The sequence below is a fragment of the Takifugu flavidus genome, chromosome 15 (assembly GCF_003711565.1).
Source record: "Takifugu flavidus isolate HTHZ2018 chromosome 15, ASM371156v2, whole genome shotgun sequence".
Taxonomy (NCBI): Eukaryota; Metazoa; Chordata; class Actinopteri; order Tetraodontiformes; family Tetraodontidae; genus Takifugu; species Takifugu flavidus.
The window spans coordinates 3316534-3584519 of NC_079534.1; the positions used below are offsets into that span (position 1 = coordinate 3316534).

General features: G+C 49.9%; 13 protein-coding genes and 2 long non-coding RNA genes across 27 annotated transcripts; 9 read left to right on the forward strand and 6 right to left on the reverse strand.

Moving 5' to 3' along the window:
- The first annotated feature begins 18385 nt into the window (after positions 1-18385).
- LOC130538571 (cadherin-24) lies at positions 18386-118130 on the forward strand. 2 transcript variants are annotated; one of them, XM_057056300.1, is made up of 14 exons: positions 18409-18520; positions 44143-44271; positions 58460-60172; positions 73968-74262; positions 80029-80148; positions 81826-81993; positions 100453-100634; positions 109472-109728; positions 110189-110325; positions 112274-112395; positions 113619-113736; positions 115254-115574; positions 116719-116926; positions 117911-118130. In XM_057056300.1, the coding sequence occupies exons 3-14, from the start codon at positions 58733-58735 to the stop codon at positions 118128-118130; spliced, it is 3588 nt and encodes a 1195-aa protein (XP_056912280.1). In that variant the 5' UTR covers positions 18409-18520; positions 44143-44271; positions 58460-58732. The 2 variants fall into 2 exon arrangements, with proteins under 2 accessions (XP_056912279.1, XP_056912280.1); XM_057056299.1 differs by lacking the exon at positions 44143-44271 and having other exon boundaries at positions 18386-18520.
- On the forward strand, positions 118010-123526 carry LOC130538572 (uncharacterized PE-PGRS family protein PE_PGRS54-like). Its single transcript, XM_057056301.1, has 2 exons — positions 118010-118387; positions 119180-123526. Exons 1-2 carry the CDS (start codon positions 118148-118150, stop codon positions 120134-120136), a joined length of 1197 nt encoding a protein of 398 aa, XP_056912281.1. The 5' UTR covers positions 118010-118147; the 3' UTR covers positions 120137-123526.
- A 10843-nt stretch (positions 123527-134369) lies between these two features.
- Positions 134370-168395, forward strand: carmil3 (capping protein regulator and myosin 1 linker 3). Of its 5 annotated transcripts, none has more exons than XM_057056548.1 (38): positions 134370-134545; positions 136521-136615; positions 142744-142794; positions 143605-143664; positions 143737-143858; positions 145029-145123; positions 145214-145284; positions 145430-145503; positions 148208-148283; positions 148544-148632; positions 149662-149756; positions 150268-150354; positions 151564-151673; positions 151847-151924; positions 153504-153580; positions 156121-156225; positions 157142-157211; positions 157336-157417; positions 158059-158155; positions 158230-158284; positions 159085-159257; positions 160194-160262; positions 160503-160596; positions 161691-161789; positions 161857-161976; positions 162103-162216; positions 162371-162546; positions 162621-162714; positions 163201-163326; positions 163449-163533; positions 163617-163804; positions 164293-164372; positions 164881-165000; positions 165691-165844; positions 166105-166426; positions 167087-167178; positions 167260-167449; positions 167820-168395. In XM_057056548.1, the coding sequence occupies exons 1-38, from the start codon at positions 134488-134490 to the stop codon at positions 167849-167851; spliced, it is 3975 nt and encodes a 1324-aa protein (XP_056912528.1). In that variant the 5' UTR covers positions 134370-134487; the 3' UTR covers positions 167852-168395. The 5 variants fall into 5 exon arrangements, 4 of the variants coding, with proteins under 4 accessions (XP_056912528.1, XP_056912530.1, XP_056912529.1 ...); XM_057056550.1 differs by having other exon boundaries at positions 163449-163515; XM_057056549.1 differs by having other exon boundaries at positions 162621-162708.
- Positions 166701-167959, reverse strand: LOC130538701 (uncharacterized). 2 transcript variants are annotated; one of them, XR_008953957.1, is made up of 3 exons: positions 167797-167959; positions 166979-167482; positions 166701-166872 (listed from the first exon to the last, which is right to left on the reverse strand). It is a non-coding gene; the product is annotated as an uncharacterized LOC130538701 (long non-coding RNA). The 2 variants fall into 2 exon arrangements; XR_008953956.1 differs by having other exon boundaries at positions 166979-167550.
- On the reverse strand, positions 168173-173697 carry LOC130538702 (uncharacterized). Of its 2 annotated transcripts, XR_008953958.1 has the most exons (3): positions 172397-172870; positions 169032-169333; positions 168173-168547 (listed from the first exon to the last, which is right to left on the reverse strand). It is a non-coding gene; the product is annotated as an uncharacterized LOC130538702 (long non-coding RNA). The 2 variants fall into 2 exon arrangements; XR_008953959.1 differs by lacking the exon at positions 169032-169333 and having other exon boundaries at positions 172397-173697.
- si:ch211-119o8.4 (somatostatin receptor type 5) lies at positions 169395-176669 on the forward strand. The gene is made up of 3 exons (XM_057056552.1): positions 169395-170370; positions 173707-174152; positions 174268-176669. Exons 2-3 carry the CDS (start codon positions 173746-173748, stop codon positions 174998-175000), a joined length of 1140 nt encoding a protein of 379 aa, XP_056912532.1. The 5' UTR covers positions 169395-170370; positions 173707-173745; the 3' UTR covers positions 175001-176669.
- Positions 176670-179892: 3223 nt separating this feature from the next.
- rem2 (RAS (RAD and GEM)-like GTP binding 2) lies at positions 179893-195623 on the forward strand. The gene is made up of 5 exons (XM_057055722.1): positions 179893-180304; positions 181857-182199; positions 183431-183504; positions 189611-189788; positions 194451-195623. The coding sequence occupies exons 1-5, from the start codon at positions 180293-180295 to the stop codon at positions 194777-194779; spliced, it is 936 nt and encodes a 311-aa protein (XP_056911702.1). The 5' UTR covers positions 179893-180292; the 3' UTR covers positions 194780-195623.
- A 3581-nt stretch (positions 195624-199204) lies between these two features.
- LOC130538322 (THAP domain-containing protein 6-like) lies at positions 199205-202598 on the forward strand. 3 transcript variants are annotated; one of them, XM_057055724.1, is made up of 6 exons: positions 199210-200025; positions 200184-200336; positions 200604-200705; positions 200797-200989; positions 201078-201173; positions 201304-202598. In XM_057055724.1, the coding sequence occupies exons 3-6, from the start codon at positions 200626-200628 to the stop codon at positions 201532-201534; spliced, it is 600 nt and encodes a 199-aa protein (XP_056911704.1). In that variant the 5' UTR covers positions 199210-200025; positions 200184-200336; positions 200604-200625; the 3' UTR covers positions 201535-202598. The 3 variants fall into 3 exon arrangements, with proteins under 3 accessions (XP_056911705.1, XP_056911704.1, XP_056911703.1); XM_057055725.1 differs by having other exon boundaries at positions 199205-200336; positions 200607-200705; XM_057055723.1 differs by having other exon boundaries at positions 199210-200336.
- LOC130538317 (nucleolar protein 9) lies at positions 202330-207426 on the reverse strand. Its single transcript, XM_057055715.1, has 12 exons — positions 207321-207426; positions 206643-206880; positions 206220-206456; positions 205921-206124; positions 205149-205256; positions 204078-204219; positions 203787-203979; positions 203559-203699; positions 203355-203474; positions 202818-203030; positions 202622-202727; positions 202330-202534 (listed from the first exon to the last, which is right to left on the reverse strand). Exons 2-12 carry the CDS (start codon positions 206875-206877, stop codon positions 202380-202382), a joined length of 1854 nt encoding a protein of 617 aa, XP_056911695.1. The 5' UTR covers positions 206878-206880; positions 207321-207426; the 3' UTR covers positions 202330-202379.
- A 2741-nt stretch (positions 207427-210167) lies between these two features.
- Positions 210168-221585, forward strand: tgm1l1 (transglutaminase 1 like 1). Its single transcript, XM_057055714.1, has 14 exons — positions 210168-210350; positions 212662-212954; positions 213104-213295; positions 214754-215005; positions 216913-217031; positions 217226-217333; positions 217580-217757; positions 218001-218139; positions 219142-219334; positions 219482-219635; positions 219725-220009; positions 220285-220445; positions 220511-220647; positions 220722-221585. Exons 2-14 carry the CDS (start codon positions 212663-212665, stop codon positions 220864-220866), a joined length of 2355 nt encoding a protein of 784 aa, XP_056911694.1. The 5' UTR covers positions 210168-210350; position 212662; the 3' UTR covers positions 220867-221585.
- A 216-nt stretch (positions 221586-221801) lies between these two features.
- Positions 221802-227244, reverse strand: LOC130538318 (AFG3-like protein 2). The gene is made up of 15 exons (XM_057055716.1): positions 227014-227244; positions 226791-226943; positions 226338-226409; positions 226019-226143; positions 225678-225951; positions 225464-225601; positions 225237-225390; positions 225042-225149; positions 224848-224973; positions 224673-224783; positions 224272-224387; positions 223800-224000; positions 223299-223493; positions 223059-223176; positions 221802-222154 (listed from the first exon to the last, which is right to left on the reverse strand). The coding sequence occupies exons 2-14, from the start codon at positions 226908-226910 to the stop codon at positions 223069-223071; spliced, it is 1848 nt and encodes a 615-aa protein (XP_056911696.1). The 5' UTR covers positions 226911-226943; positions 227014-227244; the 3' UTR covers positions 221802-222154; positions 223059-223068.
- Positions 227245-229928: 2684 nt separating this feature from the next.
- On the reverse strand, positions 229929-233921 carry abhd4 (abhydrolase domain containing 4, N-acyl phospholipase B). The gene is made up of 8 exons (XM_057055717.1): positions 233641-233921; positions 233047-233132; positions 232809-232913; positions 232418-232706; positions 230975-231156; positions 230785-230896; positions 230477-230663; positions 229929-230377 (listed from the first exon to the last, which is right to left on the reverse strand). Exons 1-8 carry the CDS (start codon positions 233688-233690, stop codon positions 230288-230290), a joined length of 1101 nt encoding a protein of 366 aa, XP_056911697.1. The 5' UTR covers positions 233691-233921; the 3' UTR covers positions 229929-230287.
- Positions 233922-234131: 210 nt separating this feature from the next.
- On the forward strand, positions 234132-235693 carry dad1 (defender against cell death 1). Its single transcript, XM_057055726.1, has 3 exons — positions 234132-234447; positions 234925-235079; positions 235475-235693. The coding sequence occupies exons 1-2, from the start codon at positions 234237-234239 to the stop codon at positions 235053-235055; spliced, it is 342 nt and encodes a 113-aa protein (XP_056911706.1). The 5' UTR covers positions 234132-234236; the 3' UTR covers positions 235056-235079; positions 235475-235693.
- Positions 235694-238020: 2327 nt separating this feature from the next.
- On the forward strand, positions 238021-241835 carry pigr (polymeric immunoglobulin receptor). 3 transcript variants are annotated; one of them, XM_057055719.1, is made up of 8 exons: positions 238022-238196; positions 238928-239272; positions 239336-239417; positions 239568-239791; positions 240657-240765; positions 240883-240971; positions 241042-241111; positions 241194-241835. In XM_057055719.1, the coding sequence occupies exons 1-8, from the start codon at positions 238148-238150 to the stop codon at positions 241228-241230; spliced, it is 1005 nt and encodes a 334-aa protein (XP_056911699.1). In that variant the 5' UTR covers positions 238022-238147; the 3' UTR covers positions 241231-241835. The 3 variants fall into 3 exon arrangements, with proteins under 3 accessions (XP_056911701.1, XP_056911699.1, XP_056911700.1); XM_057055720.1 differs by having other exon boundaries at positions 238025-238196; positions 240678-240765; XM_057055721.1 differs by having other exon boundaries at positions 238021-238196; positions 241042-241835.
- Positions 241836-251565: 9730 nt separating this feature from the next.
- LOC130539116 (leucine-rich repeat-containing protein 24-like) lies at positions 251566-263376 on the reverse strand. 2 transcript variants are annotated; one of them, XM_057057225.1, is made up of 5 exons: positions 262752-263376; positions 255505-255690; positions 254507-254785; positions 254231-254399; positions 251566-254084 (listed from the first exon to the last, which is right to left on the reverse strand). In XM_057057225.1, exons 2-5 carry the CDS (start codon positions 255658-255660, stop codon positions 252850-252852), a joined length of 1839 nt encoding a protein of 612 aa, XP_056913205.1. In that variant the 5' UTR covers positions 255661-255690; positions 262752-263376; the 3' UTR covers positions 251566-252849. The 2 variants fall into 2 exon arrangements, with proteins under 2 accessions (XP_056913205.1, XP_056913203.1); XM_057057223.1 differs by lacking the exon at positions 262752-263376 and adding an exon at positions 256301-256450.
- Positions 263377-267986: the final 4610 nt, after the last annotated feature.

Genomic DNA, 267986 nt, shown 5'->3' on the forward strand with positions numbered 1-267986 from the left:
ACAACGAAAGAAATATTTATTTTTTTGCCTAAAAAATCTCTCCAAAAAAACAAACGGCCAGCTGGCGCCGCCGAACGGTGCCAAAAATGTGATTTTCGCTGGGAGAGAAAATAACCCCTGTGCCCACATTATGCCATCTGTCAGCTGGTCATATGTGATCGGGCTCCCAGACGTTAAATCACATCCGAACACACTCCTGCGGGCGCTCCGACGGCGCGTTATCCACACACACACCTGACACACGAGCTGTCCCTCCCCAGCCTTTGGTCCCGGGACATTTGGAGCCAGACCAACGCCCAGTCGAGGGCTGACGCCGTTCGGTATCACTCCGACACGTTTGGTTCCCGCTGGCGCCAAAATGAGCGCGAGGTCCATCTGGCCCGAGTGGCGGCTCCCCGCCGGCGGCGTCTTGTCCACCCGTCGGACGTCTCTGGGTGTCAAATACGCACCCGAGTCCTCCAACAGGTGTCGGTTCCGAGTCGTAACAAAGCTGGTTTGAGAACAACCCCACTTATGGATCCGGCGCTGCCGCCTCCCTCCATCGTTCCCGCCACTACTCTGCTTCCTTTCCATTAATTCCACCGCACGCGCGGCGACAGCCTCCCAGTCCTGTCCCACCTGACCTGGGACCTCTGGCGCCGCCACTGCTGCCCCCGCTGATGATGATGATGATGATGAGGGGAGCAGGGGTGAGAGCGATGATAGCCCCCTTTAATGAGCGCTGGCTGCGCCTCCAGAGTGCCGGAGCATCAGGCCGATTATCCCTTGGTGTGACACCTGACTATAAAGAGCCGGGCCTGGACCCCCCCCACCCGCCCCCTCGGACATGGCGGTAAGAGCGTTGGGTGTGGCCTCTGTCCGTGCGTCCCACCAGCCTGTCTGGGCCTTGTTGTGGTCCCACAGCGACGTGAGAGCTTCCGCATCGTTGCTGTGTTTTACTCTTCCGGCGACCTTGTGCAGATGTTGATGCTCTGATCCATCAAACGCGCCGCTGAATCTGATCTGCAGGATAACAAACCATGACTAAAGCAGCCGCCTGCTGGATGCGGCGCACGTCTCTGCCCGTCCTCCTCCCGTCCTTCCCTCTTTCACCCTCCTCCTCCTCCACAGGGGGGTCTGCCCACATCAGGCCGGTCCTGCTCCAGGTTTCTCCCTGTTAAAAGGTCGCGTTGGTTGAGTGACTAAACAACATGGGGAGTGTGTGTTTACACCAGGAAGAGGCTGGATATCTGTGCTGTTCCTGTTGTGTGTGTTTTTGGGCGGCGTGACGTGTCAGCGCAGCAGGAAGGACGGACCCATCGGACCGCTCGGAACCATCGGACCCATCGGACCACCTCTAGAGGCCCGACTCTGTCAGGCTCTAAGCCTTCCATAATTCCCCCTATGCTCATCATCCATTCCTTTCTTCTGCTCTAGATTTCGATTCACCCCCCCACCCCCACCCCCGGCCTCGGTCTCTCGCCCACTTCCCTCTGGCCACGTTAACACCACCTCCCCTCACCAGGAACTCCAACAGGGGAAATGGAGGCATTAATTAGCCACCCCAGAGCTCGTTACTGGGTCTCGGGCCCATCAGCTCTCTGTCTTCTTCACTGACTCTGTAATTGTAATTCAGCTGGGGGCCGGAGACGCCAGGGTAATAACACAGGGTACGCATCCAACGGACAATCCCCCCCCCCGATAGATGAACCACAGGGCCCAAATGTAACGATCTCTGTTGATTGACGCTCCGCTTTGGCTCTGAGATTATACTGTATGTGAGGATAATAACTCCCATCTTTCTCCTCCGGCCAGAATTGAGAAACGACCTCAGCGAATTTCAGATTCTTTGATTGCTAGCATTAGCGCGGGTTGTCGTCACCGTGGAGACGGCAGGGGCTGAGTGAGAATGAGGAGCCAGTGGGCTAAATCATCAAGGGCGTTTCTCAAATTAACAAGGACTCATTTCAAGTCCTCGCTGATCAATAGCGTTGCGGCACAAAGGAAGCGACGACAGCCAGTTGTGGCCTTCAGCCCGCTCATTTCTGGGATGTTTGCGTCTTGACTGATGGGAGTGCCAAAGCGTCGAGCGTCCAGGAGTCCCGGACGTCAGCAATTCAACCGTCTTTGCTCTCATTTAGCCGCCACGGCGAAAGAAAATGTTTATTCTGCGAGCCGGTCCATTTCCGCCGGACCCCACAGGCCGTTCACTGTCCATCCCCTGCAACATTTCCTTATCCTACCCTGTTATATGCTCTATCTGCTTCCCTCCAATTTCCCCCCTCCGGCTCAGCGCTCTCCACCATCCGCCCTCTCCTCCCTCTCTCTTTACCGCCTCCATTACCCCACCCCTTTATTTCTCCATCCGCTCTCGCTCTCCCATTCTCCTTCCCTCTCTGCGCTCTGGACCGATTGGCTCTCATTAAATTGATTGCAATGGTGATTCACTTGAATGGTTTGCTCTCCCCTCTGTGGCGGCGGCGGCGGCGGCGGAGACCGCACCGATGCAGCACAATGGCAGGCTGGGAAAAATCGGAATCTCCAACAGTCATACTTTCGGTGAAAACGGATCATATTGAAAGACCAAGTCGCCACTGTAAATACGAAAGGGGTTAAAGCCAAAAAAGGACCAATCTGATAAGAGATACTAACATTAGCATGCTAATAGCTAACAGAGTCAAATAGCCACCATGTTTCTACGGTAGCCTGGAAAGGACAAAAACTGGTTGTTGTCTAATATTTTAACATATTAGACAATATATTTTTGCTATATTTCATCTGTAATACTTTATTAGAAACTAAATTACTTATTAAAGTGAGAATTTGCGAGTTCATCTACTCCTGTGACTGTCTTGAACAGTGATGGGGTTGCAGCCTGCATTACCACCACTAGGTGGCGCCCTACAGTTCAAACTTACCTTTACTTTTGCCGTCTAAATAATATAAAGTTAATTGTTTATCCAATGCAAACACTCTTGTGTCACAAGAGGCCCAGATTGTGGATTTTTAGAGTTACGGGAACATGGGCGACCTCTGACCTTTAAACTTAAATTACAAGCTTGAAATCAGAACCATTTTAATTGGAGATTCAAGCCACTTCCTCGGCTCAGTCACCATCCTCCCAAACACTAACCCAACCAGGAGCTGTCGTTCATCCCCGATTACACCACACAAACACACACACAGGCGAAAAGGTAATTAGCATCTACAAAAGAGCCACATGTGCTGTGTTTTCAATGTGAGGATTAGTCAATGATCACGTCGGGCTGTGCTTCCTCGCGCCTGTCCAACGTGCTGGAATCCAGCAGAACTCCATTTGCTGTCTTTATTCTGACTCAACCGACATCAGTCAGATATCGACTACACAACATCTCCCTCCGGAGCCATAAAAGGCTTTTTCAGTGTAAACAGGCACTTGTGCAAACTCGGCGGGGTTCCCCCTTAAAAGCCGAGCCGGCATCCACGCTTTCAGATGTCGTTAATATCAGCGTGTTGCTCTTCATTAGAGGAACGTGAACCCGGCGCCGTTCCCTCAAACGCAACCGGCTCATTTTGTTTGAAAACGTGCAAAGACTCAGACTGCTGGTTCTAAACGGAGGTGATTAAAAAAAAACCCTGTCTTTCCACTGAATGCACTCAGAGCTGCAGAGAAGGCCTCGGCGGAGCCACTGAACATGCACATAAGTGGTCCGTTGTTCGGTTCAGCGAGCTTCCCGGAGAGTCAGCTGTTCTACAGAGCTGAAATCGCTCCGCTGCTCCAAACAGCCGACCGCGTAAAACCCCCAGACTGCGATCCAATGGTCTCAAATGGTCTCAAATGGTCTCAAATGGTCTCAAATGGTCTCTTCCACTGGACGTGTCGGTGGCATCCCAACATAAATGACACGAGGTGGGTCTTATTGCAAAATGGGCCACCCGCCCTCGAACCTCTGCTGGTTCTCCTCCTGCCGCCCATCGTCAGTGCTTGTCGTCATCCCGATGTCCCGCTCACATCTCAGGTCAGTTGGATTTAATTTGCTTGTTTTTGCTCGAGTCCTCGAGCTCCTTCAGCTGGATTCCAGCTGCGCCGGCGGTCAAGTGGCGCCTTCTCTTCCACCGGTGGTCACGGTGGTTCTGCTTGGGCTGCGACATTTATGTAACATGTTTATCCGGCCCGTTCGTTGGTTATTTAGTCATTTTGGAACATGGTTGTTCTGTAATTCCCTCCCAAGCTGCAGTGGAAAGGCTTCGTTGACCAGTCCTGACCTCCCTTCCAGCTAAAAGTCAGACTAATCAACGGATGATGAGAGAACAGAGCTCATCAGGAATCTTTAGAAACGTCTCCTTCCAGCACATCATTACAGTACCATGTTCTTCGCTTGGAATACTTTATCACCCAGCTCGGCTTAGCTTAAGAGCAGAAACACTCTCAGGCATCATTTAATGATAAAATGTTAAAAAAAAAAAACAACAGAAAAGAAAAACCCAAACCCAAACAATTCAATAATGGCAGAAGTTCTTTGTAATTGTGAGAAAACTTTAAGAGCCGTGAGATAAAACTATTAAAAACCGCGAGAGTCGGTGAAGCACAGAGACGCTCTGATAACAGAGCTGCAATCAAACGTGGCTGTAATTAATTTTATGAGGTGCAGCTGCGGCCTCCGTAATGAAACCGCTCTTTGACAGCGGTCGCTGCGCTCTTTCTGTTGCTATCTGAGCAGGTATCGGCACCAAGGTGACCTTGAGCCGGACAAAACCCACCCCGCCTGATGCCCGACGGCGGCGCCGGCGGCCAAAAGCCTGCAGGTTTCCGCTCCACAGGCCCTCAGCGGGCGATTGCACCGACGACTTCCGCCCTCCTACCTGACGGCGCGCTAATTAGCGGGTCTGCGTGCACGGCTGCGTGCAGCTGCGCGGGCTTTGTGGGGAAAACCAACAGGGCTAAATCAAACGGCGGCTTGCAGACGTCTCTCGGCGAGTCGTCTCGGGCTCGCCGTCACCTCCGGTGCGCCTGATTCGCTCCCATCTGGAAACGATTCCCTCCATCAGCGGCACACGAAACCAACGGCAGCGGCTGCACATTAACATTTATATGGAGCCGTGTTTACCTGTGATTAATCCCTTTGTTTTGTTGTCTTTTACTGAAATATTTAGCTTTTAGCCCGGATCTCTGCCAGTTTATTTGCATTCTGGGAGCTTTGTTTAATCCCATATTTCTCCCCAGCAGCCGCTCCCAGATGTCAATGATGCTCGTTAAAGTCGGTAAGAGGCGAATAGAAATGAAACGGACCATTAAAAGCTGAAGGATGGGTTGGTCCGCAGCTCCCGGGTTGGGTCCGACCCGGCCGCCGCCGCCGCCCCGGTTTAAAAACAACACACATTTATCTGGCTGTGCAGCCTCATCGGCCGTGCGCGAGCGGAGGCCTGAAGGTATCAGCGTGCCACAGAGCCGCTCCTCCATCCTCAATGCAAATATGATGCATTTTTCATACCGGCCACAGCTGTTCAAATGAAATCGCCTTCGCAAAATCAGCCCTGCGGGTGCTTGGCGCCGATAAACCGCCCCACCTGCCGACTCGCTGACAACCGTCCCCCTGTAATCCAAAACATATGGTTAGACGACATAAAAACAGATACGGCACCACTGAGGTGGTCCAGAAGTGCTGGTCCGGATTGGTTTATCGACCACAAGGGGGGGGGGGGGGGGGGGGGATCAGGCAAGCTCCCTCAGGTTGTGACATCACAGGCAGAGCTAATGACGTTAAAAGTTCCACTTAGGGGTTCTGGTGGTGGGTCCGCGTTGACTCGACCGAGACTGTGATTGAATGAACCCGGCTACATTGGGGACGTGACGCAGCGACACCGAGGTTCTCCGACGCCTCTGAACCAGGACTCCACGTCCCGGAACTTCCGCGCCGACCTCAAACGCTGCCTCTTAGTATAAGTTGATGTCCAATTAGGGACGTTGGAGAATCGTGCGACGCGGTCTTGAACAGATGTTCTGATTTCCTGGTGTGCGCGGATTCCTCCGTCTCCCATCTGGTTCTCCCTCTTCCCTCTACTTGGCTCTTGTTAAAACACATAAGCCGGATCTTCGCCTGCATCCCTGAAGGACTTGTTACTACGACAACCTTCATCTACCTATTGAGGAGCGCCTGTCTTATTGCTGTCGGACTCTTTTGGGCTGCAGCTGCTTGTTGTGGCTGTTTACGGCTGTTTACGGCCGTCGCCGTCGCCATCACCGCCGCCGTCGTGCGGCCCCATAAAACGTTTAGGTGTGTTTGTACTCGCTGTACCACATCATTAAACATTCAGTTGTTTTCTCACCTTTGAAAGCGCCGGCGCTTCTTTCTGTTTTCTCGCTGGTCGTTTCATTTTTAAAATAATTTTTCGGAGCCGATTTCTCCCACAATCACACCTGGCGCCGAGCTGGTGGCGAGGTCTGTGGAACTGGGGGGGGGGGGGGAGTAATAATCTCAGGGCTCGCCGCGCTTCTGGCGACGCCCTTTCAATCAAATGCTATCGCAGTCGGCTGCAGCCTCAAATTAAATCAGCCTGTTTGTTTGTTTGTTTGGCTTCTCACCTGACTCCGGCTCGTCTCTCCTCTCCGTCTGTGATCCGGCGGCCCCCGCTCTGGCGAAGGCTTTCATCTCGCCTAATTGGCTCTGATGGGCCCTCTGGGGAATGTGTAGGGAGAGGTGATGCGGCGCTCGCCAGACGTGTTCAATATGGGGCTAAGAAGCGGCACGTGGGATTAATGAAGAGTTAACTCAGCAGATGACAGCAGAGGGCAAAAGGTCTGACCCAGTATGTGACCCAGCTGAGTCCTCCTCCTCCTCCTCCTCCTCCTCCTCCTCCTCCTCTCTGCCGTCTGCTCGCCAAGGCTGGAGGCGGGAGCCGAGCGGTGGTGGCGCACCGTCGGTGGCGCTCGCTAGCATGTGGGACGCGCGCTCGCCTCTCTCTGCGGCGGCTCCTCCAGGTTGTTCACATGCGCTGAATGCTGCGCGCGTGCACGTGCGGCGGTAGCATCTGCCGCCCCCGTCTGACCGGGCGACATCAAGGGCCCCATTTCCCCCTTTTTCCGTGTGATTTCATCTAATCCGGCGAGGGACACGAGGGCCTGATGGTCTTCCACTTGACTACGTTTGGCCTGGTGCCTCCCCCCCCCCCCCCCCCTCCGTTTATCTTCATGCCTGTATCTGCATCGTCTGGCCACACCTGAGGTCCCCGGGCGCAGAAGCTTCCGTCAGGTGTGTCCACACAAGGTAAACAGAGAGCAGGCGGTCCCTGGCTGCCCCCCCCACGCCTGCCTTTGATATTGTTTCCATCCTTTTATTCAATATTTAAACAAGCGGCGCGTCGGCGGAGCTTTTCGCCGCCGCTCTCAGACGACTGCGATCACAAAGCTCTTCGATCTCTTCACCAAATATCACGGAGACGCGTGGGATTTCTGCTGCGAGCCCCCCCCCCTCACCCTCCGCTTTTGAAAATGTCATTTTTTTGGTTTCTTTCCCATTCGTCGGTTATTCATACGTGATACAACAGCAGGGGTTTGCATAAGAAATGATCAGTCCTCCCGCCTCTCTGTCCATCTGTCTGTCATTCTGCCCATCTGTGCATCTGCAGGACTGTCCAGACTGACCCCCCCGTCTCCTCCTCTGGCTGGAATTCCTGCGACGGTGCGTCCGTGGTGGAGCGACAGAGCTTCCACCTGAAGGCGCCACATTCCCGTGTGCCTGTCAGTCACATGTCCATCAGCAGGGTATTAGCTATGTGGAACGGCAAGGTCACGGCGACAGGCAGGTAGGGGCCCCCGCTGGGCCGGCGCCGCTCTGCAGCCTCGCATAGCTGCTCCACACACGTGCGCTCCATCTCCTGTTGTGATCACTTGTTAAAGGGACAGTTCATTCACAAAAATCCCTCACTTCTCACCGACCACAGAGAGAAGGTTCTGAAGCCTTCACACAAAGGAGTGTGAATGGAAACCATCCTGTTTGAGTCCAAACATTACCTGAGTGTGGAGGCCAAAGAGGACTCGGATGGCGCCATAGGAGCCACAGGCGAAGCTGCTGTTCTGCTTAAAGACCGAAGGAACGGTTTAAACAAATGCACAGAAGAGCAAAAATGGGTGGAAATGCATAGAAAATGCCTCTCGAACGCATTAGTCACCCCACTAACTGTGTTAGCTTTATTCTGGAAACTCATCCATCAATGTTCATCGATGAGTTATGTTAGCGCTGTTGTCATCGTCGCCCTATGAGAGAACAGAACCAAAATACTCTTATTTCCTGTTCAAACTTGAGGGATTTGGGCCCAAATGTCTGCGTAAAAGTATTTTTTCCCGTGGATTCTTGATGGAAGTTTGACGTGATTTCGGGCTGCAGCCGAGGAAGGCGGGAAAAGCATCTGTTGGTGGCGGAGGCCTGCTGTCAATCATCCGCAGGGCTGGGCTAAAGGCTGAATTATCCCATCGTTTTCTTTCAGCGGCGGGTCGGGAAAGGAGAAAAGGGATCTTTGGCTGGTTGGAGAGAAAAGAACGCTGACTCAAGTGTGGTTGCTCCACGCTCAAACAGGCACTTTAAGTTTCTAATCAGATAACTCCCCCGTGCGCGTCCTCATTAACAGATGGCTCGTGCGCTGCAGCAACACGGGCAGATCTGGCTACCTAAGCAGATGTGAGGACGGGTAAACAGGAAGAGAGCGAAACGCCAGCGAGATGTGGGCAGACGCGCAGAAGAAGTGGCACCCGCGCAGATTGGAAAGGCGAAAGCAAAAAGGCGCGAGAGGTGAGAGGAGGCGCCGCCGTGCACGTGCGCGGTGGACGGGGCCCGAGCGCGTGGAAGCTGGATGGAGAGACGCGGTGGGAGACGGGGATGGAGGTGGGGGGAGAGAGGGGGAGCAGATGGGTCAGCCATCTGGTGGATGGAAGAAAAGAAGAGGGAGATGAAAGAAAGGAAGAGGCTGGGGAGGGAGGTGTGTGTGTGTGTGTGTGTGTGTGTGTGTGTGTGTGTGTGTGTGTCCACATGAGTAGATGCAGCAGCAGGGAGCAGGTTTGTGTGTGCAGCCGGGCCGGTCGGCGAGGAACTCAGGTGACAGAGCCTTGACGCCCCTATACACACGCTTATACACACACTCATACACACACCTGTACACACGCCCCTATGCACACACCTGTACACACGCGCATACACACACACCTTTAATTCCTGAGACAACAGATTCACACCTGGTGCTGCTATGCAGCACATTTATCTCTGCCATTGTTTTAAAAGTTACTAAAAACAGACTTGTGGTCCATACTGTCCCCCCACCACACACACACACACACACACACACACACACACAACACACACACACACACACACACACACACACACACACACACACACACATACGCAGTTTGTGAAGGCATCTGATGCCAAACACCCTCCTGCTGTCAGACACAAAAAACCCACATCTTGAGCAGCAATTAAGGGTTAATGGGTCACATTTAAAGATTCGGGCCCCTCCCGCGGCTGAAAACAGCAACGGTATTTCTCCTTTTACTGCCTTACTTGGCATCTTTGGCCTCGTGACGTCTGTTTTACTGTTGCTTTATTGCTTCGAACCTGATTGAAGGGAAAAAACCTCTGGGTCAGTTCTTTTTATTTCTGCACCCGCAGTTCAAGAAACACCGCGAATTGTGGTTTAATCTCCTCAAAGCGGCCCGGATCACTCCGAGATGCCCGTTCTGGTGTCTAAATAGGGAGGAATATAGTCGTGTTTCTCAACCTTCCCATCATATCTGTGTTTGTCAGGTCACCAGACGGCCTTCCAGGGAACCTGTGGCCGTTATTAACCGAGCTCTTCCCACGGAGTAAGAAATAAGATAAATCTGGAAGGGCGTCCTCAGAAACAGACGCGCTCTCTCCGACAGCACCGCCCTTGGTATCATTTCCCCAGGAAATGTGTTTTTTTCCACGGCCCAAATTTACATTTTGATGCGTAAGATGAAACGAGGCTGACCAACGGGGGCGAGGAGCTGCCCTATCTGGCTGAACCTGGCTGGGAGACATCAGAGCGCCGCCTCACACCCCCCTGCCTTCTGGATGCACCCGCTCAATCCAAAAAACTAGATCTCAGCTCCATTTGGAAACAAAGAGTCTTCGGCGTTCCCGGGAACAGTCAGAGCTGCCGTGAATACTGGCTGCCATCCTTTTCGGAACTTTGCGACAGCTGCCGCGATCCTTCCCCCCGTTTGTAAGAAAGCATCAATTTAATCCCACGGCGCCGCATCAAATGGAAGAATTAATTAATATCACGCCGCCTGATAACAACCTGGTTGTCACGACGGCTGAGATGCGTTTTCAGGAAGGATTATCGTCGGATTTCTGACAGAACGCAAGCTAATGCCGCCGCATCTGCTGCTCTCCATCTTCAAAATTGTTGATCTGAGGAAGTTTTTTGTCATTCTGATGGAACTTTTACGCCTGGTTATTTATCGCTGAACAGCGGGGCTCAAATGATCCAGGCTGCCGGACGTTCCGGGCCTTCCCTTACCTGTCGGAGGGTTCCTCTGCCTCCAGACTCGCTGAAGGAACCCTGAAATCCTGATTTGAGCTCACCGCTCGATTCTCTCCACCTCCTGACGTACGAACTGCCGCCAGATTTCCTTCCCCTCCGTCGACGACCGCCATCTGATTGAGTTGTGCGAAAAAAACTCAAATATTTTCCGGGAAAACGCATTTTTATCAACGCACCGCCTCTAACGAAGAGGTTCTGCCGACAGCGGCGCTACGCCAAGAAACGGCGGAGGCAAATCAAAGCGGCAGATAAGACGAAGGACGGAGAAAAGACAGGGCGGGAGAAATAAGAGGGGGGGTTGGAGGGGGGGGGTAAACAGCAGGAGAAGAAAGGGAAGGGAGGTGGGGGGGGGGTGATGTAAAGTGGAGTACCACCAAATGTCTGGCGAGGCTGAAAAGATCAAAGAAATCACACCCGCGGTAGCTGCGGTGTCAGGAAATGGAGCCCAATTTAGAGCACAGGCCTGGATCCACCTGTGAATCAGCGCCCGCCCGCCGGGGCGACCCCGACCACGGCGGCGCCCACGCGGCGGAAAATGGCTTTACAGGAGGGAACGACACGGATGTGGTCCCCCCGCTCTGTCGTCGCCTCGCAGGGCCCATTAGCGTCGCCGTAGGCGTCGCGCCGATGTAATAATTACTGCTAATTCGGGCGCAGGTTTGGGCGATTCATCATGGTCGGGGCCGCCGCCGCCGCCAGCTCGCTCCGCTCTGCGTGCGCCGGCAGAATGAAGCAGCTCCCTAATTCGCACCAACTTTATTCCCTCTGTTTGGGAGGAGGAAGCTGATGAGCCTCATCGCTCTGATTAGCGCCCGCTCGGCTCTTGTTGTGTTTGCCGCTCGCGCCGCCATCGGTCCCAGAGCGACGGCGCGGATGTGTCCGGGCGCCTCCTCGCGGCCGCCGTCCAGGCCGTGCGTGTTAGTATTCCATACAGGTGCTTCACCTCCGGGGACACGCACGCAGGAGCTCCGTCAGGCTGGCAGCTTGACATTGAACCCGGGATCCTTGAAGATGAAAGGTGACACATGCTTCCCCACACACACACACACAGACGCACACACACGTGCACGTTATCAAAGGCTGGATATTTTTTTTTTTTTTCCCAGAGATTTCACTCATTAAAAATGAATACTGAGACAATTCTCTGAAATTCAGTTTGAAATGCTGAGGAACTGCTTATTTATTTAGTGAGGCTGGATCTGGGCTCTTCAAATAATCATAAAAAACACTCCTAAACTTTTCTGTTTAATAAGGATCCCTCATAAGAGGCTCACCTCTGAGTAGACGACCGCTTTAGAGGCTTTCTAAATAGGATCACCAAAGGAACCCCGTTTATCAGGCGTGTTCCAGTATTTTATTATAATCGATTCAGGTTAATGACGCGAGGAACAGTCAAATAACGACCCTCAACGCTAAAGGACACTTTTCAAATGTGTCCTGTAGAAACATGGTGGGAGCAACACGGAAGGGACCCAACCGGGACACACATCAGTACAGATACGAGTATATAAACCCGTGTTTTTATATCTGCTGAGTCAGCCTTTCCACCGAGGGGTCGACGGGAAGGGACGGAACATTCCGGTCTCATCCCGGGAGTGGAAGGTATTCCAGTTCCACCTGGGGGATTCTGAGGAGTTCCCAGGCCAGATGGGATGAATAATCCCTGCAGGGACCTCCTCAGAGCTTTGATGAACACACACACCTACACACACCCACGCTCACACACACACACACACACACCAATTATTCCTGTGCAAATAATTGGGGATATTGTGTGTTGAAGACTGACTATGACTGAAGTTGGAGTGCAGAAACGTGTTTTTGGATGACCCGATGGGGGAAACTGAGACGGGCGGGAACCTCCAAGGGTCCAACGAGGACATCAGACGCGATTTCAGTTCCTTTTCTACAACATTTTCAGACGGAAAGCGCGAAAACCAAAGCAACGTTTTCCACCGGAGCCTAAATGAGCGAAACCATGTTCCATCCAGCAGCTGCATCTCCACAAAGCCTGGGCCCACTGACAGGGAAGCTGGAAGCTGTGGAGCCCCCCCCCCCCTCCACGCCGCCACTGAAGCCGGCCGTGACTTGGCCGGAGGCGGAGGCGGCAGAAACAACAGTCGCTGGCATCGGTGGCGGCCCGGAGCTGCTGGAGGATTCACAACAGAAGAAACCAAACCGGACAAGAGAAGGTCCGGCAGATCTTTGAAGGCAGAGCGGCGGAGCCGGTTCTGTTTGGAAGATTTCTTTGTAGAAAAACCCCTCAAACCTTTTCAATCAGGAACATGAATCGTCCCAGCAGCCTCGTGCTTAATTAATTAGACGATTTGACCTCGGATGGAAGAAAAGCTGGTTCTGGCAGCGGCTTCTTGACGCGCACAGGAATGAGTAATGAGGACACGTGTCTTTGAAGGACACGTGTCTCTGAAGTCGTCCCATGTAAACAGATTTAACGCGGACGTTGTCGGGGGGAACACTGAGAAAGGAACAAAGAGTCGGCGCTTTAGCGAGGTAAGACGAGCTAGCTGGGTAGTTTGGGCTCGGGCTGATTTGGCTGTTCTGGGCTCCTCCGTTTCCTTTGTGTGGTTATTTTCAGAACCAGACAGAGAACATCTGGACATATTCAGGATGTTGGCTGGCCCTGTTAATGTCCATTAAGTACTTCAAATGTGCTTTATTGACCACGAAATTGTTATTGTGGCGCTTTAAATCAACGTAATGTGAAGCCCTCTGACCTGCCGATTGATAAATGTGCATTTGAGGGCGCGATTATTGTCATAAAGTGCTGTTAATTATGATTCTGTACACACAGCGCGGACCTGCCAGAATCCGAGATAATTAAATAAATCACCTCCCCGTTAAGTGCGGAGCAAATATTTAATGAAAAAGTGTCGGAGAAGTGGAGAATCTAGTCCAACGTTTGCACGTTTCTGAGTGGATGAAGAGTATTTTGTGGTTTTGAAAAGATTTAATTGTTTTAAGGAGGCACAGAGGACAACGCTGGAGTTTAGCCCGCTGATGGCAACATGGACGCCCAAGAACCGCCCGTTGTCCTTTGTGTTTATTCCCGTTGTGTAATTCAGCCTTCACAACTTCCTCTCCGCTCTCTTAGTCACAAACAGGTTAATGCTAATTAAGCCGCAGGGTTAGCATATCACTGCTTCTGGAATGTTAAGATAAAGATGCTCGATTATCAATATTTTCAACCCGCCAGGCGAGAAACTACTGTGGAGGTGAATGTTATTTTCACCGATTTCGCCAGTAAGTGAAAGTATTAACATAAAGGACAAAATAAAGGTTAAAAAGCGAATCTTAATCGCTTTCCTAGCACCATCCTGTGCATTTCAATAACCATTCCTCCTCTTTACGGTGGATCGACAGTCGTCTTTATCGCCGGGCGTCGTTGCGCACTGAGAGTTTCAAACACAAAGAACAAGATGTTGCTTACTTTGGTTCCCCCAGATTGACAATTGAAAGGGCAGACGGAGACAAAGGAGCCGTTACAGAAGCCGAGAACAAAAGAACAAGGGCCCATCTTGGAGTCACAAAAGATTAAAGTAGGAGAAGTACAAATACAAGCATCCATCCAGTGTGACAAATTAGAGGAATCCTGAAAAATGCAATTCTTTATGTCACAGGGCTGCACACAGTTGCCACTATTAATCAAAAATAGGGCTGACAGTTGAAGGGAAGGGAGCTTTTTCTCCACTGAAGCTGCCACAAAGTTGCCCTTGTTTTGTCACCGTGGCGGACTGAGCGGCTGAGGGCGAAAGGAAGGATGCTTTAATGGTGTCTGAGGATAAGAACGCGTGGCTGTGCTGCACCAAAGCATCTGCGGGGCAGGTGAGGAGCTCAGAGCTACAGGTTCAGGAGTTCGGTGCTTTTCTAGAGCTGATGGGTCAGTTAGAAATGAACCGCCCCTGTGGTCAAATGTTCTTTTTCTTTTAAATACATTTCCCAGCGTTCTCCATCTGACCGCGATAACGAGCCGGACCTCGTCTCGTCTAACGGGTACGTTGAATTTAGAGTTCCAGATGTTTGAAGGTCGGTCTCTAGACGAGGTTTTTTAAAGAATATAAAACATGATAAAAACGTAGATTCAGTGGCCCAAAAAGAGGTTGTTGAGGGCCCTTCCTCAGTCCCTGCGGTCTGTGTAGACCCCCCCCACCCCCCCCACACACACACACTCCTAACAGTTTGAGGGGCATCCTGAATTCACCCGGCTGATTAGCATGCTAACGCTGATGATGTTGCTAACAGTCAGATTTTGGTTTCTGAGAGTCCGCTTTAATATTCAGTCGGGAGGGGCAACATCACAGAAACATCAAGCTGGAACAGCAGCGTGAAGACGGGAGGATTTGGCAGAGGAAGGAAGGGGGAGACAGCGGATACACCTGAGGGAGGGGAGGAGACGATTAGAGACAGGTGCAGAACATGGAGCTAATTAGTTTGGGGCAGGAGCAGGCCAGACACAAGACACAGATCCTGACACGTCCTGGATGGATCGACTCCTAGTCTGGCAAAAAGAAGCTGTGGAACCTGCAAGAGATTGAGGTAAAGATCACGTTTGTCTCGTCTGGGAGTCTCCGGGGGGGGAGCCTGTGATGGAGGGGCGGCAGCCCGATAATCCCCCTCATGGGCACCACTGGTGCCTCCTGAAGGGGCTGATGCAATGATGAAGCAATCAGCGCTCGAACGCAGACGGAACTTCGAGCGTCTCGAACCGCTTTTAACAGTCGTGTAAGAATTCCCCTACAGGCGGCGTTACCGGGGGCGACGTTTCCAAGGGTGTACGTACGCGATGTCATCACAGGATGTCATCACAGGCTCGCTCCAGGAACGTGGACAGGACTTCTCTTTGATCTCAACGTGCCCACGGAGACGCGCTGTGAGAGAGGAGGGTCCACGAGAGCCGTCAAAATTCCTACCTGGACAGCCGCCACCGACGGGCGCGCAAACATTCAATCCGCTCTGTGGCAAATGCCACCGGCGCCGGCAGATTAAAGGAGAGGTGGAGGGCAAAGGGAAGGAGAGGGGGGAGGAAAAGAGGGAAGGGAGCTGGGAGCGGACAAAAAGAGGAGCTGACAGTGCCGGAGGGAGCAAACATCACCTCCTGTCTGGGGCCGTGACAGCCAGGAGCAGACAGGTGGAGCCGGGAGGAGCACGTGCTGTTTGTGCACGGAGAGAAGCGCGTCTGTCCGTGCGGGCCGGACGTGGGCGGAGCATGGCAGCTGTCCACGCGCGCCTGAGAGCCGTGCTATTAGACGCCATACCTGCGCACATCTAGGATAGCATCACGCATCTGTCCGGCCGTCTGCTAATCCGCTGCCGCCTGTCACTCGGCCTGTCTGTCCGAGCGCCCGCGCGCCTGCATGCTAATGTCGCTGTGAGCACGTGGTCTATTTCCCCACCTGCTCGCCTATCAGGCTGTCACTCACCGCGCCGTCGCCGGCGTTCTGGACGTGCGTGCACATATGCCGGCGTGTATGTCTCTCCGCTCCCCGTGGGACTCATATCCTGATAGATGACTGGAAGATATACTGAGATCAGAGAGCCGCGGAGGCTGCAGGGAGCCCCCCCCCACCCCACATCGTCAATACTGCTGCACATGACAGTGGCCTTCGGGAACACACAACCGCCGCCCCCGCAGGCGCGCACGCACACGCACACGCTCAGCGGTGTGCACACCTTGAGGGTTTTCCATAAATCAACGTGAAAGTGTGGCGATGGAAGCAAAACGTGGGCGAGTCCACCTGGAGGGCGGTGGAATCCGGACCAAGGCGGGGCGACCTCGCCTCGGAGCGCGAGGTTCCACGGTGGAATTTGGCCTCCCCCTTTCTTTTCTCGTGCCCCTTTCTACCTCTTTTTGTTACCTGCGGCCCGTTCATCCCTCGTCTGTCCGTCATGTATTTATTTTTTTCCTTCTTCAGATTTCAAAGTGTTTTTTCTTCTTATTTTCAGGCTGGATCCAGTTCTGGATTTGCTGGTCTGGTCCATCACAGAGGTAGGTCAGCGTTGGACAGAATGGCTCTTCTGATCGAATAAATAATCACAATTCGTATAATTATATATTATAAATCCAAATACTTGATGCACGTTAGAGCAGCAAATTGAGACCTGGAATGTTAAAACGAGCTCATCGTGATTGTGTTTTCACTCTAGTTCAGATCAGCAGCCCGGTCCTACGAGCTCCGTTCCACAGCCGGGTTTTCTGTCCTCCTCAGGCTGGACTCAGGCCCTCGTAGGGCTGTTGGCCCCCTCCCATATCATTTAGATGTGACACCCAGTTAGCATGAGCATAAAAGGCTATTCCCAGTAACAGCTCCCACATATCCGGGCTGACAACATAACGAGGATGTCAAGATGTATCTGGATAAACCAGCTAGCAATAGCTCCTAAAATTCCCCATTTTGTATTTGCCGACAGACTTCTCCGGCTCCTCTCATCCGCCACCACAACCGTTGTACTGGTGGAAATATCCAGGCGCTAGAAGACACGGCGAGGGGGGGAAAAAAATAAACGATTTAACCTCCCCGTCATGAGGTTTACTCGACCGTAAACAGCACAGCAAGGAGACGTCGCCCTTGCACACGTATCCCCTCCAGCTTGTTGTCTCCACAAAGTGCCTGAAACCTGTTTGGGGCTGGCGTGCACACACGACGTCCGGCCAGGTCGTGCGGCCCGGCCAACCGGCTCCTGCCTGCCAAACACATGGGCGGCGAACACGACTCTCCAGGCTGCATCTGAGCGAGCCGCATCCAGCCGGACATGATCGCAGGACTCCAGGGGAGAGCCAAGGAGCAGAGCCACAAATGTGTAAGGAAAATTCACTAAGTTGTAATAGGAGGAGAGGGAGAAGGGAGCTTTTAATCCCCTCTCTCTCTCTCACACACACACACACACACACACACACACACACACACACACACACACAGTCTCCCCTGGATGGGTAAATCAGCCCTTTCAAGCTCTCTCTTCTGCCTGGCCCTGTTCAACTGTGTTTCTTTAATAGAGAGGGAGCGGTCGTCTTCTTTTACAGACACACACACACACACACACACTCACTCTGCCATTCTTCCAGAGTCCATCTACAACTGTCGACTAAAGATAGTGGACTTACAGCATGTGTAGGGACTGGGGGCGGGGGGGGAGGGGGGTACCTGCTGAGAGAAGCACGTGTGTGTGTGTGTGTGTGTGTGTGTGCTCACCTGTAAGAGACTGATAATAATTTGCTATTAAGTGATAAGGACACAGGTAATGGCTTTTTGAAATGGGAGCGCGGTGAAGATGTGCTGATTAACATGAATATTCTAATGTTATCATCAGCCTGTAATCAGGCGATGACTCGGCGTTCATAATGGCGACGCCAGTCACGATGGCGCCCGCCGAAAGAGGGCAGCTCCCGATTCACCGGGTTCACGCGACAGAAATGTGCCCTGGGTCCAAAGGGGACCGTCGAAGGCTTCAAAACAGTGAGCCTTGAATATCGAGCTTCTCTCACTTGTTTTCCGAGGGTTTGTTTTTAAAGCCGATGAAACCTGGACGTGGTCACGATCCTGTTGACTGAGGTTCGAGCCTGCAGAGAACACGGTTAAACTGGAATGCACGTTTCTAGCTCCAGTAAATATTCCCGTGAGCTCTCTTCATCAAGGTAATTAGTCATTACTGAAACTCCCCTGTGGCTTCATATGATGTATCGACGCGTTTCTTATCAAAGATCAATACTGATAACGAGTTATTACAGGAAAATGAGCAGAGGTAAAACTCAATTTATGAGATGGAGGAGGGGGCGAGGGGGTCTGAGAGAGGGAAAGGGTGAGGGAGGGGGAGAGAGACGGGGAGAGAGAGAGAGAGGGAGTAAGTGGGAATGAGGGAGGGAGGGAGACTGATTCTGGATCAGCGTTTGTTCTTCTTGGACTCAGTTTTGCGACCGGCTGACGGGCAGAACAGGCGACGGAGGAAACTCGCTTCGATCCTGGCAGAGCGGAGACATTTGGAGGTAAAAAAAAAAAAAAAATCGCCGCTTGTCCGATTATAAACGCGCCGTCGTTGCTGTCGCGGTTCTTCTTTTCCTCTTGTCCTCGCGGCGGCCAGGCTGACCGAGGATCAGGGTCGTACACGGGAACTGCGTTTTTCTCTGTCTGCACATTTGACACTTTGATTATTGATTCCTGATGTCCCCTGAACTGTTTCCGTGAAAGGGATGCTCCGGTTCGTGCGGAGCGACTCTGCGCGTATTTTCGGACAAAGGTTTTAAGGTAATAAAAGTAGATCTCAGTTAAAAAAAGAAAACATCGTTATTGAAGTTAATCCGCGACAACAGATGTTGCATAATGAGCGACACTTGGCAGACAGCCCTCATTAGGAGCCTGGTCTTATCGATGCGGGACCAGTCCCCTGACGCACGCGCGTCCCCCCGCAGCTCCTACGGAGGAATTCGCCGCCACAGTTGTCGTCCGCATCGATCGATCCTCACTTTGATCCATTTGCCGATCTGTAGTTGTTGCTTTTTGGGTGATCGCCGAGGGAGTCAGAAGGCGATGTCGCCTTTTTTCCGGCGCATAACGGAACCGGCGCAACGCTTTTGCGCGTGTGCGCACTCCTAAACGTCTGCGGCAGTTAACGAAAGAGCGGCGGGGGGGGGGGAGGGGGGGCAGCGGCTGACGGACTGTAACGCAGACACCCCCCGGGGCTGATATTCTACCTGCACGCCGTGCGTGTGCGCGGTCCGTCTGTGGTCCGCTGCGTCGCTAATGAGGGTGATCGGCTCCGACTCGCCCGGAATCCTCCGCTTAATTGCGCCCATTTATTACGCGACCCCATAAGTCTGCGATAATAACTGTGCCGCGCGTCCACGGGGGTCGTGCTGGACCAATCAGCTTCTTGTTCCCGCGCCGTGAACAAATGGGGGTGATTTAGCGCGCGGCGCTCTTTGGGGGGGGGGATCTGCCGGATTTGTGATCTTCTGAGGTCGCGTCGATTGTCGCTCGCGCCAACTGGCCCTTTTGTTATTACAGGCGCGAGACGTGTCTGTGCGTGATCTGTGCATGTTCAGCCGGCTCTTTCAAACAGGGATCTTTGCAGCTGGGTCATGACACACACATGCACACGTGCACAAACGCGTCAGATCACCGAGATTTGTCTGTGACCACAGGAGACATCGTCCTCGTCACACCTTTGGTCTCCGGGCCAGAGGAGGGTCCACGTTTGTTGGCACGCGCCCGTCACGAACCTCTCAGCGGGTCTTAAATCACGCGCTCTCCTGGCGGGATGTGGTTGCGTCAGCATTCGGTGAATAATTTATCCCACGCCAGATGTGGACTGATGAGCAATCAGGAGGGGAGAGGGGAGACAGGAGAGGGGAGACGGGGCTGGGTGAGAGGTGGAGGGAGGCGAGGTGAAAGGAAACAAAGGGAAATGAAGGGACGGGAGAGGATGTGTCGGTGGAAGGGACAGGTCGCTGACTTATGCTGCCGATAAACCTGCCCGAGAAATCACTGCTGGAAGGAGAGGAGCCGCGGCCGTGGAAGGAGAGGGACACGGCAAATCCCATTAGTGGACATTACTTTGTATTACGGCTGACAGTGAACAAAGGAGTTGAGGATGGATGGGGAGAGCAGGGGCGGAATTGTCCCTCCAGGAGTTTTTCCGACTTCTTAGCAGCCTTCAGTTGTGCTCGCTGCCACGTTTGAGAGCACGTTGCTGCTACCAGGTGGGAAGAGCAATTTGTTTTCCTGAAAATGGCTCAAGCTTAAGAGCAACTCGCAGGATTTCCACCAAAGCCCATCGCAACATGATTTTGTATTAATCTCTGTGGACAAGTGCACCACATCTTCTGATTAAACTGGCTTAACTCGTTCCAGTCCGGACTGTTTCCACTGGAACGCTCTGGGCCATGATGGGAATGATGCCCCGATGGGAACCTTTGCTCGTTTTCCGTTGTTCTCGCGTCTGTTGTCCAGTCGCTGAAGTACCGGATGCTTTTGTCTGGAACGTTGGGGAGCTCTCGCACACGCTGCGCCCGGAGAAGCCCCTCCTACTCGGTAACCAGTAACCCAGGCAACCGTGCCGATTGGGCACGATGGCGGGTTGGGTCGGGATTGCTTGAATTTGCATTCCTCGGAGGGCTGAGAGAGGGAACAATGCTGGCCCGCTCCGCCCTCCAAAGACAGGAAGTAGCGATGGCAAAGTCGGAAGATGCACTTGGGAGCGGCTCTGGAATCCGGGCCTTGATTGAAAATCATCGTTCGGCTTTTCAGACCCAACTTTGTTGCTCGGCGAACTTTTACTTGTAAGACGGATAGCTTGCTAATTATGCGGCGGATAATCCCCTGGCTGCCCCTCTCAAAAACTCAATCAAGCTCCATCAGCGACGGGGCCCCCGAAGGCGCCCGACGTGCTTCCGAACATGCAGATCACCCTTGGATGGCGAGGAATAAATGGCTCCGCAGACGCCGTCGCCCCCTTATGGGAAACAAGCTGAAAATGGTAAACGATCAGTAGGATTCTGTTTTTGATTCATTCCTAATGAGAATAGGAGAACTCCCCCCCCCAAGTTTTGAACCCATCGGGGCTTTTTTTGTGTGGCGGGAGACGGACAAGCGCTATTCATTAGCTGACAATTCGCTGGAATGAATCAGACAACGTGGCCTCGCAGGGATCCCCGTGAAGAACAAGGAAATAAATGCTCAGTGCTCAAGACGTGCGCCGTCCCCAGGGCCGCCGGAGTAATGCAGTGGTAGAATTCCCCGTCCGATCCTTTCAAACAGGAGAGGAAACCGGAGGAGCTTCCAGGATCTAATGTTGTCTCAGATCCTGCTTATTATTCCTCTCTTCTTGCTTTCCAGGCACAGGGGAAAAGGAGTGAGCGGCGTGAAACCTTCAGCGTGGCTCTCTTCCTCCTCCTTTTGAACAGGAAGTGAAGAGCCGTTGACTCCGGAGCGACTCCGAATTTCAACGGTATCGTCCCCAATTACCGACTCGAGGCAAGTGACTGACGAGCAGTTCCTCGCCCGCACGCGCCTCCTCCCTTTTAAACTCCGGCTCGATGTGAAGGATAAAGCGGCGCGTGCTCCTCTGGTGCCCTTTGATGGTGATCGTGCATCAAAGGAAGCGAAAGGCGCAGATTGCTGACTTTGGGTTTTTAAGGCGGCGGATTAGCCAAAGGTTTCGAAACAAGCAACTCCCTGGAAAAAATGTCGGGGGATTTAGCCGGAACATCCTTCACACTTTTACCCATCATCCCTCAGCTGCAGCTGCAGCATCCCCAGGCGGAGGTTAGAGGCGTGCACGCCGACCTCAGGCTGCGCACGGATACGTGGAGGCGCATCCTCTCATAATGGTTATTGAGGGAACGGGGGGAGGGGGGGGGGGTCATTTTGATGTGCTACAGCTGGCAGGTTTTTTTTTCCCCTTCTCAATGGATGCTGCAGAGTCTGTCACGCTCCGACTGCTCTCAGGCTGCCATCGATGTTTATTAGCATGGCGCCGCAGACGTTCCGGCTAGCGCGAGAGGAGTCGCGCTATACGACTTGCGAAAATATTGCGTAATCGCCGTCCCCACGCCATTAAGGCGAACTATGATGGACAATAGCCGGGGGAGTGGGAGAAGCCCGGGGCACCGGCGCCGGAGCGCACGTCTACTTTAGCTGTCAGACGTGCTAGTTCGTCCCTCGTTGGGTCATCAGACGACTAATTACACCCAAGCTGTTCAGAGAAGTGAGACACTTGAGCGCTTAGAATATGGAGCAGTTGGTCAGTTGGTCCAACTCCCAGTCCAGTGATGGGATTGCTGGGATGAAGGAGGGTAAAGAACAGCTCAGCGGGAGGCACAATTACACCTCGAGAGGCTGCCACAAGCTCTGTGTGTGTGTGTGTTCTTTGTATCACACGCCGCTGAGCCCAGGAAAAGGGCCCGTTTGTTGTTGGTTGTAGCTGTTGGTTTGTAGACGCGCTGCCACCGGCTTGAATATTGGAGCAGTGATTCAAAGTGAATTTTTATTTTTATTTTTTTGAACGTCTGCCAGGAGTCGGCTTCTGTTTCAACGCGGAGCATTTTTCTCGCCTTTGTGTCGTGTCTTCTTGGGAATATTTCAGCGCAGACACGCGCCAGGTACAGGCCGTTCACCAGACAGACCTTGGGAATGGTTCGAGTTATGTGACTGTGATGTTTGTGGGTTTGTTTTAATCGTGTATAAGCGCTGATTTAAAGGGCTGTGATCTGATGACCTTCTGGCTGTTTCCCACAGGGGCTAATATAGTCGGTGCATTAGTTGTCCATGTGATAGGTGCGTTAATGTTCACCTCCTCAGAGCTTTTATTGATATGTTGAGGGTCTTTAGTCATTATCAAGCTTCTGGTTGCTTTGCCTGCATCACTCATTGTAGCAGCTGTGATGCTAACAGGGCTGAATTAGCATTAGCTTTGCCCTGGTGTTTGCAGTAATACTGTCATACTGTTGGCTATCATTAAGACCCAGTGTTTATGCCTGGAATCACATGCAGATATTTTGTATTTTGATAATACTCAGTAGTGGAAGTTGCAAAATTTAGGCACGTGTCCTGGGGTTTAGCTTGTGTTCTGTTAGCCACCAGCGCTAAGCCACTAATTTGCTGTTGATAGTTAATTTCTCCTGATGTTTAGATAATTGTTTAATTGCTTGAATAGTAAAGTCCTCTGCTCATTTAATTGGCTAAATGAGCCCTCAAGATGTAAATGATTGCTTCTCCTGCGACTTGCGCGAGAAAGTTTAGGAGAAGAAGCTCGTGATTCACCCCTTTACCAAGAGGTACGAAAAGCCTTTTCTGTTAGAATTTAGATCAACTGTGTGGTTTTTACTGCCAGGGAAGCTCGTTCCATTCTCTAAACGTGTGACTCATGGAGGTAGGAGGACTGAGGAATCCAAGTGGAGAACAGGATGAAGAAAACAGCCATTTGATCTCAGTGGCACGCAGCAGCTCGCATTACCTCCATGATCGCTGGCAATATAGGTGGAATCTCAGCTGCAGACAAATGAAAGCAGCTAAAATGAGTGCTTCGCCGCACTGAGGCCCACATTTATTGCAAAATTAGGTTTTTGCTATTAAATCTAGGAGACAATAGCAGAATGGGGCCAACTCTTCTGGGGAGACACTTAAATCTGACACCTTTTCTAGGTAAAGACACCCGTCTATTTGCTAAATGCCCACATCTCTGCTGGATCGAAGGTCCCTGTAACCAAGCGTTGGGGTATTTATGACTTGCATAGAAAGGTGAAACGTCTCTTTATCGCCTTCCATTGGTCCACCTGTGCATTTGGACGCCTCTAGCGGTGACAACCTGCAGCATCTGTGCATTACATCAGGGCCTTAAAAGTTCCTATATGGGCTGTACAGACACCGCCTGCGACCACTCTGGGGCTGTAAATACGGGCGGCGCTGCCATAAATGTCGTAATCTTACAACCTTTTACGATGACAGGTGAGGCCAGTTTCTCAGTGGGCCCGCTGAAGGTGTCTGAAGTCACTGATCTCTGGTAAAGTGCCATAAATTAGAGGGCTTCTGTGGGTGAAAGCTGGAGTTTGGATCTTTTTTATTCAGCTCCTCATCGAGACGTAGCAAACAACTGACTGTTTGTTGTCGTGAAAGCACTGGCAGTAGTTATATAATTTCACACACTGGGTGAGCGTCGCAGGTGCCAATGGCTTTAGAATTACACCCTGGGGAGCTTTCTTGAAGGGAGACTTTTGAATGGAAATCTCTGCTTGTGCAGGAGGTTGCAAATTTTCTTTCTGACTATTCATCACTTCTCCAATTGAGCTCCTCTTTCTCGCTGTCGGTACTTTGGAATAAATGCAGCACGCGCCCCAGGTGAAAGTAGCGCGTAGGTGCTAGCTAGCGCGGGCAGAAACGATCATGTTCTGTGTCAGAGCTAGCTACAGGATAAGCTTCCACCTATGACACTGGGTCCTGCAGGAAGGGAGTAAATCCTGTTGTAAATCTGCCTTCATGGCGATAATTAGCTCATTCCTTCGCTAAATTGCCTCCTGCAGGACTCTGATTGGGTTCTACGCGCGCGGCATCGACGCAGCCTGTTCCTCCGCTTCTCTGGGACCGAGGGGCACATTCTGAATGACTGTAGGACAATGATGAAGTGATAGACGCAGCCGTACACCCGGGGACTGAGACGTGCAAGGCCGCGAGTCTGATTCCCACGAACGGCGGTTCTCCTCCAGCTTGATGTATGAAGACTGGTTACAGACGTGCTGGCTTAAGAACAATCTCCACATCCAAGGCCCTGCCGCCTTGTAAAGCTCCCTCTCTTCTTAGTTTTAATACTGAACCAGTCTGCTGTTGGACCGAGATGTGGAGAAAACGCTTCCCAGCTTCACCTAAATCATTACCCACACATCAAACACCATCTGCGTTTCACGCCGCCGCTTTGAAGATTCTTTCCTCATCAGCGTTGTGCCTAAAGGAAACTCCAGAAAAGTGTGTGAAAGCGAGTACGCGCATGCAGAAGAGCTCGGGCTACGCGGAGCGGAGCGGCTTTCCGCCTATTTTCACCCAGCGGTCGCTCCGTAAAACCACCAACACTGGACTCTCCTGTTATTTGGCCTCTGGGTGGCTGCTCAGAGATGGAGTCAGCTGATCCAGTCGCACAGCAGTTGGGGGTGGGGGGGGGGGGGGGGGGGCGAAGTGTCAGCGGACGTGCAGCTGTTTGCAGCCGCGTCAGACGGAGGGAGGCAGAAGCTAACACGTGCAATTCTGGGACATGACCGAAAACTGTCTCGTTAGAGTGCATCAGGAAATGGATGAAAGGGAGAATTCCCTCCGTGTGGGAGGTGGTGGTGGTGGTGGGGGGGGGGGGGGGCGCGTGCACATCCCTGAAGTGTGCGCGTCCTAAGTCGAACCCAGACGGTAAAGAGCCGCTCTGGCCGTGATAACACGCCGGACATGCCGCAGAGTCAACTGGCTGAAAGCACCTTTCAAAGGTTGACTGATGGTGTTGAACATGGGAAATGGCAGCACTTTGTGGGCCTTTCCCAGCTCAAAACACACATCCAGAGGGAACGTTCCTACCTCGCTATCCAAACACGCCTATTTTTTATTTATTTTTTCATTTTCTTTTAAGACTCCCCGGAGTAGATCCAGTTTCGGCGTGCATCCGGCCTCTCAGGAATTACAAGGGGTGAGCCGCGGAGCATGAAGTTCATCAGAGGCGCAATAAATGTAGCGCACTTCACTTGTCTCGCGTGATATTTCAGCGCCGAGATCCACTTGAGAAGGCTTTTTGATGAATGGCCAATTAGAAGCAGACTCCTCAAGCCCGGTGGCTGACTGATCTCTTTTTAATGGCGTTCTTCTTCCTCTGATAAAACGCAAAAATGAATCATCGATACTCCGGCCCCTGAAGAGCACGGAGATGAGAATTTAAATGTAACCGGGAGTGCGGCGGCGCCGCGGGGCGTGGAGCGCGGCGACTTTTGAGCTAATGGCGGTCAGGGCCGATCACCCTCTGCTGCACCTGGATGGGGTTTGGCAACATTATGGAGTTTATAATCCGCTCATTGTTCCACTTTATCCACATTGATCTGCAGATTGTACGTAGTTAGCGGAGCAGACCGGCTGCGCGCCTTTTTAAAAATGTTTTCATTTGTTCCTCAGTGCCCCCCCCCCCCCACGGTGCCACATTGAAACTGCACTGCTGCGCTCTTGATGCTTTAAGCAAAAACTAATTTCAATGCATAATTAATGCGCTGGAGAGGGACCGATAGGGGGAAAACAGCCTTAAATGTTCAAACAAAGGCTCTTTTCTTGACTGGCAACTCGCTCCAAAGTGGCCAAGATCTGTTTCCTGTTTGTAGTGGGGGGGGCACCACTTAACAGTTTAGGCTAGTAGCGTTCAGAGGCCCCTCCAGTCACTTTTGGACCACCCGCTGAGTGTCATGGATCTTCGCTCTGGTTGGTGTTTTTGCTGCTCGGCCACTGGAGGTTCCGTCAGTGTCTCTGAACTAACGGAACCGGTCCAGAATCAGGCGTCGGCGGTCCTTTTCAAACCTGTGGGGAAACTGCAGGTTTATATATACATCCCCCCTCCTCCGACTCTTCTTGTTCCCTCGGCACAATGCGCCCGGGCCGAAAATTGCCAACCGGACCTTTCACACACCGGCACAATGGCGGCTTCCCGGGCAGGTGGGCACTTGGAGCGATACAGAGGGAATCTTATTTGTTGGATTTGGACTTCATAAACGTCATCATCATCTCGGCTACTCTGAATTGCGGCGCCGCTCAGCGGTGACCCCAATTTTTGTGTGGGGCCTTGAATGGAGGATGCGCTCCGGTCTCCTCAGGTGCACCGGCAATCGAGGCAACAAAGAGGACTTTTGGAGCGTGGAATGTTGGCATGTTTGCTATGGATGTTCATCCACGTCCGTGCTCTGATTTAATAATGAATTTGCCGCCCTGCTGGCTGGAACCGTCAGCGTCTTCCCTCCAAATGAAGTTTTTCTGACTGTGCCGCTGCCAAATATAAACTATGTAGAACATTAGTGTAACAGCCCACGCTCTTAGAATTTAGATTTGTTCTTGAGTGCGCGCCAAATGGCCTCTATATTTTATGAGCCTTCTCTCCACTAACATACCATCTTGAGACTAATTATCATAGTCGCTCTCAAACACAAAGCTCGTTTATTATCGCGCTGACATCACATTTGTTTTGGCTCGGCCTACATGGCTTTGGAATAATGCAACGCCGGAGTCGTGTTCTGAGCGCGGCGCCGCGCGGTTTCGACCGAGCTCCTTGTTCCTTGTTGCAGCAAGGTTGTTCTCTGTCTTGTCGCTTGTTCCTCTTCAAGTGGACTGGAAATCTTCCCGTGCACGTGAGCGGCTCACTGGGGAGCCACTTCTGATACTCGGGAAGCAGTTTTCCTCTCTCGGCTGTGGCCTAGAAATGCCTTGATACTTTTTCTTATGGTAATACTTTTCCCCCAAGTATATTGTATCTGTATGCTGTACCGGTTATTTATATATTTGTTGAAAGACTATAAATAATAACTGCACATGTGTATGTATATATTCAGTATGTCTATAGCTTGGAAAATGGATACAGTTCATGGAAGAAGAATTCCCTTATCAGCTGTAGGATTGAGGATCCATAAAATTAGTTGAACATAAAGGAAAAGATCACGCCAATCACGTCACACCTGTTCTGCTTTGGTGTTTCTCCAGGATGATAAAATGCTGCCACGCGGCGCAGGATCGTGCGCGCCAGTGCTCCGAGATTACGTGACAGATACGCCGCAGGCGCGGAAAATCGTAGACGGCGTTTTGTGTGAATTAATTATAATTGACGTCTGTGTCTGCGGAGACCTGCACGTGCGCAGTAATTAGCTGTTCTTTCGTGGGGATCAGCCGAGTGGCTGTCGTTCACGAGGAGGCGCCGAAAACACGGGCGTTTATGGGAATAGATGCAGCGGCTGATCCGTCAGATTACAGTTAAAGCTGCTAACATGCTACAAGCTACGGGCGGCTAAATGATAGCTTCACGACATTGGAGTCGAAAAACCTAGATTCATCGGCTAATTAAAAACGACAATGACGTTATTACATCAGTCACATTTGCATTCTTTTACACCAAAATGCACCAGATGCTCCGACTTCTAATGCTCCCGTTCTCCTTAATATCCCGCCTGATTGATAGTTCTCAGGCCGTTTTGTTGTTCCCATGGAAATGGAGTTTAGTGAATCCCACTAATGTAATCAGACACAATAAGCGACGACACCTGAGTGGGTGTGTTGGGTTGTTGAGCCTAATGTGTTGTGCTGCAAAACAGGGGAATATCATTGTTATTACTCAATGCCACCATTAGCCGAGTTAAGGCGTAATACAGGCTGACGGATCTATTTCAGTCGGAGGATTTGACTGAGTATCATCACATCGTGGAGGGATGCAAAATGTTTCACCCTTTAGAAAAGGTCGAACAATGCAAATTGCATTTGGGATTCATTAAGGAGAATCTGCCCGCTCGTGTCTCCGAGCAAGAATGATTTAAAACGTGAAAAATACCCCAAAATTAGCTTGCATCCTCTTGTATCATTTGCTGCTGGCGGGTGGGCTGACCCGCTGCGACCTAAAGCTGTGCCTCGGGCACGGCCCTGGTCGGCCTGTCTCCATCACAGGGCCTCAGGAAGCGAACAATGAGCCCAGATTTGTTCTTCAGTGGCATCTCCTGCAGCTCCCCTGAGCCTGGACCTTCTCAATGGAAGGGAGAACAAGCAGCAACGCTACCACAACATCAGGCATGCGGGAGGCAGGAATAAACCCCGCAGCAGCTGCTGGGCAGCTTTTAGGCTGTAAATTAAAGAATCAACCTTAAAATATGGGATGTGTGAGTACCAACACCAGGTATCGGGATGATATCGGCCTTATTTTAAAGTATCGGTACTCTGAAAGGTTGTCGATACCAGCTCCCAAGACTTAAGGCAACCACCCCCAAACTTTGAGTTGCACTCCTCCCCACAAGATGGCGCTGTGCCGGTCATCGGCAAATATCGTGCTGTAGACGACAGAAACACGGCTGCTCCCATCACGAAAATGTTGCCAATTCTGTGTTAAAGAACGTTGCAGAACACGAACTCTGCTAAATGAAAGCTGCGAGAATCGCTGTGAGGAGTAATTTGTTTAAGAGCAGTAAATTGCTAAAACACCTCCGGGTGAAACACGAGCTGGATTGAGATGTATTTATATATGTAAAGTACGAGTGGTATCGAAACTGGGTTTAAGTTGTTTGAGAGAATCCTCCCTGTAGACCACCGTGATAAATTGGATGACGGTCAAATGTTTATAGGACACCAAATTACCAACAAGGTCATTTATAACGTTGTTATAATTGTTTCCTCCGTGGAGATTTGAAGAGCAGGCGAGCATTTTTCCACCCGGAGGCCGCGAGCACAAAACAAATAGAGAAAAATACCCAAAGAACGAAATACCGCGTTTGCAAGTTCAACCTGTTTGTCGATACCGAATTGATTTGCTTGCCGTCCAAAATGGCTCAAACCTAAAAGTGATTTTCACCATGTAAAAAAAAGTGTTGAGAAGAAACAGAAACTCCTCATTATGTCCGCCGAGGACGCCGTTTCACACCTGGATTGGCAGGAGTTTCTACTTCTGGATGCGTTTCAATTAAACCTGACGGAGGGTGGAAAGATTCAGGAGATTTAATTTAGGAACTGTTGCACCTCAGAAGTGTTTGCGCTAATGAGTTATTCCTGTTTTTCCGTCTGAGTTTAGCGCTCCAGCGCCACACAATTAGGCCAGACTGTTCATCTTCATCTGTTGCTCGCGGCTCTCCGCACGGCGGCGAATCGCAGGTGCGACTGCGCGTTTGTTCGGAGGCTTCCGAGATGCTCTTTTCCCTTTAGGCAGCATCGGTTGAGGGCGCCTGCCCAGCCGGTATTCCCACAGTGGCATCTATCACCGAACACTTCGCAGTAACCTTCGTTTTCCCGTCCAAGCCTTGAATTCAACACGCTACGCGCAGGTCTGCTCGAGCGTGACAGACTGGCACATTTGCCTCAGTGCTGTGGTGTCTCAACATGCTAAATATTCCATTCTTCCTCTTTCGCCACCCTCTGTTTGCGCCCTTCCAGGCAGTGACGTGCGCAATATGGCAAACGTTAGCAATGACACACATGCCTGTGGTCGTGTTCCTCCAGTGACCCGTCACCATAGAGGATATAGGGGGGAACCAGCAGGGGATGTGCTGCGAGAGAGCATGTGTTCTAGTTAGCCACATCTAAGTGAAGCGTACTGATGCAGGCCTGGCAGATGAGTGCAGAGTGAAAGCCCGTTCCAGTTCCGGTCCATCATGCTCTGGCTCCCTCCGCGGGCCTGCCGTGTACCGTCTGCACAGCGCTGCCGGGTAACGTGAAGCTAGCGTGACAGCCTTGGCGGGAGAACAGCACGGCCTGGGACAGGTGAGGGTCCCATGAAAGATGGAGGTTGGGAGATTAAAAGGACACTGCACAAGGGCACCTGAAGACATGGGGGCGGGCGCTGTATGGGGTTCCCTGTTAAATGGCGCGGGTGATGAATGAGGGCCGGAACCGGCGCTGGTACATCAGCATGCGACCATGGTGATGTCACCAAAGGCCCCGGGGAACACAACCCATCCCACTAAATTTGACTTCTGTTTCATCTGCGACATGGCGCTCCAAGGTTACCGAATAAGTTCTGCTTAGGGTGTGAAATGGTTCTGATTGTGTGTTGGCTGGCATGTTGGCTCACTTGAAAGTGTGTGTGTGTGTGTGTGTGTGCGTGCGGTGGTGGGGTGCTCCCAGTGGGGATTGTATTTCGGTTAGTCAAGCCTGACAGATAACAGCCCACTGCGCTCGTCACATCTATTATTGAGGGGACAGGAAATTGATCGGCTCTAACGGTGAATGTTACCCTGCCTGCCTCCGAGCCTTCCCTCTTCTTTCTCCTCTCTCCACCGCTGTGTTCCACCTCCACCCCTCTCCCTATTTTCGCTCGCCATTCATTCCCTCCCTTTCGGCTGCCCGCTGCCCTTGTTTTCCGTCATCGCTTTACTTTCCTTACTTTGCTTTGCCCTCCATTCCTCAACCTTCAGCGCTGTCCTACTTCCTCTGCAATGTCCTCCTCCTTTTCTTTGCTAGTATAGATGTCAGGACGTGCTGACGAGCAGCAGGGTCGTGCCCGCTTCTGGCGCCAATCATCCTCGCCGCTTTATTAACGGTAAAAGTTTTCTGCCGCGGCTGACTGCGTGAATAATTGGACTTGGAGTTTCCTGGCAGGCTCTTGCTCTTGTTGAAGTTGTTGCTCCTCTGTATATCAACACAGCCGTCTCCTCTTGCATCTCGGCGTGCAGCGGCTCTTTTCAGCCGCCCTCCCGGTCTCCTCATTTACCCCTCGCGTCATCAGCGAGACATCACGACTCCGGCTCACCTTTGATCACGCTCCCCGGGAGCTCTTCGGCGCTGGGAAACTCAAGTGTTTTATCTTTGTTGTGTGACAATTCGGCTCTGGAATAAGACCACGTGTTGCCAGCCAACACGGCGATTTGCGAAGAAAGCCTCATTTGAGCTCAATTCATCATCGAAAGATTGCCCCGGCTTTTATTGATAATTGCTTTTTTCCGTTTAAAGGGACGGCGCTCCAACCGTCAGTCGTGTAAACACGAGCGATGCAGCTGTTGCCGCAATTAACTTCTCACTTTCCCTAATGAAAGGATTAATCCGCCCGCAAATCTCTCGGCTTCCTTTCAAATGCCAAGCCTCCATTCAGCGAGATGGCAGGGGAATAAAGGCGGCCCGCGTGGCAGAAAATGGGGGCTATCTATAACCGGAGCCACAAGTCACACTCAGCCGCTCAGCCTGCCGTCGTGTCATCAAGACCCCTTTATTGCTGCGGAACAAGAGACACCCTTAGCCAACTGCTGTTTGAAGACTTCCTGAGCGGAGAACGAGTGCCTGGTTCCACAGGAAGGCCTCTCCGGGTCCACGACCAGCCCCCCCCCCACTCTCTCCAGAACTCCTTGGGATTGATGGGAAACTGTTTTGCCTCCCACTGACGGCTGAAAGCCAGAAAGTGAGGAGCTTTCTGTTGCTGGAGGAAGACGTGCACAGGCAGTCGAAGGTGAATGGCAGCCTGGTGAGACCGGAGCAGAGCTCGTGCTAAATCTTTGGAACTATCGATTGGGCGTATTGATCAGTTATTTTTTTCTTTACACCTCACAGACGGGGATTAGGCAGGTGTGGAAATGGACAGATGGATCCGGTCGACGACGGGTGTCAATCCTCCTTCCTTCTGTGGTTCAGACATCCGTCGCAATGAGCGAATGCTTCCAGTCGCGGTCGATATTCACTAAAACCCGAGTTTTTAGATGTTCGTTTAGATTGTGCGCTCCCTTTTAAACAGCATAAGTCAATGCCACGGCGGGGAGGTGGCCTTGTGTCTGCACGGCGTTCCCAGCTGAGATCAAACCGCTGGGAAAAATCGAGTAAAAGCTGCTGCTTAGCCCATAAGCTGGGTCAGGAGGTGGCTGGGAAGGTAAGCTCCAGCTGCCGCCGAGTGGCACAGCCCTAAAAGAAAGTGGTGCTTTCGCCAACTAGATGATTCTGCTTTTTCGTTACATACAAAATACGTAATTTTCCCCAGCAGGAACGAGTTCTGAAGGTTTAATCAGCAGCTGATGGCGAACTTTAATACTTCCTTTGCAATTACCATCTCATTCATCAAAACCACAGCGTCCAATCGCGTCCTCCGTCCTCGGGCGGCCGCTGCAGTGTCCTCCAACAGCCGTGTCCTCCAACAGCCGTGTCCTCCAACAGCCGTGTCTCTTCTCTTGATTTACAGCCTTTTTGCTCCAAATGTAACTTTCTATTCATCTGCCAAAGCGACGGCCACTCCAGCGCACGTGGCTGCCATGAAACCGCTCTCACACACATCTAATCTCTCCCCGGTGTCGGAAATGAGGAGCTGGATACGAGCGGCACGAGTGGAAGGCGCCACTTGACCATTTGGCTGCGCATAATGGCGACGGGACGCGACGGAAGAACCGCTGCAATCGGAGCAGCGCGAAGTTTCCCCGACCTGTCGGAGAACAGCAGATTTAACGAGTTTTCTCATAAAAGTGGAGCCGTAACTCGCCCCCCCGCTCAGAATCCATCCTTTTATACACCAACTGTCGCCATTGATGACATTTGGCACATAATCCCCACGAGTGGGTTAAGTAGCGAAAGCGGGTGATTATTTTTATTTTCTCCTCGTTTTCTTGCGAACAGCTGAAACCGTAAACACGTTCGGGTTTTTTTTTGTTTCACACCGGTAATTACGTTAAATAGTTCTGCCATTATTATTTCCTCAACGACGGTTTCGAGAATGAAATATGTCGCATTCTTTTCTGCTGCGTACGAGCAGAAACGTGCCCTCGGAACGTAACTTAGCTGTCGATCAAGTCCGTTTTAGAGGCAGAGGTTTGCATTTAACTCCTCTAATTAACGATTGGAAACTTCAGAAGTCAGACAAATATGGGAATCCTTGGTTTAAACTCTCCATTTTGGAGTTTTAAAGACTTTTACGTGGTCATTTTTAACTCTGCGTGCAAACTTGTGCCCTCAAAAAGTTTGCCCCCATTCATTTGCCCCCGTTTCGCCCGTCACCATCGTCTGATTCCCCCACATGGGCTTGTGAATGACTTGCTGTCTGCTCCATTAACTTCAGAATGAGGAACACTTGGTTGTTGCTCATTAAATGCGTCAGAAAATAAAACCGGCCAAACAACGTTTCCGTTTCCGTACGTTTGTGGAGCCTAAGTAAGACTTTAGAAGTCTCTCGGCGGCGTCTTCGTACACCTATGTGGCCTCGACGGCCATTTTCCAAGGAAGCGGTTGAGTTTATCCACTTCAAATTAAATTTTAATGATATTTCGGTATGAGATTCTCGTTCCGTCGTTGCTCTGTTGTTTAATTAAACTGCCGTCTGCGGCTGCAGACCCGGAACAATTTAAATTCACGTGCTTTTGATGGTTTCTTTTGCTATTTTGGGATCCGTGGCCTGTTTCTTCCCCTCATTTCAGTTTGATTTGCATACATCACATAAACGTGCACGCCGCGGCGCTTACAGGGAACAACTCTGAGACGGGTTCTCTACAAAGGCGAGACAGGAAGAAGGACTTTTATCTGAGACAAACAGGCTGCTTTCATTGCTGCCGTGCGTCTTGCGTTCTGCTTGAGCTCAACAAAGTGATATTTGAAGGCGGATTAAGTCGTAGATTCATAAACAACCATCATCTTGATCCTCGACCCGCAGACCTCTTTATCTTTTCCATTATTAGTCTCTCTTCCTTCCACAATCCCATCCAGATAATCTGAATCTCCAGCTCCCCACCGACCGTAGTCGACTCGCTCTTAAACCCGATTACACAACTGCCCTTCTCCGTATCGCATCCTTGTCATCACCAGCTCTCGAGCCCTCTCGCCCTAATCCAGGAATCTTATCTCTCGGCTTTCTCACCAACTGTCCCAACTCTCGTTCTTCCTCGACCTTCCACCTCCAATATTTGAATTTAGGGCTTCAGACGGAGGTTTTTGTCGCGTCGATGACGCCGAACTGGAAATCTAAAGGTTTTTTGTCCCAAAAAAATGTCAAATGTAGGAAACCTCCAAGGGAGAAATGGAGTATTATCAAACTCGTTCGGAGATTACAGTCAGATTAAGATTAAAGCGAAGTCAGAGTCCTGAGACCGGACGCCGCATGATAGCGGAAGCTTTCATGGAACCTTGTGGATGAAAGCTAGAAAGTGTAATTAGTGCACGCTCATGCGCACACGCGCCCATTCACCACCGTGTGAGCCTCCCCTCCCTGATCGGTGAATGAGGAGCGAGTCTGAGACGTGCACAGACGGAAGAACCTAACGAGCGTCTGATTAATTCATCACCGCAGTTTGGTGCGGGTGAATCTCACGTGCGCGCCCGGTTCCTGTCACCTGCTGCTCGATGGCGTCCTGAGCCGCGGTTCTTCTCAGCGGGTTAAAGCGTGGCGCCGCTCAGATCGGCCAGTTAGTTCCGTTTTAGCCCAGAACGAACTGGAACTTTTCGGGACGTCGCCAGCTGGGCTTTGAAATGAGATCAAAGAGCATCTAGCGTTTCATCCCGAGGTTATTGGTTCTCCGGCGCTCCTGATCAAACACCCCTAAAGTACGTAGATCACTCCAGAGCTCGGAACCACCCGCAGTGCCACGTGCACACACGCTCCAAATAATTCTAGGATGGGGCAGCTGGAGACGGTGGAGGTCTCTGAGGGCGAGGATCTTCTACAGGTACCTTTGTACTTCAAAGCTTTACTCTTTGAGGACATGGGCGGGAGGACAGGCTCCACGTTGTGGCCTCTGCTGTCACTCCGGATTTAAACAACTTAATCCCAGATTAAGTTGGCCCTCCATCTTCTTGATTTCTTGCTAAATATGACAAATACTGTCCGAGACCGGTCAGGACCAGCACTGTCACTCGCCCGATAGAAGCTTAAGCCCCGCCCCTCGTGCTTTTAAGCAGTGCTCAACGATGAATTAGGACGTCACCTGGGGGGTGAAATAGGCTGATGACAGAGATGATGGTGGATCCAGGGCGGGGTGTTTTCTGCCTCCGTCCCGTCTTTGGCGTTTCTTTTACCAATCAGTCATCCGTCTCCTCTTTCCTCGCCGCTTGTCCTCTTGTTTGTCACCATGGCTGCGCCCCCCCTCCCCCCTCCCCCCTCCCCCTTCCCCTCCTCCCCACTTACTCGCCCCTGCCAGTCCTCAGCCGCCGCGCTCGCTGGGTATTTTTAATAGAATTAGCCTGCTCTGGTTATCAGCGGAGCGGGTAGCCGCGGAGTGAGGCGAGATTGGAACAGCGATTTCCAATTTGAGATTGTGTCACACATCTCCTGGTGCCCAGATAGCATCGAGGAATCACTGCCACCATCTCTCCTGCGCACTTTGTCTTTCCTTGGCCGCGGCTCTCTCGCCAGATACTTGAGTCCCTCTGGGGCCCTGCAGCAGGAACACGCATGCACGCTCCTTCCTCTGTCGCCCCGGATTCACCGCCTCGGTTTGACAGTTTATCTGCCCGTCTCTCCGGCTCTCGTCCTGGGCGCCGGCGCTGCGCAGTTCTGTCCCTCAGTCTCACTTAGCACCTTGAACGCAGCTCTGCTTTGGTCTCTTTACACTCGGCGTTCGTGCCTTGCCCACTCCTCCTACACTTGTTCTTTCTCCAAACCTCCAACTTTTGCGCGTCTCTCTTCCCACACCTCCTCCTCTCTCTCTCTCTCTCTCTCTCTCACCCGCCTTCGCCAGTTTCTGCCTCTTTCTTTTTATCTCTGACGCCCTCTGTATGAATGTTTCTTCTCCCCGCACCTTGTCCACGTGCTCGTGCCGACCTTGAAGCGAAGGATCCCTCTGACGTCCAGTCTTTGGGTTTTCTCGCCCCTGGAGACGTTTGTTCACGCAGTCCTCGCTCGCTGCCCGTAGGTTTAGTTTCATGTCAGGCCGCCGGTGCGTGTTGCTCTCTTCTGTACCGATTTTAATGGCCTCAGGGTCTTTTCTCACATAAAGCCTCAACTCCACCTTAAAACATTCAAGAAAGTAGGGACTCCTTAACACAGAAGTCTTTAATATTTGATTGGCACGGCCAGATAAGCACCCGATCTAATTTTTTCCAATAAAATCCCCGAATTCCTATTTTTTTTATGCAGATAAATGCAGAGTCTTTCTGGCACATGATACAAAAACCCTTAATATGTAATGTCTTCACCCTTCTCTCCTTAAATGACCACAAATAAATACCAGTCTTTCCTAATTTAGCAGGGATGCTGTTTTCTTTCTGCCAGAAAAATGAAAATGCAGCAGGACAACAGGTCTGAGGTCTCCACCGTCAAACCAGGAGAAGCGGCGCTCCGTATGGCGAGAAGCGTTCTGAATTATTCAAGATTTTCTCACACGGGTTGTGAGTTCAGCGACGCGGGGCGGAGGGCTCCCAACACTCCTCTATAGCCCGGTCATGCTTTCAACACCCACACTCAAGCAGGGATGTAAATGCACGCGTGCAGCTGCAGAGAGAATATTCTGCAGTCTTTATTTTACACGCCTGTACTTGTGTTAAAGTGAGCTCTAGGCAAGAACTTTCACATCAGTTAAAGCCCCCCCGAAGGTCTTTAAGAGAGGATAATAAGAAAAGGAAACAGTCAAACACCCGTTAGCAGGTATACAGCAACTCTGCTAATGCTTCTCTCAGCTTGTGCTTTTTATAGCAATGCATGCTGGGCAAAACAAACTGGTGTGTGTGTGGGGTGTGTGTGTTTGTGTGGTGTGTGTGTGTGTGTGTGTGTGGTGTGTGTGTGTGTGTGTGTGTTGTGTGTGTGTGTGTGTGTGTGTGTGTGAAAAAGGTCACTTTATCATTTAATCAATTAGATGATGAAAATGCCCTAAACTCTTTTTTAAAATCTTTTTTTCCCGTCGCTCTTCTCAATTTCAATCAGTTTAGCAGATCAAAAACCTGCATCTGAAATGGCTGAAAGGGAACAAAAGTGGCGGATTTTGGCAGAGGGAAGCCGAGGTTGCCGACTAAATCTAAACTTGGCTGCTTTTTAAGTTGGGGGGAAAAAACCCCAACCCATATATTTTTAGGTTTATCAAACATTTAATTAGGTTTCTCATGTAATCTTTATGGTGTGATGGCAGCACATCAGTCTGCCATCCAACAGAATCAGAGCTTTCTCCTGCTTTAATGTTGGCTCGTTTACCGTCATTATGTCTCTTAATGGCTCAGGTAAATCGGCTCTCTGGCTAAAATGTGGCATCAATTAGCACCATATGCGCAGGCTGCAGCTCCATATACGGATCACAGTATGTCCACCTTGGTCATATTGATCCATAAAGCTCCACTGGAATGTTGTTGGCATGTTATAAATAGAATACAACCAACTCAGGACAACGTGTACGCGGTGTGTCAGTTACTGTAGCTGAAGGTGCCGTCTGTGGTGCCCCTTCCTGCAGACATGTTACAGGAGCTGTAATATCAATTAACATATAGATAAGAGATTCGTATTGATCGGTGCTTCGTTACAGAACTGCAGCGTCAGCGCATGCTGGAGAGTTAGCGTGAAGCTAAATAGCATCTGCCGGCTCCTGGCAGGTCACGGTGAAGGCGCGTGTGAAGGGATGACGCTAAACCGACAGGACAGGTGTGATCTTGTGTTGGACGCGTACGTCTTAATGTACTGAAGTGAGCTGTTTAGCCACGAGTGAGGAGCTCCTAACAGGACTGATTCGATTACAGAGCTTGTTTGTCCTCGGATATCTTATCCTCTCCTCGCCCCCCATCCCACCATGGTAATCCATTTCCTTCTGAAAGTGACACTTTAAAAGCCCGATAGCGTCGTGGCCAAGTTTCTGGCCCCGGATCGATGGCTGCTGGAGCGCGGCGTCCAGGCGTCCGGCTCTCTGCCTGCGCAGACGCAGGCTGGACGTTAGCGCGCAGGCGGAGATCCAGTCGGACTCGTTGCCAGTATGACGGGCCGGTTCCCAGCTTTTGAGCTTAACCTCGAGGCCCGACTGCTGCCCGCTCACGAAGCCCGTGGTTAAAAATGTCTAATTACAGAGGACAATTTATGGGTGAAAACAAACCTTCTCTCTTTGCTGTTTGCAAAACAAGCTGCGAAACGCCAGCCATTCTTTCCCCGATGCCTCCTATTGCTGTAAAATCCTTCTGCAATCAAAGTGATTGCCCCCTGTAATTACCCCGGCTCTGTTCAGCCCACCGCTCCCAGACAGTGAAAGGAGAACTCATTTTGGGTTTGGCAGAGATTACTGAGGTGTGCAGCTGATTGTTTGGAGCCGGAATGATGAAGTTTAGCCGTATTCATGCCGCAGAGTGTCTCGCGTCGCTTAAGTTTCTATTCTGAGGTATCGTTTTTGGAACAATAGTCTTTTTTACAGTTATTCCACCAGCAGGATGTTGCAGAACTGTAACATCAGCATCCCGGAACATTAACTTTCTGCAAATATGATCCTTCAGAGAAGCCGCAGTGGTCCAAAAGCTTCAAGGATCCTGGAAGACATTCCCTAAATCCCAGTATAAAGTGGTCCAACTGGGTAGGGACCAGTAAAACATGGCAATTAACAGCATCCTTTTCACTAATTCCTGTTGGGTTTAGATAAAACCATTGCTCCCCCCCCCCCCGGCTACCAGTGATCTATCCACACCACTTGCCTCCAATTTATCTCCCCTCAGACCAGCTGTGTTTCTGGACCCCCCCTTGAGCAACTTGGCCTCGGTGTGTCCACACAGCCAGCCTGGCCCCCGAGGAAGCCGTAATCTACCCAGAGCGAGCGTCCACCCTGGGTAGCGAAGGGAGTGGGGGGCCACAAAGGCCTCCTGGAGGTACAGTAACGGGAGGGTTGCCAGAGTGGTCAGCCAAAGCCTGTTTCCATGCCGACTCTAAGTCCTACCTGAGGGTCCGTCACATGATTGAACCGAGGAAGAGTGGACAAGTGTGGAAAAACTGTTCGCCCACACACCCACCCTGCGGTCAGGCGGCATCGCTCCGCAGCCTCGCTCTCGCATGCGTGAGTATCGGCAGCAGCCATGCAGCATAAATATTCATCGCCCAGTGAGCAGAGCTGAAGAGGCTCGGCGGGGGGGCAGGTTTTTCGCTGCTGCGCATCGTGACCTGTGAACATTAGCGCCGCCGGCGCCGAAAATGTCATTTTTAACTATAGGTTGCGTTGAAACGACGCCTGCTACGAGGGCCGAGACCCTCCCACATCACAGCCCAGCAGAGGTCGACACGGGCCTCGGCTCGCTTCCACGCGCCCCCCTCTGCCTACGGCTGGTGGCCACCTGCGGGCGTTGGATCGCGACCTAGCGTGCGGGGCCTCGGGGGCCTCGGGGGCCTCTCCTCTGTTGTCCTTCCTCTGAGCTTGCTTTCCTCCTATCGCCCCATCTCTCATAATCCTTATCGGCACGAGGCAGCACACCACATTTTAATCATGCCCCCGAATAGGAGACACTTTTCCAATTAAGGGAACCGCTGTTGTGATGCACTGTGACTCCGCCGCGCATTAGGCCCAATAAGCCCCTGCCACCGCTTGATGTATGACCGCCGCCCGTGTTTTGAATGAGAGCGGGATGATTTCTGAAACGGAGGGCTCGGTATCGAACGAAAGCTCCCGGTGATGCAGCGGAGTGGGGCAAAGTGAATGAGTAATGTTCCGGTGAAGCTGCTGAGTGGCCAACACTGGGGGTCCGTGGTGGAGCGAGGAGGCTCCCTGGCATGAATATTTGGAATTGCATGAATGCGAAGCAGGGTGATGCTAAACCGGGGCGTGCACGCTCAGCAAAAAGCAGCCGGAGAAAAACAGCGAGGAGAATGAAACTCCAGACCGTCTGATTCGGTCACTCGGGCAGCCTTTGAGCAGGAAATTACGCGCTTTTTCACAGGCACACGAAGGCACCGCGCTCCTCTACAGTATCCGTCACGCACGTGATGGGTGGGCTTGGTGTTTTCGCACCGCTGAGGGGACGCCGGCGTAATAACGGAGGCAAATCAACCGCACCGTGTTGTGCTGCCGGCGTCGGCGGCATTAAAAGCAGCCGCGTGGAGTTTATTTGGGCATCAACAAAAATGAAGAAGATGGCAACAAGCGTCCCAAAGATTGGCTCTTTTTTAGCTGTTGTAATGTACCAAATGTGTTTGGCGACGAGAGAAAAGGCAACACCTGGAGGGTTGCGAGTTCCACTCCCTCTGCGCCGGTGCTTTGTTTCAGGGATCTAGTTCCCAGTGCGTATTTATAACTGAGCTATTCGCCTGGGAACTATCGCTTTTCCCTGAGACGCAGCCCACAAACACAGCAGTGGCGGGCGGGGGGAGACTGTGTGATTATGTTTGGGTGAGCGGATGCAGTACTCTCAGTCATTCGTAGCTCGATGCCAGCGCATGTACGTGTGCACGGCTAACAGCGCCGCGTGGTCCGCTCTGGAGGAACTCCCTCTCTGACTCCACCGATGAGCTCGGCCTTTACCAGACAGAACTCGAGTTCATTACCTCGCTAATCTCGGAGCGCTCGTACCGCCCACGGACGAGCGAGCGCGGGAGTCGAGGTGCAGTTCGGAGCAGCGATCAACCTTTGGCTTCGGAACCGGCGAGGCCGTGAGACCGTGTCTCTTGGCGCCTCGTCGTTGCGCGGCGCCGGAAACGTGCTGAGTCGGGGGCCTGCGAGACTGTTCCACTCAGTTTGCTGCTATTTATCACGAGTGATGGCGTGGAGACAAGAAAAACTGAACACCTTCCTGCCTGAGCAATGGAGCTGTCTTATTAGCCCGTTAGGAAACCAACTGGGTGTTTACTGTGCTGCTTTTCCTTTTTTTTCTTCCGGGAGACAGGCGGGATAAATGCAGCCATTTTTAGGCCTTTTTTCCCTTGTTCATTAATCTAAAAGGTATTAGGCGGTGGCCAGCGGAGATTTCAGAATAAAGTGCAGATGTTGGGTCTAATCTCATGACGCAGCAGGCTGACATTTAGAAAAGTCGTCTCACTTTGAAACTTGTTTTACCAAATTACCGCGACATGGAATCTGATGGGGAAAACTCTGGCGTGACCTTATGTGAAGGTCGGGCTATTTCTGTGTTTCCCCCTTTGGAACATTAAAGATCATGCTTGAGACGCGCGTGGAAATCTCGGACGCTGGGTTTGGTCTGTGACCTTTGACCCACACCCCGAGTGTGTGTTCACCGAAAAAAGAAAAAAAAGAAGTGAGGATGAGGCTGTGATTGTGGTGGAAAGAACCCTAAACGCCCCTAAGGAAATTAGTCTTTCAGGAGTCGCCTCGGCTCTACGGAGGGCAATAGCGACAAGAAAAGAAACCCGAAGGAGCGGAAAAAGAGGACGAAGGTGGGGGTGGGGGGGTGGGGTGGGACAACGAGAGACAAAGCGAGGGAGACAGAGTAAGAGGACTACTTTGTATCCAATTTCACGGGACCACAAACTGAGCTAGTTTCCACCAATTACGTCCATGTCCATCACTGTGCGTCCTGGTTTCAAACCCCATCACACAGCCTGGAGGGGCCTTCAGTCTCCCTGTGTACAACCAACACACACACACACACACACACACACACACACACACACACACACACACACACACACACACACACAAACATTACAGTGTGCATAGTAATCTCGTCAGTCCCTCTAACTTGCGCGGCCTTTGTCTCTTTGTCACCCACACACTCACACGCTCACCTCCCAACCATCGTCCACCAACACACACACACACGCACACACACTTACACTCCTCCTCTGTCCCTTCCCTCCACTGTCTTCTAATACCATCTCTCAGTCTCTCCTCCTCAGGCTCTACATCCATCCATCCACCCCCTCCTTGTCTTATTCTGTCTACAGACACACACTCCTGCATGAACACTTTGCCTACGTGTGTGTGTGTGTGTGTGTGCCCTCCTCTCCTCTCAGACGATAGTAATAAGGCTGCTGATTGCTGGAGACGGAGATGAGGGATGGCGCCTATTGATGACCGAGCCCGTGACAGCCTGGCAGCGAGCTGTACGCAGGCTCCACATTATTAGCGGTAACAATAACAGCAACTCTCGGCTCCTAATTGAATGAAAACGGCCTCTGGCAGCCAGACTTACAATAGGGTGGGGGGGGGTTGTAGCTTGGACGGGGCGGGAGTGATGGCGATTGAGGAATGAATACAGAGAGCGGGGAGACTAAAGTGTAGCCGGAAGTACAGAAGCATGAAAAGATGCGAGAGGCGCGCAGCCACATACTCGCTTCATTCACATGGAGACAACAGCTCACTGCTGCCGTCATGTCCCAGAGACGTCTTTCACGGTGGCGCGGGGACGTTTCGAGGACGAGTATCTGTACAATCACAATGGCGGGGGCGACCGCGTGATATAGGCGGTGAATCTGGGAGCAGCTCCGTTCAATAATAATGAGGATTGATATTTGCGTGGCTGTCAGAACGCAGTGTGTTAGCGCTGGTGTGTTAGCGCTGGTGTGTTAGCGCTGGTGGCGAGTTGCACCCACAGATCTTTTAATTTATGAGTCAACACGTGGCGGCACTTCATCTGCGCCCTGCCCCACGCGACAGACTTGATTTAGCGGCGGCGCCGCAGCCACATATTGCAAAAGTGCTAATCAAATTGTCTCGGTGCGTCGCGAACATGCTAGCAAGGCGCTGAGACGGGTTCAGGGGAATTGCGCTAATGACATCATCACTCATCTTAATAACTTGACATGCTTTTCCCGCGCCTTTTCTTTCCGGATGGTTTTAAAAGGACCCTAACTGAGTGGAAAAGAAATCAATTATTATTTTTTGCGTCTGCGCCTTGTTTCCGCACCGTCGTGGCAGATGGGATTTATTAATCAGGGTCAAATCACGCCCCGCCTGGCTCAGAAGAAGAGACATGAAGGGGAGGAAGAAGGAAATGGAAATGAGGAAATTGGAATAGAGGCAGGGGTGGTGGGCTGAATATTGACAAGATGGTGATAATGCCTGGAAGTGAGAGCTGGGAGGGGAAGAACGCTCCCAAAAGACTGGCTGGAGGAGCTGCCTGTACCTGAAGTGGCATAATGACGGGGGGGGGGGGGGCTCTCTGGTGGCGGCAGCAGCTGCCCTGAATTTTTCATAGCGGGCTTCACGGCATGACGGCTGAGAGCCACCAGGATACCTCTCACCCATGTTCCACTGAGACCAGCCTTTTATCAACCCCCCCCCAAAACCCCCCAACCTGATATAGGAAGACAGACTCGGGAGGAAATAAAAGTCAAAATTGTTTTCAGAAAGGAGGCCAGAAGAAAGTTAGTGCAGAGGAAGTTGTGTGTGTCTCTGGCCCGCTGGTGAATGCTGTTACTGCTGGGAGCTGCTGTGATGGATGCTGGGTAATGGAGTTTTGATAGATGAGCCTCGTTGGCCGACGCTGCCGCCTGATGAATCCGCGGCTGAATCCGCCACATCGGCTGTGTTTAAGGGCGCTTTTGTCCCGTCTGACGGCACCGTTCGGGTCACATTTAACACGGGACTCTGGAAACGGTTCTTCAGCTAATAGCATCTTCTGATGGTTTCAGATGTGGCTCAGAGTGCATCCTTAACCTGGAGCTGGTCCTGGGAACTGGTCTGCTGGGACCAGACTCATGCGATGACCCCGCTAAGTGAGAGCACTTTGTGCTTGGAGACCCTCCAGAACAGAAGCAGAGGTAACGGTACCTTCTGCTCTGGTTTGTTCTGACCCGCTCCTTTGTGCTCGTTGAGTGGAGGGATGTGCGTCAGCGGCTTTTATTCAAATGATTACAGCCTTAATTTAAATGGAGCTCTCGGAATCTGAAGCGTTCCAGCGTCTCCTGTCCTCATATTCAATGTCCCAGAACTTCAAAATGACTACCCCCCCCCCCCCTCACCCAGAGACAAACCCACAGGGGCAACTCTGGAAACGGCTCTTCATGATCTCAAACATGCAGAAATTCCCCTCTGACCACCGCCCCCCCCCCACCCCCCCCCCCCCCCACCCGGGCTTTAAAGATCTTAATTAGACGAAGTAAAATAATGTTTTCCGTATTTAACGTCCCATCGGTAAACACTGCCGTTAGCATCAATTAACCAGCGGCTAATGAGCAAAGTGGGGGTCTGCCTCCATATTGCGCCATTGTTGGGCGGCCATTTTGAAATTAATGGCTTTTTGAAGTAAAGAAATCGCCCAAAAAAAGTTTTTAATTGTTTTTCTTTTGGGGTGAGGGGGAGGGGGGGCAAGATCAGAGCGTTAATTATAAAGTCGGGGCTTTAAAGTGAGGAGGATTTAGACTTTTAATTAAAGAGGAATTTGATGGGACCAACAGACGGAGTTCAATTGCCACACAATCCCCTCTTATTCCCCCTCACCCCTCTTGTCTCTATCAGCCCCCCCCCCTTTAACAAGCCCTCTCATCTTCCGCCACTCTCCTCGCGCTCCACCAGCCCCCGCGTGGCGCTCACGTCTCCCTCCTCGCTGGGCGTCGCTGTATCAGAAGCCGGATTAGGGACTTTGAGAGCTCCGCACTCGAATGGTGAAGATGAGGCCTGGGCAGGAGGGCGAGGAGAGATGGAGAGAGCAGGAAAACGGGGTGGGGAGGTGTTGGCTCCGTCCCTCTGCTGGGCTTCCAGGACTGAATTAGGAAGCTCTGGACAAATCAGAGCCCTCCCCACCTCTCTCTCTGCCCCCCCCCCTTCCTCCTCATCTGGTCTTCGTCAAAAGATTGTCTTCATAGCGGCGATAAATTAGGCTGAAGTGATTAGCGTGGTGTGAAATGTGATTACATCCTGCTGATTTGTTTAACAGATGCCCTCTACCAGCTACACTTTGGGTTACGGCGTTGACGGCGGCCCCCCCCCCCCCCAGCAGGGGTCCCCGCAGACACGCTCAGGTTAATTGGTTTGATTGTGGATGCAGCTTCACCGCGTCCCGTTGGGGCGTCTGTTATTGCGCGAGCGCACGTTTTTTCCCGCCCCCATCCGGTCTTTAAACGAGGGAGCGTTACGAAACAGCCTCGGCTCGGAGGCAGCGCTGAGTCACGACGCCTCCGACGGCGACTTCAAAACCCGATGAAAGTTGTTAAAATTAGCAGAGGGTCGCCGCGGCGCTCGCCAGTCATCCTCCGGAGAGCGCGCTCTGATCTTTGGGGGGAGGGGGGGGCGGGGCTGGCATCAGCAGGGGTGGAGCTACATCAAAGGCTAGCAGAGCTGACCTCCCGTCGCCTCGACCCCTCCGCCCATGTTGCCGTGATTACGCCGATCGCTGCCATTAGCATTCTCCGGCGTTAATGTGATTTCTCATGCTTTGTTGCCTGCATGCTAATGACCGCCGCCCGACTTCCTCCCGCCGCCGCCGCCGCCGCCGCCGCCGCCGCCGCCGCCGCAACACAAACGGCGGCTCGGGTCGGACTGTATTAGCACGTCCCTGCAGCAGCCGGCAGGTCCGCTCCTGTGTGAGGAAACATCCTGACCCAGCTGTCATTTTAGCCTCATCCATTTTAGCTTTATGTGATCCTCATCTATCTTTCACTCATCTCTCCTCCCCCACCCCCCCCCCACCCCCCCCCCCCCCCCCAACCACCAACACCCCCCTGCTGAGGGCAGGAAAGATGAGAAGGAAGTGAGATCACCAAATGCCAATCTTCCCTCTCATCCTTACATCTTTGTAACTCTCATTTCCTCCCATCACAGATGTGCCCACCTTATCTGTTTATCCCAGGCTCACTGATCTCCTTCCTTTACTCCTTGCTTCCTTGCTTCCTTCCTTCCTTCTTGCCTTGCCCCCCTCCATTATTGCCTTTTGTGGCTTTTTCCTCCTCTCCCACTCCTGCCTGTTCCTTGCCTTTGCTCAAGGTTGTGCTTCAACAGCAGAATGTATTTTCTATGGAGGCTGAGTGAAACGAAGGCTATGAGCTGGTTCTGCAGAGACTATTATGGGACCAGGGAAGAAATTCGGACACAAACCGGCTCCGAAAACCGTAAACGAGGAAGAGCAGAAGCTGTTAATGCTGTTATATTAAAAATTGCTCTTATTATTGTAACTTATGTCCATATTTGGAGGAAATAAAGGTGGTTGTTGGATTTTGAGTTCCTGTTCAGGAACTGGAACCTTTTCCCGGTGTTAGCCTGTGTTGTTAGCCTGTGTTGTTAGCCTGTGTTGTTAGCATGTGATGGCGCTAAACGACAGCGGGTGGACTGGAAGCAGAAGTTTTGTGGGCGTGTTGTTGAGCTCGTTGCTCTGTTTACCAGTGAAGGTGATTTCAATGTCACCCCCCCCCCCACACACACACACACTTGTTTCCTTTACATTAATCACAATATTGTCTTGATGTGCCGGTAGCTAACTCTGGCTGCTTTTCGGTTTTCAACCCCGAAGTGGCTCCACGCAGGATTCCATTTATCATGATTATGTCACGCTGATAATGAGGAAAAAGCCAAATTAATATTCAGCTGTTGTGCGTCCACGGGGAACCTGGAATGTAAACGTCTGTACTCTCAAACGGCGTGTTTAGCTAATCATGGAGCGTCACAACAAGACCATCCTCCGAAAGATCAAATCTTTATGTTGACTTTTGTTTTCAGCGTTATTATCGTAGGATCAATCCCGCATTCCTTTGATCCCACTGTTGCAGGTTTTGTTCTGTGTGGAGGCCCGAATACCTTTTCACAGAAGATAAAAAGAAACGTTTGGAATTTTAAAAAGCCCCTCATTAAGCTGGCAGGTGCTCATGCATCGCGTTCATGGCTGCGCTTCTCCTGAACGCAGCCTGTGCTCTTAATAAAATGTTCCGGTGGGGTTCTGGTGCTGAAAATAACATCAGGTGTGCAGTGGACAAAATGATTGCCTCTCCCACAGATAGCTCCGACATTGAGCCCCGTGCACGGTGGAAAATTAGAACAAGATGCATTTTTAACAGCGTGGTCTCTAATGCTGCATAACTGCCGCCACACGCTTTTGAACGCTGCTTTCCATGGGACAGTTACTGCCACCCTACTTATTCCTTCTTCTCTGTTTAGTTTCAGCCACAGAAATCGTCTCCGTGGAGAACACATTTTTCGGAGATATGGTTTAAAATATTCAACACCAGTTTGAAACTGGGAAACCTCCACAGTTCCTGGGAACTTTAGCCTGTTAGCATTCATTAGCAGCTAAAATAGCAAAGCGGGATTAAAGTCTGCGGACTCTTAGCTCAGCTGAGCGTCTCCAGCCGCTGGAAACGAAACTGAATAAAATATGAAACAGGTGAAATGACACAAATGTCCTTTTTGCAGGGAGAATGTTTTATATTTTTGGGTTTGTGTGCTGATGTGCTGAAAGGGACTCTTTCCATTCCCGGCCTTTGACATGGCAGTTTATTAATTCCACTCCGCCTACCAGCACCAGCGCCGCTGTCGATGGTGCTGAAAGTGCTTTGTGAGCTCGGAGAGGTTGAGGGGGAGTCTGAGTGCAATCGGGCACGCTAAGAAAAAACTCATCAAAACACAACAGCGGAAAAAGTGGAACAATAAAAAGTTGCTTTGGGAACGAAAAGGGGACGTAAAAAGTGAGCGTTTATGTTTCTTTAGCTCTTCACTCAAGTGCTGGGTTGAAATGTGCTGCCCGACCTCGGGTAAGGAGGCCTGACCCGGGGTGGCCCGGACTCGCGAGAGAAAACAAGATGGGAAAGAAATAAAAAATAAAAATCCAGGAGCTGCTGATGGAGAGATCAGGGAAGAGAAGAAGCAGAATGACCTCTGATGGCGAGAGTGTGAGGAACGCAGAGACGAACTGAGCAAGACGGAGGATTAAGGAAGAGCAGCTGGTGTGGATGATCCAGAAAGGGCAGAAGAGAGGGAGCGAGGACAAAGGAGGAAGTGGACGAAGACGGGGAGGTGCGAGAGATTGATGAGAGAGAGCGAGAAACTAATTCTCACTTTACTCTGGGCTGGAAGATTAAGGAAGATTAGAGAGATAGAGTGATGGAGGAGAGAGATGGAGAGATAACTGGTAGCACAGAAAGATCTTTAAATGCTTAATGCAGGGAGGGAGAGAGAGAGGGGGGCGAGAGAGCTTAGGAATGAATGAGTGGTTGTGCAGGAGGAGAGAGACAAAGAGCAGGACTGACAGGAGGATAGATGGATCAGGACGGAGCAAATCAGGCTCAGAGGGAGTCCTAATAGAGCGATCCCAGGACACATAAACGCTCCGGCGAGGAGAGGTCATCCTGACGAGCGTGCAGACGGGAATCCAGGTCATCTCCACGGCGCTCCAGCATCCGGATCCCTCAGACTTCCCAGTGGGATTCGCTCTGCTGCGCCAGGCAAATCGAACCCATCTTCCAGCTTTCTTTATTCAGACTTTGGAATCTCGGTGCAACTATTTGGCGACAGTAGGTGGAGTCACGGGGGGGCGGGGCTTGTGGAAGGAGCATGTGGCGGTCTTACAGCGCCACATGCTCCATCCATGGGGCTCCATCAGTCCCGTCTTATCCAACCACTTTCTGAGCTTCTCGCCAAATGTCATCAAAGTCCCGTCTTTGATCCAGACATGTGATCCGGACGTCCCACATTTATCCTGCCAACGGATCGCCGCTGCCAGACGGCGACGGTTCCCTGATGTTCCACACCGAGGCTTCTGGTCACGATGAAACCGGCTCTGTTGAAAACTCCTCAAAGCCGTTTGGGAAAGATCGTCCCGGGAAGCACTTTTCAGACAAACTGCGGCACAAACGGGGGAGCTGGGGGACGTCTCGCCGCCGTCCAGGCTGTCCCGGTGACGGCGCCCAACCAGCAGGGCCACGACCATTTCATCATCCTGTCTCCATTTTTCAGGCAAAAAGTGGAGACGCCAAAACCGTGAAATCAGAACCTGAGAGACGACGAGCAGCCGCCGCCGGCGTGAGCGGCACGGAACGGGGCGCGTTCAAGGTCGGCGTCATTCGGCGGCGGCCCGCGCTTCAAATGGGGGTGGAGTGCAAATCCCTGGGCTGCGGCGCCAGGGTGAGCATGCGTGGTCATAAACCCGCCGCCTCAGAAGTTTTTAGCAAGAAATGAAGGAACACGGGGGGGGGGGGGGTGGTGGGGGGGGGCAGACTCAATCTGTCATGCAGGATTACAGTGTAAGCTCCTCCACAGCCGGAGATGTGGTTTTTTTTATGGGGGGGAAAACAAAACACTGGCTTTTTCTAAAGGCTGCGACCTCTGTTGGCAGTGGGGGGGGGGGGGGGTGGCGAGCTGGTCGTTGTTTTTTGTCCCGGGGGGCGACGTCAGGCCCCGTCCTCAGGCAACAGGATGGACGGTCACAGAGGCGACCTTGGAGCCGCGCCGCCTCTTTGATGTCGGCGTGGGGCCGCATGGAAGCCCTGACGCTAACAGAATTTATAGTGGGGAAGACGGAGGCGGCGTCCCACGCAAAAAGGTGCCGGCAACTAAGACCGGAGAGCCGCAGGTCGTTTATCTGGAGGACCTCGGAAGAACGCCGCCGCGGGGACTCATCAATTTGGCTAAATGAGGCCTAAATCCCATCATCTTTTATCTGACCCCAGGCGGCCTCTGACCCGCCGGAGATGGCGACTTAAAGGCGCCGCCGCTTCTGTGCGAGCCTTCGCCGAGCAAACGAACTGACCCAAATACAGAGGGACAAAAAAGAAATGAAGATTGGAGCGACATCATACGAATGACAAAAAACACACAGATGCCCTCGGCGGCGTGATAGTCAAACCAAAGGGGGGGGGTGTATACAGCACAGGAGAGTGGGACTGTGTGGGGGGGGATTAAACGCTGCGGTTCTGCGCACATCCACTCCCACATTAGCGTTCCCGGGTTGGAACCAGCGCTGTAGAGGTGCAACAACCTCGGGATGCGTCTCGCTAACAAAACAGGGATAATGAGGCCGAGCAGACGGGAACGCTCTGTTCTCGTTCTGGATTGTGAAGAGCGGCGGTTCTGGCAGGAGTGGACCGCACATGAGAAAAGCACAGGCGCCAGCGGCGCTGGACCGGCCCCCGCCAGACCCGGAGTCTTGATCAGATGGAGGTTCTGTCTGAGGACTCAAGGACTCACTTCCTGTCGCCACTGTGGCGCCTCCTCTGATGTGGTGCGTCGGTTTCTCCTTTTGCTCCAGAAGGTGAAATCAAGAAACAAATGTGAAGAAAAAGAAACGGGAGGCGTCTGAGGCGGCGCGCCGGGCGCCATTATTCAGCCGCCATCACGGCCGCCGCGCTGCTCAAACACGCCATCTCTTCCTGTGCTAATGCCTCGCATAATACGCCGGCTAACCTTGGTCCTGTCGCGCTCACCCGCCTCTGAAATGACCCTCTCTCACCTCCGGGCGCCGTCTTGGCGAGCTCCTCGTCCAGCACTCGAGCGGTAAACAACCGTCGCCGTTTTCGAGCGCTGGCGAGCCGAGAGCAGCGCTTAACGGCTCGTTTATTAACCTGTTATACGCTTGAGACGGAAGGTGAGCCACGATGAAACTGTTCGCCCTTTTGACAGTTTACACGGAGAAGCAGCGTTCCTCGGGTCCTCGCCGGACACGTATTCATTAGGTCCGCCCGGGCCGCGGCCTTCGCCGAGTCAGAGTCCATCTGCAGCTCCTCCCCCGAGGACGGTCTCTGAAATGTCAGCCGCGCAGACGAAAAGATCGGGTTGCATCTGATGAGTCACCGTTTGGGAGCGACGGGCCGAGCGCGTCACCAGGCAGACCTGGTCCGGAGCCAGACGAGCGACCCGCCGCAGGAACGTCCCGCGACCTTTGTGCGTGAAGGTCATCAGAGCCGATCGGCCCCGCCGGCCTCTCACAATCCACACGTGGCGGCAGACTTAAATTATTGCCGATAAAATGGCTGCAGGGTCACTTGTTTGCCACAGAAATGCCACAATCCACCTCAGCTGTGGTGGTCGGCGACCATAAATGTCTCCCGCGGCGTTCCGTGTGGACGCCGCTGATTTGTGCTTTTCTCACTGATTATTCACTGTCGCTGCACCTCCAAAGGAGCTTAAATTGTACATTATCGTGACTTTCATCGGCTTCTTTTGTCACCGGCAACAGTCTCTGGAAGGTCGGGTTAGCGCCGTCGTGCTAGCTTCTACGCTCCGTGGAATCCCGAGGTAACAGTGGGTCGAATTATTGTTCAGAGCCCAGATTATGTGATCGGAATCACCGAGTGCTCATTAAATATAGTTTCAGTGCCGCCTTTGAACAATTAGCTTGCGAGACAACCTGTTTATTCTATTTTAGGAAAGGACTGGAGACCTGATCCGCTCAACTATGTTTATTATTTTCCAAATGTTAAGAATTGTCTGACGCAACCCAAAGAAAATCAGTCTTTTCAGGAGGATTAAGGAATTAGCAATCAAGTCTCCCCCCAGGTTGTCCTGTAACTGACACAAATACCTTCTTATCACACTATTATGTGTGTTCCTGCACGTAGCAATAACTGGTATTTAGCTAGCAGACAGTGGCGTCGATACAGCGGAAACACAACAATCTGATCTGAATTTAATCAATAAATCTTATCGGCATTCGTGCCGCCTCTTAAAAACAAGATGATGAAATCTGTTCCAAAGGCTCATCGGTCGGCCTCTGAGGCGAAGTGGCTCAAATAATCGAGTCATTTCAAAGGATTTCATAATGCTATCGGAATGAGCGTTTGGCTCACATACAGCTAAAGGATCTTTTACCTTTGCCTAATAAAAAGGCAGCAGACCTTTTAAAGCGTATGTATTTAGTGAATCTCCATTAGTTTACCGACCTTCTGGTGGCGTGGCTTTATTCAGTTCATCAGCCTTGCAATGATTTGTTATTTGTCTCTATTACTTTCCAATCATCTCTGATCTTTCTTTGGCTTCTACAGTAAAGCTAAGTGGTTTGTCCTTTATTAGCTGCCATATGTCATCCCCCGACACGTACAGGCGATCGTTAATGCGGAATGAACCTTCCCTCTTTGCATTTGTGCATAATTCATTGCTTTGAGAGGCCTGACTGATGAGCGGAATATAGCGTTAGCTGACAGGCGTTCAGTGTATCAGCGCTGCCACCGCTAGTTTATTCAGCCTCTTCAACGCGTCACAGCGATCAGAGCCGACTGCTTGAACCCTTGCCAGGGCGGTAAAGCACAGGCTCCACACGCCGTCCCCGCACGTTTCCCGGCATTGTGATCTCCTCCCATCAAAGTTTATTTGATCTTTATGGCGGCTCTGCCTGGTTATATACTGTAGCCTGAGACGGAGCTGCAGAAGAGGAGCGCTGGGAATATCCAGGAAACTTTTGCCACAGACTTCTGGTTCAAGAGGTGCCGAGAGGAGATTTATGGAGCTCCAGACTCATCATTCAGAGACAGCAACAAGTGATCCGACTTGACTGAGACCGTTTCAAGCACTGACGTCAATACAGACGGAAGGCGCATCGCCGCTTCCTCACTGTCTACAAAGACAGAGCACAGTAGCCGCGACGCTAGCGCTAGCTGCTGGCAAAGTCGGGAGTCTGGAGTTCAGCCGCCATCATGCACGTCACCCTACATGACATTAGAAATGACAACAGCAACCATGTGCAGCGAAGGCTTCGACTGAACCCAGTAGGAGGCGTTTATGGGCTGTTCAACGGCCAGCCTCCAGAGGGCAGCGTATGTCTCACGTGCTCCACAAGCTCCTGTCTGCAGCTCTTATTTTTACAAGCAGCACAGCCTGTCACAGCAAAGCGCTGATAAAGTCTCAAACCTTGTGGTGTTTTCCATGAATAAAACACCTCAGGAGCGCCCGTTTTTCACCTCGGCCTCTGTGTGATTTTGTGTTGGCAAATTTAGGAATCTGAAGCGGCAAATCTAAAGCTGATCTGTTGCTGAATCCATGTGCGGGGGGAGGAAACCAGGATATTGTCCTGATTAATGCACATTAAAGGCTCCAGATGAAGCTGTTTCTATCTCTCCCTCTACATCTGATCAGCTCGTTATCAACCCTGACAGAAATTCATCATTAATGTCCCCAAATCTCTGTCAAAACATCGTCCTTTCATGCTGCCTCCAGTTAGCATTTATTACAAGTGGCCCATTTGCAGTCTAGTAATATTAATAAAGCTTATAATAAGTTATTTGTAAGAGAGCCGTTTGGGTCTCAAGAGGCTCTAGATGAGCAGTGTTATTTTCCGATGTGGCTCCTCATAATGCTGAAACTGTCCAATAAGTAAAGGTTACAGGCTCCTTTTCTCATTTAAATGGCGTCTTGATGGTCCATCTGGATGGGACCCAGCAGAAAACGGATTTATCCGTCCACTTTTATACGCTTTGACCACCAAGGAGTTGCAAATTGAGACGAGAGACGAGGGAAACTTGCTCGTATTGAGGGAGGAGGCGTTCAAAGCGGCTGGCTTCAAGCTAGTTTGTTTCCTGCCTGGTTGAGTTTGTGTTGTCCGTTGGGATTTCACCGTCCGGACTGTGATTCCTAAAATGGGAGAAGCTGAGTGAACCCTGGTGAGCTCCTCCTGGTCAGAAGGACCTAAAGCCTGGACGGGCTACATTTGGGCCGCGGCGCTCTATCGGCGGGATTAACACGGAGCTAAATCGTGTAAAGGCTTGCAGGTCTGCATGATTAGCGCCTGCAGCGAATCCAAAGGCTCCTCTTTGAACGTCAACGCGCTAAATTATTTGGCGAGAGCCACGCACGGAGATCGGATGACCAGAACGGCAGCTTAGCGTCAGAGCAAGCTCGGCTCTCCGTGCGAAACGGAAGCGATTCTTCATCGAGCGCGTCAGAGCAGACGACAGAGGCGCGAAGCCGCCCCCCAAACCTACCCATAAACTAGTCTGTGCACGCCGCGGCTGGTTCGAGGCAGCGACCCCCCCCCCCCCCCCCCCACACACACACACACACACACACCCGACTGCTCACTCTCTCGCCATTTTCAAGGCCCTTGTTGTGTTTTGAAATGCGCGTTTTACAAGCCTCTGACTCCTGCCGTTCAGCGTAACCACATTGATCTCGCCGAATCCCAGCAAATCCAAATCCCCTCGTCGCTGCTCCGTTACGCCGAGTCTTTTTAGTCTTAATCTCACCAACAGGCAGCCGCCCATACTGAAGCGGACTGAATTTCACAGCAGAGCGACGTGCGCGGCTGTCGATTCATTCCGAACGGGTCGGTGTTTACCGACGCTACCTCTCGTCTGGCGTAACCCTCCCGTCGTGTCCTCTCCCAGGAGTGACACTGATGGACACAAGGCTAGGGACACAGGTGAACGGCGTATCCATGCCGTTGTTTCGACCCCTCGACCTTTGTTCCACCGAGTTCGGGTTGAGGAGGGCGCTGCCGCCTGCCCGGTCCACCCTCCGCCGTCCTCGCCTCACACGTCCCCTCCACCACGCATGCTCGCTGTTCCTCCTCATCAATCTTTCTTCTGGAACTTACCTTTGTTGCTCCATGCATAATTCCTTCGGTACGGCTGCTTTTCCTCCTCCCCCCTGGTGGGGGAGAGCCCGCTTTCTTCTCTTTGACTTTGCTGTGTCCAGAAAGGCGATCCCCAGAGCTTTCTTTATTTTCCTTCCCAGCAGAAACACGAGTATTAAGAAGAAAGTTCGTATTGATGTTTAGGATTGTGTGGAAGTTTCAAGGTTTTCCTGCAAGCGAGATGAATTTCATGAGGTCGGATCGATGCGGCTTTAAGTCTCGGGCTTTTTTATATGCATAAAATGGATAAAGAGGTTTTCAGGATGTTCAACGAGGCTTGGAAAGCAGCCGCGATGTGTCTTCTTCTGTGGCGTTGGAGAGAAGGTGCCGTTGCTGTAGGTGAGCCAGCACGTCTTGCCACGTCTGCGTGATTGACAGAAGAGACAAATTCAGCGAAAATGCCCGGGAGTAAAAACCGGCATATTTATGCATATAGGTGGGAGAGATGCAAGCTCACCAGTATTTTAGGGTAAATCTGACCAGCACTCGGCCGACTGTCACCATCGTTGCGTCCTCCACTACGTCTTCACACTTTTGGAATGGTTCCGCTGTAAATTGGGAACTTCCAGGAACTTTATTCATCATGCAGTGGTGAGTCGGCACCACTCCCACACCCTTGAGTTGGTGAAACCGGAATAATCGATCTAAGGATCTGAGACTTTGACACTTTTTCCAGTTAAATGGAAGCGTTTCGGATGAACCGGGTCACAGGGAAAGCTTCTCTCCCAAGCGGCGAGTGCACATGCTTTGAATCCCTCGGCGGATACCTCAGCCGTGCATTCTTATAAGACTCATTAAGAAGTGAGAGCTCCCTGAAGCTCCCAAACAGTAGCCGCCTTATCTCTGTTTATTCCTGAAGACAACATGCTGCTGCGCGCCAGCGAAATAAACATCCTGATCTTCGCTGCTTCGTGCAAAGATTAAAAACAACAATTCGCTGTATTTCACTACACGGAGCTCTAATGAGGAGGCTCGTGTTCCCCACCTGAGCATCCAATTAGCGTTACTTACCACTGCACAGGCCGATGCTTCCCATGGAACCAAGAAGTTTCTCGGTTCCAGGAGCACCCTAAATATGTCATGAGTTGAATTAAAGCTTAAATTTTTCTTCCTAAAGGAAAAAAGATTGGTGTAAATAAACTAAAGAGACGGGATCCAGTTGAATGAAAGGGCCGTTGATTTGAAGGTCTTTCTCTTAATGGCACCAGAACTATTTCAGGAGCAATTTGTTGCTCAGCGCTCCAACAAAAATCCTGTTGACAAAAGGGTTCCACATGAAAAATGCTGCAAAATCGCTGGTTCAGGTGGCAACAGCGTCATGTTTGGATTCTTCACTGCATCCCACCACCTGCCCCAGGCTAGTTAACAAGGCGCCTGTGGCAATGATTGCCTGGCCATCACACTCCTGACTGATAAGTTCCTGTGGGGGCAAGAAGCGCTCTGTCATTGAGTTCACCCTGATCGCCTCCCCGTGCTGTACAACTGAGATAACACAGGCCGGCCAAGCCTCGCGTCCTCTGCAGCGGCTGCTTTGATGATTCTGTACGAAATATGCTGCAGAAAAAACAAAAAGCTATCGGACGTTTTAGCACCTAATAGTTACCCGAATGTAATCTGTCCATTTAGTCTTCCAGTCCCAGTGGAACTGGCCCATCTGTGCAGATGTATTGGCTTCTCCTTCAAAGTTTAGCCTCTCCGTCTCTCTCTAACAGTAATTTATGCCTTTGTTTTTCACTGCAACAAGCCAGTTTAGCTTCAGGCTGATCAACAATGTAGGAACAGCAACTAAAAATAATTAGTGTTTTGCCATACCGGCATCACCTGTAACCTCGGGTTTGTGTATCTGTCATCTAATGTGCACTAGGATGTGTTTGAAATCAGTAATTAAGGCTAATGCAGCCATAGTGATGCAAATACATCCATCAAGCCACCAATTATCCTGGCTCAGGGTTGCAGGTCAACCCCAAATTTATGGCTAACTGTTTTCACGTTGTAACTTGGAAATGCTGCTGCGTCCAGGTACTAATTGAAAACGGCGTTGAAATTGCACGTACAAATGACTGGAAATTGGATTAATTTCACCAATGTGATCACGTCTAATTTATGGCTCCTTCCCCCGGGGACGGCCTTCTTCCTGCATTTTTATGATTTGACTGATTTACGCGGGCAATTATGCTGCTGTAGCTTGTTGTCAAGATGGCAGGCGGCGAGACGGCTGTCACTTCTAATGCAGCAAGGCCGAGGCAGAGGGCCGGATGAGTGATTGAAACTTAAGAGTGCACGGAGGGTGAGGGACAAAGTGACAGGGCTGTGATTGACACAGATGAGAGAGTGGAGACGAGGAGAGTGGATACTAAAACAATAGCGAGTTAAAGAGAGGGGCTAGAAAGAGATTTAGAGAGATATATAAGGCTGAGGAGGAGACAGGTGGTGAGTGGGAGAAGTGGGAAAAGGGAGGGGTGGATCATCTTTTTTTTTCTTCCCATCTTTGCTGTAAATCAAAAGCTCTGCTCGGAGAGAGCGCGGCCGGGGAGGAGGTGGTAGCTGGTGTTGTCGGGAAGGAGATGAGAGAGGAGTATTCCTAGAGGGCCGCCCCAACTTCAGTCATGCCCCGCTGAACGTGCTGACAGGGCCTGAGCGTCACAGCGGAGCAAGTGTCATGCACCCCGACAAAGATGGATTTTCATGAAATATGTAGCATCAACATGTAGAGGAACAAGTCTGGCTGAAGCTGAAGCTACTGACAACAATTACCCACAAAATGGACACCAGCAAAGCAGTTCTGACCCGTCAGGACACACAGAGGACATCTTGGAGAAGGTTGAGGAACTTTGGCAGAACATGCAGTGGATGTAGGCTTTGGAAGTGCACTTCGTGATGTCCAGGCCAAGACCCAGTTTCCTTTCCAGAACTTTGAAATCATGCAACAACATGAAATGCGACCCATCAAAACAGTTTCGCTCACCTCGTACGTGTGGCGAGAGTTGAGGAGCCTCGACCAGCGCCCGAGGTGCCGTGTACAACAAAGTGCCTCCCTATCTGAGCTTTGCATCTGTATTGACATTCTAACTGGGTGATCAAAGCCTTGTGTTAATCCAGTTAATTAATCACGCATCAAAGTGGGACGGCGCTAGCGCCGTATCGTAGCTAAAATCCTCAACAGTCGTTTCTCTTCCCCAACGCTTGGAGCTTTTTTCTCATCCTCTTTTCCACCGTGTAGACTAAAAGGATGTTACCTTTGTACTCAGCTGGCTGATGGAGCAAAGATGTTTGTCATTGTAATATCGGTAAAAATATCGGTTAATGTGCTTCCTGTTTGAATCTCTTTCTGCGTTTGAAACTGTTTTCTGTCGTTTTTAGCTCTTTATCGCCCCACCTGTATTCTCTGAATTCTGCTCCATTTTTAATTAAAGCAGCCTGATGATTAAAGTTTTAACCTAATTATTGTTATCTTTTTCTCGCAGGGTTCAGCTCTTCGTGGAAAACTGAATGAGACGCTTCACAAAACCAACAGAGAAAGTCTTGGTTAGATAGACGAAGGTACACGGCAGCGCAGGGGAGAAAGATAAAGGACAGACGGAGTGACGGACACCTGCTGTGGCACCGGCGTGAATGGTGCATGATGGGAAAGTGAGAAGAGGGACATGAAAAGCTGCAGAACAGAAAAGAGAATGAAGACAACTGGAAAGCAAGGACTCGCTCCTCATTCAAACTAGAACATCTTGCTCGACGACAAGATGATTGCAAGAAATCTGCTTCTATTGGTTTCCCTGGTTCTGTGGGAGGGGCTTACAAGAGGCGCCGCCACCGGTAAGATTGTCCGGAGGAAGGGAGTAGGCACATCGCACTTGGGGAAGCTTGTGGAGAGGGATGCGAGCATGGACGCCAATGCTCTGCCTGTGGTGACCCTCAGGAACCTGATCAGTTATGAGCAGACTGCTGACTCCGGCACTTATTCCTATTCCAAAATATCGCAGGGTCGTGCGACTCAGTCGGCAGCAAATGGCGAGAGGAAGGCCTTCAAGCCCAAGCGGGAGGTTGAGCCGGTCGATAAAAAAGAAGCGGCTCTGCACGCCAGCAACAAGGAGCCGGTCCACGAAGCAAAGAAAGCCAAGAACAATACCAAGAATGTTGAAGGCAAAACGGGAAAATCAGACAAGTCTCTTCATCATAAGTCAGAACTGCACGGCAACAGAACCAGACTCGTGTGTAGGTCCAGGTGCAGATCTGATTCGGGTATTCACACCACAGGTGTTCCGGGAAAAGGCTTCAGTGCTGATTCCACTCGAAAGCTCAACCTCACTGGCAGCTACGGCGTTCTGAAGCTGCTGTCCAAAGAAAACCTGGTCAGGATCGTCAATTCCCAAATGCAGAACGTCCCCAGCCGGAGCGTTGCGAGCAAAGGCGGCCGCAGTAGAAAAAGAGACTTGATTGACGTTAATCACGGACAGTTGGAGGCTCAGAAAGTGCAGAGACAAGACGTAGCTGTCGCTCCTTTGCACTCTGGGCTGGATAATCAAACAGCCTTACCGAACGGAAGTCCAGTCACTGGTCCAGATCTTAATCAAGACCAGGCCGACGGCGCCCCTAATAATCCCCCCGGTGAAGTCAGCCCTGATGTGGGTAGAGGGCAGGCCAGGGTGGGACTGCAGGGTCCTGTCCGTTCACTGTCAACACCTGGCAGCGAGGTCGGTCTCGGCCCCGAGAAGGAAGCGATAACAAGTCAAACAGAGCCGCCATTAGCATCCGCAAAACATTTGCCGCCGCATGTGCTCTCTGCAACGAATGACGCTCCGTCTTTGCTGACAATGCAGCCCCTGGGAGCGAGAGGCAGTGCAGCGGATTCCCACAGAGACCCATTAGCAGAGTCGGTTCACTCTGCTCAAACAGAACTCAGCACAGCTCAGTACCCTCCAGATGAAGACAACAAACTTGTCAACAGCAGTCATGTCCTAAAGCTCCACCCGGCACCCGAGTGGAGCCGCGATGCCAAAGAAGCCTCTGCACAGGTCGGCAGCTCGGAAAACGGGAACGGCCTCGTGTTTGAGGAAGCAGAGGAGGACGCGGGAAGACCGGAACCGGCGGGGCCGCGCTCCCGCAGCAGGAGGAGCTGGATCTGGAACCAGTTCTTCGTCATCGAAGAGTACGCCGGACCCGAACCGGTGCTCATCGGACGGGTAAGCGGAAGGACAAAAATTCGTCCATCATTTACAAAGGTTGTGAACTATCTCATGAATATTTAACACGTGGCTACAAATCTTTTACAAGGCTTATTTAATCTCTGGGTCCCCCTCTCGGGTAGCCGACACATTTTACTCAGAAACTGATTCGTATAATTTAACCCCAGTCAAGCTCTTTCCCCCCTTTTTACGCAGACTTATAAATTTGGAATTGATTAACTTTGCTCTGGTGTGATGTGGTGCCTTCCAGGTAGTCGTAAATGCATTAATGAATCAATGGAGTATTGAGGTATTAACAAAATCCCCAGATCCTGTCGGCCCAAGGGGCCGGTCATGATCACTACCAATCTGAACCCACCAATGGGAATTGACATATCCAGGAGAATTAATAGCTTTACTTTTTCATCTAGCATCGATTCACGCCCAAAGGCCCAACGCAGGAGTAGTGTGTCTGTGTCATTTCCCTGTTGGTGCGACCTGTCAGTTGTCCTCCCTCATGGTCAGGGGTCTACAAGGTCCTGCTAATGCTGTTTCAGATTGATTTACACTTCCTTTGATGGGATTTATACCCCGCCAGAGCAACACACAGGGCTGGGGTTGGATTGCTTGGCTCTGTAATTTATTGAAATCATTGGATTGGCGTGTGTGACCCTCGCTGCCTGAGGGTCACCGCCTCTGTCTTCCTCTCAACCCGTAACCCCATGAGTGTAGAGGTCGTCACGCGGACCGGACGGAAGGTGTCTGTTTCTAAAATGGCCGTGTTCCCGTCCGCTCGGCGAGCCCCGGCCGTTTTCTGTGCCCAGCTGCAGTAGATGAGCTAATTTATAAGCCTGTGTGGCTGGTTTGCTGAGCAAATGAATAGTTATGATCCCTGTGTGAGCGCTGCAGGCGGCGGGAAAGCACAGAAGTCATGTGATGCCAGCGATTAACATTGAATTACTGAGCTCGGGCACAGACGTCGACAGGCTCTGAGTACGACCGAAATGGCTCAAACGACCCCCTATTTCATGTTCTAATATGCTTTTAAATAACAAAATCATAATGAGTTTTTGTGTTTCACGGGAGGTTTCATTCCCTATTCCATTCGGACGCAGCGCCGAGTCGGCAAAGTAACCACCAAGTTATTGGCTAAACGGTAGTGAAGTAAATGCAGCCGCTAAATAAGTTCAGTTTATCTTCATCGCGGCAAATCGACTGGCGGCGCTTTAAAGTTTGAGCGCTCAGGTGCACGGAGCTGGACTCTGCAGTCGCTCTGCAAACATCTAATTTGGCCGTTATGGCCTCTGCAGTCGTGAGGGATGGACGTCCAAAGCCAACGCCAGAGTGCCCACGGACGGAGAAGATGCAGAAGCTAACGGGCCGGTGTACAGATGGTGCCGTGTGTAGAGCCATTAGTGCCAATCTGCTGTGTCAAGCAGGTATTTATGCCAGCACATTGTATGGCACTCAAGGAGGGAACAAAGCCAGGACACACACGTGCCCATATGATAGCGCTGACACTTGGAAGACGACCAGAACGCTATTGTGACTGTGTGTGTGTGTGATTAGTACCCTGGTGTATTAGACTGTGATGGCACACATGAATAATGCTCTTATACATCTAAATACGCTTATGAATTTTTAATCCCCCCTCTCTGCTCCAGTGTAGGCCGGCTCTATAGGTAGAGAGATCAATGCGCGCTCCGCTTAGTGTTTCCCCTCCAAACGGGGCCCCGGCGGTGCTTTCATCCAGGGCAAAATGACGGTGATTGTGAAGAAATGAACCACCTTTATCGGGTCTGTGCACTCCCTGACGCGCAGGGGCTGCCCATTCAAACCGGCAATTTTGTATTTAATTGTGTGCCCTCCTTCAAAAGTAGCCGCGAATCAGTGTTAGGGGGCTAACACTGATTCGTACTGGGGTTTTTTTGTGTGATCTCTGGCTTTTCTGTCTGGATAAATCTGCAGCAAAGCTGGAAACAAGAGCCAGGACTCTAATCTGTGGTGCTAAAGGGAGACAAAGGCTCTGCAGCTTAACTGATAATGAATCAGAGGCCACGTTTTTGGACACAGCGAACAACTCTGGATATTTATACGCACGTTCTTGCATTTGAAATAGCTCCAAAGGAGCATTTACGTAAAAGCAGCAGCTGGTGCGTCACCACATGTCCGCTCACCCATAAAAATGTCTGATTATTGTCAAAAGATCAGAGGTTTTATTTACCAAGAGTTTTATTTTTGGAGTTGTCGAAGGTTCACAGGAGTTGCTAAAAAGGGTACGAAGCCCTCCGAGCTGCGGATTGTCTGACACACTCACCGCCGCCGCCGCGTTACTATATTTTCTGGAGTGTCTCCTGATAATTGTGAATTTAACTGATGCTGTCACATGGTCTGTAATGGGGTTTCAAGTGATTGCAGAGCCAGTGTGAGAGAAACACAGATTTTCTTAAGGAGAAACAGGCACCTCAGCAGAACTGGGATTAGGGGGGGACGGGGGACCCGGCAGTCTGATTAGCTTTTCCTCGGTCTCCTCTTGAATGCTAACGCACCTCATGTGGGGAGGAACATGACGTGTAGACATTTCTGGCGCTTCTAAATTCCCATACATACGCGTGCTGGTTGTAACCGAAGCGCCTGAGCTACCTGAGCATTTACCAACGCAGCGGCGCAACAGGAAGGCTACCGCCATTAGCATCTCATTAACATCGGCATCAACATACATAATTCATTTTGTGCTACACGGTTACCGCGACCGCCTGTGCTGCGCAGGGCGCTCCGGTGGCAGCGCTGCAAGTTTGGAACAGGTAATGAATAAAAGCGTTCGGACTGCGACACAACAGGAAGCGTTGACAGTAGAATACGCCGACTCACGTGCACGCATCTTATTGTGCCCTGCAACATGTGTTTATCTGGTTCACGCAGCCTGGGGGCAGCTGGAGATGGGTAAAAACCCAGTTATCGGCTGCTCTCTGCACCTGTGAGCGCATGTGCAGGTAAAGAACCTCAGCTTCATGAGTTCTACATCACTCTTTATTGCATATGAAATATATATGTTTAACAATCTAATTTCCCTCTGCTGGGCGTCCTCAGCACAGGAAGCGTATGTAGATATATTGGCAATAATATCGCCATAATGTGACTTTTTTAGCGCGTAGCTGAGGGATTTAACTTTGCTTTTAACTGCCTTTTCTCACCTTTTACTACGGGTGCCAAATGGTTTGGTTCTGTCTTTAAGTGGAGTCGATTGAGCTGCTGAAACTGGAGCACTAATCTGCTCGGTGAGTCTTTCTGCAAGAGAATTAAAAATGGGGGGGGAAAAACAGGCGAAAAGGAAAAAAGCCGCGAGTGCAGAGTCAACAGTCAGGAAAAATGGGAATCAGCTGTTAAATTAGCACAGAGCGTATTTGATTTCCAAACTACAAAGTATCTTCAAATGTTTTATGATCACAAACACGCTGGATATCAATATTAGATAGCATAGTTGTGCAGTTTCAGGCCTCAGCTTTGATTGGCCGGTTCAATTTTGATGTATTTCCTTTGATTCCGGCCACTGAACTCAAAGCATTTGTTAAATAAAGTTCCTGTAAAAAAACCCATCAGTATTAACAGTCTTACGTCGCAACATTTACGTCTTTAAGATGGTTTTCTTGTCAGTAAACAGAGTCGCTATAATAAGACTTTAGGTCAACACTAATTGGCTGGTAGCTGATGTATTTAGCTTGGTATTATTTACTTTTTTACCACAAATAATAAATAGCAGATTTTGTCAGGCTTCAGTATATTAAAATTAATGAGTGCACGTGTTATTACCATGCTAAATATAGACGGAGCAGTTGATTAGTGTGCACAGCAATAATAAATACACACTGGATTCCAACTTAGTCGTTGGCTCAGTTGTTCTTAATTAATAAACAGTGTGAAAAGATCCACTTTTGTTTGTGTTACACACCCACACCTCTGAAGACAGCACGATAAAAAAGGTCCTTCTGTAGGAAAACGATGATCACTCCTGTCTTTGTACCCTGGAGAGGCATTTTATGTGCTGCATGAATGAAAAACCTTCTGCTTTTAAACACAACCTTGCACAACGGAAAATAATCCCGTATACAAAATTAATTAAAAGCTGTCATTAATAATGAGGTGATAAAAGTTTCAAGTGCGCCGGTGTCACAGTGTTGAGGCCATTCGTGTTTAAATGGTGTCTGATGGCAGAGGGTGAAACTCGCCGAGAGGCCGATGGCGGTCTGCCAAAGCGGCCTCGGCCGCGCGGCTGGCGCCGACTTTGGCAAAGACGATTCAAGATGGCGCCAGTGTTTTATTTGGCACCCACCAGCCGGCGTGGGCTGATGGTGTCCTCGCGTTCGTTTATCCTCCAAGACGTTGGCAAATATTAACTCCACAGCTGGATTAGCAACAACCAGATTTGTTTCTGAACTTTTGAGCTACGACTCTTTGCCAGGTTGCATCATGGGAAGTGTAGTCTCCTGCGAGTGTGTAGTAGATCCATGGACAATCCCGCTTCTTTTTTCCAGGCAATCTTGTTCTGTTGTCTCTTCTTCCGAATCTTAAGTAACGTTCTGGAAGCACACCCCATTTGTTCAGCTTATTAGTTTAATTAATACCGTTCCTACGCTGCGTGTAATTTGTATCTTTATGAGCTTATCTCATGATGGCGTTATCTGCCCAAAACAGCCAAAATAGCTGCGGCGGGAAAAGTCATTTTCCGAGCAGCTCAAATCGGTTTTCCTTTATTAATAAATGTTTGATGGATGTCGTCTGTCGTCGCACTAAATGTTTGTACCCCGTAAATGTTTCTGTTGCAGAATAAAAGATCTAAACATTGTGCATAAGCACGAGCCGTGTTCATGCTAATCGGCGCAGAGCGGCATGACGCGGCACAGCTGATGCTGCTGTGGCGTAGCGCACGATGATCTATTAAAGGAGGTGACGAGGAGAAAAACAAGGAGCCACAAATTACACATCGGGTTCTCCTCCTGTTCCTGTGACCTTTTTCTCTGGCGGGAGGCACAGGTGGCGATAAAATCTGCAGCGTCTCCGGCACCACTATTCCTGGTCCTCCAGCACAAGTCTGACACAGTAGAACGGCGCAGAGCGATATTTTGCTCCCCCATCAACAGAAATGGGGGGTGAACGGGAACGGGAACACGACCTCCACATCGCGGCTGTTCTTCTCAGTCACTCCCGCGCTGATAACGCCCGCGCACGTCAACATAATCGGCAAAAGACGGCAGTGCAAATATCCCGGAATTCAGTTTTTCCCGATAAGCGGCTGATGCGTCGTACATCTTTATTCATCCCAACAGTAAGCACACATCTGCTGACAAGGAACTTATGAATAATGATACAAAAACACGGCAATCTTGCAGCCATCTCTGTCTTTTATGCTGCTCCCACTCTGTTCTCGCCGGCGTCGCCGTTTAGCCTCTGGGCCTGACGCAGCGGGAGGGGGGGAGACGGGAATTACAGAGCGAGTGTGGCACTGGAGGGAGCGGGAGACACGGGAACGCCAGATTAACATGCAGGAAGAAGGCAAAAGAGCGAGGTTACGGAGGAGAAGCCACGATCGGCGCTTTGAGGGCGGCGTTAATGGTGCGCTGAAGAAGTGAGAATGGCAGGAAGTGAGGAAAAGGTTAATGGCTTACAAGTGGTGGCGAGGAGGAACGTGTGAGGTAGAGCCGAGATCACACGCGTCTGTGATGCCGACCCCTCAGCCCTGAGGGCCCAGATGAGAGGACGGACGGACGCGAGGAGAGAAGGAAAAGGTTACGAAAAGAGCCGCCCGGGACGGACAGGGTTCGTGGAGAAGAAAATGTTAGCGGCTACGTATCCTTTTAAGCCCGGTGGGGGCCACTTTCAAATGTGACTTGGAGAGCAGGATGACATGTGGAGGAAAATAATAGATGGGGAAGACAGAGAACAAAGCTGGGAAGGTAGAAGAATAAGAAGCAGGGAGCCTTTTCAGGCTGGAATTGAAAGGAAACACACAGAAAGCCTTTACATCCAATCACCGTTCGCTCTTATAGCTCGTGTTTCATCTCAGGATAATGTTGAACAAACCGGCAAAGTCAGGCTGGGAATTTAAATCAGTCCTCTCCCGCGGAAGCGGCGGCGGGCTGCCGGTTCTTTGAGGAGCGGTTGAAAACCGATCGCAATGACGCTAACGAGGCTCTGTTAGCGCCGCAGCTAACGTCCTCTGTTCGAGTGAACTGTCTGTACTTCCTGTCGCAACCTTTTTTGATTCTGCCACGTTGACGTTCACGTTAGCAAAAACAAATAATGACAAAGCGTTTTCCTTTCTCTCCACGCCGGCTGCGCCAGGAGCAAAGTCCTGCATTTGTGTTTGCTAATCGCCTGTTTCTGGTAATTTAAGCGGACGATCTAAGGGTGCAGGAAAAAAAGGCGTTCCGACAGTTTTCAGAATTCCGAAAAGAGGAAAGAAACTCTCCCATATTCTCTCTGAAGTTGCGAGATCCCTGCACAGGTGTCATCGGTCGTGGAAGAAGTAGTCCCTGGGAAGCGCGCGCGCTTGTGCACGCATCACATGGCAGGCTGTTTATTTTAATACAATTATTTCCGTAAAAATAGGTTTAAATCCACGCAGAACTAACCGGTGAGACGCGTGCGAAGGCTTGGTGAAGTGTGCCGCGCCGCGCCCTCCCTCCCACCCTCACGCCGTCGGGACGGGGGCTCGGTAAGCTAACTCGGTGTTTTCCTACTCTCTAACGCGGTCCATGATTAAACGCGGTGCCAGGACGGGAGGCTTGCCAAGGTTAGCCGTGTCAGCGGAGTCGGGAAGCCAGCGCGCTTAACCGGGCCGCTGGGAAGTGACACACGGGGAAAGTGTGGAGCACGGAGACCGTGGAGGAGTTTAATTTATGCAGCCCAGGGTGATCTCTGTGACCGTAACCTTGGGCGGATATTTCTGCACCGGCCCCGGACCGCGCTCTCCACTTTCCCCCGTGGCCCCGGACAAACCCGTGTGTCAGGGCGAGGAGGTGAAAAGGAGGCGTCACATGTCAAAACAGGAAGAGATGGTTAGAGGAAGGGGGCAGGAAGGAGCTGACACATCACCCTCAGGCAGAAAATAGAGCCGCTCAGTCGATCATCAGCGTTCCTGAAGTCATTAATAAACCACCGCTGCTGTTGATCCACTATTCATATTTTGATTATAACTGTTCAATTTAAAGGGAATAACGTCCTCACATCCTCCCTGGTGGAGCCCAGCGATGCAGAAGTGGCCTCTTCTGGAACGAATTAGTGCATCGCTCAGCGATCGCGCGCCTGCACGGAGGAATTATGTAGAACTTCCGGGTTTTGCTTTCACCGGGTTCATTCTTTGGATCGTTTTTAATTTGTTTTTCCCATAACATAAAACTGGGGTGAGAAGTCAAGATTGACATCCAGAGTCTGTTCATTCAGGCAGCGGTAAATAAAGCGGAAGGTCGATCCCACGGCGGCCCGGCGCCGCCCACGCGCCCAGTATGAGTGTCTCCATAACGGATGGAAACGTTGCTGTATTGTCCGTCTGTTAACGGTCTGTTAACAGCATCCCTGGTAGCGAGCACGAGTCCTTCAAGAGCACCTCAACGGCTCACTAGAGGTAATTTCGCTGCGTTCGTTGCTCAGACTTTATTCTGTCAAAGTGCTGGTTTCTGAACCTGAGGGATGGAAAACGGTTGATCTGTGTTCGGTTTCGCCCGCTCCCAACGATGGCCAGAGGGCGAGCCTTCAGGACTCCGACCTTTTCCTTTGCCGTGCAACAAACGTGTCCGTGCGTCGCCGTGGCTACAAAAGCTGAGCCCCAGAGACCAAACGCAGCTGCTCCGAATGTGTCGATAAGGTGAAGCTTCGGAACGCTGCTTTGTTTTGAATGCAGGAGCTTTTGTGGGTGTGGAGGCAGCTGGAGTGCAGATGAGAGGAGGTCAAACGAAGAGCTCGGGGTCAAACTGAGGCGAGCGGGAGGCCAGGGGAGGGCGGGGGGCGGAGGTGACGCCGGTGGGGAGGAGGTGAAAGAGGTGAAGCCGGGAGGAGGTGGACATTTTAATTCATCCAGCTGCCATCCCAGCGTGCGGAGCTTGACAACAGACGTCTATATGGAAATAAAGACGGAATTAGAGTGAACTTTGCATTCATCCGGGTGGCAGAGTGGCTAACTCTCTTCTACAAACAGATGTTAGCAAGATTTTAACTGGAGCTTCTGTTTGGAAATGAAGCTGGTTCCGTAACTTGGATGCAGACGTGGGTCCGGAGCCAAATATAAAGTCGGAATTTCTGAAAAAACAGCTGCAAAACTCATTTCCATCGGCCATAAACACAGCAGTGTCCCGGCGGTGAGGCCGTTGCTCGTGGCAGCGGCGCGCGGTGGCATATATGTGGGCGCTTCGCCCTTTAAAGCTCCGGCAGTGTGTTCGGCCTCCGGTGGCCTTTTCCAAGCTCGTCTCTCTCAGCTCAAAAAAAATCGGATGTGAAGTGCTCACCATCCAAGTGGAACACTGAGCAGTAAACCACCAACAAACACACACACACACACACGCGTGCATGCTCATACATCAGCTGGTTATGATAATCAAAAGCAGGATTTGCATAGCGCCGAGCTAAAAGCACAGTTTTGTCCTGAATAATGTATTGCGGAGGACGGGAGCAGCGGTGGGACGCATCAGGCAGCTTATGGTGCTAAAGGAAAAGTCTAATAATGATTAATAATGAATGTTCGGTTCGCAAGTGCGTGAGTGGGAGGCAGCGGCTGATGGAGGGATTTAGTGTGTTCCTGTGTACGCCGGGGCAGAGGCCGCACGCGGTGCCCTCCGGAGCCGGATCGGACCGGATCGGGAGGAGCGGGCGTCTCCCGTCCCCACCGCAACCAGATTAAAGGGCCCATAATGGCCAGAGGGACATCGATGGTGGATCGATGCTACAGGATGGACCCCCGCTCCTCCTGGCTTTGATATGATCTGGCATTTTATGGCACACGCACACACACACGCACACACACACACACACACACACACACACACACACACACACAGACGCATGCTGTCAGGAAGGCCTTTTATTGAGGAGTTCAGATGGAATTTAAAAGTTGTCACGGAGCTGTGCTCCGTCCTCTGAGGTCCCCGTCGCTCCGCAGACGTCGGCTGCTTCTCCTTCTGCAGAGGTTTTATGTTTGAGTGCTTCTGCATAATTAGAAGATATTTTTATTCCGGCTTGTTTGAACGATGAGGAGTTGAGAGCATGCAAATGTGCCGGCGCGCACGTGTGTGTGTGCGTGGGTGTGTGTCACCTCTGAGGACTCCTATTTGCGGTCTTTATTTATGGCCGTGGTTCTGAGCGATTGCTTATAATGGTCTGTTTTTGCCGAGGGGCAAACGGTTTTAACCTTTGACCTCTTTATGACCTGTCATGGACGAGCAGGAAGACAAATGCAGGATCAAAATGATCCCAGCCTTCAGAATCACGTGACCGAATCATCAATTCTTGCTTATTTGCTTTCATTTACACCATTTGTTGGGTGTTTTTCTGCCTCCTGAAACTTAAAATTAGAATAAAAAGGCATTTAGCAACCCTGCGTTGTGGTTTTAATCTCCTATTATCATCCTCATCCAATCTCTCGCCAGCGAGGGAGTTAATCAGAGCAAATCCCACCCTTGAGCTCGTCAGGCATCACGTGCACGCCCGTGTGTGGCGGCTCCAGATGGGGACGCGTTGCTCTCCAGATGGAAGGAGCACGAAGATGTGCGGCGGCGGCAGAGCCGATCAGACACTTGTTGGCTTTAATTATTCGGTGTCGCGTCGACTTTGGCCTCCGCCGCGCGCTCGCTGCTCACTTCTTGGCCTCCTCTCAGCTCGTTTTTCACTTTCCAGGTCAGGGGCCGCTGGCACACACGCACACACACACGCACACACACACACACACACACACACACACACACACACACACACACACACACACACACGGCTTGGCTTCCGGTCCACCCTGCGCACTGACTGTGCCAAGTGGAGTGAGTGAGGAAGGCGACTCGCAGTCATTATAGCTTCCTTGAAAGCTGCTCTGTCAAACACGGATATTCGGCCGACAGACACTCTCAACCGCGTGGTCACGCGGCGGCGCCGGTGCAGGCGCCAGGCGTGCGTGACAGCCCCGGAGCAGCTGAGCTGCACCGCCACTCGCACGACACCAGACCATGTTATTTTTTTGCTTAGTTCCGCTTCTAAAAAAAGGTTTCTGTAGTTTTCCCAAACTCTTCCTCGCTGTTTGCTAAGCTAGCTTCGGATAAGCTTTTTTTTTCAGGCTGCCTGAGCCCATCCCAAATTAATTCCGCTGAAAGTTTTCCCTCGGCTGACCTCGCTCTTCAAATGCCCTTCTGAAACGGCGAGCCCGCACCCAATCGATTAGTGTGCCGACTCGCCTCTGCCTGGCTCCACGGTCTCCGGCTGATATGAAAGAGCCGGTCCAGGCGATACCTGCACCCGCATTCCTGCTGGACCCGTCAGCCCAGCGGGGCTTTGGGGGAACCGTGCCGTGGCGGGTCTCCGCTCGTGTCACCGCGCAGAAGCTGAAAAACCACCCCCCCTCGGCTGGCGTGGGGGGGGTGATCGGGGCTGTTCTCACACCTGCCCAGATGCCACTTGGAAATTCCTCCTGATGTGGGATTGAACCCTGCGGCCAACGGTGCCGCTGCTCCGGGATTACTGGCTGTTAGCCATTAGCCGTTAGCCGCCAGCTCACATCCCAGTTTGTCGTTTTTGCTGCCGCTATAACTTGACAAGCCTCTGAGTTACACACACACACACACACACACACACCACACACACACACACACACACACACACACACACACACCACACACACACACACACACACACACAAATTCACATTCATTAAGCAAATGCACAGCTGTTGGTGGGGGAAAAGCACATTTTCCTGGTGTTTTCCTGATTTATGGTGCAGCAGAGGTGTGAAATGGCGTGCGCGGTATATTAGTTATGTGCGTGACTGAGAGGACGGCAGCGTTTCCCCTCCTCGCCTCGTGATTTATGATTATTGCAAAAAAATGGGAAATTGAGTATATGAGAATAAGCGTATTACCTTATGATAATATAAGTAATTGTGGAGATTTAGGAGTCTGCAGAGGCCGCGTGTTGCATCTGGCGTCGGGGAAAATGGGAACGGCGGCTTATCAAGCTGAAATCGCTCTCCAAGCAGAGGTGACACATCGGTAAATTTGAATTTTGTGGCCAGTGGCTTCGTATTGTTTGGCGCTCGATATATTTGATGGTGTATCAGGGGGGATATGAAATGGACGAGTTATGAGATGTCATATTACTCAAGTTAAGCAGATGTGAAATATGGTCGCGTGCTAATATTGCTGCGATGTTTTTTTTTTTAATGCTGGCAGGGGGCAGAAAGATATTCCAAAGCTTTGCCACCTCTTTGGCCATAAAATGTCCATTTTATGTGGTTAAGTGAGTTTTCCTTATTATGCTTTCCTATTAATCTTGGGGGAGCTGATAAGGTTGAGAGGTCAGCTTTAAATGGATTGGGTTTCCTTGGATGTGCTCTCTTGCTCCAGAATGACTCTGAGCAGCGCTTTCAATCAACGCCGCCGCCTCTCGCTGTGGTAATGATGGCCGGGGCTTCATTAAGAAGCTCGTTAAGTCCCCTCGTTAAGCTCCAGGGCCGTTAAGACTTTGATTGTTTAATGGCTCTTCGTTATTGTGAGAAGCCGGGCTCCCACGGCGGTCCTGACCAGTCGGCCGTTCGGTCCAATTGGCCCCAGTCGCCCTGCAAGGTGGATGTGAACTCATGGTGTGGCTAAATTTAAAATTTAAAACAAACATCGTCACCCCGGAAACAAAAGTGTCATTTGTGTGGATCATCCTAAATGCCCCACCCCCAAAAAAGTCCTCAATTCAAGGCTGATCGTAGCCAATCATATCAGACAGGAGCTAAAATACAAGGGGAGCGCTAGCATTTTTAGCTCTGTTAACTTAAACATCCCGGGGAGACAGATAAACGGGAGGGAACGTTCCCAGCTAACCGCTGCACCGCAGCCATTAATTCATGCTATCACAAAATCTGTCTTTTGCGTTCGAGACAATTAAGATCTGCCAATCACGTAGCGGAGAACGATAAATCACTGTCCGGTGACTTTCTCCTCCTCCCAGCAAGCATCGGAAAACATCTGCAAGTGGCAGCGTGGCGGCACGCTCCGCAGAGGAAACCACTTCTGCTAGCTGCCAAGTAAAACGTCAACTTTAATAGCGCCTCTCGAACTCGGCGGCGGCACTTGCGAGCATGGACGGTTTCTTCCCGTGTTTTAGTAGATGAGCCTAATCAATCGTTTGCTAAACTCATCCCGCTCCGTGTCATTGTTGGATTTTCTGCTGCCGTGATAAAGGAGCGAACTTTAGCTTTCATTTCCGCGGCGGTCGGAATTGACGATTTCTTTCTTAGCGATAAACAACACTGTCAACATCCATACTTATCATCAACCCCCTGGAAAGCCGGCGTATCAACTCCATTTCCCCCTTGAAAAATGCCAATCATCAAAGTAAATGGATGTTCGGAGTAGCGCTGTTTTCCCATTTTATTTCCTCTCATGTGCTTCGTTGTTGCCATGCAACGACGGCTTTCCGAGACGAACCCCCAGCCCCTCTGCCGCCGACTCGGCTCTTCTTCCCTCTAAAGTCACATTGTCTCGCTCTCCTACAGGCAGGGGGCTAATTTAGGGCCCTGGCTGTAATCACAGTTAATGTTCCTTCCACATCGGTGGGGGGGCAATAAGATTGAATCCCGCTTCCTCCTGGCAGGCCACCGTGGTCAGAGAGGGAGGACGGAGTGGGCCCCTCCCCCCGTATTAGCTACGCTGGCGGCGTGAGGGGACGCTGGCCGCTCTGGGCTACGCCCTGATCCAATAAAGCTCCAGAGGAGATCGATACTTTCGTCCCGGCGCCGCCCACCCCTGCGCTGCCCTTCATACACATCTATTAGTTAGGGACTAATTGAAAGGCCTGCTGCTCGTTACTCCTTTGTTTTGGTGTGTTATTAAATATCCTGGGAGCTGCTGCCAGGAATGAGCGAGGCTCGAAGAGCAGAGGGGGGTTCTGGGATGTTGGGAGGACCGACCTGGACCTGTCAGAAATGTCAGAAGTCAACTCTGATTTCCGTTCTCTACTGTAACGACTTGCACCGGCGTTACATCACCCTCTGGGAGATCCATTTGGGTCCCTGAATCAGCTGCAGGGAGACGGTTGAGGACTTGTCCCCCCGCTATCTGAATTCTAACCACTAGACGCTGTCAGAGCTCCTCTGCTGTCCTTTAAATGTCATCAGGACGAAACACTGGGCTCATATCGACGTCTGGCATTGATCGTACGTACCAGCACTCGCAATCAAATTATTACTATTTTTTTAAAATTTTCATTTCAGAACCTTGACGTGTGTTCAAAACGGCCGTGCCACAGGGCGGCTTTGTGTGATTAAACTAGAAACTGCGTAGCATGTAGCCTGCTAGCACTGCTAGCCGTATTAGCTGTGCCGCTGTACAGTGGTGGAGCTCCGATACCACAGCCTGTAATAGATTTAAAGTCTAAAATGTTAGCATTTCCCTCCTGTAAAGTATCCTGGAGGTTGGAACCTGTGTGGGACACGTGTGAGAGGGTAATCTGAGTTCTGTCTCCACTCGCAGCCCTTTGCTGTTGTCTTTTCCTGTCAGACATGTCTGTAATATACATATTTCCCCTCTTTTTTCCCCTTCCCCTCCCAAACTTCCCCTCCTCTCACCTCCCGTAGCTCCACACCGACATGGACAGGAATGATGGACGCACCAAATATGTTCTCCGAGGCGAGGGAGCCGGCTCGGTCTTCGTGATAGATGAGAAGACAGGTAACATCCACGTCACCAAGCCGCTGGACCGCGAAGAGAAGGATGAGTACCGACTCATCGCCACGGCCACCGACAGGCTGACGGACCGCGCCCTGGAGCCTTCATCACAGTTCATCATTCGCGTGCAAGACATCAACGACAACCCTCCGGTCTTCGACGAGGGGCCCTACAGCGCCTCCGTGCCCGAGATGGCCAACATAGGTACTGCGGGCGGGAGTGTGTGAGTGAGTGTGTGTGTGCGGAGGGTAATTACGCGCTACGCCGTGGCTGTGGAGTCACACGTTTCTCTGACACCCAAAGCAGTCGCCATTTTCTGCCCTGTCACGCCGCCTCCCCCCTCCCCCGTTCCTCTTTTACAGGAGTCAATTTGTCGCCTCTGCCGGCGTCTCACGGGCAGGAAAACATTGACTTCCCATTATGCTGCTGTGTCAGAGGCGAGTGGCGGAGCACTGGAGGGCCGGCGCCGCTACGGCCATTAAAAAGGATATTATGACAGAGTTTGACATCCACTCCAACGTTTCATTTAACACTAAGAAAGAATGGACGCAAAACCTAGCTTGAGCAGAATAATCGGGCTTCAGGGGTGGAGTCACCTGATAATTCCACGGAAGACAACGGGGGACACGTCCTCCGATGTGGGCGCGGATTAACCCCGACGTCTCGGGGAGGAATTGGCGTCCGTTTGCTTGTTTGCTGGCGTCTGGCTGCAGCAGCTTTACGCTTTACATTTGCTGTTGAACCAAACACGAGCGCGTCGCTGCTGTCAGCGTCCCCAGAAAGATGGATGTCCCCTCTGACCGCAGCCCGACGCGGCGCTTTATTATTTCCACCTCAGAGGGGCGGTTTTATTCAGCGTCTCTGGAATCAGGTTTGATCGTGACGCCCGGAACAGTGCGGAATATCAGAGCAGAGGTGCTGGAGCTTCATCAAAAACAGCATTTAGGCGGCACTTTGGTACGAAATAAGAGAAATAACAGTAGACTTTTTCCAACCGAGCCATTTCCATCACTTCCTGTTAGCATTCCGCTCACGCTGCATCACGATTGATCAGAATGGAGCCGTAAATGGATGTTTTATGTTAAAAATGCTCCATTTCGGGCGGTTCGATACAGCACGCCGGACGGATGGATGGTTTTCAGAATACAAAGTGGAGTGTGTGAGGAAGAGGTGAGTAAATAAATCTGAAGACGGGGGAGGAAACGCCGCCGCCGCGCTCAACGCCACTCCAGCACGGTTCAAGGCTGCTGCAGCTCCGCGGCACAAAGCGAACGGAAACGTTCTCTGACCTGTATTTACATGAGCAGCTCCTCTCTTTAGCCTCACTGTTGCTCATTTTGTCACAGGTTGTTTTTTTTTTTAAATGTAGTTTTCAGGTTTAAAATCATACAGTAAGAAGGAAATGATGTCAATAAAGGACAGGGTGAGGAGCAGAGCGTGTTATAATTAAGAAACTCTTTGAGATTCAACATCCAGAGCGCGTTTCATTTTATTTTCCAACCTCATAACGATTCGAGTCGCTTCTTTGCTCCAAGCATTTTCCAAATTGCCGCCGCTAATAAACAGAGACTTAATAAAGTAAAAGAGAGTCGAAGCTGTTCAGGGTTTACGACACGCGTCCGCTCGACGTGTTAATAAAAAGCCTTTCGGCTCACTTCTCCTTCTCGGGGAGGCTGCAGACTCAGTAATGTTCTGCACACCTTTACTGCCCCTCCAGGAAAACCGCCCCGGAAGTGCTGACAACATGGGAGGAGCCGCTCAGAGCAGATGCAGAACACCTTCACGGAGGAAGCCAAGGTGTCCTTAAGTGCTAACCACAATAAATAATGAATAAATAATCCAGTCAATACTAAAACAGATCATTTTAGCCTCTCTGCTGGGCGAGAGAGGAAATGAAAGCATCCCTCTCTCCCCGAGCGCTGCAGACTGGAGCTGTGAGCCTGCAGAGCTCCTCCCCCAGGACAGGTTGCGTTGCTATGGTTTCTTTATATTTAGGCCACAGTCTTCCCTCAAATGTGCTACCTCCACACTTTGTGCCACAGGAACAGGCCGGCCGGGCGGCGCTTTTCACTTTTATTACCCTTTTGGCATGAAATTGCATCCCCGCGTGTTCGGAGCAGACAGAGGAAATTTCACGGCTGCTGTTGGAGGCTGTGAACACGCCAACCGTGCAGAACCCCCCCCCGCCCCCCAACCCCAAAATGGAATGCAGATGGGGATGCAGCGCAGGCAGGAACCGTGCTAGCTTGGATGAGCGGATGAGCTTAAATATTCCTGTCACAGATGGAGGTAGGAAGCATAAAAAGTTCCCCCCTCCTTGATTAGACACCTGTAGGGGGGGCGCTGCAGCAGAGCAGGATGCAGCCTGTAATTATGCAGTTTGAGTTAATATTACAGCGATAATACCTTTATGATTATCGTCATTATGCAGAAGTTTCTGCCAGACAACAGATGTTTTATTGACATTCTGTTCCCAGCCTGCTATACGTTCATCATCCGCCCCTGTGAGACACAAACCAACTCACACACCTCTCCTGGAAATTCTGAAATATGTTGTGATCCAAATTTCCCATTTACACTCCAGTAATATTGGATGTAGGGCTGACAGGGATGTGCTGACTGCTTTCACCTAAATCCTACATTTAATGATCACGATGCTGGAAATAACCTCATCCAGAGAGCTGTGGATGGTGATATCAGCGTCTTATCTTAGAGTGCACATTTCCGCCGCCCCCTGAGATGCGAGTCAAAGAGAAACATTGTTTTCCTCTCCAGGGGCACGCGTGACATTTTAAGGAATGGCCTGGGTTCGGAGCGCGGGGCTTTCAGGCTGACTTCACATCATTTGCCCCCCTCTGACGGGTGGAAGAGAAATCTGCTCCTTAACCTGTAGCAGATTATCGAGACTTTTATGGAGGCTTTAAACCACAAGTCGGTCAATTAATATTATGTTGATCTCACCTCCAACAACTGGCGGTCAGCTCAAATCTAAATTCATTTCCTCAAGCCTGAGACGTTCCCTCGCTTCCCTTTTAAAATGTTTACAATCTCAGGACAATCTCAGGGTTTTAAGACCCCTGTATTCTGCTAATTTGGCCCTCTTCCTCCCCAGAAGATGGTGCAGGGTGATAACTCTCATTCAGATGTTCCAGAGTTTGTTACATCATAATTTAATGTAACTGGAGCACTTTGGATTGTGTAACTCCACACAAAGAAATTTAATCACTTGAGCACACAAAGAAGTGCATAATTCCAGACCAGCTGAGAGAGAGAGAGACAGCTCTCATTTCAGAGAGCGAGGAGGAAAATTTCCATTCATATTCATGGCGCGCGCGCCGCGCTGCTTCTGCGGGACCCTTTCCAATGAAGAGCGCTTTTCTTTGCTCATTAGGAAAATGTTTGCTGCTTGTAAACAGGACGAGGCGCCGACATGATTGACCATAACTGAAACCTGCCCCTGACTCCACCTGAGAGTCGCCGCGGCGCATGCTAAAAGCCTCGTTTCCATATTGTGCCGCGCACCTCTTTTTTCTTCTTATAATTAGCTGTTGAAACTCACCTGCACTTTCGCTCCCCGTCCATGCTCGCGCCCACACTTGGCAGGAGGGAGTCCCAAGCTGGAGCCGCGGAGCCAAGCCTCCAAAATAAATACTTGAGCTTATATTCGGAGCAGATGCGGCTAATCTTTCAAAGGTTTGTTGTGAAAATGTGAATTAGTCACACGTTCAGCCGAAGACGAGCTAAGCTAGTTTGTAGGAGGACGGCGGCGCGGGCAGCAGACTACATGGAGACCGTAAAAAAAATTTATCTGAGAACCAGAACTATAAATCTGAGAGGAGAGACAATTTTGGCCTCCTTTCAAAATGAGCATCGGACACGCACGTGCTCATTAACACAAGTGTTCACACTGGTCACTATCTCAGTTTATCTGGGTAAATGTGTCTATAACTCCTGGCTTGGAATGCGTTAGCAGCCACTAGCAAGAAGCAGAGGCAGGTTTGGACGTGTGTGTGTCACACTCGTACCTCAAAATGTCTCCATTATTAGTCAGAGCATGTCTACAGCAGGTCCCTCCACCATTAGAGTGGCTCCTGTTTTCAAGAGCACTCTTGTACTTTAGAAGCACTAAATGCTGCTTTCGGGAAAAATCCGAATTAGGTCAAACCATTCAGAATAATTTCCCACTAAACGGGAGGTGGAGGTGGGGGCGGGGGTGGGGGTGGGGGGTTGATGGACAGCTGTCGCTTCACAAACACGGTCTTCACACGTTCTCGTCTTCGTCATCAGCAGAGTTTAATATTCTGCTACACGTGCGACAGAGGCAGTGGTGCTAGGAGGGTCCAATCAAAGACCTGTAAAACGTGGTGTGTGTGTGTGTGTGTGTGTGTGTGTGTGTGTGTGTGTGTGTGTGTGAGATGTCGCCTCATCTGATGCCACACAACGCCGGCTTCTTCTGATTTGTGCCTGCAGAGCGTTTTGCGTTGTCCTCGACATCTCGCCAGATGCGTAATCTGGGTGAGTGACGTCTAACGTTTAACCTTGAGAGCGAATATTAAAAGTCCCAACGTTTTTATCTCCTTTCACTCACTGTTTGATGACGGGGGGAGCAGCATTCCAGACGGGCGCGCGGCGCTCTGAATATTTGATCCTCGCCGAGTGTGACTAGCTGTGCAACACGGTTGACGGGCCGCATACCAATGCTGTTGCACCCGCCTCGGACTTGTTGCGTCAACCTCACAGCCAAAACGTTTGATCCCTGGACTGTGCTTGGTTTTTTTTGTTTTTTTCCACTTATCACGTATGACCTGTGTCCTCTGCTCACATCTACAGCGAAGGGACGTTTCAAAGGGAGGCTCTTTGTTGTGCTAGCGCGAGTTCAGAGCTTTGAACTGGAGACAGAAAAGCGCTGCCGTGCAGTGTGTTTTTGTGACATTGAGAAAGGCATCGACATCTTAAAATCCAAGGAAAAAGACCGACATCCTCTATTCTACAGTCGCTCGGGTCCGTATGTCATTTATATTTTGGATCCAGTTAGTTCTAATTATTATTAAGGTTCTTTAAGTCATTCAAAAGCTTTCGTACTTGGAGAAAATCTCTGATCAGGACACAAAAATGTGTCAGTTTGTTAATTCAAGCACATCAGTCAGTGAAGGTTTCCTGCTAATGGACGGTGTGCCCAAGTTTGTGCAGCGATGTACCATCTGTGGCCCGCAAGCCTCAGGTTGCCAACCTCTGTTTGCACTTTAAATCAAAGCGGACAGAGGAGCTAATTAACCTGGAGCAGGGTTCATTGTTTCCTCTTTTATCTCGCCGTACCTTCCACCCCCTCCCCTATCTTCTCCCGGATGAGTTTGTCATGGCTTTGGTCAGAAATAAAGTTACAGCTACTCCCATAAATCCTCCTTTTTTATTCTTATCTCATCCGGCTCCGATTCCATTCGGAAAAGTCGTTCCGCCCCTTTGCCTCACTATTGACAAATGTGAATAGCCTGCATATGAAATGTGTTTCCTCTATCGAGTTTTTAAATTTTCCTCGACAATTTAAAAGCTAACACCCCTTTGAAAATTGGTGCTCCTCAAGCTGGAGAGCCGATTTAAGGGAGCGGGAGGGTACGCGGAGGCCGCTGAAGAGGCAGGTGGTCCGACGGAGAGACAGCGCTAAAGGGAATTGGAGACGTAGGGAAAGAGAAATGAAGTGAGACAGGAAGCTGAAAGAGGTTGGGGCGAGGGAGGTGAGTGGGCACCAGCTCAGAGGGTGGTGAGTAAAATATTAGTCACACGGTCGTCTGAATGAGGCTGAAAATGGAGTGGGCGATTTTGACTGGATCTAAAACATTCTAATGCTCTTAAAGCGCTGCTGCTTCCTGTTGCTGTCGTTTGGTCTGACTCTTTCTTTCCTCCTTTTCCACTGCCTCCTTGCCCGCCTGTTGCCCCGGCCTTCCCTTCCTTCCCTTCCTTCCCGCCCTTCAGGCACGTCCATAATCCAGGTGACGGCGACGGACGCCGATGACCCAACCTATGGGAACAGCGCCAAGCTGGTGTACACGCTGGTGCAGGGCCAGCAGTACTTCTCCGTGGATCCCCAGACAGGTGAGCGTGCGCTCAGAACCACCCTCCATTTGGTCATTTTAGCCTCCCGTCTTGGGGTAATTGTTGAAATTCCATTTTTTTAAAGTCTAATGCTTTTGGTTTTATTTCGACCGTCATCGGTTCAGGTGGGTCACGGGTGGTCGCCACTTGCGCTGTGCTCGCCGGGCCTCGGTAATTGATTGCTTTGACATACAGGGACCTTTGTGGCGAGCAAACGGCGGCACTTTCTGAAATGTTAATTGGGATGTACGATATTGGAGCCGTGTGCTGACAGTCTAAACCTGCCAGCTCCCTCGTCTTCAGTCACCCACCTTCTCCATGGTTCGGCTCAAACCTTCAAACTCATGCACGAGGCCTGTGCCCCGCCCGCTTACTTGTTAGCATTCGGCGGGACTCACCCCGAGCAACCCCAGCACGCCGAATTTGGCTGCGTGAGTGCAAACCACACCCACCAATCAGCTGAGGTTGAACAAGGCGATCGATGTTCAATGGCTGCGTTTTGGTGCCGTTGAAGAGTGAGAGAGGCAGAATTGGATTTTATGCTCTGTCAGCATGTCTGCCTGTCAGCGGTGGGTGATTTATCTTTGTGTGTGTGTGTGTGTGTGTGGGTGTGTGTGGGTGCACCATCAGGGGGACATTAGGTAATATATTTTCGCTGTCAAATGGGGAGTGAGCGTCTCCCAAAATGTCAGAAAAGCTGTCAGATTATCAGCCAAAGCAGTCGTGTCTCCAGCCGGATGAGAGCGGGGGCCGACGCCGTCCCGCAGGCTTTAGGCGGGATTCAAGAGCCTCTGACGTCTAAGAAGTAGCTGATCCGTCAATTAGACGTGAACGATTTTGCTTTATGAAAGCCAGTGGTTTTCCGAGCGCCCACAACTTGATTTTTTGTCTCGGCCTGCGATGGTGACGGATGAGCCGCGACAGCTTTATGACAGTCTGGAGCAGCCGTTTATGCTGAGGTGCAAAAGCAACAGCTCCATCATGGCAATGAAGACGCCTGGAGTGTCGCAGTTAAGGCCGCCTTTAAATTATGGGACTTTTGTACTCTGCTCTAGGATTTTTCCCCCTCTATGTACCTCCACCTCCTCAACACCGCTGTTGCCATGGTTACGGGCCATGCAAAATATACCCTAAACAGTGTATCAGTGTTTCCAAAAGACAACAAAATCAAATATTAAAGTACTTCTCCCATAAGTATCAATCTCAGCGCTACAATAACAGCGATTATTGGTAAGGACGTCATTAATCCTGCATCAAGAGGGGAAAGGTTTGTATATTCAGAGAACTACCTGCAGTCATTCCTGTCCAGCGCTGAATAGCGCGAAATGACTCGCCAAAATAACGCAATTTCCAGTCTTTTTCTTTCTCGTATCCATGACACAAATAGAGGAATCCATTCATGTAAAAATGATTTCACATAATTCGCCCCATGAAGGCTTTTAGCCACCAGCGTCTGAAGCGACAGGCAGGAAAGCTGCTGGTGCACGAGAAGCACGTGCACGTATTATTCTAAACTCACCAACATGTGCCGCCGCAGTCGGGATTTTGGTTGTGAGTATTTATGTCAAGTCCTCTGGCATTGCTCTTGATTTAATTCACTTATTAGGCACTTACATGGACATTAGCGAGAATTAGATGTCTGTTATTTGCCACCTAAACGCCTCCTTTGACTGGCAGGTATTCTCCGCACGGCCGTGCCTGACATGGACAGAGAGACCCAGGACCAGTACCTGGTGCTCCTCCAGGCCAAGGACATGGGGGGACACCTGGGTGGACTCTCCGGGACCACCACCGTCACCGTCAAGCTCACCGACGTCAACGACAACCCTCCGCGCTTCACCCAGAGTGAGTTTTCTTCCCCCCAGTGTGAGTGTGTGTGTGTGTGTGTGTGTGTGTGGTGTGTGGGGGGGGGGGGGGTCAGGAGAAGACGGCACGGAACAATAATTATTCTGTGACGTGTCGGAATAATGATCCGCTGACGGGAGCTGTCAGCGGCTACAGCAGGGACGTTTACTGCTTGGCTGCGTGCGTGTTTGAACTCTCTGATTTCACGGCTTAGAGAAAACAAACTTCTGCATTCCAGCATAAACAGGGAGTTTGTTTTGCACCAGGAGGCAGCAGCGTTCCCGGACCTTTCTGACCTGCAGGCCCTGTCAGGATTTTCGCAGCAGCAATCTGGCAGCGGAGACCCCTGCAGGGCTGCAGAGTGCCTCATCAAACATTCAGACCGGGATTTCTCCTGCCTCTGCAGCGATCTATTAGCTGCTGCCAATTCCAGTGGTGCGTTCGGATTACAGGACATAATCCGACAGGGCCGAGCTAATTGACTTCCTAAATAAATCTGCGATAATGTTGGGCTTCTTTTTAATTCTTTGTCTTCTTAAGCAAACTGAGTTTAGAGCTGAACTGTTGGTGGAATATTATCAGATCAGTGTAAAGAAAACTTGAATCAAGCGACTCATTTGCATGATGGCTGCTGGTCAGCACGGATATTATGTAATCGATGAGTAATTAGGCGCCATTGTCCCGTCTGAGCACATCTGCGTGGATCCTTGGTGCACGTGCGCTGCTCCCGCTGGTCGCTTTCTCCTCGGTGCTTGTTGCGAAGAGCTGCAGTGATTTCTGTAATGGCTGGACTTTCTCACATTTTATCTAAATAAGGCCGAGAGGCTTCTGTCGTTAACACTTGTTTGTGAATGGGAAGGAGAAGCCGCCCGAAAAGCCACCGAATCTGTAATTACCGGAGGGCAGCGTGACAGATCGGTCATGGCGGTAGCGCTAATGTACACCATGTTTTTCAGTTTCACGCAGCCAAACCCAAAGTGCAACCAAGGTCACATCACAAATAAAGGAAATTAACATGAAAAATACCCGCTGTCAGACTCCTGGCTGGAGGCAGCGAGGTGTGTTTTTCTAATAACAGCATAATTACTGCCTTTCAATGATGCCTGAATTTAGCATAATTACATTAATCCCATTTGAATTAAACCTGATGCCTGTTGATATAAAGCCGCTTTGTTGTTGTCCTTACAGTTTAAACTGTGCACGTTAAATTCAGCCAGGCCATAAAATAGCAACTCTGTGTCCAGATGTACACGCCGCCGCCAGATTTAGCGCTGCGATCAGATTAATCTCAGGGGAGCTCATCATGATTATTTGCAAAACCCCATCCTGAATTTTCAAGAAAAAAACTCATTCCTCAAGCAGACCAGCAGGGGGCGCTTGCTTGTTTTTCGATATCGGCGAGCGGGACACGTGTACGCGCGATACTCTCAGCGTGACGGCGTGTTCGTCTTGGCAGATACTGTATGCAGAACTCTTCATTTTCGCCAACGCAAGAGTCTGTTTGCTGCTGGGATTTATGGGTAATGGCTGCAGACACAGATGGAGATAATTATGCAGATGAAACTTTAGGCTCGTTTGTTGACTGATGTCTTGATCTAAACTGGTGAACTCGACAGTGTCCTGGTTTTTGCCCCGACAGAGACAGCTGAAAGCTCCCTTCTTGTATCGCAGCATCGTATTTAACATTCCGAAACATCTGTGACTGGAATCGGACTTGATCCACCTGTGAGAAAGCCCCCAGCTTCTGTCGTCTTTTCGTTCATTCCTTACAGCTCTTAAAAACATCATTTACACTTTAATAGGTTTGTGAAATATCTGTTACAAAGAGAATAAATCTGTTTACTACGATGTTGTTCTCGTTCCCGGGTCCTTAAATAACAGTGCCGTTGCCTCGGCTTCACACACCTCCGTAGCCCCCCAGGAGCAACAAGGACAGGAAGGCTGTGTCGGAATTAAGATGGAAGGAAATTATCAGCAGTTTGTTAGCAACGTTCATGTTGGCACTGAAACACTTCAGAAGCTCTGACACCATCACGCCGTGGTAATTATCTCTGGATAATTATGGATGGATGGATGGATGGATGGGTTGATGGATGGATGGATGGATGGATGGATGGATGGATGGATGGATGGATGGATGGATGGATAGATAGATGGGTGGATGGGTGGATGGATGGGTGGATGGATGGATGGATGGATGGATGGGTGGGTGGATGGATGGATGGATGGGTGGATGGATGGATGGGTGGATGGATGGATGGATGGATGGATGGGTGGGTGGGTGGATGGATGGATGGCTGGGTGGATGGGTGGCTGGGTGGCTGGCTGGATGGATGGTGGCTGGCTGGATGGATGGATGGATGGGTGGGTGGAAGGATGGATGGGTGGTGGATGGATGGATGGTGGATGGGTGGATGGCTGGCTGGGTGGGTGGATGGCTGGATGGGTGGCTGGCTGGCTGGCTGGGTGGGTGGCTGGATGGCTGGGTGGATGGCTGGATGGATGGCTGGATGGATGGGTGGCTGGCTGGCTGGTGGCTGGGTGGCTGGATGGCTGGCTGGCTGGCTGGGTGGCTGGCTGGCTGGATGGCTGGCTGGGTGGCTGGCTGGCTGGCTGGATGGCTGGGTGGGTGGCTGGCTGGCTGGGTGGCTGGGTGGCTGGCTGGGTGGCTGCTGGCTGGCTGGCTGGCTGGGTCGGTGGCTGGCTGGGTGGCTGGCTGGGTGGCTGGCTGGCTGCTGGCTGGCTGGGTGGCTGGCTCGGTGGCTGGGTGGGTGGTGGCTGGCTGGCTGGCTGGCTGGCTGCTGGCTGGCTGGCTGGCTGGCTGGGTGGCTGGGTGGTGGGTGGCTGGCTGGCTGGCTGGCTGGCTGGCTGCCTCCTGGCTGGCTGCCTCCTGGCTGGGTGGGTGGGTGGGTGGCTGGCTGGCTGGCTGGCTGGCTGGGTGGCTGGGTGGGTGGGTGGCTGGCTGGCTGGCTGGCTGGCTGCCTCCTGGCTGGCTGCCTCCTGGCTGGGTGGCTGGCTGGCTGCTGGCTGGCTGGCTGGCTGGGTGGGTGGGTGGCTGGCTGGCTGGCTGGCTGGATGGATGGCTGGCTGGGTGGGTGGGTGGATGGATGGATGGATGAATAATGGATGGATGGGTCAGCTCACCTCCTCCTCATTTTTCTGACTACCTCTGATCAAATGGATCTCGCGTGGTCTCCTGGTTAGGCCACGCCTCCTCGTTAGGCCACGCCTCTTCTCCCCGCCTCTCCCCCTCAGATCCAACCGTCCCGCTGCTCAACTCAATTCCACGCGGAGGTTTCTGGAAGCTTTCTCCAAATCCAGCCTCCCAAGGTCAGCGCTGCTCTTCCTCTGTGGTGCCGAGCAGAGAGCAGATTACAGCAGGTACATTCGTGCACGTTAGCGCTCAAACAGGCGCCGCTGCTCCTGCTGTGTGGGCCTGATTCTCCACGGCGCCATAGAATTCTCTCCGCCCAAACGTGATTCCAGGACCTAAGTGGGTTGGTTGCGTGTATGATTTTGAATCCTGTTGAGGGATTTCTGCAGGCGGCGGCGGGGGGCCGTGGGCGGCGGCGCCCGCTGTCGGCGCCTTTTGGTGCGATGATGAAGGGGCCGCGTTGCTCATTATCAAACGGCTCAGCTGCATTGTGCTCCAAGTGTGTTTGGAATGCATCATTTATAGGGTCCGGCCCCGTGCGCGCTCCAGGAATGACGATCATTTCATTTTCCATGCATAAGGAATTGGCTCTTCAAAGGTGGCAGCTTGTGGGACATTTTCAGATGTCGGACACTTATTGTTATAGATTATTTTGTCCAGGGACAATCGGTGCTTTTCCTGTTTCTCTCCTTAACTCGCTGTAGCAAACGAGAGCAGATTCCATTGCTTCGGCAGTAAATTCCCATTTTTGCCCCTAATTGCCACCAGGCATTGTGGGATACGTAGTTGGCTAATTGCCTGAACATAAACAAGGGTGGGAAGAATCAAATTCCATCTGGAATGATCCACGTCCTGTTGGAAAGCTCCAGCGTTCTCCATGGGGAAATGAAGATGGTGGCATTTTCCACGTCATCTTTGTATGGCTGATATGGAATTTCATAGCCTTGATTCCATGTCATTTATTCATACATATTTCCCATGTTTACTCCAGCTGAATAATTTATGGCTGTCTGTTCTCAGAGATGAATTCTCTAAGGGAATAAACACCAGAGCTTCGGCTCCACTGTACCTAAAAATACGATGACCAGTTACTATAATGCCAAGAATTCCCTATCCTGTGTGAAGTGGGTTGTTTGGGAATTACAGTCAGGTACTGAGGTACACCAGAAATATGAGGATAATTACGTTTAAGAAAAGGAATTCTATTGTAGTGCAAATGATATTTTCTGTCGAATCCCCTCCCAATAAAAGCAGCAAACATGGTTAATTAATGTTCCCTCCTCGGCTCTCAACAAAACAGAATACAAATAACGCCTTTTAATTTCCGGGACGCCGGCAAAGGAGTCGATGGAATATTCGCCTCGAATTCTGAAGAGCAAAGGTGGAGACGCACGCGAACCAACCTCCAGAAGCCAAAACTCCGTCCTGCCTTCACAGTCCATCAGACAGGTTCGCACGAGTCCTCTTTGGGCGCCGCAGAATCCATCCCAACGCCACCAAAACAGCTCCCAATGATTCCATTCCAGCCGGTAATCCTGTCTCTTTCTGGCACCGTCGTTTAAAGTAACGCAGTCAAGGAGGCAGTCGAATGCTGGGAGGCTGAAGTTCTCAATTCAAGTGGACGTGTTTTGTGTTTTTGTTGTGCACTTGAAACAGTGTATCCATGGCAACCGCTAGGCACGCACAGAGAGGAACCTCTGTCCATGCAGACGTCCAATAGACATATAGGGCCTCTCAACAGTCCTATTTTTGTGTTTGACGACAGCTTTAGAGAACCTTAAACGCAGGTCCTTGGTTTGATTCCGCGCGTTCGCCAAATTCTTTGTCACGCTAACGAACCCGAAGCACTTTTGCTCGTTTTCGCTCGTGGCTTTTCATGGGACGACACGTAATACGTTCTTTACTCCTGTTGAATGGAGAACTTAGATCTCGGGTGGATGCCGCAGAAAAGAGATTCTCCGTCTTTGAGCGATTTCCGCTCGTCCGTATTCCGATGCCGGCCGTGCCTGTTACTTTACATCTGTCTAATTCCGCACGCGTAAAATGGAATTAGCTCCGTCATCTCGTACCCGTCCCTGACAGCTGTACGCTCATTCTCCCACCGTAATGGCGTTAAAATGAACAGATGTCATTTGTTGTTTTGTGACACGTGGCAGTTCGCCGTAATCCACCTACACACACACACACACACACACACACACACACATATTTACATACTGTACCAACAAGTTTGGCTTCATGCAGCCGGTTTGAAGCGCTATGACTCTGCTCAGGGACCAGAGACGCAGATGCTCGTCCTCGTCTTTTTAATGTACTTCCCAAACAACCTTGGCTCGCCGACGGCGCCCAATAAAACCGTCGTGGGAGCCGTCGGTCCGCAGAGATGAATGGGCTGACAGGCGACTTGTTGATAAGATCGGTGTCAGTTTAAACATCACACAGACCAAAACCGCAGCGAGTCGGGGAGCGACGGAGGAAGTAGCCCAGGGAGAAGTCGGCCGTAAATATTATTAATTCATGTCTCCGAAGAGCAAAGCCTCTGCTGTGAGCGGGACTTTACAGCAGCCCGTAAACACACGTAGACGCCAGTTTTACGCTTCGCTAAATGTGTTTCTGTTGTTGCTCTGTCATGTTTTGCTGCTTTCAGAGCAATGCTTCCTGCATTAGCTCCTTAAATTACCATTAGCAGTCACGTGTGTGGCACCAACAACGCCCTGCACCCTCAACAGTGACCCTTTTTCATTAATCGGTGTACAGTGACGCTGTCTCCATGAATTAGAGAAGAAAAGGTTGTAATGAGCAGGGGGACAAGCGACCGCTGGATAACAGGTGCTTTTATTGAATCTGGAATTAGGAAAGGGGAGCGTAGATCTTTCTCTGTCTGTTGTTCTCCAGCTGATGAAGATCTGTGAAAGGAGTAATGAAGTCACCAGGAGAGTGAGACAATGGAGGCAGCACAGAGGGAGAAGGAGCCGTGAGGAAGACTGCAGGCAGAGGAAAAGAGACAAATGTAAGAGGAAACAGCTGTGGGGGGAGGGTAGGGAGACGTTGGGATGGATAAATGAGGTATTATGTCCTTTATTGGACAAGGAGATGAAAGGCAACAAAGAGGGCTGAGTTCTGAGCTGAGACGCCATCGCTCACTCTGGTAGGTTCCCTTCAGCTGCCTGTAAGACACGACTCAGGAGTCAGAGACAGGGGATAGAGGACAGGAGACAGGGGATAGAGGACAGGAGACAGGGGACAGGAGACAAGAGACAGGGGATAGAGGACAGGAGACAGGGGATAGAGGACAGGAGACAGGGGATAGAGGACAGGAGACAGGAGACAAGAGACAGGGGATAGAGGACAGGAGACAGGGGATAGAGGACAGGAGACAGGGGATAGAGGACAGGAGACAGGAGACAAGAGACAGGGGATAGAGGACAGGAGACAGGGGATAGAGGACAGGAGACAGGGGATAGAGGACAGGAGACAGAGGACAGGAGACAGAGGACAGGAGACAGGGGACAGGCGGCTTCTTTCTGACAGTCTGAACAGCACAGGACACGTCAAAGCTGGCGCTTCCGAAACAGATTCGAGCCATTTCCAAAGAATTTCGAAAGATACGTCCGCTCCCAAATTCGCCGCCATGTTGGCCTCCGTTAACGACGTTCTGTGCGCGACGTCGTTAACGCTCAACTTTTCCTGATACCTCCTGTTGAGCATCACGCGGTGAAAACACCTGACGTCCCGTCCATCGATGAGGACTTTACTTAAATAACATGCACGACGTGCATTTGCAGCATCAGAGTTAAGGGACACGTCTCGTCCAAGACGCCTGCCCACGTCCCACCGTCCCGTCCAATGATCGCCGCCCACGCTTCGATGCTTCCCATTGTTGGGGCTGGAACTCTTTAGAATGCATGAAAGCAAGTCCTGGGGGCAAGTTCAGCAGAGCATGAAGGAGGGAGATGAGAGGATGCAGGGATAAAAACTGGGGTGATGGTGGGGGGGCAAAAAAAAAAAAGAAAGTGTAAAGTTAATGGCTTCACGGCGGCGGTGATAATCAGGCTCGATGAAAATGGCCTCGTGCAGAGCTGATGGGATGCTGGGAAATGATTTGAGGCAGGTTTCAGGCTGCGATGCACTCAGATGTGTCTGTTGCTCTGAATAAATTCCCAAATCTTTCAGCGTCAGACATGAAAGTTTACGGCGGAAAAATTCCCAGTGAGTTATTATTGAGGAATATGGTGATCCGTGTGCGTAAAGGTGGAGTTTCCTGAATATTCCCGCCAACACCGGCCAGATAAATCCAGATAAATCCCATCCATGGGTTAAAAAGTCCATTATTGCATTCCCTTTACTCTATTTACGTCTTTTAAGAACCAAGTTTGACCATCTACTTTCATACCATGACAAGCATATTAGCACGTAGGAAACCTTTGCTTTGACTTCTCTGTTGGCATGATGACGATTCCAAAGATATCGCAGAGAAACGAGGGGAAAAAAAGTCCCCGGAGAAACGAGCTCAGACAGTAGAAAGGTCACCTGGTTCCCAGAGCTCATCAGATGCCCATAACTGAACATGGGAACATTATTAGCAGGAATCTGTGAGGAAGGTCCTGGAAATTACACCTTCAGACCCACGTGAGCGCGTCTGGAATGGTCCCCACGTGCTGATCGGATGTTCGAACACAGAATCGCGCACCTTGGATGCTTTTACGTGTAAATGGAGATCGTTTGACCAAAAGTGTCCCCGATGGGACAAACCTGGAGGACGTAAGCAGGCAGAATCAGCCGTGGCTCCAGTCACAGGTCGGAAAAAACAGGGAACAAACCTGGTTTCCAGCCACAAACAGTGTGATTTCGAACAGAATCGTCCCCTTTTGTTGCTGTGATTATTGGTTTTAGACATAAACGGGCTCTCTATTTGGTCCCGAGCACAGTAAATATGCAATAAAAGTATGGATGTCCTTCCCTGGGGGGGGGGGGAGGCTGCAGCTCTGAGGCAAGAAAGGCATTTCTTGAAATGACCCTCTTACGCGACACAACACAATCAGGCTTTTGCCCGAGGGTCAGCGGAGGCACGGAGTGCTGCTCGGATTGATTCTTCCAGGCTTTTTACTCTCTGGGAGTGTTGCTGCCGCCCCACAGCCATGTTGGCTTTTGTCTGTCCGACTGGTGCGTGCCTGAAGTAGCAGGCTCATTCAGTGTCATGAGTAGTGGCATTTGTTCTCATCCCTCCTTCCCTCTCCGTCCCTTTGCACCAACACACACACACACACACACACACACACACACTTAAAGCCAAATGAGGCCCTGCCTGGATGGTGGAGTCCTGTGAGGACAGTACAGAGAGCTTCATCAGGCTGGAATCATCCTGCACAACATGCAGGTTGTCAGTGGATCTAGGTGTGAGGCCCCCGGGGCGGTCTCCACTCCTCCACATTTCTGCAGCATTTCCATCCTCGGAACACGTCACGGGAAAATTCAAAACTTTATTAAGCTGCAAAAGAAGTGGGATGATTTTTTTTTTCCCGCTGTTAAAAGAAAAAAAGACCTCAGTGGAAATTAGGTGAATCTGTCACGCTTACCAAGGCGACGCTGGGGACCGGAGAATCTGTACAAAAAGATTCTTTTTTTGGTGCGTCTTTGACCCGGCTTTGAGCCCCCCCGCTCGGAATAATAAGAGCTGGAGCCTTTCCTCGTTCTTGCCAGGCCATCAGTGAGCCATGGAGAGCTGGGGAGGAGGAAGTGATTTCCATGTTAATAGGAGCCTCCTCACTGGTGTCTGCGCCTCCCTCCCTCCCCGATGCCCATTGTGCCTTCCGTGCGCTCACCTGCCTCCACCTGCTGTCGCATCCCCAAACACTCCATCTCATTGCTGTTGTCTTGCAGCCCCCCCCCCCCCCCCCCCCCCTCACCTCTCAGCCTCTGTTTACTTCTGCGCTCTTCCCTCCTTCTCTTTCTGTCTGGTTTGATGAATGGAGTCGCTGGACTGTGAGCAGCACATCCTCAGCGGGGCGTGGCAAGTCATTGCTGGCTGTCTCACATCAGAGTGAGTTCGGGGGGGGGTTGAGTTGTGTTCTTTCACTTAGCCTGCTTGTCCTGTGGCGAATTCGCTCTCAAATCCGTCACAATTTAGCCCAGAAATACATAATAAGAACACCGGCGGCCTTCCGAGGTCGCAGCCGGAACAGTCGATGCAAATTCCACCCGTGTGAAAGCGGCGTGACCCAACTTCTTTTTTTTATTGCATCTGCTTGGGTGACAGTAAAGTTCAGGCCTAAAGACCTGCGAGCCAGACGCAGGAATCACAAAGTTTCTGCAGTTTTATGGCAAACACGTCGACTTCTGCTGCATAATCGGCGAAAAGTTAGCAAAATCCTGAAGGGACTTACCAAAATCCCCCCCTCCCCCCCCTTCCCTTCCGCTCAGAGCGCGCCAGCGTCCACTTGGCTGAACATGTGCAATTCCCACCTAAGTCCCAGCGGATCCCCGAACAGCCGGCTGAACACGCTCCCCGAGGTTTTTCTGCTTCCCCTCTCGCGCTCTCTGCACTCTCGACCCTTCCGGACTCCTCAAAGCACAGCTGGAAACGGGCCAGCGCGCCATTTTCCCCGCGATATGCTCGGCAGCGGACGGGCCCTCCGTCAGAGGGATGGCGGTGGGGGAACTACTCAGCCACAGGGTGCAAAATGAATCGCCCCCATCCTGCCTTCTCATTCCTTATGCGGAAGGGCTGGCAAGGCCAAACGGAGAGCTCTTTATGGCGTTCTTATAAATCAGGAAGACTAAAACAGACGACGGTTCTCCGATCAGCCTGTTTCCATCCACCCTGCCGGGAATTTCCGGCTCCAAAGCTTCCGGTAAGCAGAGGCTGTCCTGAATCACCTCCTATAGCAACTCCGAGAAACAAACAAGTTGTTATCGCGGCTCTAAACGGCACCTCGTTTCACGGATTGGAAGCAGGAGAGGAAAAACGCCCACATTCCGCCTTCCAATAAAACTATCTGTGTAGGAAGTGTTTTGCTCCCCTCTGTTATTTTCGAAGACGCGCACCTGTACCACCGCCGTTTTTCTGGAAGCGAGCGCAGCCTCTTTGCGTGCGTCGTTGTTGCTGCACTTGCAATTACGAGCCGGATTCACAGGCGGCTCATTTTCCGACCGTGTCAGGACGCAGCGCCGCACGTGTAATGTGTCAAAGACGGGAGGCGCCATCCGAAAAATAACCAGTTCCACTCCAAATAGTGATGATCAACGTGTCAGCGCGAATCATGTGATTATCCACATCACAGTCAGGATCTGCTCGTGGAAAACTGCCAATGTTTGCGACAAAAATTCACTTTTTCCCCCTCTTATCCGACACATGATGGATTACGTCTGATCTGAGATTCTCTGCGCTTTGATTCAGAGGTAATTAAGGTTCTGTCCACACTCCCAAATACTCATGGTTGATATTTTTCCCTCTGATTTATCCAAACGTTCCTCTAAAAAGAAGCAGGAGAATACAAAACCAAAGTGGAGCTTCTTTTTGAGGAGGGCTCGTGCCCTTTTTCCACACCCTCAGGTTTCTGTCATTAAAATAGAAGCAGACACGGAGCGTTAATTAAACGCCTGCTGGATCAATACCGCTCTGTTGCCCCCCCCGTGAAGGTCCCAGCTCCGGCTGATGGGAGCAGCACCGGCACGGCCTCAGCAGCTTCTTCTCCATTACAAATATATTTATTCCTTGGACTCCTAACGGTGCGTCAGCCGCGCACGTGGGCTTCACTCGTCTCCACGGGTTTGCTGCCGCCTGTAGGTGTGAATTGTTCTCTGTTTGACTGATGATTGACAGCCCGCTGCCCGCCTCTTCCCAAATGTTCTCATGCCCACCTGCTCCATGGCAACCTCCTCCAGGCCCCACAGGACAGTTTAGCCTTTAGAAATCCATCCTGCTTCCTCACAGATCCAGATCCAGATCCAGATCCAGATCCAGTTCCGGACATATTTTAACCAGCTTCACACATGTATTTGGCTATTTTTTTGATTGAGCGTTTGGGGTTTTGAGGCACGACTTTATAGATGGATGCTAACTTACCAGACAGTGGAAGTGGTTTGACAAGCATGGGAAGATGGAACACAAGAGGAACCCAGAATTCCAGGTGGAGAAAGAACGGGAACCTTTAAAAGCACCCAACAGCTGATGGACCTTCAAGCCCTTCTGAGCTAAACTACCTACTCAACTCTTTCTGTTGATGCTTCTCCATCCTTGGCTGCAACACTGAAGTCCAGGGTTTGATTCCCGGCCAGTGTGTGGAATCTCTCACTCGTCTCTGCGTCTTTTCCCTCGGCACGCCGTTCTTCTCGCAGCGGCGTTCCAACGTCCAGCCGATCGCTGGTGCAGAATGATCAGATCACAGAACGGCCCTGGCTCCTTCTCCATCTTCTCTGAGAGGAGCTCCAATGTGCACGGCCCCAGGAGGGGAGCTTGAGGATCCGGCCCCACTCTCAGTGTGGTTTGGGATTTTATCTAGTGGTGTGTTTTCCGCATCCCAGCCTGCAGCAGAACATCCCGGCTCATTTCTGCTCCGGATGCTGGATAAACTTCAGACGTGTGAACCAGCGTGTGCAGGCGGGTCTGAAAGCTCCGTTTCTTTTCCATTTAAACCACTATTGAGTCTCAGGGGGACGCGATTTCATCCCAGTTAAATCCTCCTGTAAATTGAGGCCAACCTCTAGATCTTCCGCGCGTCACTGATGCATTTTGGGGGTTTGACTAATTTCGCGCGGATCCAATTTTCCGCTGCAGCCGTGAAGAGTCATAATGATTACAGCGATAACCTAAACAATTAGGTAATAGGCAATAATTTCCAATAATTGTTATTCTCTAATTAAGTTTTACATCTCCAGAGCTGCGACTGAAGCAGGAGGAATTGAAATGAAAGGAGGAACTAATTAAAACGGAGGTGACTAATACCATCGTGCTCCTCATCCTTCTATTTTCCCCGGCCGCCTGTTTTTTTCCGCTCAGTATTAATATTTCATCTAAAGTTCAGCGCGTAAAATCACTGCTGGAAACATCGCTCTCAGTCAGATCTTTCCGCTCCCTCCATTTTAGCCACTAATTCCCGCCTTTTCCTGCGGTTCTTTCCAGGCTTTTTCTCTGTTCTAACACATCAGCTCACAGGTGGAGGCAAATGTTAGCGACAGATTCGAACTGGTTTGAACAGCCGCTCGCATCAGCCAGACATTTCATCCTCGCATCATCTGCGTTCAGGTTTTCCGGAGCTTTCCAGCACTTGTTAGTAGGGAGAGGTGGAATTCCTGAAGAAGAATGTCAGAATTCCCAATGTTTTCACACACACATCGAAGCGGCGTCTAAGAACTGGATGATGATGTAGAAATGGGAGCTGTTTGAGGGGGTGGGGTGACTTCTGAGAGCGACCCTCTTGGACACACACGTGTGTGTGAGCGGTGTGTGTGTTTAACGTGTGTGTGTTCAGCCACTTACTCAAGTTTACAGCATTTCTGCTGCGTGTTTATCTGCCCTGAAAGGATTCATTCATTCATTTGCACTTAGCTAGCTGCACGACCCCAGCGTGCAATCACAGGCGTTCACCCACTAATGGAGTACACCCCCCCCCCCCCCCCCCCCCCCCCCCCCACACACACACAGACACACACACACGTGCGCGGTGCGCGTCCTGCCTTGTTATCCTCCTTCATATGGCACTAGAACAGAGCTCTATAATAGCTAATGGCCGTTCTCTGTGCAAGGCGAGTTCAACAGCGAGCGTTTTGTGCGACGTCCTTCAGGCAGCACTAGAAAAGATGTCCAATGTTTTGTTATTAACCTCGTCAAGAGCTGAAGGAGAACATGAACTTCCACATCACTTAACCCTGTGCTGGGCTGATAAGAATAGACAGTCTTGAGTTGTGGCTGATATCGGTGCTTCCATCGCGGTGACGCGTGAATTAAGGCGCCCTTTCCCGCCTCCATTTTCACTTTTCCTTCCAACTCTCCCAAATCTGAGGCCGGCGCTCCGGACGCTAAGCAGATGCAGATTTTATTCCTGCTATTTTCAGAACTCTGCTTGGGTCTTGGCCAGCAAGACAGTGTTTTTTTTTTGTTTTTTTTTAATGATTCCTCAATTTTCCGCCGCCATCGCAGGAAACGCTCTGATCAAATGTGGCTCGGTGCTTCTGCTAACATCACACGCTCTGATCCATGCTCGTATTCCAGAAGTGGTTCCCCTCAGCGTTCGTCCCAATAAATCTCAACATAGACTTGGAAAAAAAAAGAAAAAGAAGATCCAATTAATATACTTGGTTGTGTTGCGTGGTCAGAGATGTTAGCGTTAGCTGTGTTAGCATCGGGTTTATTCCTCTTCCTATCTGCCCATCTGTCTCATTATGTTCACCTGTTGCCTCCTGCCATTTGTCTGAACAAGTGTACAGGCGTTTGATCCGGTTCGTCCACATTTTGTAACCGGAGGGCTTCAGGAAACATTTAGGGCTCATAAACCCGTCAAAGAAAAGACGTGGAGGCCACAGATTGGGCTCTAATGAATTTAGAAGAACTGTAGCAGACAATTGTATTAGGTTCCACTAATGCATGAGATGAAATGGGGGGAAGAAAAGCTCGCCATCTTTTCCACGCTCGCCACCGGGCTCGTGGAGACACTGATAAATGCATTTTGGAGCTTTGATACAGAACCACAGTCCTGTGGGGAAATACTCCCGGTGGAGCCTCCAGATGCTGCTGGTTTCTACAAATATGTGTTTAAAATCTCTGGGCGCCAAAGGTTCACCTTGGCGTATTTTAATCGACTAAAAATAAAACGAGCTCTAAAACCATCACACCTCAACAGCGCCCCCTCTGGCGGACGTATGCAGGCGCGTAAACGTGCTCAAATCGCACTTCTGCTCCAGTTTTCGGCTCTTCTGGCAGCACTCCCTAATCATCCCTCCTTGAGTCTAACTGCTCGTTACCTGCTGCAACAGCGCTCGACAACAAGACCCAGATACGAAGTTCTCGGCCACATCGAAGCTTTCGAGCACAGGAGAGCTTTGGGCCTCGTCTTTGTCACAGATCTGCGGGGAGCAGAGAGGCGGTATTGAGCCGGTGGAACGCCTGCTGCGCCCTTACAGCCAGTCCTCGTGGTTCTACCTGGGTGAACAAAGGCGGAGGGCAGAACTGTGCGCTCTCTTTTCCTCTCAGATGGGATTCTTTATTTATCTATTATTACATATATATTTTTTCTATCAGCGTCTGTTCTGACGTTGCCATTCAGAGCTGGAGGATTCAGGAGCGTCGGACCACCGATCGCCCGCCCCCCCGTCCCCGTCTTCTCCCCTGGATGTTCCCTTTTTCCATCACAGGTGGAAATGATGTACGACTTGTGCAGCGTGCTGCTTTTCCCCCGCGAGCACAGAGCTGATAATGACTTGGCGTCTCCTATTTTGCTAGCGTGACACCCCCTGTGTCGCGCCCCTCGCGGTTGCTTCGCCGCCTCGGAGAGAATTCAGGACGCTGCAACAGGCATTCGTCGGCCTACTTGCAATAACGCATGTCAATAAAGAAAACGACTAACGTGTAAATAACCGAACTAATCTGCTGTCTCATTAGCAGCGTCGCCGTTTATGTGCTGTTCTGCAGCCTTCTGGTGCTCCGTCACTCCCAGATGGTTGGGATGGTAATCGCGGCACTTAAACCGACATTTAATGTTGATTCCCTGGCACACGCTGTCCTTTTGGTGGGCGGAGCCCCGCGGGGCCTCGCGGGTGTTGTCCCGCTGCAGCGCAGTCGTTTCTGAGACCTACCAGAAAACAAAGAGGCTTTATAAGGTGTAAAAAGGCACGAGCGTGGCCGCTCGGACCCTCGGACCCTGGCACGAGGGACACACCTCCGCGTCGCCATGGGCTCAGAGACGGTCACCTAGTTTCATCGCCATTCCAGGGAGCAGCTTTAAACAACCGCGAGCCTCAACAATTACACAGAGACGTGCGCGAATGGATGATGATTCTAAAAACCACCCTCACTGCCAGAGGTCAGAGGTCATCGGGGAGACAAGGTCATCGCCGCGTCGGCAAAAACTGCATAAAAAGCAGAAAATGTGGTCGTGTGAGGTTTTCCGTTTCGTTTTTTGACGCATTTAGCACCGCGGAAATGTTTGCCTCTGGTCAGAGGTGGGTTTATTGGGCAGATCAGCGTTGCTTTTTAAAAACACCGCAGCTGAAACTATCGCCATAGCAACTGACGATGCTGACAACAACAGGTACCGCCATGATACTGTCAATTACAGCAATAATTATTCCTTTTGTAGAACCCTTGAGAATCGGCTGGCTAAACAAAACAATGCTGACGGCCCCAGCGCGCGTGTGCGTGTGTGTGTGTGTGTGTGTGTGTGTGTGTGTGTGTGTGTGTGTGTGTGTGTGTGAGATCCTCCTCTCCGGGGATTCGCTTCCTTTCAGTCCCCAGTGCATTTGAGTCTGGATGGCTGCTGGTCACATGACTGTGTGCTGGAGAATCTTAGAAACTCAACGCTGCAGCTTTTGCAGCCTGATTTCATTGAAAGACGAGAGAACAAAACACCCAAATGCAGCATCAAACACCTGAGCTCTTCCTTCCTAACTGCCGCCCCGCGACCTTTATCGAGGTTTTCAGGCCTCTGACAGCAGAAACGGTGTTTCGGGTGTTTCCCTCGGCTGGACTTCAGAGCTACAGTATTTGATCTTCAACCTCCTGTTAACTCATCTTCCAAACCGGGACCTCGTTCTTGGCCTACCTGAGCCCTGACGGGCCAGCCAGGGGCACAGTTTGGACACAAAATAGCAGAAAACTGTGTGCTGAGTATTGTACTGAAGCAAAAATAGCCCAATGGAGAGTTGGTCCACTCGATATCTGTATTTGCAGAGCTTATTTCACTCTTCTGGGCACCTTGTCCACCATTTTTAGCGAGTAGAAAAGAATTTAAAACATGAAGCCGTTCATTATCCAAAGAAGGGAAATAAGTCTTTCGTGTTTATGAACCGCACCCTTTCATAGTGGGGACATCTAGAAGTGATCAGCATATAAGCAGATGAGGAGAAGAGGGTCAGCTGGAGGTAAATGAGCTCACGCTGTGAAACGAGCCAAACCTGGGCAGATTATGTGGAGATTTATGTTCATGTGGAGCTGCAAGACTTGAGCTGAAAGCTTAATGTGACTGTCAGAGCGGTGATTTAAACGCTGTTGTTGTAGCGAGCGGGTAAATATTTAGACCCACGGAACTATTATAAGAGATCTCATTACAACCAGCACTTTTGTTAATTGTGCTGATTCGTCATCTCTAATTAGAACCAGCAAAAATCCTGCAGCAGCAAACACTGATGTACTCATGGATTCGATTCATACTGTAAGATTTGTCCTCTTGAGCAACCTTCTGAGGACCACGCCGTCACATTTTTGTATTTTGCTCACATTCAGAACCTTTGTAGAAGCTCCCCCACAATTCCTGGGACTGACAGTCGTGTCCAGGGGATTCAAACCGGAGACCCGACCAGCAGACTCAATATTTGTGCTGCAATTTATCCTGGAGCAAACACTTGCTGTTAGCTTCAACGCTAGAGGCTGAGGTTGTCTCGTTAGCAGATGTTTATGTGTTGCACCTCGTATCCACTAGGATACTCCGTGTGTGTGTGTGTGTGTGTTGTTGATATCCTTCAGTTTTCAGTGGGGACTTGAAGGCAGCAGACGAGTTGTTTGTAACTTAAGGAGCGCTTCGTTTGATCTCAGCTGAGGAAGCCCGGTCCAGATAGCAGGAATCCAAACATCAGCCTTTCCAGCCGTGATGCAAAATTGTTCACTGTTACTTTATTCCAATATTCTGGCAGAAAATCCCACGAGCTTTAAATAAAGTGAACCTTTTTTTTTTTTGGTCTTACCTCAAATTTATGCTAACAGGTGTTGAGGTTGTTGCTGAATTCCCAAATCTCCCACAGGCTCCAAACACAGGTGGTACAGCCAGAATGTTTGGTTCAGAAAACCAATACCAGATATTTGTTCTTCTTTAATAATGTGATTAAAGATCACACCTGCTGAATCTGCGTGTAAAATCCACTCAGACCATTAGCTCAATCTGTGGCCTTGTGTGTTGGATGAAACGGGTCTTCTCCCAGAAGTCGATGACGGTTTGTCGAGACGACAGCAGTTTAAACCCATTTCCTGGGCCTGTGGTGCAAATTCTGCTGCTTTTAGGCTTAAATTCAGCTCCAGTGGGGATGATTTACTCAAACCCGTGAGGAGAAACCTTAAAAAACTCTGGCGGCGCCAACGTTTCAGCCGCCGTTTGGAGTTATGAGCCGTGATCCCGAAGTGAAGCCTCCCGCCTTCCCTCCACGTCAGATTTACGGTTCTGATCTGACGGCGTGGGCTATCTTAGCTCTGTCAACTCGCCGTGTTTGCACGTGTTGCACCCCCCCCCCCCCGGCGCATTTACGGCCCCGTCTGATCCGTTAGCTTTAGCCGAGCAGATAACAGCTCTGTCGAATGAGCCTCCCGGATCTGCCGAACCTTGACGTCTTACCTGCTCCTCCGCGAAGCTTCTGTCTTTCTTCGCCGTCTTTATTGGCGTCGGCGCCGCCGCTGTGCGTGTGGGTGTGTGCGCGATGCTGAAACTCAGTTGTAAGTGTCAGAGCAACCTGCATTCCTGCTGTTTTCAAGCAGCTCGGCTCAGTTTCGGGCGGCGTCGCGCTCCTCTGAATCGCATAGTCATCAGATGTTGAAGAGCAGCAGGTGAGATATGAAAGAGGTTCTTTGTGTCGTATATAGAACAATGACAAGTCTTTAAAAAGACCGATAGTGTTGTTTTAATGGGCGCCAAAGATGGTGGCAGCTGACATGAAAGAGCCCGCCGAAGCATCGGAGACTGGAAAAACATTTAAGATAAAAAGTTACAGAAGCTCACTGGGTTCAAATGTTCCAATCTTTGCTTGTTCTTTATCTCCTCTCCTCCTGCTCTGTCTTTTCTTTGCCTCACCTTTTTTTTAATTTATTTTCCCCGACAATCGTCTCTCTGGCTGTATTTTTCCTACCTGTTAATAACACCACAATGCTGAGCTCGGCCTTTTTTTCTCCTTTTATCTCTGCTTTATCCTCACCGCTGTGTTGAATTAAATGCCGCGCTTATCGGGGCGAATATTGTAAATAACGGCTGAGGAGGAGGAGGTGGCGGGTGGTATTGGTGGGGGGGGGGCAGCTGGGAAGGAGGTCAGAAGCCAAAATTAAACGTTGAGCCCACAAATGAAGTGCAGCGGTGCATGAAATGATGAAGTCTCCTCCTCTCCCTCCCTCCCAGGCATGTGGTCCTTCTCCGTCTCCGAGCTGGCCATCCCCGGGGCCGAGATCGGCCGCATCTCCGCCACCGACGCCGACCTCGGGGAGAACGCCAAGCTGGAATATACCATCCTGGAAGGGGAGTCCGGCGACACCTTCAACATCAGCGGGATGAACCAAGAGGCCATCATCACACTCAACAGGGTGAGAGGAAGGAAATGGGAGGATTAAGGGTCCGTTTGGATTAGGAGTCACGGATTCTACTTCAAAAGTACATGAGCGTTCCACACCGTGGTTCTGATGTACTTCCCTTTAAACTTAAACTCTCCGACCATTTGGATGTAAAGACATGCAACATTTAACACACTAAATGCCCAATCCGGGTCAGAATTCTGCATTTTAACGGGCGTTTTTCGTAATTCGCTGTTCGATTTCTTTTTAAAATTCTATGCATCCGGCATCCTTCCGTAAAAGGCTCACTCGGGGACCGTGGAGACTCGGCGCAGCTTTCCTCTCCTCCATCCACCACGTTCGGGCCAACGCTGCAGAGGCGTGCTCGCCACCGTGGGGGCAGATGAGCGCTGACACCTGCTCGTTACCAGCGCGGCTCGCTGGAGAACACGCGTGTCGGCGTCGGGGCTCGTGTTAGGCAGCCTTAATGAGGCCCGGGTCCAGGAGGCACGTCTCAAGGCTTCGGCCTGACGAGCCTGAAATAGGACGACGTGTTTGTCTACATTAATGTCATCAGCCCTCTGTGATCTGAGGGACATCGGCCATAAAACGGAATTCAAGGCTGAATCCTGGAGCAGGAAGTTTATTGTGATTCGCCCGCCTGGCGTGTAAATTCTCATCCGACTGCAGGTTTGATATTTCAGAGTCGGCAGCAAATTACAGCTTCGGCTCAGCTGAATATTCCTGCAAAGCTAATAAAAGATTTTTGATCTGCGCTGATGGACAGATGTGCTCCGGGGCAGACGGGGAGAGTGGCGCTCAGCGGCTGCTCCGTGAGACGACACGGCTGAGAAACAAAACCAAGGAAAACATCCCCATAAACGCAGCGTATTAATATTAACGAGGGAGCATCAGTCAGCCGTGCTGCTTTTTAACCCCTGTCGTCTCAGATAGCTTAATTATTAAAAGCAAAAACCGTCTTTAGTTTACAGAATTTGCCGTTATTTTGCTTCTTAATGGCTTGAGTGATGAGAAGATCACATGAATGCTGTCACACACGGGAGATGCGCTGGTTCAGATGTGTGGAATTAAACGCAGTCGGGCTTGTTTTTTTTACCTCTTTAAGAAGGTGCTGAAGCTACAGATGCCCCAGATATCTCAATAAATGGGGGTACGTCCGATCTGCCCATGTCGGCTTCTGGAGCTTTACCTCCTAAGTCAGGGTCCATGGAAGACGGAGGGGGAGGAGAGGAGAGGAGGAGGAGGGGAGAGGAGAGGAGAGGAGAGGAGAGGAGAGGAGAGGAGAGGAGAGGAGGGAGGGAGGGAGGGAACGAACGAGGGAGCCGCATGGCAACAACATGCAGAACGAGCAGGGGAAGGAGGCCGAACAGAAGAACCTGCTGAGTGTGAAGAGAATCGATCCATTTAGCATGAAGTGGGAAAATGAATTCCATGTAAACAAATGCAGCACACACCTCCCACCCACACCAGTCCTCCCACAGCATCCAGCAGCACAGACGGAATGTACAGCTGAACGTGGCGGCCCTCCACCAGAGCCTGGACTGGGAACGCCGCACCGCTCCGGGGGAAAACAGAGCAGCTCGCAGGTTAACCATGGATTTGTCCTCAGCTCTCGCTCAGTGCGATGCACATCGATGATGCTAGGCAGCGTTAGCTCGTCTGGGAGGGTTGCTGGACTCCTCCGTGAATAAAGGAACATCCTGCTGGAACAGGTAGATTACAGCTTTAACCTTTCATGCTAATCCAGGAAAACTGTGATTACCAGACTCGAACCCCAACAAATGCTCAAGCCTGTTCCCCACCCCGGTTTATTTGATCTCCTTTGATTGTGGGGAGGGTATTTAGCACGCCAAAGGTGTGTTCTGGGGTCTCGCGGGGCCCTTTAACGGAACCAGGACCTTTAAGTGCTGTGCAGATGATGTGCGTGACCCGGAGAGGAAACGTTTCCAACGGCAACGATTTGTGCCGCCGCAGAATTGGCCCGACCTCTCCGGTCATCCCCCCGGCCGTGGGTTGAATCTCTTTACCCGCCGAGCTCCTTCACGCACATAAATACACCGAATGGATCGGCGCGCCGAGACGAGCGCCAATAAAGCGGGGAGATATACCGCGTGTGTACACATCAGCCGAGCGCACTTGACCTTGGCGCTCGCTGTGTTTAAACTGCAGCGAACGAGGGGAAAGAGCTGCGACGCGACGCCGTTACCGGTTTAAGAGCGGCGAGGGACGCAGAGCTCATCTCCTCCCCTCCGAATGATGTGTCAGCTGGGATGTGGGGGTGGTAAATAGAGCCAACAGATGGAGCTGGATGTAGGAGACGACCAGAGGCGAAGGGAGGAGGAAAGGAGATGAAGTCTTGCGCAAACATTCATCAACGCTCACGTTCAGTTGGTCGACAAATAGATCCAAATCCAGCAGCCGTGTATCGTAAAGGAAATACGTCTTTTATAGCCACGGTCATTCCGATCCGAGAGTGTTCTCTCGATTTACGAGCTGCATTCCAACAAAGACACGACTCACTTTTGACTCTTTTTTTTTGCTGTATGAGGAGATAATTATGCAAATCAGGCGTCCACGAGAGCGGCGAGGAGACCAGAGCGCCGTCAGGACGTGGAGAGGCAGAGGGTGGGCGGGGACAAGCCTGGAAAGCTAGGTCATTAGCAGCCTGCGAGTCAAAGTGGCGAGAGAAGCTGCCTGCTGCTCATCATTGGTTATTTACTGTCAGGCCAACACACACACACACACACACACACACACACACACACACACACAGACCAATAAAGGGTTGTCATATTCTCTCTCTTGGTCTATCTGTACTCCCCATCCCTGCATCACCACCCCGCTTCCCTTCATCAGCTACTGTCTCTCTGCATTTCCTTCACACCACTCTACCCCCCCCCCCCCCACCCACACACACCTTCCTATAACTCACACTCACACATACATCCAAATATTAAACCAGCACACGACGCCCCCCCCCCCCCCTCGCCTTGCCACTCGCCGCCTTCCTGGCTCTGGTTGTGCTTGGAGACCATCTCGCACGTCGTGTGTGCAGCTCTCGCTCGGCCCGGCTCTGCCACTTTCTCTCTCTCTTTTTCTCACACACACGTGCTTTTCGATACAGTTGAGTTTCCTCTCTTGGGGGCTACCTTCCGTGTGGTCGCTCCAGTCTGGTTCATGTACACAGCTGCTAATGAAGGTACATATGGCTGCTAATAGAGTTCTGATACAGTGTGTGAGCAAGGCCACAGCGTGGGGAGCAGGTTATTGAAGAGAGGCAGCAGTGCCCCCTACTGGTCAGAAGGAAGCTGAATTATTGCAAAAGTAGTTTGGAAAGTAATAAGTTTGTCTGTGTAGTTGATGTAAATCGCACAGGAAGCCTGAACTTTGAGTTTTTCCTCCACGGACAAACTTAAAGCTCCACACAAGGGCCTTGCTGGTTCCGTGATATTTACCCTCGCAATTCCTCGCATATGTCCAGCTAATTAACATTTTTAATCCATTTCAGTGTCAGTGTCGATCAATTTTCCTCTTATTTCGCCAGAGGCTATTAAAATGCTGGCTCCGAGACTTAGTAATTGTTTTATTTTATTAGCATCAGTGCCATGTGGTCATTATCTAAACTCCTCGGCAATCAGCTGAATGAGTTACAGGTTCTGGATATCGGCAATTTGACACAACCCACACAACATATGTGGCGAATATGCTGATGTGCGAGCGATTTGGCTGCTTCCTGGTCCTGTGCAAGATATCTGGAACGTGATGAAGAGCGCTGCTAACTCATGGATAGCTCGGTCTAATCTCTCTGATTTAGAAGGTGAATCAAAAAGTGTTACTTTATTCAGTCCCTCCACGACCTTTAGCAACTATTGGTGCTAATTCAGCGTATCTCTCATGCTAATTTCACGTGGCGTGCAGAGATGCTCATCTCTGTGAGGCGGTTCCATGTCCTCCCAGTGCCAGTGTGGGTTTTCACCAGTTTCCTCCCACATTCCATTGTGTTAATTGGTGCTAGCTACATGTGGAAGGTGTGCCACCTGTTTGAGACGCTCTCCGGCCGACTCTCTGGCGAACAGGGACGCATTACAGTTACGATTTGACTCGATATCAATCAGCACTTCTGTTCGGCGTCCAACCCGGCGCAATTTGTTGCGGCCTTTATTTCACTTTTGATTTATGTTCTGTCCGGTTCCCCCTTTCTTTGGCCAGCCTGAACGCTGACATTTACCGATAGCTGTTTTTTTCCCCCCCGTCGCTTTGAGCCTCAGTGTGTTTTGATTGTGAGAGCGACGATAAGCACTGATGCAGAAAAAAACTAAAAAACAACCGCTTCGACACAAACTGAGATAATGGACTGGCTTTCATACACCTCATTAGACGTGTGTTTATATATATATATGCGTGTGTGTGTGTGTGTGGATTGATTCTGTAGATCCAACACAGGAAACATCAGGTTTTTTGGGGTAGCTCTGAGCCGTATAAACCTGCTCATTGTGCGTCTTTTCGTGCCGTTTACCTGAGCTACAAGCTAGCTCATGCATGTGTCGGTGTGCCGTTATTATTTCCATATGCTCTCACTTAAAACGGCCGGCTAATCCTCGGTCACACGCCAGCAGCGCGCCCAGGATTATCTGTGTTTGTTTTCTCACATGAAGAGAGAGATTGTGCTAATCTCCTCGGAGGGAGCGAGGGATAGAGGGAGGCGGGGGAGAGAGACCAATGTCTTGCCCAGAATTTGGGTGGAAAAGAAATAAGATGGAAGACAAGAGAGGAGAGAGAGAGGGAGGGGGTTAAAAGAAGCTCTTTCTGGCAGCTCTGGTTCTGTCCGGAGACAAATGGGATGTCTGATCTTGATTAAATATGCAGAAAATCAAGGGAGACGTCAAGCTGGCGACCGCAGCAGGACGGGAACGCGCTTTAATGCCTTCACACGGGGTCTTTACTCAACCCATATTTGTAAATTGTGTAAATCACAGAGCGACAGAGGAGAGGCAACATCTCGTCCTGCTGGGCTGTGCCTACACACACGTGCTCAACTAGTGCGCATCGCTCTAGCAGGTCCGGCTAATTAATTAGAAAAATTGAAAGAGATGTTTTTGAAAATAAATTTGAATTTCAACACGGCCTGTCAGAGCAACTAGTGTGTGTGTGTGTGTGTGTGTGTGTGTGTGTGTGGCGTTTGTTGACTGGCCGTCACATTAACTGGTTTAGCCCGTGTTTTGCGGCAAGCCTCCATATTTGAATCGTGGAATATGTCTCCACGTTAATATGCTGTTTGATTAAGCTTATGTAAATATTGAATCTGTCTTTTCGTCCCCAGTGGTGAGGATAAAGCGTTGAGAGGAACAGATGCTAATAGAATTTATTGTTTATTTGTGTCGTCCTGTCAAACTCCACACCAGCGCGCGTTAGCTCGCGGTGCTGGATGTTAGCTAGCTTTGACAGCAAATATTTTGTAATGCCTGTTTCTGACATCGGTGTTCATGATACGGATCATATCTGGCTGTGTATTAAGCAGAGCAATGCACGGCTGCGTCGACAAGCTCCACTTCACTGATTGGCTTCTAATTCACAAAAACAATCAATGATGAACCTCCGGTCTATATTGTGAGGCAACATGGTGCGTGAATTTAAAAATTAAATCAAGCTTCCAGACTGTGAGCATGAATAATTGAAAGCAGGCACCAGAAGCGCTGGCTATCCTTGTGAGCTGCTGCTTTACTGCAGGGGTCAGAAGCTTTTTGAAATGGAGAGCCCTCGTGCTTTGGTTCAAAATGCTGCTTAACACTTGGAAGCTTTAAAAAGAAGAGTTTCAAAACTGGAGGAACAAATCTAAAGTCTTCCACTTAGAAGGCCTGTCATGCCATAACTTCAGTGAGCGGAGACTTTATTTGAACCGCTACTCTGGAAAGGCAGGCAGGATGAAGACACGTGGGAGGGGATTCTGGGAAATGTTGGCAAAGGGAAGCACTGCCAGTGTAAATGAAACACTCTGCTCAAAATGGCTGATTGAACAACGCTGCGTATTTCCAGTCGGCCGGTGAATGGCAAGCACCGTGCCAGTTGTGGGTCGCGTGCCTCAGGTTGCTGACCACCAGCCCGTGACCTCCACCCGCTTTTGAGGTCATCTCATGTTTGTAACAAGTCTCCCGAGGCCTCGCTAGGCTGTAATGAGGCATTCAGCCGTGTCTGCTGGGTCTGTGAATGTGCACGTTGCCTTTTAATCCAACTGAAAGGGACTGAAAGCGCGCGCACGGCTGCTCCCCGTCGCGTTAACGACAGTCAGGAGTTACATGGAGACATCTCTGAACTCAGCGTTTAAAGGCTGGTGTGTTAGCGCCCCCCAATCTTCATCCCTTGTTCTCAGAGGGATTAAAAAGTCCTTTAATGATAAGAGTTATATAAGATTTTTACTCTTCCGTGTAATGTGGAATCAGTAATGTGCAGTCGGAGCATGACCAGAGACTCAACATGTGCTGCAAGGAGCGAGAGAAAGCATGCTGGAGATATACAGAGGCGCCGCCTGAATTAATTAGGAGGCTTTAAAAAAGCAGGAAAATCTCCTCGTTATGTCTTAACTGCTGCCGAATTGATGATGCATTAATATTCCTGACAGTTCCAGTGGGATCAGGTCAACCACAGCCCAGCTTAACGTCTTCTTTCACAGTCTGAGCTGAAAACAGTTGGTGTTGATGAGAACACGGCCGGCCGTCAGTCCCGCGGCGCTTTTTCAGCTGTCAGCAGTCGGCAATGAGGCGATTCAGGAAGTGAGATGCTGAGTAACTGAAGTGGCGTTTAAGTGCGACGTGGACACGTGAGCGTCGGTGACGTTGCTCCGTCACCTTCGCCCTTCAGCACTGCAGGAGAAGAAGCAACACAGGACGGCGATGAGAGTGTGTGTGTTGTAGTTTGTGCTGCGTCACACACAACCTGGGGGGGGGGGGGGGGGGGGGGGGGCAGAGGTGGGTGATGGAGTGTGTGAGGTGGCGGAGGAGGAGAAGGAACGCGGTTGATGGAGTGTTGGATGAAGAGAAGGTGATGAGTGTGCGCTCGCTGCGTAAGTGACACCTCTCCTCCTCAGACGGATCACCTGTGACGCGCGCACACACACACACACGCACACACACACACACACACTCACACACTCACACACACACACACACACACAGGCACAGACTGTTCCATCTGGATCCCTGGACATTTCACCTGCTGTTTTTCCTGAGGGGGGAAAAGAAGAAAATCAAAAATCGAACACAATTCTTCTTCAAAAACGCTGAATTCCACCAGAAGACTTTGTGGTTTATTGTGGGGGGAACAACAGGTCCAGCGTCGCTAATGCAGCACTTTCCTGCGACATTCCAGCTACGGTGGAGCTCCTGTAACATCCCACTGGAGCTGTAATTTGACTCTTGAGTCTTTTCAAATTCTGGATCCCTGGATTATGTTGGCGGAACATCAGGAACATCTTCCCTGGAACATTCCAGCCATTGTCTCTTTTGCACGGTGTGTAAATGGCTGCACCATCTCGCGGTTACCTTTGGCCGAAAATGAAGCCCAAAAAAAACCACGTTTAACGTACTGGTTTGATTCCGGGGACAGCTGGTGACCGCCGGCTCCTCCAGCACAGCCTGGAGAGCCTGGAGATTATTAACTCCAGCCTCAGTCTCTGTGCCAATCATGGTGAAATGAGTTGTGGGCACCAGGACACACAGGCTGACAGGATCTGAGAACATCATAAATGAGCCCTTCTCTCACACACACACACACACACGCACACCACACATACACACACACACACACACACATACACGCTTTCATTCTGCAGAGATGATTGAATTTAGAAAAGCAACATGTCTGTCAGGTATATCGTGTGTGTGTGGAGCGTGGCGTGTCGGGAGCGTGGCGTGTCGGGAGCGTGGCATGGCGGGAGCGTGTCAGGAGCGTGGCGGGAGCGTGGCGGGAGCGTGGCGTGCCGGGAACGTGGCGTGGCAGGAGCGTGGCGGGAGCGTGGCGTGCCGGGAACGTGGCGTGGCAGGAGCGTGGCGGGAGCGTGGCGTGCCGGGAACGTGGCGTGCAATCACGTGGACTCCTCACACAAATAGGCTTCATAACTCAGCAGTCATAAACAACCACTGGGGCCTGAGCCCCCATCCCAAATGAAATCTGCTCTAGCTGTGTCGATCCGATGATAAAAAAGGGAGCTGAAACACGTCTCGCAGGCTTTGGTGTCCGCCGAGATGAAAAATACGGGAGACGGCTTCTGTGAAATGGCGCCGGTCTTTGTTTCCAATTTCCTCATACAAAAATGTTTGTTCGTGCATTCATTTGTCAACACTTCAGAGAAACGGCTGGTTTATAACAGCCGAATCATTCAAATGCACCCAAAACCAGAGCCGCTGGGTGTTTCAGGAGCGCCGCGGCACATTCTACCCCCCAGACATCAGCTAGCTGCCGGAAATGAGCCAACAGGCTGGCGGTTAGCTAACACGGCGCTGGTTCAGGCCAAATACCCGGACTGACTCCTTATAAAGGCAACTACCAGCACGTCAGCGTGCAGCGTTAGCTCCTTTGGTGTTAGCAAAGTAACAATATCCGCCAACAGCTCTGAAGAGTGTCAGAACACTACAAGGTCACCGTTTCCTTGACAACACAGCAAACCCCCAAGACCCCACCCACAACCACGCCATCTCCAATCCACGCACGATGGATCTGTTCTCCTCTGAGAGCCTTCATCTGGTTCTGATGTGTCATTTTGTGCAGCTCTATCAAATCCGGTCTGGGATCAGATGGCATCGGATCGGGTCAGAGCCTTTTGTCTACAAATTTCCCGCCTTCTGTGTCTCTCCCAGGCTGTGGACTACGAGAGCAGGAGCTCGTACTCTTTCTCCGTGGAGGTGCTCAACCCCATCGTGGATCCGCGCTTCTTGCGGCGAGGCCCGTTCAAGGACCGGGCCTCCATCAGAGTGGCAGTGCTGGACGCGGACGAGCCCCCGAGGTTTGCACGAGCCCGATACCACATGGACGTGTCGGAAAACTGCCCGCCGGCCTGCACTGTGGGCAGGGTCAGCGCCGTGGACCCGGATACGGGTCTGACTAACAATATCAGGTGCGTCAGATCCCAGTCCCGTGAAGTCAGATTAAGCTACCGATGCCGCGCAACTTTGTGCGATATCTTAGCGCTACACTGCCGAGCGTTAGCCGTTTTATCGCTGTTTTCATTAACGGCGGGAGATTGTTCACTGCTTTTGGCTGTAACGGCCTAAAGAAAAGCGTATCCCAATTAGCAGCGGCGCTGAGAGCGGGTGCGCGGGGGCGGTTTGGTGGTGGCTATACTCACGGAGATATTTAGATAATCAGAGGCACTTCAAAAGAGCTTCTATCTGCCGCGATAATCTCTGTATATTAAATCTTTGGCCATTTGAATGTAGACTTCCTTATCGCTGCCTCACACACTCGCCCTGCCTGCTCCTTTTATTCCGCCTCCCACCGCCTTCGCTGCGTGCTCCTTCCTTTACTCTCCGCTTTGCTTCTTTCTCACTTTCTTTACCTTCTTTGCCCATTTCTAGGTTCTCCATTGATCCTCAGTCAGACCCAGAGGCTCTGTTCCGCATCGCCCCAGACGCCGGCCTCATCACCACGGCCATGGAACTGGACCGGGAGCGGGAGCACTGGCACAACATCACTGTCATCGCCACACAGAGGGGTCAGTCAGCCGTCGTACAGCACATCGATCCAGGCTGGTCATTACCGCCGGCCCGCTAGATTAGCTAAAATCCTTCGGTGAGCCTTTCGCTCTGCTGTCACCTGCACCCACTCTTGAGCAGAACGGTGGAAGAGGTTTAAGCTGCCCGGAGAACAGCGGAATTCACTGCCGCTTCGATTCACGAAGCAGAGAAAGGAACGCCGTTTGGCTCCGCCCAGCGGTCCCTATAGCACGTCGATCCGTCCTTGAAAGGGTCCAAAATGTCTTGCTCGAAACAACTTCCTGTTTTCCAAAGGAGGACTCTTGTTCTCAGGTTTGGTGGGTAAATGGAAAACCGGCGTGCTGGATTCCCTCCCCATCGCGGGGCTGTTCTGTCAACTGTTATCTCCGAGGTCGAGAATCAGCTCTTAGACGTGTCGAGCGTGTTTATCGATAATGCCAAAAATATCATCGCTGTTTGATGAGCCGCCTGAAGCTCCGAGCACGGCCGTGACACAGCGGACGGCGAAGAACACCCCAATCCTCGGGGGGCCGGAGAAAATGCTCCTTTTCAGTCCTACCAGGTAGACATCGCGTTCACCTGGGATCCCAAAATTCCTTAGAGGATTCCTTTTCCTCCTGCTAGGACAGAAACGCCAGCTCGTCCGCCGCCCTCGAGGACTGGAAAAACGTGGAGGATGATGGCACAAAGAGAAGCCTGACTAGCTTCTCCAGCGTTAGCGAGGCCACATGATCACGTTTCTTGGGTGTGGCACGGCTCTGGAATATTTCGGAATTTTAATATTCTCGCTACTGCTGCCTCTGTTGGGTCCGCAAAGACCGAATATTTAAGCCTGGGAGTGATTTTCCTGTCCCCAGGCTGCAGATGTCAGTCCATTTAATTAGCTAAATAAACTGCTCGGGATGAATTCAGCCAAATATTGATAGCTGATATGTTTGTCAAACCTCTCAGGCCGGGTGTTTATTTTTAAAATGACTGTTTCCCAGGCTAAAACGTGGCTTTGTCGTCTTTGGCAGGTCAAAGATGACGTGCTGGAAAACCTCAATTAAACCAGGTTATGGCCGTCTGAGGGCACCGTGACGCTTTTTTGACGCGTTTTTCCCGTCAGGCCTGGTTGCCTAAACGTTACCGCGGGGTGCAGCAGCGTTGTTAGCGGCATGGGGGCGCCACAGTCAGCGCCGGGCTCGAGTAATGAGCTACTAACCAGAGCGCGTGAGCTTGTGTTGACACGAAGAACAGTGGGAACCCTGCATTGCCCACGGACAGGCCGGCTCGGCCCGGTGGCGTTACGGCGAGAGCTCATTTCCGGCTCGTCAACGGTGGGAACCAGCCGCTGTCCTCCCTGAGGACACGCGTGCATATGTTGGCACGCCAGCGCACGCCTTTATGAAGGCTGGATTGTGCCAGCGTTGCAGAAAAGCAGCCTAAAAAGGCCCAGTGGTGAATTTAAGCTGGGAACGCGTCTCTGTGAGAACTTCATGTTGGAGGGTGCATCCAAGTGAATCGGCTGTGGGAGACCCTCTGCCAATCCATTTAAACTGCACCCTTGTGCAACTGCATGCAGATTGCCTCTATTCAACAACCCTCCTCTGCTCCCTCTGGTTTTTTCTTCCTTTATGACAAACATACACACACGTGCACGCACACTTAAAGCCGTTAAACGCCGCGCCTAAAAGTGGAACAGTTTGATGTTGAAAAATCCCCGACATCAGTCATCCTCCAGCTGGGAGGCTGCTGGCTCTCACGAGCCAAATGAAAGCGCATGTTTAGCCAGTTGTGCGGCGGCTGACGTAAGACGGGCGCCATCGAATCGCTTCGGACGCGGCCCTCAGTGATGGCCGGGACATTTAATCTGGCCCGACGGGGCCCAGACGCACACCTCGTTGGGTGTCTGTGCAGCACCAGCGACTGTGTGCGACTCTGTTCTTAGCTGCCTGTTTCTTCCAGACAACCCCAGCCAGGTGTCCAGAGTGGTGGTGGCCATCGAGACGTTGGACCTGAACGACAACGCCCCCGAACTGGACCGGCAGTACACCACGGCCATGTGCGACTCGTCCTCCGTGGGTCAGGTCAGTACGAGGCCTTCGCCGCTCTCCAGGCTGCAGTTTCAACCTCCAGGCGTGAATGCGGGTTGTTAGTATCGCCTATACGTTTTTCCTCCCGGAACCGGCTTTTGTCCCGACAACAATGGGACCCTCCCGGTCCAGATTGATCCAGACTTTTGGCGCTTTTCCACCGCCGCGACTTAAAAAATAAATAAATAGCGGAGCTGACGAACAGCCATTGTCATCGCTCCGCTTTTGTTTCCACGCGACGGAGTCCGGGACTAAATCGAAAACTCTCGTTTCGAGGCTTGTCAGCGGGGCCGGAGGTTGTAATTCATCAGAAAGATGCAAAAGGAGCGAGTGACACGGTGCTTCAGGTGTCCGGAACGCTGCGGAACAGCTTCACTGCTCCCGCTTCTGATTTGTTATTTTTATCTTAGACACCCGGGTTGGAAAGGAAGGAAGGACGGGCTCATCCCAGCAGAGGGAGGAGGCGCTCTGTGGGCTCCTGCTCTGCATTTACACATATTTAACATGTGGTTAAAGATGCAACTTTCCAACTTTTGACCCCCCCCCCCCCCCCCCCCCCCCCCCCGCCCCCACCTCCTTCCAGCCTCCCTGTCCCACGCTGGCTCCTCCATCATAAGTCGGTATCGCGGCCCATCTGTTCCTTCTGCTGGCGTTCCCGTCGCTCCGCTTGCGTCTCTGCCGCGCCGCTAAGTCTGTGATTCTTTGGCAGCGCCCTTGATTTGTTTTCCTGTGACGTCTCGTGTCCTCTGTTGTGCGGGAGGCGTTCGCAGACGTGGGATTACGATGGCTCGGGAGGCGGCGAGGTCACGCAGGAAGTGTCCGGTCGTCCTGAAGCTGGCAGGCGGACGCTTCCCTGAGTGGTGGACTGATCTCCGTCATTAAGCAGAAACTGGTCGCCAGCTCTGACTGCAGGAGATTATTTTCCAGTAATTTGCGTCGGTTAGCGCCGCGCACGCTTCCAGATGCTACTGCTAATGAAAAGCCGCCTGCGCTGTGTTCTTAAAAGGAGATTAATGTCCGATTGGTCATTTAGTGTGAGTATCAGACGCAGTTCACTGGTGTCTCCGTACTAATCGGCAGGCTTGTTTTGATTCTGTTCACGCTTTTGGAGCTAAAAGCACAACCATCTTCTGTTTCCTCTCTCTCACACACACACACACACACGCACACACACCCCTCCCTGACCCTCCTCTGCTCTCTCTATCTCTGTGTTTCAGGTGGTGCAGGTGTTGCGGGCGATTGATAGAGATGAGGGAGGCAATGACAGCACCGTGTATTTCAGCATCCCCCCAGACTCCAGCGTTGCCCTCAACTTCAGCGTCAGGGACAGCGGCGGTAGGAGCTCAATCTTCCCGTTTAGCGCATATCTCTTAATTCCCCCTTTTCCTGCTCAGGCGCTCCACTGTTTATTTCCCTCTCCGTAAAGGCGCTTAATCCCACATTTTCTTCCCGTCTCTCTGTTGCCGGCATCATCTTTCACTCCCAAAATCCTCTGCATCTTCTGCATTCCTTTCTGCCGCCCACCCTTCCTGTCTCTGCCCGTCTATATTTCCATCCATCTCCCAACTCTGCTGGCTTCTTTGTTTTGCTTTGGCGTCCTCCTCTTCTTCATTCACCCTCTCGCACTCCTCACACACACACACACACACACACACACACACACACACACATGCACGCAAACAGAAACATACTTACATTTGCAATGAAAAGCTTTTGAAGAAAACAGAGCTACTTATTTAATTCATGTCAGTGAAATTGGATTTAGCCATTTAGCATTTCTGCCGAGCCTTCTATCTTTCTGTCCTGCGTTCCTTTATCCTCCTCACCACACACACACACACACACGTGTGTGGATGGAGTCAGCGTACACGCCCCAGCCACTCGTGCACATTTATCCGGCTACTCCGTGGAGCAGCGTCACGCCCTAATGGAAAGAATTCCAGCTTTTGCCAGGTCAGGTCGGATGAGATGGATGTTGACGCGGCGTTTCTGATGTTAGCGACTGTTTTGGCGTTTAGACCAGGTCCTCCGCTTCGTTACCTGGAGACAAAAGCAGCCGGTGAAAGGTCAGAAGTCGTCATCAGGCTGAAAAAAGATTAACCGAAAGACATGAAACGATTAGGAGTGACTTCACTCTTCGTCCCGCCAGGCTGGAGGCGCACACCACGCTAACCAAACAGCGCCCCTTGATGGACGGATTGGACCAGACGCTGCTTCAGATTCTTTCTTTTTTCATTCATTAGCTAAAAATATTATTTCGAGTCATGTTTCGCTGCCTTCACAGCTCATTACATGCTGAATAAATGTTTTTCTCACAGCCTCCGCGTAAACTGTGGCGTGAGCGTCTAAAAATAAGTCCCACGCAGTCGCGTCACAGCTCCCTCTGAAAGGAAAGATTAGTCAGATCGCCGGGCACAATCAGCCGATGCTGTTAACACATATGTGGGGGGAGCACGGAAACAAACACACCGATATGGGTGTGAAGCGTCGGGGCAGGGCCGCAGTCAGACGCATGTACGGTAATTGCCCCAGTTTTGAAAGTTTAACGGACTTTTTGTGTAAGTAGTCAAGTCGGAGCCATTAATCATGGCGAGCGGTCGCAGCAGACAGCAGGATAAACTCCAAATGAGACCCTCTGTAGTGGCTTCATCCAGTTTGTGCAAATTAGCGTCACCGTAACTGTGGACAGAAACGGCCAAATTAAAGGAAATGAGGAATGAAAGAGTAATAAGGGAACAGCGCGGCCACCAAAGGTAAATTCCGCCTCGGCCCACATTAATCATCAGTCTGCAAATGAGGGACAGACCTGGAGCGTCCTGTTAACAGAGGCTAAATTATGAATCTTCCTCCAGGCCCCACGGCCAGCCTGGTGCTGCTGTCCCAGCTCCAGCCTCTGTCCCGCTCGGCGTCCTCCAGCCACACGCTCTTCGTACCGCTGGTCCTGAGGGACGGGACGTCGGGGCTCACCAGCACCGGCACGGTCACCGTGTCCGTCTGCCCCTGCCTGAGAGGAGGGGCGCGTGCCGGGGAGAAGGAGAAGGACAAACAGACGGAGGGAGAGTGGGACTGGGAGCGGGAGGCGGTGTGTCTCCCTCAGCAGTCCACGCTGCCCTCCCCAGGGCTCAGCACGGCCGCCCTGCTCGCCATCCTGGCCTGCGTGGCGACGCTCCTGGGTAAACACCAACACAACATCAGTCTGGCTGCAGCGAGAATGTTATACAACAGATATAACGCATGTAAATGTCTTGAATTACACATGTGCACCCGTGTTATTTACACGCCGACACGTTTTCCTGCCTGTGAAAGAGGTTAATGATAATCTACAGATAGAGAAAGAGATGAGTAAATAATGTTTAGGGCTGTTTACCCTCCACCAGCTCCCTGGATGCTTCATCTGCATATGAAAATAACAAAGCAGCAGCGTAAATATTTCTCTCACTCGCAGCTCGATCGTGGGGTTTACTCTCATTTTCCTCTGGCAAGGTCGCCGCTAATCACTTCTAAAACAACAAATCGGGCCGATCGTGCAGGCCGGCTCGTTTTTTGCTGTGTGTTTTTTTTTGATAGCCGCATAATAAAATGCGTGCGACACCTTTGCTGGATCTCAAGAGGCTAAATTGGATGAGCCGGAGGCGCGGAGCGGCGTGGTTGTCATTTCCAGCCAGTCTGCCGGATCAGTATTCATGCCCTGCTGATAGGTGGCATTATCACTCCGCTGAAGACCAGCTCGGTCATGAAAGGGGCTCAACGGGGCGTGAAGGTGATCGAGCAGGGCTGCTTTGTGAGGTTTTAGAGTTCAGTTCAGTGGAGGTCTTAACCAGACCTGCAGCAGCTTCAGGCAGCTTTTAGAAATGTCTGTGTTGCGTTTCCGTCATGAAAGCCCGGAGCTGCTGCCGAGGGAGGGAAAACACCATCCGTCTGATTCACGTGAGTTTGATCAGCCCGTCCGGGGATTATTGACGCCAGACGGATTCAACAAATAAACCTGGATGTGGTCCAGAAAAGGTGGTTTTCATCCAAGCAGACTTGCTCTGTTTTCCCCTCTCCGCCTCTTGTGCTGAGAATATTAATAAAAGGTCTCGGGACAGCGGAGTGTCCATTTCCCTGACTGGAGGCGTGACAGGATAAAGCAGCTTTCTAAACAAATAATTCTTCTGTCTGTTTTTGTCCCTGTGTCACACCTCTTTGTCTGCCTGAAATTTCCTCCCTCGCTCTCTCTTCATCCTTTATTTCCCCTGTGATTTCTGCCCCTTTCCCCTCTCTTCATCATTCTTTTTCCAATTTCCAATATCCATTGTTGCCGCCGCCGCTCGGCAGCGGTGAGTGCCCTCTCATTGTCGCTGCGGCGTCAGAAGCGGGACTCGCTGTCGCCGCTGGAGGAGGATGACGTGCGCGAGAACATCATAACGTATGACGACGAGGGCGGGGGCGAGGCCGACACCGCTGCCTTTGACATCGCGGCGCTGCAGAGCGCCCCGCACAGCTCGCGCTCGCGGGGCTATCGCACATTAGACAGCAGGAACGTGTGAGTGCACAGATGGGGAGTGTGTTTACTTGCTAAATGTGACACCTCGTTGCTTGTTTGAGAGCAACGGGGACAAACGTACACCTTCAGAATAAAAGCGCCTGTTTCAGTGATCAGGTCGCGTCCAGCCACCAGTCTCATTTAGACGCCCCAGCCCATGTGGTTGGAACCTCAATACGTTCTGCTACATCCACACTCGTTTGATGTGCTCATGAAACATTTTTGTTGCCTTTGGACTAATAATTAGCTCAGATGTATATTCATTCACGCCATATGGAGGCCATACACAAGTACAAAGGATCCTTTTAGTGGGAATCGAAATTGCCTCCCGTGGAGGTGGACACAGACGCGTTCTAAAACGAACACAATCCGGCGCAACCCCCTCGCAACCAACGCCACCTTTGTGAAGGTTTTGTTTGCGCTAAGGGCAATGCTAACTTTTTGGCTGTGCGTCGAGTTTTAGCCGTTGTGCAGGTTCATACCAGGTCACGAGTTCCCTCAAGTTACCTGTAAAGCTACAGCAGATGAGATTATCTGTCATTTCTCTAGGAGAATGTTTCTGAATTATTAAATGTCTGCAGTTTGTGGTTTTCTTTCTCAACGTTGAAGCAAAATCGACCCTCTTTTCTGATAGATTATGTTTAAGCTGAATTGTCTTCGCACCACCATAAGCTACAGGTCCCCCAGCAAAAACAGACCCGAAAACCTGTCAGAGAAAGAGTGTTAGCAACAATAAGAAGTGATGAAATAGTGTGAAACACGCGGCGTTGCTGCGTTTCCCCCCTGGATGTGGGAGTAGTGTTGTCGGAATCAAGCTGGCGATGACCAGAAATACATTTTTAACGATTTAAGGAGCAACAACATCCGACTTTAAAGTGGCTCTGGCAGAGGCAGATATCTCACTGCACAATTGAAGACGCAACAAACAGGAAACCGTCAATTCCACCCATGTAATTTAATCATTTGTACCCTCATGCTTTGCAGACGTTACGCCCTTCGCACTCAGGACAAGTGTCCCACCTACAGCTGGGCTCAGAACCCGGCTGTGGAGTTCACAGCAGCAGGGGGCCCCTTTATGGACGCCTCTGCTACAGCAGCCACACTCTACCTGTCCTCCGTCGCACCCCAGGGGGGCCCTTTGAAGCCGGTCTGGCAGAGCTGGGCTACAGATTTCCCGGAGGCCAGCCGGACCACTCTTTGGTGATCCAGAATCAAGGGGCCATGGTGGGTCCGATGGAGTCTGGAGCTGTGTACGTGGCTCAGGCAGACCTCAGCAGTGGAAGCCGAACGGGAAGTCGCACGGGAAGCCGTGATGGGACGGCGCCCCAGAGCGCCTCGGACGGAGGGACGCCGAGGACCAGCGACAGCCAGGAAAGGGGGGGAGGAACGGGGACTGCGAGCAACTGTACAGAGGGCAGCAGCAGTCTGGACAAGATGAGCCACACTCAAGATATGGACTGGGTAAGGATTACCTAATCTAGTTGAGTCTAGGGATGGAGGGAGGGAGGGGGGGTGGAGAGAGGGATGGAGGGAGGGAGGGAGGGATGGGTGATGATGACAGTTAATAGTTATTATTAAAATAATATATAACTAAAATATCTGTGTAGATTCTCAATCATCCAGGTCATTGAATCCAAGGTAGTTTTCTCTGTCCACTGGACTGGGTTTCTTCTCTTGAAGACGTTTCGCCTTCTATCCAGAAGGCTTCTTCAGTTCTCAGAAGCCTTCTGGATAGAAGGCGAAACGTTTTCAAGAGAAGAAACCCAGTCCAGTGGACAGAGAAAACTACCTTGGATAACTAAAATATCCAATTGAAGTCAATAATTAAGTCCGATTTGTGGTGTAGTAACAAACATCTCAGCACGTTTACGGCCTTCTGATCGTTCGTTTCCTGTGTTTTGTTTCATTTATGAGGTCATTGAGAGACTCTCTGGCCCGTCCTTAATGCACTTTCCAAATATTTTATCTCTCCATCACGCCCCCTCCATCTCCCCTCACAGTGCAGTGTTAGCTCATTTTAGTCTGGGATTAAGATCTGTGTTTTCCAACTCTGCTTCTCCTCCGCTGTGTCCTCCTCTCTTGTCCTCTCTTTCTTTTCCCCACCTTTCCTCCGTTTCCTCACCTCTCCTCTGTTACATATGATGTGTTATAAACGGCTCCCTTCGCCATTTGGTGTCACTGTAACCAAACCAGTTCCACACTCTACCCCAGTCCCGTTCTGAAACCAGTCGTGCTCGCCTACGTCCCCTCCAGGTGCAGTCCGAGACGCTACCCCGAGAGCACAACCTCGTCATGACGCGGTCCGGCTCCGTCATGGGCCCGGGTCCCGCCACAGGAGCCTGGGTGTGCGATTCGGCCACCCTCCCCATGATGGGACGCAGGGCCTCCCGTACTGGCTCGTCCCCAAAAGCCTCCAGCTCCGGCCAGGCTGAATCCAACAACGGCGGAGGAGCCGGTTCGGGGGGAGCAGGAGCAGCTGGAAGTGACGGTGCAAACGGAGGCGCCTCAGATGGACAACAGCAGAATGCAAGTGGACACAACTACGCTACCGTCCTGCAGGGGGAGGTATCGGGACAGAGGGACTATTCCGGCACTTTGGGGAGAGGAGGTCTGGAGATCGGGAGCAACTTTGTGGTGGCGAGGCAGGACAGGGAGGGCGGAGGGATATCGTCCGTTTACCCAGAGGCACCGGGCTTTACCGGGGAATGGCGTGACCGGGTGGGCATTGGGGGCTACATTTTGGGCAGGAGGGATATCACCCCGCAGATCTTCCCCTTCCCTGGGCAACCCCGGGGAACCTATGGGTTTGGGCCTGGATGGGTTCCAGGAATGGAGGCCCCAAGAGGGGCTCCAGGGAGCAGCGGCCCCTCCTTGGCATTGAGGGTGGGCGAGTTCCTACGTCTCCGTCTTGCCCAGGTCACCTTTGACCCCTCCCAGCCCCCGTACGACTCGGTGCAGGTGTACGGCCTGGAGGGCACAGGGTCACGGGCCGGCTCCCTCAGCTCCCTGGAGAGTGAAGGGGAGAAGGATACCGAGAAGGAGGAGTGGGGAACAGGGCTGGAGGAATGGGGTCCTCAGTTCCAGAAGTTAGCCCAGCTCTTCAAAGATAGGGAGAAAGAAAGGGAAGACAAGGAAAAGGTTGAAGAGACCGAGAAGAAAGAGGATCCAGACGGAGGAGCGGAGCCAGCTGGAGAAGAGGGAAAAGACTGAGGGAGGATGAAAATGAAGCAAATAGGGGTAAAGGGGGTAAGAGTGGAACAGCGGGAAGAGGAAGATGATGAAAAGGCAACTAGAGTTGGAATAATGTGAAGAGAAGTTAAAGGAGAGAAAGATGAAGAGGCAAAGTAATAAAAAGAGACAGAGAAAAATGAGCCTGGGGAGGATGGAAAGTGCGAGGGCAGGGGGGGGGAGTGATTGATGTAATTTAAAGCAATAAGTGTTGAAACGCTGATATGGTTGAGCACAGATACGCAGACAATGCCGAGGCTGCTCCGGCTCAGGGCGGCAACCATTTGTTAAAACGCCTCAGACAAAGAAAAACAACCCAAACATCTAAGATTTAATTCAGCTCCGCACAGACGGAGGAACAGCAGGAAACCGGACCGGAGGAGTTCCTTTGGGGGGGGTGGAGGAGCACGCTCGTGTGTGTGAATATGGACACGGGAAGCATGCGTGGAGAACAAACAGGACAGGAAGTCAACAGGAGGAACAAACACTATGAAACTGAGACCCGGGGGGGTCGTAGGTGTGACGGGAGGGTGTATGTATAGCGATCCGGGTCCGTTTGAAGTGGCAGAAAAGTGAATCATTCAGCTCATTCAAGACTTTATTCCCACGAAATCCTGGAAATGATACCCCCCCCCAATCCCAGGAGGAAAACAGACACCCTGGAAGCGCCTCAAGGGCCACGCAGCCATCACCCCCCACCCCCGCTCCTGAGTTTAAGTGTCACTATGTTTACATTCACACACGGACTGATGAAACTCTGATTGTACTAAAGCGTCCTCACCCTTTCATATTCTGTCTGGATTAACGAGGTTTTTACCGAAGAAAGCTCCTATTTTTATTGCATTTCCCCCCTTTTCTCACATTGTGGATGCATGATTATTTTTTGGGGGGGAAACAAAGAAATTAACAAAAAAAAAAAAGACTGAAAAGGCAATCAGTTCTACTTTGAACATTCTCACTGGCCAAATGAAGAAATAGAAATCCACATATGTAGTAGAATCATCCGGGGATGGACCCCCGCGGAGACTCCGAGCGTGTCCTTTTGGTTCCCGGTCATGAGGCAGATGGAATGCACTTTTCTACTGTGATGTTTAACGTTAGCCAATAAGTCAACCATGACCGTCGTTTTATAAGATGTCAGTTAAAGAAAAAGATGTCCGACTGTATGTAAAGTCTATATAAATGTAAATACCACTGAGTATTATTGCTAAAAGAGTGTACAAAATCAAAAATAGCTACAAAAATATACAAAAAAGAGCTTCTATGTCCAAATGGAACACTGTTGGGACTGTGTGTGACGTAGATTAGGAGCAGATTATCTGTGCTGGGTTCAGCACATCCATGACGCGCCATCGTGTGCTCGGATCGTGTCGGGGTGTGTTTCCGTGGCAGCTGAGACCGACGGGCGACCGACCCGCAGCCTCTGGCGGCGATTCTACGAGACGCCTCCGAACTCGCCTCTTCTGGCGAGGAAGCAATTTGATGAAAAGCCAACGGAGTGAGGAAAAAATCCCCCTAATAGGCACGCGACAAAAGTTCAGCCTCCCCCCCTAAGATGTGGATTATTACGCCCCAAAAGTCAATGGAATTCCTAATAAGTTTTCAGGGCCGTCCGCGTTGATACCAGCGCTCCGGCGCTCGGTTCTGGCCGTAAATACGATAAATGAACCCAAGAATGCGAGAGGACGGTTGGAAAACGGGAAAAGAGGAGGAAAGCAACCGGGAGAGAGAGAGCAGCATTCCTCCACCTCTCCTACACATTTAGATCCTGAGTGGAATGTTAGCTGGAGGTGGATCCATGAATGTACCCGGAGCAGACTGGGACCACAAATGGTGGTGTCACTCGACAGCTCCTAAGAGCAGATTTCCAGATGATTTCCAGATGTTTACGGTGAATCATGAGAGAATTCCTGCAGGGGCTTTTTTTCCTCACACCTACGACATGAATGTGGACCCGTCTGGTGGCAGGAACGTCACCATTTATTCCCGGTTCAGTGTAAAATCCCACTCCAGCCGGCGGGGCGGTCCGCCATATTCCTGCCGTCAACATCTGCTTCTGTCAACACCTGCGTAATCAGACAGGAAGTCCGGCCTCTCGGTGTCGGGACTCGAACCCGCGAACGCCTCCTTAGCTGAGCCACGGACAGATGTAAAGCTGTGGGGTGCAGAACCTTGGGGTAAAATGGGTCACAGGTGTTATTCTTGGGCCTGGAGACCATTCCGAAGATCTGACAGGACACTGCGTCCAGCTTAATGAAGATCTGACAGGACACTGCGTCCAGCTTAATGAAGATCTGACAGGACACTGCGTCCAGCTTAAAGGACAATTCTGGTCAATGTTTATTATTTTAAACCCTGCAATTGTTGAGATCATTGACGGGAAAACAAGGTTTTCAGTCATTTATTCCCACTTTCTTCTGTGAAAGCACACAGAGGTGAATAAATCAGTTCTCCAAATGCGCCCGAACGCACCACGGAGCACTCTGCCCCCCCCCCACTGGGTTTGAAGACATTGAAATCAGTTTAGATGGCGCGTCCGTGCCAACCATTGAGGCGGGCTGTCCCACTGCTGCCCGCCTAAAAACACCCACCGCTGCTTGGTCCTTATTCGTGATTATCAAGGTCGACCTGTTCCACGCCGTGGACGCGCGTTTCCACGAGGTGTGTGTGAGATCTTATCTGCTGACATGGTGACGAGAGCTGAACACAACACAATCTAGTTCCAATCCCTCTTCATTTGAGCGGAGCCGTCGCTCATTTGGTTGCTGACATGAAACCTGGTGTCACGTTGCAGCGGCGTGTGAGCGACAGCGGCGCCCCGTGGGTAATGATATGCGACCCGTTCTGACCTCCCGATTAGGCGGTTTATTCCAGATTGGCTCAAGATGTCGCGGCTCTGCTGATTGGTGGCGTTTCGGGTTTGGTTAAAGTCAAAGTGACGATTCTCCCCATTTGTCTAATTTCAGTGTCTGCAGGGCTGCAGAGGCCCAAACCGCTCGGCGGAGCTTATTATCCCGCGACAGAGCTCGCCAAATTGGTTCAATCAAAAGCATGATTAGCTAATTCAGTTGTTTTAAATGGAATAAAAGCCCTCAGACGAGGCCTCGCCACAGCTTTTGCTCTCACTTTAGGCGAATTTAGTCCTGTTAGCTCGTCTACGTGACGTTAAATAGTTAGCGAGCGGCGCTGAGGGTCCAGAGCTGTGGACCCCCTTTGGTTCTGCACCCCCCACCCCACCCCCCCCACCCATCAACTTCATGGCTTCTGCATGATGTTGATAGAATTCTACAACTGCGTGCTGAACAACGTGTATTTATTTCTGTTGTACTTTTAATTTTTGTAAATTTGAATAAAAAAGGAACTGTTTCCGAAGAGACGTGTCAGACCTGCTCTGTGTGTGTGTGTGTGTGTGTGTGTGTGTGTGTGATGTGCCGTGCAGTGCACAAACGTGAACCATGTGAGCGTTTGGATGCGTCCTATCAAATTGGCTCCGCACTATTTCCAAACCTCAGATGTGTGTTCATGTGCACGCGCGCACGTGCGTGTGTGTGTGTTTACTTGTATTTGCTATGTATTGAGGACCAAATCAATCTTTCTACTAACAATGTGAGGACATTTTCGCTGGTCCTCACAACTTCAAAGGACTGATTGAGGGTTAAGACTTGGCTTGAAGGTTGGGTTGAGGTCAGAGGTCAGGAGCTGGGTCACCTGTCTCTGATGGTCCCCACAGAGACAGAAACACCAGGGTGTGTGTACGTGTGTACGAGCTTGTCTGGTCTGGTCTGATCCAGCCTGATCAGCTCTGTGAGGTCAGGACCAGAGGACAGACCAAGAGTTCAGGCTGTGGTTGGAGCGGGAGGCTGCTCCATTTCCACAGCGGCGCCGGGACAACGCCGGGCCTCCCGCGTCCCGCGGCCGCCGTCATGGCGACACCACTGTCATGGCGACACCACTGCTGTGTGACTGTAAAAGCTGCTTAAAAAGATTTATTACAATAATCAAATATGAAGGAAGGGGGATTATCGCGTTAGCTGGAGCTGCGCTACATTACAGCGATCACACGCGCCCCGAGTCGGGGGGGGGCGACCTTATTAGCACTTTATATGCAAGTCTGATAAGTTATTACGTTATTACGCAACACTCTGATCTTCCTCGTGACCTGAAGGCGGTCGGGAGCCTCTCTGACCTTCGAGGGAAGCGCGGCGACTTGTAGCGGACAAACGTTTGCATCGATTTACAACTCCTATATGTGCGTTTATCAGGCCGCCCGCAGCATCAACACCAGCGCAGCAGCGGAGGGGAGACGAGCCGTCAGAGGTGTCAATAATCACAGCAGCATAATTGATCGCTCCGCAGCGCAGACGTGGAGCCGTGGAGCCGTGGAGCTGTGGAGGCCGCTGGAGCCGCTGGAGCCACTGTCGGAGCCGTGGAGGCCGCTCGCGTGGGAATCTGCCTATACGCTCAATTTAAGAGGTGTTTGTCACTGTAGGCGTAAATGAGTAATTATATCACAGGTCACATGACCGTGTGTGTGTGTGTGTGTGTGTGTGTGTGTGTGTGTGCAGCATTCTGAGGTGGGGGAGACAAGAATTAAGCGCTATAAGGTTAACCTCGCCAGGCAACTTCCTAGCTGTGTAAATATTTGAAAAAGCGTCCTTTCCCTCCGTCCTCCTCCCCTCGTCCCCTGTCCTCCTCTCCTCCCCTCGTCCCCTGTCCTCCTCTCCTCCCCTCGTCCCCTGTCCTCCTCCTCCTCCCCTCCTCCTCCCCTCCTCCTCCCCTCGTCCCCTGTCCTCCTCTCCTCCCCTCATCCCCTCTCCTCCCCTCGTCCCCTGTCCTCCTCTCCTCCCCTCCTCCTCCCCTCCTCCCCTCCTCCTCTCCTCCCCTCGTCCCCTGTCCTCCCCTCGTCCCCTCTCCTCCCCTCTTCCCCTCTCTTCCCCTTGTCCCCTGTCCTCCTCCTCCTCCTCCCCTCGTCCCCTCTCCTCCCCTCCTCCTTCTCTCCTCCCCTCTTCCCCTCTCCTCCCCTCTCCTCCCCTCGTCCCCTGTCCTCCCCTCGTCCCCTCTCCTCCCCTCGTCCCCTCTCTTCCCCTTGTCCCCTGTCCTCCTCTCCTCCCCTCGTCCCCTCTCCTCCCATCCTCCTTCTCTCCTCCCCTCGTCCCCTCTCCTCCTCCCCTCGTCCCCTCCTCCCCTCGTCCCCTGTCCTCCTCCTCCTCCCCTCCTCCCCTCGTCCCCTCTCCTCCCCTCGTCCCCTCTCCTCCCCTCGTCCCCTGTCCTCCTCTTCTTCCCTCATCCCCTGTCCTCCCCTCGTCCCCTCTCCTCCTCATCCCTCTCTCTTCCCTCCATTCGTGCTTCCTCGCCGGCGCATTTCGCTCTCAGAGCTCAGTGGCCCATTTAAAGTGGAAAATTAAATCTTCATTAACAATCTTAATTAGACTTCGATCTCCCCGTAGCGGAGCGACAGTGGATCCATAGTTTAAAGCTGGGTGGGACCTGCAGCAGGAGCTGGTTTCTGGGGGGGGGGGGGGGATTAGTTGGGGGTAATTAGTGAAGTGGAACTTGAGGGTAAATTACAGGAGGTGTTTGCACTGATGGTGGCACTGGGGATGGACGGGTGGGGGGAGCAGGTGGGTAATTAAACTGGTTTGCCGGTTGGACGCCGGGTCCAACGTGTCCCGGTGAGACGGCGCTCGTGGGTCTTTGGCGCCGTGGGCGGCGGCATTGAGCAGGTTAATGAGAAGGATGTTATTATTTGGAAATCTTTGCCTGGATGTGCCTCTTGTCTTGCTTCTGGGTGACATGGTGTTACGTGAGGCGACATAATCCCTCATCGCGCTTCCATAAGCACACAGCGTTCGCTTAATGCCAGACAGTAATCATTCAAAGACAGCGCTAAGCATGCAGCCTGCCATTTTCCCTCTCATCCCCGCTTCCATTCTACAGCTATTCAGCCGCTGTGTGTCGGCATTGGCCTCTACAATAAAGAAAAGACAATCACGTCGCAGCACAATTAAACTCTCCCGACTCAAATGACGGGCAGAAAGTTTCCTGACTGGTTTCCGCGTCTTCCTCCGGATGTCTTGTCCCGGCGCTCAACTGCAGCTGTTAGCTTCCCAATCCAAATCCATCAATCTGCACTCCTCTTTAGGCCGAGCGGGAGAAGCCGTCGAGTTCAACCAGCCCGGAACCTCATTCGGGGACAGCAACCTCTAGAGGAATTCACTATTTGTTTAGCTGCCTCTGCGTCCTCATAGAGAGGGTAGAGATATAAGTAGCTGTGGTCTATTTCTAAACAGAGGGGGCAGGAGATGGGGGCCAGAACCTACATTTTATTTATCTGCTCACTTTCCCGGGAGCCCGGCTGGTGGAGCGGCGCGATGCTATCTGCTGTAATGCTGCTGCGGCGGCTCAGGGCTCAGGAGAGCGGCCTGTGGATGGATCAGTGTGTTCAGGTGGATTTGTGCCGAGGTGACAGACTCTATTTGCACAGCCGACGGCTGCAGACGGAGAGGAAAGGGAGAACATGATACCCAATTACAGACACACAAGAGGGAGAAAGGGGGAGTTGAGTGCGTTCATTAGTCCTCTGTGTCACACTGGTTAATCGTTCAAAGAAGCGAGCGGAATAACGAGTCGGGCCGGATGCGGCCGCTGTAGAGACACGCAGATGCATCCAGCTTTTGTCTCGTGTTATCGTGCACACATCAGAGGAACAGGAACAGCCCCCGTGCTGCGAAGCACCAGCCGGGGCGACCCGCAGCCCACTCGCTTAATAGCAGCCGACACTTTAAAGTTGCCTGAATTCCCCAGTCGTCCAGCCGGAGCCGCGTCTCCACGCCGGAGCCTTCAAAAACAACCGCCACTAAGTAGATTTATTTTAAAAAAGAAAAGAAAGGTTTCTTTAGGAAAAAGATGTTTACAGAACCGGGCGTCTTTCTGTTGGTGTTTTATTTCCATATTGTCTTTTTGGTTCTTTCCTTTTCTGAAATCCTCCCTTTTATCCCGATTCTGCTCCGAGGTTCTGACAATGTAGGCCAGGGAACAACGCGCGGCGGCTCGTGCGGTGACGCAACATCCTGTACATTACTTCACTTATAATATTAATTTTCTATTTTTAGGCCTGCATTGTGTGTATATTCCAAGGATGAGGGAACATCCGTCCTCAGGCACCTGCAGCCGTTTGATCCAGCTCAAGAGACGGAATTTTCAAGAAGCAGCTAAATAATCCAGAAGGAAAACAGGAAGATAATGAAAGGAAAACCTTGGAAGTGGTTTATAACTGAGTCAAAAAGAGTCAAACGTGTCCAACAGAGCCTGTGAGTTGAGCCTTTCTCTGCAGGTCAGGGACCGTCTGCAAATGTCTGCATTAGAGGAGCAGTGAAGGTCATGACCTCATTCTCCAGAGGTTAGCTTCATATATGTTATATATATATCGTTTAGTGATTATAGAAGAGTTCTGCCAGCTCGCTGCTGCTCCTCTCTGCTTAATGCACCACTCAGCATCATCACCCAATCTGTTGCCTCTAATTTCATAACCCATCCTTTGTGAAATATTTACCACTGCTGGGCTCTCGATAGCACATAATATATTAAACAGAGAGCAAAATAAGAATTTTACTGAAAACGATTTGATCGCTCGTGTATTTCCTTCACTCAAACGATGATGAAATATTTACTCCCAAACCAAGAATTCTGTTATAGTGATTGGCTTTAATTGGGTGTGTTTTTCAGAACTTAAGTGGCATCAAATTTGGAGCAAAAAGGGTCTGTAAAAGAGCAAAGCACTTAGCTCTTTATTAATAATGAAGCACTGGTCAGTTTCAGTTATTGACTCCTCCAACAGACACCTTCCGCTCCTGCAGCCCCTCCTGCAGCTTTGGTTTGCCTCTACCGCCCCCTGCTGGCCGGAAACCGCCATAACATTCAGAGGTCACCTGACGCGTCATCGGTCTCATCACAGGCACCTGGCGCAGAACCAGTAATAACGCCTGTCGTCATTAAACATCCTCCCGTCTCTCCAGCCTGCTTAGAGGGGGCCCAGGCTTCATCAGAAGGGCTGGGCTCATTGCTTCCTTGGGAAATTAGCACACAAAAAGAAAAAAAAATCAATTTGATTAAAATGCCAAACCAACTTTAACTCGCATTGTTGCTCCGAAGAAAGTGGCGCAGGTTGGAATGTTGAAAGAGCTGCACGTTGATGCCAGAGCTCCTGATGCTTGGGAGGGACGGCGGAAGGCGGAGAAGCTGCCATCCTGTTTTATTATTGGCCTGATGGCTGTGTGACAGCGTCAATAAGATTATGGGAGCTTCAGCCTTTCCCGTAAACAGCCCATAAGCACCACAAAGACACCCATGAACGCCGTAATGTGGCGATTGTGCGTTTTCTCTGATTGAACGCTCCATTTTTGCAGACAGGCTCCCACCAAGAAAGCGAGCTCAGAAATTGGGAAGAAATCTGCAGGTTGGTTTCAGAGGGGGGGTTCAGGTGCTATGTTGCCTCTGTGAGCGGCCGTTTATGCAGCTTTTTGTGTAAATATGCGAAAAGAACCAACTGATTTGAAGAGCTGTGGTTCTGGGCCCTTCCAGAACCTTAAATGCTGCTCTGAACTTCTTCCATAAAGTTGTTGTTATTTGGATCCCTGATTCAAGGATCAGGTGCTGAACAACCCTGATCCTAAAGGCTGCTCTCTTCTGGCCAGCAGATGATCAGAGGATTTTTCAGCTGGGTGGGAGACATTTGCCCCCCCCCCCAAAAGAGCCTTCCAGTCAGCCATCTTTCACTCCCCCCATCCTTCACTCTCCTCTTCCCTCCCTCTTCGCCCCGTGGCCTCCGTCGGACTCCGTGATGGAGAGCGGGATCAAGTCGGTTTCCTCGGGTGTTTTACAGGAAGACACACGATGTTTCTGACTCACCTGTTACGTTTGGGTTTGGCGGGGGGGTAAAATTGCAGACATTTGCTGCCTATTAAACAAAAACAAGACGACAAAAGTCTCATTTGCATGGAAGAAGCCCCCCCTCCCCTTTTTTCCTTCCACCTTCAGACTCTCTATTTTCTGACCTCTGGGGCTGCAGTAATTGCATTTTCCATATTAGACTCTATTCCAGCTGCGCAGCAGCCAGGAGAGGTCAAGAGGGACTCCAGCATGAAAGGAGCTAAAGATAATATCCCGCCTGCTCTCCGGATAACAATTTCTTACATTTCAGACCCGGCTCGCTCCAATTTCCTCCTCTGATTGCAGACATCAGTCCCCTGCTGATGCAGCGGCAGAAAATATGAGACTGTTGTGGCTTTGCTTGTTTGTATGTGGAGGACTTTAAGAGCATGGTGGTGTGTGTGTGTGTGTGTGTGTGGGGGGGGGGGGGGGGGGGGGGGGGGGGGTAAATGGAGAAATGGCAGGAAGAAGAATCCATCAGCTGCTGTTAGTTTGTGTGGGATAACAGGAGCTCCGAACATGATAGAGACATCGTTCCATTTAATTAATGGAACGATGGAGGACAAGAGAAACAACGCTGACCATGTTCATCGAGCAGGAAAGGCCGTTTCTAACAAGTTGTCTTGCACTTTTATCCAGATAAAACAGACCATCTCTAGAAGATGAGTAAAGACAAGCATGTAAAACACACACACACACACACGCTCATCGCTGTCAGAGATTGTGCCCCTTGTGTCAGTAATAACACTGAGTTCTTTAGCTGGTGCACAAAAGGAGGCAATTTAGCAACTCATCCATTCTGAGTTGGACTCGTGGGGGGAGACAATGGCCTCGTTAATGCAGCTGTCAGCGGTTTCAAACTTTCCAATCACGGTCGCTTATTTTCAGGAGTGAAGATGAAGCGGGAAGGAACAATAGTGCCCCCTAGCGGCAAGTACTGTCTTTACAAGCATTCGCATGCAAAGATTTTTTTTTTTTTTAAAGATTGAACAAACAAACAAATAAACAAACGAATCTATAAATAAACTAATAAATAAATAGGACAGGATGAGGTTTTGTCTTGCTGTAGGTCCTTTTGGGATGTTTAATCACACTTTCTTCACACTTTTGACGTTTGTCAAACACGGTGCACGTCGTGCACGTCGCAGAATAAGAGGCGGTCAGGTGAAGGACAGAAGGTCTCCCAGGGATATTCCGTCATTTCACTGATGCAGAAACTGCTGCTGATGCTGCTGCGTTGTCCTTCATCGGGTCTTTTGAACCGCGTCCATTAACAAATGGAATCTGGGCCATTCAGACAATCAGTCACCGTCTCTGTTGGGTCAACGGCTGAAGCTAAAGGACGGCGGCGCCTAGCAAACGCTCAGTTCCCAAAAGGACGATTCCAGCTCTGTTTGCTGGTTATTGAGGAGAAATTGGATGTGAGGGCTGTGGTCGGTCCCGGACGGTGTTCAGCGGTGTTCTGACAGCAGTCACAGCTTGTGGCGTCACTTCTCCTCCTCCCTATGGAGCTGCCATATTTCGCTCCCACTCTCCCCTCAGCTGCGCGTCTTTAGCTTAATAAATCATTAAAAACCTCCCCCCAGTATTCTGTTTGAGCGCCTCCAGGTCTTTTGCTAACAAGCTGCTCTGCTCAGACCAGTTCAACTTTGCCAGCGTCGCACGTTGACCTCCAGGTGGACGCCTCTCACTCCGGCGTCCGCCGTCTCGTCTGGGAAAGAGCTGCTTTGATTCCTTTTTATTTGATTTGGCCCAACTCACACCCAGAGAAACCCCAGCGGGGCGTCCACTCGCGTTGAAGCCTGCAGCTTCCATCTACAGTCACTGAAACGTCCAGTGTGACGTCCAGATTTTAATCGGATCCTGTCAGAAACGTCCTGTTGTAAACAGGGTTTGACCTTTATGTTTCAGCTGTGAAATCATTTGAAGGGCTCTGCAACAGGACGGTTTCGCCCCTATTTCGTGTCTTATTTTGAAAGTTTCCTTGTGACTTCCTCCCTCTCTAACGAGCAGCACCTGTGGGTCGTCTGTGGCCCATGTGGACTTGAGTGTGGGAGCTTTTCCTGGGAGTTTTTCTCTTTTTTAATACGAAAACTGACCTGTGGCGTCTCCTGATCGAGATCAGCTCATATCTCTGTCTTTATTCTGTTAAATCCTGAACTGTGAGGTGTCCTCCCCACTTCCCAGAAAATCTTTAACCAGAAGCTAAAGGACAACGAGCCTCTGTTCAAGTGGAGAAGGTGGTCACGTGGAGGACAGAGGACGCCAACCCTGGAGCTGGCTGCAGAGCCGGAGCGGAGGGGACACACATGTCCACATGTGAGGAGCATCGAGGAGAAGGGGAGGATGTTTCCCTCAGGAGGGTGCAAACAGGTCTGTAACCGTGCTTCCAGGTAGATTTGATCCAGAGAAATGGGACCAGAACTCCAGCACCTCACGATGAAAGAAGTAAATTACAAAAAATGACGGCAATGAAGCTAATTTCCAGAACCGAATTGACTGGTTCTTACTCTCCAGAAGGAGGCGGCTTCATTATCAAGCGTGTCCCTGATGGAAGCGCTGTGAATGAATGCGTTGTGTTTGGTATTCATGCACCAGAGGAGCTTCTCATCTCTGCGCCGGTCCGTTTCCTACCTGCGTGTTTACTCAGACCCGTGGGGGATTCTGGTAATTCTGGATTAGAGGTTTTCCCAAAACAAGATGTTTTACCTGATGCAATAAAGCGTCCGTCTGCAGGAACCGGCCCCAGATCTGGATCCTCCACTCCTGCCTGTTTGCGGCGCGGCTGATCTCGGCTTCCCACTCGGAGCCGGAACAGATGGGCCAAAGAATTAATTGGTGAATAAATGAGGACCTGCAGGAACGCTTGACGGATCCAATCTCGGCTTCTGCAGGAACGCTGCGTTTAAACACCACGTGGAGCCTTTTTTGATGTGTCCAGATGGTCGATTCTGTCTGGATGATTCTAGTGATGGTGGGCATCATTTCCATGACAAACCTGTCAGGAGGAGGAACTTTTAGTCACTTTTAGTGATTTCTGGGATGATTATTTTCATCCCTGGGACTCCTGCCCCCCGCCCCCCCCTCCTTGCTGCTCGCTGTGTTTGGCTGCTGCTGGAGGAGGACGCAGCTTTCTTCAGGCTCAAACGATGCGTTGCGAGTCCAGTCCTCAGGTGACATGTGACCCTGGAACAGTGGGATCAGCATTTGTGACGTTTCTCCTTTTACATCAGTTTTCTCACACCGGATTGATTCTCCTCAGGTGGGAGACAAACTGTTGATTTCAGTCCAAACTGGTTGACTCCCAACGGAGGTCTCCTCCTGCTTTATTCACTTGTGACAGTTTTAAGACTTTGTTTGTTGGTTATGAGCTGGCGAATGTCTGCAGTTATCATTGTTACTGTCATCTCGGCGGAACAAAACAACACATCGTTACCATATTCCAATTTGAAAAGGCCATAATTCTGCTGCTGCTGCTCCAACGGAACATGCTGGAATTACTAATTCATGATATCTGAGGCAGATTCAGGCTGCCTGTTGTGAATCAAATCTGGCAACATCGGGGCACATCCCAGCTGGGGAGCACTGAAATCTTCAAACTCAGACTCCAACCAACCGGATACGAGTGCAAACGTGTTCTCTTCTCTTTTTTCCTCACTTTCTCGTCGTTTTCTTCCACCATTTTTGGATGCCTGTTGACTTCAGGTAGAAGGCGATGACTGTTGTCCCTGGTCTGGCCAGAAGGGGGCAGCATAGCCCAGCTTGAGGGCTCCACGTGCATCTGCAGGTGAATCATGTTGGGTCGCTGCTGACATCAGGAGGAGCAGAGATGGCGGGTGCCAACACTTTTATATCTGGCATCTGTAGTAGACCGGATGTTGTCTCCCCCCTCCTCTTCTTCTCTGCTTTGCTGCATCCCTCATGGTCTCTGTGATGTATAGATTGTCTCCTCAACATATGTTGATTTCCTTTTTTTGCTGCTGTCGCCCGTCATGGCTGCAGAACTGCGAGTTTTCGCCTGTTTTAAAGCCAATTATTGCCTGAGCAGCAGATTGGTTTTGAGCGTCTTCTGGCATTGATTCATGCGCGCGCACCACCCGGCAGAGGCCAGTGGGGGGGCTGTGGGAGCGCTGGGCTGCTTGATCCGTGTCTGTGTTTCACCACGCGGATGAATTAATAATGAGACGCTGTTTCAAGTGCATCTTTGAGCGGCGCCGACGTCTTAACGTCATGAAACCTAAAGACGGAACCAGGACCCCAGATGCCACCCCCTGTTACGCCCCCCCCCCCCCCCAAGTATTAGAAACACAGAAACAGAACTCTCTCGCAGAGCCACAGTCATGCACACATGTAGAGTATCCTGGCGCCACAATTGTGTGTGTGTGTGTGTGTGTGTGTGAAACCTTTTTTTGGGGGGGGGGGGGGGCAGCTGAACCCCTGTGCAGCCACTCCTTTTGTGTCTTCATGGACTCATTTTTCATGGCAGGGGAGGGTCTATTTGAAGGGTCAGGGTCCAGCGGCCCCAAGCCCTGACGACATCCTGCAGAAACGCACGTTTATCAATGACGTCACGTCCACCTTGTTTTGAGACGAATATCCGCCCAACTCGCCCTGACACCCCCACCTCTGACCTCTGTTTAATGCTCAGACAGGATTACGCATCCACCCCCACCCCCCTCCCTCCTCAGGTGAAACCGCTTCAGCTGGTGAGCATCAGCGTGATCAAAGCGCCCATCCCATAATTTCATCATCAGCCCAGGCGTGATCAAGAGAGCTGTCGCTGCGGATTTATCGTGTGAATCAGATCAGATTAATTTAAACTGTAATATTTGGCTCCAAGTGGGACTTTTCTGGTGTTTGTGCAACAAAGCTGCATCTTCCTAAGACAGAAGATCAGCACCAACAGATAAAAACAAACCCAAATCCAATCGGGTAAAGTTCGGACCGAACGAATTCCCACCGGTTCAGATGCAGCCGAGGCCACAGATGTGATTCACAATATTCCTGTGAATATACAGAATAAATGTATCTGCATCACGTGGTCGGGACGGCGGCCTCGCTAATTATGCCCCCCCCCCCCCGGGAGGTCTTCCTCATTCTGACTGATCTTTGAAGGGAACTGGCAGATTCCGCCACGTCATAAAATTTCCAACAAATTCTAATCACATGGCATCAGTCCACGTTCACGCTTCCTCATCTCACCCCGCGTCCCCCCCCCCTCCTCCTCCTCTCTCTCTCCTCTCTCTCTCCTCTCTCTCTCTCTCCTCTCCCCCCCCCCCCCCCTCAGAACTCGCAGGCGTTCCTCCGCTCCTCGCCAGTGCGCACCGCGGCACCGCTCCTCACCGCACCGCGAACCACCGGCGCGCCCGCACGAGTCGTTCGGAAAGCGGCGGGCGGCGCGAACCATGGCGGCCAAGGAAGTCACGCCGACGAGCTTCGCCAATGTCGGCAGGGAAATCACAGGTAAGCGTGGGAGGCAGTTAGTTTGCCGGGGACGCGTGCGTGCGTGCGTGCGTGCGGGTACTTTCCCCCGTGGTTGAGAGTTAGCAGGTGGCTCCTAAATTCGCCGCCGTCCGAGACTCTGAACGTCTCACGGCCGCGTTCACTTTGGCAGCTGTGGAATTACAGCGACTCTGTTGGTTTGTGCTGCGGGGTGCGTGCGTGCGTGCGTGCGTTGGCTCGGCGGCTTTGATTTGAGCTCATTAAAGACTTTTCATCTCTTTCTCTTTCTTCTCTGCGTGTGCGAGCGCGCGTGGGAGTTATTGGGAGAGATGGGAACGCCGCATCGTGTGTGGAGCCGCCGAGGAGATGGCGGACGGGACAGCGTGCGCGAACGCGCGCACGGGCGTGTTGAGATGATCAGGTGTTGCAGGAAGTGCCTGTGACCACTCATTATCCCAGTTAAATCCCGCTGTTTACCGGTTCTGTGGCCCTTCTGTCTGGCCTTCTGCTTAAGAGGCTATTAGGCTATTAACACACCTGCCAGGTGTGTGTGTGTGTGTGTGTGTGTGTGTGTGGGGGGGGGGGGGGGGGGGTCACTGGTTTGGCGGGTGAGTGAAGTGAGCAGATCCATCTGAAGTGACAACAGTGCAGGAGGGACTGGGCCATCCGTAGTGGTGTCCCAGATCTGCCCCCGGCCCTCGAGGAGCAGGTGCTGAGGTCAGAGCAGGAGGGCGTGAAGAGTGTGTTAAAGGCTTTAAGTGATTGGGTCTTACCCAGATTAATGTCACTAGCTTTCTGTTTGTTTTCCTCCCCTGATCCCACCTCCGGCCTGCTCCTGTGCCCCCCCCCCCTTCATCCCGCTGCAGCTCGCTCGAGCGTAAAAGCCGACTTCGTGGTTGTTTCGGAGAGGCAGAACCGCGCGTGCGGCGGGGAGAAAGTTGGCGAGCGTCGTGACACGGCGCCGTTATCCGGTGGACGGAGACGGTAGATGTAAATGGAGGATGCGGTTCGCCGAGCTTCAGAGGGGTCGTGCGATCTGGAGTCTCGGCCCCCGAGGACAGAACGCCGCTCCGGGTCTTGTGGTCGGTTCCAATGAGATGAGACGGCCGCCTCTTTCTTTCTTCTCCGAGGCTAAAAATAGTTGAGCCCTCCTCGGTAAGAGGATGTTCGCGCCCATCTCCGTCGATGCTGCTGATGTGCACACCTAATTCTAATAAAATGGGGGGGCGGGCGGCGGATTTCCAGGAAAGCCACAGTCAGTGTTTGGCCAGCACGGCCCTCCAGACTGGATTTACGGCCCAAAGTCAGTGGGGGAAAAGGAGCCGAAGTTGCAGCACGAGCGCAGATTTGAACTCCTTTAGCAGCAGAATCGTCCTGCGGCTCTTTGCTGGGGGGGGTTTGTGTAACACGCTGTCTTGTTTGGAATGGCTCTGGTGGCCGCTGTAGCCTGAAGCAGGAGCAAAGAAAAGGCCTCTTTACTTCATTCACAGCCAAAAAAAAGCCCAGGACAGACTGGGCCCCAGTTATAGGCTGCCAGAATCAGCAAGGCCGGTCGGTTCCTCTCACCTGACGCAGAGAAAACGATGAACAGATGGGGGGGGGGGGTCGTGGCCTTGTTTGGGAACGGCCCATTTTAAAGGTTTGCATTCAGACGAAACCATATTAACAGAAAGGCTGTGGTTCAAATCCAATGTGATTGGGGATGTTCCTGCTCGGCCGAATATTCCAGATCCAAACGTGCTCGGCTGGGTTTATTTATCAGGACCCTCTCTGTTCAACTTAACCAGCCATCGCTCTGATCCGTGCACACCTAATGCTGCTCCGCTCAGACACGTTCATTTATTACCCCGCTGCGTGTCGGCGTGTATTGATTGGGCCCATTAACAGCTCGTGTCTCTGAGAGCATCTCAGGACAGCGTTTTTAACCCCTTTTATTTGTTTGTTTTTACTACGTCAGTGGCTCTTTACATGCGTTCTGCTCTGCTTTTCTTCTCAGAGAGCATCAGGAAGGTTCTGGACAAGCAGCCCATTAAATTTGTGCGTGCTGTCAAGCAGGACCTGCGGAGCGGCAAGACTGAAGACAGAATCCTGGTGAGACGCCGAGCTCCTCCCTCTGGTGCTGGTGGTGGTTGTGGTTGTTGTTGTGATGTGGTTGTTGTTGTGATGTGGTTGTTGTTGCTGCTGAAAACGAAACGTCTCCGCCCGCCGGTGCTTCTCCTGGTGGAAGCGGATGGAGGCTAATTGTGGTAGATTGAAAGAGCCATAAGAAGTGAGAGATTAGGCGGCTGAGACGTGCAGCAGATGCGCTGTGGACGCCAGGACGCAGCTTTATTAGCCCTGGCAGGACGACCCAAATGCCACCGAGCGCCTGTGAACGCCTCCTCCCCCGAGCCCGACAGAAACCACCGAGACAAAAAGCTGCCCCCCAGCCCCCTCTGCTGATTCTGTCCCCTCCATCCATCTCCATCACTCCAGCCCCCTCCATATTTTTGTAATCTCTCTTTCCGCCCTTCCTCCCTCTGTCTGTCCATCTCAATTATTCTCCCCTCCATCATCACCCCCCCCTCCCCCGCCACGCCACTCACCTCTCCCCCCTCCGTGCCCGTCCTCCTTCCCTCCATCTTTGCCTAAACCCGTAAAATGCCGCTGATCTCTCTTCCCGTCAGAAGCAATTCAATTAGGTCTCTGCCTTTATGAGCCTTTTTTTTTTTTTTTTTTACGACCCGACGAGGCCTTGGCTGCAGCCGCTCTCCCGGATTCTTCTGGAGGAATGAAAGTGTTGGTTGGAGCCTGTGGTCAAGGTCTCGTCCTTTAATGAACACATCTGTTTGGGTGGACCAGGGAGTTTGTGAATGGGCTCGTTTAAAGGAACGTCGTGTGTACTCAAATTGCTTCTCACACTCGGCTGGGAATGTTTTGTTCCGAGAGTCGAGGTCTTACAGTTTCACCGGGATCCAAAGGCACGTGTGGGGTTCGTTCGCTGTTGAGAAACGAATGTGACGCAGCGTTGGTCTGTGATCTTCTATCAGACTACTGATGCAGGAATGACTCCATTTATTTCACACAAAACAAGTTAACACAACAAAAATGACAAAATGGATATTGGGAAATTCAACATGGCCGCCCTGGTGGAAGGCAGGAGAGAGACAAGCCCCGCCCACCGCCATCCACGGAACGCGTGACACCTCCCACTATTGCGAGTCGATACACGCTGTGGTCGGACAGACCAGCGTCCTCTCGTGTCATCGTTCACTGGATGTGGAAGCTTTCAAAGTCTGCCCTACATCTACGGGCTCCTATTTTCCTGTTTTCCCCTGCGGATGCGGCTGGTATCCAGCTGTCTGTGTGTGTTGCCTGTACCAGCCATCATGCTGCCACACACACACACACACGCACACACACACACACACACGCACACACACACACACGCGGGGTTGACTCCCCTCGCCCGTCTCAGAGCTGGGGCGCAGCGTGACATCCAAACGCCACCCAGGGCATCGACATTCATGCCTCCATCATGCGGCGACGTGCGCGAGCACGTGCACGCGCGCACGTTGATGATGGCGCACAGCTTGACATGTGCGGGGAGGCGCATTGTTCAGCGCATCAAATCTGGCCCCGGTGCTCAGTGAGGGACATTATTAGATCACCCTATTTGAAGATTAGAGGCAAGTCTGGAAACAAAGCTTCTTCAAAGGCAGAAGGGGGGGGGGGAGTCAAGGGGGAGGGGGGTGAGTCAAGGGGGGGGGGGGGGGGTGAAAGTCTCTGATGTACTGAGATGCCCCAGTTGCCGATTTGGTTCTTCCGCCACTTATTTTCTCCCGTTTAGCCGCTCCGGTTCTCCCTCGGATGACGGTCCCGTCCCGTCCCGGCGCTCCAGTCGAGTGGAGGTGGGTGAGGACCAAGACGTGGCCCTCGCTAACGACTGGGGGGGGCGGGGGGGGGGCAGCGGCGTCTTCCCCAAACTCCACCGACACTCTCGGAGGCCTCTGACCCAAACGCGGATGACGCTGGGCGGCCGTGCACTCTCTGAGCAGCGCTGTTTCCCAATGAGCTTTTGAGGAGCGCGTAAACAATAAACGAGATCCGTTAACGAGATCGATGAGATCCACAAAGTCACGTTCAGCAGATTTATCGTCATCGACTCTGTCACCACTGATCAGTGCGGTTTAGTTTCTGCCTTGATTGGTTCGAATATTCAACTTTTCTGTTGGGTTTATTTTCCGAGTGACTCATTTTAAAGCAACATTTGATTGGATTTATTCCTCGTTTTGGTCGTTTGTGCGGATCCTCGGGAGACCACGGACAGATCCGCCAGCCCAGTTTCTCATTGGACATTTGCCATTTCAGTCATTGACTCTAAAAACAGACGTTCCCGTTTTTCCGCCGTCTCCGGCTGCTCAGTAACTCTGGAAGGCTTCCGTTACGGAACCTCTGCGGGGAAACATCCCGCGTGTCCGTCTGGAAGCGAATTTAAAGCCTCATTTAAACTTCCTCGGCTCCATTAACCTCGTGTGGTGGCGACATCGGTGGTTGTTCCACGGTTTTTTTCCGCACGTGATGTTGCTCCTGGGAGACGGTCGGCGGGTGTTTGGTGGATAAATGCTTCGGCTCCGGAAGAGAAAAACCCTCCCGCGCTTCCGTTGCTGCTCAAAACGATTAAATGGGCAGCAGATAGCGGATGGATTTTGGCTACGTAGGCTAAGTGACTTCCAAAGTGGCCGCAGCTGTGTCCCACACGTCTCAATTTGCCCGTCTTGAAACTGGCCGATGTTCAGCTGGGATCGCGCGCGGTTCCAGCGACGCCGCTCCGAGGCGAAGAGCGGATCGGAGGTGTTCGTCCACGCAGAAGAATCGCTTTAAAAATTACACGGTTTGTGGATCGTGACGCTAACGTTCATGTCTTTAGCTCATGCGGCGTTGGACTGTAGCTAGCAGAACATACATGTAGCATAGCAACAGAGCGCCTCCTGACCTTTTGTCTGCTGAGCTGATGAGACGTGTGAATGAGCGGCTCCAGTATCTTCCAGTGTCCTCCAGGATCTTCCAGTCCTCCTCATCCACCATCTGTCTCTCACACTTTTTATTTTGTCTTGGACTCGTTTCGTCCTCCCGTCCCGTTTGTCCTGCCCTCTGGTTGCAGCTCCCCCTCCCATGAACACCCTGGAACCGCGGCCCACTAGACGTCTCCGTTTCCCTTCTAAAAGTGCTCCTTTGGGCTTCAGAGCTCTCCGGCTGCCAGCTCTTGGGTTTGGACACATCGGATTGCGTTTTGATTTTATTTAAAAATAGAATATTTGGAATGCGACGCCTTTTTGGTCCTTTTCCGTATTTTTTTCCCTCTCATTTGGTTCCATCTCTGTGTCGCTCTCAAAGAAGAACCTGGGGCATCTGTGCTTTCAGACCCACTTAAACTCTCTCTCTCTCACTCTCTCACACACACACACACACACACACACACACACACACACACACACGAGAGTGTGTGATCTGATGTCAGGGTAGTGCTGAGATGCCGAGTTCGTTTGAATGATGGGAACTGACGGCGATTTTCCGTCTGACGGGCGAATGTAGCCGCGACCGGCTCAGCTCGTCCCACTTTAGTGCGTCCGACTTAATCACACTTAATCGTGACACTTCTGCTTCTGCGGCGTGTGTGCGGCGTTATTTAGAAATGACCTCGTGGCCCAGCCAGAAATACCGCGGCCACGCGCACGTTTGAAGTGCACCACCTGGGGCCCGACTTGTGATTAATGGAAGCAAACGCTCGCAGCCACTCGTCTGACTCGTCCCTGTCTGACGCCTGCCTGGACCGGGGCCGAGGCCGCGTCCACCGGCAGCTGCTCGGCCCGGCGGCGCCTCCGATGGCCCGACTGCGGCGCCGCCTCCTGCTCCGCCTCCTGCTCCGCCTCCCTCTCCCATTTCCCAGCCGCCTTCATTCCAGCCAATATGGGATGGATCCATTTGAATTTCCCGCGCCGGCCGACCTCTGGATGGAGATGGAAGCCATTTTAGGAATTTCATCCAAACGGAACCGGCCGACTGCACCGGCGGGCTTTTGCTGGAGCTTTTATTGTAATTTAGTCGCGTCGATCTGTTTTTGCCCTCGGATGATTCGGGGAGAGATTTCTTTCGAGCATTTCATCTCCGGAGCGCGTGACCGGGTTGAGAATCGGAGCGAGAAATCCTCCCCCGGCCGTCTTGATTTAGGCTTTAAACACGACGCGCGTCACCTGTTTTAGCAGCCAATTAATGCGTAAAACCTGCAGCTCTGTGGCTAACAAACCGTCACCTGGGCGGAGGAAGCGGAGGAAGCGGAGGGCGGGGCCCCGCTTCTCCCTCAGGAGCAGATTCATCGGTGACAGCGGCGGTTTAATTACCAGCTAAACTGACGGCTGCGCCGCTAACCTCTGCCCCCGCGCCTTCGCCATCACTCTGTTTACATCCATCTGCACTGGGGCTCCGGAATAATATTCATTATCACGATGCCGAGTCCTCCAGAGGACTGAGGGTGCGACAGCGTGGTTGCTACGGTTGCAAGCATTCTAAAACGCTCGGCGAAACCCTGACGCGACGTGGTGTCGTCAAATAAAGGACCCGACTTTTAGGAGGCGTTTGGTGCGACAAGATGTGGCGTTCGCGTCCCCGTCGGCGGGGGAGGAACTCCCTTCCTGGAGGCAGCCCCCCCCCCCCTCCCGGGTACCGGGGCTCATTCTTTAAGGAAGTAGGAGAAAATAACTGACTGGAGTATTGATTGGCTTTAATGAGAGTTCAATGGGCTGTAAATGATAAATGGGGGGGCTGGAAGGCCTCGTCCAGCATCTGAAGAAATTGGCAGCCATCAGAGCTTTATGCATTATTGATAGCTCTGTTTGCATGATGAGACCTTCTGTTGGGGGGGGTTAACCTCTCTTTATCTGAGCGTGTGAATAAATTACAGCTCAACATAAAAGTTGTGCTGCAGACGTTCTACAAATGGACCCAGAGCTTTTAAGACGCCATTAGAGGGATTTTTCCTCCCTTTCATAGAGGAATTTCCTCGCCAGACTGCCCATTTGCACGTTTATTCTTGTAAATGAACTTAATTCCCATAATATTTTGACAGTTTTCAGGATTCCGACCCGATTCCGTGACTTTCCGCCTCTCTGTCTCTTGCTTTTCTCCCAGTTTCCAAACTTGTCAAGGGAATGGGAGAGGACCAACAATCACCTTTTCTTTGCTGGGAGTGTTTTCGTGCTGGTGTTATCATTCCCTCTACTTCTTCTTTTCACTTCTCCTTAAGTGCCCCCCCCCTCGTGGTCCCTTCTCTGTGGGAGTCTGTTACGGATGTCTGTATGGGTAGAGTTCAGATGTGGGAGCCCAGTTTAGAGAGTCGCTGTACCATTCGAAGACTTCATTATACGCCGGGAATTCTGGAGTCTCTGTCGCCTCCTGTCTTCCCCTCTTCCTCCGCTTCCGTCTTTCTTCCTCTCACCGTCACCCAGCAGGGCGCCATTAGCCATTCAGCACAGAGAGGCCTTGAGGAATTGAAAGCGACAGAGCGGAAAAAGAATAGAAAGCGGGAAAGGAGACAGGGAGTTGAAAGAGGAGGAGGTGGGAAGGGCCGGGGTGAGGTGTTAAGGCCGGAGCGGAGCGGGCGAGGCGCACGGGGATTAGGGGGGGAAAGATGGGCAACGTGAGCAGATTTCCATGGAGATGAAGACGGGAATCGGAGGAATGACAGGACGCGCGGGAGGGATTTACGGCACGGAATCCCAGGCTCTCGTAAAAAAATTGAAAGTGTGGCCAAGATTTGGAGAAGTGTGGGTAGGCAGAACGTTCCAGTGGGATGAATTAGCAGAAATGATGGAATTAAGGCCGTTTTTGAGACACTTCTTAACGGTGCCGTTCTTCCGACAGGAGCACACCTCATCCTTCACTTCCTCCTTTTCCTCTTCATCATCTCTTTCTCGCCCAACGTAACGAATACGCAGATATACGCGAGGAATCGGAGTATCGCGTGACTCGGTTTCACTGTTTCTTCGCTCACGTGCCCGTTATCTTTAGCTCGCTAATGTCTGGAGCGCCTCAGCGGAAAGCCATTCGGGAGGAGCCGCGGCGATGATTTACTCTCTTTATGGGGTGTTTTTCCTCTGCTATTTTTTTGCTGCGATTAGCATTTTGCATTTCCTGCTCATGACAGAAAGGAGAAATAAACAATGAATGTGTTCTTCCCTCAGGTCCTGGCAACATGGAGGCTCTATCTCTTCACTGTCAAAGTGCCCACCAAGGTAAACGCTCCCCCGCTCCCAGCGGAATTTTATGGCTTTCACTTGCCAGCCTTGATCTCTTGGTAATTTGGAGGAGATATGATGCAAAGGTGGCAGGACGGCGATAACGGGGACGGCGGCGGCGGCGATGTTTCACACCGACGGGTGTCCCGACGCCTGATGGGAGCTGCCGTGGATGCACCTTGTTTATTTATGTCGATGCAGGGGCCACATAAGCTGCACCAACATCAGCGCAGCTACCGTGTAAATAGTTGATCCAATCTTTGGGAATTCTGTTTTGGGTAGACGCGGCGGAGCTGCGATACTGTAGAAAATGCGGTTTTCACGCCACCTGGTGGCCAATTGCGGTACCTCAAAAATGCTGATTGGCCCCAGATTTGGCGATTATGTCACCGCGCCGGATTAGCCGGATTGTTCCAGGACCTATGAAATATTTCAGCTCCAGTTTTTCCCAAGTTGAGGTCGTGAGGTAAGAAGTCCAAACAGTCTGACCAGGTTGTAAATTAGTCAACGGCTCCGGTGCTTAATTGAGTAAAGTAGCAAGATGGAATTCCAGCAAAAAGCAATAATTTCTCAATGTCAGCCAATTTCAAGGTGATCCATCTCTCTTTGGGGACCAGTGTAGTATTAAAGTGTCCAGTCTGGGATGATAAACCCCCTCATATATCCTCATTTATTCATCTCCACTTTTGTCCTCCGCGCCGGCTTTGACCAGCCATCGTTTATTGATTAATCTTGCCTTTTCAATTGAAATTTCCTCCCATCTGTGGCGTGTAAATCCGAGCTGAGCGAGTTGTCTGCCGCCCTCAGGTGGAGGTCACCTTCAACTTCCTGGAAATCCGAGCGATGAACACCTACTCGGAGCACCAGGTAACCCCGGCTCGGCTCGATCGCTCTGCCGCCCGGGCGACTCTTCACTGACCGCCTCTCGTGCACGTGCAGGTCGTCATCGACACGGACAAGACCACCTACTCGTTCCGGCTGCAGACTCAGGACCAGCTGGATCACATGGTGGGCCACATCAACTACGCGCTCTCCCGGGTCTTCAACAACTCCATTTACGCGTAAGTAAACGCCGCATCGGGAAGGTGTCGTACGCCTGGTGTCTCCGTGTCCCGGCACACCTCAGCAGCCAATAATCACTCCGATTGGATCGGCGAGCTGTTGCCCGGGACGACGACACCTATCGGTGGGGAGATCGTGGCTCCTTATTTAGCGTTGGGGCGGGAAGCAGGATTTAGAGTTCTATTGACCCATAATCTTGAGAATGTGGGACTTCTCGTGCACACCCACTACGGCGCACGTGCACACTTTCCCCGAGCCGTGGGGCTGCCGCGCATCGAGACCACACGCGTTTCCGCCGGAGGCTGATTTCGTAGTCGGGCCATAACGGCGAGCGGAGACACGAGAGCTCCGGGACTGTTGGCGCCGCCGCCTCCAAACAGTCCAGAGACGGTTGAGATAAACTCCTGAGGCCGATGATGATTGTCAGGATAAAGTGGGGATTAAGGCCACGGCGGCAGGTGTGTGTGTGTGTGTGGTGTGTGTGTGTGTGTGTGTGTTGACAAATGGGATTAAGCGTGCCGCGTGTTGAAGGCAACAGTATATCAGCGTAATCCTATCAAAAAGCCAACGCAGGTACAGTTCAGATGCTCCTGTGATCCCAGATAATTCACACTTAATGTTTGATAATTCACACTTAATGTTTGATAATTCACACTTAATGTTTGATAATTCACACTTAATGTTTGCCTTTTTTAAAGGGATATTTTAATGAAAGTGCATCGCCGAGTTCACTTATTTATCAATGACTTAATATGTCCGACATAGTTTCTACTTTTCCATCTCAAAGCTGCTGTGATCAAAGTGTTAAAACTCATATTTGGCTGTTTGGTTTAATGAATTAGGTCCATTTAGATGCGAGTGGGAGCAAATTCTACTATTTCTTAACCATCTCTTGGGCCCTGAGAGCTGCCGTGTGTTTGGAATTGGGCGTCTTGCTCAGCGGCACTTCAGATGTGGGAGGCATCGGAATAACTCCAAGTTTAATGGGAGGCGTCCTACAACACGGGGCACTTGATCTGAGAGGGTCAATACAAGCGCGCAGCTCATGAAGAGGATGGTTTTTAGCTCGGCTAATGGCCTTTTTCAGGCTGGGCACCACTTTGAGGCCCGTTGGAGTGTTGATCTTCTATTTCCCGATCACTATCTGACCCTTTATTTTTTATTTTCAGCCCTCCTGTTTGCCGAGCCGAAGGGGAGCTGCCCGATGGAAACCACCAGTTTTCCCCAAACTCGGAAAGCTCTTTAGAGCCTCATAAAACCTGCGGTGGGTTCCACAGACGTCCACTCGCTGCCCCCCCCCCGACCGGCAGAGCTCCTCCTGTCTTCCATTCATCCGCCATGTCTGTCCTTTCAGGAGGCTTCTCCGAGACCTACGCGGCGCTCTGCGACTACAACGGAATCGGCTGTAAAGAGGAAGTCCAGTGGGTGAGGAGGCCGTTCAGAAGCTCTCTGCTTTTAATAAACTGAGCGGAGGGGGAAAAAAAAGCAAAACCAGGATTGTGTTTATGTAACTGTCCCACATCTCGCTCCAGCCCGTCTTTGTTCCTCTCCCTCTCTCTCTGTGTTCCAGGATGTCGACACCATCTACCACTCTCAGGACAACAGGGAGTTTAACCTACTGGATTTCAGCCATCTTGACAGCAGGTGACGCCGTTTATCCCAGTACACGATTACAAAAGCAGCTATTTATAGCGCCGCTCCGTCTCCACGCGGACACTTTGGGGAAACTTGGAAGTGGATCCAGCTCGGCTAAATATCCAAACCTGTCGTCTGTGGGCTGGGTGCGTTGACCCGTTCTAATGTTCTTCGGATGCTGCCGATATCGGCCCGACTGAAGGGAAACGTTAACCAGGGCAACAGAGGCTCTCAGCTGGAGGTCCGGCTGGGATCTGCTCTTCATACGTTCAGCTTTGCTTTCCTTCCCGCTTCCACAAACGTTCCTCCCGGACCGACGTGCGTGTGAGACGTCGCGTTGCACCGTTGTGCTTTGGCTGTAACCACAGTGCACGTCTGGTGCCGCGTTTGAGAGTTTTTAAGATGCCCGAAGGCTGAAGCAGCTCGGTCCTGGAGCGGTTAAAGGGGTCAAAGGTCATGCAGATGAGCCCGGGGCTGCTGGAGCCGCGCGACGCTCCTCGTCCCGAGTTTGGTGGCGTCTTGCCGCATCTTCTAAGCGACGCCGACGCCCTGAAACCTGCCGGCAAAATATCAAAGGCATCTCATCCGGGACCCAACGCACACGTGTCCCGACACTTTCTGGCGGCGGCAGAAAGTTTTCCAACTCCTTTTTGCGCAAAGACGCGTTTTTCCAGGCCGTCACTCTCCGTTTCATCCGACATTAGAGCGGCTGCTTCCCTAACAAATTCCTCTCCGGGCGAAATGTCGGAAAGCGTCGCTCTTTCATTCCCTCCGCGCTCCGCTGGCTGTCCCGCGTCTCCCGTGTTGGTTCTGAAAGATCATAAGGAGGAGGATGACGCGCTCGCCGGCGTCCGCGTCCTCTCTTTGCCACGGGATGCCAATCACAAGCTTGACAGCTGACGTGCGTGTGGGGGATTCAGCCGGGATTCTTCCCGTCCTGTCCTCAGAAAACCCCGCGGTTCCCGGAATTCCAGATATCTTTCTGTACAAACAAGCCCGAGCGGGGAGGACACTCTCACAGTAAAGATGAATTATAGAAGCAGAAGCCTCGCTCGGCTTGTAAATCAAAAACCCATTTGTGGGAGCTTGAAGGTTGCAGCGACTCATTAATATATTAATACTTTTTATGTTACAACATCAACGTTCTCGTGCGATAAAGAGGAAACATTCGCAGTTGAAACCGAGCGCTCGTGTTTTTGTTGTTCGCCTCCCGTCGGCCGTCGGCCTGGATGGCGGCTTGTCCCGCTGGCGTCGGCCTTTCCATCATCTCCCCGGCTGACGTTTATGCCTCGTTTTTCCTCCCCTCGTTAATTTAGCACAGTTTTGTTTCAGCGCGCCGCGCCCTGACTGCTCCGGGTTCCATTGATGCTGAAACTCTCTGATTTATGACGAGGCCTCACTCCCTGATGGGGACCCTTCAGAAAGGAACCGTTCTCTCTCTCTGCGGGTTGAATGATGTCCCCGACCGATCCGCTGCCATAAATATAATTCCGATAATACAATCGTGCGGCGTAAATAAAAATAATGGCAGATTTATCGCTCAGTTTCATTCAAACTTTGACATTGTGAGTCTTTAATAAACAGTCCTGTTGCCAGGAAATGCTCTGAGAATTGTCCCTCAGTGAGACCCCAGTCTGAACGACCTTCTGACCCCGTCCTCTCAACCCTCTCAGGACAAATGTCACGTCGGAGCTGTTTATAGTCACATTCCCGGACCTTCCAGCAAAAGTGCTGCACATTTCTGGTGGAACCAAATACTAAGTTTGCTATAAAATCATCTCCGCCTCCCCGGAGCCACTCGTTAAATCGCAGCTCTTTTGAAGGTCGTGCAGGATCAGAACCGAGGACAGCGCCGCGGTTGTCTCTGGCCGTGGTCCTGAAAACTGACCTCGCAGCGCAGCACGTCAAGTTGGTTTGAAATGTTCTGGTGGGTCCAATTTATGGACCCAGAGGAGATTAGAGCTAGTAGTTTGTTGGTCATAGTTGGGCTCTTCAAAAAGACCTAACAAGTGCCTAGCATCTATTTAGCGTAGCATCGTGGCTGTAAACGCTGAGTAGATGAGCTGAGCTGTGTCCGCGTCATCCCTCCACCGTAACTGCTACTGCCACGGACACGCCAACGCGGTGCACGACCGACCGACACGTCAGCGAGGTCGGCTACATGTCCTGCTGTCAAAACATGAATCAGCAGGTGATGAATCGCGCCACGTGCGTCATGTGCTCGCACACTGGGACCCCGCTGCATCTGCCAGGCTAATGAAAAGGGGCCGGAGCCCGCGGCCGTTTTATTCCTCCGAGATGGGCCGTAAACTGCTGAGGTTCCTGGCAGCAGGACGCTCCCCGGATCACTCTTCCCTTTGTGTTTCTGCTCCCCTCCCATCTCTCTCTGTTGCTGCCAATTTGTCGGATGATGTACGGCAGGCGTAGCGGCGCTGTAGCTAGTTGGACCTTGGAGAATTTTACCCCCCCCCTCCTGCGGAGGACGGGCTCTGGGCTCCGGCTCTGTTTTTGTATCAACTGTTTGAGGTCTGTAGCTGAGATCAGGTTTTATTGAATAATCCGCTGACCCAGCCATCGATCTTCATGTCAGTGTCCCTCCCTCCGCCGCTCCGAGGTGGCGGCGGCGGCTGGGTCGTTTTTCGTCTTTTTTTCGGTGAGTGTTGATGTGTGTGAGTTTGAATCGGCACTAATTCCACGTGTGTCTCTTCTGCAGGGACCTGGCCGTGATCGTGGCCTCCATCGCCTACAACACCTGGTTCACCAAGCTCTACTGCAAAGACATGCGCATAGTAACCCGCTTTCTATCCTTCTGATAACAAACCCTTCACACGCCGCTGCTCTGTGTCTCTCTTGTCCCTCCTGCCTGATCCGATGAGTGATGGTTTAACTGGTCAGCTGACCCCTCTGGGACTGGTTAACATTTGCTGTTGAACTGGAATCGATGTGGTTCCATCATAGTTGCTGGAGCTCACGCAGAGATCTGCAGTGTGCACGGTGGCGCCGCTCTGCCCCCGCCCCCCCTGGTCACGAGCTGCCGTTCTGTCCGCAGGGCTCCGAGGTGGTGGACCAGGTTCTCCACACGGTCAGCAAGTCCAACAGTCTGGAGGAGCTCACGCTGGAGAACGCGGGGCTCAAATCGTAGGTTTGCTCCTCTGACCCCTCTATGTTTGCTTTAATTACGTCTTTTCTTCTCTTCCTCACACCTTCACCCCCAGACCCCCCCACCCCTGACATTTGCACCTCTCTGCTGCCCCCGCCCCCCCCTCCCAGCCTGGTACGGCTTCATTAAAGCTCCCTTTTGGCTTCTCGTCTCACTTCTCCACTGAAAAATGAGCCCAGTTTCTGGCTTCACCTGCCTTGACTTTTCACCTTTTCTGCACAGCGAGAATCATTAAGCAAATCACTTCCCTTCTTCCGTATTAATTATGAAGAATCGTTGCTGAGAAAGAGGTGATTTATTCGGCATAATGAAGTTCGCACATTCTGGATTTCCCCCGTGTTGAATTGCTCGCTGAAATGTACAGCTCAGGTTCTGTTGGAGGAGATTTACGGTGTTGGGTTCCAAAATGTTTAAAATTAATGTACTGGCACAAATTTGAAAGTCCATCACGGCAGGAAACGTTTTAATCGTTAGATCACGGGATTATTCCTGGAGATTTCCTTTGAATTCTTCATCTGAGCACTTAAGTGAAGTTATTAGGTTCTTCAGTTGTGAATAATTTGTGTTTAAAGGCGCTTTGAGCTCGAATCTCTTCCTTTTCTGGGACTGGGGATGTTTTATGGGGGGATTTTGAGAGGAACCACGGATGTGTCTGCAGGTTCTGGTAGAGCAGGTCGGAAAATATAGAAATTTCCCGTCACACACGAGCAACAAAAGGTCTGCTCAGCCTTTATCTCCTCGAGCTCTGACCCGTCCCGGCGGAACAACCTGGAGGTCGGTTCCCGTTTCATAGCTGCTCCGTCTGGACCAGGAGGTCACAGTAATCAGTCCTGACGGGACCACGACTCGAACCCAGACCGGACCTGAAATGACCGTCTGTAGTCCGCTCTGTTTACCTCTGGCCGCTCGGGGAACTCGACCACCTGACCCGGTCCTCCCGGTGGGGGGCGGAGTCGGCAGGTCTCCCAGGGGAAAGTCCAATTGAATTTTGGCCGCTCTGTCTCCAGGGATTTTCCTCAGAAGATGGCGTCGGCGCTGTCGGAGAACCCCGCCTCCGTGATTCACTCCCTCAACCTCGCTCACAACGCGCTCGACAACCAAGGTAACGACCTTCATCCTGCAGAACCCCCCCCACCCTTTACCTGCTGCTGTTGTGGCTTCTCGCCGTCTCCTGAAGAACACGCGGTCTCTCCGTCCTCGGGAGACTTTGTGGCGGCGTCCTTCTACGCGTCTCCATCTATTTTTCCTCCGGACGGAGCCCCACAAACAGGCTCCGCTTTAAACGCCGCTGTGATGCTGCCGCTCTCATGGAAGCTGCGCAGCTGCACGCAGAAACAAAAGCAGGAAGCAGCACAAACGGGGCTCGGCGCTCTGATGCGGTTGATTATGTAACCCGGCCCGGAACGCGAGATTTATCCGAGTTTATCCGTGCAGCGGGTGTGTGGGAGAGAGTGAGACCGAAGCACGTCGGCGTGATGAGTGCGCCCGTGGCTGCGTATGCTTTGGTGGGGGTGTAATAAAAGTGGCTTTAATATTCTAACTAATCATCACCCAATTATTCCGAGGAAAAGTCCAATCCCTTTTTTTTTTTTTCATCCTCACTCTCCTGCCAGGAGTCTCCAACCTGATCCAACAAGTGTGTCGCCTCAACAAGGGACTGCGTCTCCTCAACCTGTCCAAGACCTCCCTGTCCTCGAAAGGTAGGAGCCTCTGACACTCCTATCTTTGTGAGGACTTTTCCAGACATCATACACGATCCAACCCGGATCCTCACCCCAGCCCTCCCAACGAACTCCCGCACCTTAAAACCACGTCTTAACCCTGAAACGGTCCCTGAAGTTGTGAGGACCAGCCAAAATGTCCTTACTGTGCTGGCAAAATCCTCAATATGTAGCAAGAACACACACACAGGATGGTGCAGCTCTTTATGGGGACTTTATTCCCTTTGTCCGACCCAACCAACAAGGATGCTCGACCCCACAGCACGAGTGGCATCCTTAATTTAGGACCAGGCAGGTGAAACCTTAACAACGTTCCCCACACTTGGAACGTACGGAAACGTTCCTGCCGTTCATCCCCACCAGCACCGGGAGGCCTCGGCTGCTCCGTCCCTGCCAGCATTTCCCCACACGGCCCATATTCGGGTCAGAATCATCATTTGTTCTTTTTTTAAGTCTAAAATCCTGCCTGGGAATTATTGCAGTGTCCCAGTTCCCTTCCTGTGATCCCGACAATCCTGTAGTATTACAGGGATAACGTTGATGCAGATATAAATGTGATAACACACACACACGCAAAGATGATGTCATCTCAGTTTAACGTGAATCAGATGTAGATGATCCTGTTAAATATCCCAGTAAAGAGATAGAGTTCAGATCCTTGATTCTGCGGGAGAGAAAATGACTGCACGTTAAAAGATTCCGGGTCCGCCCTGGAAAGGTGTGTGTTCCGTGGGAGGACCTTGACCCGCGTCTGCTGCTGAATATTCATGGGTCGCTCTCCTCCTGTCAGGCTCTTAAACACCTACACATATGTCCACGCGGACGCACCCATACGGCGCCCCTTCCCGGGCGCCCTCTCACACATGCTCCCCACGCCGGTCTGGTCGTTGGTGGAAAAAGTCCCGTTTCCCACCGGCTCCAGCAGCTGATGGGTGGATTGAGGGTGGATTAGTGCCCTCTCCCCCCTCATTTCCCTCCTAATCACTACAAATTAGGGATGAAAAGCTTAACGCGGTGCCGCCCTCGCAAGCGCTAGCTTTGCTTTCTTTTGAATGTGGCGCCCCCTTCAGGCCGGGAGTGGATCTCATTTTTAAAGTGACCTGTTCAACAGCCCATTTTCTATATATATCTGAGTCCATGGGTGGACAGGTCATTGACCCTGTCCCATCTCTGCTCCCCCATCTTTAGGCGTGGTTTCTCTGTCCCAGGCGCTGTGTTCAAGCGACGACTACTCCAATTCTCTCCTCCACCTGGACCTGAGCAAGAATCCCGGAGTTCTGTCCGGAGATGACGCGACGGTCAGTATATCCGCGTCGGGTCGTTTTCGGGGCGTAATTATCGGCATTTTGCACTTATTAAAATGAGAACCTCTTTCTGCCATGGTTGCAGTAAAGATATTAGCATCGCTGTCGCTCCTCTGTGGTCCACTGTCGACCCCTCCGATAAAGGCGCGTTCTTTCTCCCCCTCCAGAACCTCTACCTGTTCCTGGCCCAGCCCAACTGCCTGGTCCACCTGGACCTGTCGTGGACAGACTGCACCGTGGATTCGGTTTGTATTCAGCGTCTCTGTCCCTCTTGATCCCCCCCATCGCCGCCCTGCGGAGCTGTTAGCTCAGCGGAATCACAGACTCCGCCAGGCCAAAACAAAAGAAATACATCACAGCTTATGAATAATAGAACAGCTGGCTCGCATGAAAAGCATAAAACATCCCTGTTCCATGGCTTTGTTTACATCTCCACTAAATTTAGCATCCGGCTGCATTAGCATCGTCGCTAGTGGCTGGAAAAGCTGATAGACGCCATCGACACGTCTGCTAATGTTTACGGCTTTCACGGGTCTGCTGGCGGAGGATGAACACGTTTCCCTACAGGAGGATAGGTCTCGCTTAGATCGATTAAACGGGACGTTTAGGGGCGGCGTGCAGCCCAGGAAATGCTTGACCCCTCCCAGCTAACAGGTCAGGCTGGCGGCACCAGTACAAACTGGATCTGCGGAGGCTACTGGAGTGTCTGGAAGGCGGGGAGGGAAGAATAATGGCCCCCTTTAGTTATTAAAGGATGCTCGGGGCCATCGAGGTATCTGTCATAAACGTGGAAGAACTAGAATGAACTCATTTATCTGCCCTCGTTGAGGCTGGACAGATGCGCAGCTTTAGAATTCGGACTTCTCGGAAAGTTATCGGAGCATCCGAAGAGCTGTCGTTTAACGTCAACCTCGCTGCTGAGCCCGGCGTCCCCGTGCGTGCGGAGCGTCCTCCGGCCCCACAAACGTGCCCTACTTTGTGTTAATTTCTGTGTATGAACAGAAGTCGTTGCTTTATTTTCCACTCTTTTTAGAGACTCGCCCCGAGTTCTGATCAGTTCTTTTTGATTGTTTACGACTGCGTTTCGTCCTCGGCGCCGCCGCGCTGCCATGAATTATGCACGAGCTCCTCCCCGAACCTGCGCGGGTGCTCCGGTGGTCGCTCAGTGGGGCCACACGTTGAAATTCATTCTTTCACCTTTCAAAGGTACGAAAAAGAGCTTTTTCTGGAACGCTCTGCTGCCGCACACCCGATTTAAATCCAGACGCTCCGGTTCATTTGTGCATTTCATCTCTGCACGTTCCAGGGTTTGAAAGTCAGATGAGATCTTGATTACTTCTGGTCTTTTGATGGATGTTTCTGCGTGCAGGAGCTGCTCTCCAAACATCAGGGACGGGTCCACCCTTATTTCTTATTTGTCTCTTTATGTGCTGCACGACTCCACGTGAGGACGGATAAGTCAATATAGCAAATCAAGGCGCGTGAATAATTGTGCTTTTCTCTGAAAAGCCTTGATTTATTACAGTACAGCAACTTTTTATCGGCTTTTCTCGTCCTGCCGAATGGAAAATGGCCACCAGTTTCTGCTATATTTCATTGAGCTGCTGGATTGACTGTATGCTTTTTAGTTAACGCCCCTAAAGGCTCACAGTCCATCATGGCTTTACATTTTAAATCGGGCTGAAAGTTCATTTGAAGGCAAAAGCTGCTGGTTCATGAGCATGTTAGCATCTATGCTAACGGGTATAGGAGGACTAGGGCCTCCAGAATACCTGTTGCCCACCTCAATCACGCAACACGACCTGCTTTCTCTGTCTCCGCCAGCTGTTTGGGGCCCTGCTGCGAGGCTGCTGCGCCGACCTCTCCTACCTGAACCTGTCCAGGAACTCCTTCTCTCACAGGTGAGCCTTCGCCTTCCGTCTGTGTCCCTGTAGGGGCTTTAAAAAAAAAAGATGGGACTTTTGCCGCATCTCTGGTCATCTCTTCCCCGGGCGCAGCGAGCATCATTTATTTCCCCAGCTCTGGACGGCGCCGCTGTAATTACTGCGCCGGCTCGCTTTTCCCGCTTCATTAGTTCCGGCCCGTTGCGTAAAATGTGTGTTCACATTTTCCCTTCCATATTTTTGGATGTGCGCATGTGTTTGCTAACAAGTCCCCCATCTCTCAAACATGCTAGAAGTTGACACGCCTGCGGCTCTTTCTTCACGGGTCCCGGCGCACACGTGGGCGTGTCTTACGACGACGTTAAACGGTCTGGCAGGCAGAAGCTCCGGCAGCGTCCCCCGGGAGCCGCTCTGCTCAGCATATTAGTTTACCGGATTACACAGGGAGACGTGTATGAAAAATGAGCCTCATTTCCGCTGGAATTATTCCTGCGGTCCTCGGGCTTCCACACCTGCGCTCATTCCTTCTCTTCCTCGCCGTTTTGGTTTCTGGTTATTGCATCTGGGAAGGTTCCTCGTCGGCTCGCTGTGCCGTTCGCCCGTTTCGTGGTCAGAATAAGCGCGGGTCGCTGCCAGGGTTCTTCACTGGTGTCGGTTGACGTGAGGAATTAGCGGTGACTTTAACCGGGTCCGACTGTGAATGAGTCTCGCTGGAGCAGCTTTGCCTCACCACGTACGGAGAGATTTGACTCGGCTCGAGGTTTGGCCCTGGAGGAGGATCGGATTTATCGCAGATGTTGGCGTCAACGATGAGAACAGAACGAGGAGGAGAGAGCTCGTGTGCGGCGTGTCGGCCGCCGGTGGCGTGACGCCGCAGCAGGGCGGCGCGGGCGTTTAGTCCCCAAAGTGGAACGGTGAACCTTGGAATCCTGTCTGGCGTCCTCTCTCTAATCCTTGGAAAACTATGGAGCGAGAGTGAGGCGCTCGCAGGCAACACTGTTGACCAGCCGTTGCTGTGCACAGGCTCCGCCCACTCCGATGCTGTGAAGGCATTTTTATCCGCTTCCAAAGGAATCGGAGGCCTCAGCTGCTCTTTTAAGTGCTTCGTCCTTCTCCTCTGTCTGGTTTTGTCTTCCTATTTCTTAGCAGCTCTTTTACAGTACCCCCCCGCCCCATCGTCCCCCCCCGCCGTATCCGCCAGTCATGGGTATTCTGATGATAAAAGCACTCCGGCTCGGCGCTGCCGGTCCCGCCACTGACGCGCCACCGCCGAGTCACAAAGCTGAACGGCGCTGATAAGAAGCACCGTATTCCTCATGAATATGGAGCTCCTCCACCCGCCCACCTGACACGCACGCACAGATCCACGTGTGCACGTACGTGCCCGCGTGGATGCTGCCAACAGGTGATCAGTGAACGTGGATCTTCTCGTGCGACAGGCGCCGTTCTGTACGTTCGTATGCTAATGACAAAGGGGTCAAAAAGAGCTGGTGTTCCAGGCTGGGGGGGGGTGAGAGCTTTCAGCCCTCCTCACTGCCACACGACCTTTCCCATTCTTTATCCCCCATAAACTTGATTTTCTCCCCCTCCCGCCCTCTATTCCTCCCTCTCTGCGTGCTCTGTGATCGTTAATGCACTTTAAGCAGCTCTTGCGACGAGCGCTGAGGCGACGGTCGACCGCACGTTCGCTAATCGCTCAAAGAGGTTTAGAACCTTCGGGGTGAACCCTGTTTTTTTGGGGGCTAATGAGCTTAAAGTGCGTACGTGCAATCTAATAATCTGTGTTAAGCCCCGGGGCATTTGTGCACGGGGGCAATAAGGATGCAGAGAATTGGTGATCAGTCATGGATGTGGGTGGAGAATGTTGGCTGCTGGATGAGAGGAACAATGAAGAACGCCGCTATCCGATCACTTATGGGTGGCGGCGTTCCCGGCTGACCACGAGAACGGGATAGCGCCCTCGTCCTCTGGAAGTGCACTGGTCTGCAGCCTGACATCCCATCCTAAGAGCCTCATCACGGAGAAATTCTCCCTCTTTTTTGAGACGTAGGTGTAAAAATCGAGTTACAAAAAAAGAACCCGTGTTCCGCTCGAGTAAACAACGTATCGGTCGCCCGGAGAGACGCAGCTCAGATCTGTTTCCGGAGGAGGAAAATGCGAAGAGAGGAAAAAAAAATAAAAAAGAATCTTGGGAAGATAAATTCATCCTGCTTCTCTCTCCTCTCTCCTCCTCCCCTGTGGTGAATTATTCGTGGAGCACGAGCTCCAATTACAGAAAGGCTGCAGGTTGTGAACGCAGATATGAGCCAACGTTCGGAATGCAGATATTATTCCCGTGTCTGTTCCGACTGGGATAAATGTTGCGCATACAAATATCAGCTGACTGCCGGAGCAACATCTGGCCGATCCGTCTGCTTTAGGCTCTGCTCCTTCCCTCCCTCCCTCCCCCCCCGCCGCCGCCCGATTGTCGTCCCTCGACCGTCTCTAATCGTCCCCGGCGACCCCTCCAAATGCTGACGGCGCTCCGTTCATTCCCGCTCTTTTCTTCTCTCCTCCAGGAAAGCCAGAGATTCTCTCCCGACGTTCCGCCAGTTCTTCAGCTCAGCGTTCAGCCTGACCCATGTCAGCTTAGCCTCCATGAAAGTCCCTCCTGATTGGCTGAGGTGAGTCGCGCTCCGCCGACGCTCCCAGCTTCTTTTCAAAGCGCTCGCTCGTGAGATCGCTGCGTCTTCCTCACGGTCGTAGAATTTGCGCAGGTGTCAAAGGTCACGCGGAACCATTTCCCCACGCTGCCAAATTTCTATACATTTATTCAGGAGAAATTCAGGCAAAACTTTGGTTTGTTTGTTTGTTTGTTTGTTACAGGGACGCGAAAATCAGTAGGTAACGACGGTATTTTAGAGTTTGTCTGAATCCCTGAAGCAAAGTGTCATGATGATGAATATACTGAATTTAGGTAAACAAGCAATTAACTGATGCCTGGATGTAAACGAGTCAAGGTCGCCTTCATTCGGGAACCGAGATCTTATATTAGTGACCGCGCGACACCCAGGTGGCTGATGGGTAATTTCCTAAATGTTGGGCTGCTTGTGCTTCGACAGCAGGCGGCTGTGCGGCTTGTTGCTCTGTAACATTGGGCACAGCCTCCGTCCGTAGAAGCTGAAGCGCTCGGCAAAGTCGGACGCTAAAAAAAGCCGTGCGTCGCCACTTTTCCTCGCCACTTTGGGTCTTCATTCAGCTGACACTCAACCCCCCCTGCTGGCCGTCGGCCACCGAGCCGATGCTGCAGATCCACGTTTCTGTTCCTATTATACGCGAGTTCCTTTGTCGTGCAGCGACGCGGACGGTCGTGTCCGAGTCGACGGAGCGGCGTCGCTTGCCGCAGCTCGTGCTGCCGTTACTGGCTCGCCGTGCGTGAGCTTCAGATTTGTGTTCAGCACAGCAGCACTTTTCCCCTCCGCGCACACACGCGCTACACTTAGCCAGTAGCAACAACTGGCCGTTGCTCTTCAATAAGACTGAAGTTTCCATGGTGATCTCTAATCCTTCCTCCTTCCTGGTAACCATCTTCTCCTTCAGGGCTCTGTTTCTGGGTCTCTCCAACAACCCCCATATCACTGATTTACACCTGGACATCAGCAGTTGTGAGGTACGCTCTGTCAGATCCTGCAGCAGCTCCGCTCCTCTGTTGCTCATGGCTATCCCATCACCCCCATCCCCCCCCCCCCCCCCCCCCATCCCCCCCCCCCCCCCCCCCGTTCTCCCTGCAACAGCTGAGGTCAGCAGGTGCCGGCGTGATACAGGAGCTGTTCCCTCGAGTCTCGTGCGTGGGGACCTTGGACGTCTCCGATAATGGTGAGCACACCTGCGCGGGGCAGCTGGCTGCTTTCAGATTAGGACTCTTCACTCGCTCCGTTAAGGTCGTGTGGGTTTGGAGATGGCGTTTCCTGAGATGGGAGGTCTTTGGTCTGAGGAGTCATGGGCCCGTTTGGATCTTGATTTAAATGATGTTGATGGTGGAAGGACACTGTGATGATTCCTGACTGTTACTGGATTCTTGTTCACACACATCTGCTTGCATTCCTCTCGTGAGGAACACACCTTTGCAGGTCTGAATCTCTAACTGTGGTTCAAAGTTCACGCTGTAACGTAACGCAAATTTACCGCTTCACCTCTTCAGCAACAATGAATGCGATGTGTTTGACAGAAGCGCTCCAACAGAGGTTAATGTGCAACTCTTCCCTCCCTGATTCGCTCCGTTATCGTCACAGAAATCAATCTGGGTCAAAGTTAAAATAAAATGGATTGCGCGCCCAAATTAAAAAAGGAAACACATTAGTTGTAAACGTTCCTCCTGCGCTACTTGACAGTTTGGTTTTCTCTGGTCTGTTTGATCAAAGGTTATGTTGCTTATACCGCCACCTACTGGCGCGATGAGTGTAGTTTGACAGCCTGGAGCCATTTTGCTGGGTGTGATGTGTGTGTCGATGTTGCAGGCCTGGATGCCGATTTGCTGGCTGTCATCCCGGCGTTCTCCCGACACTCCTCCCTCAAACACCTGATGCTGGGGAAGAACTTCAACATCAAGGGCAGGTAGGGAGCGCGGCGGCGCAGATGGCGGCGGCGATGGTGATGATTATGTTTCCCTCTTCTCTGTGCCTCCTCAGGGTGCTGGATGAAATCCTGCAGAAACTGGTTCAGTTGGTGCAAGAGGAAGATTGTGTGAGTTGAATTGCGTAACATATTGTGACACACACACATATGCAAGTCCTCCGTGGCGTTCGGCAGACGGACGCCTACACGTGCCTCCACATTTGTAGCCGCGCGAATCCTGGGCTCGTCCTCATTTGCGCGTATTTAACCGCCACCTTCCGCCCACCGCAGGCAACGGGCGCAAACCCGCGCGCGGGCGCTCCGTCTGGGATATTCGTGAGGTTCCCGGGGAGCGCTCTGCCTCGCAAGTCCGCCGTGACAAGCGGCCCACTTAATTATTTACTATCGCCGACGGTGATAGCTCACGTCGACGCTCCGGCTTTACCAGCGGAGGCGCAGATGGGGCGGGGGAGTGCGAGCGCTCTGCATCTGTCAACTCAACCGCCGGGATAAAACAAACATCGGCGTGCACACGCCTGCGCGCCTCGCACGGCTTTGGTCAAGCGGCTCCCGTTGACGCTAACGTATAATTACGCCAATGAGAGGAAACTAAGAGATGGTTTGTTCACACAAAATATGATGAGATCCTCTGACATTTTCTGGTCACGTGCTGGCCGGCTCGCTACTCGTACACTTATGTGGGGGCGCACCACGCATCATAACTTGAGGGAAGCGTGCGGCCGTCATCCATCTTTGACTGTGATCCCCTCAGAGGACTTAAATAAGCGAGCCGGTGAACTCATTTCCAACTGTCATTTCTTCCTCCAATCTTAAAATACCACTCGATTCCCCAGTTATTTAAAAACCGCTCATGCCATCATGTCGCTAAATAGCGTTTCTACTTGATCTGAAACCGTGTTCTCCTCCAGGCCCTGCAGTCCCTCTCTTTGGCCGACTCGCGGCTTCGCCAGCGGGGCTCGGTCCTGGTCAACGCTTTAGGCTCCAACACCTGCCTCCGGAAGGTCGACCTGAGCGGGAACCTGTTGGAGGACACCGGAGCCAAGATGCTCAGCAAGGCCCTCCAGATCAATACAACACTGAGGTAGGTGTGTGTGTGTGTGTGTGTGTGGTGTGTGTGTGTGTGTGTGTGTGTGTGCACCAGCAGCTGGAGGAGGAGTGGTCCTCGCAGATCAAAGCACATTTTCCATCTGAAACAAGAGGAGCTGGGTTAGAGGACGGATGAAAGGAAGAGGTCAGAAGGAAAACGAGGGCGTTTGCTGTGGTTTGAGGAGGGAGAATACGAGGGGGTAGGGCTGACAGGCACAACGGCGTGCCGCTTCAAAGGGAACTGCGGGAGATAAGTCGGTAAGGCTGAGGAAATGCCTTAAGCTCGAAATTAGAGAAAATACGACCGTGACGACGCCGACCGTGCGTGGCGCTGCAGGTGTTTGATCTCTGCTGCTTCAACACAAACGACACAATTTGGATGCGACGGAGAAACTCTTATTACCATCACAGATCTGGTATTTTACTATTTAAATCAAGGATCCTCTTCTTAAATGAGAAGCCGATGAATGTAAAAGCACCACATCCATCTCTAAAGCATCTGTGTAACGATGGATTTCTTGGCTAAACCAGGACAGCAGTTCAATTAAAATGCCAGGAAAAAAGTGGCGAGCTTTAACATTAAGCTTAAGTGATGCAACCAGCAGAGTTTTAACGACAGCCGGGTAGTCAAACTTCAACGAGCCTTAGCGTCTCTGTCGGAAGCAAAGGGACAGTTGAATATTTGTCTGGGTGGAAAGTCTGCACTCTGAAAGAGAAACTCATTAGTTGCTGAATAATGGTGTGATAAAAGGGGGAAAAATCCTGACAAATGTCTAATTAATCCTACTGCGATGCGCTGGTGCAGCTGTATGGTCAGATACACACACACACACACACACACACACACACACACACACACATTCAGAGCTCTCCCCACTCTTCCTCTTTGTGCTTGTCATCCTCTATTTCCTGCCGGTTTTATCTCCTTTAGGAGTGTGACGTGGGATCGTAACAACACAACAGCGACGGGCTTCCAAGATGTGGCGAGAGCGCTGGAACAGTTAAGACACACACGCCGGAGATGGTTTGGTCTCCCTCACACACACCGAAAACACCTTCACACGGCGTTAACCGTTGCATCGTATTTCATCAGTCGTCTGACTTACACATCAGTCAAACTTATTTTCTTATCCGCGCCGGTGCGAGCGTGCGTCAGATGCTTCTTTTTCGTTCTTATTAGTATCATAATTCTCCCTCCGTTTCATTTTTGCTTTTTTTCCTACCTTCTGCCACCTCACAGCAACTTCACCCTTCAGTACATGCCCCTCCCCCTCAGTGATGTCACTCAAGCATACCGCAGTGCCCCAGAGAAGACCGAGCAGGCGCTGACCAAGGTGAGGGCAATTTTGCATCAGCTTCGTGTTGTCAAAGTGTGCTTCAACCCGGGAATAGAGGGCAGATTTCAGGATCGGTCTAATGCTGCAGTACCACCTTGGATCAGAGGGGGCAGTGTCCAGCACTGTGGCCGTAGGTGTCGAACTAAAACCTGCTCCACGCTGACCCAGTGAATCCATTGCATCAGTTTTGCATTTGACAAACCTGTTTATGACACATTTGTGTGTCAGACGTCAGCTGTTGTGAAACTGTCCGTTCTTTTCAAATTGATGATTTCTCCCCCCCACACACACACGTCTGTTTGTGTATTTCGAGGGTGTCGTTTTCGGCTCTGGGTAATTGGACAAGTGCTCTTCATACAGACAGTGTAAACATTTACCTAAAAGCCACATTAGCATAAACATCAACCCTCTGTCTGAGGCTTGACATTGACAGTCAGACAGAAGCCTGCGGTCAGGATACCGTCGGCTTTTTGGCTGTGCTTCACTTTTGCCCGGACACACATTTTAAATATGCCCTTGTGGAAACGTGCTGACGCCGGGACACGAGCGCAAACAAGGCAGCAACGATGACTGTAAGTTAATAATCTTTCCCATCTGAGATGCGGCACATTGTCATTTTTCAACATCACTGCCAACGGTAGCATGGCTGGTAAGACGGAGCATGTTCCAGATCCACGGCTCTGTCGTCTCAGCTGCACGTTATAGCTAGAGTATCGTCTCCGCAACATCTCTTAAAGCGTTACGACGACGTCGGCGGTGTATTTGTGAAGGATAAAAAGATAACTTCACAAAGATGTCCGCTGTGACTCAGGGTTGAACTTTTGATGATAGAAGCGTGTAAGAAGATCTGCACGTCTCTGTCGTCTCCAAAGCCGTACGTCCTAAAGGAAGCCTGCGTTTCACCCCCATACCGAGCCCGGAGACGGAATCAAAAGCTTCCGGTTCTTTCTGCCCGGATCAAAACTGTTTTCTTCTGTCTTCTTATTACCATGCAAATGAACTCGTCTTGTGTCCCGCACACGGAGCTGCGTAAACACCTGCCATCTGCACTCCCCTGTCTCCCCCGCCGTCTCTTTGTGTGCGCGGGACAGATCCAACGTGCTCTGCTTAGGAACAACCAGACTCAACGTTTCTCCCAGAAACAGGCTCTCCGGCTGCATCAGGGCCTGGTCACCAGCACGGCTGAGCAGGTGCGTGCACGTGAGGCAGACGCCATCAGAAATGTCTCTTTATTAACGGCAATTTCTCCGCGCACAGGTGATGGAGCGTCTGTGCGTACGGGTGCAGCAGCAGGTTTGCACTCTGAAAAGCTGCGAGGAAGAGGAGGAGGTCCGGACGGCCAGACAGATCCTCAAAGAAGCCCGAGACTCCAGAGCCGTAAGTACGACGGTCCTGAATCCTGCTGACCTTTCCTGATAACCTTTCTTGTCACCGCTGCTCTGTTAGCACACATAAATTGCTAATTTCGGCCCGTTGTCACCCCCGTCTTTCTGTGCGGGCCAGCTGTATCCATCCCTGTGTGAGCTGGCCCACGTGCTGTCGGTGGACGGACCGGTCAAGCAGCGGCTGGACACTTTGGCCGGAGAACTGGCCAAGGCGGCTGATAAAGAGCTGCAGGTGCGTCTGCGGTTCCCTGGGATTCGACTGCTCATTGACGGCGGGCGCCGGGTGTTCGGACTTGAATAGAATGTCGTGGTCGCGGTGTAACTTTTCTGCTTTCGTTGGGACCTGGCAGCAAACGCCATGAGACATCTGCGCCTCTCGTACACAGGTGGTCGTGGACTCGATGGTGTCTCTCTGCCGCGAGTTGTGTCCGATGTCCTGCTCGGCGGCCGAGAGGCTCAACCCGCCTTTCTCGTCCATCTCCGAGCAAGTGTCCATCCCTCGCGCCAGCATCCGTAACGCCCTCATGGAGAGAGCTGCCGAGGACATCAACAGAGCTCTGGAGTAAGCCGGGACGGGCGGCTCCGCCTCCGCGACCTCCGCTCAACATACTGACCCTCTCCGTTGCTCCTCTCCAGGGAGGTGAAGCTGTCCGTGGTCTCCTACCTGACCAACTCCATCGTGGATCAGATCCTGCAGGAGCTGTATACCTCTCATAAAACACTGGTACTGGTAATAACCCCCTTTCTGCATGACTTCTACTAGACTAGAACTCTACTTCACTATCGCACGTCTGCGGAGGCGCACGGCCGACAGGTCCCCCTCCAAAGTGAATGCTGATGTTGCATTTGTGCAGAGGTGCACGTCAGGGTCCGCTTTGGGACGTACGACCCCGCCGGGTTAAAGATGCAAAGGTTTCTGGACTCGTCTATGGTCACGATACCACAGTGCGTAGAAAGAGCATTTAAATCGGGGAAAAACAAAGATTTGGCAGATCCGCCACCCGCCCTGTTTTGCATTCCTTTCCTTCCTCTGGCATTGCGTCTCATTTTCCTTCCTGGCTTTGCTCTGATGCCAGTTCCCCCCCATCATGCTTCCATTCTCTCCGATAATGAAGACGCGGTATTTTATTCATGTTTCTCTGCAGCAGTTTTTGAGCTTTGTGAGCATCTTTTCCTGAGTTGGGGATCAATCACCTGCGTGTTTGTGGTGCTTCAGATGCGGCAGGTGTCCCAGGCCAAGCGTTGGGATGACCTCGGTCCCAGCAGACACACGCTCCGACAGTCCAGAGTGACGGAGTCGCTGGACTTCCCAGATGAGGAGTTTGGTGTCAACCTGGGAATAGTGAGTGTCTGAGTCTCATTTAGAATTCCTGACACTTTGCGTTCCAACACCAATTGAAATAAATCAGTGAAAGTCATGTGTTTAAAACAGAACTTATCCTTTTTAACGTTTTGCCCCCAAAGGACACAATGGCCATTAAGAAGCGGAGCTCCAGGACCAGAAGAATCCGTCCGGTCTCCTCCAGACTGAGTGAGTGGCCTTCAGCAGGTAGCTTATCACACAGAAAGAACTGGACCTGCCATTGAAAATAATCATAAAAAATGAAATTAAATCCTCTCGTCTTGTTGCAGGTTTAGGTGAAGAGGCCAGTCCCTCCCCCACCCCTCCCGCTCCCCAGCACCTGGCCCCTCTCAGCCACTCGGCATCGTGGGAGTGCTTGTCCACCCTGCCCACCAACGGCTCCCCCTTACGCCACGTGACCCACGTCAGGCCCCGCCCACCCCGGAGGCACAGAGCGGGACACCTCCCCCCGGAGTCTGTGAGTCCGCGACGGCGGCAGAGTTTTGTCGTTCTGGTGTCACGGTGATTAACGACCCCGTTATTGATCCGGCTCTCTGGATACTACCTGCTCCATCGACTAGGGCCTCAATTTCAGAGAAAAGAGGTTTCAGACTGAAAGCGAAATAGACTTTGCGTAGGTTTTTGTCACTTCCATCTTTCTTTTGGTAGCTTTTTGTGTAAACTCCTGCTCTCCATCTTGTTGTTACGCCAGTGGTGTTTTTCCAGAAATAACGCTCCTGTTGACTAAAGGAGCCGCTGCCTGTTTGTGCGACTCGGATGCTCGGCGTCTCCCCTCGGAGGCGCCAGGCAAACCCTTTAACCTTCTCAGAAACTTTTGAAAAGACTTTTCCGGATCGTTACAAACTCGGAGCACGACGACACATTTTCTTCACTGTCGCCTTTGGCGTGCGGCTCGGATTGTTACGGTTAATCATCCGGCGTTGTTGTTGTCGTCGTTGTGTGCAGCACTACTCGGAGAACGGAGGAGTCAGTATGATGGAGGACGGACTGCCTGATTTTTACAGCAAGAGAGTTTTACCTGACAGGTAAGGCCTCCCGTTTGAATAATTTCCCTACACTAGTCCAGAAGGAAAGCAGTGAGGTGAACAGACCCTGCGGAGTTCTCTCATAACGTGATAATTGGGCTCATTTGGGAAACTATTTAAAGATTTATTAGAAACCAATAAAGGCTGAAATTAGCAGGGTTGTTAAGCTTTAAATTAAGAGTAACGACTGTTATCAATAATTCACAGCTGCAAATAAAACCCAGCGCAGGTGGGAAATGTTGAACCTGCACAATTCAAAGGATATAATCAGTGTTATTAACACAAATATAATCCACGTTAGCGGCATTATGACATTTAAAGTGGTTCAATGCGGTCGATTTAGCCCCAACTGGTTAAAAAACAAGCTAAACGCCACAAATGTTGGCGTTGGCCATGTCTCACGAACAGTTTTCCATATGCAAAGATTGTGTTTGCAGCCTATTTTATGTCAGAAATGTAAGCTCTATAGACCAACGCGCACTGACCTTGCTTCTTCTGTTCTCTTCAGTCAATTGTCATCCCTCCATCAGGCCCAGTCACTCCGGAGAAAGAAGAGACGCAGCGTTCTGTCCATTTTCTCCGGCTTCCGCAGGAATCGTAACTCCACCATCTGTAATCAGGATTCCGAGTAAGTTTGCAACACTGGGGATGAAAAGCAAGAGAAGGAGGTGGATTTAATCTGAACGCCGGGTATTAATGTCACCGCCTCGCTTCATGAATAGTTAAACGGGCGGAAAAAATAATCATTTGCTGTCTTTTTTGTTGGAGAATTCTGCGCTACTGTTACCCAACGGCCCCAAAGCCAGACGCTGCTGCACGGGAGAAAAAGTGAAAGGTTGCAAAAATTCTTCCAAGAATTACAGCTTAAACGCTGACGGAAGAAAGAGTTACGCAACATTAGAGGGGGGGCGGAGAGGCGCTGACACGTTTGCCATGAGACGGCCTTATATGAGGACTGACCTTGCTGTTGCCTAGGTTACTGTCACAGAACAGAGGTCACACACACACCCCCAACCAGTGTGGAGTTTAGCCGTTGTGAGCAGAGTTTAAGCCCTGATTTTTACTGCCGCCCTCTGCATCGGTGTCTTTTGTTTTCCTGTGACAGCAGGGGTGTGTGTGTGTGTGTGTGTGGGTGGGAGGCCGATGGCTTCTAAAACCAGATTTGTGTTGACTGTTCAAAAGGGTGACTCACGACAGGCAGCAGGTCGACAAAGTTTTAATGTGCGGTACATGAATGGTGGAGAAAGCCGTTGATTTAAGGCCGTGTGGTGATTTTTAAGGTCGGATCAGAACCCACTTTGGTTTTTTTCCCTTCCAGAAATGCTTTGGAGAACGTCTACTCCATGATTCAACACCCCAAAGATGCTGCCAGACCAGACGGCGCCGTCCCCGGGGCCAACGGCTCTGCGCCTTCACCTCGGCCGACGCAGGGGGTGCGAGCTGCCAGTCCCCCCTGCCTCATCCAAAGACAGGTAATCTGGATTCATCACCAACACCTGCTCTGCGGGGCGCAGCAGATCGAAGGTTTATTTTAAGTTTCTGTCCACACGCGCGGTTGGTGTCCCCCGGCTCAATCTAAATCCAAAACTAGAGTTCGGGGATCTCCACCGGCGCACTGATGAGGGATAATTTAATTTTACAATAAACTCTACTGTTGCCAGCAGAGCAGAACGTTAATACTTCTTAATAATACAGTCAACAGCATCATTTTTACATCTTTGTCTTCATGCAGTCGACGGACCTGGTCAGTATGGTGTACAGTTGCATCGGGGCAGAAATCGAGTACTCTGACGGGAGCGCCACCAGTGACACCGGAGCCGCGGCCGACGACGCCGAGATGTCGACCGCCGTTTCCGAAGCGCCAGCAGACACCCGCAGCAATGGCCACGCGGCACCGTCCGGACGGACGGACACGTGCAGGCAGGAGAGGATCGTACCTCTGGCGGACACACGGGCCGAGCCGGAGGAGGACGGATGTGGCACGAGGCTGGAGCCGCAGAGCACCAAACCCGGTCTGGCTGTGATGAGGCAGAGACACCTGCAGGAGAGTTTAGGTAATGCAGGCAGATCACATTTATTTTGTTCTACTTTTCAATGTGTCATTGATCCAAAAAATAGAAGTAGCGATTTTGTTATTAGGACAAATGGACTTGAAAATTATCTTTGGGTATCGGCGTTACAAACTGCGTCCGATCAAATAATTGGAAATGTAGCAGACGGCGGTCAGATGAGTTTCTTTCAGACTGATGTTAAACAAGAGACGTGACAAATTTGTGTCACCAAGAAGCTCAGGAGAAGGCAGAAAAGACTTCGTTGTAAGAAACACCGTTCCAAAGAACGTTAGTCACGTTGACTTTAATAAGGGATTTAATTGGGCGTGGCCCCTGTGGGATCCTGGCTGAAAGACTGGCACCTTTTCCACAGACATAGGCCCATTGTTAAGCCTCCGCTCGGGACTTTGAAATGAGTCCAAGTGGCTCGGTTACAAAAGACGTTCCACCTGGAAAGGAAATGTAAAGGTCAGTACGGTAGCTGGAGGCCAGGAGCATCAATATTCAAATCTGAAGATTAGCATTAAAAATGGAGGAAAAGGCTGCATATCTCACGTAGTGTACGACGTGCGCTCTCGGAGGTAGATTCACACGCCGGGTAAAGCAGTTCTGCGTCCCTTTTGAGAAGCTTGACACTGAACTGGCTGACTGTTGTCTTGCCAGAAGAGGCAGGAAGGCAGCAAGAAGAGGAGCAAAGCGAGAGGCGGTCTGGAGGACGGGGACAGGAGGGACAGCATCCTCTCATACCCAAAAAGGTAAATGTTGCACCCAAAAAAGGGCCTGAACCTGGATTGATGCACCTGCTTCAAAAGTCCTTGTCCCCGTTTTGTCCTCAGCCCAGTTTCGATCACTCCAGAGACCAGAGCTCTCCAGAGCTACGAACCACCTCGACCAGCAGTTCACCGGGGGAAGAAGCCAACGGCGAGGAAAGGACGTTTCCCTCTGCTCAGCCGACCGTTGGAGAGGAGGGGAGCCCGCCAGCGCCTGCCAAACGGGGGGTAGAGGCCGGGACACCCGCCGGCCAAGGTACACGCTGTCTTCAGCACTTGGGTCGAAGCTCTTCGTGAAACCGCGTGATGGGCGTCAGTATTCATTTGCAGACAGGCGACAGTAACCTAAAGATTCCCCTGGACACATTTCAAAGAGCAGCCGATCGATTGAGGCGGACAAAAATCCAATCAAGTCTGGGAACCAAACAAGCTGCAAAGACTCCAAATAAAGTTTGAAATGTAACAGGAGGGAGAAAGATCTCTCTCGATCTGTGTGTGTGCAGAGGAAGGTTAAGTTAGTAATATATTTTTAAGGTGTTTGGGGAATCTCAATCTAGACAATTGTGTATTCTTGCATATATGTTAAAATTGTGTTCCACTCACTGCAGCTGTTTTGGCCCCTGTAGGTTCACATCTGGACAACAGGGACGTTCTATGACATCGTCTGGACCAGGAGGACTGGACAGAGAGCAGCTTTTAGAACAACAGCCATCTGGACTCCAGCTCTACTTTCTTTGCTTCCATGCATGTACGCTGCATTTTCACCATGTTGCACTGGTTCTGACCTGCACACACTTCTTCGGCCTCTCCGCTCTGCAAATTAAAACACTTTTATTATTGCAACATTTCTTTGCTCGTTCCTCCTCAGCTTTTAACGACAATCTCTGACTAATCAAAGGGAGTTTGTACCATATTTATTCTACTGGAGATGGACATGATGACTCTGCACTAACATTGTGGTACTCCCCGTTAACAATCATCTTTTTATCTGTGCTCATTTGATAAGCGTGTTTGTATGTATGCTTTTTTTTGGCTGATGTTGACAACTCTTTTCCTGCACTGAGCCCACCATCTGTTCAAGAGTATTTAAGATAGTCATTGGATCATTTACAGGTGGAATTCCATTTTGCAAGCCTGAAAATGAGTATATTTTCTAAAAATGCTTCTATGACTCGACAAATAAAATTGACTTTCCATGACAACCTGGGTGTTTAATTGTTGCACTCTTCTCTGCTCAAGTAGTGTAACATTTGCTATGAACACCATCAATGGTTGTAACACAACAGAAAAATAGTTTCTTACCTGTCCTGGGGGCCCTGCCGTTTGGACCCGTCTGAAGAGAGATCAGGAGATCCTGAAAAACAAACGCTGTCGTCACTGAAGCCGTCTGTACAATGTTGGACACATTTGCATTTCCCGTCATAAGCAGCAGATGGCAGCAAAGACCACCTCTGCCATCAGGTCCCTCAACAGTCCCTGCACCCAATATTCAAGACGAGAATCGTGATGGCGTGGACATCAGCTGCTTCGTATATCTAGCCCGCCATCTCCTTAACTCCTATTCAGTGGGTACGATTGTCTAAGATTCGGTTGACCGGCCTTTGAGGTTCCGTCTCTCTCCCAAGCGCACTCGGGTGTGAGCTGGATACCGTGAAGATGCTGTCATTTGTATCCTAATAGAACCGTAGCGTGGGTCGCCTGAGGATGCTGATGGAAGGTCACCTGCAGGCGTTGGTCGTGATGATTGTGAACGTGGAGAAAGAGTCATCTGAACAAGTGCCCAGCAATGATTGGTGAACATCAGCCTTTCCAAGGTAAAACAAGAGGGACCTTCCTACCTGCCTGTGGGTGACGCAGGGACACCCTGGACAAGTCGCTGGCTCACCGATAGAGACAAACTTTCACCGATTCGCCCGCAAGGGTTTGAACTCCTCGTGTCGGATACGGCGGCCTCCTCGCAACCATCGTGGTGCCTGCCCAGATTAATTTTCAATAGTTAAATACCACACAGAAATCAATATTTGGGTGTTTCCTGTTCACCTCTCCTGCTCGGTCACTAGATGGCGACATCCCGGTGTCTTCAGTCCGGCTATTTTGGTTTTACAAAGAAACCCCCGTGGCTCTCGACGCATACAGCCATCTACCGGTTTGTTAAAAACAAACTGATCAGACAGATCGCTGCCCTGGAAGGGGGAAGCGATGAGCGTGCCCGATGGAACAGAATCTGGACTGAAGCCACGCCCACAGGAAGCAGAAACACAGGCGGTAAGGGACATAAGCAGTGACCAACCAAACTAATCAACAGACCAGTCAGATGACACAGACTGCACAGTCTGACCTTTTAAATCGTCATTAACTCGTCTGGCCCGTTACTCCACTCATTAAACCGCCACGTGGTGAAACAGAGGTAAACCAATGGCGGCTTGGCTTTTAATGAAGCCGCTTCACCAACACTTCAGACATCCGCAGCCACTGAACCATCAAATACGGCAGTAAACTTTACAGCTTCCAATTTTTTTTTGCCCGAGCTGCCATTATTGCATCTATGCTTCCCTGAAATGAGGCTGCAGATTCCTCCGGCTCCATCCTGAACTCCGCGCAAGTCAAACGCCGCCAGCCGCCGCAGCTGTCGCAGTGTTTTTCCTCTCAGGTTCTTTTGAATTTACACTCATCTTTTGAATCCGCGGAGGCGTATTTGACGCTGAAAGAAGCCGCTCTTCCTTCCCCGCCACTTCATCCTCATTATTACTGCTCTCTCGTACCCACCAGTTCTCCGTCACCCAGAAGCACGGCACGAATTGCTGCTCTTCTATTGTGCGTCTTCAGTCTTAAATCACATGCATCCACTTTGGGATTCTTTTGACTGTCCGTGCTCCTTTCAATTAGCCGCAATTCATATGTAAACTGGTAATGACACCTGACCTCCCCTTTAAAAGTAGAAATCTATCAATAATGTCACACACACACACACACAGAGTGTATGAAGAGGATTCTTATTTATGGCAGGCTACACGTCACATGATGAGGAACGAGTGCAGGAGTAAACTTCCAATGATTGCAGCATTAAAGGGAGGAGGGGTGAGCGCAGGTGTACCTCGCCGCTCTCGCTGCCCTTCAGACGTCACATCGGCCGACTGAGAGTGGAGGCTCCCTCCCCCGAGCAGCCCGTTCGTCGCAGTAAGTCGGCCGCATACGTTCCAGCTCTTTACGTTTCCCCCCGGCTTGGTGCGCGTTTCCCAACTCTGCCTTTGCTTTCGCGCCTCATTTTCCACTCGGCTCTTGCTTTATCCTACAACTGCAACATTTCCAGCTAATTTAAAGCCTTTTTGAAGTGAATCTAAACCTAAAGATTCCACGATGCAGCCCTTTTCATCTATCAAACATCTAGATTTAGACTTGTATAATGCGACGTACCGAGGCTACATTATTTTTAAATACTCAGAAGTGAAACTGGACGTGTGATTTGCTGCAATTCACTGGTGGGCGCGTGGAATTAGGTCGCCCGTGCACGTCTGTATGTACACGTGTATGTACGGACGGGTGGATTTGAAACAAATCTCGCCAGTGTGGCTACTTCGTTGCTAATCGGCGCCAATTCGTAATCATTTGTTCAGCATCCAGCTGTTTTTGAGCCAACGCTAGAGACTTAAATATCTCATGAAAAGAGGTCAATCCACACCTGGGCAGGTAGACGACAGCAAGACAGATTAATGAAGCACGCAAAGGATCCCGGGTTTGTTGTAAACCCCTTTTTTCTCGGAGGAGCGAGGGGGGGGGGTCTGTCATGGAAAATATCGCCGAGTCCGTCGCGGCTTTGAAACCGGCAGCTCGCTTTGGCCGGAGGCGTCAAAGATGGAGCCTGGTGTTGCTCAGTTCGTGCCGGCGCCCTCCGGGTCGCATCTTTGGCCGTCTCCACTCATCTGTCGTGTTCCTTCTTTCCCTCCGAGCCGCTTCTCGCCCTCTCTCGCTCATTACTTCAGCCCTTCGCTCTTCATCTGGGTGTTGTCGTTTTAATAAAACTAAAGGGACGCATAAAAAATCAAATACCAATAAGCTCCGACTGCTAATTTGATATTTCCCCTCGGGCGCATATTTCGCCTCCTAACCGCATCCGGCAGGGCCTCTGTTCCAAACCGTTGTTGGCTGACGGTGCCGCTTTGATTAAAACGCCGGCTGAGCTCACTCGACCTCTCTTACGGCCTGAATCTAAAATTTGGAGAGAGATGTTAGAGGTTCCGGCAAGATGCGGCCCGAGCGGAGACAGATGGAAGGAGGAATGAACAAAGGCTTGTTCGTTGCTCCGTCCATCTGTCCCTCGTGCGCAGCATGACGGACGCAGTAGATTGGTTTTAGTGAGTAATGATCCCCCCCCCACTGCCGTTTTCATATGATCTGTCACAATTAGCACAAATGCAGCCTTGTGTGTATCCAAGCCATTTTTCACGGGGAACTAATGGGCTTTTTGCTTCACATTCTCATTTCTTTTAAATTACGGCACCTATTTCACATTTTCTGATAAAGCTTTTAAACAGAGGAAGCTACCAAACACACTATTATTGCACTCTGCACTGTTTTTATAGAGTATTATATCTGGAATAATACACATCGTAGCTCATTTTCTGTGAAATTAGACAATATCCTGACGTGTTGTGGGATCTCTGCTCCAAAGACTTGAATCCAGTCTCATATCGTGAGTCTTTTCTTTAAACATCATCAAGAAAACTTGAGATACACCGACTGTTCTTCAGTCATAGATCAGCTCCTCATCACAGCCAGAAAAAGCCACCAACAGGTCCGACACACCTGTGGATTAAAGCCCCATCCCTGATGCTACAGGTGTTTCCCCATGTTCCTTATCATTCCCCGTGGGACAATAAATCCAAGCGTCTGTGTTGTCATGAGGATCTTAAACATAAACGCGAATCACAGGTTTACAGGGGGAAATTAAAGGAAATTCTTTTCATCCGCATTTTGCTTTTACAGAACATCACAGATTATTGCTCTTAAATTAACAGTGGACGAAGCAATCAAACTAAATCAATAGGTTAAAAATCACCAAGTTCAAAACTCTCTATTGTCTGAACAATTGAAGCTCAAAACAACTGTGCAACATGTAAAATGTGCAGACCCAATAATTATCTTCAGGGGCACAAAGGTTCAATCAGAAATGGGCTGATAACGAGCATCGTCAATTTGCTCTTACCTTTAAATGTGGTTTTCCCGTTTGTGTCCATGGAAAAGTCCTCAATAGTTGGTTAGCAAGCGTGCTAGCCTGAGCTAACACGCTTGCTAATAATGGCGCCGGGATCCGAAGCGTTCTTCGTTTCACACCATCCTTCTCGGACGCGGCGTTTTGTCACGTCTCAAATCACGTCTGATAGTAGTTATATGTTTATACTTATATGTTCTGTTTTAGATTGATTTTCAACAAAACAATAAATAATTGAATCAATGAGGGATTTACGTTTTTGTCGGGAGCGTTTAAGAGAAGCACAACGTGGAACGACCGTCGGAGCCGCGCTATCCCTAATTAGCGCACCTGAGTGAAGCCACGCCCCCCAGATTACCCGTACTGCGATTGGTCAACACTGCCATGCTGCGTTGAATGCGCTGGGAAAATAAATATGCGAGAATAGTCTCTTTTAATATTCATTACTCGTTATAATCTAATTCTGCAGGCAGACCTGACTTGATTTGGGCTTCAGTTCGGTTCGTGGGGCTACTTGATAAAGGGTCAACGCTAATCGTGACAAAATCATTCCGGACAGAATCATAGCAATTATATTTAAATGCCATTATCTATGCAGTGTTTGTCTTTTTCAAATTAACCAAAAATGGCAGCTTCGGGTGTGCGGGTTCACTCGAGCTTAAAATATCCGAATCCGTCTTTACGGATGGTGCACTTTGTCATTGAGGATGTCGGGCTTTGTCAAGTTCTCCATAAACAGACTGCTCTCTTCTCTGTTTGCCTGTTTGTGTTTAAAGGATCAAAGCAAATGTTGGGCCTCTGCCGATGCGGGAATCAATTATTGAGGGAACCTTTCCAAATGCCAGCAGGTTCTGGCCACCTCTTCGAGTTAGTGGAGCATAAATAGCTTTGTTTACTTGTGAGGATATTAGGTTTGTTTACTTGTGGGGCTCTGCTTCAGCCGCCTGTCGGCTCTTTACCAAATACTGCTCGACTCCAGCTACCAGCACGAGTGCCGGGCCTTATCCCCGCGGGAGCCGACTGGCTCGCCGCTCCCGCTTGTGTGATGTTCCTGTCTGCGCTCCCGTCGAGGTCAGTTGTCTTATTTGCCGTGACGCTTGCCTCCGGAAGGGAGAATTGGGGTTTGGGGGGATGTCTGAATCATCAAAACATAACGAGATTGGAATTTCAGGTAGTTTGGGACCCCTGGAGTGAAACCTGTTGTGAAGATGAATAATACGTGAATTGTTCATCAATAAAACGAGTGTTGAAAACCCAAGTTCCTCATTTGTCTGTTATTCATCTGCTCGGTTATTTCATTCCAGTTTCATTCCAGTCGCGCTCGCCGGAGCCTCGCTCGTACCATGCCGGCCATAGTCAACCTGCTTTTCAACGCCGTCTCCACAAACACCACCATCACCTTCGCCGTGGTGCTGCCCATGGTCAGCATGGTCTCCCTTGTGGTTGGGGTCGGAGGTCACCTCCTGCTCTTGCTGGTCCTGGTGAGGAACCCACGTAGCCGCTCCAAGCCGAGCTCTATCCTGCTCCTCAACCTGAGCGTGGCTGACCTGGGAGCTCTGCTCACCCTACCCTGCGTCCTCCTCGGTGCTAGCTTCCAGAACTGGCAGCTTGGCGGAGGGACCTGTGTCCTGCTGGGGTTCGTCACTTCGGTGACGGTCGGAGTGGAAATCTTCAGCCTAGCTGCTCTGTCGGTGTTGAGGTACCGCATTGTCGCGCCTCAAATGAGACCGCCGGCTAATCTGACGCAAGTGTGAGTATTTTAAAAGTCCTCGGCACCTTCGCAGGGAACTTTGACTGAAGGTTTACGACAAAGTAAATACAAACGATAACCCGTCCTAAACTCTCTCTCTCTCTGTCTTCCACAGGTTTGGTATGGTTATTGTCATTTGGTTGGTGTCAGTAACCATGGCTCTACCCAAAGTCACCTACATAAACTTTGATGTGGGTTGTACGTGGTCGGTGGGGCGGAACGAGTGGCTGTTCTTCCTGGTACCCGCTTTCCTGGTTTACTACGTGGCCCCTTTGCTCTGCATCGCCATCAACTGCGGCCTCATCATCTCCCACCTCAGGCGCTGCAGGGGGACCCTGGCCGCTGATCGCCGCAACAAGAAAGCCACCGCTCTGCTCATCGCCTCTACCGTCGTGTTTGCGATCAGCTGGTTACCGTACTATGCGCTCGAGTTTGTCAATGTCATGTCCCATCAGTTTAGCTCGGCGGCGTTTCCTCTCAGCAGATTTCCGCGTAACTTGTCCTCAACGTTGCCTCCGCTGCAATGGCCCCTGACCTCGCCCGGACCGACAAGACAACCAAACGCCGGCGTTTCCTTGTGGTGGGAGGTGGCCTCCCTTATGGCCATTTTACTGGTGTGTCTGGCTCCCTGCTGGAACCCGCCGCTTTACTTCCTGCTGTCACGCCCAGCTGTGCGCCAGCTCCGAGCTATGCTGCCACCCTTCTTCCACAAGACCTTAGCGAAAAAGCCTGTGCAGGGCTGGCGTATTGCGCCCGCTCCTCCTCCACGCCTTGCACACCCCCCAGAAAACTCCCTCGCTCGCCAAACCCACACAGAGATTGACTCGGTAAAGTTGGCGCAAACATAGACGCCCCCTCCGTCATACTGATATGGAATGCCTTGACCTCCCAATTACTCAGATTCAATCAAATAAGACTTTCCTCACTAGAAAAATACCTTTGGGTCAAGTTAGAATTGACCCCGACGTTAACGTCAGATGTGGTTTTTAAAAAAAAAAACAGGTCCGTCGATAGCAAGAACCACTGAAGTGGTAAAATCTCCACTTAAGGGACTCGGCTCGCGGCCTATTTTCAGACGCGGCGTCGACTTACCCCCCAGAGGAGTTCTTAAAGTCCCGGTTTCAGCAGCACTCTTTACTGCTGGATCAGCTGTGAGCTGAGCTGCTTCTAAAATTGGCTCGGATTAGTGTCAGGTGCGCGGCCTCCCCAATTATTCACGAATCGCATACTCGCAGACAAATGAACTGGTTTCGTCTAAATCTGATAACCCGATGACCTTTGGCCTATTATTGATCTTAAAGGCGGCTGACCTTTCTCGATCGATGATGCGATAACGTGCGGCATCAGTTCGACCAACATTGCGCTTCACGTGTTGACTGAATCATCAACGGCACGAAATTCTGGCTGCGCTGATATTTTTCCATTGCTTTTCACTCTTCGCCTATGATTTCAAAGCAGTCATGTTGACTTTTCCCCCCTGATAATATTATTTAGATGATGAATTTTATGGGACAATATATCATATGACACAGGAAAGATGTCTCCAGGCGACAGTGAGTGAGCTCTTAAATGAATGGCTGCATTGGGCCCAGCGCAAACACAAGTTTTACGATCCTCGTCACAATTCCAGAGTCGCCCGGCAACTCTGTGTCTCGGCCGTACGGAAGGAGAAGCTCCGACCCGGCGAGGATTTCAGCAAGAATTCTCTGGCTCGACAGAAATAGTTTTTCTTTGAGCGCAAAACCTTTTCCTGTTTCAGGTCAGTGAACTTAAAAAAAGACATCTCGGGAGTCCTCGCGTGGGACCGAGACAGGGTTTAACGGGGTCTGAAGCGTGTCTGTTGAGCCCACGCTGACTTCCATCAGCTAGTCGAGCAAACGTAAGCCCGATTCCCCGCGGAGCTTTCAAACAACCTTGAACCGCAATAAAATAGACCGACTGATTAGCCCGACACGCGGTGCGCAGGATCACAAAAAGAGGCTCCGTTTGTCTTAAAAAGCACTTTGCAGTTGAGACGAGACAGCCCACCGCGTAGCTTTCTGCAGCCTCGTCACAACCCGACATCGTCTCCATAACCTGTTGAGGAGTATTCTGTCCCTCGGTTTTGTGTTCTTGTTTTGTTCCTTTTCTGGAGCTTTATTTTCTAACAGATTTAGGTTTTTCAATCCACAGCTAATCTGGTCACACTGCCATCTAGTGGGGTGGGTTGGAAGCGGGAAGTGGGTCCAGCGCGAGGTGGGGTGCAGCACAATGCGGGGGACATGTTGCTCCTGGATCGAGTCTGGCCACTTCTTTTACCTTTGCACCTTTCAAGGGCATGACCTGTAAGTTGATGTTGTCTTTTACTGTTGTAGTTGTTCAAAATGCTGCGTATTGCTAGTGTTGGGACCTCGGGTCGGTTATTCTGCCACAGAATTGAGTGTGAATGTGTGTTCTCGCGTCGAAGCTAAACGTTGTGTGTCGTGATTCTTTTCTCACAGTTTTACAAAATAAAATGGATCAGTAAAACCAAAGAAAGATTCACGAGTGGTCGCTGATGCCATATGTTTAGCTCGCTGCCGACACTAAAGCACTTAGTCAGTTAGGCAGAAGGAGGAACCTCAGAAGAACTGAACCTTCGCACCCGACCCGATGTTGTTGTTCAACTATTGAGTGCAGCAGATGAATTAAAAACACCAGTCGTGTTCAACCCTGTTTGTTTCGAGCCCTCTTAACCGACTCTGACAGATAGCAGAAGGCATAAATATTGCATTAAGGGGGGTCTGTCTGTGTGAGTGGGCATGATTCATCAGCCCAGAGCCCCACCAGTCCAAAACACCAGCGCCCATAAAGCGCGTTGAGTCGGAGACAACCCAGATGTTGTGACTGAAGCAGAGTAAAAATTGAAGTTGAGAGCAGAGTTACGCAATCGGTGGCATAAATAAAGCGTGACGGATCCCCGACATCTAAGATCACTTCCGCCGGGGCGCAAATTCAGGAAGGGAGGAAGTATGATTAAAAAAAGAGAGAGAGAGACTGCGGGTAACTGGAACGATGATGAAATAGAGCAACCGCTGATGGCTCAGGACGACACCCCCCAGCAGAGAGGCTCTTGACTGAATTGTATCTCACATCTCCAGTGCAAGACAAACCCCCCCCCCCCCCCCCCCCCCCCCACACATTAATACCAGCAGATCTGAATGGCGGCTCTGGGGATTGAAGAACGTTTCCTCCCCGGTTGACCTGCAAAAGGGCAAATAAATGTGATTTATTCCATGTCATAAAGGAAACTTCTGGGCAAAAGATCCATTCGTTCAATATTTGGGTTGAGTTCACATTTTACACAGTATGTTGTTGATTCACGAGTGACCTTTACCTGACACCGGCAGCATGACTGGGAGGACGACCCCCCCAATCCCCCCAACCCTACCCCCACCCCCCGACCCCCGACCCGCTGTGTCTTCATAATCAGATGTCAGATGGTTCAATCTTGTCGGCTGGGAAAAGTAATTCCGTGTCATGAGTCTGTGACATAATCTCTGACCTTGCAGGTGTCATCTGACGGACGGCGCTAAATCGTACCTCGGTTACCCCTTGACTTGGTGACACGTCCCACGCTGCACAGCTGCACGCCCCCGGCCCTCGCCACAGTATTCCCATCAATCGATATCATCTCGAAGGCTAATGAGAGCACTTATCTCTGTCATCTGTCTGGGCCACGATCCTCTCACACAGTGCAAGGCGCTAGCGTGCTATGATGTCCTGATGAGCCCTAATTAAGACTTCAGATTAGCGACGGCTTAGAACTGAAGCCGCGCTCTGCGGACCCACTGAGAGGCTGGTTCCAGTTCCCGTTCAGTGTGTTAAATGAAGCCGTGCGCTGTTGCGGCTGTATGAACACGGAGAGCGGTCGGCCAAAATTGCTAACGAGCTGTGGAGATTTGCGCGGAATTCAAGGGAGGTTATTGTGATGGACTTCTCGCGATGGACGAGCGTTGCCAAATGGTATTGATTACTTGAGTGTCACAGCAGGAAAGGCCACGCACCACTTAATAGCATTCAAGGGTGTGGGGCTATTCATTAGAGCTACAGTTTCTAAATCCCTTTGGGAGGATCTGGTCTTTGCATCGATGGGCAGTCATTCGCAAATCAGCCTTGAATGAGGCCGACTCGGCCTTACGTCGGTATCTCACTTTGGAACGGAACCTTTACCTTGAGCAAAGACCCCTCATATTCATGTCACATCCTGTTTTTGTATTTTAGGAAGAAGAGCTCAAAATGGTGCTGCGGGCTGACTTTATTCCAGCTTTGTGCACATTGTCACAGCTCGCTAGACTGTGTGTGAACATTAGAATTAGCTCTGAGAGGAAACAACTGGAATGCTCCCCATCTGGTGTAATTAAGTGAATTCTAAGAGGAGAGTTGTGGCATAAATGTGAGCATAATTAATGCGAATGAGTAGGTTTAGTTACGCTTTTCATTGCTCGGCCCTTTGAGATGTTTTCAGTTTCAAAACCTGAAAAAGTAACTGTGATAAAAGACACCGGGCTGGTGTCTCTGAATTAGTCATGGAGTTAAATTATTGATTTATTGATCAGGGGGCTGACTTCAAACCATATGGACCCACAGGTACATTAAATATTTATGCAGCAAGTCATTGAAAGCCCCTCTAAACAAAGAACTAATAACTGAGGTGAGTGCTTAAATGATATATATCTTTAAAAATTGTATTTTACGCCACCGGTCTCAGTAAAATCAAATCTTTTATGACTGTACGCAAATATGGTGTGAAGAAATATGCAAAAAGAAGTCAAAGAAAGACAGGTATGAGTTGTTATTGAACACAGCAGCTGTCCAAGGAGGAATAATGGGTTTAGTTAAAGGGGAAATTGTAATTAGGGGGTTGGGATGCTTTACAGAGCAAACCCGTATGTACGCATCATATATGTATGCAGGTAGAAATATTGCATCATAATACTTTTATGTAACTCCACCCAAAGCTGCCTGATGTCTCAGTCTAACACTCAGACGTGATGTGTTGTGACAATCAGATGTTATCTCTCACATGTTTTGACAGATATGATGTCAGGCTGAGCTGTGGGAGCCTGAGTGAGTGTGTGTGTGTGTGTGTGTGTGTGTGTTGTGTGTGGGCGGGCGGGGGGGTGAACTAATTTCCCAGTGAGAGTTCCAGTCAATCAGACGCAGTGCAGGTTCAATCATCAGGTAATCAGTATTCAAACTACAGTCTAATGCTTGAAATGTAAATGAAACAATGAAAATGGTGATGATAAATGGCAAATCCAAAGTGATGCATGCCCCATAGGATTCCTTGCTTCATTTAAGCCAGTGCCATCACAACATTTTCAACCAATTTACCCAGCAGCAAGTGATGAAAGGAATCCAGAAGAACCGTGTTTGAATATTACCCAACACGGGCAACCATTAAAATCGCCGATGTTGTTTTGTAGGATTCGTGTCGTGCCAACGGTCTCTCTGTCTCCCTCTGGTGGACAGTTTATATTACAGCGACAGAACCGACGGTTTAACCTGACCGGAAAGCACCGGAGGAAATCCCAACCAATCTGACAAAGACACCAGCTTCAGGGACCGTGGACCGGGCTGATATTTACTTTGCATAGGAAGGAACTTAAGATCTCGCCATCTTCACCTCCGACCCAACGCAAACCGCTCAGGAGGATCAGTCAGTCAAGGACGCGCCTTCAAGACGGGTGAAAAAAGGGAAGGGGGGGCGGAGAGAGCGAGAGAGAGCGAGAGAGAGCGAGAGAGAGAGGCAGGTATTAAGTCGAGGTGGGGAGGACAGCGCACTCTACACCGGCCGTTGGGACACCGGGAGGCGATGTCTCACATTTCCCATCCATAAAACAACTCGGCTCTTCTTGCAAACTGAGACGCAGGAGTAGCCAGCTCTCATGCGCCGCACCTTCCCTCCTCAGTCACCAAAGAGGATCTTTTCAAGCGCCGGAGCGGAAAGAGCAGCATCACAATGACCCAAATGTGGCGCGTCCCCGTAGTGCGACGCCGTCTCCCGCCGCTGCTGTGAACGCGGTGCCGGCTCCGCGCCGCGCACAGATGACTTGAAACCGGGAAGGAGAGGATCCTCGAGCACTTGTTCCACATAGACAAGACTTTCACTGATAACCATGGCTGACCAGGTAAGGCGACGCGCGTTCTCCCCTCCGTGCGCTCTGCACAATAGCTTAGGTTTCACGCACGCAGGTGGACCAGGCACGCCCTCTGGATCGTAGTACACTCGTTGTTACACTTTGGCGTCTTCATTTGAAGCATATGTGCGGGGACAGAAATGCAAACAGTTTACACCTTGGCGCTCTGGGTGCTCCTCAAAGACGCTGAATTACGCGCTGTGTGTTGCGTTTTCTGCCATGTGCGTGATGGTTCGCGGATGCTTTTGTTGGATTTCTGCGGCCAGGGTCCTAAAGGTGGTCGATCGTGTCTTCTTCCCTGTAGGTTATCTCATAAATATCCATGATTAGGGTCTAACGGAGCCACTAAGCACACGTGAGCGTGCACCGGTGAGTCTGCAGCTACGGCAGCAGTCAGTGAACAGCGGGACGCTAAAACACTACTGTAATATTCATTTTATTTCCTGCGCTCTTGTTGTGCCCCACTTTCAGCAGCCTGGTGAGAAAAGATTAACCCCCGACATCCTGGCTCAGCCCGCGTCCACCCTCTCCTCTTGGTGCATGTGCGCGGCCCCCCCGAGCGCCGCAGACAACGAAAGGCCATGCTTAATTGATTAGGTCGTTCAATCAACCAGATTAGGCGACCGGGATGAGGAGGCGTTAGTGACGCACGTGTGCGTGTGTGTATGTGTGTGTGTGATACAGCCACACCTTCAGAAGTTTCTGGAGATGAATGAGGCTCTTCTGTGCATGTGATGCAGATGTCACCCAGGTTTTCTGTCATTGTTGGAGAAAGAAACTCTTTAGATGAAGAGTATCTCAATCTCTAAGGTCTGCAGACCGTTTACATCTACCTCCTGGCTCTGACCACACGTGCTGCTTATTACAATTTCCACTCTCAGCTCTTGCCTTTCCTCCACCCATCCCTCCACCCATCCATCCATCCATCCACCCATCCATCCCTCCATCCATCCATCCACCCATCCCTCCACCCATCCCTCCACCCATCCACCCATCCCTCCATCCATCCCTCCACCATCCATCCATCCCTCCACCCATCCATCCATCCCTCCACCCATCCACCCATCCCTCCACCATCCATCCATCCATCCATCCATCCATCCATCCACCCATCCCTCCATCCCTCCACCCATCCCTCCACCCATCCACCCATCCCTCCACCCATCCATCCACCCCTCCACCCATCCATCCATCCATCCACCCATCCCTCCACCCATCCATCCATCCATCCATCCCTCCACCCATCCATCCATCCCTCCATCCATCTCTCCTTGACCCGTATCTGCTGCGTCACAACCCCAGACCGCCCTCATCGCGCCTTTAGCACGTCTGCATCTTCATCAGTATCCCTCACTCACACGTCCACCGATGTCTCACCTCAGCTGTTCACACCTACCACCTCGCTACACACAGTGGAAGCCCCCCCCACCCCCTCCCCCAATTATCCAGCGATAACATTTACCAAAATAGCCCGACCTCTTAACCTCTTTTAAAGTGACACGTGCTGCCGTATTTACGCACCTCTTTCCTTCTGTCGTTCCAGTACAGTATGTTTCTGAACACGGCGGCGCCTCTCCGCCGAGGAAGCACGCCGCTGCCGGTCAAGCACCAGCTGCGGAGGGAGGAGGCCATATCTGAGGACTGTGACTGGATCCCGGGCTTGGAGGAGCCGGCCGCCTTGCCTGTCACGGACACAGCGGTGCCTCGGGACGAGTCTTTCGGCCAGTCGGCAGCTGCCCAGCCGTCCTTCGGCCACGGCCACGGCAGCGGGGCGCTGAGGATAGTTCTGCTGGGACAGAACGGCGTGGGAAAGTCGTCGCTAGCCTTATCTCTGGCGGGCCAGTCGGACAGATCCCTCTCCATAGACTCAGAGACGCAAGCGTGTGGTAAAGAGCTGACGGGGCCGGGGGAGATGTTCTCAAACTGCACGTTCACCTGTACTGAAGCTGTTTTTAAAGTTGGACATAGAACTGTTCTGGCCAGGAGTTCATTACAGATTGATATGATCTTCAGGCCAGGCTGGTGTCAGGTGATGGGGGGGGTAAGAACCCCAACCATCCCAGCCATCCCAGAGACAGGACATCACACCCTCAGCTGCTTTATTTTAGGCTGAACTTGGTGTTTATTGGTATTAGTGCCTATACAAAGATGTATTGTGACAGTATAGACTGTGTTGGGTGGCACGCTAATGGTCTAGCCATCTATACATCCACATCAGTGCCTGGTTGGATGTATGGAGCAGCTGAACCTCTCAACATAATGGTCCTCCTTCGGAAATCCTAACGATTCAATCCTGCATAAAGCCCAGATTCACGTCATCCACTATTAATTAGTGCATGTAGCATGTCTGGATTCATGCATCATACATGGATAGAAAAGCTTTTCCGCCCAAGAAGCTACTTGTCATCCTTATCTGTAATTTAAGCAATATGCTCAATAATTCAGAGGACGACGCGCTGAAATCACACAGGAAGAAAATCATCAACACATCCAGGATTTCTGACAGCGTTGAACACATGTTTCAGATCTAGAGAGATCGCACCTCACCGATCAATATGTGTTAGTGAGGAGTTAACGATGGCGCAGTGCGGCGATGGCACGTCTGTAAAAGACAGACGGACATCAGGGGTCGTCGTCACGTTTGGGTTGTATTGATGAGCCGGGGTTATTTCTGCATTCTTTGGGTGCTTTTTAAAGTCTTTATCTGAAAAATCCAAGTGATTAGCGACGCTGAACCCTGCAGTTAACTTGTATACAAACTCCCCTATAATTTAAAAAAATATCCAAATTATAGCTACCAACCGAGCCTTAAAATGTTTAGTAGGGAGAAGCAATTTTAAGACACAGCCATTAGAAAAGGAGCAAACATCCTTATTTTTCTTCAGGGATTAAAATAAAGCATCTTATTAAAGGTTTTGTCTGACAGAGAATTCAGTACTACAAATAAATCAATCTATAAATGGGATTTAAAGTTTAAACCATAGACGGTCGCCCCATTTTGCTGTATTTAAGATACTGAGGAGTGTTCCGATTGGCAAACTCACCCTTCATATTTGACTTCACGGCTCTTTTCTGCAGACGTGTTTTGACCGCGCCGGTATTTCCCCGTTTCTGCAGGTGAGGGGTACGAGTGCACGGTGACGGTGGACGACGAGGACAGCAAACTCATCGTTTTTGACAACTGGAAACAGGTGAGTGAGCTTCCTGCCCTCCTGGGGACTCTGTGCTGATTTGCGTGCTTCTTATTTGCTGTGAATTCATGGCTTGGACTCAAATTGGAGCGATATTTTGAGCTCCGAATGAGCCGGTGGCGCTTCGTGGGAGGGTGAAGACCTGAGCGGCATCAGGTGGCCTGCAGAGAGCTTGTTAAAGAACTCGGGAAGGAGCCAAACGTGGGCCGTCGCTCCCGCCTGTCAGTCAGAACCATCCATCAAACGTGGGTCTGCTGTTTTTCCGCATCGGTACCAGTCGGGGTCAGGGTGAAGTCTGCTGAGGAATCGGGCTGGAGTTTGGGTTGTGATGACGCATTAATTGGCCCCGGCCGTGCATATTGGGCGTGATGCATCTTCTCGGATGTCCGCTCTCTTCAGGGGCGCCGCCCTTAAGGTTGAATTATTCACATTCAGCGCCGAGGATCTCCGCCGTCATCGTTTCCTCGCTTTCTCCCAAAAGCTCTCTAAATTTTCCTGTCGTGACCGGCGCTTCTCCTGCCTCCGTCTCCACTGGGCCGTGATTTAATCTCACCGAGAGTTAATTATATTTGGGATTCTGTGCGTGTTAATAGGAGGCTGGGGCAAACAGACGCCGGCCAGTGGGAAGCCTGGAACAACTCCAGGGTCGTCGACAGTGGGGGTGGGGAGGGGGGAGGGGGCGAACAAACAGAATAACAAATCTCCCACAGATGCCCACTTATTTTTCATGCTTGAAATTGTTCTCACACAGGTGAACCACCAGCAGGTTATCGATACTTTTTCAACATTTTGGACCAAAAATAGGACTTTCAGGGGCGCCACCGTGTCGGGCCTGGCCCCGAGCTGACGATTCCCAGCATCAAAAGTCTATCCCGAGAGGGATGGCTCCCGGACTTGGCTGCCAGTGTTCTCCACAGGGCGCTCTAACCTACACACGTTACCATAGCAACCTGAAAAGACACACACACGCTCGCATCCAGTCATGCAGGAAACGCTGGCAGGTCAGTCAGCATCTGCCTCTGCAGGCTGCGGGTGTCCGTGCGCTCGCCCCTGCGCCGTTCGGACCAAGCGGAAACCCGCCAAGGAGGAGGAAAAGCTTCAAGCTCCGCGGGCTCGCGGCTGATTGGCGTGCTGAGGCCAAGAGCGGCGTTTTACCTCCCGCTGCGGTGCCCAATAACCTGGCCGACACACAGGCTGACCTACTGTGCCGACAGATGTGCGCGTACGTGCGCAGGCCGAGTCCAGCTTTGTCACATGTGTAAAACAGCGTGGAGAGCCCCCCCCCCCTCGTGAACGCTGTTGAAGTCATGTGGTTGGACGCTTTAAATAAATCATCCCGCTGCTTGAAATAGAAACACACTTGGCCTTGACCGAGAGAGCCGGCGCTGTCCTTCGCCTCCAGATTGACATTGGTTGTGTAACGTCTCTGCTCAGCAGCCAAGTGCGTACGGAGACAAACGGGCGGGAAATCGAGGTCGCCGGCGACCGGAGGGGCCCCTCACCTTTTCCTGTATCGCCGATTTGCCACCGGGGGCGTCTGCGTCTCTCCGCGCGTGTCGGAAAACGATTTTGAGTTTTGTGAATTTGAGGTTGAAATATTTATTAAAGGCGGGCTGAAATGTAGGCCACGGGATATGGAGGAGCGCAGCAGGACAGACTGGAATGTTGATTGTGTTAAATCAAGTTAGAGGGGGAAAAGAGTCCAGGATGTAATTTGGACGGAGACAACTGTGGCTTGGCTACGTTCTCTTACTCAATTAGGAGGAAAGAAAAGCCAGTTTATGAGAGGCAGAATGAGCTCTGCCGTTTCGGTCCCTGGGTATTTTCGTCTTTCCTGTATCGCCGCAGTCTTCCGAGACCTGTTATGGAGTTTTTCTGAGCCCTCGCTCTGATCCTTATCAGCTCTTCTCGCTTAACCGCCTGTTTGCTTTAGTCCCCGCTGGGAGTCGTTTCGGTTGGTGGGGAACGGGAAACTCGGAATCGACGCGCTCGCGTCCGCTGGACCGCGTTTCTAGGTCGGCTCGTCCTTTGTTTCCGGTAAAGATGCAGCTGCAGATGTTCCAGGCTCAGGAGGTGGAGCGGGTGTCTCCAGGCCCCCGTAGACAGATCGAATCAGACGCAGAAGAGCTGCAGGGATTCCCTTTTTACCAGCCTGGGTCGTCTCATCGGCCCGAAGCGTCTGTGATAACAGAGAACTCCAGCGATGATGAATTAAGCTAAACTCTTTAAACTAGATGGTGCCTCCACAGAGAGGTTAAAGGTCACCAGGGGAACGTTGTCACGACTGCTCGGGGATTCGAAAATGGACATTTTAAGCGTTGAAGCTTGTCCGGCCCTCGCATTAAAAGTGTAATCCAGTAGGGCGCGTCTCCAGTTATGTTATTGTGATATCAGCTGCACTCTGGGATGATGTCATCACCGCCTGTACATAAACGGGCCAGATGGCCCCTCTAATATATTTTTTGAGCAGCTCTTTTCTTTTTCCTCTGCGCAGCGAAAAACAAACCGACTAAGCACTAAGCTTCATCATCCTATTATCAGATTTTGACTTAGCTGCCAGAGCAAAGTGCCTTTTGTCTCCAATGTGCTCGTCTTCTGCGCCTTCCCTTCTCCTTCCCTCTCTATTTATTCACCCACCTGCACATTGATTTGGACTCGGAAAGGTAGAAAGAAGGACCGGGAGGCTCATTTATGGAGTCATCCTCGGGGCGGGGGCGTGGCCGACCCGACGGACAATAAGCTGCTTTGCTAATGTATCTTATGCGGAGCGAACGGACAGACGCTGAGAAGTTTTCAAACAAAAGGGGGGGTGAACATGTTCGTACATGCCTACACATGCACGCTCACGCGCGTCCGTGCACCTGGTTTGTGAATCGGGCCAGATGCTGTTGCCTGCTTTTCACAACTGGATGGAACAACAGGTCACCGAGCCACAGCGTGTTATGCAAATCGCATCTGTTAAGTGATTCATTCTCCTGGGCATAAATGGATGCTGCTGGAAGTTGGAGTGTGTGTGTGTGCGTTTGGTTTTGTTTTTCATGCGTGTGTTGCCGTATGTGCCGCAGCGCGTGAAACACACAGAAATTCACATCAGTTCCAGTTCGCCGAGGGGTGACTTGCTGTTCTGCAACTACAACTCAAACCATTTTAGGCGCCCTCTCCCACCCCCCCACCCACCTTCCCACCCGCTAGCGTGGTAGATAATTTTAGTTTTCAAGCAAACATGTTTTTCCTGGACGTTGTCCTCTTATCTACATTTGCAGCCATTTTGACTGCTGGAGCAGAAAGACCCGTTTAACTGTCCTGTCAGCTTTTCCTCTGTTTAAACAATATCCATGCTGCCGAATGATTGTTCCATCGGGTTGGTGTTTAAACAGCGAGCGGCCGCCGTCTGATCAATAATCAGCGGATGGAGAATCTAAGAAATGCAACAGCTGAAGGGGGAAGCTGTGGGAGTGACTTACATTATAAGTAATTATATATGCGGTAATAATGGCAGCCATTCTAATTCTGAGCAGGCGGCAGGTTGTCGTGACTCATTTTTTATTGCCATAGGAGCAATGAGGCGGTATTGAAAGAATATTCCCCTCTCTCCCAGTCTCACCAGTTCATTTAGCCAATTTGTCCTGCTCTTTTAGTAGTCCACTGACCCCGTCTGCACCGCTATAATCAGTCCATTTACCCTCGCTGTACCACCATAACCAGTGCAAACAGTCGCCGAACCCACCGTCACCAGCAGGCTTATCTTCTGTGGAGCTGCAGCCATTTACCTCCATTAGAACCAGTCCATTTAGCAGCTCCGGCCCCGTGCAGCTCGTCTATTTACACTCAAGTCCTCGCAGACCTTCCCGTTTGTTCACTGTAAATGCACAAAATGTTCCTCTTAAAGTAATTCTTGAAGGAATGAAAGGATGTGTAATCACAGAGATAAAAGGCATGAATCATGTTTACACGTGCAAAAAAGAAGCCTTGATAAGAGGAAAAAAAAACTTGTGGGTCTCATGAGTTATCTCATCTATTAAGTGAACCCTATTCTTGCCTTTGCTCTTCTGGGTCCATTTACCAGCAGAATTGAGAAGCTGACCCTCTGGAAACTGCCCCCAATCTGCCATTCAATTAATTTGAAAGGGGTTAGGTATGAGGCCGGGGAGCTGATCGGGGCTCTTGTCTCCCACAAAGCAATTTCCATCATGTCTTTGTGGACTGGAAGCAGCCTGCTGCATTACTGGAGAAGATTTTAGGATTTGGAAGCATCACCAACTGGAGAGAAAAAAACAAAAAAAACAGCGTCTGCGGGATTTTGTGGCTGTGAGCGGATCCGAATTAATTAAGGGAGTCCGTGAGACCTGCTCCTGAGTGGAGTTTGTGCACGATTACTGTGTGTATTTTCTTCTGCTGTGTCTGGAGGGGGAAGGTGATGGCAGATGGCTGGTTCTCCATGAACAGCTACAAGCTGCCTAATCTGGGGAGGGAGGAAGAGCTTTGGCACCTTGCTGCACGGCTCAGCCTCTGTGTGACCGATGCTGTAGCTACTCAGTTACACTTTGCTTCCTCCAGCTCTCCATCACCTCCTCATCGATGTCCACTCGCTCAGAATCATCCCTCTAGTCCCCTGTTCTCCCTCCTCATTCCTAAATCAGACACTGACAGGTGGCGGAGCCGCCTTTTCTCGCCAATCCTCCCCTCGCCGCCCCCCCACCCCTTTCCAGGCTTGTAGTCAAACCGAGGGAGCGCCAACGGGGCTCCCCGTGAATTTCCTTCTGCGGGGTCTGATCCAATACTACATGGCCCTGGGAGACGGCGTGAATTTTTCAAGTGTTTGAACGTCTCTGGAAGGCAGGAATTTGCCTCCGGGGCTGTCAGAAAGGGGCCACGGCGGAACAACGGGCTCTTCTACTGATTCAGTCACACGTGTTTACGGCTTCTGGACCTCATTTCCACTTGAAGGACGGATTGATTGTGTTGGCGGCCCGGCGGGTCAGCCTGCTGCCAGGGTTTGGAATGCTATGAAAATATAAAAGATTCCTCTGGTTCGGCCGTAGCTTTCGTTTTAACCCCCTCCGATCCCGCGGTGTCGTTTAATCCAAAGGAACATAAAAAGTTGAAATGTGATGGCGGATTAAGTCAATCCAAACGACATGTTGCATTACCTGCGATGTCCTGCCGATTACATTTCAAATCCCGGTGCCATCAAATCACTTCTGATCACGCAACATCACGTCAGTCCAGAAAGCTCTCCTGGGTTTCCATGACCTCTGGGATGGCTTCTACCCCCCCGACAGCCTGAAGGGGAACGGACAACCGTTAACGGAAGATAAATAAATGCAGTTTAGACAAAGTCACCACTGTTTTGACAACTTTCCGCTTTTTTTAATGCATATTTTAGCTGTCAAATCGCCTCTCGCGGGCATTTTGTGTCCTGATAAGCTGCCATGACTGGTGAGATCATATCTGAATACGGTGCGACGCCCCGGCCAGATGACTGCAGGCTTCATTTCCAAAACCTGGATTGCATTTTAAACTGCGGGGAGTTGCTGCATCTACTCGCTCCCCGGATTAGCAGCGCATTGGCCTTTAGTTAAGAGATGAGCTGCGGTTTGTTACAACTAATTACTCTGACAAATGAATATGTGCGAGGGACGGGAGCGCTCGCCGGCTGTTTTCATTAATATTTAACTCATGTTACCTTGTCCTGACCTGTTTTTATGCCTCCAACCCCCCTCCAGTCGATCGTAAGCGCAGATGACAGAATGAGGCAGAGAGAGAGCGGCGAGGACGGTTTAATGGGGCCTCGGTGACGGGGAGCCCCGATGGGACGTTGGTGGTCACTGCTAGAAGGGTCCAGACAGGGTTCACACGGTTCCTGGGATATTGGGAAAAGCGTATTATCAGCTGTCCGGAAACGGACAAGCGGCGTCGCGACAACAGGAATTAAAGTGAAAATGAATGAAAACAACATTATTGTCACTCTGGAGACGCTGGTACGCGTCGTGTCTTCCTGACATTCAACGCCGCTCCAGCTGTCACTTGATCCGTCCTGTTGGGGATGAACCTGCTGCTGACGGGATGCTGACGGGATGTTTTATTCATGTGTTTTGTACCTCAGGACCTGTCCACGCTGCAGTGCGACGTGTGCGTCCTCGTCTTCTCGGTGACCGACAGACGGAGCTTCCATCGCACCGCCCAGCTCCGCCTCCTCCTCAGGGAGTCCCAGCCACACACGCCAATCATCCTGGTGGGGAACAAGAGCGACCTCGTCCGGTCCCGGGAAATCAGCAGCGAGGGTACGTCGAGGGCGGGACGCCGTCGGTCCGGGTTTCTCTCCCGTCGTTTCCTTTCAGTTTCCAGATCACCACCTTGACCAGGAACTGCTAAAACGCGTCCAGGGTTGCCTGTTTTCAGGGCACGATGAGCACATCAGCCACGTTAGCAGCGGCGTTCCTGACCGATGGAAAAGCTCGGTGCAGAGAAGGGAATCGTGTCCCTGCTACACTGAATTATGACTAAAGCAGAAACAGCTGGAGTTGAATCCAGTCTCAGTTTGCAGAAAGATTCGTAGCTCCGCCAGACTGTGAATGTGCCACGCGGGAAAGCACATTTTCCAGTTAAAAAGGCCGGAATTCCCATGTTTGCCCTCTTTTAACAGTGAAATCTGTTCCTGTTGTGTGATTCTACACAAACTGCCTCTTTGCTCTGCTGGACAAAGTGTTTATTAATACAAACCAATAGCAACCAGCAGCAAATTGGCCATTAAAAGGGTTAGAAAAGATCAAATTAAATGGCTCCTGCTCCTGATCCTTCTCCGTCTTGACATCATCTCTAAATGATCAAATCTTTCTGTAATTATCTCCAAATATCCAGAGACCACTGGCAGATTTCTATGAACTACGAGGAGAAAGTCTGATCCTCTATTACTGTTGTGTGGGCGTGGGAGTGCACACAGTCCGCGGGAGCAATTTACAACGATGTTTACAACCAAATTAGAGCAGATGTCATATTTCTGGGACACTTATGGGCAGAAAAAAACTGAGATTATCAAAGAACAACAGTTTTTCATCAAACTGGCGAAGAGAGAAAAACAAAGGGAGGAGAAGCTCAAACACTGTAGAGGGGAGAGGGGGGGGGGGGGGACACAGGTGAACCACATGAGGGTACCCGCAATCCAAGGAAACAGGACAGATGGGAAACACTGCAAATAGAACCAAGATTCCTCCATCGTGTCCACCGTTTTGTCCTCACGTTCATGTTTTCCTCTTGTAACCAGCTCAAGTCGGATCGCGTGTTCCCTCGCGTCTTTGTGGGTGTTGTCTTCGGATGAGGGAAGACAACGACGCGTCTACCTGCTGCCTGCTGGGGACAGGCCTGTCGATCACCCCCCCCACACACACACACACGGGTAGCACGGTGTGACTGACAGCCCTGCGGCGAGGACCTTCTGCGCGTTATTATCGCAGGAGAAACATTTTGAATGCTAAGCATTCTGAAAACAAGCTAATCGAAGCGCAGTTCATCTGGGCGTTTGATTTGGATTGAAGATCGGGACATTTGATCCCTGCGGTTTCGTCTCTCAGCATCTGATCGAGCGCGTGTGCTCCTGTGTCGGTGTTAGCTAAGGCCGGACCTTCCTGTCTAATCTCGTCGCAGAATTAGGGCCGTAAACGTTGGGACGAAGCAAGCGGGTTCTTCAATTTCTGACATTTCTAGACACAGAAATCTTCCCTCTTCGCGGGGTTTGAGGTGTGAGGACGTCCCACGAGTCCATTGTTTGTGTTTGCACACACACTGGTGACTTGAGCACCACCAGCGTGTGTGCAGGAACAAGACAACAAGCCTACCTAACATGTGACAGAACTATTCAGTCATATTTGAACACCCTCTGCACATTCATGGGTTTTAAAGTAGATATTTCATTCCACTGAGCAGGATGATGGTGTTATCAGCCCCCTCTTTGCCCCCCTCCAGGGGCTTCCATACATCCTCGCTGTGTCTTTGAGGCTTTTCTTTGGGTACCTCGGTGTCCTGCCATTAGGTTGATTAAAGACTTGCTGAACTGCACAGAGGGAACAGGGAAGGGACAAATGAATTTCATTGTGTGGAAATTCATGCTGCCCCACCGGGTCTTCCCTTGATTGGACGGGTGCTGCTGATTGTGTGGAGGAGGAAGCGGTAATCTAGGGCTCCTGTACGTGTATTAGTGGGATCCATGTTAGAACAACCGCAAACTGGTATCAACCAAGTAATGTCTGATCTGACGATGAGAGCAGACGCTCCTGGTGGCAGATACTCGCAGGGCGGTAACGAGCGTGCGTTGAGGTGGGTGCCCGTGCCCACCGCGTGACCCCGCTGATTGAACTCAAATCGCATTTAATTTGCCTTGCTTTGCAAGTTAACCCGAGGCAGCGAGTGTAAAAATGTGTGCACATCGCCGTCCGCGCGCTGCCGTCGACTTGATTACGGCTCGGCGGCATGACGGCAAAACTGGAAGGTGGGGAGGGGAAAAAAAAGCAAAGGTGGAGCGGCGAGGAATGAATAACGAGGGACGGCTGCACTCAGCACATTCTGTGTTCGTAGAGAGGCAGAGCGCAGGAGCTGTGATGCGCTCAGCGATATGGAAATACCCCAACTCGGCTCCCCGGGCGACTGACAAGGATGTTCTTGTGTCCTCGCAGGACGGACCGCGTGTATTCTTGCTGATATGTGAGCCTGACAGAGGAATCTGACTGTCTTGCTAGCTAACGTCTGAAAGAAGCGGCGGCCTGAGAAAGCTGGAGTCATAAAGTCTATTTATGGAGGATGCGCTGACATTTTTACTCACCCATCTCTCACCTTCCTGTCCCTCGCTTACATTGTCTTCCCCACAGACGGACCATATGTTAGGATAAATATGTTAACGCTGCGGACATATTTATCAGTTCGCCAGTATTGCTCTGCTCTGACCCCACTCCCTTTTATCTTGATTCATGTCCTCTTTGGCGACATGTGACGAGTCAGCAAATCTTATTCCCGCCCGTCTCCATCTTTTCTACCTCCCTCCATCTTTCACGTGCATTTCCAGCATCTTCACCTTCCTCCGCTGACCCGTTCCTTCCCCGTTAGTCCGCGTTAGTGCTTTGATTAACATCCACATTCCTCCTTGTGACAGAGCCGCTATCAAAAAGCAGCAAGCCGGGTCAGTCGTTTGAACGCGGGGCCGTTTCGCCTCTAAAACAAAGGCAAATAAATCAAGCTGAGACCCAAACGGGGGCTATTAATTATCAGCTCTGCCTGCCGGTTCACTGCGGGCGAGAGCATCTGGGGCTCCCTCGTGAGGATGTCTCTCTGCAGGTAGCCCAGCTGGAGGGGGGCGCTCCTCTGGGAAGCTACAGTTCATTTATTTTCTCACGCAAGACAGGACAGCGGAACCGAGCACCAACAATGGTGAGGAGATGAGTCAGGACAGTTCTGTTGGCAGCAATCGGGTCATCCTAACGCTGTAAAACCCTTTGAAAAAGGCAAATTAAAGCACGGTTGAATGTGGATGAACAGTTCGTCACTAAAAAGTGACAGACTGGTTTCTACGAGCGGTTGTAAAACCAGCTGAAATCCAGCCATCACGACTCTGTTCTCTCCAAAACCGGCTGGAACTGGAACCGGAGGCTTTGGTGCTCCGGGTGTCTTCCGTGTTCCTGGCATCCGTTCCTCTGTCTTACACCACCTTTGTCAATATCTGAATCAATGCCCGGCGCCGTGGGCCGAGGGAAGAGCGTGCACGACGAAAATCGACAACCAGAGCCGTCTCCTCGTCTCCTCGTCTCCTCCCTCCTCGTCCATCCTGTCCACTCACTTCCTGCAACCTTCTCTCGCGCTTTTCCTCTCAAGTCTGTCACACCGGCCCTCTAGAATTTCATTTCCCAAACACTCCCGTAACTCTGAGTTCAATCCAATCAGATGTGGGGATTAAGATAATTCCTTGTTGATCTGGATTGGGATTATTGTCCCCCACCCCCACCCCCTAGTCCAGTCTCACCCCACCTACATTAGGTGGGTCAACAACAGCTGCTCTGTGTTGGGATTCTCACTACCGGATCAGATGTGTTTAAAAGCCTCGTCACACATTCAGCGGCTCATATTAATCCGCGGAGTCGCTCTATAAACTCCCAAACCGGCCACTTTGCTGCGACCGCATCGGAATAATCGCTCGGTTCGCGCGTTTTCCTGAGGTGGAACAGTTTTAATCGATCGCTCCGATGACCTCATCTCTCATTTTTTAAACGTTCCACACGCAAAACACCAAAAAAGTTCTGCGGCTACAACAAATTGCAACGGGAGCTTTAAAAGCCTGCCCGGTGTGCAGCTGCCCACCGGCTCGCAGATGGTTTTCCCTGAGCGGCGCAGCAGCGACGGAGGGAGCAAATAGCATTTCATGTCAGCGGAGCCCATTTGGTGCAGAATGATCATATCTGTCAGCCCTCCTTATCGTCCAGCCTCGTTTGGCCAGGAACAGACAGGCGCTTGTAGCGATGATACGGAGCCTTGTCAACAACGCGTTTAGTCACCTGTCTTTATCTGACAGCGTCACGTTGAGATAAACAGGGGGGTTTTTGCTCCTCATTTCAGCTGCAGCAGAGAGATTTGAGGGTGCCAGGCTCAGGAAGTGGAAACATTAATCCCATCACTGTTCCTGCTTATTCATTTGAAGAAGAGTTTAAAAGATAAATGCCAGCATGAGGTTGGTTGTGTAATACAAGTGCGACGTCTTACTTAACGCTTGTTATTCAATTTTAGAAGCCGGCGAAGACCACGATTTCTACTTGCAGGTCGTGATTCTTAAAACCAAGTATTGGAACCATATGGGCAGATGTGTGTATGTGTGTGTGTGTGTGTGTGTGTATTTACGAGTCAACATGTCGTTCCGTGGGTGGAGCCAGAGGTTACTGGTGTCCTGACGCTCCCGTTTCTCTCACCAGAGGCTCAGTCCAGCGCCATGATGTTCGACTGCCTCTACATGGAGCTGTCAGCCTCCCTGGATCACGGCACCAATGAGCTGCTGGAGGCCGCGGTTCGGACGGCAAGGGGCGACTCTGTGGGTCCGGGTTGGACTGACGGCGACCCGGGGGCGGGCCGCAGGGAGAGCCTGACCAGTCGGGCCAAGCGTTTCCTGGCCGGTCTGGTGCCGCGCTCGTATGGTCGAGACCGCGACCGCGATCGGGGACGCTACCGGGAGATGAGTCGCCATCGGGGGAGCAAGATCCTACGGCAAAAGTCCCGTTCCTGCCATGACCTCAGTGCACTGTGATACACATGGAGAATCGTGATCCCACATACACACACGGAGAGAACGTTGGTGCTCGCCACAGTCAAATCAACATTCCCACGACTGGTGGTCATTGAGGGGGGCGGGGCCTGCTAAAACACCTACGTAGCACGCACTGATGATATTTAGACTAATAGCAACCTCATGTATCCCTGTTGTAACCTGTTTTATAGCATGCAGAGTAGACGCTCTACGACGTGACCCTGTCGGTTTTACAGCTACGTGATGTGGGACTGACTGTACCTCAGTGGCCAGTAGCTAATGCACAATCTAGCAATGCCGTCTTCAAGGCAAGACCCTTTATTTGTAGAGAGGAAGAGACGCTCCGTCGGCACTTTTTCCAGCCACTTTCCTCACACTGTCCACCTTTTCTGTTGTGCACCGGTTTAAAGACGCGTCCGTCTGCCCCACCAATGGCGCCTGCCTTCTTCGTACGATGATGATACCCATCAACGCCCAAGCCATACTTTGGCTGACTGCTTCTGGAGCGATCAGCCCAAACAACCCTTTATGGTGGAATGTGACTTAAATGGAGAGAAGAGCTCGGAGGAATAATGGAAGGGAGGACAGGAGAGGTCCAAAGCACAGGAGGAGGAATAAGAAAACCTTATTTACCTGTTTTTATTTTTATGGTTCCACCCGCTGGCACCAGGATGTGTGTTAGGACTGACTTCACGGGCGGCCCAAAAGAGAACGTTCTGGAAACGTTGGACTGGCTCGTCATGCCCCTGCGGCGCCACCGAAACACGCTCCCCCGTTCGTCACCGTCCACTAAGCACTGTCATCTTTCCGGAGAGAATAAATTAATTTTTGTTTGACATTCTGATTTGGTGTCCTGGCCTGTTTTCTCCTAACAGCTTTATGAAACCGTTGTCTCGTTTCGAAATGGCGCGACGGGTCTCGGGATGACTCACAGGTCCACTTCAGGCTGGAAGACGGCCACTCCATTCGTGCCCACAACAAACAGGATACGGCGACGCCACAATCTCTTAGGGTGGGAGTAGATTCCAGTGCTTGAGTGATGCAAAATGTGTATTCAGAAATGGAAATATATTCAGAGATAGTTATCAAGAGGGGAATTAAAGTCAGCACAGTGATTGCTCTGCTCCCTCAGCAGCAGATCTGTGGTGGAGTTCACCTTCTGCGAGGTTTTTGTTCAAACGATCAGATTTTCCTGCACCTCACAGCATCCTCCCAACCCCCCTCCTGGCTTTGCAGGGCAACGCTGAGAATTCTTCATCTTAATCAGAGCAGAAACATATCAAACAGATGATGAAATCGGCCTCCGACGCCGCCGCCGCTCGCTTTTATCGACCCGGCTCTGAGGCTGAGTGTCAGCGCTCGCTGCTTTCGGGGCCTCCGAGCAGCCCAAAAGCAAACGAAAAGGACACCGATTCTACTTCTCCATGTCGTTATATGTTAATAAAAAGTCATTTTAGCTAATTGACCAGGCCTCACGTGTATCACTCTGTTTGCGTGGCCGTGCTGTAGGAACCGGAGACGTGACCTGAATGATAAAGCGGGTCCGGACGGGTCTGCTGACAGACCCTTGGCCATCCCTCATTCCTCTCCTTTCCAGAATGACCCCCCAGTCTCTGTAACCTGCTGCCTCTAATGATCACTAATATTTCTACTCCCATTCATTCTTTTCTTTTTTCATTACAATTGAAAAAAGCTTTTAAAAAAAACATGAGCCTTGCAGGCGACTTCCAGCAGTGATTTATCGTGAAAGATGTTCGGAGCCAAATTGTCTTTACGCGGGCTGTATATTCCTCATCAGTCCATTATTTGTACAAATATATAGAAATTCAGCTAATTTATTAAGGCGTTACTACAGATCAGTGCTTCTAAACGGGACTTTTCAAGTGATGATACTAGAAAAACATAATCTACGGTACGATGCCCTTCCAGATTGAAATGGATGACACCACTGGGACCAGCATGCAAATTCCATCTGTTTGATGAATCGCTCTGGTCGGGATGACACAAAAACACCATTTGTTTAGTTTGGAATGCAGGTTTCTTCGGGTCAAAAGAATTAAAAAGACATTCTTTATTATTATTGTACACGGGTTCAGAAATCTGCAGAAAATCATGCAACAAAGGAGAGGAAACATCTAATTAAACAAGGTAGACGCCCATTTCCCCCTATATTAGTGCCATATAGAGTCTGTAGACAGTGTACAGTAATGTTAAATAGCAGAATGGTTTTCTTACAATACCCATACGTCATTGTCAGCTACGTGCATAAAATATATACAAAGTCTAATGATTCTTTTGATGGGAAAGCTGCATTTAAATGGAAATCACCACTTCTGATTCATCATTTAAAAAGCAATCAGTGAAGATCAAGATGAAGCCATAATTCTGGTTTCCTGGCTCAGTTTTGAGAGAAGCTGCAGCTTGCGATGCTGGTAGAGGAGCTATTGGGACTGGAAGAATGAGAGGACTCTGGAGAGGAGGACAAACCGGCTAAGGGAGGGAGAAAGAGAGAGAGAGAAGGGCTGAGGAGAGATGGGGATGGTGAAGCGCTTTGAGGACTAATGGTTGCTTAGAGACTGTTGTCAAGGAGACAATGAGTCCTAGAGTCCTCTGGCATCTTAACTGTTCTTAGATATTTATTCAGATTTTAGGAGGGGGACGTCTTTTCATTTTCCTCCCCAGTAGGTTAATGAGACACTGGTTTGTGACAGAAAGATCAGGGAAACTCTTCAAAGTTTTTGAAGAATGTACATCACAATGAGAAATGACACGCAGAGCCTTTTTTTATATGGGAGAGATAAGTGTCAGATAATGGCATGCGTTTGACAGCCACACAGAAGCCCGCAGGAAATAAAGCGAATAATGAGGACAAAGCGTCGCCGTTCCTCTTTGTGACACCCTATCAGTCGCTCAAATCGTGACAGAAATCCTCCTTCTCTCTGTTTCGTCAGGGCTGACTCATTCTGTGGGCATAAACTGTGATTTTCGGGCAAAAGAATAGTTGTGGAGGGCAGGGAAAAGACAGAGGGAGCTGCGAAGATGATGAAGACGCCTACTGTGTGCCAGAGAAAGCCTGTCTAACTAAACTCCTCACTTTGCACCAAAGGAAGCCTATTTCCAGTGAGAGCTGTGCATAGCTAATGAGATCCGTGTTTCTCTGGGGTGTGGGTGCAGGAATGTGTGCAGGAGGGTAACATTGTGAGTGGTTGGTGCTCCTAGACCGGCAGGGGCACGTGGCAGCGGCCGTGCTGGACAGAGAAGGCTGTGGTCGCGGACTTTGAGTGGCATTTATAGACGCGTGGCTGATTCCCCGGGGAACGCGCCTTGTTTGCCAGGGGCAACGAGTCAGTGTACCCCAAAGGTCAATGTTCCCCTGCTTTGTCTCCAGAGCATACAGCTGATAATATATGCACAAAGCTGTAATAACTGAACAACAAAGGCAGCTACAAAGAGCCTGGCTTGTTTCTCGATGATGCTCAGGAGCGATCGCGTGCCATTAAAACGACGAGAAAGACGCCTGCGGTGAAATATCAGCCGATAGACAAAAATCCACCGTGTTGGCAGCCAAGAGCCACATGCAGCTCCCTCGTGATTTGGATTAATCACAGGTCAAAAGGCGACAGCAGCCCGTGTGTTCCGCAAAATACTGCAAACTATAACAGGATCCTGTCATGAGATTAGTATCGATCTGGACGTTAAGTGTCCGCAGATATAATGGCCGGTGCTTTGCTGCAAATCAAATGAAACTAGAGTCATTGGAACAAAGCACAAATGCAGCACGCAGACAGATTAATATTAGTTAAGTCAAAGAATGAGGTATCATATAAGTATTCTATAAATATTCAGGCTGACTTCATCAGAGCAGCTCAGAGCTTTAAGCAGCCTTCCCTTCAGCGTATGAAATCCCAAAAATTACGTTTTGGTTTTTTTTTTTAAATAACATTTTCAGTAAAGCCACCAAAAAGGAGCAAAGATGATCAGAAAGTGGAAGATAACATGGCTCCTGAGATCAGTCCAACAGTCCTGTATTTTATCAAAAATGTAGTTTTGTGCCGCCAATTTTACAGACCCATATTCATTTCTAGAAATTGTTTATGGGACCAGTTGTCTCGTCTGTTCCTATGGTTGGATATAATGACAGATAGGCCACATAATGCCAACATACACATCCATCCATCCATCTACAGTATCTGTCTGTCTGTGAAACCTGCATTCAAAAGAAACATATGTCCAATTTTCATAGAACTACTTTTTTTTCCCTCCACAAATGAGGGAACATGAATAAAGGCCATCATGTATTTCAAAGCCTAATATTATTTATTTCACACTTTAGCTCCTCTCAACAGACCCTTTTCTGTGAAGTACAACTTCCATTCAACACTTGTTTTATCTGTTTTTGGACGCATTAAAGTCAAAGCCACCTGTGTCGCTCCTGCTGGTTGCACATACTGGAAGATGATGAAGGTGACAAGTTGGCAGTATTTAATGTGAAAGTAGTTTAGCATGAAAATAAAATAATTGAAAAAATTGAAACAAACATTTGACTTTGGAAAGTTGCAAATTATGGGTTAGATTTAAAAATAAAAATCACAATCACAAATTTTTGTGTTTGTTTGCAGTGGTAAGATTTCAGTGAAAGTGGTAATAAACAAAGAGGATCAACTAAATAACCAAAGCTATAAAAGTCTGGTCGTTCATTCCAATGTTAATATATTGAATGGTTTAATTTCTATATAAGTAAAAATGATTACTGAAAAATCAATATTCTTCATGAACTTTCATTTGCTAGTTGACGACGTAGCTATATTAGCACAAATAATAACTGTTTTGGAAACTATAAAATAAACCAAAAATAGTTACTGTTAAAAGAGAAAAGTAATAATTCTTCCAATTAATTTATTCCCTGTCAAAGAGAGAGAGGACTAGTTCTGCGCATGCGTACCAATGTCAGTGCAGGCTTACCATAAATTTGCCTGAACATAATTTTGATGCAGTTCTTAACATTTTAAAGCAAAAGATACAGTCACATATTTTAGTTATAAATTGGAGTACACTGAAACTATTGATAAAGTTGGAGCCTGATTTTGATCTCTACGAGATCAATCAATATACTTTGAATAGACTCCGTATTATTTTCAGTCAGGCGGTAGAGGCTTACTCTGAAGTTTAAAAGTTTAGGTACTTTTGGAGCATAAATATATTGTAGAAATAAACGCATGACAGGTTACACTCGTAACAAAAACAAGGTAATTAGTTTTGATATGTTGATACTGCACACCCTAATGAGAGATGTTTGATTGACTTCGACTGTATTCGAGGTTTTAACGTCAGACTTCAAAATCCTGTCAAGATTTCCTTAAACTTTTAATGCACACTTAAACTTTTAATGCAATAACACCCCCAGTTCGACTGATTCGGCCCTCTTGGAAGTAATGAACGTGTACTGCACCGTGGATATTAGAAGGCACGTTGACTTGATGGAGCGCGCGTGCACGTCGCCGCCATATTGTGAGTGGCAAGCGTGATCGTGAGTGCGTGGAGATATTTCTCCCATTTGGTGAGTTACACAGATGGGTTGAACATTTAATACATTAATGTTCTTTGCCATGCATATATTTCTCTTCTGGAGTCTAACCGACCTTCTTTTTGACCTGTCATTCTGCACATTTGTGTAGTTTCTACATCTGAGTCTGTGAATACACTATATTTAGTTTTTCATAGCTATTCGGTTCTTAAATGCATTCCATTCTGACTGACATTTGTGCCTCTTAAAAATGTCCTGCTTTCCTGTTCTTTACTGATTCCCGATACCTCTCTTCTCCAGCAGATTGACGTGAGCTGCAAAGATGCCTCATTCCTGTGCCGCTCTGAGCTGTTCACAGCGTTGCACTGCTAAAACAAGATCACAAGGAATTACCTTTCATAGGCATGAAATTTGAGATTTTACAACACTCAGAGTTAAATGGCCCCACATTTACTCTCAATTGTGTTAACCAACTGCTTTTATTACTTGGCAGGTTTCCTAAGGATGACAAAGTGAGGCAGCAGTGGGAAGCAGCCCTGAGGAGGAACAGCTTCACTGCGACTCCCTCGTCACGGCTCTGCAGCGCTCACTTTATACAGGAGGACTTTGACAGGACGGGTCAGACTGTCAGGCTCAGAGCTGGAGCTGTTCCATCTCTTTTTAATCTCCCTGCTCATCTTCCGATGGTAGGTCAGGCCATCAGAATAGAAAAACTAGATAAACCAATGTCGCTCTTTGATTGGATTTTTCCAGGATATCTTCTTTATACTTTAGCCAGTGGCAGCAGGGGAAAGCCAGCCTCAAACGAACCTGTCAGAGGACCCGTGCCAGCCAGTCCAAGAGAGGGACTCTGTGCCTGAGCCTGGTGCTGTGAGTACAGAGTATCAGCTCACTTTCCGGTCCCAGTTGAAACATGCTCGCATTGAACCGAGACTGATTGAGAGGTGGATGGGATTAAGAGTGTAACTCGCGTCTGTATATTCATCTTTGCTGCTGTTAGGACCACTCTTACGCACTGCCCACATCTCCCAATGATCTATGGAGCAGGCTCGGCAAAGCCATGGCGAGGGTGGAGAGTCTAGAACGGGAGAAAAGAAACGCAAAGGAACGAGAACGAAGAGCCAGGAACATAATTCGTAAACTTGTGGAGGATTTGAAGGGGAAGAACCTCATAAACGCGGAGCTGAAACAGCAGCTTGATTTATGTTTGGATAAATCCAAGCACATGTGAACTTTCCTGTAAATCATTTTCACTTTTTTCTGTCATGTTCACTCATAATTTAGTGTGTGTTACTTGAATCTCCGCATTTTATGTAATTATAAATATAGTTAATCATGTTTAACCACAACTCAAAACTGCCAGCCCCAATATATATAAAACCGGACTGGGTTGAATAAGGATATTTGTACACACCTAAGAAAACACCGATAGGATAATGTGCATATTGATAATATAGTAACATACTGTTGTGGAGAATAGGCTGTTGTCATGGAAACGCCTATTAACAGCAGAGGCGAGAATGGCTTGTTAGATGAGGTTACACACATACTGTACATACCTACACTATGTAACACAGGTAAACCTGCAGTTTTTTTCCCCCAGCAAATGTATTTTTGTATTACTGAAGGAATCTTGGTCACATTGTATGTGTAGCCAACCTGAGAGCCAACTAATCCTTGAGGCTAGGGACCCTGAACTTGAACATGCCTTAGGTATAGTTGTGACTTTATACCGTCAGTATAATCCAAATCAAGTATATGAATGTATCGATGCCTGTAATTTCATTTCTTGTTATTGTATTGAGTTTTGCAGTGCTTTGAAACACCAAGGCCATTCCTTCTTATAATCATTAAGTAATCAATATTATTTTCCGTGACTGAGGCACAGCACAAAGGTCTGGGCTTATTTATTTTCTTTTGATTGCTGTATTGGAAAATAGAACACGTTCAATGAAAACCACTTGAAATGTGTTGAACTGGCGCCCTCTAGCGGTCACGTCGTTTTATACATCAACTATTGCAAACGTAAAAGGTAAACTTTTTTATTATATAAACATCGAAATTACAGACTCGGATTCATTCAAGAATTTCACTGAAGAGCTTTCGCTTCTTGGACTCCCCAGTCTGTATTTCCTGCCAGTGGGCTTTCCTGTGGGCAAAGTGGGACAGGGCGAATTTAGCCCACACGTGGCGAGCGAACTGATCTGACCTCAGCTGGCTCTCACATCCAACTAAAGGAAAACAAAAAAGTTTAAGTGATTAAAAAGGAGGGAAATAAAGCCACCTCTTACTCAGTGTGTATGTCGTGTTTGCGTTACCTAGTTCCTGCGCAATATTTTGTCTTTGACTGACTGAAGAACTGTTCCAAACAGCTTCCAGCACCCGACTGCCCAACCTGGAGCAGGCCATTTTAACATACTGACCCTGTAAAAATTAAAATAAACTGTCTTTAACAAATGAAATCATCTAAGACTTTATATATGGAAGCCTTTTGCAGTATTTTCTCATTCATACCTCCAGCCTCTTGAGGATCTTGCCTCTTCCCTTGTCACTGGAAGAGGTGATGAGGGCCTGGAGAACGTGGCTTCCTGCAGGGTCTGTGGCCAGTGTCAGCAGGTCAGCGGGGGTCAGGGTGCGCAGACTGCTGAGGAGCAATGAGCGATCTTTGAATTTTGCCAGCGCCTGGACCAGCCGGGAGCCATGGTAACAGATGGAGGACAGCGGAACCTGGAAAAGATCAGAAATGGCACCAATCGCTCAGTCTGCAGCACCAACACGGTGTGGTGTGTTGTCATGGGATCAAACTCGTGTCACAAAGTTAAAGTAGGATCACATTCTTAAAATCAATTCTTAATAAATTTATAATTATTCACATTTTCCACTACTGTCTCAGCCTGAAATCTAAAGGGAAACTAGTGATTAATCATTAGATAGTTGTCGTCGGCCAAAATAAAAACCATCCAACGTCTTAGTGAAAACAAACCTCAAAATATAGTAAAACACTGCAGTAATTACATGTGAAGTTACATCCTGCCGCTGATTTTGAGTTACCTCTGTTTGGGCGCTGCCCTCTGCTGCGTCGGAGTGGTAGTACACCTCATAGGTGAGCAGGGACATGAAGAGAGGAAGACATCTGACGTGTCTAGAGCCGGGCTCAGCACAGTGGAAGGCCTGGAAGGAATCACATCTTCAGTCAGAATTAAAGCTTGTATTTAAAACAATGGCTCCTTTTTCTCAACACTGCTGGATGCTTACATGGAGCAGGCACTGCATCAACTCCTCCTGCCTCTCCTCACTTTCCGCGCAGCCCTCTGCCAGCTGGACGATCACTCCCATGTGACCGGCTGCCAAGATGGCCTCCAAACCTTGGAGCAGCTCATCAAACAACTTCTGGAACTTCAGAGAGTGAGAGACAGCCAGAAAGAGGTACTGATGAGAATCCAGACCTTCATCCTCTGGCCAGCAGGGGGCGTAATCACCTACCAGTTTGTACTTTGCCGAGGCTGCAGTTAGCCTCTGAACGGGGAAGTTGGCGATGGGATGGAGGGCCAAGTCCACCAGCTGACCCTTGAGGTGTTTCTTGTAGAGGCCACATAGAAGAGACTTGTGAGCCAGCTGTATGACGGTGTCAATGAGGCGACTCGAGGCCTGGTCCTTGAGGAACACCAGAAGAGGACTGGAGGGAAGACATTGGTAAAAGGTGACTTGATGCCTGCCTGCAGTCCTGATAGAGAAATATCTCAGAACAGAAAACGTGTCTCGGTGGACTCTGACCTCACTCCTGGAGCGGCGCTGCGGCTTGACAGATACTCCATGATGCGTTTCAGGAGCTGTTTGCAGAGTTTGGGGCGTTTTCTGTGACACACGGTCAACATGGTCTGGAAGACGGCACTGGCAGCGGCATCTATCACGCTCACTGGAAAAACAGGAGCCACAAGACAGTGAAGGCAGTACTTTCTGATTTAAATGGACCATCGGCACGCTCACGGAAACAAAACCAAAAAGGAGACAAACGCCACGTTTTAATCCAATTTCATTTCTTACATCAGCGCTTGAAAAGACCTTTATCAGAACTTCCTCATTCATAGAACGCGTTCATCTCGTGAATATCCGATACTTCAAAGGGAGATCTACAGCAGCATCAATCCACAAACCCTTTGGTCGTAAATCATCCGCGGTTTGGAATGACTGCTGTCCTGAAGGAGTTCTGCAGGCCAGCTCAAAGCCTCAGGTTATGCTCCATTCCTGAATGATGCTGCTGAAGATGGGCTGTGGAACATTCTCTACTGAGAATAGCAACGCATCTCCAGATCTGTAGAAATGTTAACGGTCGTCCCTCCATCCCCTTAATCAACCCCATGAATAATTCATAGCACTCAACATGTTTCTCATCTCGTCTTCTCTGATACTGCAAAACCAGGAAATCAATTCTGCCAAAGAGCCTGAGAGTGAAGCCCACCTGTTGATTAGACGCGGGTCTGTTTGTGCAGTTAACAAGGCCGAGCTGCTCCGCGGCTAAAAGCCTCTTTGCTGCGTACACTCACCCGCCTGTCATTCACTGCAGGTTCAATCTGGGTTTCATATCAAGGTTGGACCGCTCGGAACAGGTTCCAGACAGCAGCTCTGTCTGAAAAGCTGTCCTTGACTCAGAGTAGTTCTCAATATTCATAAAGCAATATTCAGTACCAGCTCAGGTACAATTATGCTGATCACGATGAGCCATTAGTGGCGCCCCTTATTTAATAGTTTCATCCTAAACTGCATGAAAGTGCACAAATGTATTCTGTGTTAGGGGCAACTCATCGTGACACGAGGGTGTCGGTGCGTCTGTTTCCAATAACTCACGCGTGACGTTGTCCATCAAAGCCTCCGTGAGGCTTTTCAGCTCGTACCAGAACGATGTGGGAACGTCAAAGTCTGTCAGCGGAGAAACACTGTTGCGTTCCTTCACACCTGGAGAGAAGACAAAAAAATGTGACATCTGTAATGTCTGACAGCCCCGACGGGCTGAATCCGTTGCATAGAAGCGAGAAAATACGGCTTCTTCATCCCTGAAAAAGCGCGTTGTTGTTGTTAAAGAGCGGTTGAGACAGCTCCTCAGCGATGCCAGACAGGGGGCAGCGGAGGGTCAGACCGTTGAGGGTGAAGGCGCAACTACAGGGACAACAATGAACGCTTTTCCTCACATATTTTCCTTGAAAAAAGTTTCAGGTTCCGACTTATAAGTCTGTACTCAAAATAGAGTGGCTGAATAAAACAGCTTCTTTATTGCTTAAGCAGCAGTGGGCACAAAAACACATTCAAACCGAAAAGTGCTGAAAGCGGGGATCAAAATGTCGTGCGTTTTCTTCTCAAAGACGCGGCGCCCTTGCCTTGAACATAGCGCCTTGTCAAACTGGCAGCACAGTTAATAAAACCCTCCGCATTCAGGGTCTGCCAAAGTGAGGCTCTGCCAGTTGGCGCCCAGCAGTAGCTGCACGCCAGGCGCGCTGGAACCATTAAACGCCGCGTTTTGTCCCAGTGAGGCTCTGATGCTGCAGCTCCCTCATATCAGCACAAGAGAATGAACACTTTCAACATGATAGAGGCGCGATCATCCGTGTGTTTCTGGGAGTACCTGCGCGTGCGTCTGTGCGAGGAGGTCCGATACACCCTGCCAGGACGTGAAGAAGTGTGCGGACCACGTGTGAGCCATGAACGTGTCCGAGGAACTCTGCACTGTTGTCTCTCACCACTCCACTCAAACACAACACCTGGGCCTCCAACGCTTCAAAAGTCCCTTCTTCTTCTTCTCTGGTGTTTGTCTCCTCTGTTGAGGACTCTAAAAACAACCCAAACGTGGCATCCAAAGGTAAATCCCCACTGTTGGGTTTTTCTGAGTGTTATTTAGTTGCTACAACGTTAATATGGCCTCACCAGAGAACCTGGACATCTGTCTCACTGCACTCTCCACGACATGGCCGCCGCACCGATCGCAGGAAATGGTCTTAAAATCTGCGCCCGACTCTCCTCCCAGTTCAGCCAGCACCTCTCCCACCTGCTCAGGACTTGACAGTTGGAGCAGCCTCTGCAGAGTAATGCTGCCTGTTCGATCCGACGCCACCAGCGCGGCTTTACCTTTGACCTCCGTCAGCACGTTGGCGACAAACATCTCTAAAACAGCAGAGTAAGGAATCATACACAGACCCGGAACTTTTAATATTCACAATTTAGGAAAGCAAACACCTGCACGGGGGCTTAAACGCTGGAAAACTTAGGAGAGTATGCATTTTGAAAAAGGTATAGATATAAAACTCTATACATTTACAGCTCAGATCTTTAGAAAATGTACACCCTCACCTTTCTCCTCATCGTCGTCAAAGCCCTCTGTGAGTCTGTCCCCGACCCTGCGGAAATAACCAACACTCAGGGCATCCAGGCGCTTCTTTCCACCGTCTCCCTGAGGCTTCTGTCCAGTTTCACCTCCTCTCTTCCTTTTCATCTCTCCTCCTCCTCCTCCTCCTCCTTCATCAGGCTGTCTCCTCTTCTTTAGCCCCTGCTTCAGCGGCTTCCTTTCATCCATCTTTGTCAGCATTGTCTAAGAATTCAAACACGCATTTCATAAATCAAATGTCACAATAAAATCAACAGTTGAGGGGAATAGTCTTTAAAAAATATTTTCAATCTTGTTTACATTTATTGGTGATGGAAAAATAACCTATAATTCCGAACTACTACATATCATTTCGGATATTTACTTTAAAACAATTCGGAGGGGGACTCACAGATCCCCCAAAGTAATGATTTATCAGGTAAACGGCTCAACCAGTTCATATCATATCTTTGAAATGGACTTTCGTAGCATTAGCGGTCATGCTAACTCCAAACCCCAGAGTTGTAAAGCAAAACCTCTCGACAGCTCCTCGGGTGGAACGTTTACTTCCAGCATCTCTTCAAAGGGAGAACACGCTACATGGCTGAATAAATATTAACCAAAAACACAACTGCTTTAAGAGATACAGATGTAGTTTAACTCACGTGTGAAATGTGTCGAGGCGACTCGGCCGACCAGCTGCTGACGCGTAGTGATGACGTAAAGGGGTGATTCGTCGTTTCCTCTCGTCTTAATTTGATTTATTAATTCCTGATGCCAATTATACTCATATATATGTATATCTTTTATCGATGAAATTTAAATGATATTCTGTAATTATATTCTTCTCTAAAGTAATGAAAATGAATACATTCGTCATATTTTGTCAGTGAAACTCTATTTATGTGCACCACTCACTATTGCTCCTTTTGTCGCCAATCTTAAATAAAGATTATTTTTAAAATGCATTCTCTCTCCTGACGAGCAGGATGTGCGCCGGCATTATTAGCCGTAACCGGTAGATGGCGCTGTGGCTCCAGGTGCACAGTCATAGATCATCATCCTTTGATACGAAGTGTCCAAAAAGATTAACGATTCAAATAGAATTGCAGTGACACGTCATGTTCAAGGACCTTCATATACAAAGGAGGACATGTTGGACACTTTATTGTAAAAAAAACACTTTTTTAAATATTTTTTTTTGGTTTTAAAAGAAAGCAGTAATGGTCCGGTATCAGTGGTCCTGTATTAGTGGCTATAAAATCTGGAAAACAGTCATTTACTTATTTCCATGGTTAATAATATTTTGTAATTCCTTTCCCATACTATTCCTGCCAAGGTCTCTTTTGTGTAAAGGGCTCATAAGACAACTGCAAACAGACATCAAGAAGGCTTCGTGTGCAGGACGGAAAGTGACAAACCCTGGTTTTACTTCATGTTTGGGTAAATGAATCAGTGGTGACGCACCTCAGGTGAGGCGCATTATGATCTAATTCATGCTCTGATGCAACAAAAGCAGTGTTCATCCATCAGAAACGAAGGAAATATAAACATAGGGTGTTGCTGAATGTAAAAAAACACCCCTCTTTTTGTTTCAGGGTCGGTTGACTCATTAAAATGCTTTCACTTCCCCTTGGAGGTGTTTTTCACTCACACCCAACGTATATCTAATTCACCCCGGTAACACCTTAAAGCACCCCTGGAAAACATCCAGTAAAAACGCTTTCTTTTCATTCTATCTGTCTTGGTCTTGATAAAGTCTCATTTAGATCCTCTGGTGCATCTAAAACATCACCAACCAAGCTGGGAGTTTTAGATTGCGGCTTACATGTAGATTTAGTGTGAATACCGTGGAGAGGAGCTTGGTTTTTAACCCTCTGGATGCTGGGTGGCTGCGGTTATTGCGGGGGCTGCGGTTATTGCGGTGGCTGCGGTTCAGGGGGCCACAGAAACACCCCTCTGTTTGGCAGCAGCGTCTGCTGTTTGGACTGGTCTCCAGGGCAACCGGCGGCGTGAATCAGGCCCCGCTCAGTGAACCTTCGGCTTAATTACAGATTTGACGACGTCACGCCGACGCACTCCCGCACATTTCATCATCCGAGTCCTGCAGCCTCACCTACCGGCAGAGGCACATCCGCATATCCGAGCAGCGGCAGTGGCCGCAGCCTGGGCCAGCGCGTCTATGGGAATAAGCCAGACGGTATAAATTATTCATCAGAGTTAGCAGAGATCTCATACGTCCCTGTGTGGCTGCTCGACAATGGAGCAGTAAATAAAACCGGAATAAGAAGAGGAAATCACAGTCAGATCACAGCCCACCGCCTGTTTTAATATCTGCGAGAGTATCAACGCGAATGTGCTGAAATATTGCCCATAAATATGTTTTTGTTGGTGTCTGGAGCAGAAGAGGCGGTTGGGATGAACGGAAATGCTCGTGGCGGCTGCACGTGTTGCTGCTGCAGGTTTGGAGGTTTGTTCTGCACTACGGCCAAGTGTGAAAACACAACTCGTGGTTTTATAGATTATCGGAGGCTGCAGCTGTAGCAGTCAACCAGTTTATCAGAGCAAAAGTCAATAAAGACCTATGTCCTTCCATAATTTACAGAAAAAAACAACCACCTTTGAAACCACCACTGGACACATGCTACCTCATTACCTCGCTGGCAGCCTGCCTTTGTAGCTTTACATGCCGTTGCCATGGCAGCCAGATGCTGACCATTTACTGACCTTATTGTTTATTCTGCTGCTTCGTGCCTCTGTGCTACATGACACAGAGCATCTTTGGTGGCCTCTGCAGATCAGCGGGCGTGAGAGGAAGCGTGAAGGCGGCCCGGGTTCAGAGTGTCGGAGCCTAACAGATGGGCCCCGCTTTCACACCGAACGTGGGAAGCCAAACAGGCTCCCACCACGGGGGGGTGATGCTGGGAGGCAAACATGAGCAGACGCAGGGAGAGAAAACAGTTTTAGAGAAAACAAAAAGGTGAAGTCCGAGGGAATCCAGAGCTAAAGTCATTTAATCATTTTTAACAAAGATGATGTCATGGTGATGATCACAAATCAAAGTTACAGGGACCATTTCATCACCGGACGCAGCGATATGAAGTAACCGAATTCTGAATCTGACTGTTTTTACTGGAAAAAGTCTAAATTGGGCGGCGCTATATATATATAGATGCTTAGAGGTCAAACTGAGAACTTCCTCTGAGCACCAGCAGAGGAATCTCCCCAGTCCTCGTGATGGCCGTGCGGCAGAAGGGTGGGGTGAGCAGGGTGGGGTCGTGCAGGGTGGGGGTCCTGCAGGGTAACCTCAACATTGAGAAACTCCAGCTCCGGTTTGTCGGTTTGTAACCTCTGATTGACTCATTGAACTGGGTGGTGACGTCAAAACATCTGACCAAATCACCCCCCCATCTGAAAAAATAGTGCCGAACGCAGCGTAAAACTTCGTGCACGCCCCCAGTTGCGCTCAGGAGTTCTGACACTTCTGGTGGGCGATTTCAGCCCACACTGGGTGACTGGGTGTCTGGGTGGGGCGGGGTGGGCTGATCTGGGAGGAGAAGGGTGTTTGCGTGTGTGCGTGCGTGCGAGGGGGAGTCAGTTAACAGTCCGCTGGACAGTGAACGCACAACTGTTCCGATCCAAGAGGCGACGAGGACAGAAACTCCGCAGAAGTTTGAAGAGTCCACAGACAGAAAGTAAGTTTCAGCGCTTAAATGTGACGCGACGGGAGCTGGAGACGTGAAGCGGAACCATCATGAGGCGCATGATCGAATCTCCTATTTCTCTTTTCTCCATAAAAAGGGGAGATCTCAGGAGGCTTGACGGGAACTCTCGGGCGCCGCTTTAAGAACTGACATTTCATAACTTTTTTGGTTTTCTGCGTAATAACTCCGACCACAAATCACCAGAACTCCAATATTAAATCGGGATCGGCCGCTTTTATAACGGTTTTTATCCAGTTTTGTCCCTTTTCTTAGCACGTTGTCAACGCGAACACCTGAGACTGAATAGATGGGTGGAATTATTGATTTCTGCGTTTATAATGAAGCAGAAACGCGAAGCCGGGATAGATGTTCACTTGTATTCTGACCAATCACTGAAGGACCCTGATGGTAGCGGGAATTAGGAGGATTCTGGTCGTGTTTCTCTGGTGGTGCTGAACAGAACAGAACCATTTAGCTTCCTGTCCTGCAGGATTTAACAAGTTCAACGTGATTCATGAATCTGGATGAAAATTCAAACATTAGGAAAACCACCTGTTAAACTGGAAGCTTGTGACTTGACTTTAAAGCATTTATCGGGGGTCCAGGGGCCACATCAGGCCTGTCTGGATGCCAACATGCACTGAGCCGTGGCTGCAGAGGAAGAGAGGGCAGCCCGATGGCGAGGGAGGGCAGCCCGATGGCGAGGGAGGGCAGCCCGATGGCGAGGGAGGGCAGCCCGATGGCGAGGGAGGGCAGCCCGATGGCGAGGGAGGGCAGCCCGATGGCGAGGGAGGGCAGGCAAGAGAGGGCAGGCCGATGGCGAGCGAGGGCAGGCAAGAGAGGGCAGGCCGATGGCGAGCGAGGGCAGCCCGATGGCGAGCGAGGGCAGCCCGATGGCGAGGTCGCACCAGAGTGTGACAGAACCACTTTTAAAGGGTTTAGAGACTTGAGTTGTTTTCTAATTGATTTTGTCCACCAGGCAGCCAATTAAGTCATTTGAACTTATTTTGAAACTTTGGGAGGACACAAGATGCCTTTAGCAACTCATTTCCTGTCATAAGGACACAACGATGAGGCAGCGGACGTGCACACACACCACACACGCACCCACACACGCACCCACACACGCACCCACACAGCGATTCATTTTCCCCTTAATTCCATTATTATATTCTTGCACAACCATTGATTGACATGCTGTAATAATAGAGATTTGCATTTTCATAGCTAATTACAGTATTTGTGGCATTATTGTATAAAACGTTGGCATCTATCAGATAATAAATGAAGAGAAATGGTTACAAATAGCTGTATATGAGCTGGAGGCCACAGTTGAGGGTCCCCGTCACCGTGCACACGCGGGTCTGGATATTTCCTGCCTCCATGTCTTTCAGCTGCCGCGTGACCTTTGAACCGTGGCACATAACTTCACTATCGCTGGTATTTCCCATCCTAAACGGTGATTCATTCCCACATGTTACGTGCAAATATTTAGCCAAGAAATCAATAAAATCAGCCCGTTGTTTGTATTAAACATTGATTTTGCAGATAGCACACACACACAACCCACTTCTGAAGCGCACTCACGTCTGCTGTTGTGCACAGATTTTGATTTTGAGGGTTTTATTTCGATTTCGAAGCGGTTGCAGGGGCCAGTCGGCATATGCACATAGCTAAAGCTAATTTCCTTAAGTTTACAGGAATCTAAATCCTTTCACTCGCAGTAAAATTTAAATGGTGGTGGTGGGGTGACATTTTACAATAGCTGCGCGTGTGTGAGGTACTTTACACACATTCAACAGGCATTTTTCCTCTTCGGAGGCGAGGCAGATGCCTACAGCCGACAAGGGTGAAAGGGTAAACGGGAAGGTCTATGGGAAGCTGCTGTGTGGCGAGAGGTTCGGAATGGCCTAATTGTGGGAGAAATATTAAAAAAAGCATTACTTGTTGTCGTGCTGATAAAATTCCAGATAATGTTCCGGCATGATTAGACGTACTGCAGAACGGCACCAGCTTCCCTGTGTGCCAGCGTTGGTTTATAGTTCACTGTTTGTAGAACAGTTTTGCTCAGTGTTTTACTTGCTTTGATTTGCCTGTGGGACTGAAAGGAATTTTAATGGTGATTATAAATAACTTTATGGGCAGACTCTTGTATGGACACAGATTCTCATATCCTAATTGTTTACATCAGGGCTGCACATTATAATGAAAAAATAAAATGTAGTTATTTGGATTGATAATCTGGTGGTGTTTTTCCTGAAAGGAAACACACTTTTTTAATGTTTTTTTTTTTTCTTGCTAGCATGCCAGGTGAGCGATTAGCAGTGAGAGATGCGTCCGAAGTGGGGCGTTTCCCTGGAGTGGCCCCGCCCACAAGGGTGGAGCTGACCATTCACAAAGAAGGGGAGAAGAAAGAGGAGGAAGGAGGCTGTCGGCGCTGGCTCAGGAAGGCGTTTCCGTGCTGCTGTCAGCGGCAGAACAGCGCCTCCCTCGATGTTACGGACAGGGTGGAGTTGGTCGCACCTCCGACCCCTCCGCTCCTCCCAGAGCCCCCAAAATCAACGCCTGAGAACGGAGAGCTAAAGGAAATGGAAGGTAAAGTTTGGCCCAAACGCTCCTAAAGTTCTACCCCCACAGCTGGGTCTGAATCCTTATCTCAGCCTTGTCGTCGAGGATTCCTCCGTTTCTTGATAAACAGTTTAGGAATCAAACAGACGTTCTAAAACGTACACTTCCTGACGCAGAGATGAAGTTATCGGTGTGTTCTGTGGACCTGCTGAGCTCGAAGACGGGGCAGAACAGAGCGGAGCACCACACCGACATGTATCACGGAGACGAGCTGATCGTCCGCAGAGGGCAGAGCTTCCAGATAGAGGTGGAGTTCAACCGACCCTTCGACACAGACACTGACAAGCTCCACCTGGACATGAGAACAGGTACAGACGCAACACATGTGCGTTCTTCTAATCAACTGATGCTGCAGCGTGTATTCAGACCCCCTGAGGAGAACTCATGAAGAAACCTGCAAAGGCGGACGGTAGCTTAGCATCGTCTAAGTTAAAAAGAAACAAAACTATAACTAAAAGAAGAGGGTTGTTTGAATGCTAAGTAATTTCAGTACTCACTGTGCACGGCGGTAGCACTTCGCTAGACTGTCTTCAGACGCTCTAGCAGATATTCTAATTAGCATAAACTAATAGCGGAAAATCGCTTTGTGCAAATAAAAGGTTACGTAAGAGTAGATAATATATAGAAGGTACCAGGGAAAGTGATGTGAAGAATTTGGCTTTTGTGAGATTAGATTCATTTCTCAGGGCTCTTTTAACTTAGAGAAACCATCATCTGATCCAAAAGAGCAGGAGGAACTCATTCTCTGAAGATATTTAACAGGTTTTACACCTGTATTCAGTCCTTGGTGGTAGAAAGAGTGTTTTTCCTTCTAATTTGTTAAGGACACCTATAGAGGCAATGCAGAGGAGCAACTGGGGAACGCGGCCCAAACGCTAAATGTCGAAGTTGTACTTTGAAAATCAGCAGCAGCTACAACATGGAACAAGTGTTGGATTCCAAACATGTCTGCACTCCCACCCACATGTTGCTAACAGCTTCCAGATCTCCAGACACCCGACACCTTGCTCTAGTGCGCTCTGCAGCCGTCGACTGGAGAGATGTGATGATGTCATCGCGGGGGTAAACAAAGTCCCTCCACTCTGTGGGATCCGTCTCAGCTAACTTAGCATTTTCATTGCATCGCAGCTTCCAGACCTGTAATTTGCTCTTCAAGGATGCTGCAGTTGGAGTAGATTTTCCAATACTGCTGGAGAAAGTGGAGTGTTTATCATTGATTTCCTGTGAGTGAGTAAGAGGTCAGGCTGTAACTGGGTGGAGAACAATGGTCACTTGAAAAACTCTCAGCACCGCGGTGCAAATGGAGTAAATACGGGTCCTAATCAGAGCAGCGGGTTTGAAGTGAAGCCGATGTTCGAAGGTAATGCTGCACATCTGTGGGGTATTGTCCAGAGAATGTGGAGAAACGGAGCGGAACGCCCTCGGACAGACATTTTGACACCCTTCCAGCATTTGCAGCGAGGTGGAGGTAGCCCAGCCTCCGTGTGCAGTTACCCTGTTCCGCCCATGCTTTTCTCTGGGGGCTCCGGTTTCCTCTCTCGGTCCAAACGCCTGCACGTCAGCTCAAATGGAGAATCTCCCCAGTGTTTGAGTGAGTGCTGTGTCTGAACTGTGACTCGCTGACCTGCCTGACCTGTCCTAGGTTTATTCTTGTCACCCCCCTCATGATTCTAATCAACCATAAGTGGTATTTAGCAGGAGCTGGACGGATGAATGCGCTAGTTTCATGTTTATTACTCTGGTGCTAAACCTCCCCTGTGGTGTAGGTCCCCTGCCCACGGTGTCCAAAGGCACCCACGCCACCGTCCTGCTCGTGGACTCGCCGGAGGACAAACGCTGGGCGGCCAAGATCGTGGAGCAGAGCGGCAACAAGGTGAAGCTGTCGGTCAACTCGCCGGCCAGCGCCGTGTGTGGCCTCTACGGGCTGACGGTGACCTGCGGCGCCACGACGGGCGAAGCGACAACGACTCACAGCTGCAGCAGGAACATCGTCGTGCTCTTCAACCCTTGGTGTGAAGGTGAGCTTGGCAGAGGGTGCAGACGCGGCAGCTGAAGAATTGAGAAGGGAGGAGAGAGTGATAAGAGGAGAAAAGAATGGCGTTGCATAACCCAGTTTATGACCGAAGAGATATTTCTGTTATGAGAGAGGGGGGAGTCCTCCAAAAACAAGCTCCTGAGCTGTGAATCCTCCGGCAAACCTAAATATCTGGCCTGCCTATTTCATTTCAAAGCTGATCTCGCGTTTCGCTCAGTTCTAACTTCATACTCAAGCGTGTTGCTGTCAATCAAGCAGCAGTTTGACCCCGCGACCATGTGGGAGTTATGCAACTGCAGCTGGACACCGTCCAGGACGGCCTGCACACACGGGGAAGGGCGAACCCAAAACGGATCAAGATAAAACAGACCGCTGCAAGCACCAATAAGTTTCATTTTTTGGCCGCTTCTTCAGTCAGATGATCCCAGGAGCAAAGCAAGTCTGGGGCCGAGTACCCCAAACGAAGAGCTAGATTGAATGTTGAGCGACAAACACTCTTATTTGTTACAACGCGAACATTTCTACAGTTGCACCACAGTCGGTAACGTGTTGCAAACCCAAAACTCATCAAATGAACCTTCTGATAAATGTCTCATGACTACTGAAGAGGGAAATCAGAAAATCCTGAGCTCTAGGTTGTGAGTGGAGGCCTCAGTAGCTCTGGGGGATGTCTGACCAGAGCAGATGACAACAAGGTTGTCTTTATCGAGCGCACATCTGGTGGGTTAGAGCGCAACAGTTGCTAAGCTAACACGTCCTAAATGCTTCTCCCTTGAGTTCGTCACGTAGCTGCTGATAGACGGGTTGGCTCCCTGAGAACGTCTCTTAAGAGGGGGCTTGTTCCGGCCCGATATATATGTGACAGATATAAATGTTCTATACGTCTAATGCATAATGAGCTTGACACTGTTTGACCTTTTTGACTGCAGCGAGAATTTAAATCCATTTTTGCAGAATCTGTGCAGCCCCGGCACCACTCAGCCCCTCCCTGCTGCCCACAAAGGTCCAAATCCTACAATAAGTGTGTGGAAAGACCACAGGGAAACTCACAATTAATCCTAGGACCCCCCCCCCTTTAATTTTACTGCTTCTATATGCTTTCCCTGTGCCTTTAAACACGTCTGCCACTCTGCTATGCTGTTATCGGCTGACCCCCTCCTTGCTCCATCACCCACACTCCCCTTCTGTGGGTGTTTCCTCAGAACCGTTCAGTAAGGAGTGAAAATCACAATTATCACAGCTGCCTGCTGCTGTCACGCTCACCTTCCTGCGCTGTAAAATCTCACTCCGGTGTGCTTGTCTTTCCCTCCACCCTTTTCCCAAGCACAACTTCCCGTTTTGTCCTCGCTCACTCCCTCTTACTTTTAATCTTGAACCTTTTTTTAGTAGTTTGCTGGTTTCCTTTTCTTCATTTTTTTCACGTCCCCCCCTCCGCACACACAGGAAATCACAGTAGGAAACAGTTGGGGATTAAAAGGACGGGAAAAAAGAGATTTTTGGGCCTCCTTTGACAGTGATGTCACTCAGAAACATGGGCCCCACTGCAAGGTCCATGGGCTCATTGTGTTTCTTAGCCATTTCCTGGCCTTGGGGGGGCTCTTTTCACATGGTTTGTGAAAAGAAATCACATTCTCAAGTGTTTTCGTCACAGCAGAGGAGCGAAGCGTGAATTCCAGGTCAGGATCAGAGACCAGAAAGAAGCACGAGGAATGAGCCATTAAAGCACCATTAAAAGCTTTTTCCCTGTCCAATTTTGAGTCGTTTGTTTAATTGGTGATAGCTGCAGCGAAAAGAAGGCAGGGTGCAGACATTCGGAAGCCTCCTAATGCCAGAATTTCAGTTTTAGAAAATTGGCTGTGGCTGGAGATAATTTTCCCATGTTTTTCCCAGAGGACACTGTGTTCCTGGATGATGAGGAGGAGAGGAAGGAGTATGTCCTCAACGACACTGGGAGGATTTACTACGGCACAGAAAAACAAATAGGCGCTCGCACATGGAACTTTGGGCAGGTACAGACCGCGGACTCAAGATGCAACTCGACAATGATGAATGGATTCAGGAATTTATTTTTTTTCATAGATTGTTACGCAACCTTCTGTTCTTCTCAGTCAATTTGCTACAGTACAGCTCCGTTGCCTGGTAACATTAGCATTTGTCATTTTTAAAAACTACTTAGTCAATTTCTTTTCTTTTTCAACTGTAGTTTCATGAAGGGGTCCTGGAAGCATGTCTGTTCATCCTGGAGAAGAGCAACATCCCCCCGTCTGGCAGAGGGGACCCCGTCAATGTGGTTCGAGTCATATCGGCCATGGTAGGTTAACAGGTTAATTAGTGTCAGTAATGGTGGCATGAAGGCCTCTCATGCTTGTGTACCTATAAAAGTACAAATATCTCACATTTCAGAATGCTTTAAAATGACCCAGTATAATTGTCCTGATCAGGGATGAATCTATTAATTAGCACCGGCGCTAATGGTGCAGCATTTGCTAAACTGCTGCTGCATCCATAGCAGATTACTATGCCTTAATCTCCCATTAACAGCAGCTCCTTGTTTTAGATCAACGCTCAGGATGACTTAGGGGTTCTGGTGGGCAACTGGTCGGGGGATTACTCCGACGGCGTGTCTCCTACAGCGTGGAGCAGCAGCGTGGAGATCCTGAGGAAATACCACTCGTCCGATGGGTTTCCCGTGTCATACGGACAGTGTTGGGTCTTCTCAGGAGTCACCACGACAGGTGGGTCAAGAATGGAGCGGAGAAAGCTTGTGGCTCCCCGAGTCAGAGCCCTGTGCTCAGCTCATATGCACCCTAACTAAATGGCATCATCACTGATGTCACGCCTCCTTTCCTCTCGCGGTGAGAGCCACATGGGCTGCTTTATCAGTTCCATCTCAGCAGAGCCATCTGAAGTCATTATGCGCGTAGTTCTAATTAAGCCCGGTTTATGGATTCTTGCTCGGTCTCTCTCTGTGTCTCCAGTGCTCCGATGTCTCGGCATCCCCGCCCGCAGCGTGACGAACTTTCAGTCGGCTCACGACACCGACGTCTCCCTCACCACCGACATCTATTTAGATGAGAACATGGACCCCATCGATTACCTCAACAGTGACTCCGTTTGGTAAGACGGCAGCAATCTGGCGGCTTTAAATGACCTTTGGTCAGAGATGCAGCTCACATTAAGACGAGCTCGGTGTTGTCCTGCAGTTAGTAGCAGCTTTTTCCAGACATCGAATGCAGATCTGATATTAACCACCTCCTGTTGACATCAAATGACCAAAAACGGGAGCAAAAACAACCAAAATCATTTTATATGGTTCATTTAACCCCGAGCAGCTCAACGAGCTCCAAAAACAAGCAGCAGGGGTCAGGTTTACCATGAGCAGCACAACAACTCTCTGACACTGGCAGACAGGCGCTCCGTCCTTAAATAGGAGGCTGATGGAAACGGCTGGCAGGTGCGTCCGCCTGCAGCGCCAGCTGTCGACAATTACCGTCTCCTCCACGCCACCTGCAGGAAAACCAAACAACGCATGACCTGGAACCCTGGAACACTAAAGAGCTATTTATTAAGATAAATAAGTTCACTTATGTTAAAATACAAGTTTGTGACGAATAACTGTCGTGATAAAATACATCCATTGTACTGTAAACGTATACAGAGTCGTTTACATCGATGTGAACGCCATAAATGCTGAACCGGGGTTTGTTTATGAAGGTACTGAGAGGGAAAAGTGAAGAACGGTGTCATGTGATGGATGGGAGAGTAATGGGGAGGCTTTCTGTAGATGTAGAGTGTGTATTCAGCACTGATTTAGACTGGGTGGGGAGCCGGGAGGGACTGAAAATCCCAGTTCTCCGAACAGATAAGACACTCCCAAAAATTCCACACCACATGGAAGAGACATTACATTGTCCACTTTCAACTTCCTGTTTGAGTACTTTCGGGATCCAACATCTTCAAACCTAAAGAGTTTAGTTGTCGGCAGTGATTTTCTTCCAACATAATGCAGGAGCCAACATGTGCGGACGGTCACGGAGCCGCTTCACTGATTTCCTGCCATTGAGCTCTTTCGTGGAAAGCTTATTTTCACAGCCTGCCTAAGATGAACATTTCGTCTAGGAACTTCCACGTGTGGAATGACTGCTGGATGGCGAGGCCAGACCTGCCCCCAGGACATGGAGGCTGGCAGGCTGTGGACTCGACTCCCCAGGAAACAAGCCAGGGCACCTTCCGCTGCGGCCCCGCCTCCATCAGCGCCATCCGCTCAGGCCAGGTCTTCCTCAAATACGACACGCCGTTTGTCTTTGCAGAGGTGGGTAGGTTCTCCTGGCCGCACTCAGGAGATGGAGCACAACGCCTTCTTTAGTGGCAAACGTCCCTCCCAGAGCTGATTTATTCCAGATTTGGTTTCGGTTTTCTTGGGCTTAGCGTTTGAGCCGAGCGTGCTTTTCCCAATCAGGTCAACAGCGATAAGATCTACTGGCAGAGGAACCTGGACGGCACGTTCAGCCAGATCTACAGTGAGAAGAAAGCCGTTGGCCACTACATCAGCACCAAAGCCATGGGCTCTGACGAGCGCGCAGACATCACGCACCTGTACAAACACCAAGAAGGCAAGCAAACCGCACAGATCAGGGAAGACTCCGGGGACGAGGACGTGTCAGTCGGGATAAAGGGCACTAATGCTCTCCCTCACCATCAGGTTCTGAGGAGGAACGCATCGCGGTCGAGACCGCCAGTCGCTACGGCAGCAAGCCAAACACCTACTCCTCGCCCGTGGCGGAGGACGTCAGCGTGGAGGTGAAGATCGATGATGAGGGGGCCAGAATGGGCGCCGACGCTCAGCTCAGCATCTTGGTGAAGAACCTCAGCTCGCACCCTCGCCGGACCACCCTGCACAGCCAGGTGGCGGTCATGTACTACACCGGCGTGGTGAAGGGCACCATCAAGAAGGAGCAGATTTCTGTGGAGCTTCAGCCCAATGAAGGTGACTGTTCATGAGAGAGAGACGGTCGTTCCACTGTAGGCGACACTTTTCCCCGTGGAAGAGTATATAAGCCCGGAGCCATTTGGGTTCTATTAATTCTGACATTTTCAAAGCTTTTCTTTCTCCCTTATGAAACCCTGATGGGTTAAAAAAGCATGTTTAAAATTCTAAATGATTTTCAGATGTCCTTTCCGGTTGTTTTTGCTCAATGGAGTAAAGAAGAAATGCTTTTATAATCAAGACATGCGTGAGAAAGTTGAACTTCCTCCCCACAGAAAAGACCATCGAGTGGGTGTTACCCTACCAGCAGTACCAGAACCAGCTGGTGGATCAGGCCGCTCTGATGTTGACCCTCTCTGGGAGAGTAAACGAGACCCAGCAGGTGTTAGCCAACCAGACCACCTTCAGGCTCCGCACCCCTGACCTCACCATCAAGGTAGATCCTACAAATGGTCCTTTTCAGACGTTACAGCGTTGACTCACTGTGACTCCTCCCACCAGCCTTTAGGAGAAGCTGTCGTCGGCAAAGAAATGGCGGCCAAGATCACCTTCACTAACCCGCTGCCACGGATGCTAGTGGGGGTGGTGTTCAGGGTGGAGGGCCTGGGGCTGCAGAAGGGCCATGAGGTGGTTGTCGGGTAAGTCCCTCAACACTCTCTTTAGTGTCTCTCTCTCTTTAGCCACCTTTAACTCCCCCTCCCTCCCCCCCCAGTGATGTTGGCGCCCACTCCACCGTGACACTGACGGAGCACTTCATCCCCACCCAGCCTGGACCCAGGAAGCTGGTGGCATCTCTGGACTGCAAACAGCTGACACAAGTGCACGGGGTAGCTGATATCGTCGTCCTGGAGAAGTAGGAAGTCCTGAAACTCTCACGCTACCTTTCCTTTATAACGGACAACTTTGAGATAAAAGAAAAATGTTTGTTTTTTAATCTAATTTTGTACCGCAGATATTTTAAAACCCACAAATAGACTATCAGCCTTAGCATTATCACTGTTAACTTGAAGGAACATTCACATGTGTACCTTTTGATTTTTTGATGTAAGAACTGTGGAATTTGGCGTGCAGGCTGGAATGTTTGCACTGCAGATGAAGAGCTTTTACAGATATCTGTGTACTGTCACTTTACAAAGATTTATTGTCAAGAGGCTGAACAAATGTTGAAGGTGGAGAGAGTATAAGCATTTCAGAAGGAAACATTAAAACCCTATTTTTAGTCTTTAATAGGAATTTAACATAGATTATAAGTTCATGCAAAATGCCAAATATAAATGAAGCTCCAGCCACAGACAGCTGATGTTTGCTATGAAGAATTGCCTGATTTGTGAGGCTAAAGCAGACAGGATGGTTCCCTGAGGACAAATTCTGCTCCGCGTCGTACCGATTGTCTTTCAATTTATTGTAGCATACCTGCAAAGTCACAGCCATAAAAACTAAGAAAAAGAAACAATGTTTATGGTTTCGCTTCAGCACTCAAACAAGAATGTGAAGGAAAATATTTTATAACAACTTTATTTATCTGAACTGTTTTGTATTTGTATCGTGATGTCTTGCTATAAAACATTAACTGCAACACTGGCCTCTGTCTGGACTTAATTCCATCTACTGTGGATCACTGACTGGAAACTAATGTCTAATAATCATGTAACAAACGCGTATTTTGGCTTGTAGCAATGTAAACGTGTGCATATGCACTGATTTAGGTTTAGTACGAGGTATTACGCAGATACCTAAAGACCCAGGGGAAAAAAGGTGCTCGTTGGTGACCTCTACTGGTTGGGTCACAAAGTGCATAGTGAAACTCGGTTGATTCTCGATGTTTGTAGTATATGAAATTACAAACATTACGTATTGGGGGAATTGAAGTAATAGAAAACATGATTCAGATAGATATGTTTTTTATTAACTTTTATTTGAACCTCCGATGCAGCAGAAGTACAATCCCCCTTTTCATAACCAATATTTTAGTTGAAGTAATTGATCATTGATGTCAGACAACAATGTATGAATAATGACTCCACTTTGAATGTTACTGAGAAAGATTACAGACCTCTTAAATGGTGAAAGCATCCGAGCGGTCTGTCAACAGAGTAAGATATATTTTCCACCATGCTTGAAATCTTCTGCTTGGTCAGCATAAACCTGGAGAGAAACATCGTTTATCATCTGTGCATCTATAAAGCTTCTATTACAAAATAAATATGAACTGAATGACATCAACGTAGAGCTAGAAACACTCTTCCTGTCTAGAACTGGATAATGACTTCTTCCTGATTGTGTCTACTCATAACCACTTTGGGATGGGCTTGATTCCTGATCTGGGACGCTCCCCTCTGCTTCGAGTTAAGGGGCTGAGAGGGAGGACAGCTCCATGAATGCTATTATGCGTATGGCCCCAGAGCATCTGCACATGGATATACCACAATAGGCAGAAGCAGCACCTGCAAGCAACCCTAACCCTTCTTCAGGTGCAGGCCTGGCCCCACTGCACCAGGACCACCTGAAGGAGTTGCAGGCCCGTTGGAGGGACACCAAGGCCTGCCCCTGTCTCTCTGCAGACCCGGGCAGCCATGCAGGAGTCAGCCTGGATTACATTCCAGCCGTTGAGCTTACCATTGCTTCCCTTATTGTGTCCCCAGATGAAGCTCTGAGAAGGCAAGCGAGGCGCCCGCCTTCCCTGGAGGGCTTATGATGCAGGATCACTCATGAGAAACTCCTTATTGCGTCTCATGTTGATCCTCTCAGCGTCACAGCAGGATGTGTAGCTGCTGATTCCATCACTTTTGTGATGCCTCACTGGAGGCATTTGGACTGTTGTCCAGAGAGCTTGGACCAACGATGTCCATCCTGGTGCAAGGGTGTCGCCAGGTTTGACCGTCACAGTCAGAATGCCCAAAGAAAACATCTAACTATTCCTTATTCGCAGCTAATTTAGAGCAACAAACAGATCAATGACGAGGCTAAACCTCTAGAAAAGCATTCCTCCTCCTTGCCCACCCTATCACGGTCCCAGTTCTCTCTGGGGGTGTTGTGTCCTCGTCCCTACCTCCAGTTCCCTAGAAAAACTCCTCATATGTTCGCTTTTCTGCAAATGGGCGTTTTCCCAACAGTTCCATCATGTCACTCTTCTCTAGAACCTCTTTCTCCAGCAGCCGAAGTGCCACCTAAAGAGTGGGGCAGAATTTATTAAAGGTGTTGTGTTCTACATCCAGGAAAAGTACAGTTTTTAGATTAGATGACAGAAATGCTGAGCCGCTTGAAGAACACACACACAGAACACCTTTACCTTGTCCACCTCGGCCTTCTTCTTGTTCAGCAGCTGCTGAGTTCTCTGGTACGCCTCACTGATTAAGGCTCGGACCTCGATGTCAATGAGATGAGCTGTAGCCTCGCTGTAAGGTCTCTGCAGAACAATCTCACCTTGCTGAGGAAGGTCAAAGGACACCTGACCCACCTTTGGGTTCATCCCAAACTGAACGATCTGCAGCACAGAGGGGGCAGGCATTCAAACAGTAGCCCCCAACTTCCTGAGAACAACTTTCTAACCAAACATTTGTTCAAAAGTTCATTTCTTCCATTCTGCGTTGTCATGGAAACGGAGCCCAATCACTTCAGGTCGTGGCGACAAAACATTCTGCTCTTTTTGTTTGCACCAGAACCTCCACGAACGTCTGAGTGTCATCCCTGACTTGTTCCGTGTTCTCCACCTACTCTGCAACTACGGTTTCCCAAACAGAACCGAAATGAAAAGACGATCTGAGAAAAAAGAGGATAAGTGAACTCTGACCTGTGCATAGGCACTCTGGGTGACCTTTTGGAGGTCGTCCCGGGCTCCAGTGGTGACGCAGCCAAAGAAGATCTCCTCAGAAACTTGGCCTCCCAAGATCATACACATGTGGTCCAGCAGCTGTTCTTTGGTGTAGAGGTACTGCTCTTTAGGCAGGTACTGGGCATAGCCCAGACCCTTTCCTCTGGGGATGATAGACACCTGCAGGGGTTTCACAGAATGGTCTTTAAAAAGTGTCCCTCTCATGCTTGGAGGTGTAAGCACTGTTGTAAGTTAAATTCTAAAATAATAACTTCCTTTGCTGCTAAGTCAGACTGTTCTATTAAGTCTTGTCAGTCCTCAGATGGAAATCTGGTGGAAATCATCAGGCTGTAACCATTGAGATGAAGCCAGGAACCTGGACCAGGACCTGGCCCCGCGAACGCTGACCACAACACATAAAGCCAGTCTGTGACATCATCCATGAGCTGACCTTCAGCAGGGGGTCGGCATGCTCCAGGAACCACCCAGCAACAGCGTGGCCTGCTTCATGGTAGGCCACCCTCTCCTTCTCATCCGGCTGGAGGACCTTTGTCTTCTTCTCCAGACCTTTAACACACAATTCATCCATTTGGTTCTTCCTTTCAGCTCCGAAATCTCATTGTCAGATTTGAGTTTATTTGTGAAATCAGATGATGGAATTGGAGGGAAGTGAACTGATTTTACTCTAGTGCCCATTTAAAGTTGCACCCCAGTCATAAGTTCTCTGAATTCTGTTTTAAATTGCAGGGCTCTAAATGAGAGACACGCTGTGTTTGAGCCGGTCTCCGTTTTAAAACCTGCACCGAGCGACGTAGCAGCCTTCAATTTAAACTCCTGAACGTGTCACTTCACCTCCAATCACTCTCTCGATGGCCTGCTCAATGTGCTTTTGGTTGATGGAATCTGAAGTGTGGCGAGCAGCAATCAGAGCGGCCTCATTACAAACGTTAGCGATGTCTGCCCCTGAAAAGAGAAGCCGAATAGGTGAGACTGTCCCACTGATGCCTGGACCCTGACATGCCTTTACCTGAGAAACCAGGCGTGAGTGCAGCCATTTTCAATGCCAAAGTGTCTTTATTCAGGGTCTGGTCCACCTTCAGAGGCCTCAGGTGGACTTGGAAGATGGATGCTCGACCCTTGATATCAGGTAGGTCTGACAACATTTGTTATCACACAGTTATTACAGTTATTACTTTGCGAATTGACAATTTGTTTTCTCACCAATGTAAATCTGTCGGTCAAAACGGCCGGGTCTCATGAGAGCAGGGTCCAGAATGTCTGGTCTGTTGGTTCCTGCAAGAACCACAACATTGGTGGTTGTGTTGAACCCTGAAAAGACGGAGGGAAGAGACAGACGTGGCAACATCGTTTCAGAAGATTCAAGCGCAGTGGCGTCCCGAGGTTCCTGTCACCCACCGTCCATCTCCACCAGAAGCTGATTCAGCGTGTTCTCCTGCTCACTCTGTCCTCCGAAGTTTCCTCGCCCTCGTTTTCGCCCCACGGCATCGATCTCGTCGATGAAGAGGATGCAAGGCGCATTGTGCCGGGCCATCGCAAAGAGATCTCTAACCTGCACAGCAAGCAAAGCCTTGTTCTATCTTTGTGGAGTCCAATAGTGCTTATTTGCATTTTTCTTTCTCTACCCTGGCAGGACCGACGCCCACAAACATCTCCAGGAACTCAGAACCATTAACGGTGATGAAGGGGACGTTGGCCTCGCCTGCTGTTGCTTTGGCCAGAAGAGTCTTTCCTGTTCCCGGAGGGCCTGTCAGAATGGCGCCCTACACACAACAAACATGAAGGTCCTCCATCCATCACCAGAACCCACCAAGCCCCTCTACCTATGTTTACCCCCACCTTTGGGATCTTGGCTCCCAGGTTCAAGTACTGTGTAGGGTTCTTCAGGAAGTTAACAAAGTCCATGATCTCGAGCTTGGCCTCCTCACACCCAGCCACATCTTTGAAATTGACTTCAATCGTATGTTTTCGGATCTTTGCCGTCGTCTCACTGAAGCTGAACAGCCCCCTCATGCCCCAGCCAGGATGTCCACCCCCAGGTCGATCCCGAACGAGCATGATGATAAAGAACCCAGTGATGAGCAGAGCGGGGAGCATGCTCAAGAGTAGCGTTCTGCAGGAGAAGATGGCATTGGACCACAGAAACAAGTCAAGCTGCCCCAGGTGATAAAGAGACTCACCCCTCACTCATGGTGGTGTAAACCACACTCAGACGGTTCTCGCCCTTGATGCCCAGCTCCTTCTGAGCGGTCTCCAGGTTCTGCTCGAATGTGTCCACGCTTCCAATATTAAACCACACGTACCGCTGCAAACACACAACAGAATACTGTGGGTGGCAGCTTTAAAAACGCCATAAACAAGTGTCCTCCTGCAGCTCAGCTTTAATCTAACAACACAGCCCCCCACGGACACCGACGGGGACCCCCCACAATGCTCTGAGCATCGCTAAAGTTCAATCTGCTAACTTTCTGTGGCTGGTGTTCTTCAGGAACTCACCACGCCCATCGGCTTCTTTCCAGCAGAGAAAACGGCTTTGACGTAGCGCTTGTCGACCACCTCTAATCGATCCACCTGTGGGATCCAACGAGGTACCTTTGGTTAGTCCGGCCTTGAGCCACAACCTACTGACATCCTCAAATGTTCCGTGCAAATGTATTCCCGTGTGGAGGGAAGAAGCCAGAACATTTGGAGGTGAGCGACGCCGTCAGATCAGAATTGGCTTGGGGCTTGTTTCTGCCGACCCTGGCAGATCCATTCGCTCAATGGTGACTTTAAAGTTGTAGTTTCATCTGGTTTGCCTGCTGTTGTCATAGTTTGTAATATTTGGAGCCTGTTGTCCCCAGTTTATCCTTGTTTGTATGTGACAGCACTTTAATGCAGATGTGGGTTCACCGCTGCCTCCGCCACGTCAATTAGAACCTGGCTAAACAAAGATTCCACTCAAACACTCACCACTCCCTTGGAGAGGTAGTTGTTGACAAACTCCTTCCAGCTGACCTCATGTCCTCCATCCCTGAAGAGGAAATAATAGGCGACGGTTGTCCAGAAAGCCAGCCCAGTCAGGAAAAACATCCGGAATTCTTTATTGTCCCATGGAACGTCACCCTGAAAAAGCACAATCTCCTCAGGCATCAGTCAGCAGCAGCGGCCTCACTTAGTTCTTGTCTCCACTGACCTTCTGCAGACGGCTGTACCAGTGGGTCTCATCCCGATGTTCTCCTCGTTTTCCTCCTCGTTTTCCTGCTCCTCCTCCTGCTCCTCCAGAGGATCTCTGAGTATTACCCGGTTTGGTGTCTGAGATTTTAAAGTCAATATTCAGGATTTAAAGGCACACTATCATTGAGGATAATTCAATCCTCAGTGGGTCCACAATCTGACCTGAATCACAAAGAACACACACGCACACACACACACACACACACACCACACACACACACAACACACACACACACACAACACACACACACACAACACACACACACACACACACACACAGATACAGCACCATTGGGTGGTTTGGAACTCCATCTATACGCTCCCAACAGGTCACCCAGAACGCTCCGTGCTTTTCCTAATTGTCTCGTATCGCTCAATGACGTCACCTGACCAACAAGAAAGTTCTGAATGGTTCCACTGAACGTCACCCAGAAAACAGCACAACCTCCTGAGGCATCAGCCAGCAGCTGCAGCCTCACTTTGTCAACACCGACCTTCTGTAGACGGCCGTACCGGTGCAGCTCATCCCAACGTCCTCCTGCTCCTCCAGAGGATCCCTGAGTACCACGTTTGGTGTCTGAGATTTAAGTCAATAGTCAGGATTTAAAGCCACAGAATGATCAAGGATGATTCAATCCTCAAATCACAAAGGAATGCAGCTTATTTAAAAGAAGAAAAAGATAGAGGATTATACATAAAATCTGTTCCGCTTTCATTAGGAGGCAGATTTACAGCACCTTTTGGTAGTTTGGAATTCAGTCTGTTTGCTCCCAACAGGTCATTCAGAACGCTCCGTCTGTGATCCAGCTGTCGTGCATTGTTCAATGATGCCACCTGAGCATCAAGACAGCACCAGCCAATGATGTGATCCATGCAGAAACCAAAACACAAAAGTCTTTGTCTTATTCAGATGAACATTTTTGATGACACATTTGGTATTTGAAGTAATTGTTATGTAAGTGTGTGCTGACCCCTGTAGCGGCTCCAGTTAGCACCGTGTTAGCATGTCTACCTTCCTGCCTGGACAAAACCTTGGGCAACAGGAGCCTGAACAGGTTCCTACACCCCAGGGACGGTCGCAGGTAACAGTGAGCCATTGTCACAGTGGAAAAAGAGGCATGGAATGACAGCAACGGTCCCTAAACGCAACTTCAATAGGTCACCAACACTGACTGGCTAAAGGATATAAGCAAAAAAGGTATAACTTCAATTACAGAGGTGATGAGCAGAAGGATTTCCTTGAAAGCTAGCTAGCCAATCGGTGGTTACATAACATAGTGTTTTGCTTGATGATCAAAGCCATTTATAATCAAAGACACTTGGCTTTTGTTCACAGACAAACATGGTTGTTACGTAACCTCCTTGGCAGAGCTGATAAGTTCAACGCCACAGAAAACTGTAACCTGCGTTCATTCAAATAGTTTCACGGCCACCGAGGGGGTTTGTGACAGCCGGTGTCTGTTTGAAAAACAACTAAAAAAGATGATCGTCATCACCAAGACGAAGCTTTCAGATCAGACCTACAAAGGTTCAGGTGTATTTGCTCTGCTGTTACAGATATTCTGTTTGTGCTCCACTGCTGGTGCAGTTTTTATTATTTATTATTATTTTTGAATACAGTTGTTCTCCATAGTCATAGCAGATGTCACTGTGTCCTCTTCCCCTGTTCAGCCATCATTCTTGGCATGAAAGCATTTTAACTTGTGCCAGAAACAGGATAAATTTTATTCCAAAATAAGCAGGTGCTGTGGAGATTTGTGTTGGTGAGTCCAAGGATTTCATTGTTAGTGAATCTGTTTTTGTCTTTTTTTGTTAGTATTTAATTCCAGTCGTAGTGTTCAATTGTTTTCCTCAATGTGAATGTTTGTGGAGGTTTTTGAACTTTAAAAAGAACTGTAAAAAGAACTGTATGATGTGTGTGTGTGGGGGGGTGCTAAACTTTGGTGATAACACAAATTGTGCACATGGTTGTGGTTGAAGATAATCAATACTAGAATAGTCTATAGCTGAGGGCATACACAAGGTTCCATGGTATAATCGGTTGAAAAGGGACTCTGATCCCCTTTTTTGCTGTTTGAAGTCATTTCTGCGTGACGCCACACGCGTCCTGCCTGCGGTTTCCAACTGCAGTTCTCTTTTTATCGATAGGGGGCGCCGCTGGGCCTCAACCCGTGGAGCTGACTCACACTGTCACGCTGAAGTACACGATCTCCATTTCGAGATTCGCCTGCATGCAGTCACACCTGTTCAATTAAATGGATGCTCCTGCTCGTCTGCTGCCGAAAAGGCTCTGCATAACCAAGTACTCCCTTAGAAAAGGACTCATTACTGCATCATGGGGCTAAACTCTGTGCCAACACTGCTGCCGCCCCAATCATGGCACAATTCTGTTGTGCAGAGCAGCAGGTCCTTGAGGAAGATGTGCCCCTCCACAAACTCTTAAACTGGCAAGTGCATTTCTATTTTTAATGTCTCGGGGGTTCAACCAGATCCCACGGATGAACTTGTGGTTCAACAGCTTCCCCTAATTGGCTGCAGCACCTCCAGTTCGGAACGCTTCCATAACCTTGCTGGTGAGCACCCTCTCCACTGCAGAGCTCCGGTAAAACATTACAAGACTAGAAATCCAACCACAAATGGGGAGGCTCGGTCACCGTTGGGTTTCCATCATCTCACATGAGAAATCAGAGATTTAATCTGCTTTCTAAAAGGTTATTGGTCCCCTTTGCCACCACATTCGGTCCCGTTATCATTTTATTCTAAAAGGTTTTGATATTTCCGCCTCCCGTTTTTGTCTCTGCTGTCAAACTTGCTGAAAAAAATCCTTCCCTCAACTGTAAATCATGAATAACACAAGAAAAACTGCAGCGGAAGCCTCGTAAAATGACTTCATTGCACCCCCACTGTTTGATATTTCAATAGATTTTACATGTTTTACTGTATAAAATTACAAATTGTATACTTTTGGACAGAAAGAAGACGTGATTCAGATGAGTATGATGTACAGTGTTGATGTCAGACGCACACGTATGAATTAATAACACCCAAAGTGGCGCTGATGAGACATTTGTAGAAACAAAAATATATTTTGTAGTTAAATAAAACATTCTAAATCTAAAAATACAGGCAAAACTAAGAACTACAATAAGAGCTTTTGTATGAGGTGAGACACAGTCCAGATTCTTCACATGCAAGAAGACAAAAGAAGAACACGATTGAAACAATCGAATCTGTCAGTCAACAGATTTCGTGATATTTTCCACCACCCTGTTGAACTCCTCTGGTTGATCAGCATAAACGTGGTGAGAGGCGTCGTCTATCATCTATACAGGGGACAAACAGGAAATTAGGATGAGTAAAACAGCCGCTACACAAATAAATCTAAATTGAAGGACATTAGCGTAGCGCTGGGAGCTACTCACCAGTACTTTGGTGTGGGCTTGCTTCCTGATCTGGGCCACACTCTCCCCCGACGAGCTGTCCACCCAGGACCGCGCTCCGTACAACATGGTGACCGGCATGGACGGGGGCAGCAGGTGAACCCGCTGCAGCATGGGCCTCTTGGCCCAACCCAGAGACTCCGACATGGCGCGGAAACCCACCTCGCCACTGGGAGGGGAATTTACAATTTTATTTATTTTTCTTCCAGGTTTGCCCCCATTTCTCCTAATTAAAATGATTCATATTTCCAACGTGCATCGAGTTCATATGGGACTAAAGGACGCCTCACCTTGGCGCTTGGGCGTTACAGTGGTAAATGTACTGCGTCATGGTGTCGTCCTCAAACATGTCTTCGAATTTCCTTTTGAAGTCAGGACGAAATCGGTTGACCAGGCCTGGACCTGAACCGGCGACACGGCGTCAGGTTAGCTTGCGATTAGCACGTTGTTAGAGAAAGCGCAGCGTAGCTGATGCCTCACCCCACGGCCCTGCAGCTCTGATGACCGCCAGAGGGTTGAAGAAGGAAACCACCGTTGCAATACCTTTGACCCAGCGAGGCAGGCCCGGCCTCTTTGCGACATCTGCCCCCTGACCGTCTTGGGTGGGCGGCTGGGATCTCTCGGGAAAACCCCAGGGGTCCACCAGGATTAGATGAGACACCCTGGAAGAATGGGGTTTACAAAACTGAAGAATAGGAGACAAGATGCCGGCAGTTGTTTGTCATTCTAACATGCAGAAACCTGCATCTGTATCAGCCGCTCTGGTGTTAATGAGACATGTAGCCTTCAGCAGAGACCAGCGTGGCGGCTGCAGATAAGACTGAACAGAGAAGATGAAGTGTTCCGTTGGAATATTCCTGCTAAATCGGGCAAAGGGCACCTTCCTGCGAGTTGTGGTCACGTGTAGGTTTGTTTGTCTAAGAGGCAGGTGCAGGGAAATCATCAAAACTGGTTTACTTTCTGATTAACTGCTTTGATTTTGCCTTACGCTGCTGTAGGGTTTGAAATACGAGTTCAATCTGTTCCATCGTTGGTTGCTGATTAGGACTGGCAGGCCTGGATTTATGCAGACTTAGAGCAAAATCCATATTCATCATGGTTCTATAGGGTAGACGACAACCCACATACATCAGCATCACGTTACTGAAGCGACACACCAGCTTTGGTTGCTGTTGGAAGGCTGCGCGACAGGTGCTGATTTAGAAATTAAATTCTTTTTACCGTGTAAAAGAATGAAGAACAAAGGGAGAAACAGGAGCGCGTGCATACGCCGTTAACTGCTTCAACCACTATGGAAGTTTCCAGAAGGCTGAGATAAAATGTAACGATCAGTTCAAGGCCAAGTGCGTGCAAAGGTGAGGATCTGCGCTCGGACACGTGCGCACCACTGACCACGTTTAACTGGTTCCCTTTGCTGCGAGAGAATAAACTGTGTCTGCTTTTGTAACCAGATGCTTCCTGTTTTCAGCCTTTAAACTCCCAAAAAATGATGATGTCATAGGATACATTCTTTGGGTGATGGACAGAAACTTGTGGAACCACTGCAGCCTAATTGCCGACACCAATCCCCCCCCCCCACCCCCCCGGGTGGCCAGACAACCAGACAACCTTGGATTTGCATGGAGGGAAATCATTAATATACAAATTAGATTCAGATCTGGATGATTTGCAATTTCAATTCCTGGACTTACTTGATTTTTTTCCCCCTCTGATAGCTGCTCTTATCGTGCATATATTTGCATATTTATTTATCATTTCACTGTGTTAGAACTCCATCCTTCTTGATTCGCATATGAATGCGTTTTATTAAAAGGTCTTTAAAAACTCTGAGTACCAGAAGTCTTCCCCAGGAAATTATTCAAGAGAAAATCTGTTTCCTTGACAATCTGACGCTAAACAGGACATCCCCATTCATATCCTTACCTAGAGGGGTACTGGATAGCATATGAGGTTGCCAGGTAACCGCCCAGACTGTGTCCCAGCAGCACCATCTTCTCCAGGCCAACAGACTGCCTCCATTGTTCAATAGACGCGATAAATTTCTCCTCCGCCTTTTCAGCATCAGAGGGAAAGGAGGGCCTGGAGCTCCTGCCAAAGCCGAGGAGGTCAAAGGCGTACACAGGCCGTGAGCGACTCAGCGCTTCTAAGTTCCTGATCCACAAGCCAACCCCGCCTCCAAAGCCGTGGACCATCACAAGAGGAGTCTTTGAGGCTTAGGGGATCAAATTAAGACAGGAAAGAGAACAAAGGGTTTTATGATGCAAACAGCATTCAAGGACCAGAGCCAATTTGGAAAGCAAAGACAGGCCGATACCTTGTTCTGTGGGTTTGGTCACCGATTTGTTGGTGACAGTCAGAGTCCATATTCGTTCCTGATTTGGTAGGGTCACAAATCGAGCCAATAGATCATTCTGAATACCTGTAGTGACCAACAGGAGAGATGAGGAGAGCGCCTTTAATGAGGTTAGAAATAAACAGCTATGCTAGTACGCGCGTATTATGGCAAGGACTTGTGGGTTTTAATAAGAAAGTACGAGTCAAAGCATCCTCACAGGAAAGAATCTTGGACTCTGTGGTCTTTAACAGGGACATGGACGTAGGACGCCAGGAAGGCCACCAGCTCCAGATTGAACTCGACCTTTAAAAAAACCCCAAAAAAACCCCAAAACATGGAGTCAGAAGAAAAGTGTGACTTCAATTTCCCCTCTCCTTGTTAGTTTTATTTGTATGAATTGCACATTTGAATATATGATAACGTCACCTTCAACCACCATTCAACTCTTAAGAACAAGAAAAGTGACACATACAAAAAAAGGACTAGCGCACATTAATATTATGAAAAGCAAAATCCTCATCAGCAGTGGGATCTGTAGTTATGTTCGTGTAAACTCTAATTTACCCTCATGTTTGAGTTAATTATGAGGGTATATTCCTATCACTTCAGCAGCTCCACCTGCGGAGCTTCTACCTGTTAGGCAACCACGCGTCGTTCAAATCGCTGAGTCATGCAAAGATTCAGCAGAACATTACAGATCCAAATACGTGATAAAAGAAAATTACATACAAGACACGAGTACTTTACAAAAGGTTGGCCGAGTTACATCACAACCGTATTCTCCGGAGGTGACATTCGTTCGTTTACTTACTCTGTTTCACAATCGTTCTGCATCGGAGCTGTGGTCGCAGGAGAGTCCATTGTGTAACATTTCGCAGCGACTTCCTGCAGATGAGACAAATTACAGTGAAAAAACACGCCTTCTGGATGTGTTTATAACCGGTGTGTTTATCTAATGTTTTGTAACGTGAATTCCTTGATCAGCTGACCCATCCCAAAGATGTTCTACTATAAAGATGCCTCATCCAGGACTACAAGGACTAATGGTTTCCAGTCCAAATGGGCTTAGAGTTAACAAAAAATGAATATTTATTCTACACAATGATTCATCACAGATTAATCTCAAATCTTTGTGTAATAGTCATTATTGTCTTGAGTTCAAAACAAGAATGCCCACCACACATTTGTTAGGGTCTTGGAAAAATACGTCAGAGTGGATGATCTGTCGAATGTCATACCTCTTTGCCGGCATGAAGAATCATTCCGGCTGTGGAGGTGTCGGAAGATATTTTTTGCAACACCACTGCCAGTTCCGGCTCAAGAGGACACGTCACTCATTCGTCTGAGGAAGGGACCTATGCTAAATTAGCCCGCTGGCCCCTTTGGCACCACATTTAACGTCGAACCATGTCGAACTCCGTAATATCGGTTATTTCTCGTTTTCTGGAGGAGTACACGACAACGACTCCCAACAAGCTGAAAGTGGTGGACGCGTACTTGCTGTACATCTTGCTAACCGGAGCGCTGCAGTTCCTCTACTGCCTGCTCGTCGGCACCTTCCCGTTCAATAGTTTTCTTTCTGGCTTCATCTCATGTGTCGGCTCGTTCATCCTCGCAGGTATCTACTTATTTAGACCTTTAATCAGCTGTTATTTCCAGTGAAAAATAGCCAGGACATATCCTTTTATTAAACGTGTCTTTGACGTCAGGATAGCTAACTGCTAATGCTAACCTTTCAAATGAGCTCATTCCTAAAAAAGCATTGGATGGACCGTGGCGTTATTGGCATGACCATAGTGAAATGATTGTTCAGTATGATAATAGTTGTGCATACCTTTTGCCATTGATAATAGTTGTGCGTACCTTTTGCCATTGATAATAGTTGTGCATACCTTTTGCCATTGACATACATGTGTTATTCCTGTGGCTGGTTGCATGTTCGCAGCTGTTGTCAGGTTCATTCAGGATTTTAAAGCATGCACCTGCAGCACTTAAAACAGTAATGTCATAAGTGCAACAGCTCGGCTAAGATTTCTCTTTGCCCTGGATGACTCGAGAACTTTTGACATGTTTCCTTTGTTTTTTTGTCTCGCAGTTTGTCTTCGCATCCAGATCAACCCACAGAACAAAGGAGACTTCCTGTCCATCTCCCCAGAAAGAGCTTTTGCCGACTTCCTCTTCGCTCACACGGTCCTCCATCTGGTTGTGATGAACTTCATCGGCTGAATCGTCGCTCTGCCCCTCTCGGAGGTGGGAAATGCCTGTTCAAATTTCAAATCTGTGTGTTTCTCTGTATCAGAATACCTCTATTATAGTAGATGTGGACTATTTTGTCAAACTAACGAGCCCGTCTTGATGAAAGGGAAGCTGCATTTATTCATTTTTACCTTACAGGTTTCTGATTATTGGGCGCTTGTCCTTTGGGTGTTCTCAGCCACATTAACTGTTTATCATTTGGTTTTACTCAATGGGAAAGAAGACAGACTTCTCTATGAACTCTCCCGGGGTGCCTCATATTGCTTTTGCCTTGTTGGAGAACTTTTATTGAGTTCCTGCACTTCCAGGCGGCAGGAGAGGCCAAACCGCTTGTCCTCTCTCCGTTTTCTTCGGAATAATAAGTCCCAAAACTTCTCTTTCTTTGATAGATTGGATCAGATCCGCTTCAGAACACACCGCCGATGCCCCTCACCGTTGGCGGCGTTTCACATCCGGCTCACAACAATCTACAGGCCATAATTGTCTTCTTTTTCTAAAGTTAAATCCTGCAGACATTCCCTTTTTTGCACTGACAAAATAAAAGCTGAAACGGTGACCAGCAGTGCACGAGTTTTCCATGAGTTTGCAATAAATAATCTCTGCCTCAAGATCTTCAGAATTCGGGTTTTATTCAGTAAATGTGTTTGAGTTGTCCAAATACTTAGATTTGACAGCATTCTGACACAAACGGAGGGGGGGCGGTGATCTTACATGTAATTGCTATTGCTCCTGTCAGCCCTGGGTGTCGTCCCTCCCCGTGTCAGGATAAGCAGGAACACTGACAGAACCCCTCCAGGCCATTTTTATATTATTAAGTCAGTGTGTGTGACGGCTGATTGACATCCAATCTGAGGGGGGGGGGCGGTTGGCATCCCAACAGCACTGAGATCATCACAAGTGTCATGTTGGTGCTGATTCAGACATAATGAGCGAGCCCGGTGCCGTGCAGCTCCGCTCTCCTGCTTCCAACGCGCACCGCGTGCACGCCCAGACTCGACTGGGTCTCCTAAGGAGACGTTATCCTCTAAATCTGACTCGGCGGCGCTCATCATCAATAGTCCTGCTCAAAAACTTGGCAGAAAATTTCAAGAAACCAGCTCCTTCCCCCCCCGCCGGACTTCTCACGAGCCCCCCAGATTACATCATTAATTAAAAGTTGAGCTGCATAGTCAAGGCGAGAGGAGAGCCGCTGGCTTTGTGCCCATCACGCTAAGAGGGATAAAGACAAGCGGCGAGAGGCTTTTCCAACCGTGCAGAAGCTTTGGGGTGCAACCGCAGGCCAGTTTGAGCTGGATATGAAAGTGACTTTATACAGCGGTGGCAAAGCGGCGCCGCGCCGGCCTCGCGCGTCTGTTCCCTGCAAAGGTCAGATCGGAATCTCCGTCTCGTGCTGATTTAGGAGCAAATGGGATCCTCTGTCTGCCCACCGTCAACTTTAAAGGGTAAGATTAACATCAATCATTTCTGGATGGAGGCAGCTCAAAGATAAATTACAGCGGAGATTAGAAGTTAAACATCTGATCGAGGGGGGGTCAATGGAAGATAAGGTTTATTAATGTTTCAGACCCAGAGGCGTCTCCTTGTGCAGGTTAGGGTGATGGATAAATTCTCTGTGACAGCTGTTTATGGGAGACTTAAACCTCTCTGAAACAGTCAATGCTGAATTCCTTCATCAACTCCGCTTCTGACAAAACCTTTTTTCCTCCGAATGGATTTGAAATAAAGCCACCGATGTCTGCAGATGTGCGATTTGATTTAAAGAGCTCCACAGAAAAAGACCCTCTGACAATTACAGGCAGTTTATGCTCCCTCATTGTCAAGGAGACAGATGATCCTGCTCAGTTTTCACAGTTTGCTCGGTTCTCTCTTCACCACCAGACGGAGCAGATAAATGGAGAGTGAAGGGCTGGATGGACTCATGAATTTAAAGTCCACGGAGAAGCCGGTCGATGCTAAAAACTGGCCAAGGTAGAAACACAGATTTAAAATGCACCTCGGTGCTCCAGTGGCTCCCACCCTGACCCCGACAGGCTGAAGAGGAGACGTGAAGAATTCCATTTTTGTTGCCTCGGCTGATCCCAGCTGTCACTTCAAAATGGGGAAATGATTCCTCATATTTAAAGTCACTGCCAGCGAATGGAAGCAGAAGCGAACAATGAGAGAGGGGAGTGGAGTCCTCAGTGGAAGGTTAGGTTGCGTTTCTGGTACCAGCCCGAAGAGTCGGTTCCAGTTCTGCCCAGAGGGAAAGGCCTTAAAAGGCTTGGTAGAAGACGCATAAAGGGAAGGACATTGGGGACGTGGTCAACACCCCTCATGGCCCAAATGGAGCGGCTTGGAATAATTGTTTGTTAATTCACTGTGCAGAGCTGTGTGACAAAGCTTAATCCAGCCAACTGGGACTGGAGGGAATCCAGAAAAGGCTTTTTTTTGGCCATGAAATAATTTTATTCCAGCCTGCCAAATGGATTCCCTGCGTGTGGGAAGGGCGCGCGCTCAGCACTTCTTTGCTTAAGAACGTGTTTAACACCGACATGAGTTCATACAAGCGGGAGAGAAAGACGCACCGTGACGCGCCCGCCCATCCGAGAGGCGCGCCGCTGCGCGTCACGCAAATGATTCCTCTGTTTTCCCAGGGAAATGAGAAAAGTGTCAGCCCGAGAAAGGCCGAACATAAATCAACAGCGGCGCCTGAAGTCTCAATATTTCAGCGTCCGGCCAAACCCGCTGTGTTTAAGTTAACAGCTTATTGTATTGGAACGCGAGCGCGGTGCAGTCCGCGCGCGGACGCGTCGGCGCTGAACGCTAACGCGTTTGACGCCTGCTGCGTCATGTCTGAAGCATTTTTCTCTTCCCGCGGGAATTTGCAGGGTATTTTCCCAACGCGTTGCTGCATTCGTGTGCGTAATCTTAAAAGTGCGCGCGCATGTTGCCACAGTCCCGACTGGCACCCACACGGTTAACGTCTGCAACATCTGGGGCCAACTTTTGGGTCACATGACCAAGGAGACCAGCAGAATAACGAAACCTAGAGCGTTTCTGACCACACAGACGGACGGTGAAACATGACGAAGCTCTTCACACTCATCCTCATCTTGCTAGCTGGGCTCCCAGGTAAAAACGGAGAGATTTCATGATATTAGGAGAGACATGACACCTTGTTCCCCTCCACCGGTTCAGGTCCAAGCAGCACTCCCACGTCTCGCTGGTGGGTTTCGCTGGAAACTGAAACTGAATTCCAAGCTGTGCACCTCTTAAGTTTTTGGAAGTTTTTTTATGCGTTTCATGTGTTTGTTGAAGAGAAGTTCCTCCTCCCCCCTGCAGGAAGCAGGGGGGAGGAGGAACTTCTGAGCGTCTGTAATGTTTACCCCTTGGCAAAAGAAGTCAAAGTTTAGTGTTGCCTTTGTCAAGCCTCCAACTGCCGGCTATGTTTTAATCTCTATTCTACAGGGATCTTCCAAGTTTAGAATTTAGTGGAAATCTATTTGAGAATAAAGGAAAATGAAACCATAGATGAGGATCTGGGGTGGTTGTTCTGCCTCCAGTCTTCCCCAAAGGGCTGCAGAGCTGGATCACCACGCTAATGTGCCTTAATTCAACGGAATACTTCCACTATTACAGAAGGTGTGGGTAAATAAAAGGCTGTTGGGGCTGTGCAGGAAATATTCCCAACATTCCCAAAGGTGGTGTGTGAAATCCTGGCGGGTGCGAGTGTGAAAACAACAAGTGTAAAGGTCATTAGCAGTTACGATGGGGGGCACGTCGGTGATGGCTCCCTCCAAGCATCAATTGGCTCCTCCCCATGAAAACATGCATGTGTGTCCATGTTCTGCCCCTTCCAACAGACCTCCACTGTCATGTGACCACCGCTGACCACGAGATGCTCGTCCTGGAGGGTCAGTCCGTCACATTCCCCTGCCATTACGAGCCCCAGTACGCCAGCTACGTGAAATACTGGTGTCAAGGGCGCATGAGGGAGTTCTGCACCAGCTTGGCTCGGACGGGCGACGCCGGCGCAGCCAAACCGGGGGAGAAGGTCAGCGCCGTCGACGATCAGGTCCAGCAGGTGTTCACGGTGACCATGAACAACCTGACGGAGGCGGACTCCGGGTGGTACATGTGTGGCGTGGAGATAGGCAGCGGGTGGACGGCTGATGTCGCCTCCTTCGTTTACATCAGGGTGATTCATGGTGAGTGAGTGGAATTAATGCCCTAAATATGCAGCGCCACACGACTCTAATCTGCTCCTACAGGTCTGTCCACAGTCAACAACCAGCTGAGGGGGGAGGAAGGAAGCAGCGTTACATTTGAGTGCCTCTACAGTGAGAGATACAGGTAGCTGACCATCATCATCATCATCATCATCTTGGTGTTATTCGTCTGCCCACTCAGCTGTGAACTCCAGAAACACGCCATTTTTAAACTGAAGCTAAACTTTACGGGACACGTGTCCGTCACTGACTCCCGGGCGACTTCTGTCGACAGAGAAACTGCGAAGAAGTGGTGTCGCGCCGGCGACTGGAGCTCCTGTGTAGTGACGGGTTCTGACGGCAGGTACGAAGACGCCTCCGTGGCCCTCAGCGATGACAGAATTGGGTCTGTCGCTGTAACCCTGAAGAAGCTGCAGACGAGAGACACCGGCTGGTACTGGTGTTCAGTGGGAGAGCACAAGCTCTCTGTGCACGTGCAGGCCACGCCTCCAACCACTTGTAAGTGTCACGAGGGGAAACCAAAGATATTTAGTTTAGATGACCGTAGCTAGAGCTGCAGCGGGTGTTAGCTTAAGCCTCGTTGCTTTATGGAGCAGATCACCAAGGGACAATAAAATTCACTAGGAACGGTTTCTTTCCATGGTGAAAGTGAAGGATTGTCAAATCTTGACCTTTTCTCCTGATTCTGAAGCATAAATAGGGCTGAGAAGTAAAATCGCCCAAAGCCAGACACAAGGGGGCGATCACACTTTGTGTGGGCCCAGTTTTTTGTCCATCTTTAATAATCATGCAAGCTCGTACATGCTTGTACAACTCCAGCGATAGCCTGACTTCACCCCACATACGACCACCTCATTCAAACCTGGATCCTGGATCCGGCCGGTTGTTTTTGCAGTAGATCCCTCTCAGTTTCAACCTTTCAAGCATCGCTCGAAGTGGAGCTGAATTAAAAGTCGGGGGTTTAAAGCTGAGCCAAACGAGCAGCATTTCCCTGAATATCTCACTCCTGCAGCCAAGAGACGAGGTTTTCCACTAAAAATAAAACCAACAACTTTTGGCACTCGCGTGATTGAAGCATTAAACTCCAAAAGGACACATTTATCCTTTCATGGTGGCAAAACAATGATCTTTTGATCTTAGTTAGCTGCGACGCTGTGACCTGGATGCCAGTTGTGCACAATAGGGCAGAGTTCACCCGGCGCCATCAGTTTTTCTTCACATCAGACTGAGATCAATAGCAGTTTGGGACAGATGGCGGATAGCTGTACGAGAAATCGATACTTCTGAGGCACAAGAATATGGATGACGGTCAGCCGAGTTGCTGATGCAGTGAAACTCTTTTGCTTCTCGTCTCCTTACTCAGCTGTCACGTCTTTGTCTTCAGCGGCAGAATCTCTGACATCCACTCTGACACCAGCTCAGGCTGCGGCAGACCCACCACCGGGACTCATCACCGGGCAGTCGGGGAGCAGGTGGGAGAAAACTCAGCTCTGCAACCTTCATTATTTTATCCGGTTGAGCTAACGCTAACCTTAGCTAACGCTAACCACCTGAGCGACGCTCACAAATGGCAGTTTTCTGTGTTTCAGTCACATCCCGGAGACTTTGCTGGTGTGCTCCTCTCTGACGTTCCTCGCCATCACCATCGTTTTGGCAGCAAAGCTGTGGAAGATGCGCAGTAAGGAAGCTTTAACTGACCTCGAGCAGAGCGAGAACACAGTTTTAACATCGCCGTTTGATTTTTCCAGATCGTCCGTATCTGTTGGTGGAGCAGGAGGCCTCACTGAGGCAAATTCACGTGGACAAGTCTCACATGCCGTAACTGTCTAATTAAAGGAAAATACAGGCTGTTATCAGTGACGTGAGAGATGTTTTACTCGAACTTCCCTGTCTCCCTCAGGCTGCAGATGACCTTTACGAAGCCGTACCCGGATTAGCCATGCTACGACTTTACAAAGCATCCTCCTTGCTAATTTTCTGTACTAACCCCAAGTGAAGGATATTGGTGATGTTTCCTATTACCTTAGGTCCTTTGTGGTGCCTCGGAATAGCACTTTCCCAGTGATTTGTCTGCCGGCTCTCGCCGGCTGCATTGCTTCTCTTGTTATCAGCTGTTGTCATGATTAGAATCTGCTACCGCAGTTGTGTTGCCGTAGCGGCCAGCAGCTGCACCCTGCTATGCTGTTTCTCAGGGTGATTTAGGGGGGGTGGTCATGTTTCCACCATGCACAGTTTACTTTTTGACAAAAAAAGAAAAACCCTAATGGGCTTATTTGTGAACGTTTCTGCCTCCAAGATGCCAACTAACGAAGTGTGGCCCCCTGCAGTTACACAAGCAGCTCATGATTTTAAAATTCGTACATGAAACAAAGAGCATCAATAGATTGATTTTGTATTAGAAATAATTTTCCTTAGACTATGTTAATGAAAAGGGAGATGCTAATTTTGCCGCAGAAAGAATTTCTACTGCTCATCATTGTTTGAGGGATTATTTTCACTTTGTACTCTTAAAATTAATTAAAGCGTTTATTTGTCTCACCGAGACTGCATCACGTGACTGAGTCTTTTGGTTTGGTGCAGCAAGAATGAAAATACGACACTTCCCTGCATGTTAGAATTGGATTTTAGTAGTGTTAGAATTATAGAACCCTGTTCCAGGCCCACAGAGACCATACTGCTAACACAAGAGTCTTTGGAAAGGGAAAGAAAAGGAGCTGAAATACTCATTGAAACAATGAGAACATAAATGTGTTTTTTATGTGTTTAGCCAAGAACGGGGGTGTAAGTCAGACTTGTGGTGAATGCCCTCTCAGACACAGGAAATGTCCAAAGTGGGTTGCGAGCCATTTTAAAAGGGTTCTAGAAGGGTTTTCATCATTGAGGAGAAGGTTACAAAGTAGCTTCAGTTCATATGGAAACGTTGACGTCACCAAGAACTGGATGTCCCCCCCAAAAACATTAAAAGAGCTGCAGGAACTTCTGCCAAGTTCCGGCTTTGCACCACGCCTGACAACCAGCTTCAGCCTCCTTCATCTGTTCAGGGTCGGATGGCGAGACGGAAGCTTCTTATGAAGAAAAACATCCCAGTGGAATTTTGTAAAAAAAACCAAAAGCATGTGGGAGAGTTTGTTTTGGCAGACGTGAATGGAGGCGAACATCTGCGGCTGATCTGAGGGTGGGGTGGGGGGGGGGCACCCTCACAATCTGACAGATTTGGAGTGACGAGCGGGCAGATGTTGCTGTAGTGGTGTGTGTGTGTGTGTGTGTGTGTGTGTGTGTGTGTGTGTGTGTGTGTGATGGGGGTGGGGGGGGAATTCCCTCTCAAGCTTTCAGCAGAAGAAGGTGGGAAAAGTTCTGGCGTGACACAAAAACCAAAACCTAACTGCTGCTTCTTTACCCACCGAGGTTTTGCCCCCGGTCCCTTATTCTGCTGCATGTGGGGCTGTTTTTTATTATTCATTTTGTCCAGTTATGTGAGGCTCCACTCACACAGGAAACGGTAATTCGATAAAGTGGTGACAGGAGTGAATTTTAGTGTTTCATTAATAATTGAAAAGGCTCCTTCACTTTGTCCTTTCAGTCTCTCCAGTTCTTCAGCGCCGCCTCAATCAGATTTTAGGGACGCGGGGGCCCCGTTTGAAATACTGGAGCTTTGTGACTGTGTGTGTGCTCATGTGTGAATACATTGCTTTAGTTCCTCATTAGACCTTCAGTGGGAGAAGGCACGAGGCTGGCGCTCGTCATCGCAGTGAGATTCACAGGCAGAAAAAGGGGAACATTTCAGAATTAAAACATTCTTGCCGCTTCCCCCGCTTGTGTCACACGCAACCATCCTGCAGATTTCTTAGTGCATCAGCAGTTACACGTTGTGGAAGTGCCACCAGTGGAGGCCACCAGCAATCAATACATTTGTACTGGCACCGTGCGAACGCTGCGGCAGATAATTAAGGCGTTGTGGATAAGGTGGGTTTTTTTTGACATTCTTATGAAGTCCAGGTTTGTATAAATGAGCCTGTCCTCATTCAGTTAAGCGCTGTTGTTAATCCTGAGTTAAGTGGACAGGGATATTAGAACTCCTCTTAATTGGTTCTAAAAATAACTTAATATTCAAGACGAGCCGTTTCCCAGAGATATATGCCTTCTCCGAAGTGCACGGAAGGACTATGCATAAAACCTGCAGCGAGACACTGACAATAAGAACCTCCCCCCACCAGAACCGGTTCCCTCCACTTCAGCTGTTCATATCACTGACAGATTGTGTGACTCTCACTCCTTTAGTCTCATTCATCAGTCCTTCCATCTACACCCTGCCTGGGCTTCCTGGTTGAGCTGAGGCCTAACTGGTTCTCCATCCCATAGCTTGATTGTCCAGGCTTCGTATTATGACTCCCCATCACGATTTATAGTTGAGCGATACCCGGCAGTCGTGCCCAGCCCGGCGCTGCAGTAGCTGCTGGCCTATTTGCATGCAAATGTGAGGGTTGATTGAGGTCATGGTCTTGATTACAGAACATCTCTTTCCCCTCAACAACCATACGTGAGGACTAAAGGTGTGGGACTGTTGCAGTTGCTGGGCCGAGTAGCTTTTTTCCCACAAATCAATAAGCAGCTCCAGGTGCACTTTCCTTTCCTTTTTTAACGAAACACTTTCAGCTAAAACGCGACGCTGTCCGTCCACAAACCCGGTCCCTGAGCCAGGAAACATCCCGGGTCATGGAAGATGTTAAAAATCAACTCTTTGGACTCGTTGGCTGGTTCCAGGTGATCCCACGGATGTAGAAACCGTCCATGATTAGACTTTAGAACATGTCAGCTCATGCAAGATGACTGATAACAGTAGAGCGGCGATAGAGAGGCAGTTTAGAGAGACACCACTTGCTTTATTCTTCGCTCCATATTTCGTAGGAAATGTGATTATGAACAACAACAACAACAACAACAACAACAACACAACAACAACAACAACAACATGCTGGGCTCATACAACCACGAGGTGTTAATTCTATTATCATGCCTCGCCTTGGTTCAGCTGCTCCATCACAGGTCTGGAAGCTGCACGGAGACAGCAGCATCATTTCTCTACTGCGTTTCTATAGTAGCAGATTTTAAAAAACAAACAAACAAAATTATATGACGACTCCTTGCCAGATCCTGTTTGACCGCGAGCTCCACAGAGACTCAGGAGAGCCTCTCACTGGCTCCGACAGCACGAGGAGGCTTTGAGCGCCGCCCTGCTGGTCTGACCACGCGCATCGCTGTTAAATCAAAAACATCCCAGTAAATCTGCTGCAAACAATCACTCAGCTGATGAGCAACTCATGCTAATGATGGGCATTAAAAGGCTCTATAGGATGCCAAAAGATCAGCATTCAATTCTCCTGAGGACTCACTGTTGCCCTTAAAGATGGAATTATATGGTTTCCTGCCACATTCCTCTCTACAAACGCTGGTAATCAGCATGAGAAGAGGTAGAATAACATTTTAATCCACGTTTATGGTCAAACGTATCTTTGTCTGCTCAGGTGCCTTTTTAAAAGAAAAAGAAAAACCTCCACAAAGCAACACAAGCTTCGTGAAAACATTATCCAGGGTTCCTTTCAGAGTGAAAGACTGATTGAAACTGTTATATGAAACCTTGAGGAAGGTCAAAGGCTGTAAATGACTGTATATCCTCTCCAACCCGCCCCCAAAACCTCACTCAAATAAGCTGAAAACGATAAAGACAGAAATGTTCTGGAAGCATTTTCCGACTCCAAACAGGTAAAAGAGCATCATTTCGTCGTATCGCCAACCGACGACACAGTCGGAGTTTCCCCCCGTGACAGGAAACGAGAACCTGATGGGATTAAAGACGGTATCGGTTCTGGAGGAATGGAGCTGAATTTCAATATCCTGTTGGCAAAAGCGAATGGAGGTCCGAAGGGTCAGTATCTGCTGTGGTGCTGCGAGTTCATTAGTGCCGTGCTGCTCTACGTGCTGCGCCAGCCCAAATCATTTGATGCCGGATTCTTTTCCCCCACAGCCAAACATAAACAAGTAGAATGCCGAGCGATGGGAGGGGTTTTTGATGGATGGTCGGAAGAGGAAGCAGAATGAATGTAAATGCCGACGTTATTTGAGAGCAAGGACACGACAATGAACACCAGACAATCAGTGAGTCATTGGCCACCGAAAGGCCCAGTCCTAAATCAGTGGGAAGGAAAATACATTTTCAGGTGAGGCTTTTCAAAAGTGAAAGGAAAATGGTTGGGAATTAGCCATTAGGATAGATTTGGCTTCTAGCTTTGCAGCTGAGCAGGCGTTCAAGCTGCCTGGTGGAAAGGACGGACTCGAAATGCCCAAAGGGAAGAAAGCATCAAGGCTCCGCACTTCAATTTTCAGACTAATGATACAGTTTTTCCCCCCATGTTTGATTTCATTTGTGAGAAAGGGGAAAGCGGCGGAGTGGCCGCGAATAGTCCTTAATTTCAAAAGCCGCTCCGGCTGTTTTGTGATTGGGAGGAGGGCCGCGATTTCAAATGTCAGCACCATGCACATTTCCTGCAGCGCGGTCCAACTGGGTCAAGAAGCACCCGGGCCTGCGCTCGATACGTCGAAATAACAAAGGGCACCGCATGAGCGCGGGGGCACAATATCACTTTGGCTGAGGTTTTTTTTGGCACACGCAAAATGGAACTTAATTGAATAAAACATCAACTTCTCAAAGAGGCCGCTGCCTCTTGCAATATGCTGAACTACTTTCAAAAGTGTAAATCAGAGCGCGGCGGAAGCCAATATATCCCAGCATATTCAGAGCCTGAAAAAAAAAAAACCCAGCAGACGCACAATTACAGTGCCGTCGATATCTATTTGCCTGACTGAGCTGTGCCCTTGAGAAGTATACAGTAAAAATCAATTATCTGTGAAACATTTATCGCTCCGAGAGATTACCGCTGCTTTTATTAGCTTTGGAGTTTGACATTGACGTTCTGGACTGAAACAATGCTGGATTCCGATAACCTTTCAAACATAGATGAATCCGGCATCATATGCATATAAAGCAGTGTCTGATGAGTCGGTGGACAGCGAGGAGCCAACAACCACAAAGCGACTTTAATCTCTTAAATATCCTCTGTTGTAGGATAAATTGGTGGATTAAGACGACCCGGGTTAATTACGCCGAAGAAAAAGATGCTTTTTATGTGTCTTGGTCTTGAAAGCAGCTTCCTTTACTTGTGTAATTGCTTCTCCTCTCAGCAACACCCACACTTGTTAGGGATCTGAAAGCACAGCCTCGTGTGGGCCGCTCTCAGCCGTGCATTATGCCTCATATTTACAGTTTCTGAGCAGAACAGAAGCTCTCAGTTGATCAATATTTATTTCACGCTCCCGGATCGGCGGCTTTGGACAATTCAGCGGCGCAACAACTTGATTTTGACCCCGTCCTCATGGTGAACATCCAGCAATTCAGGCACCGCTGCAGCCTTTCGTATTTGCGTTGGGGCTGAATAAAAACAATATCATTACGTTTGCAGCTCCATTGCTGCAGGACTCTCTTTTCTGGGACGTCGCACTTTCTCTAACGTTTCACTTTTAAACTGCACAGCAGGCAGATTTTAAAATGTTTCCTATAATTATAGGAGAGGCTTCTAAAACAATGCTCTGCCTCTGATGATTAAAGCCTGCATGCATTTGCTAAAACATTGCTGATTCACCACCCACTCCCTCAGCTTCCACCGCCCGAGGACAGAAGGAAGCTGAGACACTGGAACTTTCACACAGCTTGAAAAATAGCCCAAATATAAAATCTGAGCCACCTTCGAGGCGGTCTGGCTGTCAGGCATCGTAATAAATTCCCCCCCAAAACCCATCCAAATGCTGCACAAATGCCTGCTGATTAAAAGTGGTTCATCTATCCTGGCCCGAGTTAACTGCTCAGTGGGCGCCGGCCGGGACGTTGAGTTTAATGGCAGCTTGTTTCTGCCCAACGTGCCGCTGTGTTTAATAGTAGCTCTGCCATGATTGTGGCGGGTGATGCGAAATGAAGGGAAACCAATAGCACAGGGCCAAACAAAGAGCCAGAGCGTTAGAAGTGTCTGTACCTCAAAGCTGAGAGTTTACAGAAATGAGCAAAGCACATCAAAAAATAAACAACAAGAAGAATGTTTAACATTTCCCTTCTTTCTTCCCTCTAGCTAAAACTGAAGAACTTGAAAGAGGAGCTGAGAACACACACTGAATCGGCAACAAGGCAATGTCACGCGGGAAGGAGCGTGAGGGCAGCTTTTATGCTGGAAAGTGGGCGGAGCCAATTAGACACAGGTGTCAGACATCAGGTGAATCACAGGTGAGCTGATGACTGGACAAAGAGGGAGACCAACAGGCTAAATGTCATATTTCATTCACTCTAGTGCTTCAGAGCTCGACAGGAAGCATCACTTCCTGCCGGTCACTCCTGACCTCTGCGAAGACGTTGTCTCCGTTTCTGCGTAAAACAGCCGTTCGCATCGTCGTTCAGCGTTCAACAGAGGGAGGCGGCGCCGTTGTTCGGAGTTCACCGGATTAACTCTCACCGTGTCAGGCCTGCCAAGGTCTGCGGTATCACACACGCGCTCACATCTCACCGCGTGACATTCGCCTTCTGAGGGATGATGGGATGGAAGCAGCCACCGTGACGGTGAAGGCAGGAAGGACACGCTCCCGCTTCTGGAATATCATTTCCATCAACGTCACCAAGACACATGCAGCCTTCACCTGTCCCATATTTACAGTCAGAGAAGAGGAAATCATTTCAGCGTAGCCGCTATTTGAGCTTATAAAGCCTTTATTCAAATGGACTTTTAATTGGACTCATCACACTCATTTTGCTGTTTCAGTAACAAAGAGACTCTCAGACTCGATTACTCTCCCCTGGCATCACACGGTGTCGCTTGACATCAGCTTTTTAACTGTTACACAGGTTTTAAACAGCTTCGGCGAATGTAGATGATGGATCACAAAGGTTGCGCTAATCAGGGTGACTGTGCTTTTTAGCCTCCATCACCAGCAGCACATCAGCAAACACTTCTCACCTCATCGATCGTTCCAGTGCTGAGGAGGATTTGGTGGCATCGAGTGGTGGGATTAGAGATGGTTCAGGTTGTCAGACTAGTGGAAAAAACAACATAAAATATCTTCTCTTTTTGCACTTGTGGTTAAAAAATCACCACGAACAAATTTAAATGTAGTTTTCTTTTCTTAAGTAACTGTAGGTTGTTAAAAACCTGCCAGTTGTTGGGTAACCAGTTACCGTGATGATGGCGTGAGCGTGAAAGCGCACAAAGATGAAATTGCCGTGCACTTGAAGCAAGGCACTCAACTCCAACGTAATTCCCTTAATTCTCCCGTCTCTTCACGACTCTCTCGGCTGTCGGTGAGAGAGTGAAAGGCCTTTTGAAGGTCTTTACAAGATGTCTAAAGGATGATCTGCGATGTGAAAACATGGAGTTTGGAGATGTATTGATTTTCAAACAAGCCGTCTTGAGTGAGTAAATGGGCTAACATTTTTAAAAAAAAGTAAAATAAAAAGGGCAGGGGGATACATTTCAGGAAATATGACAATCATGTTGCATCAGTAATCCAGCGAATCTTTATGGATCTGAAAGGAAAAGCGGCAAACGACACGAGGCGCCCGGCCGGGAGAGTTTCATACGAACCCTGCTTCTGGGAAAAATCCATTTTGTGAGTTATACTGAAATGCATCAATAATTCAGCCCCAGAAATCTCATATTTGACCTCATACGAAAATTCATTCCCGCATGTTGAACCAGCTCGGAGGAGTGATGAGAACAGACACTTGAAAGAATGTAGGTGGACTCAATAAAGGAGGGAGGGGAGAGAACACGCCGCGGCGACCGCGCGCTCTCAGCCGGGCCCGTCTCGTATTGATTGATAGGATCACAGGAAACGCTCGGTGTCAAGAGAGAAGCAAAAACCTCGGTGGCAACACATTCTGCTGCTAAAAAAGAGCCTTGGTCTGCAACCAGGAAACAACTGCAACCAGTTTCTTTGCCCCCTTTAATGTAAATCACTTAATAACAACTGTAAAACATCATTATGCATGTGAAAACATTAATCCGGAATAAAGCTGCGCTCTTTAAAACCTCAATTTCCATAGAGTTTTGCTATCTTCGGTGTTATTTTGCATATTTTTCCCAGGCTGTTCAATCAATTATGGAAATAAGCCTGTAATCAGCAGCCTGCCTGCAGGTACCCTGGTGGGGCTCTTTGATTATAATATGGCGTGATTGGTGAGAGTGTTCCCTGTGTAAAAACCTACCGTTTAATGCTCTCTTCAGGTCTCAGGAGATGAAGGAGTGGGATGAAATCAAACAGAAATATCAAGATGTGTGGGAAATTGCAAATCAAGCTGTTGGTGGCAGCAGAAGTGGACGCGTGGCGACGAGGACTCTGGAGCGAGGCGCCGTCGGCCATGACAGCACACGGCCGAAGAAAATCCAGCTGATTCATGCAACCACAGGAAGGGGATCATTTTAGGGCTCGCTGTGCAGAATACTCCTAATAATCAATCACGGGTGATAAGGAGCAGCTCAGTTTCTGTCAGGTCTGGGAGCTGCTGTTGCTGCTTTTTCATTGCTCTTTGGGGACACAGTCTAATTTTGTCCCAGGTATTAGTTCAGCTGTCGGCTGTCTGAGGTTGTCATTGTCGAATCTGCACCATGTGATTTTCCCTGCAAAGGTTTTAACAGAAATGTCACTCAGATGCACAGGTTTGGGTTTTTTTTTCCCCCTTCAAGGCAAAGTCTGATGCTACAAATGCCTCTGGCTCGAAAAAATAGATGGGCGAGGATTTATTCTGTCTCAGTATTCATGTGCTGGTGGCTTCAACACAATCTCTACAACGCAGGTTTCATCTGAGGTGCCTCCACAGTCGCGAAACCAAACTCAGGGAACAATCCCAGTTCATTTGTATGAATAACAACAATAATTACGGAAACACCAACTCGCAGCTTCCGATGACACCTGAACAACTCCTGGTCTTTTTTCTTGTTATTCATCAATGTTTCGGTGCATTCCTGACATTAGCATTAGCATCCTTGGCTTTTCCCCGTGGTGGTTTGCCCTGCATGAACTGTTCTAGTTTGCGTTTGTTTTTCCATACAGCAGCAGCAGCTTCACGCTGGCAACAGGAGGCAGCTAAATGATTTGAATGTCAGCTATTGATCACGCGTTGAGCTGCTGGAGCAGAGGGGCCAGCGTGATGGCTGGCTGTGATGGTGCTGCTGGAGGAGGGGAAGACTGTGGGGACAGCATGGCTCTTCGTGAATAATGCTGCGTTGAATAATGGCATTTGAGAATTAGCCCCCCAAATGAATGGGATTTTTAGTGTTGTTAAAATACTGATCTGACCGTGTGTCTTTTCATATACTTTAACCAGGAAATTTGCCCCATGAAGGGTGGTGGTGCTAAGACTGTTAGCAACAGCATGAGTTATTATTCATTGCCTCATGTATCTTTTTATTCATCTGCCAGATTTATTGAACTAACAGATCTGCTACGTGTCCGTGTTGCCATAGCAAAGGTATTCTCTTGTATGTTCCACTCGAACGCCGTCCCTTTTCTCCGCGTATGTTCACAAGTTCCACCTCAAAGCAAGGTTGAAAGAGGAAGAAAAGGTAGACTAACAATACCTGAAGGCCCCTTCATCAGTGCAGTGGGGGGACGACAAAAATAAATTGAAAATGGAGAATTTGAGCGATAATGTTTTTAAAGCAAGACACTTAAGTAACGAATAGATCTGAACTTAAGAATCATTTGAATGAGTGCTGCTTATGCTATTTTTTTGTGTTTCCATTAAAACAACTTGTACTTCCCCTGAACTTCACAGCATTTGATCTTTATTTCCTAAGCGTAAGCCTACGTCCAGAACGTGTGATTTCACTGTACGCCTTTGTTCATGACAGGGAATATGCCTTTGAGTCGTCTTTATCTGGGTCCAATACACAAACACTCGTCTTACAAGATTATTGGCATTTTTAATATCACAATCAATATGCCCCCTGGTCTTGTTGTGCATGGCAGCAGATCAAAAACTCTTTTACAGCCCACCACCATGTGCATGGAGCAGGATGTAGACTTTGTGATCCAAGTGCTCTTTCACTGTAGCTAAAAGCCTTGGCCTCTGTATCAAACCACTTTTTTCCACACTCCCCACCCACATTTCATGGATTAAAAAGGGAAAAAAAGGACTCTGAGTCTGTAAAGCAAAGGAGCTGCAATACACCAGAAAAAGACTCTTTTAATGATTTTATTATTTAAAAAAAACTAAGACAGACCATGTTCACATTAAAATCAGTGTTACAGATTTGTCCCAATAAAATGAGCCAAGGTAATTTTTAGACATAGAAATATTAATGTGGCAAAACATGTAGGCATATTCGTAAAATGAATCTAAATTTAAAAAAAAGTAACACATGCAGCTCCGTTGAAAATGAACCTCTCCGAACGGATCCTCCCACACACACCCTCACAGATGGTAATGAGTCAGGGGCAGTTTCAGTGAGAGGATCACTTAAGGGAACTGCGAGAGGAGCCACAAAACGTGTGTACCTCACAAAATAAGACTGCTTTATTTACACAGAACACAGACCAAATACACAGTACAAAACCAATTAAAACAAGTACAAAAGTGAAACTGTAGTTTAGTCAACAGTGGTCCTCATCCACCAATACCTTCCAGGGTTTTTTTTACGGAATTCAGAAGTAAATTCTTGAGAAAACTCTTTGTCAGATTAAGAGCATACTGTAGAGAGCAGAGAGCCGATCTCAGTTGGATTAATCTCCTCCTAGACTGGAAGTGTGTGCTAGTTGTCCCTATTTATGCCTCTGCAAGAGATGAATACTGACAAGGTGACAAATGGTTACTGCTGGGGGGAGTGAGCTGCATACGAGTGGCAAAACAAGCGGTGCTAAATCACACTAAATAAATAAATAAACAAAAAATAAATAAAGATCATGGGATGAAGCTCGGTCTCTGGAGCGTCGCATGAATGTAACGTCGCGTCAGTTATGTTCGGTGGGGACGGCGAGCAGACGAAACGAAAGCTTCGTGCCAGAGACTCGTCAAGGACGCCACATGACCCTGTTTCCTACAAGAAGCACTTTCAAAAGTGCGACAGCATTCGAGAGTATCCGTAAATATTGGCGATAGCTGAAAAAAGCATCCCTGTATCATTTTAATGTTTTCACAAAGAGTGAAACCTTTTTTTTTTTTCCCTACACACACTTGGTGAATGAGGTCCAACGATCGTTGTGCTGCGTCTTTTGTGAGGATTATGTTGAACTGCCATCCTTAACGTGCCTGATGGTTCTAAGGTTAATAAGTACTTTAAATAATGGCAGCCTTGGGTTGTTTTCCTGGTAACAATGACTGGTATCATACGCGAGTAGTGCCAGGTTTCCCATAGCAACCATAGACCCTTTCCCCGCTTGTAGACGACGCTATCTTCTTAAGCTGTTTTTGCGACCGCATTGAGTCCTTCAACGTTACGTTTCACGTATGGGCACAATCAAGACCTTTAGCAGTGAATCTCATAGGCAACCTGTGAACCAAAAAGAAGACTCTGACTCAGAAAAAGTTCCTCTGGGCCCGCTGTTAGGGGTCCTTCTCTTCCATCCGCTGGGTTTCTGCGAAGGCTCATTCCTGCTGATCGGCTCAGTGTCTGCACCATTTCGTGTTCCAGCAGAGCCTCTTTCATACCTTTCCTGCTCATCATGGCACAGCGGGACGAACTGGAGCCCAGGATGGGATTTGTTCTGTTGAGCACGTACATCTCATGGCCTTGGTCATCACGGTAATCCTCTAGCTGTGAAAAGGTGGTGGGGCCATCTGAATAATCGTTGGCATAAAGGATGCTCTCTTCCTTGCTGGCGCAGTAAGCACCACCTTCTTCTTTCTGGTACTGTTGGTGACGCGTGTAGATCATGATCAAAAGGAGAACTGCGGTGAGAGCTAACAAGGAGATGCCGACAGCAATGGCTGTCTGAGTAGCTGGGCCCAGAGCGCTGAAGTCCATGCTCTCTTGCTCATAGAGTGGTTCTTGGTTGACATCTAGAACTTCGGGCTGATAATAGGAGTTAGATGAAGAGGAAATAAAGGAATGTGAATTCAAACGAGGCCAAATCTGGGAAGAGTATGAGGAAGAGGACATGTTGACAGCTAAGTGAAAGGTAACTCGAGCCACGCCACCAGGATTCCAGGCTTCACACTCATAGCGGCCTGCATGTGCTACAGTTACATTGCTGAGGAACAGCATACCACTGCCCAGGTCTGGATCGAAGCTATCCCTCTCACCGCCTTCCTCAACTCCACGCACAAGTCCTTGGACTCCTCTGCTGCCTCCAATCTTGATCCCGCCATTACTGGGCAGAGCTGTAACCACGCCACCAACCCCAGGCTTGTAGAACTCACCATTGGGTCCCAGTTCTTGGACCAAGCCTTGAGAGGATAACTGCGTCTTACCATGGGAGGCTTTTTTCCAGGTCACCTGAGGCTGAGGGTATCCTGATGCCTGGCAAGAAACACGGAGGCTCTCGCCTAGTCTCACAGTCAGGTGACTGGGCTCAAGCTGCACGACAGGGGGAATGCAGACCAGGCTGTTGGGGGCCACCTCCACCAGGCTGAGGTGAGAGAGACGGGGTGGCTCAGAGCACATCAGCCGACGCTGCTCGGCAGAACTCAACAGGCGCTGGCCATAGTCTCTGATCCAAGTCCTTAGCCAGCCCAGGGCACAGTCACAGCGCCAGGGGTTCTCTGCAGAGACGACGAGACACACAGCATATTTTATACAATGTAGCATAAAATGATCAGAAATAGATGTAGCAAGATCAAGATTTCACACTGAGCCAGGTCAGACGAGCAGGTTCATGCGGGAGAAATTCTGTCCTTGTTCTAAATACCTGTGACCCTCAGCACCTGCAGGCTTACAAGTGGCTTGAGAGAGGAGGAGCCCAAGGTACGGAGGTGGTTTTTGCTAAGGTCCAGCAAGGCCAGGGACGACAAGCCAGACAGGGCTTGCTCTGCCAGCAACTCTATACTGTTTTCCTGTAGATGGAGTTCCTGCAGACGCTGCAGGCAGAAATACAACAAAGAGAATGAGAATTCTAAGACAATTGTTAATGCAGACACGATTAAACATCCTCACAACCGTGTTAATTTTTCATCACACCACTCACATGCAGTCCCCTGAAGGTGTGGTCCTGCACTCGAGTGATCTGGTTCCCAGCGAGGTAAAGGATCCGAAGGTGCTCCAGGCCACGGAACATGTCGGCGGTGACCAGGTGGATCAGGTTGCCGTTGAGGGCCAGTTCTAGCAGCTGCCCCTGACTGAGAAATGCCCCGGGCTCTACGGCAGATACGCTGTTATTCTGCAGGTAGAGATAGTGCAGGCTCCCCAACCTGGTCAGATCCTGCAGACGGATCTGAACGATCGCATTGTCCTGAAGGAAAATAGTCTGCGGGAGAGAGGAAGGACATCCTGTCAAGAGGAATTGGAAGAAGCGAACGTATAAGCACTTTTTGATTTGTAGAAGAAAGTGAGGGTAGTCTGTTGTGTCATGTTCACTGAAGAGAAAAATGAATTCTGCTGAGATTACATGGACATTGGGGGCATATTTATCCACACTCACTGTTCTATGGAGAGGTTTATGCTGTATCTGGTAAGACAAACAGTGGAGAACACAGTGGTGACAGAAACTGTATATTTTATAAATAAATCCTTTATTTTAAAAAACAAACAAAACAGAACTAACAGGAATTTAAACTGAAGGTGTTTGTATTGGTAGATTAACAATGTATAAGACTGTGGGCTCCACCCATAATGCTACTGTTCCTTTTGGCTGGATGGAAATATAGACTGAACTAAAGGAAGATCAATTAGATAGAGATTAATGAAAGTATTTGTAATATTTGGTTCCTGTTTTATATTAATATGGGGTGTGTGGCAACATTGGACAGCTTCTCAACATGTGTTCAGAGGATGTGCCAGGGTTTAGTTCAACCCCAACTTTAGGCTGACGCAAAAATGGGTGAGCCTCAATAGATTAACCAGAAGGATTCCAGGTTAATAAGAATGGATCGGAGTGGGAGCTGCGTCGATGCAGATCTGCTGATGCGGAAAGCGCGCAGCCCTGGCAGCTATGTGGCCTCACTTAATGTCGATTGGCCAACTGACCTCAGTGGTAAAGGGGAGGCCCTGTGGGATCACTTTGAGCCCCAGAGATCCACATTCCACGGTGAGGCTGTAACAGCGACAGGTGGAGGGGCATCCCGGAGCTGTCCGGAGGACACAGGCCATGATGACCAGGCTGAGGAACCACCTGAGGTCCATGGTGGATTTAAAAGTCTGCTGTTGTTCTTTCTGCAGGACAGAAGAGGAAGAACATAGCGATCAATACACCCTTGGCAAGCCAAAATGCATTTTGCTCATTAAAATAAAGTTGCTGATACATTGCCGAGGAAAGACTGCTAAAGAAGCAGCGGGGCTCTAAAGCAGGTCTGTGCTATTGTCTGCTGTCTGTTCTGTTGTACGTCTATTTAGTGGAGCTGTGGCAGCGTCTACACTGGGACTCAATTAATTAAATATGTAAAGATTAATGAGGGATACACAGGTTGCCTGAAGAGCTTCTCTTGTCATTTTAATACATGCGAACACTTTCACCGTTTTTCTGGGTCTCGCCATCTTTGCAAACATGCCTGCAATTACTGACCCCTGTCACCTGCAGGAAACACATTTGCCTCCGCGAGCAGCCCTCGAGCGTCAGGTAACCCGGAGCATTCAACAAAATTCCACCATTTGGGGCTTGCAGCACATTGCAGCAGCGTCTCCCTTTGGCATGAAACCCGCCGTGGAGTAACTCGTCCTCACACATTGCTTTTTTTCACTACAGCCTAGAAGGGATTTATTGTTCAGCTCCGCTGGTCATGTCAAACCTGCAGCAGCCTCACGGTTTTCACAAATGTTCGCGTACATCAGATCCCACGAAGATAGCAGAGCTGGAACCGGAACGCGGGCTGAAATGTCGCGCGGCGCCTGCCGTCCTACTCCGCTGACAGGCAGGTAGATTTATTGGGTTTTGTGAAGCCGCCTGCCTTCTTCTATAGTCTCCATCCAGACAGAAGCAGGTGACTAATTGATCCAATCTACCGCCTCCCATTGTGATGAAACACTCCCCCTTTGCCATACCAGCATATTGGGTCGGGCTCCTCGGTCTGGTGAGACTTTTCATTTACTTGCGATTGCAGACTTATTGATAACGTTTTGACCCCGCCCTCCCGAATGACATGGAGCTATTTCTAGCTTATTAATTATTGGAATACACTCTGATCCAATTACAGCAGAGTGAAGACGGCGTCCACAATCTGAAAAAACTGAGCCATGAAGATTGCGCTGGCCCCGTTTGAACTATTCTGTCAGGCTGATATCAAGCGTGTCTCATTTGCTGGCTTATATTCCAGCCTAGAAACTTTAATTGAGAAAACTGTTAGGGCATTAAAATTGCCTTCTTTTTCTACTATTCAGTGTGCTACATTATTAAGCAAATGAGCATTAAACTGGAATTTAATATGGCATTTTTGATTCAGTGAATTTAAAAGGATGGCCCTCTTGATTAATACAATGTGACCTACATAAGCTTTCCAACCAATTTGTCTCAGCAGAAGCAGAGAAACTTATTATGACAAGCATGCCAGCTCCTCTCCAACCTTCCAAACAAGCATGGAGAGAAGTGTGTCTTGTAACGCTAGGCGGCACGTCTCCAAATTGAATATTGAAGAAGTCCTTGGGTTGTTATTGAACTTTAGCTACTTTACACAATGTCGTGGCTAAAATAAGCTTTCCAAAGGGAACGACATGCAAAACATGCTGCTGTTAGAGTGAACAGCACAAATGACAGCCCTGAAGAGAAGGTAGCCTGTAAATCCATGTGTTTAGCATCTCTTTATGAGAGGCGATGTAGAGACAGGAATAACCTTCATAGCATCCCCAAAAAGAAGACACAAGACAACAATCACACGTCATATGAATAATGGTTTCTTTCAATAAGCTGCTCACTGGGGCTTGTCTCCCAGTGCTCTGTTCTTTCAGATTCCGTTTGCCCCCGCTCTCATCTTCCGTGTCATACCAATGTGGGATTTCAGCAGGAAGAGGTCAATTTGTTTATTTCGGTCTCGGTAATCCTCTGCAGAACACACGTAATCTTCACAATCAGATGGTTGTTAGCTAAGCCGCTCTTGGCGCTGTCGGTCGTAATAGAGGGGGGCTGTTTTGTTTGCTTTCAAAAATCCAGGTCAGCAAAACAGGGGGTATTGACTGTAAAAATATGTAAATTGATGATTAGAGACCGTTAAAGAATTGGAAGCTGGAAAACTTGGAAGGGCATGTGTCAGTCAACAAACGCCAAAAGGAATCTAATAAAGTGCACATCATGAAGCCTCTTTGGTATTCAGCGCTAGTGCTGGCCTCCTAATACGCATCCTCGCCATGCGGGCCTGCTAACAATCATTTTTACCGGAATTCACCAGCTTGGAGCTTGTTTTCACAAATTACAACTGCTGCTTCGTTCTTGACCTGGTGATTTGTTTTAACACCCCACACAAATCATCCCCTGCAGAGCAGTCGCTCTCTGGCTGGGTTCATTTTCCTGTCATGGAAAATTGTCATATACAACAGATACTGCTGTTAGGATTTGTTTTTGCCCCCATTACTTTGGCTGTCGAAGCCTTGCATGCACAGGAGATGGCCAGAAGGCCTGGAGGCAGAAGCAAAGTGCACATACTTGTGCTGCCCCTGGTACAGGTTAACCTCATCTGTTGTTATGGTTACCCGTGGAGTGAGGGCACATTTGCACCCGAAGGCCAGACACAGATCCTGTGGCAGTGAGCATAAACCACGCATCTATTAAAACTGTCATTTCCTGTGGAGAAATGCTCACAGGGACTATTTGATGACCCGAAGCCACATTTTAAAATTTAAGGGACTGAACTTTATCATCTCACCCCTCCCACCCCCCATTCCTCAGTTGTTTAGCTCCAAGCTCACTTTGCTGATGGTCTCCAAGCCTCCATCATTTTGCCCCCCCCGCCCCGCAGGATGACCTCTTTCTTTTTTCATCTCTTGTCCTTCTGCTCTGACTGACAGGTGCTAAATCATTTGTCTCTGAGCATCCTTTTGTCCGCAAATAGACCAGGACCAAGGCAAACGGAGGCCGCCGTGGCACCAGCCCAAGAGAAACACGCTGACTTTGAGTGATAGTCTCCGCCGTGCACACAAAAACACATGCACGCGCTCATAATCATGCAGAGCACGACCGAGCAAGTAGCACTTGTACACAAGCACCGGCACCAGCATTCATGGGCGCACACTCACGCAAGCACACACCTGCTCATGCACTTGCACATCTTGACCGCAACGAGCAGCGGCCTCATCGCTCACAAACGCAAATCTGAAACAAACGCACTTTCACGCACGCAAACACGATTTTTCTTTTCGTTTTCGGCTAAGGAAGCTGTGCTCGGCTAATAAGGCTGCATTGATTTATTTTTCCAGTTCTACTTTGTCAGACTCGGCTCTGCAGCCATCGATTTTCCACATGAAAGCAAACGTGTGAAGGGGCCACGTTAATGTCTGCGTTTCAACGGAACAAAACAAACGGAGGCACGGAGCTTCCAGATGTGCGTGGAGGTATAGGGGGCGCCTGCTGCGCCTTGAGCTGCAGCCTCTCCCAGCAGAGCACTTAGTCTAACGCCTTCAGTCTGTCCCTGTGTGCTGAGACAAACTCTATAAATCTTCCCGTCTTTGCGTGATGAGCGGCTGTGGCAGGTCTGCGGTGGGTAATGGGAGCTGGCCAGCAGAAAAGATCAAAGGTTATTGATATAAAGCCCGCCGAGGCTCACAACAACCCAGAAACTGGTGTAAAATGGTTCTTTGAAAACTTTAACCCAGCCATGCGCACACAGCCGCAGCCTCCAACCTCGGCTCCTCCACCCATGAGTCTAATGATTTAGAAAAATGACCACATTTAGTGACCATTAAGGCTCCATGTGTTTTTAGTGCTGCGATGATTAAGCTTTAGTTTGATTTGTGGCTGCTAATGTAGACGTGAAAGCACACAATAGCGTCTGTGTGACTGCTTAATCAATAGCAATTTTTTATCCAAGATTTGCTTTTATGAACTTTTGCGAACTCGCCATCCATTACAACCATCCTGGAACAATAGCAACGTGATACAGGGACTTTCAAAGCTCACTTTTGCTGACGTCCTTCCACTCATTTGTTTACAGGGCAAAGCAAAGATAACGCCGTTACATTCAAAATGCTTTTACATCACCATAAAAAGGGCCATTCTGAATATGAATGTGTGTCAAAACTCTAAAAATCTGCATTTCAAACGGCAACACGGCCTTTAGGCTTTACTTGTAGTCAATATGTCATTAACTAGAGCTTCATAGATTATTAAAAATTCCATCATTAAGCACAGATTTTGTGCTTCTGGGTTATGAATATCCCTCTTAATGCCTGACATTTATCCTCTGATGGAGGACTGTGAACAATCTGGAGTGAAATCCATTAATATATCAGTCTTTTGTTAATATCTTGTTAACATTTATGACACAAGCCACCAGAACCAGGCAACCAGGATTCCTTAATTGACTATTGCTCTTTTAATTAAAATGCTGAATGAGGACCTTTTAAAAGCCACGCGTCACTGCTCTGCACCCCACGTTTATGTCTGAAGGGATATCATTTTTCCTCTTGTTTGTTTGCTTTAGAAAATAATAACTGCATGAAAAGGTAAGAAAAAAAGGGAATTTGACACAAACCGGATGTTAATTTGGGTGTAAAATATTCCAAAAGGATTTCTATACCGGCAGATGGTCCACTTGATATAATGCTATATTTTGATGCCAGTGAGAACGACCACCCCTCCATCTCCATCTCCATCTCCATCTCCATCTCCATCCCCATCATAGTGACATCTGCTGTGCAATCCTTCCTTTTCTCACAAGTTTTCTTTGGTTCCAGGTTGAAATCACAGTCAAACCAAATCAAATAGGGTTTTTTTTTAAAAAGAAGAAAACAACACCAACCAAATACTCTGTCAGTACAGGCAGGAATGCTGTTTCTAAACAAGCTTAGGCTAATTTAGGTGGGCAGTTAATGTCCTTGATAGGTAAACGTGGGCTGGGGGTGGGGGGGCGCTGGCATTCTGGGACCAAACAAGCCATATTTATGTGTGATGCACAGAAATGGAGTAAGTCTTGAGCAATGCCGGTCTCCGGGCGTTCAGCAAACATTAGTTTCACAAACTGTTCCGGTTTTTGAAGCAGAACCGAGGAGAATTTCTTTCTTTCTCCCTCGCTCACGCCTGCACTGCCCCCTCTCTAATCGCAAACGCGCCTTGAAGCCATCGATCAGAGGAATTTCATTAATAGTGGCGTCATCTGGAAGGCTGCACAACGCACGCTCGGCCGGATAATGCCACAGCAGTCTGAGTACAGTTTGATTTTTATTTATTTCGTTTGTACAGTTTCCATCAATGTGGTCGCACCAGACGTCTGTTGCTCCTTATGTCAGCGGCTGCAGGGGAGCAGGAGGGAGCGGGGAAGAATGGAAGCCAAAACGGGAAGGCAAACAACCCCATCTGACAGTTGCGGAGTAGTTTTGCTTCCTATTAGAATGGATGAATGAGATCAGACAGGTGGGAAGATGGATGAAGAGAATCGCTTCATCCGAACGAGCCTTTTCCTTTTTAATTATCTCCGCAGTTTTAATGCGAGTGCTCACAGGAATGACTTTGTATCGGTTTATTTCAAGATGCTGCGAGGTTGTGTTTCCGTCAGTGTTCCAAATGAGCGAAGCTGGAACATTAGATTCTGTTTTTCATGGCCTAAATTGTCCGGGATTTGCTGGAGTGGCGATAAGAGCATGTGTGCAGGAGGGAAATTAACGCCTCACAATGCTTCAGTGACAACAGTTACCACCTGTATTGCACTTCACGAAAAATCTGTGCAGTTGCATCTGCGGGATATTAAGTGTGTTTCTTTGTTGCTATGGAACTGAGCGCGCCTCCTGACGGAATGTTATCGACTTCGTGAGTGCTGGGCATCTAATAACGCCTGGCTGTGTTGCTGCTGTTATCTGCATAATAATGGCAAAGAGGAAAAAGGATTGCTTCAAGATGATCTTTGCCATTTCACCCTGGGTTCAGGGATGCTTCGTGGTGGCAGCCATGAAAGAGTTCCTTCATTGTCTGTTAGACGGAAGCCAATGAAAAATTTAGCACCTCTGCAGGCATAAGAAATCCACTTGTCCATATGGATTTGCCCACACAAGACTGATACCCCCACTCCCAGAGTTTAACAAACAGGGCCCTATGTGGGGACCTGAGCTCTGTGTGCACACTGCTGCATGGACAGAATAGCAACTAAGCCGACAGGGGCGCATTTAAAGTCGCACATTGTAGGTTAAAAAAAGCGCATCACTCATGTGTCAGGACAGGGAAGCATGTGTGGGATGGATATTACAGTGGCCTAATCGGAATCTCTTCCTGGCACGTCGCCGTAATATTGCTGCCAGCTTCGGAATGTGACGTGAGCTCAGCGGTGATCTTCATCACGCTTCACTTTCTTTCCTTTGCAGGACAACATTAGCAAATAAACACGTTGTTGTTTTTACTGATCCTGTGCACACATTGCAACAGCAACAACTCGACTGTGTCCTCACATGAAGGCAGTTGTGTACCGCAGCACAATGAGCAGCTGACATCATTACCGCTGAGGCACATTCACTCCCAATTTTAATTACTGATAAGACAAACAAACAGCCCGTTTAATGACAACACAACCGGATGCTTGCTTGGTTCATACCGGCTGTCACTGGAGCTCCAGTTACCAGAGTACACATGGCAACAATAACAGCCTCACTGACAAAGAGGTGTTAATTAGATTATATCCCAGCTATACCACACAGACGCGCGCGCACAGACGCGCGCACACTAAACAAATAATGATGTGGTCTAAAATGATCAGTAATAATTATAATTATATTCCGTATCAGTATCATTACCATTAAGACACAAATACGCAATGACTTTAACTTTTAGAAGACATCACCTCCCAACCACACACACACACACACACACACACACACACACACACACACACACACACACACACAACACACACACACACACACACAATTCCAATCTTTTGTTTCACTCCAATCAAGCGATCACCCCAAACTGGCACCTATATGCTTGCGCATACACCTGTATACACGCACATGTATGTCTGTAAGGGTGCGCGTTTGCGTGTGCATGCGTGCCTGCGTGCGATCCCATATTCTTCAGATTTGCATTTAAAGAACAAAAACCAGCCTGACTCTCCCCAGCGCACGCTGCCCTCTCGGTAACTGTAACCTACCGCTTCCTTCCGTGCGCGCGAGCACTTGGTCCCGGCACCAGTTTCTTCTCTCGGTCTGGCGACGAAGAAATGCAGCTGGAACGATGAGAGGAACCCCGCTCGAGACCACGGCCGAGCAGAGCAGCCGGCGCTGCGTCTCCGTGGCTGCGCTCCGTACCGGCGCGCTCCAGACTGCGGAGCGGTTCACGCTCCTCGCGGGCTCTGCTCGCCCATCGCAAGTGAAGGTGGAGAGTCGGTGGAAACCTGCACGTCAGAGCCGATGGCGCACCACTTAGTTCGCCACCACAGATGTTTCGCGGTTTGGATTTTGTTTTTTCCCGAGTTTCTTCCACCTCGGCGCAGATGTTGCCATCCAGCAGCGACCGACTGTAATCGTCCTGCTTCCCTCCCCCCTTTCTCCTGCACACGCACTCCCTCAATATATATTCAAAAAACAAGAAACAGAAGAGTGACCGCCTCCTTAATCTTTTACTTTCAAAGCATCAGAAATGTTGTTTTTGTCGGGCTGGATTGAAATCTGCGGCGCCGAATTGCAGCAAAGTGCAACAAAGTGCTGCGCTTTATTTCCAAAACGCTCTCGGAACGTGGGCGAATTTCAGAACCACGGACAGTCGCCTTGCCTTTTATTATGAAAGCTTCCGGCCAGACTGACGCGTCCACGGTGTTACATCAGCGAGCTTTAGGCCATAAAGCCACGCCCATTATTTTAGTGGGGAAACGATTACTTGATGCGCAACAGGGCCAAGGCTTCTGATTCCTGATGACGAGATTAAGTGGGAGTTGTGAGGCTGTTTGCAGCAACAATAAATGCTCTTCTCCAGCTTGTATCGCTGGAAGGAACGAATGTGAGCGGAGGGTGTCTGAGTGATGGACTGGTGACCTTTCCTCGGTGTGTTTCTGTCATCACGTGACCACGTGGTTGGTCTCCCACATTCCCCAGAACCCTGATTAGGAAGAATCAGCAAGATAATTGCTGGTATCACCTGGACGCTGTAGCTTTTGTACCATGTGGCCTCCTTTAATTGCCCTCCACTGCAATTAGGACCAGGTCAGCCTGAAAGAGTCAAATCCTGAACTGAAACGGTGCTTTTCACCTCCGACTGTGGCCGGGTCGCCTTCTCAGCTGCTCTCCAGAATATCACTGCACAGGATCTTGTTTAACAGAGAATTTATCTGTCCGTTCACAAGCCCCTGATAATTGTACATAAAGATTTCTTTACGATTTCCAGCACAGATGGTGCCGCCGTGCCGGCGCTGGGGTTGTTACTGGGGCTTCAGGGCGAACGATGGTAACTCTCACAGCAGCTGGAAAAACAAGGATACAGCGGTAAACATCTGTGTTACTGAGGGCCTGCAGTATTTATTAGCCAACACAATGATCGGCCTTCATTACGTCAAGATGAATAGCATAATAACGCTAACAGCTAGGGCCGTTCTTCTTCTCTCATTTGTGTGTTCCCCAGGAAAGATAGAAGCTCTGTGAGAAATGCTGCAGGCAACAACAATGAGGACAGCTGAGATGCATCACACCCCGTCCTGTACGTACGTAGCACACAAAATGTTTACAAGAAAGATATGAGGATGAGTCCAAAGTTGGAAAACAGTAAAAATGCGCTCAATAAAGGCAAGCTAAACAATGGCTTAGCACTCAGGCTTTGGAGGACGAAGGCTGTTGGCCACACAGGTGTAACACGATCAATCAGGAAATCAATAAAGACAGGAAATGATAGTGAAAACAAAAACAAGTGTTAGAAGAATGTCTGAGTGGAGAGAAGCCTTATAAATGGGAAGCAAGTACGAAGACTGAAAACCCAAACCAAAAGTCTTACAAATACTGGACATTATAGCACAACACCAGGACAAATGACTCACATATCCTGGATTTGTGACATAAGTGACACAAATCAGAACCATTCCACCTCAAAACCCATCTGAGCCCGTCGTGCATGCCATAATCCACCAAGGCTTCAGCTCAGACTCTGACACATTTACTCATTAGATTTTAATTTATTCCATTTCCAGGAAGTAGAAAGTTGAAATGATGTAAGGTGGAAGCAGGATTTCCATACGTGTAAACCAGCGACTTTATTTGACTTCCCTTCCAGCGGCGCCGGCCATAAAATATCCAAAACACTTTATGTGGACACCTTTGAGCATTCAGAGAATTCAACTTGATTCTACAGCGTAATTAAACCTGTCCAACCTCAGCTCAAAGAAGCCAAAAGCCTCACAGATCTTCAGGTCCTGAAACCACTCCAGGCTGTTAAAGTCCAGATGATCCAGCGTAATGCTGGAACGCGAGCTGACCCACATTTAGCTGCTTTAGCGCTAAGGTGCTCGGTTCTCCTGCAAGCGGAGGTGCAATCGTTGGCTTTGTAAATGCGTCTTTGATTTTGTCGTATCTGTTTGAGCGAGGATTTTAATGATCTCCTCCTTCCTCCTCCGGGCCACCGCGGGCCCCTTTCAACCCACAGGATAATTAACATTACACTCCAACGTCTGCACCAGCCTTTCCACGTCTTTCATCTTTTCCTGATGCTCTTAACTCTCACTTTCTTCGGCTCCAAGGAGAAACAACAAATATCAAATCTTAACTCGCGAGGCTATTTGAGCGCACAAACTGGCATAAATTGGGTCAGAAACGTAACTAGTTTATGGGCCATAAACGAAAATGACGGCAACGGCAGCTCAGCCTGTGAAGCTCGTGCGGTTGCAGGTTTGAATCCCCAGGAAAGTCGCAGGATGGCACGCCGTCTGCCTGCCAAGGCGCTCTTGAGCAATCCTGTGTTCTAAGGATGTTGTCTACATGAAGAAGGGCCTCCTCCTGGGGGATGAAGACGCGTGTGCATTCTAATGTCACGTCTTTGTTGTCACGCCACTCTCGTTGGCCGCTCAAGTAGGCAAACGGGAAATTGTTTCCCTTCAAAAGTAGCAGGTAACAGATGCCTGAATCATAAGACACCAGCGCGCGGGAGTGCAACGGAATCACAAGCAGCCTGTCAGCGGGAAACGCACAACTTTGGCTGCTGGAATAGATCCATTTTTCAAAATGGCAACGATAGCGTTCCCCCTCTGTCTGTCTGGTCTGTGGTGAAGGAGAAGCTGGCGTGCACCTGGGCAGCTTGGGGTAATTGGATTTTGCAGACTGATATAAATAAAAGGCAAAGTGAGTAAAATCCACCTTTTCTTTTTTCTCCTCCCACATTAGAATTAGTGATGCACAAGCACACAAACACACTCTTTGTTAAGCAGTGATCTCCCAGAGGACCGTGTGCATGAGCGGAAAGCTTTATAGCTGCCAAAACAACAGCTTTGAAGGGACGGGCAGGCATTTGTTCCCCTAATCACTGGGGGGGGGGTTGTCAAATAAAACCAAACGCAGACTGAGACAGTCTTATGTTATTAGCATTTGCAAATACCACAACAAACACACACACACACACACACACACACACACACACACACAACACACACACACACACACACACACACACACACACACACACACACACACACACAAAGAGGCAGATGAATGTGTTTCCCTCCATCGCTGTGGTCCTCACACCTTGACAGATGGCAGTCATTCTGAGATCACAGAATGAAGAGATTAGAGAGATACACTCACCCCGCAGCCGCTGATGTTTGCAGGTCAACAGCAGCAGCTTATACACCCCCCCCCCCCCACACACACACACACACCAGGATAAAGGATCAGAACTCTTAACCATTTCTGTTTTTTTTACAGTGTCGTGGAAGATTTATGCCATTTTTTCCACCATCATTCCAGGAGATAAATCGAAATTCCCCCTCCTGAGAAATGACGTGTCAAAAATTTGTCCGATGGGGAGAAAAATGTCGCCTGTCAAGCTCCTGACCTCACAGCTGACACTTACAGAGGAGCCGCGATTGTTGAAGAAAGCCGTCGGTGACATTTTTCTCCTGAAATCGCAGCATCCATAAGCAGTATTTTTCTGCCCTTTTTGCACACACTATTATATAAAACGTGGAGGCATTTTGACAAATGCGGGTTGTTATTAAGCCGTTTCTGTTCCGTCTGTGAGCAAACAGACAAAAAGAGGTGCTAATGAAGTGAGTTACAGGTGTCTCAGCTGCTCGATCCCCCCTGATAACCCCTCATGTGTGAAATCTGAGGAAGTCCATTACTATTGCAGACGAGTATTTGTGCTCCTGCACCACAATCAATACTCTTCCATTAAAGTGATGAACAGCCCATTTCCCAGCCCCCTGCAGTCAAGACGAACTCCCCAGACCCACTGATCCATATCAGTCAATGTGGGCAGGGCGGCACTACAGCGAGCCAGAGGGGAGCGTTAAGAGGGTCGCTGACAGTGGAAATGAGGCTGGTGTTGTCAACCTTAACGATTTACTCCTAAATTAACAATACAGCAGCCACCTCACCTTTTAGGGCAACTTCTCACCTTTAACTTAGTTCTAAAGTCATCATTTCCTTTTTTTTTTTTTTAAACCAATCCGTGGATCCCATTCCGTGGTCTCCTTCCAAACAGCAACATAACATGATGTGATCCCAAATTCAGAGCCCCCCGAGGTGATTTGTGCCGGGCAGAGGTGGACTTTACCTCTGATTTCCTCAGATGAAACCATACATCATTTTTTTTGGAGGGGAGGGAAAAAGACAAGAATTCAGCGGACGCTCATTTTTCACCCCATTTCTGGGTCCAGCAGGGCGACAGGCCCTCGCACCGGTGAAAGTTCCTCACATATTTCCCCACAGAAATCTTTCCTGCCAGAACTCAGAAGGACTTGCTCAGGAGAGCAAAGGCGTCCTTTTGGAATACAGGCAACGCTCTCGTAGCGGTTATAGAAACGTGCAGTTCTTGTTGTAAAAGCCTCAGTAATGGCAGAGCCACATCAGTTCAATGAGGCTGGTACATTCTGTTTGCTCCAGAATTGTTCCCCTTTAACAGCCCACATGTTCTTTAGTCACCTGAAAAAAGGAGAGAAAAAAAACAAGCAAAGCCGAAAGACAAGCTGCAAGAATAGAGTCATTTCCTTTCTTTTTAAAACCCTGTTTAAGAAAGAAAATGTAGCAGGATGTTCAAAGACATAAAGGCACTACGGGTGACGATGTGCTGCATGGTAATAAGGCTTAAATTATGGAAGTGCATGAACAAAAAATACTAAACCCATGTCTTTTATTGTACCAATGCACAGAAATGGTTGCAGTAATAAGAGTGGCCACTTGAGGCAGTGTTC

What these genes read in the sequence shown, in the direction of transcription:
- LOC130538317 (XM_057055715.1), bottom strand. Translation starts at nt 206,877, where the DNA reads ATGCTGACAAAGATGGATGAAAGGAAGCCGCTGAAGCAGGGGCTAAAG. An exon ending in TTTGATGGACAACGTCACGC is followed by an intron (nt 204,220 to 205,148) that starts GTGAGTTATTGG and finishes CTGTTTTTCCAG; the next exon opens with TGAGCGTGATAGATGCCGCT. An exon ending in AGATCCTCAAGAGGCTGGAG is followed by an intron (nt 202,728 to 202,817) that starts GTATGAATGAGA and finishes TAATTTTTACAG; the next exon opens with GGTCAGTATGTTAAAATGGC.
- rem2 (XM_057055722.1), top strand. An exon ending in TTTTTGACAACTGGAAACAG is followed by an intron (nt 183,505 to 189,610) that starts GTGAGTGAGCTT and finishes TTTGTACCTCAG; the next exon opens with GACCTGTCCACGCTGCAGTG. An exon ending in CCGGGAAATCAGCAGCGAGG is followed by an intron (nt 189,789 to 194,450) that starts GTACGTCGAGGG and finishes TTCTCTCACCAG; the next exon opens with AGGCTCAGTCCAGCGCCATG.
- LOC130539116 (XM_057057225.1), bottom strand. Translation starts at nt 255,660, where the DNA reads ATGGACCTCAGGTGGTTCCTCAGCCTGGTCATCATGGCCTGTGTCCTC. An exon ending in GCCTCCCCTTTACCACTGAG is followed by an intron (nt 254,786 to 255,504) that starts GTCAGTTGGCCA and finishes TCTCTCCCGCAG; the next exon opens with ACTATTTTCCTTCAGGACAA. An exon ending in ACACCTTCAGGGGACTGCAT is followed by an intron (nt 254,400 to 254,506) that starts GTGAGTGGTGTG and finishes TTCTGCCTGCAG; the next exon opens with CGTCTGCAGGAACTCCATCT.
- abhd4 (XM_057055717.1), bottom strand. Translation starts at nt 233,690, where the DNA reads ATGGACTCTCCTGCGACCACAGCTCCGATGCAGAACGATTGTGAAACA. An exon ending in GACCAAACCCACAGAACAAG is followed by an intron (nt 232,707 to 232,808) that starts GTATCGGCCTGT and finishes TGATCCCCTAAG; the next exon opens with CCTCAAAGACTCCTCTTGTG. An exon ending in CAGAGCTGCAGGGCCGTGGG is followed by an intron (nt 230,897 to 230,974) that starts GTGAGGCATCAG and finishes TCGCCGGTTCAG; the next exon opens with GTCCAGGCCTGGTCAACCGA.
- dad1 (XM_057055726.1), top strand. Translation starts at nt 234,237, where the DNA reads ATGTCGAACTCCGTAATATCGGTTATTTCTCGTTTTCTGGAGGAGTAC. An exon ending in CGGCTCGTTCATCCTCGCAG is followed by an intron (nt 234,448 to 234,924) that starts GTATCTACTTAT and finishes TTTGTCTCGCAG; the next exon opens with TTTGTCTTCGCATCCAGATC.
- si:ch211-119o8.4 (XM_057056552.1), top strand. Translation starts at nt 173,746, where the DNA reads ATGCCGGCCATAGTCAACCTGCTTTTCAACGCCGTCTCCACAAACACC. An exon ending in CCGGCTAATCTGACGCAAGT is followed by an intron (nt 174,153 to 174,267) that starts GTGAGTATTTTA and finishes TGTCTTCCACAG; the next exon opens with GTTTGGTATGGTTATTGTCA.
- pigr (XM_057055719.1), top strand. Translation starts at nt 238,148, where the DNA reads ATGACGAAGCTCTTCACACTCATCCTCATCTTGCTAGCTGGGCTCCCA. An exon ending in CTTGCTAGCTGGGCTCCCAG is followed by an intron (nt 238,197 to 238,927) that starts GTAAAAACGGAG and finishes CCCTTCCAACAG; the next exon opens with ACCTCCACTGTCATGTGACC. An exon ending in GGCCACGCCTCCAACCACTT is followed by an intron (nt 239,792 to 240,656) that starts GTAAGTGTCACG and finishes CTCCTTACTCAG; the next exon opens with CTGTCACGTCTTTGTCTTCA.
- LOC130538572 (XM_057056301.1), top strand. Translation starts at nt 118,148, where the DNA reads ATGGTGGGTCCGATGGAGTCTGGAGCTGTGTACGTGGCTCAGGCAGAC. An exon ending in ACACTCAAGATATGGACTGG is followed by an intron (nt 118,388 to 119,179) that starts GTAAGGATTACC and finishes CGTCCCCTCCAG; the next exon opens with GTGCAGTCCGAGACGCTACC.
- carmil3 (XM_057056548.1), top strand. Translation starts at nt 134,488, where the DNA reads ATGGCGGCCAAGGAAGTCACGCCGACGAGCTTCGCCAATGTCGGCAGG. An exon ending in TGGACATCAGCAGTTGTGAG is followed by an intron (nt 157,212 to 157,335) that starts GTACGCTCTGTC and finishes TCCCTGCAACAG; the next exon opens with CTGAGGTCAGCAGGTGCCGG. An exon ending in TCACCAGCACGGCTGAGCAG is followed by an intron (nt 161,790 to 161,856) that starts GTGCGTGCACGT and finishes CTCCGCGCACAG; the next exon opens with GTGATGGAGCGTCTGTGCGT.
- LOC130538322 (XM_057055725.1), top strand. Translation starts at nt 200,626, where the DNA reads ATGCCTCATTCCTGTGCCGCTCTGAGCTGTTCACAGCGTTGCACTGCT. An exon ending in TCCCTGCTCATCTTCCGATG is followed by an intron (nt 200,990 to 201,077) that starts GTAGGTCAGGCC and finishes TTTATACTTTAG; the next exon opens with CCAGTGGCAGCAGGGGAAAG. An exon ending in CTGTGCCTGAGCCTGGTGCT is followed by an intron (nt 201,174 to 201,303) that starts GTGAGTACAGAG and finishes TGCTGCTGTTAG; the next exon opens with GACCACTCTTACGCACTGCC.
- LOC130538571 (XM_057056299.1), top strand. Translation starts at nt 58,733, where the DNA reads ATGATTGCAAGAAATCTGCTTCTATTGGTTTCCCTGGTTCTGTGGGAG. An exon ending in GCCCGAGATGGCCAACATAG is followed by an intron (nt 74,263 to 80,028) that starts GTACTGCGGGCG and finishes CCCGCCCTTCAG; the next exon opens with GCACGTCCATAATCCAGGTG. An exon ending in TGTCATCGCCACACAGAGGG is followed by an intron (nt 110,326 to 112,273) that starts GTCAGTCAGCCG and finishes TGTTTCTTCCAG; the next exon opens with ACAACCCCAGCCAGGTGTCC.
- tgm1l1 (XM_057055714.1), top strand. Translation starts at nt 212,663, where the DNA reads ATGCCAGGTGAGCGATTAGCAGTGAGAGATGCGTCCGAAGTGGGGCGT. An exon ending in CTTCAACCCTTGGTGTGAAG is followed by an intron (nt 215,006 to 216,912) that starts GTGAGCTTGGCA and finishes TGTTTTTCCCAG; the next exon opens with AGGACACTGTGTTCCTGGAT. An exon ending in GCACATGGAACTTTGGGCAG is followed by an intron (nt 217,032 to 217,225) that starts GTACAGACCGCG and finishes TTTCAACTGTAG; the next exon opens with TTTCATGAAGGGGTCCTGGA.
- LOC130538318 (XM_057055716.1), bottom strand. Translation starts at nt 226,910, where the DNA reads ATGTTTTTCCTGACTGGGCTGGCTTTCTGGACAACCGTCGCCTATTAT. An exon ending in TGACCGACAGATTTACATTG is followed by an intron (nt 224,974 to 225,041) that starts GTGAGAAAACAA and finishes AAATGTTGTCAG; the next exon opens with ACCTACCTGATATCAAGGGT. An exon ending in ATGCCGACCCCCTGCTGAAG is followed by an intron (nt 224,001 to 224,271) that starts GTCAGCTCATGG and finishes AAACCCCTGCAG; the next exon opens with GTGTCTATCATCCCCAGAGG.